This window comes from Monodelphis domestica, chromosome 2 (genome assembly GCF_027887165.1).
Source record: "Monodelphis domestica isolate mMonDom1 chromosome 2, mMonDom1.pri, whole genome shotgun sequence".
Lineage (NCBI taxonomy): Eukaryota > Metazoa > Chordata > Mammalia > Didelphimorphia > Didelphidae > Monodelphis > Monodelphis domestica.
In genome coordinates, this window is record NC_077228.1 from 211,855,410 (window position 1) to 212,116,596 (window position 261,187).

Genomic DNA, 261,187 nt, shown 5'->3' on the forward strand with positions numbered 1-261,187 from the left:
CCTTGTCTCTCTTCTTTCTGGAATATGCAACAAATGCAGATTATCTCCCAAGTTATTGGACAAATACCCCTTTGCCGTCAGGGACAGTCTCCTCATGGTTAGTGGGAAGGCAACAAAACAAAACAAAACAAAACAAAACCAAAAAAATCTGTCCTTGACAATGAACAGAACCTTGGTTTTCCTTGTCTGAAAAATGTAGAGGTTGGCTAAGGCCATCTCTAAGGTCACCGGACAGCTCCGGCTTTCCTTGGCTCTGGGCGGTCTGGATACTTCTCTTCCACAGTAGACACAGAATTGGAAACAGAATCTAGGAGTCCCAGATCCCCAACTTATTTCAGTAAGAAGCATAATAGGGAAAGTTGTAAGGAGAGGGGTTGGGGGTATGTCCAGGATACTGAGTGGGAAATGGTAAAGGAGAGGGGCTTCGACCCTTCCATATTCTGCTCTCTGGATCCGTGGAGGGACGTGTGTTCGCGCGCGCATGTGTACGTGTGTGTGTGTGTGTGTGTGTGTGTGTGTGTGTGTGTGTGTGTGTGAGAGAGAGAGAGAGAGAGCTATCTCTCTGTGCACTTCTGCTAGGAAGGCGGGACTGTCTTCCCGTCTACAAGTCCATTTTGCTGGGTCCGCTTCCCAGCCCGACTCTCTTTTCTTTCCGTCTTCTACCGCGTGCGTCCCGGTTCTCATCCCTGGCTCCCCAGTTTCAGTAGAATCTCCCGTCCCCCTCCTTCCTGGATCCCTGGGTGGCTTTCTCTTTCTCTAGGTGTGCGTAGGTGGAACAAGTCCAAACATTCTCTGGGAGTCAGGCGGGCTCTGCTGCCGCACCCTCTGGGCTGTACTTGCCTCCAAAACTGGTTGTGCTAGTCGTGTGTGTGTATGTGTGTGTGTGTCTGTCTATGTGGGGGTGTGGTGTATAGGGGGGAGTGGAGTATAGAGACTGCTGGAGCTCCCGGGTCCGCTCAGCACGCTCACCTGCAGGGAGGAGCCTCCCAGAAACTCTCCTTCCCGGGCCAGATCCTCCGCCCAACACAAAACTCGGACGGAGACACCGGGGGACCCACTCGGCTGGAGCCTGAGCCTAGAGTCTGAGCCTGGAGCCGCACCCCGAGCCAGAACGCAGCACCTCTCTCTGCAACTATGTTTAAGGGGTTAGGTAAAGGATCCCCTGGGAAGGGGGTCTCCAAGGGTTCTCCCAAGGGCTCCCCCGGCAAACACACCAGGTGAGGAGGGGGCCAGGTGGGCGGGTATGTATATAAGGGATGGGGGTGGAGGTGGCGGTTGAGAAGGTGGTACTCTGTTGTGGATGGGGGCGCCCCCTCCAACCTGGAGGCGGCCAGTTACTTGGGCGGACCTGGCCCAACTCAGGCATCTCAAGTCCCCGAGGCCAAAAGGTCTGAGGGTCAGGGAATCTGTCTGATCTCTAGGAACTCTGGGGCAAAGGTAGAGTGCTCTTTAAGCACACTTAACAGAATTTGCAATACAGATTTGCCATTTTAATTTAAAATTTTACAATTTAAAATACAGAAAGAGAAACTAAGATTTTTGGAGGTGGAGGTGATTTTTTTCTTAAAGTTCTTTTCCAAATGGAAGCTGGTGCCAGGCAGGTACCAGGGTGGGAGCTAGAGGGATTCTAGAGCCATGGGGTGATTCTCAGGAGGTGGTGGGCAGCCAATGGGTCCCTTTCAAGCTGCACAGTCAAGAAAAGCAATTAGAGAGACATCAAGAACTTTTCCCCTGGCCCTCAAATGCAACAGGGAGGTGTGAGTGAGGGTCCTCATCCATAAAGAGGGCCAGTCTCTATTAGAATCCTTCTTGGCTCAGCAGCTCCTGGCCCCAGCTCTCTCTGTTGCCCCTGGAGTGGAAAGAGGTTGATTCACCCTCACCCTTCGTCCCCAAAAGAATGGACCTGGGTAGGACTATCGCTGACTAGTAATTAATTTTTTTCCATTGATTCACATTCTTTTCTGAATATTTTCCTTCCCTTCCCTCCAATCCAGAGTGCCTTCTCTAGAACAAATATTACAAAGGAAAAAGTCAGCTCTGTAAAAGCAAGTAACACATAACTGAATCTGACAGTTGATGCAATATTCCATGCCCATAGTCCTCCACCTCTGCAAATGAAGGACGGGAGGGAGGCACAGTTTTTTACAACTCTTCTCCAGAGGCAAGCTTGGTCATTGTAATTAAATTATAGTGAGTTCAGTTTCATTGTACTGGCTCTTTCTATTTACCTGGCTGGCATTGTGAGTATTGTTTTCCTGACTAGATGCTTTCCCTCTGCATCAGTTCATGCTGTCTTCTCAGGAATCTCTGAATCCTTCCTTATTGTCTTTTCTTAATGGGTCAGTCAGATTTCATTAGGATCCTGTACCACAGCTCCTTAAATCATTTCCTAGCTGATACATACCCACTTTGTGTCTTCCAGCTCTTTGTTACCATAAGAAGTGTTGTGGTTACTATTTTTACCTTCTAAGGAGTCTTTCTGTCTTTGAGCTGATTGTAGTTTATGTCTGCCACATTCTTAGCAACCTGAGTACCGATGCCCAAAGAGAATCTCAAAGGAAGGGATTATGTCCAACAAGGTCCAAGATACAGAGCAGAGGAATATTTCACTTTTTCTGTGGCAGGGAAGCTAGGTGGTGCAGAGGACAGAGCACTGGGGTTGGAGTCAGGAACTCATCTTCATGAGCTCAAATCTGGCCTCACACTGCCTTTGTGACCTTGGGCAAGTCAACTTACCCTGTTTGCCTTGGTTTGTTCATCTGTCAAAAGAGCTAGAGAAGGAAATGACAAACCACTCCAATAGCTTTGCCAAGAAAATCCCAAATGGCATCATGAAGAGTCAGACACACCTGAAAATGACTGAATAGCCATAGTGGCATGAGCTCCCTTGGCAGATTAGTGAAGCCTGTGGACCCCTTCTCAGAATAATGCTTTTAAAGATTTAAAAGAGGGAGGGAAGGAAGTGATCATATAACTTAGGAAAACTTATGTGGAAATTTGTTAATACATGTAATTGGTAAAAATATATATAATATAAATATTTAAAATACAATGCACAGGATTACAAAGAAAACTAATTACACTGAAATGTAATTATCACCATATTTTAAAAACTAAGTACCCAGACACCAGGTTAAGAATCCAAGGTATTGTGTTAGAGCCTTAGGGGAAATGTAGAATATCCCCAGAGCAAGGACTCTAGGGAAAATACTCAGAAGCATTGCCTTTAGGCCTTTTGCTGAGAGCCATGAGGCTAGAATTCTTGGGTTCTTTCCCAAGACCAGAGTTTTAGTTTCTCCTGTGTACAATGAAAGAGGGGAAACCCAAGGCTGGGAGATACTGGAAATGATGTGGCATCTTTCCTTCTAAATGTGGCTCAGGCGGAGGCTATGGACCCCTTCTCAGAAAGTTTTAAGTACATACAATAAAAAATATAAGATTATAAAGGAAACCAAGGGTTTGCGAAAAATAAAGATGCCCCCCGAAATCTATCTACAGATGCTTTGCAAGGTGGGGTGCCCATGGATCCTTGTGATGGTAGAGGCTTTTTCAACCTCAGCACTAAGTAGTCCATCTAGATCCTGCTTCCAGACCTCCCTGAGCTCCTCTCTTGTCACTTAGCATCAAAATGACAAGCTATCTGCTCTCCTAGGGCTCTGAACAGGCAGGGGCCCCAAGATGACACCTCCAGATGAAAGGCTCATTATAGGGATAAGGATCAGGGTAACTGCTCCAGGAGTCAGATGTCTGTCTGGATTAAACATAAAAGGTCCCAGATAAGATTTCTATCCAGAGACTCCTGCCTGTCCCCTTGGTAGTACCAATGCCCAGGGAGGGACAACACCCTTCAAGCAGGAAGGGCATATCCCATTAAAGGTCAGAATTGGCCCTGGGGGTGGGGGTGGGGGGCTAGGTGGTTCAGTGGATTAAGAGCCCTGAGTTCAAATGTGACCCCAGACACATTTTAGCTGGGTGACCCTGAGCAAGTTACTTAACCCCTATTGCCTAGCCCTTACTGCTCTTCTGCCTTGGTACCAATATACAGTATTAAATCTAAGAAAGAAGATAAGAGTTAAAAAAAAATAAGGTCAGGATGGTAGGAAGGGCATGCTGGGCCCCAAGCCACCATTTCTTTGTACCTTCATTGCCCTTGAATAAGAGCTCAGGCAAGTGGAAGGGTCTATCTTTTGGATTTTAAACCCAGAGAAGACTGCAAGATGACTAAAGGAGAAGGGAGAACCTATGGAGGAATACTTAGCTTCTGCTGCTGAGGAAGCTCAGCTGCATATCCCAGCAGGACCCACCAGTGGTGTTTCAGTGTGTCTGATTAAGTCAGTGACTCACTCCCTACCTCTCCCTCCCACCCAAGGAACCCAGGAGGAATCTGGGTGGGGTCCTGTTCTGCTGGGCCCAGAATGGAAGGGGAAAGAAAGAAAAGAAGCTGGGGTCCCCGAAAAGAGTCAGACATCTTGCTTGTTGAGCCTGTAGGGGGTAAAATGAGTCATTTGGGTTGTGGTGATGAGGGAAACATAATGGGGCTCCATTCCAGAAAGGGATCTCAAACAAGAAAATTAAACCAGGCCAGGGCTTAGCTCCCTCAGAGGGCAATGAAGTGAGTGCTAAACTCCCAATCCTAGACCAGGGAGCAGCAGTGATTTGACCCACTGTTTCTGTCCAGTGGCCTGATCAATGGGACATGTGTCCATTCCACTTCCGGGGATCTTAACCCAGCCTGGTTGAGGCATAAGAGTTTGGAGTGGAAGGGTGAATACCTCCACAAAACATTTACTTAAAGCTTTTTAAAATTTGATTTTTCTTCAGTTAACAAATATTTATTTTCCCTCTTGCTTAGTCTTGCTGAACAAGGAAGGAAGGAAAGGAAGGAAGGAGGGAGGGAGAGAGGGAGGAAGGAAGGAAGGAAGGAAGGAGGGAGGCAGAGAGGGAGGAAGGAAGGAAGGAAGGAAGGAAGGAAGGAAGGAAGGAAGGAAGGAAGGAAGGAAGGAAGGAAGGGAGGGAGGGAGGGAGGAAGGAAGGAAGGAAGGGAGGGAGGGAGGGAGGAAGGAAGGAAGGAAGGAAGGGAGGGAGGGAGGGAGGGAGGGAGGGAGGGAGGAAGGAAGGAAGGAAGGAAGGAAAGAAGGAAGGAAGGAAGGAAGGAAGGAAGGAGGGAAGGAGGGAAGGAGGGAAGGAAGGAAGGAAGGAGGGAGGGAGGGAGGGAGGGAGGAAGGAAGGAAGGAAGGAAGGAAAGAAGGAAGGAAGGAAGGAAGGAAGGAAGGAGGGAAGGAGGGAAGGAAGGAAGGAAGGAGGGAAGGAGGGAAGGAAGGAAGGAAGGAAGGAAGGAAGGAAGGAAGGAAGGAAGGAAGGAAGGAAGGAAGGAAGGAAGGAAGGAAAAAGAGAGGGAGGGAAGAAGGGAGGGAAGGAAGGAAGGGAAAAGAGAGGGAGGGAAGAAGGGAGGGAAGGAAGGAAGGAAAGAAAGAAGGAAGGAAGGAAAGGAAGGAAGAAAAGAAGGAGGGAAGGAAAGAAAGAAGGAAGGAAGGAAGGAAAGAAGGAAGAAAGGAAGGAAAAAAGAAATCCTCATAATAAATATACATAGTGAAGCAAAGCAAATTGCTTCATTTGCCAACACATTTCTCCAACAGTACCTCTCTCTCTTCCTAATTCCCTCAAGGGCCTCCACCCAAGAACTGGCCCAACTCATCACTCGCATGCAAGCCAATGCTGACCAAGTAGAGAGGGACATCTTGGAGACACAGAAGAGACTGAAGCTGGTAAGACTTGGGTAGCCTAAATGGGGCAAGGGCTTGAGGGAGCTTAGGGAGAGGCAGTGTGTGAGAGAGATTTGGAGCATTCACTTATTTATTCCTTAGCATCCATGTATTAAGCAAATACTATATGCAGCAGCTTAATGGATAGAGAATTCAAATCCCTCCTTTAACACACCCTGCCTGTGAGACCTGGACAAGTTGTTTATGCTCTCTTAGTGCTCTCTGTAACTCCATAAAAATATAAATGGCAGAGGAAGTGTTGATCTGTATTGGGAGAAAGTTTCTTCCCCAGGTCCAGGCTTTATCCTACCAGCGAAGAACAGCTTCCCTAGTTGTTGAGGACACAAAGGCGACATAGTTCCTGCCCTCAAGAAGCTTACCTTCTCGTGGCAAAATAGGACCCATATATAACAAAACTACAAGGTAAAATGTGATATGAACAAAGCGAAGATGTGGTCAAAGAATACTTGGAAGTCTGAGGACTGAGGAAGCCTTTCTCCCCCAGACAACACTTTTCTATCTTAACAATCCAAAGACTTCCCTTTTGGGGGGGATTACGAGGATGCAGGATTATAGATTTAGAGAGGAAATGGATGTTAAAGATCATTTTGTCCAGCACTTTCCATCAAACATTTATTAAGTGTTTTGAGCTCAGGGAGATGAGTGTTCCTGCACTCTATTCCCTGTGCCACCTAGCTACTCCCCCAAAAAAACCATGGCTAGAGAACAGACATTTATTTAGTGCCTTAAAGTTTGCAAAGCACCTCACATGCATCATCTTATTTGAGCATCACAGGACTGCTGCGAGGTAGATAACCAGCAGTTAGTGAAGGAACGGACATTCATTAAGCACTAAAGCTAAGTGCTGAGGAAAGGAAAAGGGAATAGATAGTCCCTGCCCTCAAGGTGCTCACTCTCCAGTGGGAAAGGCACCAGGCAAACAATAACCACAAGATAAACAGGAAATAATTGACCCCAGGAAGGCACTAGATTGAAGAGGGATTGGGAACGGCTTCCTGTAGAAGGTAGGATTTTAGCCTGGACTCAAAGGAAGCCTGTAAGCATTATTATCCCCATTTTCGAGATAAAGATCTTGAGGATCAGAGATGCCAAATGACTTGCTCAGATACAGGATTTGAACCCAGGTCTCCCTAAATCCTGGCATGAATCCACACTCTGTTCATGAATTGCCTCTAAATGCTCCCCATTGCTGGGGCACTAAGATAGTTGGCATGAACTTAAGTTGGCACCAGCAGCCAGAGTGATGATATCCTGGGTACAAAATTGTGCACCCACAGGACAGAACCAACAGTGAACAAAACCAAGCTCTCCAGTACCAGGAGGAGACAGGCCGGGACCTGAAGGAAGCTGAGATGCTGCTGAAAGACCTTTTCCTGGATATGGACAAAGCCAAGAGACTGAAGCATCCCCAGGCGGCTGAGATCGAGAAAGAGTGAGTGAGCCATGAGGACCCCGAGAGGTGGGGAGAGCGCGGGGCGGTGGGTGGCCTCGCTTCCTGCGAGGGAATGAAGGGGAACCCAGGAGAAGAAGTCACGGCGATGCCCCTCTGCCTGTGTACTGACCACCTTCGTGCCCACTTCCTCACTGGCAGCATCAAGCAGCTCCATGAGCGGGTGACCCAGGAATGTGCTGAGTACCGCCAGCTGTATGAAAAGATTGTGCTGCCGTCTGACCTCGCACCAAAAGTTGACTGGGCTCGGGTGCTGGAGCAGAAACAGGTAAGGGTCATCCTTCTCCTCTGCCCTGACCCCCAGGGCTTCTGAGACCCGAGAGCCCGCTCTCTGGGACACAATCCGGGAGCTGGCTCGAGGTGCCCCTGGCAACGGACGCTGAGGTAGTTGGTAAGCCGGCAGCAACCATCGGAGCAGTAGCCTGAGGAAGGGAAGGCAAGGATAGCCTGGGTACAAAAATGTGCACCCACAGGGCAGGACCAAGAGGGAGCAAAGCCAAGCCCCGCAGTGCCAGGAGGGCTTTTAGGATGCTCTGCATCCCTGTTTCCTTGGTATCTCCAGTGTGTCCTGGAGGTGCACCAGTTAAAATGTTGGAAGATCCAGATTCAAACCCTACCTTGTGATCCTAGGCAAACCATTTAAATTCTGTTTGCCTCAGTTTCCTCCTCTGTAAAATGTGAGTAATAATAGCACCCACTTTCCAGGGTTATTGTGTGGATCAACTGAAAAAGTACATGTACAGTGTTTTACCAGCTGTAAATTGCTTTAGAAATGCTAGTTATTATTAGGAAATATGCAGTGGTGGGCAGCAAGGTGGCTCAGGAGAAAGCCAGGCTTAGAGTCAGGAAGTCCTAGGTTCAAATGTGGCCAAAGACACTTCCTAGCTGTGTGACCCTGGGCAAGTCACTTAACCCCCATTGCCTAGCCCTTACTGCTCTTCTGCCTTGGAACCAATACACAGTATCCATTCCAAGACAGAAGGTAAGTGTTTAAAAGAAAGAAAAGGAATCATGCAGTGTATCGATCACCTGGATACAGTCTTTACACTGAGTATTTATTGAACCCCTATTTTTCTTTTAAATATTTTATTTATTTTCCCACAATTACATATAAAACAATTTTTTGCCTTTGTTTTAAAGAAGTTTTTATTTTGAACTAAATTCTCCCCCTCATCCCTCCCTGACACAGCACACAAGCTTACAGAGATTTTTTTTTTTAAACACCTGTCTTAGAATCAATACCAAATATCTGTTCCAGGGCAGAAGAGTGGTAAGGTCTAGGAAGTTGGGGTTAAGTGACTTGCCCAGGGTCACATAGCTAGGAAGTGTCTGAGGTCATATTTGAACTCAGGACCTTCCATCTCCAGGCCTGGCTCTATCCACTGAGCCGCCCCAATATGATATAGATTTCACATGTTGAGCACCTACTTTTCAACAATTTTACAAAGGTTTATTAATCACCTATTTTCTGCTAGCCCTATGCTATCTGCTCTGGGTACTGACAAAAAGTGAAACTGTCCCTGCCCTCAAGGAGCTTACATTCTAAGGGAAGGACAGGGATGGGTGGTACAAAACACTTACACAAATAAGTCTAGTACAAGGTATACAGAGGAAGAAGAAAGTAGGTACTAACAATTAGAAGTGAATCATGGAAGGCTTCACAGAGGAGGTGACGTTTAAGGAAGCTAAAGATTATAAGAAGTAGAAGTGAGGGTGGAGTGCATTCTGGCCACAAAGGACAGACTATGTAGCACAGAGAAGGCATTGAGAATATCATGTTCAGGGATCAGCTACTGGACCAGTTAGGCTGGATCATGCAGGAATGTGGCAGGTTGTTAAATTTTCAGTATGAGTACTTACACCTTGGAAATTGGCAAATGCTACAAAGCAAGGCTTGATCTGTGAATTTCCTTTTTTTGTGGGGCTAAACTTAAGAAAGTGATGGAGAAAATGTTAATAATTCAGATTAAACATAAAAATATGTTGTGGGTACAGACCCCCCCCCCCCCGGGAGCTGGTTGTTAAACACCAGCATATTGCATAGGTACATCTCAGAAATCAGCAAATGTATAAAGCACAATTTGATTTGTGATTATTTTAAGTGACTAGACTTAAGACAGTGATGGAGAAAATGTTAACAGTACAGATTAAACATAAAAATCTATCCCGAGTATTCTTTTCAGTTTATTTCTAGGAGCTGATTGTTAAATATTTGCCTGCATAGCTTTCATGAAGGGAGAAATGTGAAAGTTGAAAGGTTGAAAAGGAAGGTAGTCTTGGCAGAGAAGTGAGCCTTATATGACCAATTTATGGACTTGTCTGGCTTTATTGATAACAAGATTATAAATTTTTTTTTTAAACCCTTACCTTCCATCTTGGAGTCAATACTGTGTATTGGCTCCAAGGCAGAAGAGTGGCAAGGGCTAGGCGATGGGGGTCAAGTGACTTGCCCAGGGTCACACAGCTGGGAAGTGTCTGAGGCCAGATTTGAACCTAGGACCTCCCATCTCTAGGCCTAGCTCTCAATCCACTGAGCCACCCAGCTGCCCCCAATATTATCAATTTTTAATTGATCTTTTTGGATTTTAATTTGGGGGAAATGGAGAGAAAGACAGGAAGAGAAGAGAGGAGTGGGGGACAGGAAGAGAGAGAGAGAGAGAGAGAGAGAAAGGACAACTCCAAGTGTATGAATTAGATGTTGGTGCCCTCAGTAGAAATAGAGACATCTGAAGAAGTAAGTTTGATGGGAAATAACACATATGCTGATTTGAAGATGGACTATCCAGGCAGCTGACTTGGTGGTTAGAATGTAGGGCTTGGATCAAAAAGACTCACCTTCCTGAGTTCAAATCTGGCCTTCAACACTTACTAGCTGTGTGACTGTGGGCAAATCACAGTTACCTCGGTCTTTTCTTCTGTCAAATGAGCTGGAGAAGGAAATAGCAAATCACTCCAGTGTCTTTGCCAAGAAAACTCCAAATGGAGTCTTGAAAAGTCAGAGGCAATTAAAACAACTGAACAACTGGAATATCCCAAGAGATATCCAGCTGGTAAACTCATAATACAAAAATGGAGTTAAGGAGAAAAATTAGGATTGTATATATAGATTTGGGAGTCAGTGTCATAGTGATCCTAATTAAACCTAAAGGAACAGATAAAAACATTGAGATGTAGAGAGGGAAAAGAGAAGGTGGGTAGGCAAAAGCCATAGTAAGGAGCTGGGAAATGGGTGGTGATCTAGCATGGAAGATTGAAAAGAGAGTAGAGAGATGGAGAAGAGAATTAGAAAGAGAGGGTATCTGGAGAAAGGGCATATTTGAGAGGAAGGGATGGTCAAAAGTATAAAAAGCTGCCAAGGGCTAAGGAGGATGAGGGTGAGAAAAGGGCCATCAGATATAGCAAGTAAAAGATTGTTGCTGATCTTGGAGATAGCAGTTTCAGGACACTTTGGAGTTGGAATAGGAGTTGATGAGAAATCAGACTGAAATGGGTTGGAAAATGAGTGGGTTGTGAGAATGGAAGTAATGTAAGAATTGATCTTGCTTTACTGTGTATATTTGTTATGGGAACTTTTTTTTTCTTTCTTTTGTTTGTCCAGTGGTGGTGGTGGGGTTGGGTAGATAAGAAATTTAGGGCAAATAGGGGTAGGGTATGGAGAAGAAGATGAAAAGGGAGAAGAGAAGGTGGGGAGGAGAGGGGAGTGGAGAGAAGAGAAGGAATCTTTTTTTTTTTTTTTAATACAAAGAAAAGAGCAGGAGGAAGGCCAGAAAGAAGTACAGACAAACTGGGGAACACTGAAGGTTGAATTGATTATATACTTATAAAGAAAAGTGAGCTCTGCAACCTATAGAAATTTGAGTTCTACAGCTTCGTGTTGCTTTTGTTGAGTCATTCACTTGTGTCTGACACTGTGGACCATATTATATCAATTCTATTCATGGAGGCTTTCTTGGTAAAGATCCTGGAGTGGTTTACCAGTTCCTTCTCTGGTGGATTAAGGCAAACAGAGGTTAAATGGCTTGCCTAGGGTCACATAGCTAGTTGAGTGTCAGAGACTGGATTTGAACTCAAGTCTTCCAGACTCCAAGCTCAGTGCTCTATCCACTGAACTAACTGCCTAGCAGTTTCATGTACCTTCTTCTTTTCTATTCTATATGTACAAATGCTCATTTTATTTGGTGTTTTTTAAGTTCAGAATAAAAATGAAAAATAAAAAGTCTGGTGGCAGCAGGAGTACAAGACTTTTTCTATGGGTGTTGCAGAGAATGGGAGGTGAGATGTAGGTTGAGGGGATGCCAAGATTGAGCAAAGGGTTTTTAATAATGGGGTCGATCGGAACATGATTATGGGTCGTGGAGATGAAACCAGTAGATTGAAGATGACAGAGAAAGGCAATGATAGGTGGGAAACATTTCTGGAGCAGACTCTAGGATAATAGCACAATGATTAGTGCTGGGCTTGGAGTCAGGAAGACTTGTGTTCAAGTCTGGCCTCAGATACTTCCTAGCTGTGTGACCCTGGGCAAGTCATTTAACCTCTGATTGCTTGACAAATGAATCCACTGGTTCCACTGAGAAGGAAATAGCAAACCCCTCCAGTATCTTTGCCAAGAAAAACCTATGGATACTTATAGTCCATGGGGTCACAAAATGTCAGATCCTATTGAACAATAGCAAATTTTTACATGTAAAGGAGTTGGCTTTATTTTTTTTTTGAAAAATTTATTTAATTAGTCAATTTAGAACATTATTCCTTGGTAACAAGAATCATATTCTTTCCCTCCCCCGCCCCCAACACCCCTTCCCGTAGCCGATGTGCAATTCCACTGGGTTTTACATGTGTCCTTGATAAGAACTTATTTCCATGTTGTTGATGTTTGTACTAAGGTGATCATTTAGAGCTTACATCAAGGGGTTGACTTTAGCAAGGAGAGGGCTGCCTGTTCCTCAGAGGCCAGAGTAAAAAAGGGAGGATAGCTGAAGATGTCAGTGATGTTTTAAGGCATAAAGCAGGGAAGAAGAAATTCAGAGCAAATGGCCTCATTTTTCATAGTAAAGAGAGGGTGTTTAGTGAGGGGACTGGGGGGGGGGTGTTAGAGGCTAAAGGAAAGAGCAGAAATTCAGAATCACTGGGAGATGGACCATCTAGAAAGAAGGAATGTGGTATGACAGTGAAAACAACTGCAGTGATTTGACATTAAATAATATGCATTTGCAATGGATCCCATCAGCTCTCTTTTGTGAATTATTGCAAAACCATCTAGTAGGTTGGAGTTGGAATGAGGAAGGCTCCTTATGGTAGGAGAGTTTCTTGTTTTGGGTCAGGTATGGGAGGTGTATGCTATTTAAATGCTTAACAATTGGATCGCTGAAAAAAATGTATACATAACATATTTTAAGTTCAATCTATATTATTTCCACTTTCTCCTTCACCTCCATCAACAAAACAATAAATCAAGCTCTATTGTTGTTCAGTCTTATCTGATTCTTCATGATGCATTTCGAGTTTTTTGGCAAAGACACTAGAGGTGGTTTGCCATTCCTTCTCCAGCCCATTTTATACATGAGGAGACTGAGGCCAACAGGATTAAGTGAATTTCCCTGGGTTTACATAGCTAATAAGTGTCTGAGGCCAGATTCGAACTCAGGAAGATGGATCCTCCTGATTTCAAACCCAGCACTCTCTCCATGGCACCACCTAGCTTTCCTAAGATTTGGCTTACCAATTGTGTGACCCTAAGCTCCTCTGTGTTTCAGTTTCTCGTCTATAAAATTGGGGGGGGGGGGGCTTTCAAGAGAGACTCTAACACCCCCACCCCAGCTTTAAATCTCTGATTATATGACTTCAAAATGTTAATGTACAAACCTAGCATTTCTGCTAGCGATGATTTGGAGGTCGAGGAGTAGTGATTGGAGACTGATTAAAATGAAACTCTGGAGTGAACAATTACAAATATGATTTCTGAACCTTTAGAAAATTAAGGTAATCAGAAGGAACAAGTATAGGTTTACTAAGAATGTGTAATGCCAAGTTAACCATTCACTTTGAGTTTAGCAAGGCATTTGATATCCATGTGGACAAAATGGAGGAATGTGGAGGGAACCGGTAAGTAAAGGATATTGTTAAATGAGGAGGCAGTGTGATGTAATGGGAAGAACCTTGGATTGGGGAAGGGTGGATATGCTAATCCAGAGCTAAAGCTAGAATTGCTAGACATCTGGACAATAGAATCAAAGGCGGAAGATAGTGTAACAGAAGATAGTGTAATATTGAATTCTTTAATAATAGGGTCAATGTTATTAAGAGAAGAAATGAGGCTGGACCCTAGATTGGAAGAACTGGTTGAAGAGTGAGGTTCAAATTATCTGTTTAGGAGGCATGAGGAAGAGGGGGAAAATGGAAGGTCCATAGAAAAAGGGTCCATGAGAAAAAGGAAATATTAGAACTCAAAATCAAGTTTTGAGTAATGGGGAGATCCATGGTACAATTAGTCCTGTGAATGAATGAGGTAGAGTAAAGACTGTAAAAATTACAATTAGATCTCAAATAATAAAAATATTATAATTTAGGAGATTTATTAAATGATCATTAGAAATCAAGGAATAAAGAGGATACAAAATAAAGACCATGTCCCATGTCTGTTTAGCCATTTCAAAATCTCCACTGTTAAGATTAAAATCGCCAAACTGTGGCAGGTAAAAATTAGTTTCTCTGCTAGAAGTATTATATTTTATGAGGTTTATTAAAGATTAAGAATTTAAGAGAATACAGAATAAGAAAGCACGTCTCTAGTAAGCCCATTCACAACCACTCACATCTTGCCTGCTAGGTAGAGAACCGTGTCTGCTTCAAAGCAGAAGTAGGAAGAGAGATCAGTAGGCTTTTACAGCCAGTTAAATAGAAATTTTGATCTCGCCCAGGTGAAAACCTCAGTGAGATTAGAGGGCATCTCGGGAACTAGAGCAATGACTTCTGGGGATTGAAATCCAGGGTTCAAATCTCCATTTTTATACCACTCACCACCATCACCACCCTTGCTTCACACCAAAGAGAGGACAGGATCCACTATGTCCCCGCCTAATATCTCCTGTCTACAGGAAGTATATAACCACAAGAAGTCAGTGGGCTCCCGGGAAATGTAGTTCTTTTTTAGGGTAACAGATTTTCAATTATACAAGACATAGTGATAGGAGTCAAGGAGACTGATGAACTGGGAAAACAAGGTATATGAATGGGTTCCAAGATATATATTGAGGGGCATCTTGGTGGCTCAGTAGATAGAGAGTAAGGCCTGGAGAAAGAAGGCCATGGGTTCAAATGTGATATATATTTCCTAGCTGTATGACCCTGGGCAAGTCACTTACCCCCCCCCCATTGCCTAACCCTTACCACTCTTCTGCCTAGAAATGAAAACCTGCTAAGACAGAAGGTAAGGTTTTTTAAAAAAAGATATATATGTAGGGCATCCCAAAAGTTTTAGAACAGTTGTAAGCTTTAATAACTTCAGAAGTATAAAGGCCATGCATTCACAAAAGTATATCATTTGAAAGTTTAATTATTTAAATTTCATGTAAATTTACACTATTTTGTGAATTTTGAATTTAAAATGTTAATTTTCACAAGAAAAAAAGATACATATGGAGGAGAAGCTAGATAGCATAGTGGATAGAGTGCCAGGCATTGGGATGTGAGGGCCTGTGTTTAAATCTGCCCTCAGTTGCTTCCTAGGTGTGTGACCTTAGGCAAGTCATTTGACTCCAATTGCCTTCCCATTGCCACTTGCTCTTCTGACTTAAAATTGTTACCAAGATAGAAGGCAAGGGTTTTTAGAAAAACAAAGATGTATATTGAAGTTCTCAAGCATGAAGGGAGGAAATGGAATTGTGAGAAAAACCAAACTCCTTGAAAAAGGAGAAAGGAATGATCTAGAGGCTAATGGATCATAGCAACTAACACTTGGATTGGGTGATGGTGTTGAAGTAAACTATGATCTACAGAGGAATGGGGCAAAGGAAGAATCTAGAACTGCCAGGAGTCTATGCCAGTGCCTTCTCCTGGCCCATTTGGTGTCTCAGCACATGGCAAAAAGTTAGCCCTACAATTTGGAACTATGTCCAAAGGGCGATAAAAGACTGTCTGCCCTTTGATCCAGCCATAGCACTGCTGGGCTTGTACCCCAAAGAGATAATGGACAAAAAGACTTGTACAAAAATATTCATAGCTGCGCTCTTTGTGGTGGCCAAAAATTGGAAAACGAGGGGATGCCCTTCAATTGGGGAATGGCTGAACAAATTGTGGTATATGTTGGTGATGGAATACTATTGTGCTAAAAGGAATAATAAAGTGGAGGAATTCCATGGAGACTGGAACAACCTCCAGGAAGTGATGCAGAGCGAAAGGAGCAGAACCAGGAAAACATTATACACAGAGACTGATACACTGTGGTACAATCGAAGGTGATGGACTTCTCCATTAGTATCAATGCAATTTCCCTGAACAATCTGCAGGGATCTAAAAAAAAAAATACTATCAACAAGCAGAGGATAAACTGTGGGAGTAAAAACACCGCTGAAAAGCAACTGCTTGACTACAGGGTTGGAGGAGATAAGACTGAGGAGAGACTCTAAATGAACACTATAATGCAAACTCCAACAACAGGGAAATGGGTTCGAGTCAAGAACACATGTGATAACCAGTGGAATCATGCGTCGGCTATGGGAGAGGGAAAGGCGGGGGGGGGGGGGGGAAGGGGAGGGGAGGAAAAGAAAACGATCTTTGTTTCCAGTGAATAATGTATGAAAACGACCAAATAAAATAATATTTAAAAAAAAAAAGTTAGCCCTAGAGAAAGTGACCAAAGGTGCAGTGGATTCAAGAGAGCACAAGGAGAGGGGGAAAGTGTCCAGAATCGACAGGAGAAGGAATTAGACTGGAGGTGAGTCATTGAGCTGAATTGAGATAAGAATACAGGAAATACAGGAAATTAAAGCAATATGTTAGTGCATTAGACTTGAAGTCAGGAAGACTTACATGCTAATCCTGCCTCAGATTCAGACTAGTGGAGACAAATAACTTCACCTCTCTTGGCCTCAGTTTCTTTATCTGTAAAATGAAAGAGTTGGACTCAATGGCCTCTAATGTCCCTTCTAGCTCTAAATCTCTGCTCCTATGTTCCTGTGAGACACAGCAGTGGAAAAAGATCCTTGCCTTTGGAGGAAGGACCTAGTGGGACAGGAGGTATAAATTTGCTAACCATGGAAGTAGATAAACACCAGTTGGTCAGAGGCTCCAGGGTTCTGTGATAACACTACTACTATAGTAATAACTCACAATTTAAACAGTGCTTTCAGATTTACAAAACACTTCCTTATAATGGCCCTATGAGGTAGGAAGTACAAATATCATTATTTCCATTTTTATGGAGGCTAAGCTAAGCACTTTACAAATATTATCTCATTTTATGAGAGTCGGTGAATAATTTGAATGAGATGGGGGGGGTTGAGAAAAAAGATAATTAAAGATGAGTCAAAGGGTTTGGGTTTGAATCCTGGCTTTACTCCCTCCTACTTATGTGACCAGGTCATTAACTTCTTTGAGCCTCAGTTTCCATATCTGTAAAATGAATGGACTAGACTAGATCATCTCTGAGGGCCCTTCCAGCTCTTTGCCAATGATTGTGACAAGGAAATCACTTTAAAAGACTGATATATATTAATTTAAGGTCGCCAAGGAATTCAGCTATGTAATTCCTTAATGAAAACTCAAGTCAGCAGTCAACCTTTTATGGAGTTTAATTACAAACAGGAGGAAGAAAGGTATTAGAGAGAGAGAGAGACAGACAGAGACAGAAAGGAATAGGGCTTAAATACCCCCTCTGTTTAGGCTGGGCCAAAAGGCCCAAGCCCTTAGATAGCTGAGGCAAAGAAAAGAGATCAGTCCCCATCACTCACGTGACCAAAATGGAGAAACAGTCTCAGGGGCCTCCACCTCCAGCTTCCTTCAGAGCAAGCTTCTCAGAGCACAACCTCTCAGAGCAAAACCTCTCCAACCCCCCTCCAGTCCTCAGACCCTGCTATCTTTAAGGAAACCATATAAGTTCCCTCCCCTCAGTTCTCACATCTACCAATCACTGTCCATGTCTTCCCTGTGCCAATGGTGGCTCTAGCTTAACCCAGAACCCCCTTTGCACATGTCTATTGAAGGTCATATTCTCAAATAATTAAATTTTGATCTATGCTGCAGCCCTTCCTAAATCCTGTTAGGACTGAGTAGGGTGGAGATTATAAGTTCCAAGACCTGGTTCTGTCATTCCAAGTATCTCTATTGTATCAATTCTAAAATCAATCATGACTCAAAGAACTTCCTGTTCTATGCTTAAGCATAGGTCAAAGCCCTTTCCATTGTTTAGCAAAAGGTTTCTGTCCTAAAGTAGTCTTAAGTAGGGAGGAGAAGGACCTCCCATGCCAAGGGGGTTCACATTCCAATAGACTATCAGTAGGAAATTTTTCAAGTATGAAATTTCCCAATGGTGAAATTTCCAACATTTATAAGTCTAAGAAATTTTAAGGTTTACATGATCCAAGCCATTCATGCCTAATTGACCAGGAAAATGGTAGAGCCTTTGTCAGAGTTGGGAAACAATCCTGGTTTTAGAAACAATTCTGCTTACCTTCCCTGGCCACCATTTTCCAAGTAACTAAAAGTAGCTAGCTTTTCTTCCAAGCTTCCCTGTTGCCAGATTGTTGGTTTTTTCTCCTTCTTTTAAATCTTTACCTTCTGTCTTAGTACCTTAGTATTGATTCTAAGACAGAAAAGCAGCAAGGCTAGGCAATTGGAGTTAAGTGACTTGCCTAGGGTCACATAGCCAGAAAGCATCTGAGACCAGATTTGAAGCCTGGTCCCCTAGAATCTGGGTCTGGACCTCTATCCACTGAGCTACCTAGCTGCCCCTGCCAGGTTGTTGTTTCTTTTGATGGTGGTGTTTTTCTGCATCATCGTAGGTGATGTACCTGCTACAATGTTCAAGTCTAGCCATCATCTTTGAATGGGTGATGGTAGTGAAATCAAAGAGAAGAGACAAGAATTTCCGATGCTCTGAGTGTCTAAAATCTAAGAACCCTTCCACCCCCAGGAGGGAGAGAGGAGCTCCAGAGCCCCAGCTGGAAGGGACCTCACAGCCTGCTCTTCGGTGAGAACTTTCTGAATGTCGGTCCTTGCTTCTCTCTCTCTAGAAACAGATCTGTGAAGGGCAGTATGGCTCAGGCATGTCAGAACTGGAGCAGCAGATCGCCGAGCACAACATCTTGCAGAGGGAGATTGAAGCCTATGGACAGCAGCTTCGATGCTTCAATGGCCCGGTGGGTGAGCCCCTCTTCCCGGAACCCTCCCTCCAACTTTCTAGTTCAGCCCTCAGGGTCTGGCGCCATCTCTTCATGCAACCAGTTATCCATCTGACCTACCAATGATGGAAACCCTGCCTAGATTGAGGAGGGGTCCAGGCTTTCATCTGTCATAGGATGTGACATGTGTCATAGGATATGACAGATGAAAGCCTGGACCCCTCCTCAAAGCCAATCCCTTTGTGCCTATCTCCCTTTACTCAGAGACAACCCAAGGCAGCTTGGTGTAGCAAATGGGGAACAAAGACCATGGGGCCACTGCCCATCTCAGACAAGGATAAGCTGTGTGACCCGGGGCAAGTCACTTAACCTCTTTGGTCTTCGTTTCCTTCATCTGTAAAATGAGGGAGCTAAATTTGACACCTTTAAAGCCCCTTTGGATTCTTACTTTATGGTCCTATGTCCTCTGAGAATCAGGCATCTTTGAGATCTTACATGGCAAAGTTCTAGAAAAATGAGAGGGACAAAACCGTTGTTCAATCATTTCAGTTGTGTCCAACAGACACTTTATGACCCCATTTGGGGTTTTCTCATCAAAGGTACCAGAGTGGTTTGCCATTTCCTTCTCCAATTCTTTTTACAGGAGAAAACTGAGGCAAACAGGGTGAAATGACTTTCCCAAGGCCACACAGCTAGTAGTGTCTGAGGCTGGATTTGAACTCTGGAACATGTCTTCTTGACATATTACCATATAAATAACAGGGGATCCTAGGTTGGGGAATACATACTTCTTAGACAGATCAAGTCACAGAGAATGGGGTTTCTCTGCTGGAACCTCAGCTCCCCCTCCCCACTGCCCCAGGGCTAGCTGCTGAGTCATTTCCTTTGTCTCTTTTCTTCACTCTGCTCATTCAGGATGCTGCAACCATCAAGAACCAATACCGAGACCTCCTGGTGAGCTGGGAACACTATGGAGGGCAGAGCAAGGGCTACTGGGGAAGGAACCACTCTGTGCCTGGTGCTGAAGAGGAGGGGCTGAGCTGGATTGGACAACAGCCAGCTGGCAGTGGGGAGGAGAGGGAAAAGGGCTACCTGGGCTCATGATGGGATTATAGATCAATGGGATAAAAGACCAATGTGGGATAATAGATCGATGTGGGTCCCAAGGCTGATGATGTTTTAAGTGCTTCTGTTTCTCTGCATATGTGTCTTTGGATCTCTATCTTTTGTCTTCCATGGGGATTTCTCTACTCCTGAGTGCAGAAGGCAGCCACATGGCGCGGGCAGAGCCTGGGCAGCCTCTATACCCACCTGCAGAACTGTACCCGGCAGCTCAGTACCTTGGCGGAACAGCAGCACCGCATCCTTCAACAAGACTGGAGTGACAACATGGCTGACCCTGTTGGGGTACGCCAGGAATATGAGGTCAGGCACAAGCATAACTTGCAATCTTTACATTTGAGGATTTTGTTTATTTATTTAAAAAAAAAACTCTTCTTTTCTGTCTTAGAATTAATACTGTATATTGGTTCTAAGGCAGAAGAGAGGTAAGGGCTAGGCAATGAGGGTTAAGGGACTTGCTCAGGATCACACATCCAGGAAGTGTCAAAGACCAGATTTGAACCCAGGACTTTCTGTTTCTCCTCTTGGCAGTTTTTAGATTTTAGGGCCCCAGGAAAGAGCTTCAGTCACTCCACCCTAGTAGTGCCTATGGGTCAGGGACTCCCTTGCTTATCACTGGATCTGGGAAAGCTGGATGATGGGGAACAGAGATAGGTAGAAGAGGCAGAATTCGAGGGCAGTGTTCCAGTCTCCTATCTCAGAGGATTCAGCCCTGACCTCCATGGATGATGCTCCCTTCCCCTTATCTTCCTTCTACCCCTTTCTACCCTCCAGCACTTCAAAAACCAGGAGCTGCTGATCCAGGAGCAGTGCATAAACCAGCTAGAGGATGATGGAGACCGTATGGTGGAGCTCAAGCATCCAGCCGTGGGGCCCATCCAGGTCAGAAGTGCATCCCATTAGACCCCAAGGACAGGCTACGCACCTTCTGTCCTATCTTCATCTCCAAGTTTCAGGATTTGGGTGTAATGTAGAGGAGACTTAAGGTGGCTCCCCAAGGAGGTCTGAGGAGAGCCCCATCTTAGGAGAAGGGGGAGAGCAGCTGAGGGTGGGGATGGATAGATGGATGGATGGATGGATGGATGGATGGATGGATGGATGGATGGATGAATGAGATACAGAAACCAACAGGGAAATCAGGAAATTTAGCAGACATTTAATTAATGCCATTTCCAAGCAAAGTGTTATGTTCAGCCATAGAGGAGACACAAAGAGAAAACTAGGACTCTGATCTTAAGTTTAAAAATCAACCAAATGGCAAACCTTTATTAAGCCCTTACTTTTGTGCATGGCACCATGCTAAGTGTTGGCATACAAAGAGAGGCAAAACAGTCCTTGCCCTCAAGGAACTTAGAGTCTAATGGGAGAAACAACAATCTAGTCTGGGAGAGAAAATGTGAACTCAAATCAGTAGAAAACAAACTGGAAAGAACTGCATTAGTATGGGCTCTTTGCCCAGGGAGCTGGAGTAGAGATGAGAGGGTGATCATCAGGGTATTCTGAAAGGGGGGAGGAATCATAGTTTTCCAGAGCAGTCTCAATGCTCCCTAGAGGTCCTTGGATCAGAATACCTGGTGATTTCCTGAACGAAAGCTTAGGAGAAGGGAGCTACATAGGTGGAGAGTATTACGTGAGCCCCTTAGAAGGGAGAAATTCCTTCAGTTGGGATGAGCATTTGGAGAAGTCTTCATGGTGGTTTCATTTGATCCCACATAGGATCACAGAATTTGAGAGGGAAGGGACCTCCATGGTCCTCTGGTCCAATCCATACTCAAAGGAATGCCAAAAGGTCATCCAACTTCTACTTAAAGGTCTCCAGAGAAGGGAAAGCCCTTGAGGCAGCCCAGCCCATTCCATTTTGGGACAGCTCTGATACTTAGGAAGTTTTTCCTGATGCCAAGCCCAAAGTCTCCCCTTTGGAACTTCTACCCATCTGGACGTTGAAAGATGGAGTAAGATAGCAACAGATGAGGTTGAAGAGCATTCTCAAAACGGGGAACGTCATGAACAAAAATATGTGGGAATGAAAGTGTGAGACGCATCTCAAGAAACCATGAAGAACTCTTACTCTTGGCTAAATGAAGGGGAATGTTATAATACTGGAAGGGTCGGGTTGGAGCTAGATCTTAGAGGACCTTGATGACAGCTGAAGGAATTTGAACAATATTTGCTTAAGTACGTAGAAAGGGCAGATAGTCAGACAAAGGTGGCACAGAAAAAGGGCACAATAAGATCTCAGAGGATTTGTGAACTGGAATGGGGAAAAAAAACTGTATCTTTATTTTCACTAATCTCTAACTAAAATGTGGCATTATTTGGCATCAATTATCTAGACTCACAAGTTTGGTGCTAGCCTGCCAAAGGGGTCCATGGTATCAAAACAAGAAACGGTTAAGAACTTCTACTCTAGAGGGTGGCAGAGGCAGAGAGGGGGTGCAGCCACGGGGATCTGAGGGCTTGGCATGTGTCCCCAGGCTCACCAGGAGGCCCTGAAGACTGAATGGCAGAACTTCCTGAACCTATGTATCTGTCAGGAGAGCCAGCTGCAGTGCGTGGAAGACTACCGCAGGGTAAGAGCCTTGGCTTGGATTTAGGATGGTATTGTTGATAGAACTGGGGGGGCAGATTTAATCATTGGAAAAAAATTAGGAATTTAAAAAAATATCCCACTTTAAATTTAAATTTTATCATTTTTAATAATAAATGTAATTTTATATTTTAAATAAGAATTTATTTAATATATTATATCAGCTATAATATATAAAATAATAAATTATGCATACTATATTTATCTATTGTATAAATGATATATTTATATTTTATAATAAATTTAATTTAACAAAAATAAATTTAAATTTAAATTAAAAAACATTTTAAGAATATTCCATTTTGGAAACAAAATGGAATTATTTAATGTGAACACAAGGACTGTGGAATTTTAAATCATTTGGGTTGTAACTTTTAGAATTTACAAAATTTGCTTTGCGTTTCAGCCCTATTAAGGACCTTTATAAAGTACACGAGGAATAAAGACAAAAATGGAAATTCTCCAAAAAAATAATAATTTTGTAACTTGTAAATTTTATAAATTGTAAAATAATAAAATTGTAACTTTTAGATTTACAAATCAAAAATTAGATCATATGAAGTAAAAATAAAATCACAGTTAAGGAGACATCATCTGACTAGGGCCTCAGTTACTTCAGTTTTGTTTGCTACTCTCTTGTTTGAAAGTGGCAGAAATCACAAGAAAACAAGATGGGAGTCATTAATTTTTTTTAACACCCTAACCTTCCATCTTAGAATCAATTCTATGTATTAGTAAGGTCCTGGCAATGAGAGTTAAGTGACTTGCCCAGGGTGACCCAGTTAGAAAGGGTTCAAGACCAGATTGGAACCCAGGACCTCCCGCCTCCAGGTCTAACTCTATCTACTGAGCCACCTAGCTGCCCCCTTCATTAATTTTTTTTTTAAACCCTTACCTTCTGTCTTGTGAATCAAAACTATGTTTTGGATCCAAGGCAGAAGAGCAGTAAGAGCTAGGCAACAGGGGTTAAGTGACTTGCCCAGGATCACACAGCTAGGAAGTGCCTGAGGTCATATTTGAACTCATCCCCAGAGGAATAACCCTGGGAGAAGGCCACAAGATCCTCAGTCATTGGGCAGAGTCAGCAGATTTCATTCATTAACTGGAATCATAGAAAGTTGCATCTGTGATCTTAGAGGTCATAAAGATGGGAGGAGAATTTAAAATTTTTTAACTATTAAAAGCCTACTTTGTGGGGGCATTTGGTGGCAGAGTCAGGAGATCCTGGGTTCAAAACTGCCCTCATACACTTCCTAGCTGTGTGACCCTGGACAAATCATTTAACCCCCATTTCCTAGACCTTACCACTCCTCTGCCTTAGAATCTTTACCCAATATTGATTCTAAGATGGAAGTTTTTGTTGTTTTTGTTTTTGTTTTTGTGCTAAGTGCTTGGCAAACCTTGTCACATTTGATCCTCACAACAACCATGGGATGTAGGTACTGTTAAGATCCCCATTTTACAGTTGAGGAAACTGAGGCAAACAAAAGTTAAGTGACTCAGTGTGTCTGAGGTTGTATTTGAATTCAGATCTGATACGTTGCCTGGTGCCTTATCCATCACATCATCTAGCTGCTTCTCATGGCCTGTCGCCCATCCTCTCATGGTGCAAAATTATTATTTTTTTGGAGAATTTCCATTTTTGTCTTTATTCCTCGTGCACTTTATAAAGGTCCTTAATAGGGCTGAAATGCAAAGCAAATTTTGGTTGACCTTCTGTTCTTCAGAAAGTTTAATTAAATGGAACATATTTTCTAAGGGTTCCTGTGAATTGAGGTTTGGGGCATATTTTTCTAGGAAATGAAGAGAAAAAACCTTCTGGGTGGGGGTACTAAATGTCCGTCGTTCCAGCTCCAGAGAGGTTAGAGTCCTTTGTGGGTGGTGTTTGGCGGGACCCGAAGACCCTGGGCGCTGACAGCGTTCTGGACACCCTTCAGTTTCAGGATGACTTGGATGCTGTCAGCCAGACTCTGAAGAAACTGAGCTCCAGCTTGGACACTAAGTACCGCCACCCTGCCCAGGGAGATCCCCCTGGGGCACTGTCAGACCTGCTCCGGCAGCTGGAGGTAAGCTGGCTCCCGCCACACTCCCCAGGACCCCACAGACAGAAATCCTCCCCGTCCTCACCCCAGATACCGACTCCCCAGGGCTCACCCAGCCAGAGGGTGCCCGAGAGGACGGGGTCCCTGGAGAAACTCTCCAAAAGAAAGCTGACACCCAGAGAGGGGAAGGGACTCACCAAGGGCAGAACTGGCTAGCCCTCATATAGAGCAAATGAAACCACCCATGTTTGTCGTTGTTCAGTCATTTCAGTTGTATCCGACTCTTTGTGTGGGATTTTCTTGGCAAAGATACCAGAGTGAAAAAAAATTAAATTAAATTCAAATGAACAAATTAAAAAAAAAGATACTAGAGTGGTTTGCCATTTCCTTCTCCAACTCATTTTACAGATGAGGAAACTGAGGTAAACAGTGAACTCCGGAGTCTAAACCCAGCACTCTATCCATTGTGCTTACTTAGGTGCCCATATATATGCAATATGAAAGAGATATTATTATATGTGTGTATACATATTTATATTTTATAGGTATATATATATTTGTTTATATGTACATTTATATATTTTATATGTGTGTATATGTATATATTTATGTGTGTTTATACATGCATGTATTTATGCTATACATTTATACATATACAAATATAAAATGGGTGTATTATCCAGGTACTTGTACACTATTTTTTTTGTACTGCTGGTCCTGTGCCAGAAAACATTTTCTTCTATTGTTACTTGGTTTTTAAACTTTGTTTAGCCACTTATTTTTTTTAAATCTCCTTATGGCACAATTTTCCTCAAATCCATTCCAAGTTGTATATCTGTTTTCCAATAAAAAAATAATTACAATTAAAAAAATATATTTATATATTTATACATGTATAAATTTGTATTTTAAATATGTATATATGTTTGCATGTATATATTTATATTCATATAAGTATGTGTATAAATTTAATGTGCATGTATATATTTTCTATATTTACATTTATGTATTTCTATTTATATGTTCATATTTATATAAGTATATATAGATATTTATATATTTAAATATATTCATATTTATGCATTTCTATCTGGGTTTTTGGTCACAAAAAGATCTGAATTGAAAAGGAAAAAGTAGGGAGCTACTAAAGTTTGTTATTTATTTATTTGGGTGGAAGCTAAATATAACGGTGGCTAAAGTGCTGGACTTGGAATCAGGAAGACCCAAGTTCAAATCCAGCTTCAGACACTTCCTAGCTGTGTGACCCTGGACACTGAACCTCTGTTTACCTTAGCCCCTTGGAGAAGGAAATGGCAAACCACTCCAGCATCTGTGCCAAAAAAAAAAAAATCCTGGATCTACCATGAGATAATGGAAAATAGACCCAACTGAACAACCAAGTTTCTTAGGGGGAAGAAGGAGAGGGACCCAGTCACATCTGAGTTTGGGCAGGTGTCTAGAGGACGAATGAGAGCGGGAGGCTGATGCCTCTGGAGGATCCAGCCAGGAGGTAGTTTGTGATATGGGACCAGAGCTCAGCAGAGAAGCTTAGCAGTGGTACCCGAACCCCAACAGGAGCCAAGGAGGGCATTAAACGAGAGATGGTAGAGATGTCTTGGGGAGGACCCAGGGGGATGGAGGGGATGATTCAGCAAAGAAAATGGGGAAAGAAGGCTCTGTCCTGGGAATAGCTCTTGACCTGTGGACCTTCTTGGGGGGAGTTGGGGGAGAGTTCCTAGAATTTTCAAATGGCAAGGTTTCTGCTCCAAGGCTTCCTTGGGCTGGTCCTGACAGCTTCAGCTTTCCCTTTCTTTCCTGTCTCTTCTCTCTGCTCCCACAGTTGGATGAAAAGCAGCTGAATATGTCAGAAAAGACCATCCAGAACCTCAAGAAACAAGGCCAGAATATCGCCCCCCTCCCTCTCCGAAGGACCCACCCTGGGAAGCCCCTCCAGGTGGACAGCATCTGCGACTGGGACTCCGGCGACGTAAGGGCAACGCTGCTGGCATGCCCAGCTCTAGCCTCTTTCCGTAGCCAGTCAGTAAAATTGATTAAGCTCTTGCGTTGTGCCAGGCACTGTGGGAAATGCTAGGAAAGCAAAGGATAGTCCCTGCTCTCAAGACACTATTGGGGAGAGAGCAGGCAAAGAAATGGGCACAAATCATTTATATACAGAATAAATAGAAGAACAGAGGAAAGGTACTAGAATTAAGAGGGATTGAGAAGGGGCATCTAGGTGGCCAGAGAGCCAGCCAGGCCTGGAGTTTGGAGGTCCTGGGTTCTGGAGGTTCTGGGTCTGGACTGAGATATTTCCTAGCTGTGGGACTCTGGGTAAGTCACTTAACCCCAATGGCCTAGCCCTTACTTACTTCTACCTTGGAATAGATACTCAGTATCTATTTTAAGACAGAAAATAAGTTTTTTTGTTTTGGTTTTTAAGAGGAATTGAGACAGGCTTCCTATATATGGCCCAAGAGTGCTTGGGACCCTGATCACCTCCAGAGAGCAGGGTCCCCAGGAGCCCTGTGCCCCCACGAGGAGCTGGCCCCATGCCAAGCCCCTTGGGCCCTTCTCATCTTGTGGCTTAGCCCCCCAGCACAGATGCTCTCGAAGCCCTGGGGGTTTTGGGGGGGCCTTAGCCTAGTACATGAATGCTTGTCAGAACAGATCCATGGCAGCCTCTGTCGGGGATGGCTTCACTCCTCCCAGGAAATCTCTGGGTCCCTTAGCATGGTACAACACACAGCCTCAGGCAGTCAGTCAAAAATATTTATTAAACCCTCACTCTGTGCTAAGTGCTGATAATACAAAGACAGGCAAAAACACGGTCCCAGCATTCAAGCTTCTCACAGCCTAATGGGAGAGACAACACACGAATGGCAAGGTATATACAAATTATACTCAAAGGGGAGGAAAAATGATTGCAGGGATAGCGTTATGATTCCTGCAGAAAGTCGATTGGAGCCGAGACTCAAAGGGAGCCAGTTGTGAGAATTTATTTTTTTATATACTATTTTAATTCCTATATATTAGGGAGAATTTGCTGTGTATTCCAGTGTCTGGGATCTGGGCCAGAGATATCATCCAGTCTGATGCTTTTTTCATTTTCTTTGTCCTTGGGAGTCCCAAAGAATTCTTCCTTTCAAATTGAATTTTTAAACTTAATTAATTTTTAAAAACCAATTACATATAATAACAAATTTCTACGTAAGTGTTCCTATTATATGATCAAACATCTCCCTCTCTCCATTCCTTCCCCCTCCCCGTGTTGGCAGGTGATTTGATCTGGGTTGAACTGAATTTTTTATTTCTTTTTATTTGAAAATTTTTATTTAATTAATTTAGAATATTTTTCCATGGTTACATGATTCATGTTCTTTCCTTCCCCTCCTCCCAACCCCCTCCTGTAGCCAATGAGCAATTCCACTGGGTTTTACATGTGTCATTGTTCAAGACCTATTTCCATATCATTGATATTTGCACCAGGGTGATCGTTTAGAGTCTACATCCCCAATCATATCCCCATCTGCCCTTGTGATTAGGCAGTTGTTTTTCTTCTGTGTTTCTACTCCCACAAACTGAATTTTTTAACAGAATGATTGAAGGGGAACAAGGGTTCTTTTCCTGTGTATATGTTCCCAAAGCTATAGGCATGGGGAGGGAGGGATAGGTTGATGGACCAATGCTTAATGAGTCATCACCAGTTAAAGATGTCTTGGGATGGTCAAGAGAAAGGCTGAATAAGGAGCTCTTAAAAATCTATTTATTAAGTGGCCTGACTCAGCTTGGGTTGTCCCCAATCCTAAGAGAGCCATGGAGACCTTTATCACTTTATTGGGTATGAGGGTGGCCTAACCAATAAAATTGATATAATCAATAAACATATTCTTACCCCAAAATCAGTCTTCCAAGATAATTTTTTAAATTTTATTTTTATCATCATGCAAAATGGATTTCCATACTGGTCACTGTCTTGAGGTCATTTTAATCATAGCCTAGGCGAACTAAGAGGAAGAAGGGCACTCCAGCTGTGGGGCATAGCCAGTTCAAAGGCATGGAGAATGATGGCGATGGAATACTATTGTGCTATAAGGAATGATGAACAGGATGATTTCAGAAAGAGCTGGAAAGACCTTCATGGACGGATGCAGAGTGAAATAAGCAGAACCAGAACACTGTACACAGTAACAGCAATACTGTGGAATGATCCACTGTGATAGACTTGGCTATTATTGGCAATACAATGATCCAAGACAATTCTGAGGGACTTAGGACAAAAAATGCTATCCACCTCCAGAGAAAGAACTGTGGGAGTTGGATGCAGATGGAAGCACATGATTTTTCAGCTGTTGATTTGGGTTTATATTTTGAAGTTTGGGTTTTATAAGATTATTCACTTACAAAAAATGAACAATATGAAAATATATTTTGCATGGTAATACATGTATAGCCCAGATCGAAGACCTACCAGCACTGGGATGGGTAAGGGAAGAGAGGAAGGGAAATAACTTTGATCATATAACTTGGGAAAATTTGTGTGGAAATTTATTACATGTAATTGGTTAAAATACATATTATATATATATATATGATATAGGAGTTTCAATTTTCATCTTGGAAGAATGAGCTACTGGAATATCTTGAGCTGTTGTGTATAAAGTACTTAGAAAACCTTAAAATTTTTTAAATTAATAAACAAAACCTCTCCCCACCCCATTTAGGTGCAGCTATTTAGGGGAGAGAAGTACACACTGAAGGATAACAGCGACCCCCACACCTGGGTGGTAGAGGACCATTGTGGGGAGTCCAAGAGAGCTCCAGCTGCCTGCTTCTACATCCCCCCGCCTGACCTGGATGGCGTGGCTAAGGCTGGAAGGTATGGGGGTGGTCCCAAACAGTAGCTTTAGGGGACCTATAGATCCTAATCTCCCTGAGCCCTCCTTTGCCCCTGGGTCTTGCAGCCTCACCTCAAGCTGTTCCCCAGCCTCTTCCCTGTGGCCAGTTAGGTGGATGCACCACGTTCCAGACCCACAAAACTAGGCTCAAGCCCAGAATTCCTTGGATCTCTGAAGGCTCATGAATCCCAGCGTATTCCCCTTGTTCTGTTCATCTTCCTCTGGGTTGGCCTGGTCAGGATATCATTTTATGATCACTGGGGAGTGGGAGGGGGAACCCTAAGAAGGAAGAAGAGGAGAAAGGGTAGGAAAAAGGGTAATTATCTTCTTATCTACTTTCCCATTCCAGGTTAGAGTTCGAGGTGCAGGCACTGAAACAGAAATGTAAGGACCTCCAGCATCGTCTGACGGCCAATGCCCAGGAGCTAGTGCGGCCCAGCCAGCAGGGTATAGGGGTACAGGGGAGGGGGTGCTATCTAAAGAATATGGGAGAAGGGGTGGCTGGATTGCTAAGTGGGTAGAGCAACAAGCCTGATACTCCATATATACATATATTTCCATATGTCCGATAGAAAAGAAAAAGAGGGTTGCACATGAAACTGAAGATCTCTAAATAAGTACAACTTGATTTTTTTAAGTCTCTAGAGGGAATATGGAAATAGTTCTTGATCAATGATACATGTAAAACCCAGTGGAATTGTGTATCAGCTTTGGGGGGAGGGGAGGGAAAGAACATGAATCGTAACAATGGAAAAATATTTAAATTAATTAATTAAAATTTTTCAATTAAAAAAATAAAAATAAATAACTTTAGCAGAAAAAAGTCTTTATGGGGGCAGCTAAATGGCACAGTGACTAGAAAGCCAGGCCTGGAATCAGGAAGACCTGAGTTCAAATCTGGCATCATACACTTCCTAGCTGCATGACCCTAGGCAAGTCACTTAATTGCCTAGCCTTCCCACTCTTCAGTCTTAGAGTTTTTACAAAGACAGAAAGTAAAGGGTTTTTTAAAAGTCTATTTTAAGTTCAATTATAGCTTTCAAAGCTGTCCTACTTGGCCTTTCTTTTTTTCCCTGAATTAAAACCAAAAGTCTTCAATGACCTTCCTTTCTTTTCCTTTTCTTTCTTTTGCTATCCCATTCCTATTTCCCCTCACCATCCCATCCCCATCCCATTAGGAAAAAAAAAATCAAAAACAAAACTTTAGAAACAAGTATGTGTAGCCAGGCAAAACAATTTCCACAGTGGCCATGTCTGGAAATCACACCAAGGCTACAGTTAACTAGGTGGCCCAGGGAAAAGATTGCCCAGACCTAGCATCAGGAGAACCTGGGTTCAAATCTGCCCTCAGATACTTCCTAGCTGGGAAGTTGCATAACCTCAATTACCTAGCCTCTGCTCCTCTGTCCTAGAGTTGTTTCTAGGACAGAAAGTAGGGGCTTTAAAGAAAGAGGGAGGGAGGGAGAGAGAGAGAGAGAGAGAGAGAGAGAGAGAGAGAGAGAGAGAGAGAGAGAGAGGGAGAAAGAGAGAGAGAGAGAGGGAGAGAGGAAGGAAGGAAGGAAGGAAGGAAGGAAGGAAGGAAGGAAGGAAGGAAGGAAGGAAGGAAGGAAGGAAGGAAGGAAGGAAGCAAGCAAGCAAGCAAGGAAGGAAGGAAGCAAGGAAGGAAGGAAGGAAGGAAGCAAGGAAGGAAGGAAGGAAGGAAGGAAGGAAGGAAGGAAGGAAGGAACTTCCAGCAGGAATTCTTCCTGCATTCACTTGATTCCCCCTTTTCTCCTCTCTATGGTCTGATGCACAGTAGGGTGGTTCATGTATGTAGGAATGTGTCACTTGAGACTGTTGAGACTGTTCTCATTGATCATTTCCAGGCTTTACTCCATCACGTATAAGGTTCTTTCTGCTCACACCTCTGCCCATAGAGATGACTGTCCCTTGAGAAAGGGTCAGGAGGGGAAAGGGGGCAATAGGGAGAAGCTGGCCTTGGGAATTGGGCTTTTGTTCACCCAGCCTCCTCTGTTCTGCCCCCCTCCATCAGGCTCCTCAAATGCTGCAGCAGCCAACCCCCAGGCCAAGAAGCTGCTGACCAGGCTGACTCAGCTGAATAGTGACCTGAACCAGATAGAACGGGAGATTCTGGACTGGGTCCGGGCACCCCTGAACCGCAATGCCCCCCTGGATGATCTCAAAACCCGTATCTGGAGCCAGGAGGTGGGTGAAGCTATGGGAGTCCTATCCTGGAGGGACTGGATGATGGAAATCCCATTCCACCAATATTTCCTGAATGCTTCTAGATGAAAGGCTTAATTCCTTGAGGAGGGGGCATAAATAAGGCATCATCCTTCCTCCTTATGGAGCTTATGTCTAGTAGAAGAGACAACATACATACCAACAATATTAAGAGGCAGAAGGTACCATAAATGAAATACAAAGAAAGTTTGTGAGGCAAATCAAGGGAGATATCATACCTGATTGGGGGGAGTCAGGGAAGGTTTCATGGAGTTGGTGGCATTTGATCCAGGCCTTGAAAAATGAGATTTCCCATGGGAAGACATTGGGGAGAGAGATTTTAGGCCAACGAATGGCATGGGCAAAGTCTCATACAGAAATGAGAAAATATAAAGCAAGTTCATGATGAGCAGAAAAAACAATCGATCCATTTGGTGGGAATGTGGAACATCTAAAGGAAGATGTCAGCAAAGGTTTTTCGAGGCTTTGAATGTCAGGCTAAAGAATTTGGAAATAGTGGCTGAGGAATATTATTCAGTCAGTGCTTTATAGGATGGAATGGAGTGGAGGAGACATAAGAGGTGTCTGAGCTACAGTGGTGACAGAGGAAAAGAAACGGGGGAGCCACTGCCAGAAACATCTTAGTGGTGGAATCACTGGCATGATTTAGTGCCTTTTTGGAGCTAAGGAGAGAGGGAGGAATTGAATCAGTCAACCAGATTTCAGGTCAGTGTGACTAGATGCTGTTAACAGAAATAGGAAAGTATAGAAGAATTGGCTTGATGAGAAGTTTTGTCTTAGGAAAGTGCCAAAGCAGGGATTTTTTAAAAAATCTTTACTTTTAGTCTTAGAATCAATACTGTGTATTGGTTTCAAGGCAGAAGAGTAGCAAGGGCCAGACAGTGGGGGTTAAATGACTTACTCAGGGTCATATAACTTAGAAGTGTCTAAGGTCAGATTTGAACCCAAGACCTTCCATTTCTAGGCCTGGTTCTCAAAACACTGAGCCAACCAGGTGCCACACACATAGGGATTCTGAACCTTTTTTGTATCATGGACTCAAGTTTGTGCTGAAGTCAGCTTAAGCTGGCTGGAAAAAAAGCCATTTGTTAAATTTTCAGGATGGGCATTTGCTTCTACTTTAGAAGTCAGTAAATGCTAGGTGGTAGCATGGTGGATGGAGGACCAGGCTTGGAGTCAGGAGGACCTAGGTTCAAATCTGGCCTCAGCCACTTCCTATCTGTGTGACTCTGGGAAAGTCACTTAACCCTGTTTGCCCAGCCCTTACCACTCTTCTGTTTTAAAGCTATTACTAAGAACTGAACCACTGTGGGATGATCAAATGTAAAAGACTTTGCTGCTAATAGCAATGCAATGATCCAGGACAATTCTGAGACTTATGAGAAAGAAAACTATTCACATCGAGGGAAAGAACTGTGGGAGCAGAGATGCAGAAGGAAACATTTGATTTATCACTTATATGTATGGGTATATGATTTGGGGTTTTGGTTTTAAAAGATTACTCTATTACAAAAATGAACAATATGGAAATAGGTATCGAGTAATAAATACATGTATAACCCAGTGCAATTGCTTCTCAGCTCCCAGAGGAGGGAGAGAAGAGGGGATAGAGAGAACATGAATCATGGAACCATGTAAAAATATTTAAAAATTAATTTTTTTAAAGAGTTGTTACTGGGGGCAGCTGGGTAGCTCAGTGGATTGAGAGCTAGCCCTAGAGACGGGAGGTCCTAGGTTCAAATCTGGCCTCAGACACTTCCCAACTGTGTGACCCTGGGCAAGTCACTTGACCCCCATTGCCTAGCCCTTACCACTCTTCTGCCTTGGAGCCAATACACAGTATTGACTCCAAGACTGAAGGTAAGGGTTTAAAAAAAGAAAAAAGAGTTGTTACTAATATAGAAAGTAAGGGTGAACAAAAGAAGAAAGGAAGACATCACTAAATGCTACAAATCAGGACTTGATTCTCGTTCTGTTGATTGTCTAGACAAAGTATTGGAGAAAATAATTGAAATGCAGAGTATTTGTGAATTATAATTATGTCATCACATACTTAAAAGTATGTCATGTTTTTGGAGAACTCATTTTTAAACATTTACCAGCACCCCTGCATTTCTGAGGATAACATTTAAAATGTATAAAATCCATGGGTTGGCAAAGGAAGCCAAAGGTTAGTGAAAATAATGGGGGAATTTTTTTCTTTTGCAAGTCCACAGACACCCTAAAATATTAGCTCCAGGTGAAGAGCTCTTATGCTGGAGGGATGTGGAGATGGCGGTAAAAAGTGGGATTGGAGCTTGGAAGGAAGGCTGAAGTTCTAAAATCCTTTGGCAAGAGGTGGGACTGTTTGTATCAAGTGTTAGTTGAAGGCAGACAAAAAGATGAGAGCACTGTGAGGGCAGAGCCTCCATTTAGGGGGTATGAATACATGTAGGGGCAGGAGGAGGGAGCGTCAATGTGCCTGTCAGAGAGGTAGGAGAACCAGAAGAGTGATGTATCATGCGGTGCCATAACTATGAATTTTGACACCAAAGGTAAATTTTGTAGAGCAGGGATAGGGATGGATTGTCTAAGGTATGATTATAACTGTGTGTGATTAAAGCAGAGGGTATAGCTAGAGATCATGGGAGTTATGATCTTGAAGAACTAGGAGGCTATGGGGTTTGTCAGGAGCACAGGTTGGGGTGGAGAAGACTGTGAGTCAGACACAACCTCCTGGAGAAAAGGAAAATGATCTGGGATGATTAGAAGAGAGCAACAAGGATCTTGATGGGATAGCGTGACTGAAAAGTAGAGGAGACATGCCTACTAAATGATAGTGGTAGAGTTCTGAAGAGAGTTAGAATAGATCAATTCTGCCTCTTGGCCTATATATCGAGGGAATAGTGGGAGGGAGGGAGGCCGGGAGGGAGGGAGGGAGGGATGGAGGGAGGGAGGGAAGGAAGGAAGGAAGGAAGGAAGGAAGGAAGGAAGGAAGGAAGGAAGGAAGGAAAGAAGGGACGAAGGTAGGAAGGAAGGAAGGAAGGAAGGAAGGAAGGAAGGAAGGAAGGAAGGAAGGAAGGAAGGAAATGTAACAAAAGAAAAGGAAAAGTCAAGAAAATTTAGGAAGATTGTGACTGATCAAATTTTAACCCCTTTGCCATTCTGGCCCTTACAGAAGGAAGGAAGGAAGGAAGGAAGGAAGGAAGGAAGGAAGGAAGGAAGGAAGGAAGGGAGGGAAGGAGGGAGGGAGGGAAGGGAGTCAGGGAGGAAGGATTTATTCTTCCTTTATATATTTATTTTTGTAGAGTTAATTAAGTACAGAGGAAAAATGCAAATCAGAATTGGGAAGGGAATCTATGAAGCATTTCCAATTAGGGAAGGGACGTTTGAGGAAAGAAAGTGGCAAAAGATTCAAACAGGCAAGTTGGATCTTCTCACTAAAGCAGAAGATGAGGTCATTTGTTGAAAATGAAGGAGATAGGGTGGGGTTGATAACCTGTTTGCCCTCCTTTGGATACTCTTCAGCTTATTAATATCCTTGAACAGTAGAGCCCAGGACTGAGCCCAGAAATTCAAATCAGGTCTGACAAGTTGGGTTCTAAGCACAACTTGGGCAGAATTAATGAGTGCTCAAGCTTGCAACTTCTTTCCTAGCACTCTTAAAGGTATAGGCTACTCTTCTCCCATTAGTTCCCTGGGCAAATATGTTTCTAGATATTCTAGGGGAGGGCAAAGGGGAGAGCCTTAGTACCATTTGGTCCCTGAGTGGTGAAGCAGTAAATAATAGTTGCATTACAGATTTAAGAATTCTTGAGTGAGCTCAGATACTTTAGTTGTATGACCCTGGGCAAGTCACTTATTCCCACCACCCCCATTGCCTAGCCCTTACCATTCTTTTGCCTTAGAACCAATATACAGTCTGGATTCTAAGATGGAAGGTGAGGGTTTAAAAAAATAATTTTGGGGTCAGAATGAATAGCCTGGAAAGACTTACAAGAACTGATACAAGTGAGAGATGAAGTGAATAGAACCAGAAGAACAATGTATATAGTAACAGCAATATTGTACAATGATCAACTGTGAATGACTTAGTTACTCTCAGAAATACAATGATCACAGACAATTCCAAAGAACTCATGATATAAAATGCTATCCACCTCCAGAAGAAGAATTGATGGATTATGAATGTAGATCGAAGCATACTATTTTTTTTTATTTTTTGCATATTTTTGGTCTGTTTTCCTTCACAGCATGACAAATATGAAAATGTATTGCATCACCACACATGTATAACCTATATCAAATTGCTTACTGTCTCAGGAAGGAGGGAGGGAAAGGAAAGGAGGGAAAGAATTTAGAACTCAAAAAAATGTTTAATGAATGTTAAAAATTGTTTTTACATGCAATTGGAAAAATAAAATGAAAGAGAGAAAAAGAAAAAGGTGGGGGAGAGACAGGAAGGAGGGAAGGAAGGAAGGAAGGAAGGAAGGAAGGAAGGAAGGAAGGAAGGAAGGAAGGAAGGAAGGAAGGAAGGAAGGAAGGAAGGAAGGAAGGAAGGAAGGAAGGAAGGAAGGAAGGAAGGAGGGAAGGAAGAAAGGAAGGAAGGGATGAAGGAAGGAAGGAAGGAAGGAAGGAAGGAAGGAAGGAAGGAAGGAAGGAAGGAAGGAAGGAAGGAAGGAAAGGAAGAAGAGAAAGAAAGAAAGAAAGAAAGAAAGAAAGAAAGAAAGAAAGAAAGAAAGAAAGAAAGAAAGAAAGAAAGAAAGAAAGAAAGAAAGAAAGAAAGAAAGAAAGAAAAAGAAAGAAAGAAAGAAAAAATGAAAGAAGGAAGGAAGGAAAATAGATAGATAGATAGATAGATAGATAGATAGATAGATAGATAGATAGATAGATTCCTGGGTTCACAGTAAAATGTCTATCCCTCTCTCTTTAGAATATCTCCCAGAGGCTACAGGGCTTAGAAGCTGAAAAAGAGGCCACCCAGAAGGAATGTGAATCTTTCCTGTCCTCTAAGCCATCTGGGTCCACTGTGCTTCATCTGCCAGTGACTCTTAACAATGTCAAGAACAAATATAATGATGTTCAAGTCCTCTGCAGTCTCTATGGGGAAAAGTGAGTATTCTTATAGATCCTTATAGGGACTGGCCTGGGGAGTTAGGGGAGAAGGTGGAGGAGGGGGCCAGAGGCAGGGGGCAAGGCCAATAGGGAACTCTGATCCTCTTCCCATTTCTCTCCCAGGGCAAAGGCAGCTCGTGCCCTAGAACAACAGATCCAGGCATCAAATAAGGTGATTCAAGACTTTGAGTCTGACCTGGTCCAGGAGGCCCCCATTGGTGCCAGCCCTGGAGCACTGCAGGAACGAATCAGTCAGTTGCAGGTGAGAGACAATGTTATGTTTAGAAATGGGATTGGTGGGAGTAGCCTTACCTGCAATGTGGTCTTGTTTGTATGAGAGTGCATGGGAAAGGTATGTAGGAGTGGATGCAAAGAAGAGGGCAGTGGGAGGGGATACCAGAACCTGGGCCCATGCATTGTGAAAGCATTTGTACGGCGGCTAGTTGGCTCAGTGGATAGAGAGTCAGACTTCAAGGCAGGAGTCCTGTATTCAAATTTGGCCTCAGACACTTTTAGCTGTGTGATCCTGGGCAAGTCACTCAATCCCAACTATATCCCTTATTGTTCTTCTGCCTTGGGACCAATACACAGTATTGATTCTAAAATAGAGAGGAAATAAGGAGGGAAGGGAGGGAGGGAAGGAGGAAGGGAGGGAGGAAGGAAGGAAGGAAGAGAGAGAGAGAGAGAGAGAGAGAGAGAGAGAGAGAGAGAGAGAGAGAGAGAGAGATGGGAGAGAAGGGAGAGAAAAGGGAGAGAAAGCATGAAAGCATGTTAGGGTTGAACCTGTTCCTTCTATTTTAGAGGCAAAGGCGGGAGTTGTTGGAGCAACAGTCCTGCGTGCTGGGCCTGCACCGAGAGCTGAAGACAACAGAACATGGCTGCAGGGCACTCCAGAACAATTTCCAAGAATTCTGCCAAGACCTGCCCCAACAAAGGCGTCAGGTGCAGGGACTCACTGACCGCTACCATGCTGTAGCTGACCAGTTGGATCTTCGGTGAGGAGTGGGGACTTGATGAATGTACATTGGAAAAGGCCATTTGTATGTGTTCCTGAGTCAAAACCCTCTCCTTCTGCCTTAGTCTTCTGATCTATGAAACTGGAAATTTCTATTGCCTTTGGCACCCGTGGCTAAACCGAGGGCCAGAAAGGGATGGGAGGGTGGTGGATCCCCAAAACATCTCCTTTGGGAAGATGGTCCTTGCTGATCCCTTGGGGCAGGAAGTAACATACTACCTGCTCCATTTTCCCTAGATCTTCAGTCATGGTCCTTACCCTCTGTTGTATGTACAACCTGAGCCTTTGGCCTTTCCCCTTCCCCAGGCTGAGGCTGTCTGTTCTCCCATCCCATTCCCCAGGGAGAAGGCAGTACAAGATGTCAGTCTCATTTACCAGCAGTTCAAGAATTCCAGTGAGAATCTACGCTCCTGGATGGAACATCTCCCACGCAATGAGCTGGGGCCTACGGATGGACCTAGTCAGATCAACTATAAGCTACAGGCCCAGAAGGTGAGAGGGGTATGCAGAACTGGCCATGCCACTGGGCCAGTGCTCCATGGGCTCTTGTCTCTGCTGATTCGTAAGTTCCCTTCCCTTTGTAAGGAGGAAGATGCATGGAGGGCAGGCTACCAAGCAGTTAGCATGGTCCTTGTCCCTATGACATCTTAGGGAAGGAAGCCAACCCTGGGAAGAGGCAGGGCTTCTTCCAAGCCCCCAAACTTTGAGTGGCCAACAAGGCAGAATGGGTCAATGAAAAGGAAGCTGGAGGGGGCAGCTGGGTGGTTCAGTGGATTGAGAGCCAGGCCTACAGATTCTAAGGTGGAAGGGAAGGAAGGAAAGAAGGAAGGAAGGAAGGAAGGAAGGAAGGAAGGAAGGAAGGAAGGAAGGAAGGAAGGAAGGAAGGAAGGAAGGAAGGAAGGGATGAAGGAAGGGACGAAGGAAGGAAGGAAGGAAGGAAGGAAGGAAGGAAGGGACGAAGGAAGGAAGGAAGGAAGGGACGAAGGAAGGAAGGAAGGAAGGGACGAAGGAAGGAAGGAAGGAAGGGACGAAGGAAGGGACGAAGGAAGGAAGGGACGAAGGAAGGAAGGAAGAAAGGAAGGAAGGAAGGAAGGAAGGAAGGAAGGAAGGAAGGAAGGAAGGAAGGAAGGAAGGAAGGAAGGAAGGAAGGAAAAGAAAGTTGAGGCTAGACTCAGGCCATCTAGATTTGTATCTTGGCTCTGGGTGACCTTGAGCAAATCAGTTAACAGTTCTCAGTTTCTTCATCTATAAAATGAAGAGGAGAGGATAAATGGAGAAAGACAACTTCTACCCTAAATCTGATTCTGTGATTTTTTCTGTATGTGTGTACATGCTTCCCCCTGGTGACCAAAACTGGAAGATGTCTTGGTCCAGCTCATTCAAGCTGATGGTCAATGGAGAAAGAGTAGACTAGGCCCACTTGGACATTCTTCTAGGGGTACTTCCTGTTCTCCTAAGGCCTAGCTCAACACTGGCTGGCTGCAGGCAGAGAAGGGCCTTGTACATCCAAAGGCTGGACAACTTCCATATGATAAAGGCTGAGCAAATCCCTAGTATATATCAGTTTCCAATGGTGAAGACAATTCCTGCTTTCTCTTTTTCCTTCCTTCATTTTCTCATTCCCAACCTTGAGGGGTATTGATTAATCCACAGGCTACCAGGAAAATGCTCTATTGTCCTCCAGGAGATCCAAGCCCATCTGAGACATCTAGGTGGCACTTTGGATAGAGTATTGGGCTTTAATGCATGAAGATCTCAGTTCAAATCCTGTATCCAACATATAGTAGCTGGGTGACCCTAGACAAACTGCTTAATTTCTCTAAATCTCTATCTTTTTAACATGTAAAATGAAGGAGTTGGACTCTATAGTCTTTAAGGTCCCTTCTAGTTCTAAATCTAGGAGGTCTGGGAGAAGGGTTTGGAATAGTGATGGCGAACCTTTTAGAGACCAAGTGCCCAAACAACAATCCTTGTGCAGCATGTGAGCTTCCCCCTTACCCCAGACAGGGGAGAGAGGAAATGCTCCCATGGGCAGCTGGGTAGAGGGGCTGGTGATGAGAGAAATATCCTCAGGTGTGGTAGGGAGGGGGATGGAGGGGGAGCAACCTCCATCACATCAGCATCAGACACGTCTAGCTGCATGACCTTGGGCAAATAATTTAACCATGATTTCCTAGCCTTTGCCGTTCTTCTGTCTTATAATTGATAGGAAAGAAGGAAGGAGAAGGAAGAAAGAACCTAGATTCTGACTCTGAGTTAGAAGATCTGGGCTCAAATTCTTCCTCTTCCTAACTCTGTAACCGCTCTGTAAAATATGGGGTTACATTCAATGACCTCAAAATCTATGATCCTCTGATTCCATGGTGCTAGCCTTAGAAAAAGTGCCATAGCAGGTACATGACATGTTCCTAGCCATTATCTATATAACTATATTCTTGGATTATGGAAGACACAAAATGGAAAGAGCCTTTCTTTGCTCTCTTTAGGATGTTGTTCTGTTTATTCATTGCCCTATGAAGGTCCCTAAAAGATAAGAGGAAGAGAATGTAAGATTCTCTTATAGCCCAGGAGTTGATTCTCTTCCAGCTCTGGGCTTTGGCTGACTTTGCTTCTTTCTCTCCCAGCGTCTGGTTCAGGAAATTCAGAACAAGGAGAAAGATAAAAACACAGTATTCCACCTATCCCAGGACCTCCAAGCTGCTCTCCAAGTAAGTATATTTTCTCAACTTTGTTCTTCCTCTCCCTCCTTCCTCTGTCCATCTGCCCCTCTCTCTCTTCTCCAAAAGATGCCCTCATCCCTCTGACTGCTAGATTTTTGCTTTTTCCTCTGTTAAGGGCAAAATTTTATGGTTGAGATTGAATATATATTTTTAGTGGTCACCAGGGATTTAAATTCTAAATCCCAATGAAATACTCAAGTCAGGATGGAATTTTATGTTGGTTTATTTACAATAGAAGGAAGAAATTAGGAATGAGAGGGAGAGAAAGGGAAAGGGAAGGATAGTTGCCCCAGCCTGGTCTGAACCCAGCGGGAGTTCAGAGGCCTCAGCCAAGGGACTTTCCAGAGACTGTTGCCTTTAGAAAGCCAAGGAAAGGGGGTCCCAAGAGATGGGCCCTGGAAAAAGCCAAAGAAAGTGAAGTCAGCCCTAACACTCACCACATGATCATCTCAGCGAAGCAATCTGAGGTCTCACACTTGAACTCCTCCAAGTCAAGTTCCACCACCCAAGTCCCTCTCACGGGAAATGACTCAAAATATAAAGGCAGTTCTTTACATCACATCCTGTGTCTCACATGCACTAATGGTGGCTTAAACTTAGCTTTGGACAGCCCAGGGGGTCAGTCAGTTGTTTCTGATTTGTCACTTGCCAGCACACTCGGGTCATAGACCTTCCTCCCCCACACTTAATACTTAAGTGTGGGTGTATACATTCCTGGTTGCTAAAATTCTAAAGACTAGGCAGGGTGGAGTAAATCTAAAATTCACACCTCCCACTCCTCTACAGGACTATGAGCTGCAGATAGATAAGTACCGTTGTTCCTTGGACCCTACAATGACAGCATCTGCCCCCAAGAGACCTCGGATCACTCCTTTGCAGGACAGCATCCAGGCCCAGGTAAGAATGGGCCACAGTCTCCAGGGCTTTGCTTCTCTCTTCTGGGGCCCACTGTTCTCCCACAGACTTGTAGGCATGAGCCTTTTACTAGTGGCCACTCAAAGAATTGACTCTGTCCTCTCCATCCCTCCCTCCCTAATTCTAGGAGAAGGACTTAACCAAACGCTACATTGAGGTTGCTACCCAAAAACATCAACAGCTGAGTCGGATGGAGTTTGCCAAGAAGGTGTTGGAAAAGGTACTAAGATGATTCTTATGGTCCCTTTATTGTTATGGCTCCCAATTAAAAATAATGTGCCCATTTCATTGTTGGTATCTGGGAACCTTCCCTGTCAATTCAAGGTGCTTGCCAACCAATCAGTGGTACCATCTCCCTATCCCAGGGGCACCTGGGATAGAGGCAACCTGAGAAGAGAGAACTGGAACTCTTTGCCCCTGGATCTACACAAAGGCACATTCCCCTACTTGGCCTGCAGCTCTTATGAGAGTTAGATCCTAAAAGTGTCACTCTTCGGGCACTGGACTCCCTTCCCATGGGGACTAGACCTCTTTTCCCCCAGAAAACCCAGCCCTTTCCAGAAAAGATTCACACTGTCTGCAATGGGGGAGCAGAAAAGGGAGAGGGGAAAGTTCATGAGAGGCCACTAAATGCTTCATCCCACTGTCATTTGAAAGTACAACATAGAACTCTCTTTTCCTATTATGACCAATTGGCTTAGACTTCCCCAGAGAGCACATCAAGAATAAATAATATGTGGGATAAATGAGAGTTTATACTTTCTGGAAGGTTGGATGGGAAGCAGGACTTGGGTGCTCTGCCTGGCTGGCATCATGAGCATTTATCCAGTCTGTTTCAAGGGTATCCCATCTTACCTCTTGCCTCCGTCCCCTCTAGTTTACTGGTTTCTGGGTGTTTTAGGGCTTTAGCTTCCCTTAAGGCTCTTCCAAAAGGAAGAGTCACTGACCTGATGAGATGAGGAAGGCCCCTCTTCCTGATCTCTCATGCCACATACTCTTTCTCTTCTTTTGCTCTGCAGAAGGAAATCAATGAGGCTATCCAGCCAGCTCACCACCCAGAGCAAGGGTCTGAGAAGCGGACCCAGGTGAGCAGAGAGTCAGAGTCACAGGCACTGAAATCCCAGCTAGAGGAAGAGAGGAAGCGAGTGGCTCAAGTGCAGCAAGAACTCCAGGAACAGAGGAATCAGCTGCTGCTACTGAAGACCCAGAAACCTGTGGAGAGGCTGGAGGAAAAGGAAGTGGTTGAATTTTACCGGGACCCCAAGCTTGAGAGTAGCCTGTCCAAAATGAAATACCAGGTAGAGGAGGAGGGCAAGAAGTGGGCCCGCATGAAGGCAGACCTGGAGGTGGTAAATCAGAAGATAGCCCACCTGGAGAAGGAGAAGAAAAACATTCAGCCCCATCTGCTGACCAAGGAAGTCACCCAGATCAAGAGGGATCCCAACCTGGACAGCCAAGCGGTCCAGATCAATGCTGAGATTGAACACCTTCGGGGAGAGAATGCCACGATCTCTGCCCTGCTGGAACAGCTAAAGAGAGACCTACTGACTCTGGAACAGAAGGAGGCAAATGTGAAGGAAAAAGTTGTAGTGAAGGAGCTAGTCAAGCTGGAGAAAGATCCTGAAATGGTCAAGGCATCCTGGGCTCTGAAGAGGCAGATTGAGGAGGATGCCAGCAGAAGGAAAATGGCAGAGGAGGCTGTGGCCAAGTTGCTGGCTCGTGCCCAGGAGCTGGAGCAGCAAATCAGCAGTTTGGAACCCAAAGTTATTGTGAAAGAGGTGAAGAAAGTGGAACAGGACCCTGGACTCCTTAAAGAGTCAGTCAAGCTAAGGAACCTCATGGAGGAGGAGAAGAAAAAGAACATGATACTCACCAGGGAGCTAAAGGAACTACACAGCAAGTACAGTTTGGTGGAAAAGCAGAAGCCCAAGGTGGAGTTCAAAGAGAGAGTCAATGAGATCTTCCAAGTAGATCCAGAGACAGAAATGGAGATTACTCGGCTCCGGGAGGAGCTCCGAGACACCACAAACAAGAGGAGTGCCATTGAGAAGGAGGTGGAGGGAATCCTACCGGAGCTGACTATCCTACGGGCCCAGAAGCCAACTGTAGAATACAAGGAAGTGATTCAAGAGGTGGTGAAACATGAGAAGAGCCCAGAGATCCTCAGGGAAATCGATCAGCTGAAGGCTCAGCTCAATGAGCTGGTCAATACCAATGGCCGATCTCAAGAGCAACTCATCCGACTGAAAGGGGAACGGGATGAATGGAAGAGAGAGAGATCCAAGGTTGAGACCAAGATGGTGAACAAGGAGGTGATACGTTATGAGAGTGACCCAGTGCTGGAGAAGGAGGCAGAACGTCTGAGGCGGGAGATGAGAGATGTGGTCCAGAAGAGGAGAGCAATGGAAGATGTGGTATATGAGCTTCAGAACAAGTACCTGCTGTTGGAGAGGAGGAAGCCAGAGGAGAAGGTGGTAGTCAGGGAAGTGGTAGTTATCCAGATGGACCCAAAACTCCATGAGGACCACAGCCGCCTTAGCCAGAGCCTGGATGAGGAAGTGGCCAACAGGAGACGGCTGGAGCGTGAGGTGCAGCAGCTCCAGGCCACAGTGGAGGAGAAAGAGAACCTCCTCAGCTTCCAAGAGGACCGTGACAAAAAGCTGGCCATTGAGAAGGAGATACGGCACCTGAGCCTAAAAATCCAGGAGATGGAGCAGCGGCCTCTCGCAGTGCAAGAGAAAATCATCATGGAGGAAGTGGTCAAGCTGGAGAAGGACCCAGATCTAGAGAGGTCAGCAGAGGCCCTGCGGCGGGATCTGGAGAGCGAGAAGAACCGGGTGACAGATTTAAACAGGGAGTGCAAGAACCTACAAGTTAAAATTGACATCCTTCAGAAGACCAAGTCCCAGGAAAAGACTATCTACAAGGAAATCATCAGAGTGGAAAAGGACCAAGTCTTAGAAAACGAGAGGTCCCATATCTGGGAGCTGCTCAGTAAGGACCGTACTGCAAGACAGAACAGGGAGGAAGATGTGAGGAGACTCAAGGAGAGGATCGAGAGAGCTGAGGCACTAAAGAGGACCTGGTCCCAGGAAGAAGCTGACCTTCAGAAAACTCAGAGCCAGGCCAACCAAGAGCGAGCAAAACTGGAGAAAGAAATGAGGGACCTGGAGAGGCAGAAGCAAGAGCGCATGTTGTGCTTACACGAGGAGTCCAAATTGCTCAGTCAGAAGACAGAAAGTGACCGGCAGAAGAGGGCCCAACAAGGCCAAGAGCTCTCTCATCTGGAGGCAGCTATTCTCCGGGAGAAGGATCAGATCTATGAGAAGGAGAGGACTCTAAGGGACCTCCATCTAAAAGTGAAACAAGAAGAGATTAACCAGGACACCCAGTTGAGAGAGACCAACCTTTCCACTAAGATCTCTATCTTGGACCCAGAGACAGGAAAAGACATGTCACCGTATGAAGCCTATAAGAGAGGCATCATAGATCGGGGACAGTATATCCAGCTACAGGAACTGGAATGTGACTGGGAAGAGATCACCACCATGACCCCATGTGGAGAGGATTCCGTTCTCCTTGACAAGAAGAGTGGGAAGCAATATTCCATTGAGGATGCCCTCCACTGCAGAAGGATCACCAAGGAGGAGTACCATCTCTACAAGGATGGCCACCTTCCCATTTCTGAGTTTGCTCTCCTGGTGGCTGGAGAGAACAAACCTTCCTCACTCTCAATTGGCTCTATCATCTCCAAATCACCCCTCTCCTCACCATCGCTGACCAGCCACCAAACCACCAGCATCTTCTCCCCTGGTTGCTCACTTGGCCTCAGTGATGACACCTTTCCCATCGCAGGTATCTATGACACAGTGACCGACAATAAGTGCAACATCAAGACTGCTGTCAGCAAGAAGATGCTGGACCCCATCACTGGGCAGAAGCTGCTGGAGGCCCAGGCAGCCACAGGAGGCATCGTGGACCTCCTAACACGGGAACGCTATTCTGTCCACAAGGCCATCGACCGAGGCCTGATCGAGAACACCTCTACTCAGAGGCTGCTCAATGCCCAGAAGGCCTTCACTGGCATCGAAGATCCCGTCACACGGAAGAGGCTGTCGGTGGGGGAGGCTATCCAGAAGGGCTGGATGCCCCGGGAGAGTGCCCTGGCTCACTTGCAGGTTCAGCACCTCACTGGAGGACTCATTGACCCCAAGAGGACAGGTCGCATTCCCGTTCCCCAAGCCTTGCTGGCTGGCATGATCAGTGAAGAACTGGCTCAGCTCCTCCAGGATGAATCCTGCTATGAAAAAGAATTGATGGACCCCATCTCCAAAGAGCGGCTAAGTTACAAGGAAGCCATGGCCCGTTGCCGGAAAGACCCAATGACAGGCCTGCTGCTCCTTCCTGCAACCCAAGAGAATTATTGTTCTTACCGTACAGCCTCCCCTTCTCTGCCCCGCTCTCTGTGCTAAAGGAAATGCCCCTCATACGTGATGAGCAGGCATGAAGGCACGTGTTAAAGGTCATATAGCTTTTTTTTTTTTGCTAAATAAAATTTTCTTTACTCTCCAGAGGCATCCAGATCCCTGACCTTTCTATACCCCAATGTTTCATTATGGAGAGTGGTCTTTGTATCTGAACTCCCCTACCACATTTCCCTAGCTCCGGAGGTCAGTCTGACTTTGTCTGCACTAATGCATGTAATAAACTCCCCCGTTGTCTCAGAAGCTGGGCTGTCATTAATTGAAACATGGGATATGTTTATCTAATTGGGACAGGGAGGTCGGGACGCCTGCTGAGAAGTGGGGAGACTTCTCCCAGCTGGGTGGAAGGGGGAGGCCCTGCTGCCTCTGGTTCTGAGTGTAGGGCGAGTTGTCCTGAGATGACTCCAGAACAGGATGTCAGTGGTGCAAGCGAGAATATGAATCTTCCCTATTGGAATAAGGACGGCCTCTTGCCTACCCTGAATCTCTCCTTCAGTCTCAGTCTGTTTCCAACCTACCTTTCTGGGCTGGTTTAATATTCCTGTCTTTAATGGGCTCATCATTCTAGCCTAACTAAATTACCAGATTCCCTCAATTTGGTATGCTCTTTCCTAATTTTTGTCCATTCATGATGGCCATCCTCTGTATTTTATTCCTTTATCATTTCTACTTTCCTTCAAGTTTCAGCTTAACTATCTCCTCTATGTAGGCTTCCCTGACCATTTCTTCCAGCCTCCCATTCAGCAGCAGTTGTTATCCTAAAGCACATTATCTGCCCTCTCTTGAGACTATTATACTTGTCTATGTATAATACTACCAGATACAAGAGTATATATTACACACAAATTCAATCCATCGATCAAGCATTTATTAACTACTTTCTATGAGTTCTTAATCATTTTTGTGTTTCCTTTTTGGAAAAGCATTTTTAAATGCATAAAATAAAATGCATAGTCACAAAGGAAATGAATTACATTGAAATAGTTACCAAAATATATATATTTTTAGTTCCCAGACCCCAAGTTAAGAACCTCTGGCCTAGGGGCGATTATAGGCCCATTGTTTGTCATGCTGAGGCTTTTTTTCCCTGTGGTCCCCTTTCTACTGAAGGGACAGATACCACCAAGCTCATAAATGTCCATTTTATTTCATATTCTTAAAGCTAGGATCAAATGAATGCAATTACATAGTAGATAAACAGTTAACTGCTGAAAATACACTCAACTCACGTATTTGCCACTGACCATGTATGGAAAAATTCCCCTCTCCTCCAACTCTTCTAATTGGAATTAAACTCTTTACTAAACAGTTTAAACCCCAACAGAGCAGCAAGAAGGCTGGATGAGGGGCACAGAAGCAGAGTCCCTCCACCTTGGAATTCTTGACCTGAAGGTAAAGTTTGGGCTAGGTCTATGATGACAAGAGATCAATTCCTAAGGAGTGGATTAAAAAAAAAAATTGTTCCTCTTTTTCCAAATGCCACCCAACAGGTACAAGGTTGCTGCTCTCTTACCTCTCCCTCTCCCTGGGAGAGGAGGCACCTGTGCCCTCCACTCTGAAGGGACACGGTCAAACCCAACAAAGAACATGGGAACTTGAACCTGATAGAAAGATGAGTCCGAACTTAGTCCCTTGTGGTCCCCAGGCCACAGCTGAATCAAGACACAAAGCCCATCCTGCCTAGAATTCCTCCCCAGCATCAGGGAAAGCTGGCTCCAGCTGGGGCTGAAGAAGAGACCTTGGGTATTGGGCCTGAGAGTGAGGGGGAAGAGGGTAGAGGCCGGACACCCATTCCGTTCACCGGCAAAAATGCTCCAGCATGCACTGGCGTGGGGCTGAGCATGACTTGCAGGTGGAGAAATAATGATGTGTTAGAGCTGCCTTGGCCGAGATGCGTCTGTTTGGGTCATACTGTAGTAGCTGCTGTAAAGGAAGGAGAGAAGCACGTCAATGGAGTGTTTCTGCCTTCTTCCCCAGCCCCCCAGGGCAGTGAAGATCATGAGGGCTGGGATAGGAATGACCACAAAGCCAGGAGAAGTCGGCAAGAGGCCCTCCCGTCTAACCCACTAACCACAGGATTTATTTTGAGAGGAAGCTGGCTGAGGAGAATGTCGAGCAGAAAACAACCTGCTCAGGATAGGAGGGTTGAGACCCAGTTCGGGAATCAGAGATGCTGGAACCTGTAGGGAAACATCTCAAATCTCTTGAGCAATCTTGTCTCTTCCCTGTGGGTGAGCCAAGCAACCTCTCCCCTTCCTCCCTGAGTTTCCCTGGTCCCCACCCAGCTCTGGCTGGGACAGGTCCTTCTTATAAAAAGGTCAGGGTCTCTGGGAGCATGAAGGCCTGAAGAGGAAGGCAGGGCCTTGAGGGTGGCTCTTGGGGTTTAGCCTAGGGTTGGCCAGGCCCCTGAAGCTTTCTGCCTCAGTTTCCCTAAAGCAGTGAGGATGCACCTTTAGAGGGCTGGGTGATGTCCTCAGGGGCATGGGGTGAGGGAGAGGGGAGCAGCCTGGCCCCATGTCCCTCTGGCTTTCTAGTAATGAATCCTGTGCTGGAGTGACAGCATGTGTGCCCGCAGAGAGGGCTCTGCATGACCCTCTGGCACGTGTGCCATAGTTTGCCATCACAACTCTAGAGTCTTGCCTTACTGATGTCGAAAGAACTCCCCAAAGACAAAGTTCTATGGGGCTTCTGGGTAGCTTGCATGGGCCTTAGAAACCATAGTAATAACATTTATCAGACATACATCCTTTAAAAATTTTCCAAGTACTTTAAATTGTCATTTGAACCTCAAAAACTCCTGTGAAGGGGGGTAGCTGGGTGGCTTAATAGTTTGAGAGTCAGGCCTAGAGACGGGAGGTCCTAGGTTCAAATCTGATCTCAGACACTTCCCAGCTGTGTGACCCTGGGCAAGTCACTTAACCTCCACTGCCTACCCTTTACCACTCTTCTGCCTTGGAGCCAATACAAAGTATTGATTCCAAGATGGAAGGTAAGGGTTTAAAAAAAAAACAAACTCCTATGAAGTAGGTGCTATAACATTATTCCTATTTCACAGATGAGGAAACTGGGACTCTGAGTGGTTAAATCACTCAGTTTCTTCATCATAAATAAGTCTGTGGAAGTTGAACTAAAAGATTACTAAAGTCATTTCCAACTGTAAGCCTACAATCTAACTATAATCTCTATGAATTAATATAATCTCTATCTGTGAGATAGCTGCTATTATTATCTCCATTTTGCAGATGAATAAAGTGAGCACTAAGCCTGGAGTCAGGAAGACCTGAGTTCCAATCTAGCCTTAGACAGACACTCACTAACTATATGGCCCTGGGTAAGTCACTTTGCTTCTTTTTGCTTTAATCCACTGGAGAAGGAAATGAAAAATCACTCAGTAAATGCCCCCCAAAACCCTGTATCAGACACAACTAAATGACTGAACAACATACTGAGATTCCAAGAACTTAAGCAACCTGTTGGAGGGTCACACAGATAATAAGTAGAGGAGCAAAGATTCAAATTTACATCATTTCAGTCTAATGCCCTTCAACAATGCCCTACTATCTCCCATTGTGAAGATGAAATAAAAAAATATATTTAAAGTGCTTTGCAAACCACAAAATTCTGTGTAAATGTAAGCTATTACTCATTTTCATAAAAAAAAAAGGGGAAAAAAGAGAAATGTGATCTTTGCCTCAGAGGGGGTATTGTTAGTCAAGTTGGAGAGATGGAAACCCACGCGACAGCCTAATTAGAGCTGGCATTCATAAATCATGCTACGGTTCACAAAGCACTTTTCCTTATATTACAAAGTCTGATCTAGGTGCAAAATGATCTGGTAACCAATAAACACATGCAGACTGGCAACAGTGTAAGGACATATGTACTCTGGGTGAAGAATAAAGGGATAATGAGAATTCAATGTTGTTAATTAAGGAAGTCTTCCTTCATTCTTCTTCTTAATTCTTAATTCTTCTCCTGGAAGTGGGGTGTTATAAACAGTTTTAAATGTGAGAATTTGAACAGGAAAGGTAGGCCAAATAGTGAGGCACCGGGACAGAGTGGATTTGGTTCCAGGAAATCCTGGGTTCAGATCTCTATTCATAGTCTTACTAGCTTTGTGACCCCAGGCAAGTTACTTAACTGTTGAATATCAGTTTTCTCATCTGTAAAATGGGGATGATAATAGCACCTCCTACTTTATAGGATTGTTGTAAACATCAAATGTAACATCTGTGGCAAACTATGAAGTACCAATCAAATGTCAGCTCTGTAATTCGTGGGAGTAGTCTAATTAATGGGGCAGGGATGAGCAAGTTAAACAAAAAATAGATTGGGTTCAGAAGGAATCGGTGTCTCACCCTGGACTGGGCCAGATTCTGGAAGAACAGGCAGAGGCAGACACCCTCTTTTCCATCCTTCATTCACCTACCATGAGCAAATCCTTGCCTTCTGGATCAAGGCTTGGCACGATCTCCTCTATCGACTTCCTGGTCCACTTGGGGAAACTGCCCTTATAGTCAGGCAGCTGGGTGACCCCTGGCCATGTGGCCTCACTGGGTGTGCCCAGGGTTCGAAAAATTCGAAATAGCTGGTCAATCTCAGAATCACCAGGAAACAGGGCCCTGCGTGTCACCTGAAAGGAGGGAAGAGGTTATTACCCTTTTTTTACATTACTCCCAAGGCTTCCCCCTTTTTCTCCCTCCAGCCCCCTATCCCAAGCAGAATGCTCCACAGAGTAAGCTAGGGCCTGGGGAAGAAGGGCAAAGGGTACAACCTTTTGTGCGAACCCTTTCCCAGGGCTAATCCTGGAGATTCTGTAGCTATGATTGTGCAGCCCTTCAGCCAGCCCTCCTCATACACCAATCCAGAGGCTAGATTCCATACACCATCCCAGTGACTCTCCTTTGTCCCCCTTTACCATCTCTGCAAAGATGCAACCAATGCTCCAGACATCCACGGCTGTTGAGTAGAACTTGCAACCCAGGAGAATCTCAGGGGCGCGATACCAGAGGGTTACCACCTGTAGGGGCAGAAGCCAGTGCCACTCTGGGCAGCTCCGATGGTTGAGTGGCAGTCCAGCCCACACAAAAGAAGAGCTCTGCTCCCTAACCCATCAGTACCTCATGGGTGTAAGTACGCAGAGGCACTCCAAAGGCCCGGGCCAGCCCGAAATCAGCCAGCTTGATGGCACCTAACTCATTGATGAGCAGGTTCTGGGGCTTTAGATCGCGGTGGATGACCCGATGAGAATGGCAGAAATTGACCCCTTGGAGCAGCTGGAAGAGGTAGCTCTGGAACAGAAGGGCAAGGTGGCAAGAGGATGAGCAGGAGCGAGGCGGGTCCCCGCCTGGTGGGTGGGAGGTGGCCCCATCCCCACCCTCTCCTATTTCATGATACCTTGACCAGGTGCAGAGGGAGCTCTGTGGCAGCAGCTGAGTCCATATACTTCTTCAGGTCCTGACTGAGGAACTCAAACACCAGATACAATTTTTTCTCGCTATGTACCACATCGAGTAGCCTGATGAGAAGACTCAGGTCACAAAAACCAGATTCACTCCAGGGGCAGGGGGAGGTGGGTAGGGCCCTGCACCCCTCAGTCCCTTCAGCCTCTCCCCTCCAACTTACCTGACAATATTGGGGTGCTTAAGTTCTTTGAGAAGGGAGATCTCCCGGATGGCAGTGCTGGGGACACCCTCAGTCTCCCTGCAGTAAGCAATGATGGGTATGGGGAATGAGATTGGAGGAAGGGGAAAGGAGAGTCCTGGGGGGGGGGGGGGGCAGCTTCTGATCGGAAGGCCTTTGCTTTATTGTCTTCTTCATTTGAAATGCAATCCCTCACCACTGCCCCTGGCTTTCTGGGCATAAGAACAATTCCTCTGCCTAAAGTAGGCCTCTCAAATTTGGAATCCCTTAACATGTACCCACAACAAAGTGAAGTTCCTGAGGGAAGTACAAATCTGGGGTGAAGGCAGAAGATTTTTTCTTAAACCCTTACCTTCCTTTTTAGAATCAATACTGTGTATTGGCTCTAAGGCAGAAGAGCTATATGAGGGTCAAATGACTTGCCCAGGGTCATGCAACTAGGACATGTCTGAGGTCAAATTTGAACCTAGGCCCTTCTTTCTGTCCCTAGGCTTGGTGCTCTGTCTACTAAGCCACCTAACCACCTCATAACATTTTTTTTAAAGACAAACAGGGTTAAGTGACGTGCCCAGGGACACACAGTTAGTAGGTATGTGAGGTCACATTTGAACCCAGGCCCTGATGCTCTATCCACCTCACCACCTTGCTGCCCCGTAACTTTTTTTTTTAACCTTTACCTTCCATCTTAGAATCAATACCGATTCTCAGAATCAATACTGTGTTGGTTCCAAGGTAGGAGAGCGGTGAGGCCTAGGCCATGGGGGTGAAGTGACTTGCCCAGAGACACCCAGCTGGGAAGTGTCTGAGGCCAGACTTTCTGGCTCTCAATCTATGGAAGATTCCTCCCTTGGGCGGGGGTGGGGCCTGAAAGAGGAGCTGAATTTAGAACTCTGAGCCTGGGGAAGAAGGGGGCATGCGGGCCAGGGTGCAGTGCCTGGGGAGGAGGCCTCAGCACTCACGAGTCCAGGCGGATCTTCTTGAGGGCCACGAGCTGCCCGGTCTGCTTGTTCCTGGCCTTGTACACCACCCCGTAGGTGCCCTCCCCAATCTTCTCCACCTTCTGGAACACCTCCATGCCAGTGAGCTGCTGCCTGAGGGACAGAGGCCCCGCCCTGAGCATCCGCCCAGGGATGGAGGGCTGCCCCGCCCGCCCTGTCTCTCTCTCACACACACACACACACACACACACACACACACACACACACACACACATACACACACACACACCCTTCCTGTCAAGGGGCTGAGTGGGCTCTGGCCAGCCTGCCCCGCCCCCCCATCCCTGCTCCCCCCTCCCGGTTGTGCCCTGGCCAGGAGGGGCTTCCTGTCCCACTGCCCACTCCCACTCCCAGGCCCTCCCCCACCCTGGGGCCTGGTCCTCCTGGGCACTTGGTGTCTCCCGCCCTGCCTGCCCAAGCCCTGGAGTGACACCCCACCCCTGCTGCCCTGCTCCTGCCCCCTACGGAGAGCAGGGAGGCTCAAACCTCCTGGCCCTTCTGTCCTCTCTGGTCCCTCCCCCGCCTCCCCCTGTCTGGTTCTGGCTTCCTCTGGGGCACCCTGGGAACAGCCTCCGAGGTCAGAGGTCAAAGGACACACACCTGTGCCTCCCAGGGAGCTGTCAAGTCTGGCAGGCTGAAGGGCCTGGGGCCTGGGGCCTGCCCTGAGGCAGGGGACCCAAGTTCCAATCCAAGCCCCAATGCTATGACCTGGTGGCCTTCCTCAGAAACGTCCCCCCCTCCATCTTGTTTCCTCTTCTGCCAAATGAGAGGATTGGCGGGGAAAGGCAGCTAGGGGGCTCCATGGATAGATAGGCAGGCCTAGAGACCAGAGATTCTGGATTCAAATTTTGCCTCAAGACACTTCCTAGCTGCATGACCCTGGGCAAGTCACTTAACCCCTAATGCCTAGCCCTTGCCCTTCTGTCTGGGAGCTAATACATTAATTCTAAGACAGATAGTATTTTTAAAAGGGGGGGCGGGGAGGATAAGAAATGCAAGGACTGGCCCAGAGGGCCAGCTCTCCCAGCTCTCATCCAGCTCTTTGCTCCCCTGGGGCCCTTCCCTTCCTCCCCTGGCCCCAGCCCAGCAGAAAAGTCCCCAAACACTGCAGGGCCGGCCCTATTCCAGCTGGCTGCATCTGGAGCAGGTTCCTCATGGTGGCTTTAAGAAGATAGAAAGCCTGACTGGGTTGGGGAGAAGGACCAGAGAAAGGGGGCGGTAAGCTGGCCTGGCACCCCTGCATCGAGTAACCTCTAGGCACGGGGTGGTGGTGGGGCGGTGGGAGGAGGGACACCAAGTACTGAGCTGTTGTTCATCAAGGAAAATCTGCCCAGGTGAGTGGATCCATCTGCCCAGTCCTGCCATTCCTCCCACCCCCAGTGAGCCCTTGTCTGGAAAGCAGCCCCAGAGACCTGTGCTGGGGCCTCCTAGGACCTGAGAAAGCCCTGATTGGTTTCCCCTGAGTGGGGTCACCTCCAATTTGATTAGAATCAGGGGGAATGGAGTTACCCCCTGGCAGGGGAAGCTGTAAAAGGGCCTGGAGAGAAGGGGCTCATTTACTTTGCTTCAGCCAAGGGTGGGGGGCTACCTCCCCTCCCTGAAACCCCAAGAGTAGAAAATTGTGCCCCTTTCAGGGGAGCTCCTGGCCTTCTTCTGCCTGTCTGGACGCCGGTCGGAGCTGAGAGTTCCTGGGAATCCTTCCCCAGCCGTGGTGGTGATCTCAGGGCGTAAGTCAAAATTTGAGTCTCCCCAAATTTGAAAATTGCTCTGTTTGGACCTCCCAGAGGGACAGTTCTTCCAAAGATGCTATGCAGAGAAGGCTCAGGCCCGCAAACATGGTTTCTACAGCTGGATGACTGGTGTCCATCATGGAGGGGGAGGGCCCTGGCCTCCCTCCCACACCTTGCCAATTCCTTCCCTGTGATATGCTGAGTTGCTCTGACAGGGAGGCGTGGAGTGAATAGGGAACATTTGTTCTTCAGCCCCAAAGTGTAAGAAAGCCAAGGAGGTTCGAATTGGTGGCAGGTCTTATGTTTCTGTATTTTGTTTGTAGTCTCCTCAGGCCCCCTTAAGTCTTTTTTTTAAACCCTTACCTTCCATCTTAGAATTAATACTGGTTTTGAGATTATTTTTTTCTTTAAACCTTTACCTTCTATCTTAGAATCAATAGTGTGAATCAGTTCCAAGGCAGAATGGTAAAGAGCTAGGAAATAGGGTAAGTGACTTGTCCAGGGTCACATAGCTAGGAAGCAACTGAAGTCACATTTGAACCCAGAATCTCCCATCTCTGGGCCTGAATCTCCCAGCTGCCCTGCAGTCCTTTAAGTGTTGTGCCTTTTCTATAGTGAGCCAAATAAAGGTTGTCCTATACCTTTAGCTTTGTATACAGAAATGCTCGTTGTATCAGATGTCTGTTAAGTTCAGAATTAATTAATTAGTTAAAAAGAAAGGCTTTACCTAAGCTTTATTTAAGACGTTTCCTTGGAGTAATCTTTGAGGGTGAGAGCAGTGACCAGAGAGAGAAACTTGCCCTCTTGGGGGTCAACCCGGTCCCAAATAGAAGAGGATAGAGAGGGCTGGGGCCAGGCCACAAGAACTACCCCATATTATTAATACCTTGCCCTGTAGAAAAAATATTGCTTACCCCAGACCCCACCTACAAGAAGAAATGTGCCTGGGAGAACAAGTAGGCTCCTGGGGAAAAGAGGTGCTTGGACCCCTACCCCTGGGTTTTGGCACCAGCAGATGGGCTGTGATGGAGACAAATGGATGAGTTTCTGGTGTTCTTCCAGGATTACAAAACGATGACTTCTTGCAGTGTTACAAAATGGGATTCACCTTTTTAGCCCCGTCTCTTTTGGCACAGTATGATAGCAAACAAGGGACAGGGGACAGGCGAACAACTGCTCCCAGGAAAAGAGCAATGAATGGGTCAAGGTGGTACGGGCCTGGGCGCGAGCCCGTTGTTCTTGCTCTCCTGTAGTTCTCTCTCCTGCTGATACTCCCTCTGCTGATGGATGGCTTGTTCCAACAAGGGCAGGTTCATCCCCTCCACACAAGTCAGCACACGAGCCTTTATCATGGAAACCTTATCTGAAAGGCACAAACAAGGGCAATGTAAATGGCCTTGGAATGCAGGTGCCAACACCACACAGTGCCACCGTTATTCTGGCAGCTCTACGTCTTCTTCCTAGTTTTTGCCAATGTGAGGGGCGGGGAAGGAGAGAGAATCGATGGCATCTAGGATGCTAAAAGAACTTATTGATCTGTTATCTTCAAATTAAGCTTTAGGATCAGCAGGCGGGATAAAAGGCTGGAGCGGAAGGGGATAGGTGTGTGTTTTGGAACCCAAAGGCTAACTTGAGGATTTGGGGGCAGGAACTTATCCCTGTCCCCACCTTTCTTGGGCTATTGCTTACTTCCTGCATCTCTCCTCTCCCATGGCAGGTCCTGGGGGTGTCCTGCCATCCTGCATGCCTTTAATGTGGGGAAAACTTCCTCAGCTTCTTGTAGGTCAACAAGATCAGGGAGGAGAGACCAGTGGTCTCACGGACGCTCCAAGGTCCACATAGGAATGGCTTGTTCCATAGGATACCTCACAGACCTCATCCCATTGTTAGTTATTCCCTAGTTTCTGGGAGGAGATTCTAGGATCCATTCCTGCACAAACATGTCTGATGTTGTTTGATCTTATCTATGCGCCTTTCCATTCTTGTTAAGTGTGCTTTGGAGCTTGCTACCGTTTGATCTTTGATCCTTGCTGGCTTACTAATGTACTGCACGTGTTTTCTTTGCATGCTTGCTAAGAGGTTCAGGGGTAGCAAGTGGGAGTAGATAAAAATAATAATCACTCATATTAAGATCTGACAGTTTACAAAGCACTCGCATGGCAAGCCTTGGAACAGCCTTTAGCTGTAGGCTGTGGATTATTATCATCCTTATTTGACAGATGTGGAAAATGAGTCTCAGGGAACAGAAGTGACCTATCCAGGATGACAAATCTAGCAACAGAAGACTTAAACTCAGGCCTTTGGATCCTGAGTCCCAAACTCTTTCGTTATACTCTATTACTCTGGCTTTCCAAGAATGCTAGCACTTTCTTCTCTAAGTAAGAAACTCAAGTTGTCTGCTGACGAACACCTCCCATCTAAGAGGAAGTCTAAGAGAAACCCTTCCAGCTGCTCTAAGTTCCTGAGTCTGAATTTAGAACAGCCACTGCTGCTGTTCAGGATGTAACTGGGGGAACAGCAACCATTTCAAAATATTGTCTTTACATATCAAATTTATATATCCAAGCTTTCCAAACAGATATGGTAGGGGTTATTATTTCCTTTAACATCAATTCTCCTTCTGCCTGGTGTACTTGTAGAACTCCATGGTTTACAAAGTCTAACCTGGGCAGCTGGGTGGTTACAGTGGATAGTGCCTGGAGTGAGGAAAACTCATTTTCCTGAGTTTACAACCAGTCTCAAGACTCTTGCTAGCTATGTGACCCTGGGCAACTCACTTCATCTTGTTTGCCTCAGTTTCCTTGTCTGTAAAATAAACTGGATAAATAAATGGCAAACCACTCCAGTACCTTTACCAAGAAAATCTCAACTGGAATTGGACATGGCAAACAACAACCTGGTATCATGAACACGGGGGCAAAAATGTCCAGTTGAAGTGTCATAAATACAGGCCTGAAAATTAGGACCTAAGGTTTGATCCCAGCTCTTCTACTAAAATGTGTGGCTTTGAACAAGGAACTTCCCCATCCTATGCCTCAATTTGTTCCTCTGCAAAAGGAGAAGTTTGCACAGAGGCAAAAATGTCCCTGTCATTTTGCAGGCTGTGTGAAAGACGATGATCCATGAAGGTGTATGGGGAAAACCTAAAGCTTACCTCACCGGCTCAGCTGAGAGAAGAAAGGAAATATTTATTTGAACATTCTTCATGTTTAAAACAATGCCAATGAAACTCTTCCTTCATGCCCAAATCCCTATCCTGTAAGTAGCATAAATAGCACAGCTTCTAAAGCCCTTTCAAAAGTCTCTGGTTGAAGTTGGTGAAAAGTAACCATTAACTTTTTGATCTCCATTTAAATAATTCTGTCGAGAATGAGTCATTGACTGGAAATGTTTAATTTGGCTGGCTGTTTCATTGCTTCTATAAATTTCAGAGGCCAACTGAAGAGTATTATATTCTCTTTAATCTCAAGAACCTTGAAAATTGGCCTATAAATGTATATTTGTTTTGATTGAATATTCAGACTTGATTATAAGAGGGAGCTTTTTACTGGCAGTGGAGGGAAAGAGGCCTAAATGAAACATTGTTTAAGTATAGAATAAAAAATAAGTACACAGTAGGACACATTTTTTTACTACCTTATTCAATTTTTACATGCACGCATGTGCATGCAAACATGATTTTGTTTAGTCACGATCAATTCTTCATGACCCCACGGACTACAGCTATCCATGGAGTTTTCTTGGCAAGGATACTGGAGTGGTATGCTATTTTCTTCTCCAGTGGCTAAAGACATTCAGAGATTAAGTGACTTGCCTAAGACCACATAGCTAGGAAGTAGCTGAGGTCATATTTGAACTCAGATCTTCCTGACTCCAGGCCCAGCACTCTTTTCCCTGAAGTATAGCTGCCTCTGATTATATTTATACAAACATACATACACACACACATACATATTATGCTACTTTTCCCCTAAAAATCCAATTTGTACATAACACAATTTAGATTCTTATATAATCTTCAGTTTTTTTCTTTGTAAGCTAAAATGTTTGCCCTTGTTGCTAATTAAGTTTAATTTTAAAAAGAATAAATAAAATAAAATAAAAAATTGAAAATAAAAAATCCACTATTTTAAAAAATGTTTTTAAAAAGTTGTTGAATACTCGCCCTGCTGTGATTCTAAGCATTCAATCACATTCAGTTCTTCAGAAGCATTAAATACATAAGCTAAAAAAATAAGATCCAATCAAATTAGGTTAATACAGATGATTGCTAGGATTCCTTCCAGTTCTCACATTCTATGTTTCCAGTTCGGAGCCTGCTTCTCCTTGAGGCCTTTAGACCTGACCCAGTGGGTGAAAGTCCATATGAATTTATGAGCCTTCGATGGGCTGTGGAGATTGCCTCAGAGTCCAAGTGATACCATAAAGGAGCAAGTATTCCTTTCGATCTTTCTGGTTTCCCACACTAGTCCTTCCTTAGTACCTTGATTAAGACACTTATTTAGAACCATTAGACTATGAACTCCTTGTGGGCAAGGACTGGCTTTTGCCTTTCTTGGTAAACTCCCAGGACTTAGCCAGTGCCTGGCACAGAGCTGGGGCTTAATAAATGTTTACTGCCTGACTGACCTATTGATGTGGCACCCCAGAGCCTCATCCTGTTTCTCAGGGGCGTTTTCTAAACTAAGAGTTATTAGCAATTTTGTGTTAAAAAGGTGTGGGGCAGGATCAGCAAGGTGGCATAGAAAAGTGGATAGAAGGCCAGATCTGGAATTCAGAGGACTTAGGTTCAAATCTAGCTGTGTGGCCCTGGCCAAGTCACAACCCCATTGGCCTAGCCCTTGCCCTTCTGGTGTTACTAAAACAGAAGGTGAGGTTTAGAAAAAAGGATGTGGAGTAAGGAGCCCTAGCTGTGAATCTCAGCTCTGCTTTCTGACCTCATGAGAGTTATTTCCATTCTCTGAGGCTCAATTCATGTAATAGAATTTAACAGTTAATAGTTAACAGTTAATATTAATAGTAATGACCTTAGCAGCCATCTAGTCCAAGTCATGTATGAAAGGAATATCCATTATAATTGTGTGCCAGACTAGTGGCTGTTCTTCTCCAACTCAAAGACCTCCATGGAAGGTCTTTATTTTGAACCCATCCTTGAGCCACCTTCATTGTTAAAAATCTGTTCCTGAACATTGTTTTTATATGTAATTGGGGAAGAAAACAAAATATTATTTTTAAAAATATACGATTAAAAAAATTTTTTTTTCCTGACATCAAAATGTTCTCATGAATAAAATGAGGAGGGTTTAAAGATGTTCTCTAAAAGGAATTTCACGTGAACTGGTACGACCTCCAGGAAGTGATGTAGAGTGAAAGGAGCAGAACCAGGAGAACATTATACACAGAGACTGATACACTGTTGTATAATCCAATGTAATGGACTTCTCTACTAGCAGCAACGCAATGATCCAGGACAATTCTGAGGGACTTAGAACACTATCCACATCCAGAGGAAGAACCGTGGGAGCAGAAACACAGAAGAAAAACAACTGCTTGATCACATGTGTCAATGGGGGTATGACTGGGGATGTAGACTCTAAATGATCACCCTAGTGCAAATATCAATAATATGGAAATAGGTCTTGACCAAAGAAAGACACATTTGTAAAACCCAGGGGAATTGTGCATCGGGGTTGGGAGGGGAGGGGAGGGAAAGAACATGATTTTTGTAATCCTGGAAAAATGTTCTAAATTAATCAATTAAATTTTTTAAAAAAAAAGGTGTCCTCCAAAGGGGCAGCGGGGTGGTTCAATGGATAAAGAGCCAGGCCTGGAGACGAGAGGTCCTGGGTTCAGATATGGCCTCAGACATTTCCTAGCAGTGTGACCCTGGGCAAGTCACTTAAGCCCCATTGCCTAGCCCTAACCATTCTTCTGCTTTGGAACCAATACACAGTATTGATTCTAAGACAGAAGGTAAGTGTTTAAAAAAAATGTCTTCCAGCTCTCATATCCTTTGAGTCTATGTCCAGCCTTCTTCCTTTACCTGGAAATTATAGCCAGCTAGCACAAGTCCTAGGAATAAGTTGACCCAGATTTCAGTACTGCAATGCAGCTTGTTTTGAAACTCAAGAATGTGTTGTCATCTTATAAATGGGGCATTCTGCACATACAGGCACCATTCTGTGGTGACCCTATGAGGTATCTGTATAATACAGAGTGAAGTAGTCCATTTGAGCCCTACAAAAAACTAAATTATTGAAGCTGCTTAAGAAAATGTGTCCATGTTTGTTATCTACCTGAGGAAACAACTTAATGTGTAGAAAATAACTGGATTTGGAATCTTAAGAGCCTGGACTCAAGGTGTAACTTCTTTTTAGCAACTGATGCTGTTATCTCCACCTTTTAGATAAGAGAAACTGAGGAACACAAAAGTGAAGTGACTTGCCCAGGATAACTGGACTTTGAGTCAAAGAACGTGGCAACTTGCTCACTTAGTAGCAATGTAACTGGGCAATACCAAGATGGAAACATACTAAAAACCTTTTTGATTTATCTAGAATTATTAAGAAATACCTTTTCTCTGCTCTAAAAAGCCCTTTCCAAAATCCTTGAAAAAGCCCCTTGGATAGAACACCAGGCTTGGAATCAGGAGGATCTGGGTTCAAATCTAACCTCAGACCTTTTCTAGCTGTGTGACCCTGGGCAAGTCACTTAATCATCACATTGCCTAGCCCTTCCTGCTCTTCTGCCTTAGAAGTAATACAGAAGTTAAAAGTTAAAAAAAAAAAAAACCACAACTCTTTGGAAAAGTGGGGGCTAAATCCAAGGACAAAAAATGTTTTTCTTAGGGAAACAGCTTAAGAGTCATAACTAAACTTCATTCTGATCTGGTTCACACATAGACTTCCCATTTGAAAAGATTTTCCATCAAGAAAGGAGAAAGTAGAAAGGCTGGAGATACTAATGAAAGGAATGAGGTCTCTGTTACTCCAAGAGGGAGGAGAGTGATGCCTCAAATGACCTAATTACTCATTCTTGAATATTAACCCTGATTCTGTGTGTTAAAATAACAACAAAAACAACAACAACTTAGTTTTAAAGAAACAACTCTAAGATATCTTAAGGGCAAGGGGTAGGCAGATGGGGTAAAGTGACTCACTCAAGGTCACACAGCTAAGAAGTACTTAAAGCCAAATTTGAACCCAGCTCCTCCCAATTCCAGGCCTGGTGCTCTATCCCTTGTATCACTGACCTGCCTCCCAGACTGTGTTTTAACAGAGCTTTTCATTGGTCAAGATTCCTATAAATGTTATCTAAAATTACCTTATGTGGAGCAGTGAATTATATCTGAGGACATAAAGAGCTCTACTTGTTTGGGTATATTTTCCTCCAAGATTGAAATGTTTGGATATTAATTTAGTGTTAAACTGAATAAAACTGCCCAACTGCTTAAGCCTAAAATTTCAGAGTTCAGTATTAGTATTGATGTTTTTTCTTTAAGCCCCAAATGATTGACATTATTTGCAGACATAATATATAAAGGTTTTTTGCATTATTATACCCATTACCTCTTCTAAGCCTCATAATAATCTTGTGAGGGAGATGCCACAAGTCCTGCTAATCCCATTTTATGGATGATGAAAATATCCAGTTGACATTCTGCCTCTTAAGCTATTCTCGGCACTGATCAAATGAACAAGACATTTGCTAAATTCTTCCTTTACTTAGTGCCCAAAAGTTGTTGTTGTTATTGATTACCCTTTGTTTTGAATGGACCAATGGCATCAAGAGGGTGATGTCTTGACTGGAACATGAATTAGATTTAAGTGAGACAGAACTGCACAAAGTCTTCATTCCCACTCTCTCTTCCAGAGACATGGAAGTCCAGTGGCAAGACAAAGTCAGGATGATCAGTGATGGTCCAGGATGAAATGGTACCTGACCAAGCTCTAAGTGCTTCACAGCACCTGCTTCAGCTGCCTTCCAAGTCATCCCCCCACCATTCCACCAGGGGGAAGTCTTCACATGTTTGGGGTAGACATCCCCCTAACTCACTGATAGGTTTGAGGCCAATCTTCTAAGATGGTTTTACTGGGGTATGGCTGCTGGGCATGCTACAGCTTCTGGGATGCACAAGTGAGAGTTGGCAGAAAGGTGGTCACCAAAGGGGATGAGCAGCTCTGAAAAGGATGTGGCAAAGCCTTCATATCAGAGGTGCTTGTCCTCCCTGAACATTCTAGACAACTAAGAGTGCTTTTCATATCTACCTCAGTCCAGTGAGAGGAGAACAAGGAAAAACAAGTGCTTTCACTCTTACACTAATAACATTGAAGGTTTTTGCCAGAAATTCTGAAACGTTTCCATTTTAGTATTTTCTTAGGCATTTTGCTAAGTTTTAATGAATTTACCATTTTGTCTCTCTTCTCTCTCCTGTGTGAAAACTGTCCTCCTCCAATTTAGATTATACTGAAACGCCCTTTTTTTCTTCACAAAAGAAAAAAAGAAAAAGTTACCCAGTGGAAAATTATGTTTTGGAAATGAGAATCGTCATGGCTGACAGAGTGGGTAGTACAGTCTTCCAAGCTTATATGAAACTTTTATGAAGGTCTGTGAAAATAACATGAAAGTAGGGATGGAGTGGGCAGCAGAATGGGTTTGAGGAAACTGGAGAATATGAACCATTATGGTGTGTTGTGGGGTGGTAGAGGTAGCAAGAAAGGGAAGGGGGCATTCATATTCAATGATCAGAAGTGAGCCAGCTAGAAAAGGTGTGAGAGCCGTAGGGAAAGTATAAAAAGGGCTGAGATTTCCTGTGGTTGCTAAAAGCTGGAAACAAAGTCAGTATCAACCACTTGAGAAACTGAATGAAGCCATCACATATCAGTGTCATAGAATACTCCCAAGTGGTAAGAAATGAAAAAGATGAGGAATTCAGAGAAACAGGAATATTTGCAAAACTAGAACAAAATACATATAAAAATAAATTTTCTATAAAATACATACACATATGTAAAAATATTTACATTAAAATATATGTTAAAAATTATGGTGATGTAAATGAAAAGTAGCTTTCAGAAGGAGCTCAACTCAGATTAAATGCAATGACTAACACTGATTCCAGAAGACAATGAAATACACCTTTTTTGGGAGCAGCTAGGTTTCTCAGTGGATAGAGAGCCAGGACTAGAGATGGGAGGACCTTGGTTCAAATTCAGTCTCGGCCACCTCCTAGCTGTGTGACCTTGGACAAGTCCAGGGGTCCCCAAACTTTTTACACAGGAGGCCAGTTCACTGTCCCTCAGACCGAGGGTTGGGCTATTAAAAAAATTATGAACAAATCCCTATGCACATGGAACATATCTTATTTTAAAGTAAAAAAGCAAAATGGGAACAAATACAATATTTAAAATAAAGAACAAGTAAATTTAAATCAACAACCTGCATCTAGGGGAGTATGGGGGCCATTGTCCTACCATGTTTCCCTGAAAATAAGACACTGTCTTATATTAATTTGACCCCCAAAAACCAGAGGGTGTCTTAAAAAACACTCAGTGGCAGTGGTGGGTTTCTCACAGTAGAGGCCCACCACTGATGTCACAGGCCAGATCACCGCTATCCAATGCCTGTATACAGTAATGGAGGAGGTGCTGGGCCTGTGACACTATATACCACTGTCTGGGATAGCAGAGGCTGCAGCACTGGCTGTGATGGGCCTGCCACACCTTGCACAGGCCCATCACTGCCACCACTATACTGGGCAGCAGTATACACGGTGCAGAATCCCCTCCCCCAGATCTCTGCTCACCATGCTGATGTCTTCCATTGTGCAGCCACATAATCCTTTGTGCAGCACCTTGTTCTCATTCAGTTACTCTCAGAACAAGGAGCCAAGCAAAGGATTATGTCACCAGAAGCAGTACTGTATGTGAGCGATGCCACACTTTGCAGCAACTATGTGCTCCTCTCACTGACCACCAATGAAAGAGATGCCCCTTCTGGAAGTGTGGTGGGGGGTCGGATAAATGGTCTCAGGGGGCTGCATATGGCCTGTGAGCAGTAGTTTGGGGACCCCTGGATAAGCCACTTAACCCCCACTGTTTAGCCCTTCTGCTCTTCTGTTTTGAAACCAATACACATTATTGATTCTTAGACAAGAGGTAAGGGTTTTATTTTTAAAAAAGAAAGAAAAAAAAAGAAAATTTCACCTTTTCTTTCCCCATCTTTCTTTTGGGCTCTGAAGACCCCACAGAAACCACAAGAGATCACCTAGAGTCCCTAACCTCATTGGGGACATAGGTGTGCCTATAGCTAGAATACAGGCAAGAACAAGGTAATGCTTGGGGGCAATGCTCAGAAGTTTGAGAGTACTTCATAACTGCAAAAGGTCCTTTTAAAGAATCTTTAATACCATTCCTTGTTTAAAATCCTTTCCCATAATCCATCATATAAGTTGGAAATCTGTCAGCTTGAAGATTTAAACTGGATTATGATTTAAATTTAAAGTAGCTTCAATTTAATTAAATTTAGTTAGGTAACCATCTAACTCTGGGTGTGTATATTCCTCCCCCAGCTGAAAAGCAGTGTCCCAAAGGGTGAAAAGAATTAGGTAAGCCCTGGTCAGAAGCAGAGTCCTTTCTAGCAGGTATAAAATTGCTGGTGCAATCAGCTTCTCAGTGCAACCCTTCAGAGTGTCAAAGTCCTCCAAAATCAATATTACCCTAGTTTTTCCCTCCAAAAAGAGAAGGGAGAAGGAACAAAGTCCTAGAAACTAGCAAATAAACACTCTGTAAACTATGAAGATAACTCCCTTTTCTTGACTACTTTTGTTCTCAATTCCTGAATTATGATCCCAACTTTTCTATTCCCTTCACACACCCCTTCTCAGTCCTTCTTCACCCAAGGGTCTCTTCTTTATCCTTTGCATCATCTACTTTCCTTGTTTTTAACTTGAGACCTCTGGGACATATTCCAATCACATCTGATAGATAACCAGTGCTTTGCCACATCATCATATATGGGGATCTCTGTACTCTAAGGCTAACCTTTGGTTATTTTTTTAAAATCTTTTCCTTCTATCTTAAAATCAATATGTATATTGGTTCCATCGCAGAAGAGCCATAAGGGATAGGCAATGGGAGTTAAATAACTTGCCCAGGGTCACATAGCTAGAAATTGTCTGAGACCATGACCTTTGGTTCTTAGAAAAATGCTAAGGTCAGTGAAGACAGCACTGTTATAGCTTAAGCTATGACAAAGTTAGTAATGGCTCCCCAGGGGATCCCAGAGTGCCCTCACCCAATGCCTCATAGAGACAAAGAGAACCTAGGATTGATGCTTACCATCACTCTGTTCATGCTCCCCGAGCACGATATACAGGGACCCTGTATGGGCTTGGAATGGCTCCACAAACTTAGTGCAGACATGGACCTGATGCTGGACTGATTGATGCTGGGCCACCAAAGTAACCCTGGACCGAACCATATCATAACAGTGGAATCTGAAATTTAGTGAAAGGACAATTGTTACCACCTCCTTAGCTAGGTTAAAATGGATATTCTAAAAAATGATAAAGAGAGAGAAAGATGAGAACCAAGCTCACCTGCCATATGTTCTTACAGTTTCTCCTTCTGGGACTACACCGGAACCAATCTCCCAAGGAAAGTAATAGATCCCAGCTCTGGGGAGCATCCTTTAGCTCCTATAACCAAATAGGGTTGGTAGAACCCAGTTAATTGGTAGGAAACCAAAGATGCAATTCTATAAATGCCCAAGACCTACAGATACAACCAAGCTGGAAGTGCTCCTATAAGAGCATGAATTTTAGACACTTGGAGACTTACTCAGCCTTCCCTCCTTTGGTGTTTGATTCAGTCCATTCAATTCAAAGCCCTATTAAAATGCCAAGCTCAATGGGCTTGGAATCAGAAAGATTTATCTTCATGAGTATAAATCCAGCCTCAAGACCCTTATCAGCTGTGGGACCCCAGGTAAACCACTTTATCCTCTTTGTCTTGGTTTCCTCATCTGTAAGATGAGCTGGAGAAGGAAATGGCAAACTACTGCAGTATATTTGCCAAGAAAACACCAAATGACATCACAAAGAATCAGATATGATTGAAAAATGACTAAACAAATATGCCAAGAAGTTTGACATGGCAGAGAGTGTCTCCAAACCAGGAGGACCCAGATTCAAGTTCTGCCCTGCCTCTAACCTGTTAGGCTGTGTGATCCTGGGTAAATCACTTAACCTTTCAGTGCTGTGGCTCTGAAACAGAAGATAATTAATAATAACAACAATAGTGATAAGCTAACATTTATAGGGCACTTACCTTGAACAAACTATTATTTAATTTGATCCTCACAAAAGCCCTGAGGGGTAGGTGTTATGATTATCTCCATTTTATAGATGAGAAACAGGCAAACAGACATTAAATGACTTGCCCAGGATTACATATGTAGTAAGGTAGTAAGTGTATATGAAGGGGAATAATAAGTTAAAAAGATAGGCTGGGGTAATAAGTTAAAAAGATAGGTTTGGGTAGGGATCTTAAAATCAAAACAGAAGAGTTTATATTTGATCCTACAAGCAATAAGAACCCCACTGAAATTTCTTGTGGGGTGGGGATAACAAAGTCAGAACTACACTTTAGAAGTATTAATATGACAGTTTGGGGAATCTGGATTGAAAAGAGAAGTCTGGGCAAGAGGTAGTAAGAGTTTGAACTGGAGTGTCAGCTGCACATGGAGAGAGGAGGGCTAGATTGGAGAGATGTGGTAGAGGTTCCACCCACAAGATTTGGGAACTGATATGAGTCATGAGATCATAGATCTGGAGGTCAAAGACACCAGAGAGATCAACGAATCTAATCCCTTCATTTTATAGATGAGGAAATAAGTCCAAGAGGTTAAGTAACTAACCCAAAGTCAAACAGGTAATAACAAGTAGCAGCAGTGGGATATGAACCCAGGATACAGGGTGGTGAGGTGAGGGAGAATGAGAAGTCCGGGATAACTTCTAGAGAGGCAAAACCAAGTGATGGGAACTATGGTTGTGCCTTTGGCAAAAACAGAGAATTAGGGGGACAGGGTGGGGGGTGGCCCTTGCTGATGACCTTACATGCTATGCTTTTCATACTATCACATCAAGATCTTGCTGGCTGTGAGTTATTTCCAGGGCTCTTTCCCTCATTTTTCAAGTCAAGATGACCAAAAGACCAAAGACCAAAGAGTGTTCAGATCCAGTACATAATATTTAACTACCAAAACAGAGGTTGTGACTTTCAGACCATCTGCTGCCTATTAGTGACCTGCCTGAGTATGTCTGAGGTCAGATCTGAACTCATCTTCCTGATTCCAAGCCCAGCACTCTATCTGCTCCACCACCTAGCTGACCTCCAGAATGCTTCTGTGCAAGAGTTCAAATCCTGCTTCTCGGATGCTCACTTTCTGGGTGACTCTTAACCTCCTTGGGCCTCAGTTTCCCCATCTGTAAAATGGGGGTGGGGGTGGACTAGGTGGTATGGCCTCTAAAGTTCTTTCTCACAATAATGATCCTGCAATAAGCTTCCTATACTTCTCCCAAACCCTTTCTCAGAAGGTCAGAGTTTTAGGGCTATTGGGAGTTATCTGGTCTAGAAGTTTTTCTTGACAGATGAAGGAATGGAGCCCAGAGAAGTTGTATAATTAACTCAAGATCATGTAGTTTAAAATAGACAAGCCAGGCCCTCTGATTGTTAAGTCTACATTCTTTCTATTCTGCTGCTTCCTTTTTATGTAGTCTCTTACTTTATCAAGAAAAAAAATTGAAGTCATCAACCATGAGCTCTCTCATCACTCCCATCTATACCTCTGAATGCTTAAACACATTTATTTAACCTCTCTCCTTTGCTCCAGTCTCCAAGGAAAAAGTCTCTTTGTCAAGACTATCCCTCCCCAACCTTGTCCTCTATCCCATTCCTTCCTGTCTCTTCTTAGATTTTTGCCTCAATATCATTCCTTTCTCTCCCTCATCTAAAATCTCTCTCTCTCTACTGCTTCCTTCTTTGCTTCTTACATAAATATATCCAAGTCTTCCTCAAACTCAAAAACCTTCCCTTGGACCTGTCATCCCTTCAAGCGAGTATCCTTTTACTTTTTCTTCTAACTCTTTCACTACTAAACTCATAGGAAGATTTGACTACTCTCTCTGCCTCTACTTCCCTACCACCCCATTCATATAATTGGGCTTCCTACCCAAGAGACTTCCTAGTCTCTTGAAAGGGCATCGATTAAAAGTTTGTGTTTTTTTATTTTATTTTTTTAAAGGCAGTTCATAGTATTATATGATTCCTCCTCTGCCAGGCTTAATTGATGGGTGGAGAAAGAAGGGATCCACCCTAGTTGAGAGGACTTCTCCCTTCGAGGTGGCTGCTACTGAAAGCTCACCTCTAATATGAAGTATTATGAGAAGTACAGAAGAGAAAGTTGTTTGGGAAGGCCATAAGCCACTGACTTGGCTAGTTAAGGATAGAACAGGGCTCAATATTTGGTCAAGGCAAATCTGAAATTAGAAATCTAGGTAGAAACTTTAAAAAAATAATAGTTTTATTGATAATCCCATACTGAGTACACTGGAAAGTGCAACCACAACATGACTTTCAGAAGGGCATTCTTACCAACATAGGATGTCTACCCAGTGTGTGTTATTTCAAACAAAAGACATGTTGTAAACTGCATTTTTATAAACTGAATCATCAGAGGGCAAAATGAAAAGCCCTGTAATGAAAATAACCATGCTCTGATTGACACAAACTTTGATCCAGTAATTAAAACTACCAGGACAGTACACAACTCATTTCTTTATCTTCTCAGCAGTGCTCTGACACAGCTAATTTGCAAATAAACAAAGGGCATTTGCAAGATTGCACAACAGCAAAGAGTCATCACCCAACTGTCCAGATGCCAACCAGAATAAAAGGGATACCAGGGGGAAGGGCAAGAACTACTGTCTCAGGAAGAAATGTCCCATGCTTTCTGTCCTTTTTCCTTTTCACATCTTCCACCTTAAGTAGCACTATAATAGTAAAATAATCATAACAATAACTGGCATTTACCTAGGGATAGAGATTGAACCTGTGATTTATTTCAGAAGTTTTATAAGTCATGGAACTTCCTCCCCCAGTGCAAGTCTTAGTTACCCAAACCATTGAGAAGGTAAGATTAAGATGTGGGCCCTGAACCAGTTTTCCTGACTTTGAAAATAGCTCTATCTTTTAGATAGTTTGTCAAGATGACTTTTGAGGATATTAACATAGCACTTTAAAGTCTGCCAAACATTTGTTGCCTTTGAAAATAAAACCTCTCTCATTTTGAAAAGTCCAAATTGAATTAAAAATGAAAAAGCAGGTGGGCAGCTAGATGGCTCAGTGGATAGACAGTCAGGAGATCTGGAGTTCCAATGTGACCTCAGACACTTCCTAGCTGTGTGACCCTGGGCAAATTACTCAACCCCCTTTGCCTAGCCCTTACTGCTCTTCTGCCTTAGAAGAACTAATAGACAATACTGATTCTAAGACAGAAATTGGTTTGGTTGTTTAAGTTTGTGGGATTTTTTTTTACTTTTAAGCACTACTCGTCTGGACATTCCTTTGTTCAACAGGTATTCATTAAATGCCTACTATGTGCAAAGCACTGGGCCTGGTGCTGAAAAAGACAGAAAATGTAGGAAAGCCATAGCACTTGCCCAATCAGAGCTTAAGAATCTAGGAGAGGAGTCATGATCATGATTATTATCATAACTTATATTTACATAGTGCTTTAAAGGTTTGTAAAACATTTTATATTATATTACTTCATCTTTGTAACAACTCCATAATATAACTTCTAAAGGCAAAGGGTCTTTTTGGTACATTTCTGATTTCATCAGTGTAGGGAATTCCAGTTGGTAGAAATCCCTCCACAACACAGATTAGCAATTTGATCACATTATCTTAGAGAGTGGTGATACCTAGGGTGGTGATACTGTTCTTCCTTCCTTTGGAAAAGGACTAATGGGGGGCAGCTGGGTAGCTAAGTGGTTTGAGAGCCAGACCTAAAGACAGGAGGTCCTAGGTTCAAATCTGGCCTCAGACACTTCCCAGCTGTGTGACCCTGGGCAAGTCACTTAACCCCCATTGCCTAGCCCTTACCAGGTATTGATTCCAAGACAGAAAGTAAGGGTTTAAAAAAAAAAAAAGGACTAATGGCATCAGGAGTTGCCTGTAGTACCGAGAGATCAGATGAATAACCTAGGGATCTCACTGAATTTGTTACTCTTATTGCTGGGATTCTGATTACTAGCTTCAACTGACTTAATTCAAATGTAGAATATTAGAACTGTTAAGAGCCCTTAGATATCATGTATAGATTAAAAAAACAAAGAAACCTATGATGGAAATTGGAGGGCATTCGGCCAGATTTTAAGTAGCAGTCAGGACAAGAATTCAAGTCTCCTGATTCTTAGGCCAATCATTTTTTCTGACACACCACTTATAATAACCATAATAAGAATCACCACTTATATGACACTTCCAACATTTGCTGAGAACTTTCCATAGACAATATGGTTTGATCCTTAAAATAATCTTATACAGTTGGTATTAAAAGGATGATTATTCTGTCCCCATTTTTACGGAGAAGGAAACTAAGAGTTAAGGTAGCTAAATAACTTACTTGTGATCATAAAGCCAGTCATTGTCAGAGAAAGGATTAAAATTTAGGTCTCTCCTAACTTCAACTCTAGCATGTTTTCTACTATCCAACTTAAGAACCCATTTATTTGTCTTTTGTCATCTTTGATTTCATCTTCCTTGTTCTGAAATAGCTTTCAACATCTCCTTATTATTATAACATCCATATTATAATATCCAATGGCCTTTTATTCTGTCCTCTTAACCTTTATCCATAGCAACTGATGTTGTTGATTCATTTTCTCTCTCTTTAAACATATATGTGTATATATGCACATGTGCACACACACATATATATATATGTACACAAACACACACATCAGCATCTAGATGATTCAGTGGATAGAGTGCTGGGCCTAGAGTAAGGAAGATGAATTCAAATCTGGCTTTAGACACTTAGTAGCTATGTGACCCCTGAGCAAGTCACTTAACCTTATTTGGTTGTTTACTCATTCATAAAATGAGCTGGAAAAGGACATGGCAAGTTACTCTGATGCCTTTGCCAGGAAAACCCCAAATGGGGACAGGAAAACTTAAGACACGACTAAAACAACTTAACAACAACAAATGTGTGTGTATAAAAAATTCTACTTGATATTCTCCTCCCTTAGCTTCCATAAACTTGCACACTCCTCCTATCCTCCTAAGAATGTTTTGCTGGCTCCTCAACCTTCTCCTGTCTCCCAAGCACAGACATCTCTCAGAGTTTTAATCTCTTCCCTCTGTACACTCTCTCCTCTCTCCTTTATCAATCTCATCCATTCCCATAACTATGTTCATCTCTATGCAGATTATTCTCAAATCTGTGTATTTATTCTGAACCTCCTCTTTGAGGTCCAGGTCTGAATTTACCACTTCTGCCAGACATCTGTACCTTGATGTCCTGCCAACACCTCTAACTTAATATGTCCAAAACTGAACTCATCTTTCCTCAAAAACCTAGTTTTTCTATTTCCATTATCCAGTCATTCAGACCTCTTCAACCTTACTCTCTCCCTCCCACCCTTTACATATGATCATTTGCCAGGTCCTGTCATTTCTACCCTGGCAACAGAGCAATTTTTGCACCCAGGACAAGCATCACATAAATACCACCTAAATTCCCTTGAGGGAGTATAGGGTAGGGAAAGACCAGAAGCTACCTTGGCATGGTGTTGGGTTTGGCTGTTTACAAAATGTACAGTGTTCAGGGAGGACTAGCACTTCTGCTATGAGGGCTTGTCAAGCCCTTTTCAGGACTGCTCATCCACCTTTGCTGTCCCACCTTTCAGCCAACTCTCATCTGCAGCTCCAAGAACCTGTAGCACACCTTGGTAAAACTGTCTCAGCAGATAGGCTGAACCAGTTTGAGGATAACTGACAAGTCTTGAACTATTGGTGAGTTAGGTAGATGCCAACCCCAAGCATGAGAATACTTCCCCTGAAGGAAGGAGTGGATGAGGACAATTTGTTCCAGCAGCCACGAAGGAGGTGGAAGCAGGCACTATGGAGCATTTAAAGCTTGGTCAGATATCAAAGATGCCAAAGTCAACCAAAGCTCTGGAAGAGAAAATGAGGATGATGACTTTAAGTAACTCAGATTCACTTAAATCAAATTCATGAGCAAGTCCTCTCTGAAAACAAAGGACAAAGAACAACATAGAGCTGAAGTACTGCCAGTGATCCAGTATAACCAGCCCTGCTTAGTACTCCACCTGGAAATAGTTCTCTGAGGGGTCAGAATGTGGTTCAGTGGATTGAGAACCAGGCCTAGAGATGAGAGGTCCTGGATTCATATCTGGAATTGGGCACTTCCTAGCTCTGTGACCCTGGGCAAGTCAATTAACCCCCACTGTCTTAACCTTACTGCTCTTAGAACCAATACACTGTATTGATTCCAAGATGTAGATCATCGTTTAAAAAGAAAAAAAAAGGAAAAATATTTCTCTGATCTGCTCCCACTTTTTCATATCCCTGTAATCAATCTAGGCTCTCATCACTTCTCATCTGGGTCCTAATGTACAGCTTAGATGACACCATGACTTGATTCAAATATTTTAGTGTTTCCAATTGCCTCTTATAAAAGTATAAATTATTTATCCTGCTGTTTAAGTCCCACCCTTAGAATCTGTCTCCAAAACCTACTTTTCTATGTTCTCTCATCTCCTTTCCCTTCATGTGCTGCATATTCTTGTTAAACTACTTGCTTTCAAAAAGAAATTGATTGATTTCCTTTTATATTAATTATCTCTACATTTCCCCTACACATTGAAAATTTCCTTATAATATAAACCAAAACATAAAATATGGAGGCAACATCTGTCATCTATAAAACATTTTGTCCTTCTAGTTTTCTGCTTCTCTGTAGTGAGGTTTCATTATCTATTCTGAAAACTTCATTATTTTTGGTAGAGTTGTATCTCCTTTTGGTGATATTTTCACTTATATTGTGGTAGTCACTGTATATACTGGGTTTTTTGGTTTATGTCATTTACTCTGAATCAGTATATATATAACTTCGCTTTTTTTTTTTGGTTTTGTTTGCAAATTAAATAGTGCTTTATTCTGCTTAACCCATCCAAGGCAAATACCAATATTTCTAGTAATGTTACTCTTATATTTATTTCTCTTGAGATCCTTAACATTTTTCCTTCTGCATGAAATTCATTATTATCATCTTTGGTTCTACAAAGTACCTTGGTAGTTTGATGGGAATGTTACTGAATAACTAATTTAGGCAATATCATTTTTATTCTCCTAACTCATCCTTTTAATGAGAAATTATTATTTTTCATATTATGTAAGTCTGTTTTCATTTCTGTAAACAGTTGTTTGTAATGAATTTTTATATAATTCTTATATCAGTCTTGGAAGATAGGCTCCCAATTATTTTATACATTCTGTTTTAAATGTAATTTTAAAAATGTAATTTAAATGGAATTTCTTTCTGCTTGGTTTTATTGGTATTATTAAGAAGTGCTTGATTATATGAATTTATTTTATATTCTGCAAGTTTGCTAAAGTTATCATTTCAATTACTTTTTTAGTTGATAACTCAGGGTCCTTTAAGCTGATAAATTTATTTCTTCTTTTCCTGTGATTATTTCCCTCAGTTTCTTTTTCTTATCTTATTGCTGTAGTATTATGTCAAATATATGTGGTGACAATGGAAATTCTGAATTTCTTGGAAAGAATTCTAATATCTGTTACAAATAATGGTAGCTTTTGATTTAAGATATCTTAAATTGTTATTATCATCTTATCATTTAAGTTTATCATCTTAAGGAAAATCCAATTATTCCTATATTTTCTAGTATTTTTAATAGAAATAAGTATTAAATTTTTATCAAAAACTTTCTCTGTTTCTATTGATATTGTCATATATTTTTTTATTTTGTTATTAATATGATTAAGTTTATATTTTCCCCAAAACTAAGTTAGCTGCATTTCTTGGTATGAATTCAAAGTGGTCATGTTTGTGATGTGTTGTTTTAGTCTCTCTGCTAATATTTTATTTAAAATGTTTGCATATATGTTTATTCATAAGAGATATTGATCTACAGTTTTATTTTTCTGCCTTTTTTCTCCCTGGTTTATGTGTGTGAAGACCATACCTGTATAAGGGAAGGAATTTGGTAGGACTCCTTTTTTTTATTGTTGCAAACAATTTATGAAATATTGGAATTAATTGTTCTTTGCAAGTTTGGCAGAATTAGTTTATAAATCTATCTGGTCCTAGAGGTTTTTCATTTGGAAGTTCATTTATGATTTATTCAATTTCTTCCTTGAAATTGGGTTGTTTAAATTTCCTATTTCATATTTTGTTCATTTGGATATTTTGTATTTTTATAAATATTCATCAATTTCATTTAATATGTCATATAACTATTTGTCATAGTTTTATTGGCATATAGTTCCCATGTTTTTCTAAATTCTTCAGAGATATCATTTCTTACTATAAAGTCTTCTATGAAATTTATATAATTTTGTTCAACCTTTCCCCAATCCAAAATCACTTACTGTTTTCAGGTCTCTACCATCAATCACAAAGAGCTCTGCCATGAATATTTTGGCATGTGTTGGCCCTTTGTTTCTGTCTTTTAGTTCCTTGAGTATATACCCATAAATCAGTCTACACCCTCCATCATTCTTCTTCTTCTTCTTTTGAATAACCCCTACCTTCTGTCTAAGTAGCAATTCTAAAACAGAAAATTGTCAATTGGAATTAAGTGACTTGCCTGGGGTCACACAAGCTAGGAAGTGTCTGAGGCCACATTTGAACCCAGATCCTCCTGACTCCAGGCCTAATGACCTATCCACTATGTTACCTAACTGTTTACATCCTCCATTCTTAGTCTGCCCTCTTCCACCTCGGCAATCTTCAGTACCCTTAACCCTATCTCAAATTTGTTTGGAGTCACTCCCATCATCAAGATCCAATCCTCTGCCACTTCTTGAATAAAATTTCCTCTAGTACTCGCCCTGGGCACTGAAAGTGATCTGTACCTCATAAAATAATAAAGAGATTGTACTTATCACACTCTCCTTTGTATCATGGTCATTTCAGCACATTAGTTACAATGGCATCAAACTCAAATAGGAATGGATCATGAAACAATACATTAGGATCCTTAAGGGGTATATTTAGAAAATTCACATATTAACAATATCTTCTACTGAATTTTAATTTATTTTGGTAAATATTTCCTAATTACATTTTAACCTGATTCCTTCAACATTAAGTATTATTGTAGGCTAGGTCTGTATTTGACAAGTGCCTACACTGATTAAATGCATTGGGAGCTATTAACTCCTCTTATTTGACAAGTGAGGAAGTTAGGTCCAAGGAAGTAAAATGAAGGGCCCAAGGTCACACAGGTAATTGATAGTAGCACTGGGATTTGATGACAACTCTTATTTTAAATGAATTTTTTTCCACTGAACCAGTCTCTTCAGTCCTAAATCCCTATTACCTTTTTCTCCATGATGTCTAACAGAGGGTATTCCTAATATGAAGGAATACATTAAGCCATCAAGTCAAGAATTATTTAATTCTTCAAGAATTAATGCTTCCTTCCTTCCTCAAGTAAAATCCTAAGCCATGGGGATACAAAGAAAGGCAGAAGACAGTTCCTGCCCTCAAGGAACTCACATTCTAACAGAGGAGGCAAGATGCAAAACCCACAGTACCGACACGATATATACAATGCAATGAAAGGTAATCTCGGAGGGAAGGGCCTAATATTGAGGGGGAGGAAGAGGGGGACAACGGTAAATACTAATGGCAAAAGGTGGTTCAGGGGCTGAGTTGGGAAGGAAGCCAGGAGCTGGAGCTGCAAGAGGGGAATTCAGATTTATTAGTGCCCATAAAATTCACAGCCCCACTCATTTAAAAAGAAACTGGCTCTGAGGTCAAAATTCCCTCGCCATGGCAAAAGTAAATGGATGCAGTTTCTACTTCAATGTACCAGCCTATCTTTCCTCTAGGAAAGGTCTGTTTTTCCCCCAACTTCCGGGCACGCCTGTCCTCGGACTTCCGGGTGCGGGGGTTTGAGAGGAGGATAAGACAAACTCGGAGGCGCAGGCGCAGGACCTCTGTCTCTCTCTTCCCGCTCCCCGCTAGTCCCTCTCCCTTCCCATCCCGATTTCCTCACCCACCTGTCCCAGAGTTCCTACAAGCGTAACTTTCCGCAGTGGGGATGGCAGTGGCGTAGATGTTTGGTAGGGAAAGGGGGTATAGAAAGAGGCAACATTCCCCACGTGACAAGAGGATGCCACGTGATAGGAGCTAAGCCAGCCGAGGTGGGAGGCCGGGGGGCAAGACGACGGTGTACCGTACGTCAGGGCAGGCGTGGCGGAGGCGAGATGCGGCGGCGACCTTTGCCCCACACTCCGCCTTTAGCCCGGCTCCCACCCCTGGATCGGATTAGAAGCGGCCCAACCTCCTCCCCGCCCTCCTCCTCCCGGCGGGTTGAGTTTTGCTCCAGCTGGACTGCGGGTCCCGGTCACGTGCCAAGGGCGGCCTCGGGGCGGGGCCACATGTCCTGGGGCCGGACTTGGTCCCGAGCCCGGGACTCTGAATCCATTAGGAAGGATTAAACGGGCTAGCCGGAGCCGGGGACGTCTGATCGCCATCTCCTTCTGCCTCTTCACCGCTTTCACCATGAATCCGGACTTGCGCAGGGAGCGGGACAACGCCAGCTTCATGGCGGAGAAACTCACTAATATTCTGGATGGGGGCCTCGAAAGGACTCGGCGCCGCCGAGAGATTGGTGAGAGCAGCCGAGCGGGGCCCCGGAGCTGCAGGGGCTCTGGGGGAGCTCCTCTGCAGGGTAGCCGGGAATGGGGGTGGGGAGAGGAAACGTGGAAGGGGAGTGTGTGGGAGAGCAGAGCTAGCCCGGGTTTCCTTAGGCCCCTGGCTCTCGAGGGGTTAGGTAAGGATTGGGCAGGTCGCCCCCTCCTCTGCCTCAATAACCGGGCAATGCCCCTGTGGCTGCTAGGGAATTGTAGGGAATCCCTGCCACTAAGGGACTTTAACGTCCTTCACCTCCTGCCTTTTTCAGCAAGAAGAGAGGTCTCTCCAGATCCCCCCTTAAAGCTAGTGCTTTTCTTCTGTTAAGCGTCTCCAATTTTTCCTGTATACATTCGTATGTCTCCCCCATTAAGCCCTAATTTCTTAGAGTTCAGGGCTGTTGTTTTCTTTCTCTTAGTCTATGAGTTTAACACTTAAAACGTCTAACTGCCACATTCTCCCATCTCCGGAACAGATGGTAATGGATCTCTGAATTTTGTGTCTCGCTCCTTCCTTTTCCCCTCTCCTCCAAACTTCAGAGAACCTGATTCTGAATGACCCGGACTTTCAGCATGAAGACTTGAATTTTCTTTCCCGAAGCCAGCGCTATGAGATAGCTGTCAGAAAGAGTGCCACAATGGTGAAGAAGATGCGAGATTTTGGTATTGCTGATCCAGAGGAGATCATGTGGTTTAAAAAGTAAGCGATTGAGTAATAGAGCTCTAAGAATTTAAATTGCCTTTAAAATCCATGCTTGTTTAATTTTTACTTTTCAAGATCTGGGTTTGTGCTGTCTCTATGTGTGATCTGTGCTTTTCTAATGATCAGGGGTTCGTAACCTTTGTTGGGTGGCATATCTTCTTGAGTACTAGATGGATAGTTTTGATAGCATAAAATCAAGTGCATAGGAGTAAAGAGGAAGCCACTTTTGATGAAATAGTTATCAGAATATTTTTGAAAAATTTGTAGACAGATTTTTAAAACCTTGTTCCATATAGATTAAAGTCAAATAATTTTAAAAGGGAACCTCTGGTCTGCTCTGTCAAACTTGATAGTTCTAAGACCAAAAACGAAGTTTTCCCCTAATTTAGCATTGTATTATTCTTCAAGGGCATAATTGCCAGAGGCAGTGTGGAACAACTGAAGTTAGAGATTAGGTTCAAATCCTGATTCTGACACTCAACTATCTGTGAACCTTGGACAAATCATTTACTATCCAGGGGTTTTATCTTCCTTATCTTTTAAAAAGAGATGGTTGGATTGTGAATTACAAGGCCCCTTCTACCTTTGACCCTACTTAATATCTAAGCATTTTGGAGAATTGTCAATTTTGATAAGAGATTTTTCAATTCTTACTCTCAGATACCTTTTCTTTAAAAGACATCCTTTGATATTTAAACCCAAACAAACAAAAAAAAAGGACTCTACTCCCCCTAGAAAATTTGATAGATTTGTTGTAGTGAGCCTAGAAACATCTTATGGTAGCAAGAACATTGTTGAGAAACTGAAATTTGAATTTTTTTTTTATTTTGTCATGATGCAAGATGGGGTACAAGCCTTTGTAATGCTAATAAATAGATCTTTTCAAAAGTCATGAAAAAAGTCTATTGATGGGAAGACCATGAACTGATATGCCCAAATAGAATTGATAGAAATCGTTCCAAGAATTGAACACTATTAGAGTTGCTAGTTATTTAAATGGAATTAATTTTATGTGTAGATTCTCTACAAAATCTGTTTGATTTGTTATTGATATATGCTAAACATATTTCATTATTAGAACTACAATTTTTTGTTTCATGACTTTTCTTAGGTAGCTCTGTGGATTGAGAGCCAGGCCCAGAGACAGGAGGTACTGGATTCAAATTTGGACTCAGATACTTCCTAGTTATGTGACCCTGGGCAAGTCACTTTAGTCCCCTTACCATTCTTCTGCCTTAGAACCAATACACAGTATTGATTTTAAAAGGGAAGGGAAGAAAGAGAAAAGAATGAGAAAACGGGTTTAATGATTTCTTCATACTGGATAATTAGTGCCCTGTCCTAATAACATGTGGTCATTTATAGTTAGTTGGGTTTATATATATCTCATATTTAATAAATTTTCCCCTTCGTAGCAATAAGTACTTTTAAGCAGTGAAAATATTTATGCCCTAGACCAGCATTAGTGAAAATTTTAGAGATCATGTGCCCAAACTGCACCTTCAAGTCACCTACCTGTGAAGCCCCCCGTATTACTCCAGAGAGCAGAGGGAGAAAATATTTGTATTGGGCTATTGGACAGAGGGGCAGTGCATTAAAAAAATGTCCTCAGACATGCTGGAGAGTGGGATAGAGCAGCTCCCTCCTGCTGCTGGGGCATATGTGCCACATCTTTGCCAACACAGTCCTAGACAATCCATTTTTTAAAAAATTGATAGAAAATATAGAGCACATTAAAGTTTTCTTTTTAGTAGTAATTATGTTGATTAATTTCTTTAAAATATCATTGTGAGGAGGGCAACTGGGTAGCTCAGTGGATTGAGAGACAGGCCTAGAGACAGGAGGTCCTAGGTTCAAATCTGGCCTCAGACACTTCCCAGCTGTGTGACCCTGGGCAAGTCACTTAACTCCCATTGCCTAGCCCTTACCACTCTTCTATATTGATTCTACGACAGAAGGTAGGGTTTGTTTGTGTTTTTTTAATTAAAAAAAAAATATATATATATATATATAATTGTGAGGAAGCTAGTTAGCACACTGAATAGAGAGCCAGACTTATAATTGGGAGGACCTAGGTTCAAATCTGGCCTCAGGGACTACTTAGCTATGTGACTCTGGGCAAGTCACTGAGCTCCAATTAATTCCAGGATAAGGAATGGGTTTTTAAATATATAATATATAATAATAATATATAATAACATATAAACAGATACAGGGATACATATATCATTGTATCCTTATTTTTTTACATGTTGTGTTATTTACAATGTGATGTGTTTTTAACATTGTGCAAAATAATAGTACTTTGATATTCTAGAAGAGATCTCAAAATCCACCCTGGAATCTTTTCACTATTACTGAAATTTGAATTTGATAATCCAACTTATCATACTACTCACATATGCTCCTTTTATTTTAATAACTTGTATGTATATGGCTATTGAGATGTTGAAGAAGAACATCTAGATGTGAATGAGTAGATGACATTTTAGCTTTGAGTTAGTTGGGATGATAAGTTTTATAAAATATTATAAGCCCTCTCTTTTATCCAACAACATTTTAAATGGACAAATCAGGAACTTCTAGGGAGCCTGACTTGCATGCTTTTTTAAGTGAAAAAATTATTGTTCCCCAATGAAGAATTGTGATTAATATTGCAAACAAAGGCCACTATTCTTTGCATTTTGATTACTACTCTTGTTTGTGAGGGTTTCTTTCAATGTATATTCTTGCCTAGATTTTATATGAAGAGTGATTAAGGAATTACCAACTCTTCTAAGATTTAACATGATTAGTTATTAGGATTAATTAAGTACTGTTGGTGAAATTGACTACCAGATTGAGAAAAGACACTGAATTTGGCATCAGAAAACAAGTTTGTCACAACTCTGGGACTTATTAGTTGTATAATATTGAGGAAGTAATTTTATCTCTAAACCTGAGTTTCCACATTTATGATGTCAAAAGGGTTGACTAGATAAACTCTAAGATCTCTTTCAACATAAGATTACATAATCCTAAATTATACTGATGTTTACCCAAGTAACTTTGGCAATAAATGAATTCCTTTTCTTCATTCTCCACAAATCAGTTTATAATTCACCATCCTTGCTGATATTCAGGCATTTTTAAATAGTGTATTAAGCAGCTCATTTTATTATCTTGTTGATATAAAAGCAGGATTTGACATCCAGAATTTAGTTATTTAAGTAGACATCTGTATCTTGGGTTAAATCCATTTAGATTATTGGGATTCAGGTATATATAGAATTAGTGTAGAAGTTTGTTCAAGTGCTTGCAATTTTTATATTATTAGACTAGAACAAATAAGTGAGATGCCCTAGAAAGTGGAATGAGCAGTGGATTTGGAGTCAGATGACTTTGAATTTTAACTCTGTTTCTGTCTGTGACCTCAAGCAGGTCTCTAAACTTTTCACCTAGCTTTAATTTCTTCACCTTTAAATTGAGAGGGTTGGAATAGCTCTAAAGTCCCTTCATTTCTAAATCTTGTGATCCTGTAAGTTTGTGTATTGAATGATGGCATACCATTGATACCTTCCTATAAACAGTAAGCCCATCTATTCTCTTTTTCCTTCAACAAATACGCAAAATAGGAATAAAAATTGCTCCTATTCCTTTATTCAAGAAACATTGTATAGAACATTTCTTGAGAGGTTGACACTACATTTACTGTATTGTTTTTAGTATTATAATTCTATAGCAGTTGTTAACTGGTTTGTGTAATTTGTTTCTGTGTTCAGAACTGACTTTGCCTATGAGGAGATAGTTGAGATGAACTTTATCATGATATAAGTAGGCATAAGTAATCTTGTTATTTCTGGTGAAGGATAGACTTGTGAGATATTGGCTGTAGAATTTACTAAGAATTTTTGTGCCCTAATACACTTTACCTATTTGCCTACCTATTCTAATCGATGCCTTTGGTTACCTAGACAGAGAAAGTTTAAAAATAGTTTTACCCCAAAACTTCTCAGTTTGTTGTTTCTCTTCTAATCTTGGTTATGTTGGTTTTGTATGAATGGCCTTTTAATATAATCAAAATTATTCATTTTATATCCATCTCGTTTGGTCATAAATTTTTCCCTTCTCCAAAAATCTGCCAGGTAAACTATTCTGTTCCAATCACTTTTTATATCTAGATCATATACCCATTTTGACCATATCTTGGTATATAGTGTGAGATATTGATCTATACCTAGTTTCTGCCATACTGTTTTCTAATTTTCCCAGCAGTTTTTGTTAAATAGTGAGTTCTTATCCCAAAAGCTGGTATCTTTGGATTTATCAGACACTAGATTGCTGAGGTCCTTTGCCCCTAATATATTCCATTGATCCACCATTCTATTTCTTGGCCAGTCCCAGACTGTTTTGATGATTATTGCATTATGATACAGTTTGAGATCTGGTACTACTATTAGCCAACAACTTTTTAGCATATTATAACTCTGGAAGGATTTCTTTTGATTTTCTATGAAAATATTTTTTTCAGTTGCTGTCATAGAATTTACTTTTAGGAACAAACCAAAATCAGTTAAGATAAACATATACTGAGTTGTTAACTAGGTTTAAGAGCATAACTACCAGAGATGCCTGGAGTTCTGATTGCTGGTTCATCAGGTTGTAAAATAGTGAATGTGGTTTGTATGGAAAATATTATTACTAAAATTGAAAGATGAAGGGCGAAACTTTAATGACTTGACTTTCATGGGTGAGAATTATTTGGAGAGAACATTCTTGTGTAGGAAAAAATATTTTCAGGCAGTTATTAGAGTAAGGCTGAGGTCCTTTTCTTTTCTCTCCTGTAGACTACATATGATCAATTTTGTGGATCCAGTTGGCATCAATTACTCCATGTTTATCCCTACCTTGCTGAATCAGGGCACCACTGCTCAGCAACAGAAATGGCTGACTCCATCCTTCCGACTCCAGATAATTGGCACCTACGCCCAGACCGAGATGGGGCACGGTTAGTCCTTATCTAGAGATCAATGAGTGAAACTATTAAAAGGCTCTCGCTGATAGTGACTCTTACTTGGCATGGTCCCCTTTGAAGTCTTATTTAAAACTAGACTTGTGTCTTTTCTTTAATATCTTGTCTCCCTCTAGTAATTTGTAAAATCTCCTTCAGTCTTATTTCTTGAACCAGTTTGCAGAATAGTTAGTAAGCATAAGTGCTGATAATATTTAAAGAGTGGTGAAACCATCTCCTTTATATGAGATAGATCTACCCACCATCCACGCAGCTAGTTTTACATCAGCATTACAAGACAATTATTTACCTAGAAGAACTGTTGCTTTTTATTATGCCATGGATGCAAGGATTGAAAAGGATATTGAATACTAGCAATGCAAATCTTCCTTACTGTTCATTAGGCTCCAAAGAGACATAGGAGACAATTGACAATCATTTACTTTACATCAGATGCTGTGCTAAGGGCTGGAATATAAGACAAAAAGAAGATAGTCTTTGCCCTTAAGGAATTTACAGGCTAACGAGAGAGACAGGATGAACATATATGAGTAGACATATATGGAATATAAGGTAATCTTGGAGTAGCAGTTAGGGGACCAAGAAAGGCCTCATGAAGAAGGTGGTGGTTTTAGATGTGACTTAAAGGAAATGAAGGATTCCAGGAGGTGGAGGTCTCTCCATGGTCCACCATGGAGGAGAGCATGTCCCTACTGTATGGGAGACAGACACAGTTCAAATACACAGAGATGGGAAATGGAATTTTATGTATGCGAAATTGCAAATAATGCAGACTGGTGGGATTGTCGAGAGTGTGAAGGGGCTGGAGAGTTAAGGAGGAGCTAGGGTGTGAAGAGTTTTAAATGCCAAATGGAAGTTTATATTTGTAGGTAACCACTGGGATTTTTATTGATTGGGAGGTGTGGAGGAATTACGTAGCAGACCTACACTTTAGACAGATCACTTTGTCATCTTTCCAGAGGATGAATTGGAAAGGTGAGACAATAAAAGGCTATTTCAGTTGTCCTGGTGAATGAGTGGTGATGAGGTCCTTGAATTGGCTGGTGTCTATGTATGGGCGATAGAAAAAGGGACTGTGTAATGGAAAGGACAGGAACGATTTGGTGGCTGATTGGACAAATGCAGTAAGAGTAGTTGAGGATAACACCAGTGTTGTGAATTTAAGTGACTAGAAGGACAGTAAGAGAGGAATTTAGAAAAGAGGCAACTAGGTGATTCAGTGGGTAGAGAGCCAGGCCTGGAGATAGGAAGTCCTGAGTTCAAATGTGGCCTTAAACACTTTCTAGCTGTGTGACCCTGAGCAAGTCACTTAATCCCAGTTGCCTGGTACTTTCCACTCTTCTGCTTTGGAACTGATACTTAGTATCAATTCAAGGAGGAAGGGAGGAAGGGAAGGAGTTTTGGGGAGAAGATAATAAGGGTTTTTTTTGACATCCAAAACTGGACTCATTCTCTTTCCTCCCAGAATTTACCCCTCCTTCTGAATCTCCTTATTCTAAAATGTGAAGTTTGCAACCTCAGTATTGCCCTTGTCTCTTCACCTCCTTCTCTCCCTCAGTTACTCAGTCAATTGCCAACAACAACAACAGCAAAAAATCCTTACCTTCTGTTTTAGAATCAATTCTGAGTATTAGTTGTAAGGCAGAAGAGTGGTGAAGGCTAGGCAGTTGAGGTTAAGTGACTTGCCCAGGATCACACAGAAAGTATCTGAGGCCAAATTTGAACCCAGGACCTCCCATCTCCACGCCTGGCTTTCTAGCTACAGAGCCACCTACTAACCAACAAAATTAAAAGATAGATTGTTCTTAAGTTCTTAAGATCAGCATCATATCTGAACAATTATAGATAAATCCATGATGATAATATAGTTCTAGTAGCTTTGTTGAAAACTCCATTATTTTTTGAGATCTATATTTGTAAGTGCAATGATTGGTTGTCTGTCGTTGCATTAAATAAAACAAGCTTCTGGTGTATAATTCTAACCACCAGATCCCCTTTTGCCAGACATCCATTTAATACTAAAATTTTAAAACCAATAGTGATGTGATGCTGAGTTTCTACTATTTCCTTGTGTAATCTACATTGATTATTAAGTCCAGTCTTCCTAAGAAAAGCCTTTTTGTCATTTCTGGCAGCAGTGGCTTGTTTCTGAATTGCCATCGGAAAGCCCCTCTTGTTTCTAGAAACAAATCTACATGACTCAGCCATTTGTTTAGTATTTCCTGTTCCACATATATGATTGCTGGTTGTGTTCATGTGGTTTTTTTAATTTCCATTCTTGGATCTTAACAATTTCATAGGTTCTATCCAGAGAGAAATCACATTCAGTTATATTAGTCAAATCTAATGATGACATGTACCTATAATCAACCTTTACTACCATTGCTTGAGGAAGTGCGATCCATTTGTTCCAAAAGTATTTCTGAAAGTTTTGGACCTCTTTATCATATGCTATAAGAATTTTTTTTTAAACCCTTACCTTCCATCTTGGAGTCAATACTATGTATTGGCTCCAAGGCAGCAGAGTGGTAAGGGCTAGGCAATGGGGGTCAAGTGACTTGCCCAGGGTCACACAGCTGGGAAATGTCTGAGGCCAGATTTGAACCTAGGACCTCCTGTCTCTAGACCTGACTCTCAATCCACTGAGCCACCCAGCTGCCCCCTGCTCTAAGGATTTCTATCAGTCCTTGTCTTTCTTTTTGGCAAAGAAGTGTTCCTCTTTCTCATATAATTCCTGTTTGTGTTGGAGATAAATTCCTAAATATTTTATATTGTCCAGAGTGATTTTAAATGGAATTTTTCTTTCTACCTCCTACTGCTGAATTTTGTTGGAGATATATAGAAATGCTGATGATTTATGTGGGTTTATTTCATATCCTGAAACTTTGCTAAAGTTAATTATTTCTACTAGTCTTTTAGTTGATTTTCTAAGATTCTTTAAGTATACCATCATATCATCTGCAAAGAGTGGTAGTTTAGTTTCCTCGATGCATACTTTAATTATTTCCATTTCTTTTTCTTCTCTAATTGTTACTGGTAGCTTTTCTGGTAAAATATTAAATAGAGGTGATGAGAATCCTTGCTTCACTCCTGATCTTATTGGGAAGGCTTCTAACTTGTCCCCATTGCAAATGATACTTGCTGATGGTTTTAAATATGTATTGATTATTATTTTGAGGAATGACCTTTCTATTCCCATACTTTCTAGTGTTTTCAATAGGAAAGGGTATTGTATTTTGTTAAAGGCTTTTTCTGTATCTATTGAGCTAATCATGTGATCTCTATTGGTTTGATTATTGATATGGTCAATTATGTGAATGGTTTTCCTAATATTAAACTATTCCTGGTATAAATCCCTCCTGGTCATAGTGGATAATCCTTGTGATAACTTGCTGTAGTCTCTTTGCTAGTATTTTATTTAAGATTTTTGCATCTATGTTCATTAAAGAGGTTGGTCTATAGTTTTCTTTCTTTGTTTTTGGATCTGTCTGGCTTTGGAATCAATACCATATTTGTATCATAAAAAGAATTTGGCAAGGCTCCTTTGCTTTTTTGTCAAATAATTTGTATAGTTTGGGGATTAGTTGTTCTTCAAATGTTTGATAGAATTCACTTGTGAATTCATCTGACCCTGGGGATTTTTTCTTAGGAAGTTCCTTGATGGTTCGTCCAATTTCTTTTTCTGAGATGGGATTATTTAAGAATTCTATTTCCTTTTTTGTTAATATAGGCAATTTATATTTTTGTAAATATTCACCCATTTCACCTAGATTGTCATATTTATTGCCATCTAATTGGGCAAAATAGTTCTTAATTTCCTCTTCATTAGAGATAAGATCACCCTTTTCATCACTGAGACTGTTAATTTGATTCTCTTTTCTTTTAATTAGGTTAACCAGTACTTTATTTTATTTGTTTTTTCAAAGTACCAGCTCCTAGACTTATTTATTAGTTCAATAGTTCTTTTACTTTCAATTTTATTAATTTTTATTTTATTAATAGTGTTTCATTAATATTATACAGGTTTATGTTAGTATGCTTTCCAAATAAATATGGTCTGTTTTATAATTCCAAAATCATAGGCAGACATTGACTAAGTGGTGAATAATTGTGTTAAACATTTTATTCTCATTCAGCTTTGATTTCAGGATGTCATATTTAGCCACCTTTTCCTTGATATCTTAGTTCAATGAGCCTTGCCTAGAGGAAACCAAAATATTCATTGTGATCTCGGAATTCAATCTTGAATGCTCAGTTTTAATTTTTTCTTGGAATCCACTCATATTTCTCAAGTCCAAGGACATTTTTATATCATTGGAACAACTTTATATGAGATGAAGCTGTTTAAATATGGGATTTGGAGCCATATAGTATCATCTGTATACTTTAAGTGACTTTGGCTTGACATCTTTAATTTAGAAATCTTTTCAAGTACTATTTAGGGGATGAAAATGGATTTAAGACTTGGCAAAACCATGATTTTAAACTATTTCCCTGAAAAATACTATTGTTTGTTCTTGACATTTTTGCATTGGTGGTGGGTTTTAAATAAAGATTCTTTCCATGTGGATACCAAATGCTCTAGTATTTTCACTGAACTTGAGGCTGTTTTATATGTTTGAAGTACATGAGTAAACCACGATTATAAGACTTGAGTCTCAGAGTTTCTGATAATCAACAAAAGCAGCATAAAGGTTACAGTGCTTTCAGGCAACTCTTTCAAAAACTGTCAAATTAATAAGTTGTTTTGTACACCACTGGAGCTTTGGGCATATTCTTTTACTCTTCCGATCACATGTTTGTTTTCTTGGGTTTATTTTACATTTAGTAATACAAGCTATCAGTTGTTCAGTTGTGTCTGACTCTCTGTGACCCCGTGGACGATATAGTATGCCAGATCTTTCTGTCCTCCACTATCTCCTGAAGCTCTTATTTGTTGCTTCCTTGACACTATCTATTCATCTCATCCTCTTCTGTCCCCTTCTCCTTTTGCTTTAATCTTCCCCAATATCAGAGGCGTTTCCAATGAGTTGTCTTTTCATTATGTAGCCCGTGTATTTAAGCTTCAGTATTAAACTTCTAGTGAATAGTCTGGATTGATTTCTTTAAGTATTGACTGATTTAATCTCCTTGTCATCCAAGGTACTCTTCAAAATCTTTTTCAGCACTACAACTTGAATCTGTCAGTTCTGTAGCACCAAGTTTTCCTTGTAGTTCAGCTCATGTTGCCACTGAAAAAGCCATAGCTTTGACTACATTGACCTTTGTTGGCAAGGCAATGCCTCTGCTTTTTAGTATGCTGTACTCTGACTGATGACGACCAGACATGCAGAACCAGACACACAGGCTGAGTGGGCGGAGTAGAGCAAAGGTTCCTTCTCTTAGCTGTTGGGTTTAAACCAAGCCTTACTCCCTCCCTTACATTGGTGTCAGTCTTTCTTGTGCTCACTCTTCTGTTTTCATTTGGAGGGGTACAATACATTGTTGTATGACTTAGAGCTAAGCATAACATTGACAAGAAAGCATTACAAAGTCCTTGCCTATGTTTTGTTTCCAACTGTGTTTTTCTTATACTACTGGTACATAATGAAAGTTTTTCATGTACTCTGGTGGTCTGGCCATTAAGAATTTCCTTCAGGTAAGTCTCTGGTATTTGATATGTTCTGATGCATCTCCCCTTCTTGTGGTACCACATGGCACAGCATGGTTCTAAGGGGGCTTTCTTGTAATCCTATTTCATTAAGCTTCTTAGATTTGTAGCAGTAGCTTCATCACATTGTCTGTGGTACTAACAGTGATACTACCAGAACCCCATTGGCTAATGTTTCACAGCATCTGATAGGACTTTATAGCTATTGTAGCAGTCTCAAGAAATTGGACAAACCATCAAGGAACTTCCTAAGAAAAAATCCCCAGGGCCAGACGAATTCACAAGTGTAGCACTTTCCCAAAACAAGTTATAAACTATTATTTTAAACTGTTGTTTCCCCTCTGGCTTCCATGTTCATTTCCATAAAATGATTGCCCAAAGCCTCCACCAACTCCTGCCTGTGGGATTTTGTTTTGTTTTTTGAAGTGTTTCTATTTTTTTAATGGGCTTAAATAAATTGAAAGAGAAAAACTTAATAAAATGGAGTTTAGGCTCCATTAGTTCTCCCCAAATTTGTTTTTAGTCTGTTATACCTGCTATATTCTGCTTTTAACTTGTGTTCAAATAATTTTTTCCTTTTTTTGAGAAAGAAAGAGACTTGTCTCTTTCAATAGCTGTTTACGATTCCACAATATTAAGTACTGTGGTTTATTGAGCCATAATCCTAAATCCTAGTGTTGACAGTTGATTTGTCTTCTAAGCAGCATTGCTGGAAACATCAGTGGACAGACATTTTAATCTAGTAAAGTAGATCTCTTGAATGGAAGGTTCCAAAAGGATTGGATGAAAAATCCCTGGGTAAGAAGACCAGGGTCGGGCAGCTGGGTGGCTCAGTGGATTGAGAGCCAGGCCTAGAGACGGGAGGTCCTAAGTTCAAATCTGGCCTCAGACACTTCCCATCTGTGTGACCCTGGGCAAGTCACTTGACCCCCATTGCCTAGCCCTTACCACTCTCTGCCTTGGAGCCAATACACAGTATTGACTCCAAGATGGAAGGTAAGGGTTTAAAAAAAAAGAAGAAGAAGACCAGGGTCACTACCTAGCCATACAGCTACTTTCTCATCCCTGCAAAATCTCTGTGAATATTATAAACATACAGGTGAAAGGCCATCTTGAAAAACAGTGTGAGAAGGGAACAGACAGGCTTTTCAAATGGTATTTGTACAGCAGAGACCATACTTGCTTCTCTGTTTATTGTTTGTCATGTTGTGGTACCAGAAGAAAAAAAGTTCATGACAGTTGCTTGCCAAGAGACTTGCAAAGCAAGGGAGGCACACAGACAAAAGTATCTGAATTCAACTAAGTTCCTAGAATATAGAGATTTCTTTTATTCAAGAACTGTTCTTCCCCTCCCCCCCAACAAATAAGGAAAGTACTTACTCTGTTCTGATTGGCTACAGACACCAAGGGAACACAGAAAAACAAACTCATAATTATAAAACATTTAAGAAGTTTAAAAGATATCAGTAGGGGCAGCTATATGGCTCAGTAGCTAAGAGGGCAAGGCCTGGAGATGAGAGGTCTTGGCTTCAAATTTGACCTCAAATACTTGCTAGCTTTATGACCCTGCCTGACCCTTACTCTTCTGCCTTGGAACCAATACTTAGTATTGATTCTAAGTCAGAAGGTAAGAGTTTTTAAAAAATAAAAGATATCAATGATAAATGTTTTTTACTATTAAATGCAATTAATAGATGCCTACCCACACAAGATATAAGTAATTATGGTGCAGATAATTACATTAAATCTCTATTGGAACAGGAAAATAAAAGGTGTTTCTTCAGATATATATATACATACACATTGTTATACATTGTACTTAATTTGGCAAACTACAGGAACCATGTAATGGAAGATGGCATTACTTAGGTTCAAAGATTCTTAAACTTTTTCAGTTGTATCTAAAAAGGCATTTGGTTTATTGGGGCAAGATATAGCCTTGAAGGCTCTGTTTTAACAAGAGAGCATTCGTACATGTGCTAAGATTATATGACATGCCTAAGTTTAGGAAGTTGGTCATTGAAATGAATCTCCAATTTGAGCCAATCCACCCTATTCTGATGTACTTCTTTTATTTAGTGCCATTTCTACCTCCTTTCTAAGAATATCCGGGCCTGCAATGTTAAGAGTCCAAGTGTCATGACTGCACAATTCATGATGGAGAAAATAGCTTGGTGGTGCAATGGATAGAGAGCTGATTGGGCCTGGAGGTAGAAAGACCCGAATTCAAATTTGGCCTCATAGAATTAGATCTTTATGGTCTTAGGCAAGTCAATTAACTGTTTGTCTCAGTTTCCTTACCTGTAAAATAGCAATAATAATAATGCCTTCCAGGATTGTTGTGAGATTCAAATGAGATATTTGTAAAGTTTTTTTTTAATATAAATGAAAACAGCCAATTTTAATAAAATTCACAATATTTTAGATTTTCTTTAGAACTGGATATTTTGTATAATATGTTTATTTAAGTGGGAAGTTTTCAATGTATTCCTCTTGCATAGAATGCAAAGTCTTTAGTGACTGGGTTAGGAGACTCTGACCTAGTATTTATGTTGTTTTTTCACAATATTCATGGCCAACATCTGGCTTTAAAAAGAAAGGCTTACTTCCCAGCTGTGTGACCCTGGGCAAGTCACTTGACCCCCATTGCCTAGTGTAAACCTTAAAATTTCTTGGACTTATAAATGTTGGAAATTTCACCATTGGGAAATTTCATACTTGAAAAATTTCCTATTGAGAGTGGGAACTCTATTGGAATGTGAACCCCACTGGCATGGGAGGTTCCTCCTCCTCCCTTCTTAAGATTACTTTAGGACAGAAACCTTTTGCTGAACAATGGAAAGGGCTTTGACCTATGCTTAAGCATAGAACAGGAAGTTCTTTGAGTCATGGTTGATTTTAGAATTGATACAATGGAGATACTTGGAATGACAGAACCAGGTCTTGGAAATTGCAATCTCCACCCTACTCAGTCCTAACAGGATTTAGGAAGGGCTGCAGCATAGATCAAAATTTAATTATTCCAATCTCTACCCTACTCAGGGTAACAGGATTTAGGAAGGGCTGTAGCAAAAGATCAAGATTTAATTATTTGAGAATATGACCTTCAACAGACATGTGCAAAGCCACAGACCTCTGGGTGGTCCTGGGTTAAGCTAGAGCCACCATTGGCACAGGGAAAATGATGGACAGTGATTGGTAGATGTGAGAACTGAGGGGAGGGAACTTGGATGGTTTCCTTAAAGATAGAGGGGTCTGAGGACGGAGGAGGGTTGGTTGGAGAGTTTTTTGGCTCTGAGAGGTTGTGCTGCTCTGAAGGAAGCTGGAGGTGGAGGCCGCTGAGACTGTTTCTCCATTTTGGTTACGTGAGTAATAGGGACTGATCTCCTTTCTTTGCCTCAGCTATCTAAGGGCTTGGGCCTTTTGGCCCAGCCTAAACAGAAGGGGTATTTAAGTCCTATTCCCTTCTCTCCCCTTTCTCTCTCCCTCTCTCTCTATATCTCTAATTCCTTTCTTCCTCCTGTTTGTAATTAAACTCTATAAAAGGTTGATGGCTGACTTGAGTTTTCATTTAGGAATTACATAGCTGAATTCCTTGGCAACCTTAAATTAATATATATCAGTCTTTTAAAGTGATTTCCTTGTCACACTAGCCCTTACCACTCTTCTGCCTTGGAGCCAATACACAGTACTGACTCCAAGATGGAAGGTAAGGATTTAAAAAAAAAAGAAAGAAAGGCGTGTGGTCTTTTCAAACACTTGCTGATGGGGTGAGACTGCAGTGTTACACATAATGGCCCAGTTTGGAGCCAATCTTGACATTTCTAACCAAATTAACATTTCATTTTTCAGCTTCTTCAGGGGTTATGTTCAACTTTTCTCCCAACATGCTAATGCTAATACATGGGTGGATGCAACAGAAAGTCTCAGTCAGTGTATAATTTTTGTAAAATCTAAGATTTAAAATGTTTTGAAGAAATTTCAGGAAAAGAAGCTCATTAATTCCCTGAATCAAGAAAGTGAACTCTTTTAAAGAAGGTGCCATAAAGAAGTCCTTAGAAATCATACACTGCATCAGAAGATCCAGAATGAACTTTGGGATTTAGTGAATCAAACTGAAGGAGGTTGCTACCAATCATTGGTTTCTGCTCTCTTCCTCTTTTATTTCCCTCTTATCCCCAAATTATTGTAATTTCTTCTTAGTGAAATGTTGTATGCACCTATAGCCAAAAAGATCTTTAGAGCTAGTTATGTGAAATTGGGGAGACTAGGCATGTAAATCTGGGAGATTTTCAACACGTCTTGTCTCCCAATAGAATCACAGAGGGGATTGTGAAAGAGAATTTAAGCTCTCTTTGTTTATTTTTAATGTAATCAAATCAGCAACCTTTAATTTAATCAATCAAGAATTTGAAGTTCCCCTACTTAGCACTTGGTAGCGCACTAGGTAAGAGAGTTCATAAGCCACTTACTAGAAAGGCCACAAGCACTGCCCCACTTTGGGCAGTGCTAGGCAAATTGGGAGGGTGTTATTGGTTCCCAGGAAGTGGGAGAGAGACAGGAAATGACGTGGGAAAAGGACTATAAAAGGCGAGACCATGAGCTCTGGTGAGATTTCTTCGCAGTCTTAGCCTCTTATGTGCTAAAGGTTCTCAGCATCTCCTGGGTCTTTGGATTTTAGCTTCCTAACTAGGACTTTGGATTCTGGTGAGATTCGTTTTTGGATCTGCATTCGTGGTCTGGAGGCATTAGCATTAGGGATTTAGGGTATTTGTAGCTAGATGATTTTTTCTGCCTCTTTCCTATATTTCCCACTTTAATATCCCTACCTTGTTGTAGATAAAAGCTGCTTACAGTCATTTTGACTGAAGAAGTTAATTATTTTTATATACAGCAACCACAATCTCATTTTTTTAACTCTTATATTTGTCAAACCCATTTTTACCCTTACATCTATTGGCAAAAACCAATTTCAATTGTTACTTCATGAAGATTCAATTATTTTCAATGCAATTCTCAAGGCAAGCTACCAAGGAAGTCATTCACAATAACCCATTCACATTCTCTTAACTTTTTCTGGGCACCATCAAAGTCAAAGTTAACATATAAACATTTATTAAACAGAGGTATAGGGTCTTTGAATATATAATATTCCTGCTTGAGTAACCCTTAAGGTCTTAATACCTGCCTTCATTTTCAAAGATCTGTTATGACTGTAGTAGTCAGATAGCAGAAATTATGTGGACGCCATTTTAATTGCATTAAGATACTGTAGTTGGTAAAGAAAGACCAGTAATGTCTTGACCTTTTGGGTGGTTGAAGGCGCATAGTAGGTGCTATATAAATTCTGGCTATTAGTATTAGACTAAATGTCAAAGAGCATTATTTGATCCTGTGGTTATTAATATCAATTGAGGCATAAGAACATGTTTTTGTCGTGTAGATAAGCTTCCCATAAATACTTCGGAGGCTACTTATTTCAGATACCAGCAAATATTTAAGTATCTGCCATGTACTAGACACTGCCTGACAACAAAGATACAAAAAGAAAAATAAAATAGTTTTACACTCAAGGAGCTTACATTCTATTGGGGGATACAACATGGACATAAATAATTATATATAGGCTAATTCAAGGGAATTTAGAGAGGGAGAGCACCAGAAGTTGAAGAGAAATCAGGAAGGACTTTATGTATTAGTGCTTGAACTGAATCTTGAAATAAAAAGATTCCTTGAGACTGAAGTGAGGAGGGAGAGCATTCTGGGCACAAGGAATGGCAAGGGCAAAGGTACTTTACCCCAATAGTTGGTGTATGTCATTCACAGTTTATCTAGTAGCATTTATATGATACATGGGGCAAAGAAGAAAGATGGCAGTTGGGAGGAACTGGGGAGTGCTCTAGTTAAGAAAAATTAGTTACAGGAGATTGAGAAGGGATATGTCCAGTATATATAGCCAGTAGCACTAAATCAGAAGGAACCTATCAGGCTAAATAAAAGAGTAGAGCATTCCTTAGACTGTTGAAGTTCTCCATTTTTAACAGTGAAGTCATTTTTGTACCAATTAGGGGAAGACACCAAAGGGAATCAGATGTTGGAGTTGGTCCTGAAATTTATGCAGGAGTCATATATGGCAAAATGGCAAATACAGAATAAAGTGGAATCAGTTGTTTCCTCCTAAAAATCTACCTTCAACAACAGTAAGGAAGGCATATCAGTCATTTAGAACCAATTGGCCATTGTATTTTCATTTATTTTTATAAATACATCATATGTTATATTGTCAGAATATTATTTATTTATATTATTAGAGTTATAAATATTCTTTTAGTTAGCCTTTATTCTGTCAGTTCATGTGAATCTTTCCATATTTCTCAGACATTTTTGTGTTGTTCCTTTTGTTATAACAATATTTCATTTTATTAATATTCATGATACATGATATTCATCTATTTCCCAAGTAGTGAAACATAATCTGTTTCTGTTTTTTTGCTACTATAAATAGTGCTGCCATGGATATTTTGGTACCTATGGAATCTTTCTGTCATTGACTTCCTTGGATATCAGCCCCATGGTGGGATTGCTGGATCAAAGAGAAAATGGTCATTCATGTTAAAAATCCTATAAAGCAGTGGTTCTCAACCTTTCTAAAGCCGTGACCCTGCAATACAGTTCCTCATGTTGTGGTGACCCCAAACAAAAAAATTATTTTGGTGGCTACTTCAAAACTGTAATTTTGCTACAGTTATGATTCAGAATGTAAATACCTGATATGCATTATGTATTCTCATTGCTACAAATTGAGAGATTGAGAACCACTGCTATAAAGGATAAGGCCTTTCCTTAGTATAATCAGAAACATTCATCAGAAACAAAGAATTAGCATAATTTGTAATGGAAATTACTTTAAGCTTGCCCTTTAAATTTAGACATGAAGCAAAACTTCCTCTCTGATCTACTTTTATTTGACATTATTAGAAACAAAAGCCATAGCAATAAGACAAAAGAGGAAATTAAGAGAATAATTATTAGCAAAGAGGAGGCAAAATCATCTCTATTCGTAGAGGAGATAATGAATGGCTTAGAATACCTTAGGGAATCAGTGAAGAAATTAATTGTGATAGTTTCAGCAAAGCAACAAGATGCCAAATGGAGACACCTAAAACATTAGCATTTTTATATATAATTTACAAGCCAGGAGGTAAAGATAAAAGAGAAATTCCATTTCTAATAACAATATATTCATAAAATAGCTTTGATTTAACTTCAGACATTTAAAGGACTTAGACATATATAAGTTTGGAATATTATTTTTTCTCATTCTTGTTTGCTTTCCAATTATCATCCGACGCCTAGGATCCACCATATGTCAAGTCCAAATCAAGATGAAGTTGTTTACTTTAAAAAACAAAAAGGGAGGAGATGCCGGAGGCCATTATACCCTAACCACTTGACAAGGTCACAGTCCAAGGAAGGAAGGTCAGCAAAACAGACCCCAGAATGAGGACCCCCCCACTGATGCCCCCCTGTGACTTCTCTCCCCAAATTTTCCCCAGTAATAGACCTGTTATGATTATTATTCTCTCCCCAATACAGGAGAAATAATACAAGAGCAAATACTTATAGGATCAATAAATCTATATGCAATTCCAGAATTCAACAATTCTGCTCATGACCCCTCCTTTCTCAAGCACAAGACACACCCCAAGGCCCTATAATAAACACTGGCCAAAAACTTGAGTACTATAATGAATCTTTTCCTATAGTTACCACACTCCAGTGAATTTGTTGAAACAAGCCAAGCAGCATTGCTAGGCACTTCAAAGTAACATAAGAAAAACAGAACTTGTAAATTGTATCCGCGAAAATGTGGGTTTCAAGACTGTGAATTGCCAAAACTGTAAAGATAATTTTTAGTGTCTTGATTTAAATCAAAAATAAGTGGTCGCCATGGGAAGAATTCCCAAATATGAAAATACCCAAGTCAGCTGGGTTTTATGAAGATTTTAATTAATACAAATGAAGGAATTTAAGGGAAGGGAGAGAGAGAGAGAAAATAGTAGGAAGGGCCTAGGCCATGGCCTAGGCCTGAGCCTTAAGAGAGAGACTAGTCAGTCTTTTATCACTTACCACAAGATCGTCCTAAAGCAAAACTCCAGTCCTTCACTGAAATCCTCAACTCCTGAACTCAGTTCAGAGATCCAGCTCCTCCAAACTAACTCCAAACTCCAACTAAGTTCAGAGAGCCTCCTCTGAACTCCTGACCTCCTTTTAAAGAGAATTTTCTCTTATGTCACCTCCCCTACATTTTCATATCTACCAATCACAGTAGATGCTTTTCCCCAAGACTGTCCATTCTTAGTTCACATCTTCTTTTGCTATCACCTTCTCTGATTAGATTATATCTTCTGAGTATTTCACATCTCTTTGCTAAGCTTGCCCTTTGTAAGTTGCTTGACCTTTTAGTGATTAATTAACCTTTATAGGTACTTATCACCTTTTTGTATTAAATCTAAAATAGACCACCTAACTTAGGGTTTTTGCTTCACTATAAGTATGAGTTGGGGACTTTTCATTGTTCAGTCAGGAATTTTACAACTTTTATCTTCCCCTAAGGCACTGTCTGAGCAGGGTGGAGTAATTTTAAAGTTCTCAATACATTCCTAAGTACCTCCATTGTAGAAAATGGGGAATAGTTTAATCAAATCTTCTGAAGTAGAGTATGAGCAGTTATAAGATTCACAAAATTGAGGAATACCCCCAAACTTGTCTGCATGAAGTCCTCTCACCTGGATACAAAGATGTTTTATTGTTCATCTCCCAAGCAATTATGAGTGATAGTGAAAGCTGACCAAAAGCACAATGATCCTCTCAGCAGGTCAAGAGGTACTAACCTACAAATGGCTTTATTCACATTAATCATATCAATCACAGAGTGCTGTAGAAACCTAGTAAATGATCACAGAATTCTTTGTTGTAGTAATATCACAAGAGTGTCATTTAGGTGATTTGATAATATCCAATCAAATTGTAGAAAGTCACATACATAGAATATTGACTGCATAACAGTCATCATCCATAACTACATCAAGCCCAAGATGAATTGAAGTCACTTCCATTAAAAAACAAAAAAGGGGGAGATGCCGGGAGCCATCAAAGACCACGCTGTTTGACACAGTACATGTGGAAACCAGGGACTGCAAAGCAGCCCCCAGGAAGGCTGGAAACACCCACTGAAACCCCCCTAAATGACTTTCATTATTAACATCCCCTTATTATTGGAATTGCTTTGATTATTATTCTTACTTTGTCCCAGGAAAAATAGATAAGAGCAACATGCTTGCAAGGTTAATACAGATGTCCCACTCTGCCCCCCAGGATATTACCAGGAGATCCCACTTACAAAATTAAACTTAAGGATTCTTATATACCCACTTAGATAGGACCCTCTTTTCTAGGCATAAAAACTTCTGGCAAGTCTGTGTTCTGAATTCCCTAATCTATATCTGGGTCATGTTGATTCTACCTACTGATCCTGCCCTTTGCAACAATGTTTCACTGACTCTGTCCCTAGGCCTCCTGTCTGTTGTTAGGTTCTATGGAAACATGTATGTTGAAAATGAAACTGTGCCAAGTAGATGTGTGATCGTGAGAATATAAAATAAAGCCAGGCCTCGGCCAAGGAGGAGCAGTTTATCCTGTGAAACCTGTACTGCAGGTTGAATGCGAAAGCTGTGTCCCATCCATCATTTTGCAGATCCTGTTACAGTTAAAAGAGTGATTGCCATAAACTGTGACCGTGAAAATGTGTAAATGGCCAAACTATAAGGTTTTGGCCACACTGGTAAAGATAATTTTTAGTGTCTTGATTTTATATTAAAAATAAAGTGGTCACCATGAGAAAAATTCCCAAATATGAAATACCCAAGTCAGCTGGGTTTTATGGTGATTTTAATTAATACAAATGAAGGAGTTAAAGAAAAAGGAGAGAGAATAAGAGAAATATAGTATGAAGGGCCTAGGCCAGAATGGCCTAGGCCTGAGCCTTAAGAGAGACTAAGTCAGTCTTTAATCACTCACCACAAGATCTTTCCAAGCAAAACTCTAGTGTTCAGAGACCCTCCAGTTACTCCAACTAGTCCGAGCTCCAGCTCAGCTACCAAAGCTGCACTCCCTCTTCAGAGGCCTTTTGACCTCCTTTTAAAGAAAATTTTCTCCTATGTCATTTCCCCTAAGTTTTCACATCTACCAATCAGTAGATGTTTTCCAAAGGACTGACCATTCTTAATTCACACCTGAGTAGACTAAAACTTCTGAGTAATTCACACCTGAGTAGACTAAAACTTCTGAGTAATTCACACCTGAGTAGACTAATCTTGTCCTTTGCAAGTTGCCTGATTTGATTTCAATTTGTACTTAGCACCCCTTTGTATATAGACCTAGCTTCACTTTAAGTATGGGTTGAGTACTTTTCATTGTTCAGTAAGGAGTTTACAACTTTATCTTCCCCTAAAGTATGCCTAAGTATGGGTGGAGTAATGTTAGAGTTCCCACCTTCCTGACCAAAGTCTCTTCATTGTTTTAAAATGGGGAATGGTCCTAACCAAATGTTCTAAGGTAGAGTCTGCGAATTTTTAAGATTCACAAGTCTGAGAAATTTTAAGATTCACAATACTGTCCCACCTCCAAGACCCCATCCCCATAGCAGCCAAGATGGAGGAGTAACTAGAGAGCAGCACCCTTTCACCATGAAAATCCTCTCTGACCAAGAGTAAAATATCGCCAAAAAAACAAATGAAAGAGTGAAAGAACAAACTAGGAGACAGAGTGGAACAACCCTCAAAAAAAACTCCAAAAGGTAAGCAGAGACCATCTGGGGAATTGAAATGAGGGGGAGCAGAGCTAGCAGGAGACATAGCAGCAAGTGAAGAGCAAGCCAGGAGCAAACCACACTCCCCACCCTCCCACACATCTGCTCTCACAAGTTCTGAGCTTAAGCCCTACCTAGTGGACAGACCCTGAGATCTTGCCAGGAAAAGTAGTCATCCAATCCAACTCACACCCCTTGAAATTTCAAACCTGTGGAGAAGTCTGGAGTCCCAGCCCAGGGCAACCAGGGCTGAAGAGGGCCAATCCTTGTGGTCCCAGAGTGAGCCAGGAATCCCAGTTTGGGTTTGGGATGATGACACACTTTTCAGGGGGAGCCTCCTGGGCATCTTTTTGCCCAAAACTAAGGGTGGAACTCTAGGACAGAGCAATCAGGGGTGTGCCTGATTGAATCAAGAACACCTTCAGACAGACAAAAAAAAAAAACTTGATCCTAAAGGATCAAGTGGGGCTAGAATTTGATCAGTACTTGCAGCTTACACCCAAGCCTGAGGAAAGTCTTTAAGCTAGCAACATCTCAAAGGTCAATTGAATCAGCATGAGGAGGACTATCAGACCTCTCAGCCCTAAGACCATCTGGTAAACTAGTAACAACCCAGAAAATAAGTCAAAAATAGCACCAAGGAAGGACTGAAGTTTGAGGGTACCCCAACTTCCCAGAAAATGGAGCCTACCTATAATTAGTTAGGGAAAATGAGCAACCAACTAAAAAAGCACCTAAGTCTAAAGAGTTTTTATGGGGACAAAAAGCAAGGTGCAGACACAGTGAAAGCAAACATGCGAAGTCCAAAAGAAAAATATGGATTGGACATAGCATCTGGAAGGGCACAAAAAAAGATTTCAAAAACCATTTAAGAGAGATAGAGGAAAAGTGGGGAAGAGAAATAAAAGTGATGAATGGGCAAATGGGAAAGAAGAAGAAATGGGCCAATTGAAAAAAAAATAAGAACCAAAAACTGACAAAGGAAAACCAGGCCTTAAAAATCAGAATTGACCATCTAGAAACTAATGATTTCATGAGAAATCAAGAAACAATAAAGCAGAATCAAAGGAATGAAAGGGGAAAAAAAAGAGGGGAAAACATGAAATATCTTATTGAAGGAACAACTAACCTAGAAAATAGATCTAGGAGAGACAACCTGAAAATTAAAATTATTGGACTACCTGAAAGCCATGATCAAGAAAAAACCTTGGATATCATAAGAAATTATCAAAGATACCTACCCAGAGATTCTTGAACAAGAAAATGAAATGGAAATGGAAAGAATTCACAGATCACCCCCAGAAAGAAATCCTCAACTGAAACTGATTTTAGTCATTTAGAATTTGTACATAAGGATTCCCATGGAGAGTATAGGAATTCAGTTTTAAAATGTAGTGTTGCCTATATTGTATCTATTGTATTTTTATTTATCTTGTTAAATATCCCCATTGTCATAAGAAACAATGAGCAGATTAACTGCTTTTTAAAACTTGGAAAGAACTACCATAAGATGATGAAAACTGAAGCAAGTAGAGCCAAGAAAACATTTATATACAACTACAGATTTAATATTTGAAGAATAACTAGTGAACCTCTAAAGAATGAACTAAGAAGTGAAAACACGGGGGGCAGCTGGGTAGCTTAGTGGATTGAGAGCCAGGCCTAGAGATGGGAGGTCCTAGGTTCAAATCTGGCCTCAGACACTTCCCAGTTGTGTGACCCTGGGCAAGTCACTTGATTCCCATTGCCTAGCCCTTACCACTCTTTCTGCCTTGGAGTCAGACTCCAAGATGGAAGGTAAAGGTTTAAAAAAAAAGTAGTGAAAACACGAAAGATTTAATCTACATACACATAACTTTTTGTTGGATGATGCCTTCTATGGTGTGGGGGGTTAGGGAAGACCCAAGAAACTTAGAAATAAAAAAATAAATATTTCCCATTGTATTTTAATCTGGTTTGAGCTACACTTGGGAGTGTCGTGGACTGCATCTCACCTTTGTTTTAGAATGCTCTCAAGCATTACAGTTTTCTATAATTAAGAAAATCTTAGGTGGGGTATAGGGGAGGGAAGAGGAAATTCCTGAAAAGATTCATGGCAAGGGTCCCATAAGCCAGTATGTATTAAAGTTCAAACTTAAATCACTAGGTCATTCCTACTCCAAGGTTAAACCTCCATCTGCAATACCATATTGCCTCATTTTGTAAATAGATAAGTTAATTCATATGAAGAACCAAAAGGACAGTAATGAAGAGGGGAGTGAAATGCATACCAGTTATTACCAGATTTCAAATTCTATTATGAAGTAATAATTACCAGGCCTGGAGGCAGGAGGTCCTGGGTTCAAAATTTCCTACTTGTGTGACCCTGGGCAAATGCATGCTCTTCAAAATCTGTAGGGAATTGACATATAGCTATAAATTTGTAGTCATTTCTTAAAAGATAAGTTGTTTAGAAGAAAACATGAGGAGTTGTTTGTTTATATGAGTATATGACTTGGGCTTTTGATTTTTAAAAATTATAAATTACTCTATTACAAAAATGAATAATATGGAAATAGGATTTGAGTGATTGTATATATGTGTATATATATGTATATATATACACATATATATATATATATATAGTGAAATTGCTTGTTACTTCTGGGAGTGGGGAGGGAAGAAGGAAGGGAGATAAGAATCATGTAACCATGGGAAAAAATTTTTTTAAATAAAATTGAATTCTTTGGGGGGAAAATGGTCAAAGGAAATAATTTTTTTTTGTACCACATTTATTTTTTAAATTATTATGTTTTGTTCTTACATAGTCTAAATTTTTTCTTGTATTCTTTCTTTCTTAGAAAGCCATTCCTTATAATAACTTTTTTTTTTGTTAAAGAAAGAAAAGGGGGGAAATAAGGGGGAAAATCAGCTAAACCAATACATTCCCCACCCCAAATTTTTCCCAGCTTTGGGTCCCCCACCTCTAGAAAAAAATGGGGACAGGTATCTTTTTATTTTGGGGGGACAAATTTATTCTTTGTAATATTGCAACATTTATTTTCATTTATTTTGTGGTGATTATATTGTTATAGAGATTGTACAAATTGTTTTTCTTGATTCTGCTTACTTCACTTTGTATTGATTCATATGAATCTTTTCTGTGTTTCTTAGTATTTATTATATTTGTCAGTCTCAATTACATTCATGTTACCACAGTTAGGTTAGCCATTCCCATTGAGCTCTCCCTTAATTTTCTGTTCTTTGCCTCTACAAAAAGCTCCATTATAATTTTTTTATTCATGAATTCTTTTCTTTCTTTTATCTCTTTGGGTTATAAATTTAGTAGTGGTATCTCTATGTCAGAAGCTATGCATAATTTAGTGGCTTTTTGAACATAATGCCAAATTGTTTTCCAGAAATGATGTATGAATTTATAGTTCTGCATTAATGTGCCTATTTCCTATATTCCTTCCAACAATACTCTTTATCATGTTTTGACATTTGGCAATTTAATGGGTGTAAAGTAGAATTTCAGAGTTGTTTCAATTTGAATGTCTCATAATTATTCGTCCATTGGAGCATTTTTATGTGGTTATTGATAGCTTGGATAGCTTCCTTAGAAAACTTCCTTGTTGGGGGCAGCTGGGTAGCTCAGTGGATTGAGAGCCAGGCCTAGAGATGGAAGGTCCTAGATTCAAATCTGGCTTGTGACACTTCCCAGCTGCGTGATCCTGGGCAAGTCACTTAATCCCCATTGCCTAGCCCTTACCACTCTTCTGCCTTGGAACCAATACACAGTATTGATTCCAAGACAGAAGGTAAGGGTTTAAAAAAAAAAGAAAGCTTCCTTGTTTGTATACTTTGATCATTTATTTATTGGGGCATGGCTCTTGTTCTTAAACATTTAGATCAGTTCTTTGGAATAAATCCTTAATCAGAGAAACGTCTTTAAAAAATTCATGTACCATTTTTCCTTAGTTCATTTCCTCCCTGCTAGGAGGGAGTCATGATTATTTCATCATTGGTTTTGTGGAGATACAGTACTTATTTCATTCATCAGAGTTCTGAAATCTGTCAAAGTATAATTCTTTACAAAGCTGAATTCCAAATGAATAAGTGTCTAAATATAAAATATAGCACCATGTAAGCAGCATCTTTTATGATTATGGATAAGGGAACCATATGGATAAGGGAACTGTAACCAGACACAAAATAGAAGAATATAGAAGATAATGTAGATATTTGCAATTCTGAAATACTTTAAAATCTAAAAACACTAATAATTAGGAATATAAATTAAAACGGGGTCTTCAAACTTAGCAGATATGCTAAAGGATAGGAAAACTCTGTTGTGGGAATCTGGGAAGATAACTATACTAAATCCCTACTGGTGGGCCTGTGAATTGGCTCCAGCTATTTTAGAAAATAATCTGGAATTGTATAATGAAAATTATTAAATCTTTTCTAGATTCCACTATTGGGACTATATTCCAAGAAAGTGATTGATAGCAAGAAAAGACCTATATTTACAAAAATATAACAGCATTATTTGTGTTCACAAGAAGCTGGAAATAAGTTCCCAAAGATTAGGGAAATGTTGAATACATTGTATCTGTATAATATAGCACTGTTAAGGAATGAAAAATATTAAAAATAAGTAATAAGAATATTTTTTTTATGAAGTGATGAATGGTGTGAATGGGGAAAATAGAGGGGAAAAGATAGGGAAAGGAAGGGAAGGTAGCTAGTGAAGAAAGGCCAAAAGAAAAATATATTCAATGACCTCAGTGTTGTAAATTAAGTCAGGGTAAAGATACACCTTAGAAGGCAGGTCAAAAGCAAACATTGGGAAATGTGTCCTAACAAAATATATTATCAAATTAAAAATAATTAAGGACATGGTCATAGCCCAACTGAACAACAACAACAAAATAATAATCATTAGGTTAATGTTGAATTTTTATTTCAAATGTTTTTTAACCACACATAACCAATTTGAAATGCAGATTCTCTAGAATGTAGATCCAAAGACCATCTGAGCCACTCCATTTCCAGTTACCTGCCTACTACACTTTTGAGAATGGGGTAGGGGTGGATGAGGGAGCATTGATTTTTGAGCAGTTTTCACATGGCAACAAGAGACTATTGTCTTCATTACTTTAGTCTCCAAAGGATTTCTGGCTCTTGATCAGTTGTTTTCCCAGAATTTTGATGGTAATCTTTTGCTTTTTGTTGTTGTTTCTTCAACTGTCTGAAGTCTTTGAACACCATGACAACATAAACTCCAAAAATGCAATCTTGAAAAAAATTTTAATAATGATTATAAAAACTGTAGGCAACTAAGTAGTGCAGTAGATAGAGCATCAGACCTAGAGTCAAGTAAACTTCCTGAATTCAAAGCTGACCTTAGAAACTTAGAAGCCACATAACCCTGGGCAAGTCATTTAACCATGTTTGTCTTAGTTTCCTCATCTGTAAAATTATCTGGGTAAGGAAATGGCAAGCAACTCCAGTATCTGTGCCAAGAAAACTCAAATGGAGTCATAAAGAACCAAACAACTGAACACAACAAAATAAAAAACTGTAGGATGAATTCCTTATGAAGTCTCATTACATTGATTTCTACAAATGCAGAATTTATTTTTCTCAATAAAAACCTTTCCAGCCTACAATGAATGAGCCTCTTCTAATGTTGAAAATCTTTCATTAAGGTTTTTATACCTATAAGACATCCTCATAGTTTCATCTCAGTCTTCTAAGGAAACTCTCTATACTTTTCCTGGATCTAGATTGATCATTCAAACTTATACTGCTTTTTATTGTTGTTTTTGTAATTGTGAATATTGTTCTTTCTATTAGTTCTGTTTATTTTATTTTGCATTAGTTCATACAAGTCTTCCAATGATTTTCTGAATTCTTTGGGCTTATAGTTACATGCCTAGGGTTTTTTTGTTTGCTTTTTAAAATAAAACCCTTCCCTTCTGTCTTAGAATCTTTGGCAAAAGAGCAGTAATGACTAGGCAGTAGGGGTTAAGTGACTTGCTTAGGGTCACACAACAAACAAGTATCAGAGGCCAAATTTGAACCCAGGACTGGGATCCCATCTCTGGGCCTCTGACTCTCAATCCACTGAGCCACCATGCTGCCCCCATGCCTAGGTATTAAATAAAAATTTTTCTACCTTTGACATATGTGACTTTTTTTTGTTTTTTTTTGTTAGAAACCAGTATTTTTTTAAAAGATTTTGATATGTAGTTAATTATTTGCAATTATAAACCAGAAGTCAGAAAGAATGAAAATGAAATACACAATTTGCCTCCTTCGAAAAATTTGGTGAGCTTAAATATAGAGACATTTTCCAATATTGTTTTTGTAAGACATTTGGATTTTTGTCATATAAATAGCTTACCATGTAATTTTAAATGGTTATCTTGGCAAGAGTATTTCTCTTTTTAACTACTTTGTATTATTCTCTATATACTTTAATTTGTATGCATCAGAATGCAAGCTCCTTGAGCAGAAATTGTTCAGTTGTTATTGTTTTTTTAGTTTGTGTCTCTATTCCTTAACACAGAGTAGCTAATTCAGTAACTGTTATTTATTGTTTGAATGGTAATCCTAGGTCTTTCTACTGGTATGACCTTCATAAGCAAGCCTTTTAACTTCATTTTCCTCATCTGTCAAATGTGTCATTGGACTAGATGGATCTCTTAGAGCATCTGAGGCCTCTTTAAATAAGAGTTTGGTGAAGAGGTGTTTTTTTTTAATTGTTGTTGTCTTTCCCAGCCCTTCAATCAGAGTGTCAGAAACAACTGAGGGTCTTGATAAGATGTGAATTCCCAAACAGATAAAATCTCAGTGCTGATGAGTTTTGTTGAGGTGGAAGAAGAATGATGATATTGGAGTCAAAACCATGTGATAATGGGAACCACCAAACCAAAATGGTGGGAAATGAAGAATTGGTAGCTGGGTTTTTGAGCCCCCTTTAAATGAGGGTTTTAGGTGCTTACTTTGGCAGCTCGTATACTAAAATAGTAATGATACAGAGAAGATTAGCATAGCCCCTGCACAAGAATGACACAAATTTATGTAATGTTCCATATTAAAAAAAAAAACCACAATAGAAATAAATAAAAGAGAACTTTAGGGATTTTTTCTTTTCTTGTTGGACTATTGTTTATGACATTTACATTTAAAGTGTTTGAGATAGAAATGGAAAACTTGAAAAGTTTTTCAAGATGTTTTAATAAAGGTTTCACAAAGATATCTAGAAATGGCAAAATACTCAGAATAATTTTCTGGTACATTCAGACTTCATGACCATTTTAGTTGAAATTCCTTTGTGTAAAGGATTGTACTGGTAGAATTTCTTCCAACTGTAAGAATCTGTGACTTTTGCTATGACTGAACATGGTAAACAAACTTCATGGCCTAAATTCCTTGGAATTTTTAATGGAAAATCAGTTTGAAATTAACCAATCAGATAACATTATAGTCACAAATGAAGACTACTATGCATGATTTCTTTAAATGTAATTATCATTTCCTTTACTAGATCTCTCTAACGTTGATTTTTTGAATAAATGATTGGGATGAAGAGCACTGTCTATTTCTATGTTAGCTCAGAAGAAGATTATATCTTTATAAGAAAATGTGGCCGTTTTTATTTTAAGATTATGACATAAACAGAATTATATCAGAATTCTGTACTGGAACTTTTATGTTGAAACTTTTAAAAAGAGAAGAGGCTAGAAAAACTGCTCTAGTTGTGGCTCTCTGTAAGAGTGACTCCCTTTTGTTCATTAGCTATCCCCAAACTCCAAACAGAGCAAGCCTCACATCCTGGCAGTGCCATTAAAGGTATCATATATACAAGCAAACCCTCTCATTTAACATTCTGCATCATATAAACCAACACAGAATTGAATTCTAATTTATAACAACTTGTTCTAAAATTGGTCTTTCCTTTGATTTAAACATCCTCTTTCTTACTGTATGGGCTTATGAACCTTGAGAGAATTATCTTTTTGTGAGTCAATATCCAGGCCTCCCAAGGAAAATAGTTTTATAATTACTAATTAAAGAAGCATTCAAACATATTACATAGCAAGTTCATAAAAATACAAATAACCTAAATTTCTAAATTAATACAGAAATGGACAGTGCTCCAAATCTATACTGAAATCTGCCCACTTAATTCTTAACACAAGGTATTTTTTGTCTCCTTGCTTTAATCTGCCTTCTCTCTTATATCTGATGATTCTCAAATACCCGTCCTTGGCATGGTTTCACAGTTTTGTGCATCGTGGGCGTCCTGAGCCTCTGGACCTTCACTTGGGCATGTTCCTTCCCACATTACTTCACCAGGCAACCCAGGAGCAGCAAGAACGCTTCTTCATGCCCGCCTGGAACCTGGAGATTATTGGCACTTATGCCCAGACAGAAATGGGCCATGGTATGGTACATTCAATCTATGCTCTGGGGTGGTTGGGCTTATCGTTATCATGTAGAAATGAAGAAGAAAAGAACTTCAGGGTCCAAAGCTTTCTTATATATCTTGACTTAGAATTGATCCTTGTCCATTGGAAATAACTCAGGTTGCTCAACCGCACAAATCACCTGTCAGTATGATGGTACTGTTATGGTTGTCTTCTTTAAGGTCAAGAACATAAAATTCCTTAGGATTTATAAACCCATCAAAGCTTAGTGTTTGGACTTCTCACTGTGACTTCTCTTTCTGTCAGCAGTTTTGTCGTTTTTGTGACTTAGACTTTTATAATTGGCTCCAGCATGAGCACTTAACATGTAAATATCCTATTAGGGAGATTACAGCAGAGCAGGTGTTTATGACAAATCAAAATTAAGAATGTCTGCCAGAGAGGAAATGTTTGGGTTCAATTTCTGCAAGTATAGGGTTGAGGCAGCACCAACCCTGGAATCAGGAGGGCCTGGGTTCAAATGTGGCCTCAGATACTTCCTAACTGTGTGACCCTGAGCAAGTAATTTAATCCCAGTTGCATAGCCCTTGCCACTTTTCTGTCTTAGAACTGATACTAAGACAGAAGGTAAGGGTTAAAAAAAAATGCATGAGACTATTCCTTTAAGTTAATTTTCACATTCTTCATTATCTCCTTATCCTTATCTCTTTTCTGTGCCTTTCTTTTTCTTCATTAACTGTAAAAGCCATTCTTAACATTCCTCTTCTAACCTGATATTAGTGACTATCATTTACTACAACTTCCATTCTTCTCCAACTTTTCGGAAAATTAATTTTAGTTTGTGCTGTGTACTCATTTTTTTCCTTCCACTCAAACAGTATGTTTTAATTTTTCATTCAAAAGCACCTTAACTCTAGAGTCTCAGAAACAAAGTGGATTCGCACAGAAGAACACTGTCCATTTATTTGATCACATCCTGTCATTGCTTCTCAGCTTACTTATTAGATGTTTTCTTACTTTTCCTTTGAAGAGGTCTTCCTGTTTGGTTGATTTATCTTATCTTTTAAAGAAAGAAGAGGAGAAATAATGGTGACAAAAATACTTACTTTTCAGGGTAAAAATTAGGATCTGTTATTTAAATACTCTCAACACCCTGTCCATACACAGAGTTTAGGCATTAGTATTCAGCTAAAAAGCTCCCAGATATTTTACTTGAAACTCTGGTTGTTTTTTTTAAACCCTTACCTTTCATCTTAAAATCTATCAATACCAAGGCAGAAGAGCAGTAAGGGCTAGGCAATGGGGGTAAGTGAATTGCCCCCAGCCACACAAGTAGGAAGTGTCTGATGTTACATTTGAACCCAGGGCCTCTTGTCTCTAGGTCTGGCTCTCAATTCACTGAGCCATCTAGCTATGTCCCCTTGAAATTCTTTAACTATTTACTGTGGCTTAGCAATGTAAGCAGCTTTGTATTAGTAAAAATAATTTGCATGAGTAGAAAAATAACAATTTTCTAAAGATTACTCATGTGATATAAGGAATTTCTAAGTTGTTTGTTCATTGAACTTTTAGGCACCATCTCTCACTTAGATTTGCTATTTCCCAAAAATTATGGATTGTAAATTAGTCTGAAAATGCATTTGTATTGATTCATATTTACAGTGCTGTCTTTTACTTTTCTTTTAAGCTGTGGCCAGTTAAAAAACAAACTCATTTATAGTCTGGCAGGTTGCCTGGCACTGAAGGCATGTAAAATAGATGCATACTTCACTATTTTGCCTTCGGAATTCAATAGGCACTTGTATAGGATCCCTTCTTTCCCAGCTTGACCCTTGTGATCTCTTTTTTTCTGTGTAATCTCATTATATCCCAAAATAAATCCTCCATTTATAATCTTAAAATACCTGTATCATGCTATCAGTGAACATTTATTGTTTTACATGTTCCAGGCACTGGCCAACCTATAGTACAAAGAAAGGCAAAAACTCAGAACATTCTTTTGTATGTTCTTTTATGTTGTCTTTTTGTTTACCCAAGATCTTTTCCTTCATCAGATAGTCTTTTATATTCTTTGTAAATGCCAAGTATACTGAATGGGTTTAACAGCTACTTTGTTAGTTGAAATTGGTGTGCTTAAAGAGTAGTCAGAAAGAACTCGACACTTTTTTTTAAAACCACTACTTTCTTAGTAACAACTTTAAGACAGAAGAATGGCAAGGTTTAGGCCATTGGGGTTAAGTGACTTGCCCAGGACCACATAGCTCGGAAGTGTCTTGAGTTCACATTTGAACCCAGGGCTCCCACTCCAGGACTGGCATTCTATGCACTATGCCACATGACTGCACCTTTTTAAAACTCTTGAGATGATGTCTGTCATTCAGTGGATATGATGTAATCTTGTAGGAAAGAAACATTGTCTTTAGTATGGGTGTAGTTTAAGGTAATCCAAATTCTGTTTTGTTACCACAAATTATCTGATATAGAGGTGTCTTAATACTGAAGCAAATGAAGCCTGTACATTGAAACATTCAATAGAAAGTTCATTGCTTATACTCATTACATTTTCTCTTGTTTGGCCTTATGAGTTCAATGAGAAGTGGAAAATTCCCTCCACTGTTTGTATTTTTAGTCTAGGTTTTCTGGGGCATTATAAGGTTAAATGATTTGCTTTAATGATAAAAGCTGATAAAATGGGGCCAGCTACCTCTTCACAATATTACATTGCTTCTGCACTCATCTATATCAGGGGCTTTTTTGATAAGCAGTCACAAAAATTGAAATCAAGCTAAATCGAATTCAGGAAGTTCCACATTAGTCTTATTTCCCCTATACTTTGTATTAACTATATGTAATTCTTTTCCATAGGAACTCATCTTCGAGGTCTAGAAACCACAGCAACTTATGACCCTAAAACACAGGAATTTGTCCTCAACAGCCCGACTGTTACTTCCATCAAGTGGTGGCCTGGTGGCCGTAAGTAACTTTTATCTACATTTTCACAATCAGAAATTAAGATCTATTATAAGATGTCAGATGGCATGCTGATATTAAAATACACAAATGGAAAAGAAACTTAAGTCCAAGTTTTTTAGTAATCATCATATAATATAGGTGTGTATCTTTTTTCATAACTAATTTGTGTACATAGTCTTATGTTCCTCCTTTTTCACTTTATTTCACATAAACATTACATGACTTGACATAGTATGCAGAATGATTTTTCATAATTAGTATTCCTTATTTGCTTGTCCATTCCTTTATAATTGTTGAATATTTGAGCAGTTTTTAGGCCAAATATCATTGATGTGAACACCTTTGAACAAATAACATTTTTCTCCCATTTGAATTATGTTACGGTATATTTTCTATGGTGAAATCAATATTTCAGTTTGGTAGGTAGAATTGCATGTTATCAGCTATTAAATAAATTTAATTTTTCTAGGAAAAAGGAAAAAAGGCATTTCTAGGAATATTTAAAAACTTGGAAAAAAAGAAAATTTTTGAAAAAATTTTAAATGAATTTCCTTATATATGTCGCAACGTTTTCTCTATAGAAACTAGGACAGGAGGAAAAGTCATAAAGCTATCTTTTAGAAAATGTAATAAGTTTGCTAAAATTCCAAATATCCTGGGAAATGGAATTGATGCTAGCAAAAACTTGAGTTTTAGGGAGATCCTCTTTCTGAATGTTGAATGTTGGTACACTCTTTGAAAAATGTTTCTGAAGGGCATTGAGGTGGCACAGTAGATAAAGCTCCAAGCTTGGAGTTGGGAAGATCTGGAGTCAAGTCTGCTCTCAGACACATCCTAGCGATGTGACCCTAGGCAAGTCAATTAACCTCAGTTGCCTACCCCTTGTTGCTCTTTTGTCTTAGAATTGATGATAAGACAAAAGTTATGGGTTTGTTTGTTTTTTAAAGAATGAAAAATATTTCTAGGACCTTGTAGTATAGCCTAAAAGCATAGTTCAGACCTTTGAACAAAGCTATAATTAGGTTGAGTGGTTGTGAATTTTTTTAAGAATCTTGATCATTTTTCTTATTTGATCACATTGTTGCAGTTGGGAAAACCTCAAATCATGCCATAGTTCTGGCCCAGCTCTACACTAAGGGAGAATGCTATGGATTGCATGCCTTCATTGTGCCCATTCGGGAAATAGGAACGCACAAACCTTTGCCAGGTAAAATTCTATTTATTTGGTAGCATGGAGGGAAATGAAATTAACCTCTGTAGTTATTCTGCTAAAGCATTCCTGCTATTGAAAACACTTATTTCATTTTACATTCAAACACTCAAATGGAGATAGTAACCAATTATAGATAGATTACTTAGATAGTCTTTGTGAGCTTTTAAAGACTTTCTACATAATTAGCACTAGTGGGAACTATTAAATTATCATTGTTTTCCAGCAAGGAATAATACTTAGAGTCATTGCTAATAAAAGGAAACCTCCTGTAATTAGAATAGTACTATGGGGTTGCCTTATATCTCACTTAAAAATACACTATTGTGATTGAGCTTATAATTCTCATGTATTCTTGGTTTGATGTGTTTTCCCTTGCTCCCCAATTCCCAAAAAAATTTGCCATGAAGAAATGATTTCTAAAAGGAGAATTGTCACAAAATATTTTGCTTATACTTTAACTTCTCAATTTTTCTTGTCCCTTTACTTTTTTTCCCCATTCTTTAGGCATTATTGTCGGAGACATTGGACCCAAGTTTGGTTATGATGAAATGGATAATGGTTACCTAAAGATGGACAACTGTCGAATTCCCCGGGAAAATATGCTGATGAAATATGCCCAGGTATTTATAGACACAAAAGATGGAAACAGCAGTAGACTTGAAAATTCTGGTTGGGAGTAGCCATTAGAATAGGAAAAGTTTTGTTTTGATAGTGAATAACATAATTTTACTACTCTGTTGCCTTAAAATGAAAGTCAAATGAGCTTTTAAGGAATATATTTGTTTTGCCCAAATTACAGTTCAGATTTAACAACAAGATGAAACCATTTTATCTTTTTTTTCTGGTAGGTCAAACCTGATGGCACATATGTGAAACCTTTGAGTAACAAACTGACTTATGGGACCATGGTGTTTGTCAGATCCTTCCTTGTGGGAGAGGCAGCTCGATCTTTGTCTAAAGCCTGCACAATTGCCATCCGCTACAGTATAGTAAGGCACCAGTCTGAAATTCAGTCAGGGTAAGAGTGATTGATGTCTGAGAAGTAGAGTTTGCTAAAATTGTGGGTGACCATTCAAAATAGCAAACTTTCCAGATATTGCATATACATAAAGCACACAGAGATGCAAGATTTATATTATGATACCTCTGTTCTTACTAATTAATTTAGACCTGTATTTTCTTCTGTTGTTAAAAATGGGAATTTTACAACAACTCAGGGCAGCTGGTTGGAGCAGTAGATGGAGCACTTGGCCTGAAGTCAAGAAGACCCAAGTTCAAATCTGTCCTCAGACACTAGCTGTTTATGATCCTGGGCAGGTCACTTAATTAACCCTGTTTGCCTCATCTATTAAATGAGTTGGAGAAGGAAATGGCATACTACCTTGGTATCTTTACCAAGAAAACCCCAAATGGGCTCTCAAAAGGTCAGATGCAACTGAAATGCCTGAACAAAAAAGTGAGAATTGCCCCATCTTTTTTACCATGGAAACAGGATAAAACTGACAAGAAAACCTGCTCCCTACTTGAAGAAGTACTGGGCAAAATTTGAAAATTCCTCTTACTGCCAGAAGCTAGAGATTTTGGATAAAGACAGTAACTTTAACCTGAATGTCCTTTACTTTTATGAGTGATACATAGTGGTTCATGCTTCCTCCTTCTGTCATCAGTAGGCATTCATGACCCTTTCCTACCTGAAAAAAAAAAGTAATTGAAAGAAGAATGGACTGTCAGTCAGTGACATTTAATGACAATGATCAGCCTTTGAAATTAAGTATCTAGTTCTTCTTTTTAAAATCAGGATCCAAATATCCTTCATTTAGTCACTTAGCCACAGACTTCATTGCCAAAGCTATCTTCTGTAGATTCTGATTGTCATTTCCCTGCTTGCTGCTCTAGAATATGAACTCCTAACTTAGATGGAAAAGAAACTTAATGAAAAAATTAGAACTAAACATTTGAAGAATTGCCAGCTTCTGTGAAACACATTTTCCTTTTTCTCATTTTGCTGTAGTGATCCTGAACCCCAGATCTTGGATTTTCAGACCCAGCAATATAAACTTTTTCCTCTCTTGGCCACTGCCTATGCCTTTCAATTTGTGGGAGCCTACATGAAGGAAACCTACCATCGTATTAATGTGGACATCAACCAAGGAAACCTGAGTGAACTGCCTGAGGTATATTTGATCTGGGTAACTAACCCAGCAGCTCAGGAAAGTGCTTTACACATGTTATCCATAAATTTCAAGAAGGCCTTTGACAAAATCTCTCATACTGTCTTTGTGGATAAGAGGGAGAGTTACAGGATGGATGATAGGATAGTTTAGCATGTGGAAGCATGCAGAACTAAAATCTCAGTTGTTTTTTGAAATGTTAAAAAAAATGACGGCATCCTGGTTTGAAGTCAATACCATATCAAATACCGTATCAGTCTTCCTTGCAGAGTTCAGAGAGGGATCTTGATTCCCTAAAACCAAGGTTTAGTTTTGTGAACAAAACAAAAGTGGTAGTATCTTCTTGTTTAACCCACCCAAGAGAGGTGTCTCATTCACATTTGATCATACTGAATGGGAAATCCTTAAAGGAAATGGTTAAAGAGACAGTATTATTGGTTTTAGGAAGCTATTTCTCCAGTTAGTGAAAGGTCTCTGCACTTTATAATGGAACACATTTTTTTCCCTCTTAAAGATGTAAGTAATAGTCAAGATATTTCTGGGTTTGACCTTTTAATAACTGATGATTTAGTGAACCTTTCCAGTGTGAAAACATCAGAAATTGGATAATAATACAATTTAATATGTGGAATCATGCAGAACTAAAACCTCAGTTGTTTTATACAATTTTTTTTGTTTGTTTGTTTTTTGTTTGTTAAAAGATAGCATCCTGTTCTGGATATCTATATATAGAGAAGTATATCATCTATATCTCAGGGGGAAAAAAGCTGATGGTGACATTACTATTATTCTGTTTAAGTACCTCATGAACTCTAAACCTGAGTTATGCACTTTTATTTTGCTTTGTTGTGGAATTTTGTCTTTTGTTTCATGATAACTATATATATAACTTTGAGCCTCTGTCCAAGTCAAATGCTTTATGTTAATAAGTTTTCTCTGACTTTGGCAATATCACAGAGGTCTCTCATAGGTGGATTCAGAACAGGTTCACTAGCCCCAAAAAGAGTCTTAACTTAATGGGTAGGCCTCTAGCCCAGTACCCCAGAGTTCTGTCCTTATCCTACACTACTCAACATTTTCATCAATGACTTGGATCTGGCATCCTTATCAAATTTATATAAAACATGAAACTAGGAGAGACAACTAATACATTAGTGACAGAATTAGTATCCACACAAGATCTTAGTGCATCAAAATGATGGACAACACCTAAATAAATGAAATTTTTAAAAAGATTCTATATACTTCGGCTATACTTATACTTGGATTAAAATACAGGATGGTGGAGGTGTAATTGGACAACAGTTAAATGAAAAACTCTAGGAATTTTATTGAATTGTAAGTTCAGTATGTCAGCTATGAAATGACAACCAAAAAAATGTACAGTAATTTTAGATTGCTTTAAAAGAAAAATAGTGTCCAGAACAAGAGAAATAATAGTTGTACTATATTCTGCCTTGGCCAAATCATATAGAATTATGTTCAGTTCTGGAAGCTGCTTTTTAGGAAAGACATTGATTAGATACAATATGCCCAGAAGGAGGGTGATGAGAATGGTGAGTGGACTGAAAACAATACCCTCGTGTTTTCTTAAGGAACAGGAGATGGTTTAGACTTGAGAAGGGGGACCATGGTATTTTTTTCAATTATTTGAAGGAATCTCATATGGAAGAGAGATTCAGAATACTTGGCTCAGAAGGGCAGAATTTATAGCAATAGAGGGAGATCTCAGACATTTCAATATAAGGAAGATCTTTGTTGTCATTTCCGATTCTCTCTCTCCCCCTCTCATTCTTTCCTTAATCACTGAGAAATAGAAAACCCATTGCAAATAAGAAGTCACACGAAACAAATTTCCAAACAAGAAAAGGAAAGGGGAAAAAATATGCTTTAATATGTACTCTTGGGTCCAACATTTCTGGAGCTAGAGATGGCATTTGTTATCATGAGTCCTTTAGAACCGTGGTAGGTCATTGTGTTGACCAGGGTTACTAAGTCTTTCACAGTTGATTACCTTTACAATGAAGGAAGACATTTCTAATCCTTCAAACTATTCAGGAGGCCATTAAGAGGCCTATAGCTGAAGGTTGTAGAAATTGGATGAGCATTTTATCAAAGATGTTGGTAGAGGGGATTCATGTTCAGCTAGGTTGAGCTAGATAACTTCTGAAATATCTTCCAACAGTGAAATTCTTTAAATACTCAAAGTAAACTGAATATTCAAGGTAGACCATAAATAAATTCCAGACCCTTTCTCAAAAGAAGGCATTTTTCTGATTAAAATTGACCATCAGGATTTTGCTGGCTGGCTGTCTCATGCCACAAAGGCATCATCACTTCCACTTTATGGAATCTCTGGCTTTCTTCAAGTCTAAACTTAAATACTATCTTCCACTGATATTCTTTTCTGTCCCTTCCAGGTGCTAGAACCTTCCCTTTTAGATTCCCCTCCATCTATCTATTCTGTATGTATCCTGCACATGTACTCATTTATGTACATGTTTGTCCTTGAGAGCAGAGGAAACCTTACTTATTTAGCTTTCCCTACAAGCCACATACTTATAAATATTAATAAATTATCTCTGACAGGCATTGGCTAAATAAATACAATATGCTCTCTAAGAAAGTCTCTTCTACACGACCTAAACTCATATTATAGTTATCTTCATTTCTGATATTCAGATTTTGGGTATTGTTGGGGTTTTTTTTAAGCTTTTATTTTCATTCTGGTAATAATTTTTAAGAGAGAAGGGCAAGGGCTAAGCAAATAGGGTTAAATGATTTGCCCAAGGTCACATAGCCAGGAAGTGTCTGGAGTCAAATTTGGACCCAGTTTCTCCTAACTCTAAGCTTGGCACTATATCCACTAAGCCACCTAGCTTTCCCAGGAGGGAGTATTTTCAAGGCATGAAGTGAACAGTTTATGCAAAGTCAAGAGACGTCCAAGTTGAAGAACAGAAGGAAAGATAATTTTCTGGATGACAGAAGAGGAGGGATCATACTGATCCAATATCCACTAAGGCAGGGAAGCTAAGTTGGGGGCAAATTTTAGGGCTTTAAAAATTAAAGGAAGTTAAGAGCAGCTAGGTGGCTCAGGGTTTAGAGAATCAGGTGCAGAGATATGAGGTCCTGACCTCAGACACTTCCTAGCCATGTAACCCTGGACAAGTCACTTACTTCCAGTAGCTGGCTCTTAACACTCTTCTGCCTTGGAACTGATAATTAATGATAATTCCAAGAAGGTAAGTTTTGTTTTCCATTTTTAATGGAGGAGTTTATGTTTTATCCTAGAAGCAACAGGATACTCCTGGAGTTTGTTGAGCTAGGGGATCAGATAGTTCTACATTTAAGGAAAATTCCTTCCACAGCAATGCAGAGGATGAACTGAAGTGGGGAGACCCAATTCATGGAGGCCAGTCAGGAAGCTGTTGCTGTAATCTAGGTAAAAGGTGATTGAGAGCCTGAACTGAGGTGATAGCCTTGTAAGTAGAGAGATGGGTAAGATACAAGAGATGTTGTAAATGTAGAAGGCAAGATCTGGTAATTGATTGAACATGTGGACTGAAGAAGAACAGAAAGTCCAAGATAAAGCCCCAAATTAGAAACCTAGTAGATTGATAGAATGATGATGCTTTTGATAAAAAATTGGGGCATCTAGAAAAGAGGCAACTAGTTGGCACAGTGTATAGAGTTCTGGGCCTGGGGATAGGAAGACTCATCTTCCTGATTTAAAATCTGGCCTTACTAGCCTTATGTCCCTGGACAAGTCACTTAACCCTGTTTGCTTCAGTTTCCTCTTCTGTAAAATGAACTAGAGAAGGAAATGGCATACCATTCTAGTATCTTTGTCAGTAAAACTCCAAATGGGGTCACAAAGAGTCAGACACAACTGAAACAACCTGTTTAGGCTTGCTTCTATCACAGAGTGAAAAAGAAAAGTCTTTGTCAGCAGAGATGCCTAAGCTTTCTAACTTTAAATTACCTCACCCTTTCCAAGACGATGGCTTTAAACTGGACTTCTAAGAAACTCTCCTAGACAGGCTTCATGAATTCAACAAAAACCATAGTCTTTTAATTGATCCCTACTCTAGTACATTCCTTACATAACTGCCAAAGTGATCTTTCTAAAAAGCATGATCTAACCTCCTCTGACTCAATGAATTCCAGTAGCTCCTTATTACTTTCTCCTTTGAAGTCTTCTCAAGAAAAAATTTCCACTCAATCAGAATTATAGTGGCTGGAGTAGCCTTTCTGAAGGGATTCCAGACTTGGATCATCATCTTCTCCCCAACTCCTGTCACTATACTACAGGACTTGAATATTTATGTCAATGCTCTGTCAAACTCCCTAACTTCTCATATCTTCAACCACCTAAAGTCCCATGGATTAATTACTTAATTCCCCTAGGAGGATATCTATGTGAGAGGAAAGAAAAGGACAACTGAGGCAGTGGGATTGGAGGTCACCACGAGGACAAAGAACAGGACTTGGTCTGTCAAGACAAAGAAAAATAGAAAAGAATGGTAAAAGATTGTGATCAAATAAAGGAATTTAGGGGTTTGTGAATGTGAAAGTAGAAATGTAGGGATGGCAAGTTCATGATTCTGACTATCTGAGTATAGCTAAATGTTGGATGGAGAGGAGTCTCCTGGGAATTGAGTAGATTGAGGTAACCCTAGTTGGATCACCACAGTCTCAAAGTCAGGGACTCCAAGTCTCATCTTGACTTTGATTGTCGTCTTCTGTTACAAGATTGATTCAATCTTGCAGTCAAATGAGACTAAGGACCATAGAAGCAGGACACTGATGTAATAGTATTCCTTAATATTTCAGAAGACAAAAAGAGACCCAAGTGCTAGATGCTTCCACAATGGCAAGTTTATTTTAAAGCTAGTGTCATAGCTGGTTTGTACCCAATTACTCATCCTTCAACAAAGGGGGAGCACAGGTGAGTGGCTTTGGCTACTGTCAAATATTAAGGAGTCTATTATAAAGAGCTTTTGTCAGTAAGAGATGAGACAACAAAGACTTTGAATTCAAATCCGCTGGATGATTATACTTGGAAATTAGAAGATTACCCAGGAGTTTGGTACATTTTTATTGCTGTTTGTGTGGATATTTGATTTTTCTCACTGGACACATTTCTCATCTGCTATATATAGTCTTATGGATTTCTGTTTTTCCTATTTAGCTTCACGCGCTGACTGCTGGGCTTAAGGCTTTCACCTCTTGGACAGCTAATTCTGGCATCGAAGCCTGCCGGATGGCTTGTGGTGGGCATGGCTACTCCCACTGCAGTGGCCTCCCAAACATCTATGTCAATTTCACCCCCACCTGCACCTTTGAAGGAGAAAACACAGTGATGATGCTGCAGACAGCTCGGTAAGGGCTTGTGTCTTCATTGCTGACATTTCTTGATAAATATATTTGTCCCCAAAAGACATTTCTACAATTTCCCATCCCGAGTGCTAGCCTGGGTTAACATTTTTTCCCTGTTCTGCTTTTGTACCTCAAATAATCTGCCATCACTTTAGCTTGTGGTCTTCCTCCATGGAAGAGTGGAACCCTTTGGTAGAAGGTACAAAGAGATTCATTATCTCACCAGCTTGTTAAGCTTCTTTGAACTTGAGCTAGTCTTGGAATAGTAATGAATGAAAATAATTGCTTATTTCCGCCATCTGGTATTAAAGCCATTTTCAGAAAGTCATTCCAAACTAGAGGGCAAACACATTTAAGCTACCATAAAGAGTTCGTGTCTATTTTATGCTTTGTTTGGACATGGGGGATTTTCTACAGGTTTTCAAGCTTGAATCCTAAATTTTAGTAGAAGGATATTCATGGCCAAATTTATAGCCATTGGTTTCTATTTCTTGTAGTATGGATGCAGAACTATATCCCTGAGCCTTCCCTCTCTGGGATGAATTAGGCCCAGCATCACTTCCATGACACAAGAAAACTTTGTAGTATGACTTTAGGAAGGAGTAGTGGTAGTCTCTCGGTGATTGAGAATGACTATTGTCTTTGTGCAGTTTCATCTACGGTGTACCCTCATGTGGCTTTGGAGTCCAAAGACTGAGGCGCAAAGTTTGTGGCACATGGGGCATGGGATGCCAGTTGTTACGGGAGGTGCGGTTGTGGCCTGGTGTTGGCGTTCGCGCGCAGCGGCAAGACGTCGACGTCGCTCATCTTCAAAGGTGGCGGCGGCATGGTTAATGTGGGTTCGCCAGCTGCTTCTGACAGAGGCAGCGAGTTCTATTTGCTTTGGTGTAATGCCAGCCCACTTCAAGTTTGACTTTAGCTGATCCTTGAATCTTTTCTTTGGTCGGCCTTGTTTCCTGAGTCCAGCTGACAGTTCACCGTAGAATACCTGTCTTGGTATTCGCTGTGGGTCCATGCGGATGACGTGTCCAGACCATCGTAGCTGGGTTTTGAGGACCATGACTTCGATGCTAGTGGAGTTGGCTCCGTTGAGGACTTCCTGGTTGGTGATTCGGTCCTGCCATTGGATCCTCGTGATTGACCGGAGGGAGCGTTGGTGGAATTGTTCCAGCTGTTTCATGTGCTTCCGGTACAGTGTCCATGTCTCGCAACCATACAGGAGCGAGCTGAGGACCACTGCGTTGTACACTTTGAGCTTCGTCGCAGTGCTTACACCGCTGTGTTGGAGGACTTTGGAGCGCAGCCACCCAAGTGCCTGGCTGGCCTTTTGGATCCTGGCATTAATCTCAAGGTCTAGGGACCCGTCGTTGGCGATGGTGCTGCCCAGGTACTTGAAAGTGTTGACGTTAGAAAGCTGCATGCCGTCGATTATAATGCATGGCTGGTTAGTTGGCCTCCCTGGTGCAGGTTGGAACAGCACCTCTGTTTTGCTGAGGCTGATAGTGAGGCCAAACAGTTTTGTTGCGGTAGAGAACCTATCCACAATGGTTTGAAGATGATTTTCTTGGTGGGCCATGAGAGCACATCTGTGAAGAGAGCTTCCAGGATGAGTCTCTCTGTTGTCTTTGTTTTTGCAGTCAGGCGGCGAAGGTCAAATAGTGAGCCATCCAGTCGGTATTTGATGTAGACGCCCAGGTCTAGATCCATCACAGCATGTCATAATACTTGGGTGAAAAATAGGTTGAATAGTACCGGAGCGAGGACACAGCCTTGTTTCACGCCATTGGAGATGTTGAAGTGATCTGAAGTCTCTCCACCAGATAGGACTTCCCCTGTCATGTCGACATGAAAGAGCTGGATCAGTTTGACGAATTTTGCTGGGCAACCGAGCTTGCTGAGGATCACCCACAATGCTTCCCTGTTCACTGTGTCAAACACCTTTGTCAGGTCTATGAAGATAATGTAGAGACTCAGGTTCTGCTCAAGGCATTTTTCCTGCATTTGCCTCACCGTGAAGACTATGTCGATGGTGCTGCGATCTGGTCGGAAGCCACATTGTGATTCAGGCAGGTTCTGCTCTGAAACAGATGACAGGAGTCTGTTGAGTATAACACGGGCGAGGATCTTTCCAGCAGTGGAGAGTAGTGAGATGCCTCTGTAGTTGTCACAGGCTACTCGTGAGCCTTTGTTCTTGTATAGGGCTACGATGGAGGCATCTCTGAGTTCTGGGGGCATGTTTTCCTCTTCCCATATGCTGGTCAGCACTATGTGGAATGCCTGGAGCGCCTTTACATTTAAGGCCTTGTACACCTTGGTTGGGATCCCGTCTTTACTGGGTGCCTTGCCTGCACTCATTTGTTTAATGGCTTTTTGGACTTCCTCTATTGAAGGAAGGACGTCAAGTTGTTCAATGGTGCAGTTTTGGGGGATCTGGTCAAGGGCGCTTTGGTCGACTGAAGAGGGTCGGTTGAGAAGCTGACTGAAGTGTTCTTTCCACCTGTTGCTGATGCCTTTTTTATCTTTTATGTGAGTGTCACCGTCAGAGGATAGCAAGGGAGTCGTGGTGGGTTTTAATGGCCCATAGACAGTCTTGAGGGCACTGAAAAATTGTTTGTAGTTTTTCGTATCAGCAAACCGCTGGATTTCTTCTGCCTTTTTTTCCCACCATAGTTCTTGCATCTTCCTGATCTCACGCTGCGCCATGGCTTGGAGAGACTTGAATCTGTCCTTTTTAGGAGCAGAGTTTGGGTTATTTTGCCACTCCACAAAGGCTTTCTTCTTTTTGCTCAATAAGTCTTCAATAGCAGTGTTGTTCTTGTCAAACCAGTCCTGGTGGTTGTGTTGTTTTGGGCCTAGGACTGCCTTTGATGTTTCCTTCACTGCTTCTCTGAACTGGTTCCATTTCTTGGTTGAGCTTCCAGTGAGTGGTCCCTTGGCAGACAGCTTGTCGTCCAGGCAGGACTGGAATGTTTGCAAATAAGATGGATCTCTAAGACGACTCACGTTGTAAAATGCGCGAACTGTCTGGGTGCCTTTTGGATGGCGAGGCACAATGCGCATTTGAAGAGTCGCTCTAACCAATCGGTGGTCTGTCCAGCATTCAGCTCCTCTCATGGCTCTGGTGATCTTTACATCCTGGATGTCTCGCTGGCATTCAATGATGTAGTCAATGAGATGCCACTGTTTTGATCGTGGGTGCATCCACATTGTTTTATATTTGTTCGCCATTCTGAACACAGTGTTCGTGATGGTGAGTTTGAACTCTGAGCATTTGCTGAGTAGCAGTAGGCCATTGTTGTTCATTTTGCCCACGCTGTTGGTCCTGGCCAACGCAGGCGTTGAAGTCTCCCAGTAGTATCAGCTTGTCATTGGTGGGCACTGAGTGCAGGACGGCACTCAGGTCAGAGTAGAACTGCTCGATGGTCTCCTCTGTGCTGGTCAGTGTTGGGGCATATGCGCTGATGATTGTGGCATACCGGTCTTTGCTGAGAGGCAAACGGATCTTCATGAGCCTCTCGCTGATGCCCACAGGCAAGTCTGGCAGCTGTTTGAGCAAACTGGTCTTGATAGCCAGGCCAACACCATGGATTCTGTCTTCATTTGAGGCTCTACCTTTCCAGAAGAAGGTGTATCCAGTGGTGGGTTCGCTGAGGGATCCCTCTTCTGGTAAGCGTGTTTCGCTTAAGGCTGCAATGTCGATGTTATATCGCGCCAGTTCTTTACTGATTAGAGCTGTTCTTCTCTCAGGTCTTGGGGCATTCTCTCTATCAAGTAATGTTCTGATGTTCCATGCTCCTAATAGGAGTTTCTTTGTATTTTTTCTTTGATTTCGACGGCTTAAAGGGATGACCCGCCAGCCGCAGTGTGCCGCGGTGTGCTGACCAGGTGTTTGTAGGGCAGGCAATGTTTGGGACACCTTTTCTAGTCCCCTCCCTTGATTAGGGTGAGCAGTGCTGTCCTAGAGAGGGCTGCTCAGTCGCCCAGGATGCTGCCGAACATCCCTGCTGCCCACAGGGCCGAGCGACCACTGGTCCGTGGGCCGCCTATGTGCAAGATCGTAACTACAACTGCCAGTGGTCACCTCCACCTGTTGCGTTGCCACTCCCCCATCGCCGCAGGTCTTGAAGAAGGTGGACGGGGTTAGGATAGATGAATGTGCACAAAGATACTTGTGCGTGAAAGAGATTTAAGTGGAAAAGTCGATGCACAGAGACAGTCCCATTCTCTCGGCGTTGGAAGCCTGGGTCTAGTGGCACGAAAAATTGTTACGTCTGGAGACTTCCTCAGCTGCATTGGATGGCCGTGTCGTCCTTTGTGCTCCAACACGTCCTAAGCACTCCACAGTGCTTTGCTGCGTCGCCCTCTCAGCCGTTGAACCTTTTTATTGGTTTCTTCCGTCTGTTCCTCCAAAGCAGTCTTCACATGCTGGGTGAGCAAAGCCCTGATTCACCAGGGATCGACGACCCGATGGCTACCCTCACAAGGTTTAGCTGGCCTGTCGAAGCCATTGCCCGGGGTGTGGCCGCTGCCACATGCTAGCAGCTACTGGAAGCCACAAGTGAGAGCTGGGTGTCAGGTGGGGGTCAGAGGCTGGAGAGCTGCCCTAGGAGGGCACGACAAGCCCTCCATACCAGAGATACTACCCCTCCCTGAACACCCCATACACCCCTTAGGAAGGAGTATGCCCTTATTATACTGTGATTAAATGGTGCACACTTAAGACCCTTCATCAGCCTTCGTGGCTTCAGATTCCCAGACCACAGGTCTCTTTCACCTGCCAGGTCTCTTTCCATTCTCTGTAGAATGAGGAGTTTGAGCTAGATGATCTCCAAGCTCCCTTCCTGTTCTGAGTTCTTTGAGTTAAAGTGTTTTTTTTCCCTTTTGTCTCTTTGAAAGCAGTTTGATTCAATACATGCATATTTTTTACTTTTAGCTTTTTGATAAAAAGCTATGATCAAGTGCATTCAGGAAAGTTGGTGGGCGGCATGGTGTCCTACTTGAATGACCTGCCTAGTCAGCGCATCCAGCCACATCAAGTGGCAGCTTGGCCAGCAGTGGTGGATATCAATAGCCCAGACAGCCTAGTAGAAGCCTACAAACTTCGAGCAGCCCGGTGAGTTTAAATGCCAAACAGTGCTGTTGTATCTTATTGATGAGATTAAACTCCATAAGGATACATGATTTAGACATAAATATTTATTAAGAACCTCTAGTGGCCCAGGTAATTTACTATAAGCACGGTAAAAAAAAAGGAAGAGCAAAAAACCAGCTTCTGCCCTCAAGGAACTCACAGTCTAATGAGTGCACCATGCAAAAAACAGACAGGACCAACTGGGGTGATCTCAGAGAGAAGCACCAAGATTAGTAAAGACTTCTTGCAAAAATGGGAATTAAACTAAGACTTGAAGGAATCCAGGAGGTAAAGATGGCTAAGAGTATTCCAAGCATAGATGACAGCCAGAGAAAATGCCAGGAGTCAGAAGATTTGGAATATCATATGCAAGGAGGCCAGTGTCATTGGACCATAGTGTATATAGAAGAAAATAAGGTGTAAGAAGCCTGGAAAAGTAGGAAGGGATCATAAAGAACTTTGAAAGGCAAATAGAATTTTATATTTGATCATGGAGATAACAGGAAGCCATTAGAATTTATTGAAAGAGGGAGAGAGTCTGTGACATATTTTTGTGGAAAAATACACAGCCGTTGGCCTAGACCTGTCTGATGGCTATTCTGGTTCTTGCCTTAGTCATTGTGGCCCTGATTCTTCTCCTCTGTAAGAAACATAACAGTGCCTCTTGACTTGTCTGCTGACCAATAAATAAAGGAAAAAAGGCTCCTGGGGAAAAAAAAAGCAGGGGAAATCTGTGCTTCAAAAGATCAGTTTTTGAGGGGCAGTTAGGTAGCATAGTGATTAAAGTGCCCAGGCCTGAAGTCAGGAAGTCCTGGGTTCAAATATGGCCTTTGATACTTCTTACCTGTTTGATCATGAGCAAATCACTTAACCCTCATTGCTTAGATCTTACCATTCTTTCTCTTAATACTAATTCAGAAGGTAAAGGGTTTGGGGATTTTAAAGGAAGATCAGTTTGACAGCTGGGTGGAAGATGAACTAGAGTAGAGAGACTTAAAAAAGCAGGGAGGCAAGCAACAGGCTATTGCAATAATCTAGGGAATAATGTAATGGGGGGCTGTCCTAGGATGTTAGCAGTGTCAGTGGAGAGAAAGTGTTGTATAGGTGACTTAGTTAGAAAGATGACATCTAGGTTATGGATCCAGGGGACCTGGGAGAATAGTGATGCCCTCAACAGTTATAGGAAAGGTAGGGAGACAAGAGTTTGGGTAGAAGAGTTTGGAGAGAAAGAGGATGAGTTATTTTGGATTTGTTGAATTTATGATGTCTATAGGACATCCATTTTGAGATGTCTAATAGGAACTAAATCAAGTAAAAAAATATAGAGGGAAGAAGAAATAGAGGGCTTAAGACAGAGCCATGGTTAGAAGGTATGCTCCAAATGAAGATCTACCCAAAGGGACAAAGGAAGAGGGACCAGAGAGCAAGGGAACTCAGAGAAAGTAGGGTTATGAAAACCTAGGGAGAGAATATAAAGGAGAAAAGAATGTATACTGTCAGATTCTACAGAGAAGTCAAGAAGGTGACATCATAAGCAAATAAGAAAAAAGAGGAAATTACTAGTCTAGATCTCTAGAGGAAGAGTTCATGTCTTCAGAAATCATAAAAGAATCGATCACAAAAAAAAGGACAGTATCAATTATTAAGTTGAAAAGTTTTTATACAAATATAGTGCCATTAAAATTAGAAGGAAAAGAGTCAACTGTGGGAAAATCTTTGCAGTAGGTGTCACCAAAAAACATTTAATATCCAAAATAAATAAGGAATTGATTCAAATTTATAAGACTGAGAGTCATACCCCAAAAGATAAATGGTGAGAGGAGATACATATATATATATATATATATATATATAGTTTTCAAAAGATATCCTAGCTATGGGTAACCATATGGAAAAACTCTCAAAATTACTAATAATTAGAGAAATGCAAATTAAAGCAACTCATTTGTATCAGATTGGCAAAAGTAGTAAAAGAAGAAAATAAACATTGGAGGAACTATGGAAAAATAGGCACATTAATGCATTGTTGGTGAAGCTGTAGATTGGTCCAGCTGTTCTGAAAAGCAATTTGGACTATGCCCTCAAAATTAAGAAACTTCCCATACCCTTTGACTCCACAAAGAGCTCCTAAAGAGATTAAATAAAAAGAAAAAGACTCATTTGTACACAAATATTTATAACAGCTCTTTTTGTAGTAACCCCAAACTGAAAACTATAGAAGATGTCCTCCTATTTGGGAATGGCTAAATTCATTTGGGAATTGATATAGTGGCATATAATTGTCATGCTATGAGAAATTATGAAATGGACAGTTTCAGGTGAAACTGGGAAGACTTTTGAACTGATGCAGAACAAAGTGAGCAGAACCAAGGGAACATAGTGACATCATAAAAAAACAAAACAACAACAACAAAAAAACCTTTAAGGACATAATCCATGAGCCTAGAGAACTAAGGATGAATCATGGTACCTACCTCTCCCCAGAGAAGTGATAGACTTAAAATCTTGAAGGAGATATGCCATTTTGGACACAGCCAATGTGGAAATTTGCTAGACTGTGTGTTTTGAGGGTATTTGTTGTTTTGTTTTGTTTTTTTCACTTGTTCCATTGGATAGAGAGATACTAAATGCTTGTTTAAAATATATATATATAAAAAAGGCAATTCTACAAGTTTATGTGGGCACAGGAGCCAACAAATTGAGGAAGCTAATAATCAATATTATCTATTTCTAGAAAATCACATTTTTTTCTCATAATAGATTAGTAGAAGCTGCTGCAAAGAACCTTCAGATTGAAATGAAGCACAAGAAAAGCAAAGAGATAGCATGGAACTTAACCTCTGTGGACCTTGTCCGAGCAAGTGAGGTCAGTTATTTATCTATAAAAGTTCAAACGCATCTTAATTCTCTTATTTAAGTTATTAAATACCCTCTCCTTATTTAAGTAACTCACCCTTTTGTGACTTTTTGTTTGTTTTTTTTTTTAATCTAGGCTCATTGCCATTATGTGGTAGTAAAACTCTTTTCTGGAAATCTTTCCAAAATTGAAGACAAACCTATTCAAGCAGTCCTGAAGAATCTATGTCTCTTATATGCCCTGTATGGAATCAGTCAGAAATCTGGGGACTTTCTACAGGTTAGTAATTTTTAAGCCTAAATCTCAAACTTTGGCAGGAGAATGTCCATGGCCAAACTTAAAGCCATTCTTTTCTGTCTCTTGTAAGTCATATGCAAAATTATATCAGTAGTAATGGGATTCTTTTTACCCCTTTCAGGGGGGCATCTTGACAGATTCCCAACTCACTCAAGTGAACCAGCGTGTGAAGGAGCTCCTGACAGTAATCCGCCCTGATGCTGCTGCTTTGGTGGATGCATTTGACTTTAAAGATGTTTCACTCGGCTCTGTGCTTGGCCGCTATGATGGCAATGTTTATGAAAATATGTTTGAATGGGCCAAGAAATCCCCACTGAATAAAACACAGGTAAGAATTCCCCTTTGTTCACTAACTTTGTTTTCACCATTGAATTATGATCGATATGCTTTTTCATTACGAATCTACAATTCTGTGTATAGATGAGGATTCAGTGATACAGGCTCTCTGAGGTAGTATTTGAACTCAAATTTTTCTGACTCTAAATCTAGCCCCCAAATTGTCTGTTTTAGCCTGTCTGGTTCTTTCCATCTTTTTTTGGTTAAGAATTCTTCTACTAGAATCAGGAGAACATTGTACACAGTAGCAGCAATATGTACAACGATCAATTGTGAATGACTTGGCTACTCTCAGCAGTACAAGGATCCAGAATAAGTCTGAAGGACTTATGACAGGGAGTGCTGTCCACCTCCAGAGAAAGAACTGTTGGGAGTTGGATTAGTTTATTTTGTTTTTATGTGGGGAGTGTTCTCTTGCAGCAGTGACCAATATGAAAGTATGTTTTGCATGACAATACATGTATAATCCAGTTCAAGTTGTTTGCCATCTTCAGGATGAGGGAGGAAAGAGAGGGAGATAGACAATTTGGATGTTATAATTTTGGAAAGTATATGTTGAAAATTGTTAGTAAATGTAATTGGGAAAATAAAATATCTTTGAATTTAAAAAAATTTTATTCTGCTATGGAAAGTCTCTTTTTTAACACCTTACCTTCTGTCTTAGAATTGATACTAAGTATCAGTTCCAAGTCAAAAGAACAGTAAGGATTAGGCAATGGGGGTTAAGTGACTTGTCCAGAGTCTCATGGCTAGGAAGTGTCTGAGGCTATATTTGAACCCAGGACCTCCTATTATCAAGTCTGGCTCTATAGCTATTGAGCCACTTAGCTGCCCCATAATTTGTTTCTGATGTGACTTTTTCTGTTTGGGCTGTGTGTTCTTTTAGAGCTTTTTGTGATATATAGCATATAGTATATTGCTCTAAACCTAATTTCTGCCAGACTACTTTAAAGTTTCTCCAGAAATTTTTGTCATAGTGAGTCTTTCCCCCAGTAGTGGGAAGCTTTGAGCTTATCTACCATTATTCTGCTATGTCTGTTTGCCTCTCAGACACTTCCAAGCTTTGTGACCCTGGTACTAACCCATCTGTCCCAGTTGTAAAATAGGGATGATTATAATAGCACTTATATTCCAAGGTTGTTGTGGGGATCAAATGAGATAATATTTGTAAAATAGCATGGTGGCTGGCCCATAAGATGCTTAATAAATCAATCCATCCATCTATCTATTCTCCTCTCCCTGTCTCCCTCCCTCTGAGTCCTGTGTACCTAATCTGTATCATTGTTCAACTTTATTTTTAGTCAGTATTAGATTTGATTATTAATGCTCTGTTTGAGAAAGAAAGTGTTCTGTTTGAGTTAAGAAAGCCCCTTTTGTTCCCATAATTTTTTTTATTATTACCCTTGATATTCTTTTTTTAAAAATGAACTTGTTCGCTGATTACATTAAAATTTCCAGGTATCACCCTCTCTCCCTGTCCTCCCTACACTAGTGTACTATAGGAGTACTGCTTGACCAAAAAAAAAGGATTTATAAAGTGTGTCTTTCATGTTTCTATTTATCAGTTCTTTCTCTAGAAGCTGACATTCACAAATTATTCTTCAAATATTAATTCTCTAGATGCATATAATATTCTCTTTCTACTTAATCCACTTTCCATAATTTCATATAGGTCTTTCCATGTTGTTATTGCTGCTCTTTTTAGTTAATCTCATCATTACTTACAGCTCAATAGTATTCCATTACACTTGTTTAACCATTCCCCAAATGATGGATATCCCTTCCGTTTCCAGTTCTTTGCCACCACAAAGAGAGCTGCTCTGAATATTTTGGAACATGTAGGTTCTTTTCCTTTTACCCTAATCACATTGGGATATGGATCCAATTGTGGTATTGTTGCATCTAAGGGCATATGTAGTTTTATCAACTTTCTGGGCATAATTTCAGATTGTTCTCCAAAATAGTTGGATCATTTCACAGTCCCACCAACAGAATATTGATCTCTTTTTTTTTTCCCAAATCCCCTCTGACATCCTTGAGATTCTTGACGTTTTATTCTAGACCAATTTTGTTTTTAGAAATTAATATTGCAAAGTAAAATAAGTAGAGCCAGGGGGAAAAAATGAGAGTGAGAACAGTGTAGTCAGTTACATGGAAAGAAGGACTAGAACAAAATACTTGAAACTGAAAGTTTCATAATTATTAAGAATAAGTTTGGTCTAAAAGGAGAGAGAGGATAAGACCTTTTTTCCTTTTCTTCTGCTCAGAGGTTGGGGTCCACAGCTGTGGAACATTGCATATAGTGACAGGTTACCTTCCTAATGAGTTAAATGGTTTTGCTAAATTTTCCCTCTTCTAACTCTTAAAATTATTTGTTACAAAGAATGGTTCTTTGGTAACAACTGGGAGGAGGAATACACACAGAAATCTAGGTGATATAAAAATGAAAGCTATTAAAATCTCTTTGAACAAATTCTGTTCTTGCCAGTCCTTGCCAACTCACTATTAATCTTTTTTTTTTTAACATTATTTTATTTGGTCATTTCCAAACATTATTCATTGGAAACAAAAATCATTTTCTTTTCCTCCCCCCACCACCAACCACCTCTCCCATAGCTGGCACATGATTCCACTGGGTATCACATGTGTTCTTGACTCGAACCCATTTCCGTGTTGTTGGTATTTGCATTAGAGTGTTCATTCAGAGTCTCTCCTCAGTCATATCCCCTCCACCCCTGTAGTCAAGCAGTTGCTTTTCTTCAGTGTTTTTACTCTCACAGTTTATCCTCTGCTTGTGGATAGTGTTTTTTAGATCCCTGCAGATTGTTCAGGAACATTGCATTGTCCCTAATGGAGAAGTCCATTACCTTCGATTGTACCACAGTGTATCAGTCTCTGTGTATAATGATTTCCTGGTTCTGCTCCTTTTGCTCTGCATCACTTCCTGGAGGTTGTTCCAGACTCCATGGAATTCCTCCACTTTATTATTCCTTTGAGCACAATAATATTCCATCACCAACATATACCACAATTTGTTCAGCCATTCCCCAATTGAAGGGCATCCCTTCATTTTCCAATTTTTGGCCACCACAAAGAGTGCAGCTATGAATATTCTTGTACAAGTCTTTTTCCTTATTATCTCTTTGGGGTACAAACCCAGCAGTGGTATGGCTGGATCAAAGGGCAGACAGTCTTTTATCGCCCTTTGGGCATAGTTCCAAATTGCCCTCCAGAATGGCTGGATCAGTTCACAACTCCACCAGCAATGAATTAGTGTCCCTACTTTGCCACATCTCCTCCAGCATTCATTACTTTCCATAGCTGTCATGTTAGCCAATCTGCTAGGTGTGAGGTGATACCTCAGAGTTGTTTTGATTTGCATCTCTCTGATTATAAGAGATGTAGAGCACTTTTTCATGTGCTTATTAATAGTTTTGATTTCTTTGGCTGAGAACTTCCTGTTCATGTCCCTTGCCCATTTATCAGTTGGAGAATGGCTTGATTTTTTGTACAATTGATTTAGCTCTTTGTAAATTTGAGTAATTAAACCTTTGTCAGAGGTTTTTATGAAGATTGCTTCCCAATTTGTTGCTTTCCTTCTGATTTTAGTTACAGTGGTTTTTCTTGTACAAAAACTTTTTAATTTGATGTATTCCAAGTTATTTATTTTGCATTTTGTGACTCTTTCTAAGTCTTGCTTGGTTTTAAAATCTTTCCCTTCCCAAAGGTCTGACATGTATAATATTCTGTGTTCGCCTAATTTTCTTATAGTTTCCTTCTTTATGTTTAAGTCATTCACCCATTTTGAATTTATCTTGGTGTAGGGTGTGAGGTGTTGATCTAAACCTAATCTTTCCCACACTGTCCTCCAATTTTCCCAGCAGTTTTTATGAAATTCACTATTAATCTTTATTTCAAGTGTGTTTCTTGTAAACAGCATATAACTAGATTCTTTTTTATAATCTATTATCCTTTTCTGTTTTATGGGGGAAGGTCATCCATTCACGTTCACAGTTAAAATTAGTGTATATTATTTCCATTATGTCTTCTTTGCCTCTTTCCCTTCCTCTTTACTGAGAAGGAATTTGATCAATACCACTAATTAATTTTAAATTTTGAATTTTGTAATTAAGAATTTTTATTATTAAATTTGTAATTTAAAAATGTTCCAATTCTACTGGATTCCCTTTCCCTAGACCAGATCCTGATAACTGATACTTATACTTCTGATACCCTTAATGATTAACCCTCTGAAATGGAAGTTTGTTTTGCTTTTAACTTTTTCCTTCTTAATTCTACTCTTCTTGTTGCTTCATGAAGTCACTGATTCCTACTTGGTCTATTCTAATTTTCAAAGAGTTTGCTACCTAAACTTATTGTCTGTCTTAACCAAGAAACACTAACAGTTATTTCTTTCTATCTCCAAAAAAAATATTGAAAGAACCAGACAAGCTAAAACGGACACTTTGGGGGCTAGATTTAGAGTCAGAAAAATTTGAGTTCAAAAACTACCTCAGAGAGCCTGTATCACTGTATCAGTTTCCTCATCTATAAAATGAAAATAGTGATGTTTCACAAAATTGTTGAGGATCTGAACACTCTAATGCAAATACTATCAACAAAGCAATGGGTTCAAATCAAGAAAACATCTAATGCCCAGTGGACTTACTCGTCGGCTATGGGGGGTAGGGGGGAGGAAAAGAAAATGATCTATGTCTTTAACGAATAATGCTTGGAAATGATCAAATAAAATATATTTTAAAAAAAATTGTTGAGGATCAATTGGAATAATATATGTAAAGCCCTTTGCAAATGTTAAAAGTAGTCTATAAATGTTAGCTTATTATTTTGGGTGTTGTATCATTTGTAAGAAAAGAGATATAGTGTAGGACCAAGTGGTCTAGCTATTCTGGAAAGCACTAAATTGTGCACATACCCTTTGACCCAGGAATTTCACTACTAGACTAATATCCCAAAAAAGTTAAAAAGAAGAGAGGAAGGACCAATCTGTAGAAACATGTTCATAACAGCACTTTTCTCTTGAAAGTGAGTAAAGAATTTAAAACTAGCAGGTTATGTACCAGTAATTTTTTTTCTCTTCATTTTCTCTACAGGTCCATGAATCTTACCACAAACACCTCAAGTCGCTGCAGTCTAAACTCTGAAATCTATTCTGATGAGCAGCCTCAGCATTTCCAGAAAGCATAGATACTTTGCCTTCCCTTACACTGGATGCATATACCCTGAATGGAATCTTTATCAATTCTGATAGTCTTAGAGCAAATATAAATTGACCACTCATCATTGGGGAGATTGAATGGATATGTCTTAAGTGCAATTACTAGTGAGAGAGACTTTTTAAGCATTCAGAAAAGCTTTGTAAAAATATAGTATGGCTTCTTTACACAGGACTGCTAATTTCTGTGGTCTCTGACCTCTGTGATGATAGCAGTTTTTAACTACTAAGTAGTTGACTTTTCAAGTTATAACTGCTAATCACTGGATATATTTTAAGGGCAAAATAAATGTTTTTAAGGAAAAGGCATATTTGGAGGTGTAGAAGAACCTCAATTTGCAGAGTTTCTCCCAGATATCCCACAACTCTTGTAATCCGTACAGAGACTGTCTCAAAAACTATGATCTAAGGAACTAGATTACAGAAGGGGGAGGCACATCTAAAATTTTTGTAATGCTAACCCCTTCTTTTCCCTTCTATCCATTTTCTCCTTTGATGAATAAATACTATGGACATAAATATCTTACACCTCAATAACATTTCCCAGCCCAAGCATTCTATGGCAACCAACACTTTCCTGATAAGATTAGAAATTGGCTCATTGACCCCTATCCCCTTAGATTTCACTAAAAGAGCACTATTGCTGCTTTTCTACTTAAATCCTTCCCAATGAGAAGCAGTGTTAACCTCTGTGAGGATTAAGTTAGCACTTCAACATTAAAATGACTAAATAATACCCCTAAACACAGTGGTTGATATTTGGTCTCTGCCAGAGGTGCATGGGGAGAGAATCTTCTAAAATGAAAATAGAAGCTCTCCTGAGACACTGTGGAAGGGGGGGGCGGGAATGGAAATGGAAGCCTCCACAGGTTAGCTACTCATTGGTCCAAGTGTGGTTTTTGGTTTCTTTGTGCTCTTTAAGGAACTTTATCTGAAATGCTAGAAAGTCCCTTTCTATTAAAGTCTTATTTGCACAATTGTTAGTTAGCAAAGATTTAAGAATATCACTTTTAATTGAACTTTGTGATTTCAGTGAAATCAATGTAATAGAAACAGCAGAAGTCATTTAATTTATACCTCTTTCTATAATACTACCTGCTGAAATCTACTTGTCCTAGAATTTTACTTGACAGGAATATAGGATTGTATGAAAAAAAAAGAAATCTTTGGAATGTGTTAAATCATCTTTGTAAACTAAAGGAACAACACTAATGAAATTTACCCAGATAAAACTGCTAATATAAGTATCTCAAGTTTAAAAATATCATTACTATACCTGTACTCAAACTGTATGTAGTCTTTCCTGGAAGAAAATTAACCATATTTTTAAAGTGTAACCTCTTATTAAGTTCTACTTAGGTAGCAGTACTATTCTATTGTCAATCAAGAATGTGATCTAATTGCTAATTTTGTGGGAGACCGGAAGAAGGAAAGAATGAAGGTGTTTAATGTTATTCTTATTGCTATTTAGAACCATTATTTCAGTGATAATTCTTTTATGTATTCTGCTAAGATGTGACTATAGTGATGATATTATGTGAATTGAAATAAGGCTCACTTTGTAAACATTGCACTACAGTCTTGTTATCATGATAAACAAGTTTGAGGAGATGGCAAATATCAGAAGGACCCTAAAAATCTTGGGTTTCAAGTTTCACTTCCCTAACTCAGGCAGGACTTTTTGTTCTGTTCAATTCATTAAGATTCAGATGCTTTGCACCAATTTAACCAATGCAAGTAGAGCCTCTTAAAATTAAGAATGAATTTTGGAGTCTGTCTCAATTATTAAAAATGAAATTTTATAAAGACTGTATCCAAAGCCCCTTTGTCCTTTTAGATAGTCTTGTTAAATATCACCTTATCTTCATAGAAAATGTACTTGTTTGTATGACAGTGACTAAATTCAGATACTTCATAACATCTTTTAATCAGGTGCCCTCATAAATTTTAGTTTGTTACATACCTAAAAGCTCCTGTCCCTTTGAATGTTAATAATTAAGAAATATAACTTTAATTTTTTCAGAAATCTTTAAGTGCAGGCATGATAACTTTCTGCATTTAGGAGTGAAAGTTCCTGAAAATAATTTGATTCATTGCCCAGTTAACTCCAAAGCCCTCTCCTTTTCAGTATTTCGGTTTTTCTGTCTGTATTGGAGAGTTTCAGTCAGTTTGGTGTTACCAGGCTTTTACACTTCTGTTTAATAGAGGCAATAAGAAGTCCCAAATCCAGTCAAAAACCATCTTTTTAATGAAGGGGTTCTGAAATGTGGGACTGGACTGGAATGGGAGGGAACCTGAGAGAGCTTGAGTTTAAAGACTTGAACTCTCAAATCTGGTTTTGTTTTAAGATCAAACTTGTCTTCTTATATTATCAAATAAGACTTCTATTTTAAGAACATTGAACCATATCACCTTACAAAAAGGACTTTAAATGACTTAACATTTCTACTAAGGTTTGTTTGTTTTTAGTCTTAACCTAGCCAAATTTGTATTCCAGTTGTAGGTACCATTTTCTAGGATGAAGTCTGTAAACACCAGTAACTAGGGCTTTGTGGCAAGGACAGGGTGGACTCTTAACAAGTGAAATGGGAATCCTAGACTCCAGTGAGGCAATTAACTGCTGTAAAGATTAAAATTTAGGGGAGAGGGGGAGACTGAGGCAGGTAGAAATTAGTTTCTCTCTGCAAGGAGTATTATATTTTTTAGAGGTTTATTAAAGGTTAAAGATTAAGAATATACAAGTAAGAAACATGTGCCTAGGCCAGAGGCCTAGACAAAATAACCTCACATCATGGAATAGACGCCTCTGCTCCAAAACAGAAGTCCAAAAAGCCAAAACCCCTCAAAAACCTTTGAATCCACTTAAATACCTTCTCAATCTCGGCCCAGGTGAGATTACAAGGCATTCTGGGGAAGTGGAGCAAAGGCTCATGGGGATTGTAGTCCTGTATTCGAGTCTATTTTTTACACTGCCATTTAATATTATGTGAAGATAATGGGGGGAAATTTAGGGAATGGAGCTGGATTGTTTTTAATATTCTGAACTATATTACAAAAGCTATTTTTGCTGTGTGCTTGCTTTTCATTATTGTCACAAATCAAGAGTGTAAGGTATGGGATGTCATCTGGGAAATAATCCTTGAATACTTCATGCCTCATCAAATGCATACAATCATATATCAAACCTAAGGCTAAAGAATCAGTGAAATGGTTTGGAACTCGGTAAGGGAGCCTTCTATTCTAGTTCCAGCTCTGCTACTAACTCTAGAGCCTGGCTGTGTTTCATTCCCCTGGGCCCCATGCCTTCTTAACAGGTTCTGAGATTTTAGGAGTTGTGCGCAGGCGCCTTTCCGAGTATCTGTAATCCTTTCAAACCGCCCGGCCTTCGGATGCCGTTGGAGGCCAGTTTCTTTGTTCCTGGGTGAGGCTCCCCCGAAGTGTTAAAGTATCGACCCCGGCCGTGGCTGCGCCTGCGGGGGAAAAGCGTGGGCCACGAAGATCAGACTGCCTCGACCTACTTAACCTCTGGGCCACGAATCCAGCCCACCTACTGGCTTTTGGTTTTTGTGAGAAAATAAAAGTCTAATTAGTACAAATAAGGAACTGCGTCGTTTATTTGGCGCGTGAGGGCCCTCCGGTTTCGAGGCTTTACCTGGGCGGTCGTGGGGAGAGTGAAGTTCACCACTGTCCTCTCCATTAGCGAATTGAAGTGCCTTTTAAATATTTAAATACCAGACTGGCGCCCTCCTAAAAATATCCCCCCTTTCCCCCAGGAAGAATGGGGTGAGGGGCGGCCTAAGAACCAAGGATAGTCTGCTAAACCTAGTTCCTCCTTCCATGCCCCCTCCCACGCCCACTAACGGTCGTGTCGCGCGGCATCCTGGGATTTGTAGTTCATTCCCGCTCCCTGTATCCTGACTAAGGTGGCGTTTGGATTCTATTTCCCAGGGTGCCTTGAGGGAGCGGTGCCAGGCCAAGAGTGGAGGTTAGCTACCCAGGAGCTGGGCATTCGCGAAAGAGGCCCAGTCCCTCCGAGGGGCCTCCTGCTAGGGTGGGGGTGGAGACGGAAGAAACGGAGAGCTTGCTCTATTGGACGGGGGATGGGGGGATGGTCACTACAGGGTGGCGCAAATTGGGGAGGTCAGGGTCGCTGGGGACCGGTGAGTGATGACCGCGGGATGGCGGGTGGGCTGACGGGGTGATGGGGGCGGGGAGGAAACTCAGGCTCTGGACGTGGTTGTAGGTGAGGTGGTAACTTTGGAACTGAGTGCCGCCTGGGGGTGGGAGACAAGATGTCCCGATGACCGTGGTGACCCTATCCCGCCTTCTGGTGCCCAGCAGAATTCTCAGCCCGGAAGCCAATGGAGCTGTGATGTCATCGATGTGGGTAGTCCCTCCAGCCGGGCAGATAGCCACCCCTCTACACCTCATGCAATTCTAGTCCAAAAAATTATTCTCCCAGCGACCCAGAGGCTTTCCTCTTAAGCCTTTTTGCAAGTCAAGCTGCCTATCTCTTATTCTGAGTTGTTGAAATAAGGAATAAATGAATGAATAAATAATTAAGGCAGACAGACCAATTCCTAAAGATACACAGATGACCCCAAGCAGCCAAGTCTGATGGGAGAAGAGATGTGGATGGTCTCAGACAAAAGATAATGAAATATACTTCCCTCTACTCAACATAGAGGTAGGGACTTCTAGGAAATGACCTACACATTGTTAGAAGTGGTCTGTATTTGATATGGGGAGGGTTTTTAATCTTTTTTTTTTCTTTGCATTAAAGGAAGGTTCAATCAGGAGGGAAGGAGGGTATCCCCTCCCCTTCCAGGAATCACTAATGTAAATCCAAAAAGTCATCAGCAAAATGTATTTTTAAGGGAGATATAAAGAATTGCTAAAGTTATCATCTCATCCTCATGCTCAAGGCTTTCACACAGGGAGGCCACAGAAATAACGTTCAAAAAAGGATATGGTCTCTGATACCAGACATCCTCCCCCTTGTAGGTACCTGCTCTTTTATGATTTCCTTTCTCACCAATGTTAGTTAGATAAAACATTTGTGTTCTGTATTTTAGAAATCAACTAGGTCTCTGTCCTGGGAAATTACTCCCCAGCTAGTGATTAACATACTGGTTTTAAACTGCACCCCACTCCCACCCCACTCTATTCCCACCCCCACCCTACCCTAGGAGGGCAGATATTCATATAAACAAATTATTTGGAAATTAAAGAGGAGTCTTTAGTTGAACTCTGAACATTTTTTGATTGACATCGATTTCCTTCACTAGGGGGATTAAACATAATATGGGCACAGACCTAACCAGATGAACTGTGTAAAGACCCTGTTGACAGGAGTCCGAGGATCCCTAAAATGGTAGGTAGGATAATCTGTAGTTTGATAGAAGTATGGCTTTTGGAAGAAAAGGAGCCATAACTGTGCCAAAAGTAGAATCATTGTGTTTGGGATCATGGGAGGGGGGCATTGTTATTTCTGATGAAGCTACATGCAAAGATTTCTGAGCCTTTTAATTGTTTGGTTAAAAGCATTTTCCCCTAGTTCCATGGGGTAGAAATACAATTTCATGCTACAGGCTCCAAGATACAAAGGGAAAATAATTGCTTGGGATGTTAGTAGATTTGGTTGTTGGAAAGTAGTAAATAGTAAAGATTCTTGAGTTCCCATAATGTTCTTTATTGCCTGGTAAATACTAAATTATTTTTAGCAGAATGTGGCTATCCTAGGACACTAAATAGGAAAGCTTTATAATAAAAGATCCTCTGTTTTTTTAATTTTTTATTCAATTTTGTTTTCAATTCCAAATTCTTTTCCTCTCCACCCTTCCCCTGCATTGAAAAGGCAAGAAAATAAAATCAGTTACCAAAATATATACATATATGTCCAACATTAGCCATGTCACAAAAAAAAGAAAAAGTTTCAACCTGCACTCCACTTTCATCAGATTACTATCTGGAGGTAGGTACTGTGTTCCATCATGAGTTCTTTGAATCCTTGGTTGTATTGATCAGAATTCCTAAGACTTTCAAAGTTGTTTGTCTTTACAACATGGTTGATATTGTATAAACAAACTGTACTGTTCTGCTCACTTCACTTTGTATCAGTTCATACAAGTTTTCCCAGGTTTTTCTGAAGCCACTCCCTTCATAGTTTCTTTAAGCCCAATAGTATTCTATCACAGTCATGTACTATGACTTGTTCAGCCATTCCCCAATTGATGGATATCCCCCCATTTTCCACAAAAGGTTTTATAAATTTGGGGGGGGGCATATGGGTCCCTTTCTCTTTCTTTGGTCCTTTTGGGGACCTAATAGTGGTATCACTCGGGTATAGGATATGTACAAGTTTAATAGTCTTTTGGGCATAATCCAAAATTGCTTTCTAGAATGACTGGATCAGTTCACATCTGTTTTCCCACAGCATTTGTCATTTTCCTCATTTGTCAACCTAGCCAATCTGATTGGGTCCCCTGTTCTTAATGTCACTGTTGCTTCCTTGCTCTCTAGTTATACAATAAAAAGATAAGTATGTTGAAGAGAGATCTAGAGTTATCCCTCTCCTTCAGTTTCAGCTAAAAAAAAAATTAGTCCCAATTATTTGTCTACTAAATTATAATATCTGTTCATTACTTGTTTTAATATAACTTTTCTTTTTCATTTAGGCCACAAAAATGAAGAAAGGCCTGAAAAGTGAGTGCCTACAAACCACAAAAAGGATATCTGTGTAATAACTTTGGCATCTTGATGCCTTTAGTCAGGATATTGCTAGAGATCTAGCCCCTCATTCTGCCTCATTAGCCTTCATGTTTAACAAATGAGGTAGTGACCATTTTTGAGGAAATCCAAAGTTGAGAGTGACCCACAAGGATATGGGTGGGGGTGGAGATAAGAGATAGAAAATGAGTAGGGGGCAGACCCCCATAGGAAAACCTTTTTATTTTTTATTTATTTTGCTTTCTGTCTCTTTGGGGGGGGATTTTATTTAATTAGTTAATTTAGAATATTTTTCCATGGTTACAGGATTCATGCTCTTTCCCTCCCCTTCCCCAACCCCCTCCCATATTTGATATGAAATTCCACTGGATTAGGAAAACCTTTTTAGAGCAAATACTTTTCCATATGTTTAAAGGGCTAAGGAAATTTGGTATTAAAAGGTAAAAGGTGATTGATGTAAAGGCATTTTGTCTATCCCTAAAATAATGTGTTCCCTCATAAGGAATTGGGATTCCCTGTGAATGGAAAGAAAATAGATATGTAGAGATTGAATCAAGAGTTGACATTTCTTTGAATATGAGCTAGGTGATAAAGTGGAGAAGGCACTGGGCCTGGAGTTAGGAAGACTTGAGTTCAGATTCCATCTAAATAGCTGTGTGATCTTGGGCAAGTCCCTTAACTTCTGTTTGCCTCAGTTTCCTCATCTGTAAAATGGGGGTGCTGACAATAGCACCTACCTCCCAGGGTTATCATGAGGATAAAATAATATTTATAAGGTATCATATAAACCTTAAAGAGCTATGGAAATGTTAGCTATTATTGTTATTATCATGAGGAAAAATGAGAAGTTGAGGGTGATTTTAGAGTTGTTCACTAGAGTTGTTGACTCCGTTATTGACTAAACCCTTAACAGAAATAAAGAAGTTCAGGATAGAGGTGAGTTTAGGAGAAAACGTATGAAGTTTAATTTTAGACTAATGAGGTTAAGATGGGTCATGTCTAATAACAGTTAATGATGTAGTCCTGGAGCTCAGAAGATGAGGGCTAGATAGCATCTGTATAAAGATGAAAATTGAATCTATGGGAGTTGACAAAGTTACCAAGAGAGAATATACAAGAGAAGAGAACAGCCTTGGGAAAAACTCACAAGGTGAGGGCAGAATATCATGGATTAACCTTGAAGGAGACTTGAGAGGATTAATCAGGAAGAGTACCAAAATAACAAGGCCATGTAAACCTAGAAAAAAAGAGTATACAGGTGGAAGTCAACAGCTTCAAATGCTAAAGACAAATCAAGAGGGATGAGGATTGTTAAAAAAAAAAAAGACTAGATTTGGCAATTAAGAGATCATTGATTATTGGTAACTTTGGAAAGAACAGTTTTAGTTGAATGATAAGATCAGAAGCCAGCCTGGAAGGGTTTGAGGAGTGAAAAGAAAGGAAATGCTGGCATCAAGTATAGATAACTTTTTCCAAGAGTTTGGATGTGAAAGAAACGTGATATTATGGCAAAAGTTTTATAAGGATGAGGGAGATCTAGGTCTGTTCAGAGACAGCAAAATCCAAGATTAGATTAAAGAGAGAATGTTTGGGGCAGAGAGGACATACAATGAAGAAGGGGAATATACCAAAGGATTTGGAACTGAATGGGGTCAAGTATTTGAATAACATGATTGGCCCTAACAGATTGAAAGATGACTTCCTTAGAGACTAGAATTAAGGAGGAGAGAATAGAAGATGATGCTAAGGGCTTTTGAGGTCTAGAGTAGGGATGCTCATAATAAAAAATGGTCTCTTTTTTCTCAACAAAATATGAGTCAAAATCCTCTATTGAGAAAGTACTCTAGGAGGCCTAGGAAAGAAAAAATTTGAAACTGCAACTGTAGGCCATGCAGTAAAGAAGCAAATTAGGCCAGTCCATACTGACTGACATTAATTTCCCAAATCCTCTGAGAATTCAATTTTGAGTTCTCTATTTAGTGTTCTAACTGGTAGACAGCAAGATTATGGGAAATGAAGGGGAAGAGGGCTAAGCTTCAGTCCTGAACTACCTAGATCTCAGGATGTATTGGATTTGATTCCTGTAAGAAAGATTTTCCACAATATTTTTCTGAGTTCATAATGTTCTCTTTTCTGTTCCAGGTTCAATTGATGATGTGCTTGGTGACCTCTTGGATGACAGTAAATTTTCCTTTCTTGGATTTTCTTTTGGATTAGGTTGGGCTTGGTATATCCCCTAAAAGTTAGTCTTCCTTACATTTCTCTTTAACCCCAGAGCCCAGTTAATCACATTCAATTCAGAATTATTTCATGAATTTATAATCAATTTGACCAGAAGGACTGAAAGATATAATCCTCAGAAGCCCAAATCCAAGTTCATTAAGGGAAGAAATACATTCTAGGCCTTCCAAATCAAAATAAGATTTCCTGGGCACATAGAAGTAGAACAGTGACTCTCATGCCATTCAGCTCATCAGAGGAAAGTAGTTCTCATTTGATCCATACAACTTAGAGGAAATTACTACTTAGACCTTTTATAGGCACTCCATTTCCTCAGGGTGAGGTTAGGTGAGAGATGAGATTCTACCAACTCCATACACCTTGGCTCTTAGAGGATTAGTGTTGGAATTCTTTGCTATAATGCCTCCTTCCTTCCCCACACACAAATGCACCACTTGAAGGATGTAGTCATTCCATTCTCAGAATATGCTTGTATTCTGATCAAGGACACATGTAAAACCCAGCGGAATTGAACTTCAGCTATGGGAAGGGGTAGGAGGAGGGGAGAGAGGGAAAGAATATGATTCTTGTAACCAAGGAATAATGTTCTAAATTGACTAAATAAAATTTAAAAATTAAATTTAAAAAAATTTTTTTAATATGCCTGTAGTGGCCATAGTCATGTACAATAATCTTCCCACAGCAGGTTTGTATAAGGGTGATAGAAATTTCCACTCTCTTGATCCTGGACCCTTTTCATGGGGCAGCTGCATGATTTGTTTTCTGATCTTTTATTTTCAGCCATGCCACCTGAAAAGCCTCTCCAACCAGCTGCAAATCCCAGCCTAGGATCATCTCAAGGCTTTCCTTCAAGGGCCAGAAAAAAGTGAGAATGAGTCAATATGGATTTCTGAGCATCCATTTTTCCCAATCATTTCTTGCTGGCAGCTTGACCTTCCTGCCCTTTCCCTTACTCTTTGCTTTACTTCTGGCCCACCATCCCATCCCCTGCCAATTGTATTTATTAGTTCATTGAAGTCTCATGATATTAATAAAGATGCCTGGGCTCTTATTTGGCTTCTGCCACTAATGAACTAGCCCAGGAAAATCATTTACCCTCTCTGAGCCTGGAGTGCTTTATCAGAAAAAGGTATTGGATTAGATCAGGAATTTACCTCAGGCCCATGAACTTGTGTTTTTAATTTCAGGAACTGTATTTCAATAGTAGTTTTCTTTGTAGTCCTATGTATTTTATGCATTTAAAAATATCATTCTGAGGTGTTCATTGGCTTCACTATTCTACAAGAGTGGTCCATAATGAAAGAAAATGTTAAGAATTGGATTAGATAATCTCTAAAACCCCCTAAAGCTCTAAAATTTTAGCTCTTACTGAGAAAAATTTGTTCAAAGCCATTTGTACCTCCACCTTCTCTGTCTTTCTTGCAGTTGTGAGCTCCAATTAGGGAATCAGGCTATTTGTAATTCTCCAACTTTCTTGCCAGGTCCATTATAGAAGATGACTTCTTCAGCACCATGGCAGCCCAGGCAGGTGCAGATGCTGAGGTGAGAAAGGCCCAAGTCATTGCTATTTGTTCTATACTTGTTGGGCAGGGAGGGGGTGGGGCAGTGTGTGATGGAGAGTATGACCTAAGTTATGACTATAGAAAGCTTTTAAACCCCTCAAAGGGCCTACTTTATGTTTAAAATAAATACTCTAAACTTGCTTAGTGAACCTAAAGCCAAGACCTTTCCTTTTTCCCTGAAAGTTCAACTAATCACTAGAACTCCATGAATCTATTGTTCACTTGGATTTTGTTCCTCCTGCATGCTTGCCATGGGTATTTAGAATCACGGCCAGTCTTGGAAGTGGAAATTGGCAGAACCTCTGAGTGCTTGTGGTTGGAACTAACTTCCCACCTGGAAAGAGTTAGGAAGGCATAGAGACTACTGGGTTCTTGTATCCCAAGGTCTTGTGCTAGGCAGGAAGGATTGTCTCCAGATTCCTTGACTCATAGGGGCTAAGCCCCAAGTGATACAGACAAGAGAGGACCTATTTGTATCTCAGTTGGTTATTTGGCCCTCCATGGACCATCTTCCCTTGCAGGAGAAAAGTGATATTACTCTAGAGTTTATGCATTACTTTTTATATTTATTGACGTGTATGCTTCTATATATTTCCTTCCCTGGAAACTCAGTTTTCTGATATCTCAGATGCAGACCCACAGGCTTTGCTACAGTCTCTGAAGGTAATGAATTATTTCCATCATTTCTTAGTCTTGGGAGGAAAGTAAAATTGGATCTGAACTGATTTTTTTGGGCTCTCCATTTTTCTCAATATTTCTTCATTTTTACTTGGTTTTTTTGTATAAATCAAAATATGACTCTTGAGCCTGCCCCTTTATGTATTTATACCTTTAGGTATAAATTTCACATGTCTATAATTTATACCTTTTGGTATAAATTGGCCTTCTTGATATTGAGAGGCTTTCCAATGCCAGGATCTTTTTGTACAAAAAGGGTTACCAGAAATCTAGTAGCTACAGTGATGAGGCCTTTGATAAAGACAAGAGCACCAAGAAGCAACTATTAGCCTATGATTAGATGGTATAATCCCAAAGTAAAAGACTGCTAGGGGTAGCTAGCTAGGTGGCACAGTCATAGAAAGTCAGGCCTAAAGTCTGGGAAGAGCTGGTTTCAAATTCAAATCTGACTTCATATACATCCTAGCTATGTTGCTCCAGGCAAGTCACTTAACCCCAATTGCCTAGCTCTTACTGCTCTTCTGTTTTAGAACCAATACCTAGTATCAATTCTAAGACAGAAAGTAAAGGTTTAAAAAAAAAAAGACTACCAGCTATACCATTTGCCCTGGTTAACTTTTCACTACTACCATCTGGGAAACAAAGTAGGAGAGGATATTTCCTCCAAAGACTGTGCCCCTGGGTTCATGGTGTTTCCCCATGTTCATTAGTATCCCACCCTTTGCCCATTATAGCGTGGTTCATTGTCTATTCAAGTACACAAGTCTGTTCTACCAATTTAAGGGAATCTTGAAGCTCAAACTATAGGATTAAGGTAAATTACAAGTTTATAATCTGGTATCACTCAACTAATCTTGGCCCATGTATAAAGCATTCAAGAACTTCATTCTATGTTCCTTGTTTTCACTTTATTTTCCCAAGCCCTCTTCTATAGGCCCAATCCTTGGGTTGGTTGTCCACACTCAGAGCCAAGCTAAGTCTTCAGTGCCCTAGACCTTTGGAGTTTGGATATTTTCAAATCTTACCCTTAGGTTTATTCTCTTTGGCTTCAGGTAAAAACTATTCATTCTGTGGCAGCCATTTAACCTGCCATTTCAATTGATGTCCCCTGAGTTCCATTCTTTGGAATTTTGATATTATCCTTTCTCTTAAATTTGGAATTGAGCCTCTAATCACATTTTGGGTTCTCTCTTCTTTTCTTGTCCTACTCTTAAAAAAAATAATTCTCTAGCTCCCATTGTTTAGACACAACTTTGGCCCTAAGGACAATAGCCTACATGGATCATCAGACTGGAATTCTAATTTTCTTAGTGATGGATCCTTCCCTCTCAAAGAACTAGTATATATACTACCCCCTATCATCTAGGCACTGGATCCTCCAGTAAGACATTATTAAAGCAAGAGCATACCTTTCTTTTAACTACCTTCCAATTTACTCTGCCTCTGCCAAGCAAATACCCCAAAATCCACTGTGCCTTTGGTTTTACCTTTCCCTGGTACTCTAAGTGGCACTTCTTCATTGAAGGGTCCATTGTAATTTAACTTGTTTATTTTTCAATATTATTCATTTTTGTTAGTAATCTCATAAAACCAAAACTCCAAAACATAAACCCAAATAAACAATTGAAAAATCATATGCTTTCATCTGCATTCTGACTTGTGGAGTCCATTTTAGAGTCTTCATTTGTTCAGAATTTTCTTATCATTAGCTCATGAAACACTTATTTCAATTCCTATTTGCACTGCAAATAGAGAATTTTAGAATAAACTCTGAGTCAGTTCCCTTTAATCAGTGAAAACAGGTGTACAGTTCTTCCTATTCAGTAGCCAACCAAAAAGTTGACCCATAGAATCTATAGAAATACCAAATGGGAACTCTCAATCCTAAGAAAGAGAAAAAAAAATTTAAAAATATGAAGTTTTAGAAACATCTTTTAATATATAAATAAGGTCATCTCCTAATTGAAGTCTTTCTTTCCCCATTTGAAAAATGAAAGTAAGGGGCAGCTATATGGTTCAATGGATAGATAGCCAGGCCTAATGATGAGAGGACTGGGGTTCAAATCTGGATTCAGACACTTACTAGCTATGTGACCCTGGGAAAGTCACTTTACCCCCCATTGCCTAGCCCTTGCTACTCTACTTACTGCCTTAGAATATATATTTACTATTGATTACAAGACAGATGGTAAGGATTAAAAAAAGAAAGAAAGAAAGAAAGAAAGAAAGAAAGAAAGAAAGAAAGAAAGAAAGAAAGAAAGAAAGAAAGAAAGAAAGAAAGAAAGAAGGAAAATAAAAATAAAGCCAACAACAACTTCCAAAGCATTTGTAAAGAATATCAAATGAATTGATTGCTTTTCCTAATGAAAGCCAACAGCAGTCCAGTGGGGATCCCTACCTATCCTCCTGATTTTCTAGGATATGGATGACATGGATGCTGACCTCTTAGGCTTGAAGAAATCTAGTCAAGCCAGTAATAAAACAGCTGCAAAAGAGGAGTTTCCTGGTGACTTCTCTAGACCTACAGGAAAACCAATAGCCAATGAGAAAGGTGAGCAGGAGGTAACTTTGTTGTAAAGAGAGATTTGGAAGAAGTTTGGACAAAAGCTTCTTTGCCCTCATATACTCAATTCAGTTCAATCCAATAAACATTAGGCACCATATAATATCCAAGGGCAAGAAGAGAACAGCTAGGAAGGAATCTAGTACAATGAAGCAGATGTTGAATTTGGATTCAGTGGACCTCGTTCAAATCCTAACTGCCTCAACTATTTGTATGACTTTGAACAAATCACCACCCTTTCTGTACCTCAGAGGTTCCTCATCTGTAAAATAAATTACTTCTTGAGGTCCATTCCAGGACTAAATCTTTGTTCCAGGAATCTATTTTGTCTGGAATACATATTTTGCGAAGAAGCTTTTAGGGGATTCTACTGTTCTCTTAATTTCTTTCTCTACTCTAGGGTCATGAGACTAAATAAAAAGCCAAGAATATTTGTGAGCTCAGGACTACTCTGACACCTCCTGATCCCTAGCTGGACAAAGTCTGGAAAATCCAATTATATAAATTGGAATATTATATTATGGAATTTCTTATGACTCCTTAGTTCATCTGGAGATACTTGTCTCTGGAGTCATGGAATTTGCTCCCAGACTGTACATTATTCTGGAGGAGTCTGTATTATAGTTGGATAAAGGAGAGTCTGCTTCCCACAGTCCATAAGTCACCTTAAGGATGATCATTTTCATATCCTACCTTCCAGAAGATGGTTTATTTGGGTGACATGAGATATATGGGGGACCATGAGAATCAACACAAACTGCATGACTATACTTCCCATTTACTTTCTTGCAGAAGATACTACTAAGAAGCCTGTGCCTTCCACTGGGAGCACTGGACGCCCATACAAGAAGTTTTCCTTTGATGGTACCACAACTCTCTCTATTATACTGCTTCTAAGGCCCCCTTAGTTTTGAGAATATGGCAGACTTAGCAATAGATATTTGACTATCTTCTTGAAGCAAGTCACAATATATACCAGATGATGAAGAATAAAGGGCAATACTTATTTCCACCAAACAAAAGGGAGACAGGTTATCAGATTTTTGTATGGATGGTAAATTTTAGGTTCTTATTTATAAAACTAGATCATGGATTTTGGAACTTCAAGTCAAGCTGTCAATGTCTATAAAGCATTGGAAAAATCATCTTTCCCTTCATTTGTATTCTGTCACCTGAACTGTGAATGTATTCTTTTAAGTTATAGATATTGTATACTAGAGACTGTAGTGTATTTATATTGAAGTAGGGACTAGGGGACCACCTGACTCCCCATCTTTATTCAGAGTTCCTCTTAATAATATTGCCCTGGGATTTGAAGGGAGTTTGATTGTTTTTGATAAGCATCTGGAAATCTTACATTAAGGAAAGGAAGTCTGAGGGCATGACTCCACAATTAAGGCACGTTTATCATAAATTTCCCAATAACTGGATCTCATCTTTCTTTTCTGGTTAAAAGATTTAGAGGACCCTTTGGCAGGACTTCTGTCTGATGAAGAGGAAGGAATTGCTAAGAAGCCACCTATGAAAGAGACTAAAACAGTTCCTGAAAAGAATCCTACCATAGTTAAAAATCAAGGTAAGAGGAGATAATAGATGACTTGTTCTCATTGGGTGAATCATTTAGCTGGGAGCAGAATGTGCCAGGCCAAACTGCCACTTCACCATACTAAAGAAATAACTCAACTCAGGGGAACGGAACCATCCAAGCAGAACTCTAAGGCAAGGCAAAGATAAAGGACTCATGGCTTACAGAGGCATAGGGCACCTGGCGAGAAGGGATAGGTGATGTCCTTTTCAGAGCCTGTACCATAGGAACATGGGGCATGTGAGCATAGGACTGTGAGAGGTCCTACAGAATAGAATGGGAGATAAATTTAGCATCTTGCCATCTTGCCTTTACTTCTATATCCAATCAGAAAGTTAGGACTGGAGTAATATAGGTTTTTTGCCTTAGAAGGAAGCCACCAAGAGCTGAGGGGCAGAAACTAATCCAAGGAGCCTATTCCTCTCTAAAGATACTTTTCTTTGATTATAGCAAGAAACTTTTAGACATCCTTAGTTCTTTTAGGACTTTTGGTCTTTTGCTTTTTCAACAAAGTTGTATTTTATTCTTCACAACAGTACCTACATACATGTATTCATATCTTTGACCACTAACCCATTAGAATAGCTTTTATTTTTCTATACCAGTGTTCTCTACATATTTTGAACATCAGGCCCTTAATGAAACATTTTTTCCCAGTCCACAGTTTTCTTAGTTGTGTCAGCTTTGTAAAAGTTTTTCAATTTTGCATAATTGAAATAATCTATTTTATCTTTTATGATTGCATTTCTCACTCATTCACTTAAGAATTCTCTGCCTCACCACAGGCATAGAAAGTTGTCTGATCTGGTTCTCTTGTACATTTTTTATGACAGGATCTTTAACATTCAGGTCATGTATGTCCAGTTTAGCCTTACTGTGACTTATAGAGTGATATATTGCTCTAAACTTTATTTCCACCAGTTTTTGTCAAATATAGAGTTCTTTCCCAAGTATTTTAGATTCTCATATTTAATGAATACTCGGTTATTGAATTCACTTGTTTTAGTTCTTTCTCATATAGTCCATTCCACTGACCTTTTTTATTTTTCAGTCAGTACAAATAATTTTGATGATTATTGTTTTGTAATATAACTGGAAGCCTTCAAGTGCTATACCTCCTTTCGTTCCTACTTTACTTTCATTATTTCCCTTGAGGTTCTAACCTTTGGTCCTCCAAATGAATCAAAATTCATCAAAATATTATTTTTTCTAGTTCTCTAAAGTATCTTCTTAGTCATTTAGTTGGTGTGGTGGCAAATATGTAAATTAATTTAGTTAGTTTTGCCTTTTTAATTATAGTGTAATAGTCTAGTCATGATCACTGAATGTACCTGCAATTATTTAAGTTGTTCTTTATTTCTTTAAAGAGTTTCTTTTAAAGAGTATTTTTTTATTTCTTTAAAGAGTGTTTTGTAGTTATATCTATAAAGTTCTTGAATGATATACATTTGAAAATATAATATATGTATATGTGAGATTCATTAAGTACAGAAGATAGCTTGATTTGTTTCTTTTACTGAATCATGCCGCCTGTTTTGTTGGGGCCAAATTTAGTTCAGAATAACACTTGGTAGATGTAATGGTTTTAAGGACTTCTTGTGGTAACTCCATTGCTTCTTGAGAATTCTTTGACTATAATTTGGGAACCACCTCCTTGGAAATCTGTCCATTCCAGATGACTTGTTCTATTTGTTTTCTGAACACAAAATGCAGATTGTCTCATATCGTCACCTCTCAGTCTTTGGACATATATTCTTGGTTCTGCCTTTAATGCTCTCCCCTCCTTTCCCTTTATCTAAGTCACATCCTTTCTTTAAGACCCAGCTCAGGTTTTATCTCCCACCTTTAATGAAGCCCAGCTTCTGGTCTGTGGTGGTCTCACTCCTCTGACCTATAGCATTCATTCATTGTCAGTCACACTTCTGTGATAGAACAGGGGCTACCTTTGCTATTATTGACCCAGAGTTCTGATTTCTAGGCCCCTCTCTTCCTTTAGCTCCTGTTGACACCCCTGTCCTAAAGAAGGAGGAATTGAAGTTTGATGATGGGGATGACTTCATGGCCACCCTTGGGTTTGGAGACAGTCCTATGGCAGAGCGGAAGCATGAAAAGGGAGACCAGTAAGACTGTCTTCCAAGCTGAGAGGCGTCTTCTAGCGTCTGAGCAGCATGGCTTCCTTTGTTGGGAAGGAGAGCACAGAGGTGGGGGTGGAGGGTGGGCACAGTTATCTGAGGTTACCCATGTTGTTGTTGCCCCCATCCCTCTGTCCTCTGCCTTGTCAGGGATGGCCCCCGCCCTGCTCGCTCTAAACTGGATGAGCTGCTGGGACGAGGGACTGCCTCCAAGCTCCTGGAGCGACCAGGCACTGGGGAGCTCCGGGAGTTCAGGTTGGATAAGAAGTACCAGAAGCAGCCTGGTGAGTGGACTCCACAGCCATGTACACTTAGAAAGGGAGGGTTATCCCAGACATGGCCATAGGCTCCTTGTTTCACAGATAAAGAAGACCCCTGGGGAGATGATGACTTTGCCTTTGGGGCCTACCAGCCCACAGTGGTCTCCTCTGAGAGCCGACAGTCCCGTAGGCAGTCTGTCAGGTAAGGAGGGGCCTGTCTGGGCCCCTGGAGCATTGCCTGACATATAATCTTCCCCAGGTCCTTTCCTCCTCCTATCAGCATCAGCCAGCTTTGATGTGTGTACACTATACCAGGAGCTCATGATCTAGAGCCTAGGAACCTATTTTCTGAATATTTTGACAACTATATTTCACGTATATTCCTGTGTGTTTGATTTTATGTCTTTAAAGACCTCCTTCTGGGAATGGGTCCATAGGCTTCACTGGCCTACCAAAGAGGTCTTTGCCACAAAAAAAGATTAGGAAGCCCAGCAGTATATTATATTACATTCTTTAAGAGTTTATGGAAGATTGAGATGTAGCATAGCATAATGGAATGATCACTGGCCTGGTAGTCAAGAGACATACACTCATGCATCACTATATATCTTGGATACTTGAACCTGAGCCCCATTTGGCAAAGGTTAATGGAGTCGGCAGTGGGATAGACCTCTTTCCTTTGCCTTACTTATGCTTCTATCTTGAAGCAGATTCTCAGCGGAGAGTCTCACCAATCCTAAGGGAGAGCAGTGCTCCAAACAAAGTACACCTATCACAGCCAGCCCCGCTCATACTGCAAAGGGAGGAGCTGACTGGTTGGGCCTCAAGGATGAAGACTTTGACCTGCTCCCTCCATCTCCTACCAAAGATTCCAGCAAGGTTGGCTCAGCAATGGCTATACCTTCAGGATATAATCCTCCAGCCCGGCACTCTGCTCCAGCCAGACTGCCCGTGTCAGGGATGAAGGCACCTCCCAATGCTACAGCTGACCTTCACAAACCCAGCCTGGCTCCTAATCTGGAAACATCAGAGGAAAACAAAGAGGATGATTGGCTAAGCCATGCCTTGTCTCGGAAAAAATCTCAGAATTTAGCTAAAGAAGAACAGCCTGGGACTTCTAAAGGTCTGAGTCCCTCTGAAACATCAGATCTTCCCTTGGTCAGGTACACACATGGATTCTTTGTATTGCCTTTTAGGGAACTGGGCTGACACACTGCAAGCTAATTATTGCTGGGGATCTGTCACCAAGGCAGGGACTATAGGAAATCCTAGGAATATGAGCATTGAACTGTGCCTTTTTTGGAAATCTATAGGTAGAACCTTGAGGGGGGAAAAAAGACCTTCTTCCTTAGTTTTATCTAGGCAGAGAAATCAGGGGAAATGGAGCCACTATAAAACCTCTATTCCTAGATGTGAAGAGAGAAACTCAGAGTCCTCTGTCTTGGCAACAGGCAGGGTTCCTGAGAGAAACTCCTATCTAAACTCCTTTGGGGTGTAATGAAAATAACCTTCCCTAGAATCTAAATAGATTAGGGAATAAACTGAGACTAGCCAAAACTGTAAATAAAATACTGTTGAGTTGTAGATGTGTTCACTTTAAGTATAAATGTTTGTCTTATAACAAAGGCCAAGGGATAAGCATATGGATAAGCCTAGCTGCCTGAAGGAGTTGGACTTAAGGAGGAAGCCCTGGTAGAGATGCTAGAAGGGAGGGTTTGTGAAGACAGGAAGGAATAACCAACTGAGGCTACTTTGGAGGGTGCTAACCCTGAAAAAAAAAAGATGAAAATTCAGGGAAATTTTGTGAGTGGCCCAGGGACATTATTGCATAATGGGATTCAGAATCTTCAAAGAAAGTAATTTTGACCTGAAGCTGAGGGCCAAATAAAAAGGAACCTGTATCTTTCAGGCTTGAGATAAGAGCAATATCTTTAGCCTTGGATTAAGTGGAGAAAAGTTGGGAGGTGAACCATCAGGGAAAGAAAAGTGACTCAAAGAATCACACTGTTAGAAACCTCAGCCTACATGAGGATAAAAAAAAAAAAGAATATGAGCAATGTTTTAAATAATACTGGGGCAGCTAGGTTGCTCAATGGCTAGAGAGCCAGGCCTAGAATCCAGAGGATCTGGGTTCACATCTGGCCTCAGACACTTCCTAGCTGTGTGACGCTGAGCAAGTCACTTAACCCCAATTGCTTAGCCCTCTTATTTAGTATTCTAAGAGAGAAGGGGTAAGAGTTTTGAAATAATAATTATAATAGCTAGCATTTATATAGTACCTACTGTGTGCCAGGAACTGTGCTAAGTGCTTTACAATTATTATCTCATTTGGTCCTCACAATAACCCTACATAGTAGTTGATATTATTATCCCCATTTTACAACTGAAGAAGCTGAGGCAAACAGGTTAAATAAGTTCCCCAGGATCACACAGCCAGTAAGTACCTGGGGCTGGATTTGAATGTAGGGCTTCCTAACTCTTCTCACCAACTCCAACTGACTTGAATCATGAGACTGAATACTTATGACCTGTCTATTCTATATATAGTATGTACCACTATATTCCTTCCTATTAATAGTTTATTTGCTTTCCACTGACCCTTATGAATGCTACACCACAGAAATAAGGTGAATCCCAAAGATACAATCTTGAAGGAACTAATGGTGATGTGGGGAGGGGAAATGGGAAGCCATCCATTGGACAGGGAAAACCACCAGGGAGCCTTCTATGGTCAGACCTGAAGCTTCAGTGGACCTTACCTTTTGATTTGGCCTTTTTCAGCCAACCTCTTGCCAGTACCCAAAGGCCTGAGCAAACAGCTGCCAGAAGAACCCCAGGGACAGCACAAGAAGCTGAACCTGCACGCCTCAAAGGCAATGGGTATGCCTACAGCTGAGATTTTGTGGGGTTGGGGGACCACATCCTCAGCAAAAGGTTGGCATATAGCTATGGTAAGCCTTTCAGCCATGGGGGATGGAAGATGAGGACTGGACCAGGGTCTCAATTACTGCTTTGAAACTTTTGTTCTGGATCAGAATACATTAAATTGACTCCAAGAACCATCTAGACTTCCAAGTGAGCTGGAGATCATAAGGGATAAGCTCCAGAGCCACATTCTTCTCTTCCCCCAATCCTGCGACACATCCTGTCTCATGTGCTTGTCACTCTAGGCTCTCAGGGCTTTCCAAGAAGCTCCTTTCTCTTCCCTTTCACCTTTTTCCTTAAAGGAGTGATTCCTTTTCTTTCCCTTAGCCCAGAGGAGGTACTGTTCCAACTTGCCTTCCCATCAACCCCCAATCTCTATATTTAGAGTTCCTCAGACTGATGCCCACTCCTGGACACCAGCTGCCCCTGTACTTCCTGCAGTTGAAACAAAAAGAGACACTTTTCCTGGAGAAGTTCCCAGTACTGGTAGGTTTTCTCTCCTGAAGGACCACTGAGCCATGGGCTACTACTAAGTGTTTGGGTGTCAGTCATAATACCTTTGTTGTAATGGTTCCTGGCCCCTGATGAATCTTCCCTAAAACTAGATTCTCCCTTAAGCATCCACCTGTCTCTATACCTCTGAGCTCTCTTTTTCATCTACTATTTATTTTTCATTTCTTGCATTTTTCATACCTTGCAGCTTGTTTCCGGAGATCCCAAGAATTAACAGGGACTTCCATGCCTCTGCAGGTAGGGAGAAGTGAGCAAACAGGGATCTAGAACTCTCAAGTCTTTTTCTTCTAAGGTAATGTGTCCTACCTCAGAAACTAACATTTTCCTTCAAAATCTTCTAAGAAAGAGACATCACCTGATACCCATACTTGTTTTTTCTAGAAATCTCATTCTAGACATTAGCTTGGAACCAAAAGTTGGTAGGGGAGACACAATTATCATCTAGATAGGAGCAGTTAGAAATGCCAACTATAAAGTGAGGGTACGGTTATTCTACCAGATCACTTTGAAATTATCCTTCCATCCTCAGATCTTCTGCAATCCTAGTCTCAGATTCTGAATAGTGTAAAACCTCTGGTTCTAGATGGAGCCTTTGGACAGGAGGTGGCCATATAATGCAGAGGACTCAAACAACACGTGCTTAGAGTCAGCTCTCATGATAGGAGGAGAGCTTCCAGGATCTCAAAAAATTAGCAACCTTTGACAGAAAGCGAGAGGTTCTTAGATTTTCTTGTGTCATAGACCCTTTGGCAATCTAGTGAAGCTCCTGGATCCCTTCTCAGAATCATATTTGTAAATACAAGAAAGTAAAATACTTGGGATTACAAAGGAAACCAAAGACTAGTAAAATAAATACTTAATTTTTTCCCATTCAAGTTTACAAATTCCAGGTTAAGGGGCTTATGGGTCTAAGAGCCTCAATAGAAGGGTTCAATCTTATGAAGTTTCATTCTGACCCTAAAATTTGACAATTTATCCAGAGATCTCAATCATTTTACTAAGGATGGAAGAGGAAGGAAACTAAAGTCTCCTGTTTTGTACAGTGAAAGGCAATGATTCCTTTTTCAAACCAGGCTAGTTGAGCTGCTAAGAAGCAGTGTCTGCAAGTCTCAGGACCTCTCTAATTTGACAAATAGTACCCTATCTATCAGAAACTGTTATATCCACAGATCAAGTCAGGGGTGGCTATCCAGCTGCCCAAGAGCCAGAGTGCAATTTTGTCTGGCCAAGCTATTCTCTATTATTTCATATCTAACCCACTGGTGGATTCTTCTAACTCATGCAGGGCCTTTTCCCAGAAAGCCTAGCCCTGAGTTTGCTCCCAGGAGGAGAGTATCAGAAGAGGATCCTGGCTGCACAGGCCCAGCTACAATGTGGCACAGCAGAACTCCACGAGGAGCTATTAAAAAGTCAGGCCCGACAGGCAGAGCTGGAGACCCAGGTGAAGAGAGCTCTGGGGAGCCAGGAAAAGAGGGGACATTTTGGACAAGGATCTTAGTGGGCAGGTCAGAAAGAAACAAACACCAAGGGAAAGAAAACCAAAGGAACACAAGGCCTAAAGGAGAAGTAAAGGTCTGAGAGACATCTCTCCTCTCCTTCCTCCTGCCCACTCCAACATCCTCCAGGTTCGGAAGCTAGAACTAGAGAGAACTCAGCAACATATCCTGCTGGAGAGTTTGCAGCAGCGGCACCAGGCAGACTTGGAGCTTATTGAGAATGCACACAGGTAAGTGCCCCTGCCTACCTTCATCTTACTGTAAACCTAAGTACCAAGGCCTAAGAGGCCTAGCTAGATTTCTTTAGGTTCCCCCAAATGAAATCCCAGCCTCAGTTTTTGAATGAATCTTAGCATCAGTCCTGTAGACCCATGGTGATGAGCCTATGGCACACATGCCAGAAGGGGCACTCAGAGCCTTCTCTGTGGGTATGTGTGCTGTTACCCCTGCATAGAGTTCCCCATAGTTTGTTACTAGAAAGCCAGAGGGACATAATCTGGGCTGCTCCCTTCCCCCTCTCCACATGCACCTGGGGACATTTCTCACATTTCATGGAGAAATGGAGAAAAGCTCACATTTCTAACCTCCCCCCCCCCCAAGAGGTTCACCATCACTACCATAGACCAAACCAATGGTGTTGAGGGAAATTCTAGATACCCCCCCCCCCCAAGCCTGGAATGCTCTCCCTTTTGGTCTCTGCCTCTGGGTTTTCTTCAAATCTCAGCTAAAATCCCATCTTCTACAAGAAACTTTTCCCAGTCCCACTTAATGCTGGTGCCTCCCCTCTAAGATTATCTTTAATTTATCCTGTATTTGTCTTATTTTTACCTAGTTGTTTGCAGGTTGTCTCTCCCATTAGACTATAAGTTTTTTAAGGACAGAAACTTTAAGCTTAAAGGCCTTTCTTTGAACTCCAGCACTTAGCATAGTGCCTGACAAATAGTAATATTGTTCAGGAAAAAACCCCCAAACCTGAAAAAGTTTTAGAAATATATTTGGTCATTTGGCAAGGGAGAACGAACTAGAAAGGATTTGACTCTCTCTCATCCAAGCTCCTGGAGGTTTACATTATATAGGATTCAGAAAAGGGTACCAGCACATGAACTGCACCTATGAAGTTAATCACTTTTGCAAAGAAGGCAGCTTGAAAGCAAGGTCTATTGTAATGGATATCTGTAAGTATAAACATTCAATAAAAATTGGGCAAAGCCAAAACACAACAAAAACCCAAATTCAAACTTTCAGTTGGAACCCAAAACAAAACCTAGGTGAACAGATTGTTTTGGGTGGATCTAGGACCTGGGGAATCCAAAATATTCTTTGTAACATCTCTAACATTCTTGAACAGTTATTGAGGTCAGGGTGACATTCTGGATTCAAATAATCTCTCGTCCTATAAAGATAGATTTAAATAGCACAATAATATTTCATTAAATTTAATTTATTAATTGGTGTCAAATTAGTTAAATTTAATATTTTCCCAAAAAATACAATAAAATATTTTCCACTGTAGACATTTAATAAATTTCCATCCCAAGTCCAGCAATCTATGTGCTTTTTGCAGGAGCAGGATCAAGGTGCTAGAGACATCATACCAGCAGCGGGAAGAGCGACTGCAGAGGGAAAATGAGGATCTTACAGCTCAGTATCTGTCTCACTGCCAGGAGGCAGAGCATGCCAGAGCTGAGCTCCTGGCACAACACCAGCGTCGTCTTGCTGCTGCCGAGCAAGAGAAGGATCAGGAGATTGAGAGGCTCCAGAATTTACAGCGGTAAGGGATGGGTCCAGGATATGGAATTTAGGGAAGTTTGGCCCCAGTGGACTCACCTTAAAGGAAAATTCAAGTGTAAGCTATAGGATTCTTCTGCCTTTAGAAGTCCAAGGTAGACAGCTTCTGAAGAGTAGCGTAACTACATTCCTACTTAGTCAATAAGCCCTTTTTGAAGCCCGTGGTAACATGTGGCTTTCCATCTTTGAAGGGTACTGAGATGTGGATAGCAAAGAAGAAACCCTGCTTTTAGTAACTAGGAAGAAATAACTTTTAACTGAGTCCTAAAAAAGAAAGCTAAGTTTTCTTATTACAATATCCCCTTAGTCTTTGATTTTGATTTACTGATTTTTTCAATTAAGAAAAGTTAGCCTGCTTATTTATTTCTTGGGGTTTTGGAGACTCACTACAACTTCTTTTATGCCAATTTGCCAAAAAAAGACACAAAATTGTTTGCTACAGTTCTGACAAATGTGGTAGATGTTTTATATAAAACTCATTAACAGGTGATTTTAAAAAAAAACCCTTACCTTTGTAAAAATTAAATTAGTCTCTAGTAATAGAAATATTATATTTTATGAGGTTTATTAAGGATTATTAGAATTAAGAATAAAGAAAATAGAAAATAGAAAAATCATGTGCCTAAGGCTGATTAGCCCATTCAAAACCCCTGCACTTAGTTTACCCACTACATCATTGCAACGGAAGAGAGATCCTGTGTGAGGCAGAGAGCCAGTTAAACACTCATTGTGATCTCGCCCAGGTGGAGACTCAGGTGAGATTATAGGGAATTCTGGGAAATACCAAAGACTTCTGGGGATTGAAGTCTAGGGTTCAAATCTCCATTTTACACCTTCTATCTCAGAGTCAAAATTGTACATTGATTCCAAGACAGACTAGGCATAACATAGCATTAAGGGGGTTAAGTGACTTGCCCAGGGCAACACAGCTAGAAATGTCTGAGGTCAAATTTGAACCCATGACCTCCTGTCTCTGGGCCTGGCTTTCAATCCACTCTGCCACCTAACTGCCCCATTAAGTGTTCTTCAAAAGATGAATGGAAATGTAAAACTTTTGTTTTCTTTCTTCTCCAACAATAAATGTTCAAAGAAGATTTTTTTTTAAAGTACCAGGCACTAGACTAAGTGCTGAGGATAAAAAAATAAAGGGCAAAGGAACTCACAGTCTAACCTTTAACCTTCTGGTGTGCTACTGTTGAGATAGTGCTAGCCCTATGCTGTTTCAGGAATCTCAGGAGTAGCACAAGGCCAGAAACCAAATCTTGGAATGTACACAGTTCTCGTAGCTATTCCAGTAGCCTGAACACTGAGAAGGATTTATCCTATTTATACATTATATGGTGGGGGTTTATTTATTTATTTATTTAGGATTTTTTTTCTATGGTTACATGATTCATGATTTTTCCTACCCCTCTTCCCTCCCTGCTCCTAGAGCTGTCAAGTGAATCTACTAGGTTATACATGTATCATTGTTCCAAATCTAGTTTCATGTTATTCATATTTTCAGTAGAGTGATCTTTTAACACCAAAACCCCAATCATATCCCCATTGAACCACGTGATTGATCTAATGTTTTTCTTCTGCATTTCTACTCCCACAGTTCTTTCTCTGGATGTGGATAGAATTCTTTCTCATAAGTTCCTCAGTGTTGTCCTGGGTCATTGCACAATGCTATTTTTCTTAATGAGAAAGAAATAGAGGGCTTGACATAGCCTTTTAAGAACCTTCAGTTTTGCAAATGTAATCAATCAGTAAGCATTTATTAAGTGACTACTGTGCACCAGGCACTATGCTAAGTGCTAGAGATACAAAAAAGAGGCAGGAGACTGTACTTGCCCTGGAGGAACTTATAATCTAATTGGGGAAACGCCATGCAAACATACACAAAGCAAGCTATCTCTAGAATTAATAGGAAATAATTAAAAGAAGGAAGGTACTGGAGATGAAATTTTAGTTGGAACTTGAAGGAAGCCAGGTAGATCAGTAGTCAGAGGAGAGAGTGTTCCAGGGACAGGAGACAGCCAAAGAGAATGCCCAGAGCCAAGAGATGGAGTGTCAGTGTCACTAGATGGAAGAGTATGTGTTGGAAGTGTAAGAAGGAGAAAGAAGACTGGAAAAGTAGGGGGGCTAGGTTGTAAAGGGCTTTGAATGCCAAATAGCTTTTTGTATTTGCTTCTAGAGGTAATAGGAAGCTAGTGGAGTTTATTGAGTAAGAGGATGACATGATCAGACCTTCACTTTAAGAAAATCATTGGGGGCCAAATGAAGAATGAACTGGAGTGGGGAGAGACTTGAAGCAGGCAGATCCACCAGCAGGCTACTGCAGTAATCCAGGTGTGAGGTGATAAGGACCTGTACTAGTATGGTGACAGTGTCAAAGGAAAGAGGGGGGGCATTTTGGAGAGATGTTGCAAAGGCAAAATCAACAGACCTTGATAACAAATTGGGTATGGAGGTGCAACATTATCTTCCTGTCATCCTTGACAACATCCTCTCCTTTCATCCCTCTTCACCTAGCTTTCCACTTCTGTGCAATGCAACCTTTGCTAAAAAGCTATATAAATGCAGGTATCTAACCATGAGGCATATGGCAAGCTACCATTTGTTACTTTTTTACGTGGTTCCTAGAGCAGTAAAGCCAAGAGCTTTCTCTTCCCTTGCCCTCATAGTTTTTTCCTTGGCATTTAGGGCATCCATTCTAGAGATACGTAAAGACCATGAGGAGCAGCTACAGAGATTGAAGCGGCTGAAGGACCGAGAAATTGATGCTGTTACCAGTGCTACCTCTCATACCCGGTAAGCCCTATGTCCCTCTCCTGCCAGTAGAGCATCAAGGAGAGCAGTGCCATAAGCACTGGCTACCTGTGATTGTGTGGCCTAAAGCTATGCCTCATTCTCCCAGGTCCCTCAATGGGGTCATTGAGCAAATGGAGAAGTTTTCCTGTAGCCTTAATGAGCTTTCATCCCGGGTGGAAGCCACTCACCTTACCAACTCCCAGGAACTAGAGATGGGAGCCCGTCAGCGTGATAAGCAGCTCCAAGGTACTCTACTATCTTCTCTCTTTTCTCCTCCTATTTCCATACACCATCACAACTGACTCTGGGAATAAAGTAGAAATCTTGGAATCAGTAGCTGGCAGTAACTGTCTCAGGCATTGTCTACAGCCCTTCAGGAAAGGTTGACTCTGCAGCAGCGGGACATGGAGGATGAGAGGAACAGGCTACATGAGATCATTGGAAAGATGGAGGCCCGACTAAGTGAACAGAGCCGTCTCCTAGAGCAGGTGAGTCTCTAGATCTCTCATGTCCACCTCTGACTCTCCCCTCTCACTGTTACCCCCCCCCCCCATTGAAGACTCCATTACCTCATGCCTGGTTATTACCAGCCTCCTAGTCCAGTCCATTTGTACATAGTTGGCAGATCAACCAAAAACATGATTTTCATCACATCATTTCTCTGCTTGAGAACCTTCAGTGACTTCATATACTCCAGTATATAAAAAACTATATAAAAATCTAATCTCTGCCTACTTTCCAAGGCCCTCTATAGTCTGCCACTCCCTTTTACATCTAGCCTTATTTCCTATTTATCTCTCCAACCCATTCTCTATACAAGTCAAACTGACCTCTGTTCCTTTCACAAATATGTTTGTTCTGATATCTGTTCTTTATTCATGTCATTTTCTTAAGTTAGTATGGCCTCCCTCCTCTCTTTCTATCCAAAGTCTGTCCATTCTATAAGATTTTCCCAAGTCTTCTCAGCTCTCATTGATTTCTCCGTTCTCTGAATCAAAACTTAAATTTATCACCACAAATTTCACATTTAATCACAGCTCCATAGCATTCTCTTCTTGTTTCTCCTATATGTATTAGAATTGTTTCCACAAAGCCTATTCCTCTGTGTACCATAAAGCACCCAACAACCAATAGAGCTTTTGATTGATTAATGGAGGGTCAACTAAGCCCAGAAAGATAGGGATAAAATGGGAAGGGGCAGGAACAGAGATAGTGCAGGTTTTCAGGTATCCTTTGCCTAATGCAGTGGTTCTCAACCTCTCAATTTGTAGCAATGAGAATACATAATGCATATCAGGTATTTACATTCCGAATCATAACTGTAGCAAAATTACAGTTTTGAAGTAGCCACCAAAATAATTTTTTGGTTTGGGGTCACGGCAACATGAGGAACTGTATTGTGGGGTCACGGCATTAGAAAGGTTGAGAACCACTTGGCTTAATGCATTTCCAAAAGAATTCATACCTCACAACTTATATGGAAGTTAGTCTCAAGTCAAGGCTGCAGTGGGAGACATGAAAGTCGGACCAGGAATAAAAGTTTCCCCTTCCTTACTCCAACATCTCCATGGAAATTGGTCCACAGGAATCCCCATCCAGTTGTCTTCCCATTCATTACCAAGCTTTCTGAGAGAGTACTTGTGACGAGTCACAGAAGCAAGGGGTGACCTGACTTATTAGTTCCTGTAGAGAGGTCAGGTCCTATTCCAGGGAGAGACCCATTCACCTTAAACCTCAACACTGGGGTCATACAGGAACGCTGGAGAGTGAGTGCTGAGCAGTCCAAAGCAGAGTCCACACAACGTTCACTGGAGGAGCAGAGGAGGGTCATGAACCAGCAGCTCAGCATGGAGAGGGAGGAGTTGGAGAGGGCCAAGGTGAGTGAGAGCTTGAGACCCAGTAACTCAGGGCCATCTGGGTCAAGGAGCTCCTGATGGCCTTCTCCTTCTCTTACTTTTTGTTTCCCAGAGTGCTTTACTGGAGGAGCAGAAATCAATCATGCATAAGTGTGCAGAGGAGGGGCGGCGGCTGGCCACAGAGTGGGCCGATTTCCATGCCCAACAAAAGCTAAGTAAAGAGCGGGCAGAGCGTGAGGCTGAGCGCATGCTGCAGGTGGACTCAAAGAGGGAAGGGACCATCGTCAGTCTGGCCAAGGTATGGGATCTCAACTTTGTCTTCCAAGGCCACACCCCCTTCTGTCTAACCCAGGCCTTGTCCTCAATTGATTGCCCGCCCTTCTGCCGGTGCATTCCCCATCAATAGCTGTAGGCAGAGGAATTTAGCTTTCTGCTAAATATCCTCAACATGATGCACAAGTCATTGTTTTCTAAGGATGGACCAGCTTGGACAAAGAGCATGAGGAGTTTGCTTGAACCTGGAAGAGGATCCCTCTCTCTCCAAAAACAGAGGCCTGAAGCTTTGAGAGAAGACAAAAGATGTTCTCTTTGCAGGAACAAGCGGAGCTGAAAATCAGAGCAAATGAGCTACGACTCCGGGAGGAACAGTTGGCAGGAGAGCAGGAGACTCTGGAGCGTGAGAGGCAAGAACTGAGGCTGGAGAAAGAGAAGATCAACGCGGCTGCCCTGCGCATCAAACTCCGGGCTGAGGAACTGGAGAACATGAGCAAGGTGAGGGGGTCAGAGATGCCCCCTGGGCCCCCAGGGGACACTGGGAAGGCAGGTCAGCACCAGGGACTGCTGGAGGATGAAGGGTTCCCAGACCCTCCTGTCAATCCTGTCTTCAGGTGGCCTCTCAGAAGTATGAGGAGGGAGAGCGGACACTTCTAGAGGCTCACAAGCTGCAATCAGAGCACCAGGCTCGGCTCCAGCTTGTGCAGCAACAGCAGGAACGACTCCGACAGCAAGAACAGCAACTGCATCAGGCAGGCACCTTCCCTTCCCCCTTATCTCTGCACACTCTCCTCCCTCCCCTTTGTGGAAATCTCATTGGTGCTTTTTGTTTGTGCATCATGTTCATTAGTGTCTCTACCCTTCCTGAGATCCCCCAAACCCCTCTGAGTTAAGCAAAACCTCTGACATGAGGGCGACATCCATCAGCACAAGTAGCATTTCCCACCAGAGTTAGTTCCACACTCTCCTTGTTCTCCCCTGCCTTCATTGTATGAGATGTTCTGCACCCTCACAACTCCTTCCTTTCTCTTTCTGGGGGGGATGGAAACAGGAGCATCTGAATTTGGCTCAAAAGAGACGGCAGCTGGATCATCTTCACCTGAATCTTCCCTCTCCTGTTATGGGGCTAGACCGTGGGATCCAAGTCCTTAATTCTTCCAGCCTGAATCGTGAGTTGGCCCCAAGAGTGAGGGGACACCTGCTCAATTGGTCTGTGGGAGAGTAAATATGGGGGAAATAGCTGCTAGGCAATCCCTAGCTAGCTTAATAAAGAAGAAGACTTGGGTCTATTTAGTTTTCTTGACTTCTAGCAAGAATATACAGAGCCCTCCTATTCCTTCCGAACAGTCCCACTGCTCTGACTTACAGAGAACCTTGTCCCCACTAATACTTTTCCATGGGCCTCTTTCAGCTGTCCCCTCTTCTGCTGTTGCCATTTCCCGACACAGCCAGCCTCCAGCAAGCCTGGGCCCTTCCCATTTACATGCCAAACTGGTGCTGCTGAAACACATGGCTGAGAAGGTAAATGAGTGTTCCCAGGCAGCTATCTTTTGGGCAATCAGCTCTGGCCTCATTCCCATCAGGCTGCACAGAGTCCATTTGCTGTGATTTTCTAAAGGATAAAGGTGCAGAGGTGAGGCTGGAAGAGTGGAAGCTCTGACCCAGGAATTAATGAATTCTGCCTCCTTTACCCTCTCTGAGATAGAGCCAGGCAGGCAGGAGGGGAAATGTAGCAGGTGGGAATTGGCCAGTTGTCCATTCCAGGGATGGTCCCTTCCTTCTCAAGAGGGAGAAGGCTCATAGCATTGTGGCTGCTCTCTACACTGATTTCATTTACACATGCCCCTTCCTGCAGGACCGGGACTTTTTAGAGGATGAGAAATTCTTCTTGGAGACACTGAAAAAGACTTCCTACAGCATGACACCTCATACAGCCTGAGTGCCACTCTGGCCTTTCAGCTGGGAGAGCTCAGATGCTAGAATCCTCACCTACTACGCTCTGCCAGCTTGTCTACTAATTTTCATCTCATAACATCAGCAGAGACGGCACCACCACAAACCATGCTGGGCTCCTCCCGTTGCCTCTGAGGCACCCTTCGGACTACTTACACCCATTTGTCCCAAGTGAAAACGTGTTCCTGATCACCTCATTCATTGTTCGTTATCCAGGCATAGCATCTGCTTCAATGAGGGAAGAAGAGCAGAGAATAGTTTTCTTCGTTGCTGGCCAGATCTTGGCCAGCCTCCACTCTTGCCAGAGCCATGTCCTGCCTCTGGGCTAGAACAGGGTAAATATTTCTTTATCACACAACAACACAAAACACATTAGGGGGTTCAGGAAGTAGAACCCTCAGTAAATTTCCATTTAAGGTCCCTCAGATACCATCTGACTGACTGAGAATATCAGCCCATACCCAGCTTGGGGAAATTGGTGCTAATATAAAGGCTCAGAATCCTAATGCTCCCATGTAGTAAGAGTCTCCCAAAATGACTTGGGTTGGGCTCTAAACAAAATCTTCAGACAGGGCTGGTTTTTCCCAGGGAAGTAGCCAATAGAGCCTTGTACCTCAGAGAACTGAGGAACAGCTAACAGTTGATACAAGGTATCCTGCCTGATAGGAAACAAGATCCTCCCCCAAATCTTTTAGACACCTGGCACTGGGGTGGGTTGGAGCAGGCAGGATGGAACCAGGCTGACCTTTTCTGTATGATTTCTCCTGGAATTTAAGTGAACTCCTGATTTGCCCAACCACTCGTGCACACAAGCCCATTCATTCTCTTTGTTCCCTAACTCTGACCATCTAATTGGCTCACTCAGCTTGAGCACTTAGTCCTGCAGCTTGTTCATCAGATTCTTACATATGTGCTGGGGGGACCAGGGAGCTAGGAAAGGAATGCTGCCCATTGTGTCACCTCTTATGGAGCCAAGGCCATGGGGAAAATGAAGACAGCCAGCACCAGATGTCAGCTTCATTCTGCTTCAGCTTCAGAGAGCAGCTAATGGGATCTATTATGTCCAGCCTTCTTTTGCCTTTTCAATTTTATAGCATGTGGATGATGTGCCAAGACTGGCCAGGAAGATGGTAGGGGAAAGGGAGGACTGGGGTATCAGTAATTGTTCCCTGAGGAACCAAGTTCAATATAGCTCTTCAAATAAAATCTCAATTCTATTCTATTCTTTTTTTTTTAAGTTTTCTTTTTTCTCAGATTGCACATTGATACAATTCTTAATAATCATTTTCTGACATTTTGAAACAGTCTGTGTTTTCTCCCTCTTTCCAACCCTTCCCCCCACCCCAAAAAGGCAGGCAACATGACATAGGTAGAATATCAGTACTACCATAAGCAAGCAGTTTCTCACCTTCCATCTGAAAACATTAGCAAATTGAACAGGTAGAAATGAAAGATTCTCCTGGGCTACCCCCAGCTAGAATGTAGCTGCTGCTTTCCTAACACTGCACGAAGATCTCTTATTTCCCTGTTCCTATGGTTTGCCTTTTAGATCAGTTAAATTTTCAATGTTACTAATTACTGAATTCCTGCAATTTACAATGAATCTCACCCAGTTGCTCCTTGTTTTTCAAATATGCTTAATAATCAGTTGCATGCTTTGAAATAAGTTCTAAAGAACAGGAAGAAGGACTCAGACCCTTCTGAATGCTAAGCACCTTCCTTAGAGATGTCCTCCTGCTCTATAGCAACCCCACAAACAGCCTCTACAAAATGCTAAATGTCTAGATCCTTAGAAATGCCCTCTGGGTCGATGCCCAAACCAACATCAAAGAGAGCAACAAAATAACCTGGGCATTGAGAAGGCTCTGTTGGTTGCCTGGTATGAGGAAGATCTACAGTAACCCTTTACTCAGGCAGCAGGATGTAGGGAATGGAATCAAATTCAAAATGAAATGAGGGCCACTAAACTAACCACATATTAACCTTAAAAATACAGATCAATACTATGCTTTATTGTACATTTATTTTGCTAAATATTTCCCAATTATATTTAATCTGAATCAGGCTGCACTTTTGGAAAGGTTGTGGGCCATCATGTATTTGACACCTCTGCTGTAAAAGACAATCTGAAATTGGATTCAGGAGCTCTGTGGGCACAAATCCTGCCTCTAACTACTTAGTGGTATGACCACAGGCAAGTCACTTAACCCTCTCCTAGCTGCAATTTCCTCATCTGTAAAATGGGGGTGTAATAACTGCAAGGGCCTACCTCATAGGGTTCTGTGAGACTAAAATACTAATTGTTATGTATACTTGGCAGTCTTTGAAGCATTACAAAAATGTCAGTTTGGGCAGACTGGTTCTCCAGTCTCTGATTCCTGAGACCTTCTCTGTGTTCCATCATGAATGATAGCAGAGTTGAACAGGAAAACTACTGAATCCAGGAGGTGGATCCGTGTTCTCTTCTTGGTTGTCACCTATGAGCTTTGGTCTCAGGCAAGTCATCTCTCTCTGCACCAGTTTCTCGCACTGAGAAAATAAAGGGTTTATACTAGACAGTCCCCAACATCCCATCAAGTCTAAGAAGTCTCTAAGAGGCTACTGCTCCACAATGCCATGGCTGTTAGGTGTTCCTTGAAGCTAAATTCAGTCAGTCCCTGCTCCCAAGAGGCTTCCAGAAGGATGGAAAGGAAAACTGCAAAGCTAGTCATGCAATTAGGGATGTGTATACATTTCGGACATCAGGAGAAGTTTTTGTTTTCATATAGGAGGGCAAGAAGTTGTTTAAAATAGAGGGGAAGGGAGAAATTGGAAACAGGACTGGGAACAAACGAGAACAGAAGAAATAGGAAGGGATGACATAAAGATAGAAAAACAAGCAGAAGCTACATAGAAAGGAAGTCTTCCAGCTCCTAGACAGTCTGGCCCCAAAGGCGCTGAATAGAGTGCTGGACTTAGAAAAATGTGAGTTCAAGTCTCACCTCTAATTAAGATGTGTTTCCATGGACAAATCACCAGTAAAATGGGAGGAGTAGCTATAGCGACTACCTCACAGGTGCTTATGAAGCCCAATGTAGTAACATGTGACGCATTTCACAGACTTTCAAATCTATATAAATATCAGTTATTACTGGTTTGTTTGCAGTTCTGGTTTGGGAGGTTAGGGATTCTATGGATTAAATAAAGTAAGAGAGGAAAGCCCAGCTGTCTGATAGTCAAGCCAGCCAACTGTGGGGCCACTGTTTACCCTAGAGAAAAAGCCAGCTGACTCTTCTCTGCTGAAAGGGAAAAGGGGCTTGCTTATTGCTTTGATTTGAGTGCAGGGTGGAGATCAATATGAGTATAATGAGATTTTATAGATTCCTTGGAAGGAAAAAAGGGTAATTGGGAAATCAGGAATAGTTCATGAGCTGAGGCAGAGATGGATGTATTATTTGTGTTATCTTGAATGAGTCATTTAAATTTTCAGGGTTTCAATTTCCTTTTTTGTATAAAATAAGGTGGTGAACTTGATCTTTCAGGGTCAGCTATGTAGATTCAGTAGACTGAAATCCAGACCCCAAGGACAGGAGGTTGTGGGTTCAGTTCTAGCCTCAGACACTTCCTAGTTTAACCCAGGCCTTACCATTCTTCTGCCTCAGAACCAATAAACGATATTGATTCTAAGATGGAAGGTAAACATTTGTGTTTTTTTTCAATAAATAAAATAAAGGGGTTGGATTAGGTGACTTAAAGGGCTTTTTCTGGAGCTATGATAATACTTGACATAATTTATATACCACTCCAAGGTTTTGAAAGCACTTTACATAGTTAGGGTATATGTTTGGGCAATGTAATGTAAAAATATAGCTGGCTCTCATGTGACATGGATAGAAATATATGATCTGAAATCTAGCCTACTCAGAAGACATAGACTACAATTCTCATCTTTATGGAAAGTAGAAGGGCCATACCATCTCTATCTACTGCCTACTGCAGAGTTAGTGAGACACAATCCATGGCTGCTGGTTCTGGGTCTCCAAGAGGGATATCAGGCTAGAATTATTTCTATTCCATATCAAACATCTGTAGCCTGGGTCTATCACCAGAGGTTCAGAATCAAAGGTACTGTCCCTGATCATTCAAAAAGGAATGGTAACTATTCCCTTCTACCAAATTCTCATTGCACAAAAGACTACAATGAATAATTAGTAAGCTTCTTCATTAAAGTATTGCAATCAGTAAACAGAAATTGGAGAAGTTGATAGAATAGAAGATAAAATATTTAAGAGTAAATGAGCTCTCTGACTGGGAGGGAGGTTAAGATTTCAGATCAAACAAGGAAAAATAGATCGATCTCACTGAGGAGAGTCTGTTCTTAGCAGTGTCTAGGGTTACAGGTTCTGTGAATCAAGGAACATGGTGGAGGTTAACTCCCCACTTTTGAGGCTCTAAGATCTCCAGTCCTTCCTTCACGCTTATTTCTTTCAACCACCCCTCTCAAGCTCTTCCCTGAAGTTCCTTTGCAGGGTCAAGAATCTCATCATTAGGAGTCACCTTCCTTCCCACAGAGGAAGCAGAGCATTCTCTGTGCTACAGGGCATATGGGATGTTCCAGGACTTGCACCTCTGGTGCAAGGACCTGCGAAGCCCCTTTCAGGACTCTTCGTCTACTTTTGACATCTACCTATCTCCCAACTCTTTGTTTGTGCCTCCAAGAAGCTATAGCAGCCACAACCTAATAAAACCATTCTGGTAGAAGAGCTAAACCAGATTGCAAGTAACCAACTGGTCTCAAACCAATCAGTGAGACGAAGGATACGAAGCCTTCCTCTGGAAGAATGGGCAGCTGACAACAATTTGTTCCACCAGCCATGAAGGTACTGTGGAAGGCTTGGAGCTTGGTTAGACATCAAAGACACCACAGTCATCCACTGCATCCTGAACTATCACCAGGTGTGCTAACATTTGTCTTATTACTGGACTCTCAGAACTCTGGAAGAGAGAGTGTGGCTGATGACTTTATACAACTCTGCCTCACTTAAATCCAATTCACATGCAAGTCAAGACATCACTCCATAAAGTCCTTTTGAGGAAAAGACAAACAACAGGACTGCTGCCAAGGAATTGCCCAGCCCACACTGATATGTGTGAAGGGGTTACATAAACATTATTTCCTCTGATCCTTGCAACAATTCTATAAGGATGATAATTAAGCATAGCGTATCTGGGGCTTCAGTTTAAAACTGCACCAAGACTTTTGGGACATCCCGCTTTACTCCCATTTTACTGTTGAGGAAATAAGCACCGAAAGATTAATTAAGTAGAAGTAGTTATAGAGTGGAAAGAATGAAAATTCTGGAATTCGAGTCCAGAGGTTTAAATCCTGCCTCATGTCCCTCCCCTACATCTTTGCTTCTAAACATATCGAGTTCCTTCAACCATTTTTATACAGACATTAGGACTTTTCACCATCCCCTGCCTTCTTCTGGTCATTCTAGCTCAGAGCTAATGACAATTGTTTTGCATGGAGCAAAAACCATTTTATTTGTTTGGTGGTGGTAGTGGTGGGGATTAGAAGGGAGTCCAATGTGTATTAGGGCATAAAAGTAGCATTGAAAGGGACAATCTGATAGGCCACAGTAACACGAGAAAATGTTCTCCAGAAGGTCCATATTCATTGCATAAATTGTCTGACATGGTCAATATAGGTAAATTTTGCTGAATTTCTTTTTTTCCTTCTTTTCTTTTTTCTACAAGGGAGAGTTCCCTCAGCTTTGGAGTCACACACAGGAAATGGGTTCAGTCCTGGGGGAGACTAGCCACAGAAGAAAGGGGCCAGCCTTTTTCATACTTTCTAGATCTTCATACTCCTATCCCAGAACCCTAGGGAGAAGCATTTAAAGCTTAGGTTTGGCTATTATCTAGGGTTTCCTCAAAACAGGGATTAGCAAAGTACAGGTAGACCTGCCACAAGACAATTACAAACAAAAATGTTTAAATCTCAAAAACTTTGACCAAAACCTAGAAGTGTAGTAATTGTTTTTATATTCTTCCAAGGAAGGTGATGCTTAAAACATCAAAACATGAAGCATTTTGTAGAACTCCATAATACTGCATTCTGCAATACACTGTCATCTTCCTAAAGGTTCATATCTTCTAGCACATCAAGCCCAGGGGTCTAGGCTCCTCCTGTCGGTGGGCATCTCCTGAAGAAGTGCTATTGCAATTCTAGGGGGCAAACAGCTAAGCCTGCCTGTAATTAGGTGCTCCTGACCTCAAACTCAGAAGGTTACTTACAATGCAGGAAACATCTGTCTCCTTGATTGATAATTTTTTTTTGATCAATGATTTTTTTTGAAAATCAATTTTGAATTGATTCAAAATGAAAATTTTAAAAATTGATAAATTATCCTTGCTTCGGAAAGAAACAGGAAATCAAAGAGGCAATCACAAACATCTAGCTAAACCCCTGCCCTAGTGAACCATGTGAATGGTGTTCATTTCTGGTAGAGTAAAAGGGTTATATGAACCACATCCTGGAGACTGGAAGGAAAAGAACATCAGAGGTCATAGTCACTCTTTTGAAAGTGTATTGAGGCAAAGAATTGGAAATTGAGGGGATGTCCATCAATTGGGAAATGTCTGAACATCGTGGTACATGATAGTAATAGAATACTATTGTGCTCTAAGAAGTGAAGAGCAAGATGATTTCAGTAAAAGCTGGAAAGGTCTGAGGGAACTGATGCAGAGCAAAATAAGCAGACCTGAAAGAACATTGTACACGATAATAGCAATATTGGACGATGATTATCTGTGAAAACTTGGCTTCTCTCAGCAATGCAATGAACTGAGACACTCCTTACTTATGATGGAGAATGCTCTCTACCTCCAGGGAAAGGGCTGTTGGAGTCATCTTTCACCTCAGTGTATTTATGGTTTTATTTCAGGGTTTTAGTTATGTATGCGTGTGCTCTTACAACAATGACCAATATGGAAGTATCTTTTGCATGACAATAAAAATTGATTTTTAAAAAGACTACTGAATAGCTAGCTCTTCCTGGCTCAGTTGCCATTGCTCTTGAATGCAGCTTCCCTAATCCCTACTCCAAGTCATGAAGCAGAGATAGGGAATCTTGCACTACCTAAATACTACTGATTTGGGATTGAGCACATTTCCTTGGAAGTGGCCAAAAAGCTCAGACTCAGCATTCAAAGGGTGGTGCTCTAGACACATCAGTCTAGGGAGCTGTGCTGTTTAAATTATTAACATTAGTAAATACTTTAGCTGTTGACAGTTGGACAAAAATGGGGGAGGGTGTTGTCATGCCACCATGAATGAAGAAAGTGGTAGGTCCAGACTTTTTTGGACTTTCCTGTGATGTTGCTACCCTCTGGTGGTGAATTGGCATTCAGCTGCCTGGATGCAACCTTTCTCTAGTTCTCTGTGCCCATTTGGGGTTTTCTTGGCAGATAATGGAGTGATTTGCCATTTCCTTTTCCAGCTCATTTTACAGATGATGAAACTAAGGCAGAGTTAAGTGATTTGCTAGCATCTGAAGTCACATTTGAACTCCAGGCCCAGCACTCACTGCTGAACCACCTAGCTGAACCACCTAGCTGCTGTCTCCCTTCTTAGCCTGTGGAGGGTGCTAAAGAGTAATAGGCCCAGAGATTCAAGTCTCCAATGCTACAATCTGCTCCAAGTAAGGGAATTCCCATTTTGCAAACAATAGTAGGATTGCTGCAAAGCCTTGTTTGGCTCAGTTCCTGAAAAGGTTGACATTCTTTAGTCTTTCATTTTTCTCACATTCACCTGGGCTTTTTCACTCCAATTCCTAGACCCAGCTTCCTCTTCTCTTTTTCTGCTCTCCTTTTACCTGCTTCTTCCTATTGTTTCTTCTCTGAACTAATACCTTCAATCCATGATACCGCATAAGCAAATAATCCCAGTTGTCTTTAAATAATTTTACCATAATTTTCATAACCTTTAGAATTATATAAAAAAAAAAGTCACATGTAAATGAGCTGATGGGTCACAATGCCTATGGCTTGAAAAGGAGAAACTTCTCAGAATACTGGAAAAAACCCAAGGAGCATGACAGTTCTGCACAAGGGAAATACTTTTCACTGAAAGAGCATAACACTTTCCAAGCACCTTCTAAGAACTGCTGTGTACTAAGAGTTTGTACAAGATTAGCAGAAAATTCTAATTCTGTCCAGGAGATGATTTATATTACACATTCTTCTCTAAAAAGATCCAAAGTATCAAGTTCAGCTGTCTAGTCTGTGACAAGGAAATCACTTTTAAAAGACTGATATATATTAAGATCGCCAAGGAATTCAGCTATGTAATTCCTAAATGAAAACTCAAATCAGCAGTCAACCTTTTATAGAGTTTAATTACAGACAGGAGGAAGAAAGGAATTAGAGATAGAGAGAGAGAGGGAGAGAGAAAGGGGAGAGAAGGGAATAGGGCTTAAATACCCCTTCTGTTTAGGCTGGGCCAAAGGGCCCAAGCCCTTAGATAGCTGGGGCAAAGAAAAGAGATCAGTCCCTATTACTCACGTGACCAAAATGGAGAAACAGTCTCAGAGGCCCCCACCTTCAGCTTCCTTCAGAGCAAGCTTCTCAGAGCACCTCTCCAACCACTCAGAGCCAAAACTCTCCAACCACCCCCTCAGTCCTCAGACCCCTCTATCTTTAAGGAAACATCCAAGTTCCCTCCCCTCAGTTCTCACATCTACCAATCACTGTCCATCAATTTCCCTGTGCCAATGGTGGCTCTAGCTTAACCCAGGACCACCCAGAGGTCTGTGGCTTTGCACATTTCTGTTGGAGGTCATATTCTCAAATAATTAAATTTTGATCTATGCTGCAGCCCTTCCTAAATCCTGTTAGGACTGAGTGGGGTGGAAATTGTATTTTCCAAGACCTGATTCTGTCATTCCAAGTATCTCTATTGTATCAATTCTAAAATCAATCATGACTCAAAGAAATTCCTGTTCTGTGCTTAAGCATAGGTCAAAGCCCTTTCCATTGTTCAGCAAAAGGTTTCTGTCCTAAAGTAATCTTAAGAAGGGAGGAGAAGGAACCTCCCATGCCAATGGGGTTCCCATTCCAATACACTATTAGTAAGAAATTTTCCAAGTATGAAATTTCCCAATGGTGAAATTTCCAACATTTATAAGTCTAAGAAATTTTAAGGTTTACAAGTCCCAGATTGCCAAGTCTAAGGTTCAAAATCTCCATTTATACACCAGGCATAGGGAGAGTATGTACTTTTGAGTATTTTCCTTTGTGGTTTCTGAACTGTATGCCCATTCTTGCCTACAGACAGTGTTCTTTTTGTTGTTTTATTTTTATTTTATAATTTTATTTAGAATATTTTCCATGGTTACAAGTTTCATGTTCTTTCCCTCCCCTTTCCCCAATCCCCTCCCAAAGCTGATGCACAATTCCACTGGGTATTAACATATGACCTTGATCAGAACCTATTTCCATGTTGTTGATGTTTGCACTAGAATGATCATTTAGAGTCTACATCCCCAATCATACTCCCATCGACCCATGTGATAAAGCAGTTGTTTTTCTTCTGTGTTTCTACTCCCAGTTCTTCCTCTGAATGTGGATAGCGTTCTTTCTCATAAGTCCCTTAGAATTGTTCTGGATCATTGTATTGCTGATAGTAGAGAAGTTCATTACATTCTATTGTACCAGTGTATCAATCTCTGTGTCTGTGTACACTGTTCTCCGGGTTCTGCTCCTTTCACTCTGTATCAATTCCTGGAGGTCATTTCAGTTCACATCAAATTCCTCCAGTTCATTATTTCTTTGAGCACAATAGTATTCCATCACCAACATATACCACAATTTGTACAGCCATTCCCCAATCAGAGGGCATCCCTCATTTTCCAATTTTTTGCCACCACAAACAGCATAGCTGTAAATATTTTTGTACAGGTCTTTTTCTTTATGGTCTCTTTGGGGGTATAAACCAGTAGTGCTATGGCTGAATCAAAGGGCAGACAGTCTTTTAGCACCCTTTGGGCATAGTTCCAGATTGCCTTCCAGAATGGTTGGATCAATTCACAACTCCACCAGGCACGTATTTGGACATTGTGTTCTTATTGGAGATTTGGGGTGGGCTTTTACATTTTGATTATTCCTGTTCTTATTTTATAGATAGGAAAAGTTATGCTTATTATTGCTTTTGCCTTATCATTTAGTAAATGTTTTATGTTCAAGAGTTAATGATCACTTAACTCCCATTGCCTAGTCCTCCCCAATTTTCTGTGAATCTTAAAACTGCTCAGACTCTACTTCAGAAGATTTGATTAAGTTATTCCCCATTTTTAACAATGGAGGTACTTGGTCAGGAATGTACTGAGAACTTTTAAAATTACTCCACCCTACTCAGACAGTGCCTTAGGGGAAGATAAAGTTGAAAAATCCTGATTGAAGAATGAAAAGTCCCTAACTCATACTTATAGTGAAGCTAAAACCTTAAGCTAGGTCTATTTTTAGATGTAATACAAAAAAAGTGCTCATTACCTATAAAGGTTAAATTAGTACCTAAAAGGTCAAGCAACTGGCAAGCTTAACAAAAGAGGTGTGAAGTACTCAGTAGATTTAATCTAACCAGAGAAGGTGAGAACAAAAGATGAGAACTAAGAATGGGCAGTCCTAGGAAAAAGCGTCTACTGTGATTGGTACACATGAAAATTTAGAGGAGGTAACATAAGAGAAAATTTCTTTAAAAGGGACTTACTGAGTTGGAGTTAGTTTTTTGGATTGGAAGTTAGTTGGAGTTGGAGGTCAGAGGTTTGGAGCTTGCTTGAAGATGATCTTGTGGTGAGTGATAAAGACTGACTTGCTCTCCCTTAGGCTCAGGCCTAGGCCATTTGGCCTAGACCCTTTCTACTATTTTCTCCTTCTCTCTCTCCTTCCCTTAATCCCTTCATTTATATTAGTTAAAATTGCCATAAAACCCAGTTCACTTGGGTATTTTCATATTTGGGAATTTTCCCATGGTGACCACTTAATTTTAGATTTTAAATCAAGACGCTAAAAATTATCTTTACAGTTTGGCCGAAACCTTTACAGTTTTGGCAATTCACAGTCTTGGCAAACCACATTTTCACAGTTACATTTCTAAACTGTAACCAATACAAAGTATAAAGAGTTAAAAAAAAAGTTAATGACATCATGTCTGCATATGTATAGCCTAAATTAAATTGCTTACAAGATTTATTGCATTATTGACTAAATTTAATGTATATGTTCCTTCCAAGTAATTAATTAGCATAGCTAACATTATGAATATAAATTCATAACACCTCTCCTATACAGTCACCTTGATTTTCTCTTCTGACACTGCCACCATCCTGAAGCAAATCTTCACCATGCTTTGACTACTAAAATTGTCTCTGCATTGGTCTCCCTTCTCTCATTTCTCCCACTTCAGTCCACCCTCCACTTGGGGATCATATAATCTTCCTAAGGTGAAAGGATGACAGTAACATCAACTTCTCTCCTTCCATTTAATAAACTCCATCTTGACTCCCTAATACTTCCAATATAAAATATAAAACCTTGTTTGGATCTTAAAGCCCTTCATAAATGTGGTCCTTTCCTACCTTTCTAGTCCTCTTAAGCAAATTCCCCCACACTTAAACTTTGATCCTGTGACATTCAACCCTTTGCTGTTCCTCCCATAGGACACTCTCTTGGGCATTTTTCTGATAGTTCCCTATGAGTGGCATTCTCTTGTACCTTCTCTCTGCCTTCTGGCCTTCCTCAAGGCTCAATTATGAGCCTTTCCATATACACCCTAAGGCTAGGGCTTTCTCTCTGATGTAACCTGTCTATCCTTTATTTATATATATTGCTAACATATGGTTGTTTGCATTGTCTGTACAATTAAACAGTGAGCTCCCTGGGAGAAGGAATTTTTTGGTCCTTCTGTGTATCTCCAGTGCATGGCACAGAGCCTGGCACAAAGTAGGCATGAGAGATAACTAACTGCTTAGTACCTGCCTGGCATATAGTAGGTGCTTAATGAATGTTTGTAATCTAATCTAATTGGATCTAACTGGATTTCAACATTTTGGGGCTGAGAAGTCAATGAAGAAACCTAGAAGGAATGAAGTCGGTGAGAAGGTTGACATTACCAAAAAGGCAGCAACCAAACCTCAAGGTTTTGCCTCTCCTAGACGACTCGACCCCGCCTCCGCCTCGTTCACAGGTCCTGGGGCACGCCCCAGTGACGTAGGCTGTCTGGGGGCGGGGCTAGGCAGCCTTCTCGGATCTGGCCACGCAAGGGCCGCCCCTTTGGGGTCCTGACGGCGGCGCTAACGCTGCAGCCCTAGGGAAGATGGCGGCGCCCTGGTGGAGAGTCGCGCTGTACGGAACGCGGAACAGTCGCGGCTTCAGCACCACGGGTGAGGGGCTAGGACAGGGAGGGGAGGGAACGGGACAAGGCCAGAGTTGAGGGTCGGAGTCGCGTCCACTGGACTGGAGCTAGCTCTTCTGCCGGTGACTTCCTGGTTTTCTCCGCCCCGCAGCCGTTCTGAGCCGCCGGTCCGCCCCGCTAGGACCCATGCCCAATGAGGACATCGACGTGAGCTCGCTGGAGAGCCTGGAGAAGTATCGCAGCTTCGACCGCTACCAGCGCCGCGCAGAAAGCGAAGCGAAGGATCCGCACTGGTGGAAGAGCTACCGTGACTACTTCCGGCAGCCCTCAGGTGCACGAGAATGCCTCGGGATCTTTTCTCTATCCTCGCGAGACTGGCCCGGGCTCCGCCCTCACCCTGCCCTTCCTCCCCTCCCTCGCCCCCAGGCACTCAACCCTAAATGGAGAGCTAGGTGTCATGGTTTCCAGCCCCGCCTCATTTTACTTAGGTGGGGACTTGAGCCCTTCCTGGAGAGGTGAAAGGATTCATGTTAGGGTACCCAAATAGTGTAACTTTTCCTTAAAAAAAAAAATGGAGATGATAATCTTATCTCATCCCTCTGAGCTATCAGCTCATTATATATATATATATATCATTATCAGCAAAATGGAAATGATAATAATTATTATAGCTAATATTTATATAGTGCTCACTATGCCCTAGGTACTGTGCTAAACATCTTCAATTCCTCACAACACCCCTGGGGAGATAGGTGCAATTATGATTCTCATTTTACCGACTTATCAGTGGTTAAATGACGTGCTAATAATCTGTAGGGATGTGAGAATCAAATGAGTGAATGTAAAGCATGCTACACACCTCAAAGCACTGTATCAATTTCAATTCCTACTGTTCTCCTTATAATTATTATAACTACTCTTAGATGTAATGATAAATGTAGGAACCAAAGTGTCTTGCTCTTTCCTAGCTATGATCCTAAACAATCATTTTGTTTCTCGGAGCCTCAGTTTCTCCTTTTGTAAAATGAGGAGGATTCTTGTACTATTTTACTCAGGATGGTTGCAAGGAATAGGTGGTTGCAAGGAGATAAATTGCCTTGCTGCAGAGAGGGCCCGGTTGAGATTTAGATAAACATGGAGTGATAGTGAACCCACCATAGCTTTTCCAGCAAGTAAGAACAGAGGAAACGAGTGAGAGTGATCCTCCAGGGGTGGGGCTTGGCAAGATGTAGGTTGGTCATAAAATCTGGGAGCAAAGAATTTGAGACAAAATAAAGTAAAATTGAATTAGTTAATAGGATTGAGAAGGAAAGAAGAGAGTGATGGCCTGGAACAGGTCTAAAAAGTGGAGGGTTTAGAGGTTGATATGACAGTACAGAGTGTAGGACCAAGTAAAGTGGGGCAAATCCCTCATGTTCTAAAGGCCTGGGAATGTACTGATGTGTTGACAGATTTGAAAGTGTGTTGAGAAGGAAGTAGAGATTTAGGGGATCTAAGATGTAGAGAGAGATGGAGTGGTAATGGTTCTGATCAGATAAAGCTGTTTCAGCAAGATGGAATTGGTCTGAATGGAACTGGATTACAGAAACACTAAAGGTTTGACCCTCCCTATGTGAGGCAGAGATAGGTTATGGGCATTGAGTAGATTGAAGAACCAGAAAGTTAGGATGCTTAAGAGAACACCATACATGTTGATGTCTCCTGGTACAAGGTCAGGAGTTGGTGAAGAAAGTGAACAGGTTGTGGAATTTATGAGGAAAGGAGAGAAAATAATGGAAGATCACAAGCCCCAAGATTTGGCTTGGATAAAGCAAACCTTAAAGAGGAAAAGGTTGTTGAGTGCTGGGGGAAGAGGCAATAGAAATACAGGTATCCCTTCCACATCAAAGGAGTTAGGAGCATGGTGCCCTCACAGACTAGAAAAGACAATCAAAAATTTTGGGGCTCTTCATACCACAGAAAAAGTCTGAATTTTTTCTTTTTCTTTTATGGGGTGTTAATAGTACCTTGTAAATTTTGAGTTAAATATGCATTTCTGAGTTTCTAAACTTTTTCTGTGTTATCTTGCTGGCCTTTGTATGTCATATTGAGCTTCCTCAAAACTCCCCAAAATTCCCATTTAATTTCTTATGCTGATTTAAGATATATATCAATATATCAAAACCACAGTGGAGAAAATTGTGATGTGGAAAGGAATGCTAGAAAATATGGCCAGGGATGCAGTGTCAACAAGATCCAAGTCTTTGTAACTGTCAAAAATTAGAAGGATTTAAAATGCTAATTGAAATATACATTATTAAACATAGCCAGTGTGCATATTTATTTTCCAGGACTATGCATATTTGTTATGGGAGGAGGTTTCTTTTTTTTTTCTTTCAATTTTTCAGTTGTGGGGCAGTACAAGGGAGAGATAATACTTGTTTATAAAAAGAAAAAAGATTTTTAAAAGAAAATGGAGGGAATATGAAAGGAAGAGAAGTGGAGGAGATGTCCCTAAATTTGGAGTCAGGAAGACAGGTTCAAATCTGTTCTGTGCATGTGAAGGGAATGGGAATTCCAAAAGGTCCAGTGAAAGTGGCTAGAGTGGGTGTTGGGTTGGCTTGAGATAGATGAGTTTGAGAGAGGTGATGATAAAGGCTGTATTTTGGGGTAGTTTATTCTCGGGGAGTCAACAATGCAGGAACACTGGCTTTGGAAGGGTAAAAAGCCCTAGGAGTTTGCTGCCAGTAATAGAGGAAGAGTTCAGGCAGAGTAGCAGTAGATGAAAGCAGCTCCAGTGATGATGGCATGGGAGTAGTCATTCTTTGTCTTGGGTCTACTTCAGTCTTCTTCCCCTAAGCTTCACAACTTCTTCAGCCATTCCCTTGTCTGGGGGAATGCCCGTTTCTTTCAGTTCTTTATTGCTCCAATAATTGCTATTGTAATTATTTATCTAAAAGTTGAAAAATATCTTGTGTTTTTCATCAACCTTTTGTGGGCATTGCCTTTTCTACTCTACCCACACTGCTTCCTCATTTCCACCGTTTAAGGAAAGATAGCCCCTGTAGCATTCCAAGCATATTCACATCTAAGAAATATAAATGATTGTATGGTTACTGTGTCCTCAGACACAAGGTTATACCACTGATATCTGTGGGCAGACACTCTTGACCTAGCCATGCTGCCCTTGTTCAAGGCAGACTCATTAACATTTGGTGCGGAGTGTGGCACCCCAGATATGGGACCTGAACCCACAATCCCTGGCTTAGGATGCCAGTGCCTTATCCTATGTAGCATCTCCTGGCCAGCAGGGGCTACAAGAAGGGATTTTCCCTTTGTGGGTTGGATCTGAGGAGGAACAGGGAGTCTGAGAACCCGGGTGAAGAATGAGAGACACAGACAAGTCAGTATTTAGATAGGGCAGGCAAAACCCCTATGATATACACCTTGGAAGGAAAATATGAGAGCCAGTGAAACACTGGGGAGAGAAAGAAAATAAGGTAGAGAATGCAAAGCCAAGAGAGGCTAGAGGTTCAAGAGGGGAGAAGGTTCCAAAAGAAAAATCACGGGGTTGCCTTCTGTTTTTATTACAGCATGGCTTGGGAGGTACTCCCAAACACATAACAAATACGTAGCAAAGCATAGACAATTCAGATTGGATGGCAAAGTAATGGTGACACCCTTTGGGCGTTGGGTGTGTCGACTTCAACCCAGGCTTTTACAAAGGAATTCGACACTCCACACCAAATGTTAATGAGTCTGCCTTGAACAAGGGCAGCATGGCTAGGTCAAGAGTGTCTGCCCACAGATATCAGTGGTATAACCTTGTACAAGTCTGAGGACACAGTAACCATATAATCATTTATATTTCTTAGATGTGAATATGCTTGGAATGCTACAACCCCTTTGCTAGAAATGTTGTCTATCACTTTCATTCATACACAGCTCCCATATAATTTCTTTTTATGTCCCTACATGGGTTGCACAACTTCTGCTGGCATCTTTATTGTATCAAACAAAGGAGATCAGAACTGGGTCAACTCTGAGCACTCATCTAAGTCCAACACCCTCATTTTGTAGAGGAGCAAATTGTTTAATCTAGGCCATACCCATTAACAGTTACTAACTAAAAATTTTGAGCAAGCCCCCTCCCTGGGCTTCAGCAAAATGATAGAGTTGGGCTAGATGATCTTGAAGATCACTCTCATTTATAAGCATTAGAATACTTTTTAATCATGTGTAAAAACATTTTTAATCCAAAAAGAGTTGGGAGTATGCCAGACTTGATCTTATCTAGACTCTCATGGACCTACCTTCTACCCAGATCCCAAAGACAAAATAGACATTGGGTTTCCTCCCAACAAGACAACCCAAAGGCAACAACAGGTCCTTGAAAGAAAGAAAATCCTTCAGGAGAACCGGGCTAGGATGGAGAAGAGTGCCCACTTCCATAATGGTGAGCATCATTGAAGGTTTTGGGGGTAGTATAGGGCAAGATGAGCCCAGCTGACTGGGATGGCCTCTTCATGTATTTCTCTGATTTACACAGTTTCTATCCCACTGGAGGAGGTTAAAGCTGATTGGGAGAAGACCGTTGGCCCTTATCACAAGAAGCGCCTGGCTGAGTACTATGGCCTCTACCAAGACTTGTTCTTGGGTGCCACATTTGTACCCTGGGTCCCCTTGAATGTTGCCTATAATCTGGGAGAAGAACTGATGATGCCCGTGTTCCATGGGAATGAGGTTACACCAACTGAGGTAACCTGTCACCCTCCCACATACACATATGCCTTTCCTATGTCCTGTTTAAGTCCCAGCACAAAGGGGCAATAAGGTGGCTCAGTAGATACAGAGCCAGGCCTGGAGACAGAAGGACCTGGGTTCACATCTGGCCTCAGACCCTTCCTAGCTGTGTGACCCTGGGCAAGTCACTTAATCCCAGTTGCCTAGTCCTTACCACTCTTCTGCCTTGGAACTGATACCTAGTATTGATTTTAAGGTAGAAGGAAAGGGTATAAAAAAATCTTATAATTCTGCCTCCTGTTCACCTCTTTGGTTTCTTCTTGCCTCTCTGTGACAGATTGGTTCCTATTGAGCTATATAGTCTTTGCTCTGAACTGTCTTTATTCCCTGGGTCCAGCTGTGGCCTCTTTCTGCCTTTTCTTGTTGTCAGGCCACTAATCCCCCAGAGGTGACATATGAAGCCGAAAAGGGCTCCCTGTGGACTTTGCTGCTCACCAACTTGGGTATGTGCCTTTGGCAGGATGGGCTCTTATCCCTCCTTTCTTTCCTGGGCCTCTCATATCATTGAACTGCCCTACAGACCAAAGCCTAAGAAGGGGAGGGGAGGGGAGGGGAGGGGAGACAGGATAACACCTAGAGTTGTGCAGACTGGAAGGTCCACTCTTGCACCACACCCCATATCCATTCTATGCCCCATGGTAAACAGCTTCTTTTTGTATGCAGATGGACACTTACAGGAACAGGATGCTGAATATATCCACTGGTTGGTGTAAGTGTAAGGGGGAAGACTTTGGGAAACATTGAAGAGAGATGGGGAAAGAAGGGTACAGTAGAGGGAGGGAAATTTCTGCTGGATTCTGAATCTAAATTTGAGGGTTGGGGGCTAGATGGCTCAGTGGATAGAGATCCAAGCCTAGAGATGGGAGGTCTTGGGTTCAAATATGGCCTCAGACACTTTCTAGCTATGTGACCGTGGGCAAGTCATTTAACCCCCATTACTTTAACTCTTAACATTCTTCTGCCTTGGAATTAGTACCTAGTATTGACTCCAAGAAAGATTTCAGGGGAAAAACCAGCTTGGAACGTAAACTTCTACAGAAGGGTAAGTCAGTGTCTAGGCCATGCATGTAGGACTTTGGGGGAAATAAGGGGCATATGCCAGTGCCTCACACCTCTGTTCCTGCAGGTAGTCTGGAAAGAGCTGGCTTAAAGATGGGGTGATATGCCACCTTCTGCAATCTTGGCATTGGGGAGGAGTTGCATTTAAACAGGAAACACAATTTCCTCCCTGACCAGGACCAACATCCCAGGCAACGATGTGTCTGCAGGACAGGAGATGTGCCACTACCTCCCACCTTTCCCCTCTAAAGGGACTGGTTTTCACCGTTTCACTTTCCTCCTTTTCAAGCAGCACCAACCTATTGACTTTTCTGGAGATGCCCGTCCCACACCTTGGTAATTTCTCCTCAAAGGCCTCACCCTGGGTGTCTGCAGAATGGTTGAACCTTGTTCTTAAGGAGCTCTGAGTTTTCTGAAATTTAACTTGTGATTGGAGGAATGGGGAATGTGCTGGACAAAACTGCAAAATTTTTTTAAAGTAGATTCTGGGAAAGGAAGAGGCATCTGTGAGGCCACTCACACTGTTTCATCTTCTCTCTATAGTTACCATCTTGCTATGAGAACGTTCCGCACATTTGATTTCTATAAGAAGCACCAGGATTCCATGACCCCAACTGGCCTGGCCTTCTTCCAGTGCCGCTGGGACGACTCTGTCACCCACGTCTATCATCACCTGCTCAGTAAGTGGGACACAGTGGAGTCAGGGCTTTCTTTGTTCATTGGAAGGGGCACTGATGACCATATGGCTACCTAAATTATACAAGCAAGCCCTGTCACCACATAGAAGAAACAAGGAAGAAATCTGGGTGTGTGGTAGGATGCCTTCTCTGGGGAAGCTTAGGACTGGGGGGTGAGGGGGGACATTCACCTGAACCTCTTAATTCATTTTGCAGATATGCGAGAGCCAGTGTTTGAGTTTGTACGCCCACCCCCTTACCATCCCTTACAAAAGAAGTTCCCTCATCGGCAACCACTGCGATATTTAGATCGATACCGAGACAGCCATGAACCCAGCTATGGCATCTACTGAAGGACTGAGTCACCCAAGGTTTACAGGATACCCAGAGGGAACTAGCAGCAGACCTGAGATATACCCTTAGAGCTATCCTGGTCCAATTCATCTTTCAAGAAAAATAATAGGTTAGAGGCTCCCAACCATCAGCTCCCTGGAAGCTCTTCCCTGAGGCTGTTATTCTGCCAATGCTTTCCTTGTATATCCACATGGTTTGGGAGCAAGAAAGAGCTGTAGGGTATCAAGGTCAGAGAATGTGAATCAAGTTGATTTCAGATATGCAACATGGTATAATACATAGCTGACCTTAAAGTCAGGATATGATTCAAGTCCCATGCTCTGATATTAGCTTCTCAGTGTTCCAGAACATACTCTTTTTGTCCTTGTATATTTTTATTTCATTAAATATTTCTCAATTACATGTAAAATTTTTTAACCTTTTTTTTTTAAACCATTACCTTCCATCTTAGAATCAATACTATGTATTGGTTCCAAGGCAGAATAGTGGTCAGGGCTAGGCAATGGGGGTTAAGTGACTTGCCCAAGGTCACCCAGCTGGGAAGTCTCTGAGGCCAGATCAGATTTGAACCCAGGACCTCCCATCTCTAGGCCTGGTTCTCAATCCACTGAGCTACCTAGGTATCCCTTAACCTTTTTTTTTTTGAGTCCCAAATTCTCTTCCTCCTCCCTCCTAGAGAAGACAAGCATTTTTATATAGATTATACATGTGAAGTAATGCAAAGCATATTTCCATATTGTCCATGTTGCTAAGGAAAACACAAACCAAAAACAAACAAGAAAAAAATTTGTTTAAAGTTATAGCAGTCTGACCAGCAGTTGCTACATAAAGTTTTTCCTTAGTGGGTTTTAATTTGAGAAGGAGAAAGGAGTCTGAGAAAAATGAGTGATAAATCAAGACACACAGACAAATTAATTGATATGGGGAGTGGCGTGTGCTCCTGTGATGTTTTCCTGGAAAATTAATAACAGGAAAACATGAGAAATAAGAGAACATGTGGAAGTAAGAATTATGAGGAAAAGAGAATCAAGGTGATCAAGTGGGAGAATAGGAATCAAGAGAAGGAACAGGCCGGCTTCCTTGCCTTTATTCAGGTGTGGATTGGGAGGTGTTCAATGAATACCTAACAAAGCATAGGGGATTGACATTGGTTGAAATGGTAATGACGACAACAACAAGGCATGTGTGTGTGTGTGTGTGTGTGTGTGTGTGTGTGTGTGTGTATCTAACCCTTGCTTTGCAAATGAGTTTGGCTCCTTGCGCTATGTTAATGAGTTTGCCCTGAACAAAGGCAGCATGGCCAAGTCAAGAGCCAGCTCAGGAATCATACCATGCGCCTGGAAATACAATATCCATACATCAATCATATTTCTTAGATGCTTATATGTCTGGAATGCTACAAAAGTCAGCCTCAATTTGTATTTAGAATTCCATCAGTTCTTTCTCTGGAGGTGAATAGCATTTTTTGTCATGAGTCCTTTGGAATTGCCTTGATCATCATTCAATATTGCTCTTAACTGTGTATAATGTTCTGGTTCTGCTCACTTCACTTTGCATCGGTTCACATAAATCTTCCCAGGTTTTTCTGAAACCCTCCTGCTTGTCATTTCTTGTCACACAATAGTAACCCATCACAATCATATATTATAACTTGTTCAGCCATTCCCCTGTGGATGGACATCCCCTCAATTTCCAGTACTTTGCCACTACAAATAAAAGTAGCAATAAGTATTTTTGTATATATAGATACTTTTCCTTTTTTTTTCTTTTTCCTTTTAAAAAAAACAACCCTAATAACAATTCTAAGACAGAGGGGCAAGGGCTAGGCAAATGGGGTTAACCGACTTGCCCAGAATCACACAGCTAGGAAGTTTCTGAGTCCAGATTTAAACTCCTCTCCCTAGGTCTGGCTCTCAATCCACCTGCCCAAGAGTGGTTTAGATTTTCAGTGAGCCTACTGTATCCTTCCTTCAAATTATAGTCTTATAACAGTAACCTTTAGCCTTATAAGTAGATTGTGCCAGAGGTAAGCCAAAAAAGAATAATATGAATGTGATTGTTCAGTTTACAATGGAGGCGAATTCTAAAGAGAAGAAAAAGAGAGCCTATTTCTCTTTGCCTTGAAATTGACAAGAAAAGGAATTTTTTTCCAAAGTTAAATGTTTCAAATAAGTTTTAAAAAACCATTTTTGCATCACTATTCATCAGTGATATTAGTTTATATATAGCATTTACAATCTCTCTCTACCTCTAACTACTTAGGAGCTATGGCAGCTACATGCTTAGGGCAGCAAGAATGTGGGCTTACTTAGTCAAGCCTAACCTGCACCTCAAATCCCTGTTTCTATAAACACGGGTTACTGAAGAGTGATCCTAGGGCACATAGGTAGCACAGATAGCCAAACCTCAAATCAGGAAGACCTGGGTTCAAATCTGGCCTCAGATAATTCCTGTGTGACCTGGACAAGTCACTTAACTCCTCTTGCCCTTCTGTCTTAGAGTTGTTACTAGGACAGAAAATAAGGATTTAAAAAATGAGTAATCCTAAGAAGGGCATGTCAAAATCTAGCAGCTTCCTAGTGAGCTCAGGTTTGAAAATTTCAGTCAGCTACTGACAACCAGAAGGAGGTGATTTCTACAACTTCAGTGCTTCTTAGAGAAGAGCACTTCCTAGGAAGTTTCTGTAGCCAAAAAGCTAAAGCCCTTGATTGCCAGAAGATCTGGATTTGTGAATTGCATAGGAAGAAGAGAAAATGAGATATTTGCTCAGTAGTACTACAAAATACTTTATGTTTAAAATATTTGTTAGTGCATATATTGGGGAACTAACTGACCCATCATGATCTAAGTACAGAAAACAAAGGTCCAATAATAGTAAATTAACTAAAATGTCTGATCATCCCTTTTTAAAGTAGGAACAAAAGGGCAGCTGGGTGGCTCAGTGGATTGAGAGTCAGGCCTAGAGATGGGAGGTCCTAGATTCAAATCTGGCCTCAGACACTTCCCAGCTATTGCAAAGATTAAAATTTAGGGGAGACTTAGGCAGGTAGAAATTAGTTTCTCTCTGCAAGGAATATTATATTTTATGAGGTTTATTAAAGGTTGAGAATTTAAGAATATACAAGTAAGAAAAAACAAAGTGCCTAGGCCAGAGGCCTAGACAAGACCTCACCTACATTATGGAAAGAGCCACGTCTGCCCCAAAATGGAAGTCCAAAAGAGAGCTCAAAAAGCCTTTGCAATCAAGTTAAATCCCTTCTCAATCTCGGCCCAGGTGAGATTACAAGGCATTCTGGGGAAGTGGAGCAAAGGCTTGTGGGGATTGAAGTCCTGGATTCCAATCCATTTTTACATCCCCCCGTTTGATCGTTGTTGGGGGGCGAAGTTTCCCCAAAAAGGATCATGAGAACATAATCAACTTAAACAGTACAGTAATTTGAGGATAAGAGGGAAAAAAAGAACAAAACCAATAATTGCTGGATGCATTGACAGAAAGCCAGTTAGGGGGCAGTCCCCTTTGGCATGAAAGTATACATACAAATAAATGTTCAATCAACCACACCCAAAGTTCAATTTTGTGCAACTTGTGGTCTGGAGGCTTCTTCATGGTGGCTTCTCCAACAGTTCAGTTCTGGATTCAGAGAGGTAGCATCTTCTTTACCTAAAATTCTTCTCAAAAGGAATTTAAACTTTGCAATTTAAATAATGATATTTTTTACATTCCCCCTGTTAAGAAGGTGATTGACAAATACAGAATCACTTAGGGATACATGGCTGAGGTATGAGGTATATGAATCAATTGGTAAGAGATATTAAAAAGATATCAGAAAAATCCAAATTTAAAAAAAGAAAAAACTGGATGAAAATATAGACCATCAAAGTCTTATGTGTAAAAATTCCAAGTGAAAAGAAAAATAAATCTATAACAGGTCCTTCAATCAGGGCCCAATCAAAATGATCTAAACAATGATGCATTTACCCAGTCAGTAGCCAGGACTACAGAAAGTTGCCACACTATGAGAGGCAGAAAAGAAAGGGACCAGATTATAGAAGCCAAGTAGGAGCCAAGTTTGGCAATACTCGTCTGTGCGTATCTTCAGTGTGAGTGTGGACACAAGGAAGGCCTACATCTTAACATAAGTCAAGTGTCGCAACCCCAAGTCTCACACTAGGTTCAAAACCTTTGTATTGGCCTAGAAGTGCATCAATCCATCCTGTATTGGCTTTTCTTTGGCTCTGTGCAATGGCTCTTTTGTGTATATCTTGTCCTGGAATCAGACAGAATCATTAAGCAAATTCTCATAATTTATTTAAATAATTAGTGGCATCATTTTTATAGTCACAAGCTTTTTAGGGAATGCATTAGCAAATGTATCTTAAACTTGTAGTACCGAAAAATCAAAAGGCTAAAGAAAATCTTAATGCTGGTATCATGTGTTTCAAATATAAAAAGGAGAGAAAAAATAATTTAAAAAATAGTATATAAAATAGTATATAAAAGACAACTGAAAGGGGCATCAAGGTGGCTCAGTGAATAGAGAGCCAGACCTGGAGAATCCAGCCGGTCCTGGGTTCAGTTCTGGCCTCAAACACTTCCTAGCTATGTGACCACAGACAAATCACCTAATCTCAATTGCCTAGTCCTTACCACTCTTGATACTTAGTATTGATTCTTAAGAAGATAACGATTTTTTAAAAAGTTGAATACAAGAAAATGCTCTCTACTTAGAGAGCAAAAAACTAATGGAGTTTGAATACAGAGCAAAACATACCTTAAAATTTTTCTTTATTACTCTTGGTTTTGACTTTGATTCTGGGAAGGTAGGGGAGTGGTGTAGTCTATGTTCTCTTTTGCAAGGTGGCTAATATGGACATGTGTTTTCCATGGCTGAACATTTTAATTTATAGTAAAGTGTTTATCTTTTCAAGAAAGAGAGAATTTGGAACTAAGAAATTGTAAAAAAAAACAACCAAATGTAAAAAAGTGTAATTAAATGTAATTGAGAAAAACAAGTTTAAAACATTTTAAAGAAAAAGACAGTTGAGCAGTTGAGAATAAAAGACAGTTGAGAAATGGGAGCAGCTGTGTGTAGTCTGACTCTGTGGAAGCAAAAGGTAGGCATTTTCTATATTATTAGCTAGCAGTGAGGTCATTAATGCTTTTAGAAGTGTCTGTATGTGGGTAGGTAGGTGGCTCAGTGGATTGAAAACCTGAACTAGAGAAATGAGGACCTCAAGACACTTCCTAGTTGTGTGACCCTGGGCAAGTCACTTAACCCCAATTGCCTAGCTTTTACCACTCTTCTGCCTTAGAACTTATTCTAAGACTGGAGATGAGTTGCTTGTTTGTTTGTTTTGTGATAATTAAAATATTTTGGGAGCAAGGGAAATATATAACAATTATGACCATTGAAATATGTTTTCGACTTCCGGGTAATCATGGCTGCAATCTAGACGCCCGCACGCTTCCTCTCCCCAGCACCGAACGAAATAGACTACATCAAAGGAGCATAAAATCACCTTTGGAGGAACAGAAGGACTCCCCAGTACCCCACAGAGGCAAAGGTACATGGGGCTTGAACATTTCCACACTAAAATAAGAAGGAAAAGCTTGCACAGAAAAGTGAACTGAGCCGCCCTTCCCCCACCCCACCTCCCCCACTAAACCAGAGTGAGCTACCTGAGCACTCACTGGGACAGCGAGTGAGTGGGGAGCGTCTCTGTCTGGGGGGGCACTCCAGGGTCCTTGGGATCTGGGGACTGCCAGGAAAAAACGTCTCAGGGCGCTTTCACTGGAGAATCCAGCGGACCTGGACTTGGGGCGGGCTGCGCTGAACAATGCGAGCTGATTATCTGGGCGGAGCTGAATACCTGGGCTCGGAGGCTGGGAAGAACTAGTCTGAAGCAACCTAAATTCACAGAAAAACCGCTCTTATAACCCAGACCCCAGACCAAAAAGGAAAGGGAAATAAAACCACCAAAGGGATGGCTCACATGGCCCAAAATCAAGCCTCCAGGAAGAAAGGGAAAAAAGTGACTATTGAAAACTTTTATGGTGGAAGTACCCAAGGAAAAGAGGAGAATGAGGAGGAAATCCAAAAAAATTCAGAACACGCCTCCCAAAATGGAAACTATCAACAAGCTCTGGAAGATCTCAAACTGGAACTTACCCAAAAGATGGAAACCTTCTGGAAAGAAAAATGGGAGAAAGAGATCAGCTGTCTGACAGATAAGACTGCTCAATTGGAAAAAGAACTCGAAGCATCCAATAGAAGGGCAGACAAGGCTGAAAAGCAAATCCAGTCCCTAATGACCAGAATTAAGCACCTCGAAATATGTTTTCTACTGTGTCTTGGTTTTATATAAATATAAGATGGTTGCCAGGGAATATATTCCCAATTTATGAATATGCCCAAGCCAACTGGGTTTTATAGAGAAATTTAATTTATAATACACTGATTAATCAATAGAAAAAGAGAGAAAGTAAGAAAGGAATAAGAATGAATAAATCAATCAGTTGGTTTTATCACTCACCCAAGATCTCTCTGGGTAAGGCTTCTCATGCCAACCTCTGGCTCCACCTTCAAGAGAGGCTCCTTTCAAGAAATGTTCCAGAGAATTCTCCTCCTGACTCCTCCTGAGTTCTCCTTCCACTGCCTCCTTCAAGACCTCTCCAGGAGCTCTCCCTCCAGGACCTCTCTCCTCTCAGACTCCTTCAGAGCAAAACCTCTCAGAGCAAAACCTCCTCAGAGCAAAAAACTCTCCTCCTCCCTGTCCTCAGACCCCGCTATCTTTAAGGAAACCATCTAAGTTCCCTCCCCTCAATTCTCACATCTACCAATCACTGTCGATGTCTCCCCTGTGCCAATGGTGGCTCTAGCTTAACCCAGGACCACCCAGAGGTCTGACTCCTTTGCACATATCTGTTGAAGGTCATATTCTCAAATAATTAAATCTTGACCTTTGCTGCAGCCCTTCCTAAATCATGTTTGAGTAGGGTGGAGATTGTAAGTTCCAAGACCTGGTTCTCTCATTCCAAGTATCTCTATTGTATCAATTCTAAAATCAATCATGACTCAAAGAACTTCCTGTTCTATGCTTAAGCATAGGTCAAAACCTTTTCCATTGTTTAGCAAAGGGTTTCTTTCCTAAAGTAGTCTTAAGTAGGGAGGAGAAGGATCCTCCCATGCCAAGGGGTTTCACATTCCAATAGAGTTCTTACTATCAGTAGGAAATTTTTTCCAGTATGAAATTTCCCAATGGTGAAATTTCCAACATTCATAAGTCTAAGAAATTTTAAGGTTTACAGTTTTTTATTAACTATCACCAATTAAAGATGTTTTGGAATGGTTAAGCAAGGAGCTGAATAATGAGCTCTTAAAAACCTGTTTATTAGACTACCCAACTCAGCTCAGATTGTTCCCTTGTTTCAAGAGAGCCATGGAGACCTATCTCATTTTATCAGTTATGATGGTGGCTTAACCAATATATGTGATATAAACAAATTATACTCTTACCCCCAAATCAGTCTCAAGGTAGTTTTAATCATGACACTTGTTACAGACAAAAGAGTGGTTGCTTTAAACTGTGACCATGAAAATATGATTTCAAGGCTTTGAATTGCCAAAACTGTAAAGATAATTTTTTGTGTCTTGATTTTATATTAAAATAAAGTGGTTGCCATAGGAAAAATTCCCAAATATGAAATACCCAAGTCAGCTGGGTTTTTATGGAGATTGTAATTAATACAAATAAGGAATTAAGGAAAGGGAGAGAGAGAGTAAGAGGAAATAATGGGAAAGGGGCCTAGGCCATTGGCCTAGGCCTGACCTTTAGAGAGAGACCAGTCAGTCTTTAATCCATTCACCACAAGATTTGTCCCGAGCAAGATTCTAATGTTCAGGGAGACCAAGCTACTCCAACTAGTCTGAGCTCCAACTCAGTTACCAAGGCTGCACTCCCTTTTCAGAGGCCTTCTGACCTCCTTTTAAAGAGAATTTTCTCCTATGTCACCTTCCCTAAGTTTTCACATCTACCAATCATAGTAGACATTTTCCAAAGGACTGACCATTCTTAATTCACACCTGAGTAGACTAAAACTTTTGAGTAATTCACACCTGAGTAAACTAATCTTGTTCTTTGCAAGTTGCCTGATTAATTTGATCTTCATAGGTACTTAGCATCCCTTTGTATTAGATCTAAAAATAGACCTAACTTAAGGGTTCTTGCTTCACTTTAAATATGGGTAGGGGACTTTTCATTGTTCAATCAGGAGTTTACATCTTTAACTTTCCCTAAAGTATGCCTAAGTATGGGTAGAGTAGTGTTAGTGTTCCCACATTCCTGACCAAAGTCCCTTCATTGTTTTAAAATGGGGAATGGTCCTAACCAAATGTTCTAAGGTAGAGTGAGAATTTTTAAGATTCACAATTCTGAGAAATTTTAAGATTCACAATCCCCCCTGATGATCATTGGGAGACTAGTCTCCCCATTGATCATTTAACATAATCATCTTATAGTCCTAAACGCACTTCTAACTACAGATATATACAATATTCCATTTTCTAAGAGGAAATTAGAGTAGTGAGGGAGGAATAGAAAAGAAAGAAAGCAAAACCAATGTTTTGCTAGGTGCATTGACAGAAAGCCAAATTAGGGGCAGTCCCTTTTGGCATAAATGTGTACATTTACAATAAATTTTCAATCAAACTTCAGTTCAATCAACTACACTCAAAGTTCATTCTTAATCTTCTTGATGTAGTGTGGGTTTTCTGGAATCTTTCTGCAACAGTTCATTCTTTGGATTTAGGAGTTAGCAAGCTTCTTCCTTGAAGATCTTTCCTCGAACAAAAAATTAAAATCTTGGATTTTTATAGAAATATAATCTCAAAAAAAATTAAATAAAAAAATCTTGGATTTTAAATTAAAATACAATCCCCCCTGAAGTAGGTATTAAAAAAACATCCAGTTCTTCTCAGGATGCAATGTTGAGTTATGGGGGTGTATGAGTCAATTATCAAAAGAAGAGAAAAACATAATCAAAAACAAGGAAAAATAAATTCAAAATAGGCCCTTGTATAGGTCCAATTTAAAGTAATTTCTATCCCATAAGTCTGTAGGACAGAATGTAGTAATATTTCACTTACCCATTTGAAGCCAAGACTACAGGAAATTGCCATAATATAAGAAGAAAAAGAACTAGAATTCTATTTTGATAGGGAAGTGTCATTCCCTTGTCTGAGTTTTGACATTCTCAGGGATATAGGGAGCCAGCATAATAGTCAAATTTTGTACTTGTCTGAGTACTTCGCAAAGAGTGTAGATACAAGGAAGTCCTATGACTTAACATATGTCAAGTATCGCAACCTTGAGTCTCACATTAGTATTTCCTGTGTGCTCTTTTTGGCACTTTTCAGGTTAAGTCTGTGCTCCTTGTTTTTATCCCATTTCCTGGAATCATACATAAACATTAATCACAGTCCCATAACATTTTATCAATAAATGGCAGGTTCCCATAGTTTAAAGCTTTGAGGTATGCATTGATATTATAGCAAGAATATATATATATATTAAACTTGTATTACTGCAAAAAATATTATATTAATTATGTGTACCTTTAGTACAAGAAATGAGAAAAAAGGAAAAAATCAGTTATTCTAATCAAAATAAAAGAAAAGGCAATAATGAAAAATAAGGAAAAAATCAGTAATTCAATGTGTTCTCGAAAAACAGCATCCATTTGTCTATGGATTATTATCTCCAATGCATATGATAGGGTACAGTCAATCAGACCCAACAGAAGATGCTTTCTTCACATGTGAGCAATGAATCCAAGAGTCCTTCTATCCAACCTTTATAGATGTTGGAGTAGTTAACAATATTTGGAATGGTCCTTCCCAGGAAGGATGAGTTGCTCCAGTACACTTGAAATTCTTAATATACACTTTGTCTCCTGGGTTCAGGTCATGAAGAGAAAAGTCTAGTGGTCCGGCTTATATTGCAGCTCCAGATTCATGAAGTTCACATAGTTTGTGCTGTAATTCCTGTTTATAGGAAGCAATAGTAGTATCTCCCCCTAATAGTGATGTATATGCAGGGGAAAAAGGCTTAGCCTGTATAGGTGATTGTCCAAAAAGCATCTCAAATGGTGAGATGTGTAGGTCTCCTCTAGGCCTGCTTCTAAGATAAAAATAAGGCCAGAGGAAGAATTTCAGGCCATTTTAAATGTGTCTCAGTGCATAATTTGCCAATCATAATTTTAAGTTCTTTATTCATCCTCTCAACTTGGCCTGAGCTCTGGGGATGATATGAAACATGAAATTTGGGAGTTATCCCCAAGCAAGAATATATCTGGTTTAGGACAGAATCAGTAAAATGACTTCCTCTATCTGAATCAATATGTGCTGGCAGTCCAAAGCAAGGAATAATTTCTTTTAAAAGTATCTTAGCAACAAAATCTGCTATGGCTTGGGTCACAGGAATTGCTTCCGGCCATCTGGTCAGTTGATCTACTATGACTAGACAAAATTTATAACGTCCAGCCTTTGGCATTGTTATGAAATCTATCTGTAGATTTTCAAAAGGTGTGTAAGCCAGAGGATGTCCACCAAAGGCTTTTCCACGAAATGCATGTTGTTTATATGCTTGACATGTAGAGCAGGCTGAACACACTTTAGAGGCTATAGTAGTTATACCAGGAGCTATCCATACTCTCTTAACAGAGTCCACAATGCCCTGAGTACCAAAATGGCCATTTTTATGAATAGATTGGCAAATATGATGATAGAAACTTCTAGGGAGCAGGGGTTTTCCTTCAGATGACACCCATACTTCATTAATCTGTTTTGCTTTGAATTTTTGTTTCCATTTTTCTACTTCCTTTTCATTATAGGAAAGTGATAAATTTAAATCATCAGTGGTTGTTAATGTTAAAATTAATTCAGGTCCTTCTATGGCTGCTAGCTTTGCAGCAGCATCTGCTCAATCATTTCCTCTAGAGACAGGGTCAGTGCCACCTGTAGGGCAGAGCAATGAACTACAGCTAGGGCTTCAGGCAGCTGGAGGCAGAAAGAACTTCATTAGTAATTTATGCATTAGCTATAGATTTTCCAGCTGAGGTTAAAAATCCTCTTTGGAGTCATAGCATTCCAACTGAATGACAAATGCCAAAAGCATATCTAGAATTTGTATAAATTGTTGCCTTTTTATCCTTGGCAATTATACAAGCATGCTTCAGAGCTATGAGTTCTGCTCCTTGAGCGCTAATGTTAGAGGGTAATGAAGCTGACCATTCAGTGGCAAAATCTGAGACTACGGCAGCTCCAGTGTAGCGTATGCCATCCCTCATAAAAGAGGAACCATTGGTAAATAAAATCAGATCTGCATTGTCTAAAGGAGTGTCCAAGAGATTATCTTGAGGCTTTTCTGCCATGGACACTAATGTTTCACAATTGTGTAATGGTTCTTCTGAAGTTGGTAAATCTGGAAGCAAGGTGGCAGGGTTAAGAGTAGTACAACGTTTCAAGGTAATGTTTTCGCTATTTAATAAGGTTATTTCATATCTTGTAATTTTCTGATCCAAGAATGCCTGTGTTCTATGCTTTAGCAATAATGCTTCTACCTCATGTGGGAACATAATTGTTAATGGGCATCCCAATACTAGATCAACAGCTTTTGTCACTAGTAAGGCTGTAGCAGCTCTAAGACATGGTGGTGCTCCTGATGCTGCTGGGTCCAGTTGGGCAGAATAATAAGCAATTGGGCACTGAGAAGGTCCCAAAGTCTGAGTTAAAACACCTGAAGCTACTCCTCTTCACTCGTGTACATACAAAGTAAATGGCTTGTTGTAATCTGGGATGCCTAGAGCAGGGGAAGACATGATAGCCTTTTTTAGCTCTGATAGAGCTGTCAAGTGTTCTGGCTCTAATTTGAGGGGTTCAGGGACCGAATCCTTTGTTAGTGCTATAAGGGGTTTAGTAATTTCCCCATAGTAAGGAATCCAGTGTGTGCAAACCCCTGTTGCCCCTAAAATTGCTCTCAACTGTTTCTTAGTGGTAGGAACACTTAAATTTTGAATATTCTCAATTCGTTTTGGAGAAATATAACAAGCACCAGCAGTCAGGATGAATCCCAAATATTCTACTTTAGGGAGACACCACTGAACTTTATCCTTCAAGATTTTATGTCCTCTTTTGTGCAATTCCAAAAGAAGGTGTTTACTATCTTCTTGACATGTTTCTGCATCTGTTGAAGCCAAGAGTAGATCATCTACGTATTTGATTAATTTACTATTTTTAAATGTTATATTATCTGTGTCTTGGCTCAAAATTTGCGCAAATAAACTCAGGCTTTTCCACATAACCCTGCAGCAGACTACTCCATGTATATTGCGAGCCCTTCCAGTTGAAAGCAAAAATTTGCCTGGAGTTCTCATGTATAGGTATGGAAAAGAAAGCTGAGCACAAGTCTACTACTGTAAAGTATGTAGCTGTGCTAGGAATAGAGGAAATAATAGTATTTATGATGGAAACTACGGAGTGTCTCTTTATAACGTTATTATTCACCGCGCTCAGATCCTGTATGAATCTATAAAGGTGCTTGCCATCCGGCCCCCTTTTTGGTTTTTTAACCAGCAGGATGGGCGTGTTGTATTCAGATTTACAAGGGATTATTATTCCTTGTTTAATTAAAGAGTTAATAACTGGTGTAATACCCTTAATTGCCTCTTTTGAGAGGGGATACTGAGGAATGGAAAGAGGCTTGCTAGATTTAGTTTTTATCTGCACAGGAACAGCAGATTTAAGTAAGCCTACATCAGAAGAAGATGTGGCCCAAAGACTCCGGTATATCTTCAGGTATTTAAAAAGTGGGGGGCTCTTTTGCCTCCTGGCTCTCTGAGAGAAGTACAGAGAGTAAATTTAAAGATTCCTCTGGTACTTCCAATGTTAAGGAACCATCTGGGAGCAAGTTATTGTGGCTCTGAGTTTGCATAGAAGGTCTCTCCCCAGCAAATTTAAAGAGGAGTCAGGTATCAAAAGGAAGGAATGTTGTACCTCTAGGGATCCTACAGACACCATTCTAGGAGGAAGTTTTTTAACTCTTTGGGGTATTCCTGATACTCCCACTACACTTTTTGAATCAATGAAATAACAATTTAAATCAGGTACATTCTTTAATACAGACCTGGTAGCTCCAGTGTCTAAGAGACAATCATAAAAAGTGTTACCCACCTTTAAGGTAACATGGGGTTCATTATTATGGGGAGGGCAGTGGATAGGGACAACAGGTAGTAGGACATCAGGATCTGGAAAATCAAAGGTTGTATCCTCTGATTCCTGTGCCCCAACACCCCCCCCCAGACATCTTCATTATGTTTGGGACATTCCTTGGGCACCCCCCTGAAGGGCACCCCTCTGAGGGCCATTAGCACCTCAAATATTTTTTGGACAAGCACCATTTCTTATATATTGTTGTTGAGTATTATCATTTTCTTCATTTGGAGCATTGTCATTATTTTCCCAATTCCTATTTCTAAAATTCTGGTTTCTAAAGTTCTTATTTCTATAGTCATTATAGTTATTTCCATAATTGTTATTATAATTTCTAAAATTTCTAAAATTCTGGTTTCTATGATTATCATCATTTCTATAGTTATTATTTCTAAAGTTGTTATTAAACTGCATATTCCTTCCAATAATCTTGAGAAAGGTTCTACATTCTATCATTTTGTGAACCTTCTTCTCACAGAAGTGGCAGGTTACTGATTTATCCGTGAATTCCCACAAAGGGGCTATGGTCTCTCCCTTATTTTTCAATTGTCTCTTTAACATTTCAATTTCTTTCTTTAAGTCTTCCACTAACATATTGTGTTCCTCAGGTCTTTTTACACAACCTTTATAAACATAGGTTGCTACTCTCCTCAATTCTTCGAGGTCCATACAGTCCCAATTAGGACAGTTGATTAGCCATTTCAAAATCCCCACTCACCATCGCCATGCTCCCCAACAGGGCCAACAAGAGAGTGGGACCTCCACGCCCCTGCCTAATAGCCCCTGTCTACAGGAAATATGTAAGGACAGAAAGTCAGTGGGCTCCCAGGAAATGTAGTTCTTTTTTAGGGTAACAAATTTTCAATTATACAAACCAATACATGGTATTGATTCTAAGATGGTTTAAATAAAAAAAAAAGATTTGAATTTGAAGATCTTCTCATATGTTAACTACTCATTAATACTGGTTTATCAGAGCAATAAAAATGTTACAACCCCTAATATCATGATGATCTAAAATAGAGTTTTCTGCTCTTGTAAATACAAAATATCATTCTTGATAAGTGTTTGAAAAAGAATTTCAAGTAGCAATATCAATGGCATCACAACTGAGAGAAAAACAAACATCTATTATTTGGTTTAGTGGATAAATTAACAAGGGCCTTGGAACAATGAAAACATGTGTCCTGCCTCTGACACATACTAGCTATGTGACAGTGGCTATGTAATTTTTTTTTTTAACTCTTACCCTCTGTCTTAGAATCAATATTAAGTATCCATTCCAAGCAGAAGCAAAAGCACTAGCAATTGGGATTAAGTGGCTTGCCCAGGGTAATACACAAGGATCCCCATTGTCCACATATTGACTAAGAAAATCACATATTAGTACTACCTTCGTTTTACATCCTAATTTATTTTACTCAACATCTTCCAATTACACTTTAATTTTTTAACTGCTGGACCTAGGAGGCTCCACAAATGTTCTACACATACGCTCCAGACAACTCTCTGAGAATATAAATTGCAGAAAAGATACTGACCTTCCCTTATTACCGGAGGGAGTTTTTTCATCCTCAGAGTCTCTCTTGGTTTCTTTCTCTGTCTCTGTCACTGTCTCTTCCCCTCTGTTTCTGCCTCTCTTTCTATTTGTCTGTCTGTTTCTCTGTCTCAGACAGAAACAAAGAAATAATCTGTCCCTGTCTCTTTGTTTCTTTCTCTATCTCTGTTCCTGTCTGTCTCTGCTTCTGTCAATCTGTTTCTGACTGTCACTCTGTTTCTGTCCCTCACTGTTTCTCTCACTCTGCCTGTTTCTGTCTCTCTGTCTCTGTCTCTCTCAAACTTTTATATGGTATCTTGTATCTGGGCCCTGGCTCTCCTGTCTGAATGCACACTCTTGCTCTTTGAAGGATCTTCAGTGCTAGGCACGTGCTAAGTGCTTAATGACTGTAGGAAGAGCAAGGCCGGAAATAGCCACCATTTGTCACCAGGCCTGGGAAAGCACCTAATCAAGGCCGGGCAGGAGAGAATGACACAGAACAAGAAAACCAGGGAGGGAAGGAGGGACGTGAAGTAGAAGCATGACCCGGCCCAGGCAGAGCCTGAGCAAAGCAAGGAGCAGAGACAGACAGGAAGTGGGTGGGGAACCGGGAAAGGTTCGAAGCTCCAAACCTTAGGGAAAAGCTTTGGTCAGACTCGGTGTCTGGTCTGGAGCGCTGGGTGTGGTGGTTGGTGGCTTCGGAAGCCCGCCCCCTAGCTCAGCCCTAAGTGGGAGGAGAGAGCCGGTAAGAAAGTTCAGTGTCATCTCCGAGGCCTAGGACTTAAAGGAAGGGAAGATCCTAGGAGAGGGAGCCGGCTGCACTCCCTCCTCCCCACGTCTAGAAACCTGTTGGCTCTCAGCTACACCCCCTGGACTTCCCTTCCTGGGCCCTGGAGCTTCTCCTCTGGCCAGGCGAAAGAATGGCTACTCTGGGGCTGGAGGAGAAGCTGGTCTGTGTCATCTGCCTGGAGCTGTACCAGGAAGCGGTCACTCTGCTCTGCGGCCACAACTTCTGCCGTAAGTGCATCGAAGACTACTGGGACCGCGGGGAGATCGACTGCCCTCACTGCCGGACCCTGTTCAAGCTGCGCCCCGCACTGCACAAGAACGGGGCTCTGTGTGAAGTGGTGGAGTCCCTGCGGGCGGCTGAAGGGCAGCCGGCGGCGACGGAGCCCGCGCTCGGCCCGTGCCCCGCAGCCCGGTGCCCTCGTCACGGGCGAGCCCTGGAGCTCTATTGCAGGACGGAGAAACGGTGCATCTGCTGCGTCTGCACCGTGGGTCAGTGCGAGGGCCACTTGCGGGTCCTGGCTGATGTGGAGCGCAAGGAACAGGAGGTGAGGGAGGGGCGGGATGGGGACAGGGGGCGCAGAACCGGCACCATCCCGGACCGAGCCTCTACGCCGCCCGCCCATTCCAAACCAAACCCGTGCTACTCTGCATGCAGAGGCGGCTGGGGCGTTGAGTAGATAGAGGAGCACTAGACTAGGAGCTAGGAGACCCGCGTTCCAATTAGGTTCGGCTAGCCGTGTGATTGGAGCACGTCATTCAGCCACTCTAAGCCTCAGTTTTCCCATCTGTGAAATGTCGATAATTATGTCCTCCCACACCCACACCCACATCCAGGGAGTTTTATTCTATAGATCCAATGAAATGCAACGATTATTTTTTAAGTACAATATTTTGCGTACAAATTACAATGAACAGGCTAGGTGCTGGGGATAAAAAGACAAGACATAAAACAAATTCTGGCCCTTCTAAAGGTTTACCAGGTTACGTTAAAAAGTTAAAACAAAAATTAAAACTTTACCTTTCATCTTAGAATCAATCCTGTGTATTGGTTCCAAGGCAGAAGAGTGGTTAGGGTTAGGCAGTGAGGGTTAAGTGACTTGCTCAGGGTCACCCAACTAGGAAGTATCTGAGGTGGGATTAGAATCCAGGATCATCCCTCTCAGATCCACTGAGCCACCTTGATGCTCCCTACATTACATTTTAAGTATTTTTTTAATCCATAAAACCAAATGAGAAACACTCTTAGATATGTGCCATTGAGGGCCATTGAGTCACTGATCTTGAATTAATGTCACTTCAGTTCATCCAATGGCTTTCAAAGACATCCATAATGATCAAGGACATTTTCTGCACTTCATCTAAAACTTCTGACTGATTTTCAATAAAATGCTGTACTTACCTGGGTAAGGTATTGGGGATTAGTATCTTGACTCTTACATTAAGTGGGGTGGGATAATAGACCTACTAACTCAGTAGCATTTACCCCCACAGACAAAATGTATAACAGAAGAAAAAAAGTTGTGCAGAAAGATAATCATTTTGCTTTTAAAAACATATTTTCTTGTGCCCCAAACCCCAGATATAAATATATGTATGTATACTGTGACAAGGAAATCACTTTAAAAGACTGATATATATTAATTTAAGGTTGCCAAGGAATTCAGCTATGTAATTCCTAAATGAAAACTCAAGTCAGCAGTCAACCTTTTATGGAGTTTAATTACAAACAGGAGGAAGAAAGGTATTAGAGATAGAGAGAGAGAGGGAGAGAGAAAGGGGAGAGAAGGGAATAGGGCTTAAATACCCCTTCTGTTTAGGCTGAGCCAAAAGGCCCAAGCCCTTAGAGAGCTGAGGCAAAGAAAAGAGATCAGTCCCTATCACTCACGTGACCAAAATGGAGAAACAGTCTCAGGGGCCTCCACCTCCAGCTTCCTTCAGAGCAAGCTTCTCAGAGCACAACCTCTCAGAGCAAAACCTCTCCAACCAACCTCTCCTAGTCCTCAGACCCCACTATCTTTAAGGAAACCATCCAAGTTCCCTCCCCTCAGTTCTCACATCTACCAATCACTGTCCATGTCTTCCCTGTGCCAATGGTGGCTCTAGCTTAACCCAGGACCGCCCAGAGGTCTGTGGCTTTGCACATGTCTGTTGAAGGTCATATTTTCAAATAATTAAATCTTGATCCTTTGCTGCAGCCTTCCTAAATCCTGTTACCCTGAGTAGGGTAGAGATTGGAATAATTAAATTTTGATCTATGCTGCAGCCCTTCCTAAATCCTGTTACCCTGAGTAGGGTGGAGATTGGAATAATTAAATTTTGATCTATGCTGCAGCCCTTTCCATTGTTCAGCAAAAGGTTTCTGTCCTAAAGTAATCTTAATAAGGGAGGAGGAGGAACCTCCCTTGCCAATGGGGTTCACATTCCAATAAAGTTCCCACTATCAGTAGGAAATTCCCTACAAGCATGAAATTTCCCAATGGTGAAATTTCCAACATTTATAAGTCTAAGAAATTTTAAGGTTTACAATACACACACACACACACACACACACACACATATATATATGTATATATATACACACACACATATAATAACAATATCTCCCATATTATATATATGGGCAGCTAGGTAGAACACTTGACCTGGAGTTAGGAAGACCTGACATGCACATGCACGCTCCTATATAATTATATATACATAGCTATATCTCTATATACATGTATATATGCATATCTGTATCTATAGATCTAGGTAGATGTGTACAGATAAATCTATCTATGTCTATCTATCCATCTATCTATCTATCCATCCATCCTTTTCTATCTATCTTTGTCCATCTATCTATCCATCTAATCTATCTTATCTATCTATCCATCCATCTATCTATCTCTCTGTCCATCTCTGTATCTATCTATCTGTCCATCCATCCATCCATCTATCTGTCTGTCTATCTGTCTGTCTGTCTGTCTATCTGTCTATCTACCTACCTATCCAAAGAGGAAGAAGAGACCACTAACACCTCAGGAAAGCTGTGAGGCACATGAGCTGAGCCTGGAAGGAAGCTAGGGTTCTGAGTGGGAAGCTTGAGGAAGCACATGTGGGAAAGCATGTGGGCAGGAGGTGGAATGGTGAGTTTAGAGAGGAGCAGGTGGGTCACTTTGCTTATCTCTTTGTGCTGAGGCCTCTGGGGAATTGACCCCAGGGAATACTGGGGATTAGAGTACTGGAGGGATATGTGACAACATTTTAAGAAGCAATGTTTCTGGGTATTAATTTATTAATTGACCTATCAAAAGGAATTTGATGAAATGATTCTCTGGATAGTCAAAGACCCCATTTCCTCTGGTGTGGGTCCTTAAGTAAAATGTAAGTCCCTCCTTTGAAGATCCCCAAAACATCTCTGACTAGTAAATAGTTAACAGGGAGGTGGTTCATCAAAACTTTCAACCTCTCCCCAACCCAATAGGTGAGGTGAGTGGTCATGTAATTAATTAGCTGGAAGAGAATCTTTGTCTCCATCTATTAATTAGGTTTTATTGGAAGGAAACATTCCTGAGAGTTCCTAAGAACAAAGGAGATGTAAAAGTCCACAGACCTATTGGATATTCTCAATCTAGGACCCAGGTATAAAAATAATACAGTATGTATAAAAAATAAATTTTCACAGGGAGAAAGAATGAGAGGAGCCAGAACCCTTGCCTTTTGCCTAGATCTAGTGCCTAGGTTAGAAGTCATAGAGATATTTACATATGTTTAGGACAAGGGTTTGTTTATTTAAAAAAAAGAAAACATTACCCTTCTATCTTGGACTCTCTCGTGTTTTGGTTGTAAGGCAGAAGAGTAGTAAGGGCTAAGCAATAGGGGTAAATGACTTGCCCAGGATCACACAGCTAATCAGTATCTGAGGCCACATTTGAACCCAGGACTTCTTTTCTATAGGCCTGGTTCTCGATACCCTGAGCCACCTGGCTGCCCCCAGCATAAAGATTTTTAATGACTTGTGTTATGAACCAATTGGACAATCTGTTGAAATCTATGAACCCCTTCTCAGAATAATGTTTTAGTGAAAACAAAGATGTATTTTTTTTCTCATCCAAGTTAATGGACCATCTGAAATCTGAGGACCCCAAATTAAAAACCTCTTGCTTAATACTTTCCAGATGCCATGAGCTTGATCTCCACAGAATGGTAGGTCTTATTATGCCCATTTTACAGATGAAGCATCAGAGGCCCAGAAGGGGAAGTGAATTACCCAAGGTCACACATAATAAATGATCTCAAATCTCAGGTCTTCTGATTTTCAAGCTAGTGCTTTTCCAACTCCTGCTCTAATATTGTCATTGGTCAGTGGTCAAGGGTAGAAAGAGAACTCAGGACTTACGCCCCAGCCCTGGACCCTCTCTTGCCTTTTTGTCTCACTGGTATTGCAGAAATGGCTGAAGGAGCAGCTGGAGGAAAATCAGAATCAGAAAATCAAGATTGATGAGCAACTTAAGGAATTGCAGGATGAGACTGACAGGATCCAGGTAATTACATAGCCTTTCCTGACATCTCCAGAATCACTACTCTTCATCTCTGGAAAAGAAAAAGTTTATTTTTAATTATGAATATGACAAATGTGGACATGAGCATAACAGAAAAAAAGGAATTGCTTGTGAAACCTTATGTAATTTACTGGGGGGGTTTAAATCTTTATTTTCTGTCTTAATAACAACTCTAAGACAGAAAGGCAAGGGCTAGGCAAAGAGGGTTAAATGACTTGCCCAAACCAAGGTCCCACAGCTAGGAAATATCTGTGCCAGGTTTGAATCCAGGTCATCCTGATCCCAGGCCTCTATCCACTGAGCCACCTAGATGCCACAACTTGCTGTTATTGTTGTTGTTGTTGTTGTTTTAAACCCTTACTTTCTGATCTTAGAATCAGTAGTTAGTAATTAAGCCTTGGTTCCAAGGCAGAAGAGCAGTAAGGGCTAGGCAATAGGGGTTAAGTGACTTGCCCAAGGTCACACAGTTAGGAAGTATCTAAGGTCCTTCCTTCTCTAGGTCTGGTTTTCAATCTATTGAGCCACCTAGCTTTTTGTCAACAAATTATTCTTCATACTTTGCTACATTATCTCCCTTAACATGACTTACAAGCAAGTCACTCCAAGCCTCAGTTTCCTTAGCAGTAAAATGAGAACAATAACACACCGAGAGGGCTATTTTGAGGAAAGCACTCTGCAAATTTTGAAGGTGTGAGGGACCAATATTTAATTCACCAGATAGGATAGGACCAGACAGGTTCTTATGTCCTTCTGATGCTGAGCCCTGGACAAATCTTTCAGGGACCCCAGCCTTTCCCTGCTCTGTTCTACCTCCCCTAAAATGGACCCCACTCTGCTTAGTGCCCTAGGGCTGTGTCTCAGGCCAGGCCCACCTCCACAGCCCCCATCCTGAGATTCCTTCTCTGCCAACTCAGAATTCGGCCAACACTCAGGCCGTGGCCATCTCTGAAAAAGTCACTTGTCTGCTGCGGACCCTTGAAGCACGGCGGGATAAGGCACTCCAGAACATCGAACGGGAAAAGATGGCTGTCCTGGCCCAAGCCAAGGAGACCAAACAGTGTCTTCAGGACCACCTGGAGCTCCTGGCACAGAACACCCAGCAGATCCAAGAGCTGCTGACCTGCCCCAATGATGTGGGCTTCCTCCAGGTACGCAGAAGTAGAGCGAGGGGTGAGGATGGGGGGTGAGGAGGCAAAATCACAAAGGGGTGCAAAGAAGGCTTGGGTGAGGGAAGGATTCCTTGACCCAGGGACACCTCAGATCTGATGCCTGACGGTCCCATGTCCCTGGTGGTTCAGAGGTCTCCACTTCTGACACTTCCTGGGTCTTTGGCATCAGCGCCCTCACTGAAGTGGGATGAAGATGTCCATCAGCTGAACGAGCTGAAGAAGATGCTAGACCAAATCTATCAACTCCTGCTGAGGAACGAGACTGGCCCTGGGATGCCTAGAGACGTTGATCCTGGTTTCAAGGGTAAGGCTGACCTTCTCCCCTTGATGCCTTTGACCAGTGTCCCTCTTCCCTCACAGCCTGGGACCCCAGTGACCAGGCCAAAGTTCTTTTCCTACAAGTCCTACAAAACAGTGACTCCCTATTGCCCAAGCCCTCTGCTTTTTGCAGGGCTTCTCCCTTGGAATAGAAGGCCCCGTCCTCTAATTCTAGTGGTCGGTTTGACCCTTAGAGCACAGAGGACCCTTGGAACTGTTATAAGGAAATATAATTTGGATAGGGGGAAGGGAAGTAATACAGAGGGAAAAACATATCAATATTGAATTTATTTTAACATAGCAGGGATGAAGGAAAGGGAAAAGCTAAATTCTTTACCCACTATATAAATCCTATCCGACTTATTCTAAACTAAACCCTAAGTCATCTAAAAGCAAGTCCAACAGGGGATGGGGTCAGTTTCTCACAAAGAGTCCTTGAGGAGCCAGAAGCAGGAATCCAGCTGATGTCTTCAGTTGTCCCAGCAGGGTAGTGATCTATTCTCCAGTCTGGCTGTCCACCAGGAAGACTGGAGTAGCTAGGAGATCCTCAAGGCCTCCTGTTTGATGGATGGGCTCAAGATGACTCAGAATTGCACCTTTTCTCAGGTCCAGAGTGACAGCTGGGGAACTGTCTCTTCAACTGTTTGCAATCCTGACAGCCCCGGGAGAATTCTGAGTCTCACGCCCTGTCAATCATTCCTTGCCCAAGTTTTCTTTTCCTTTGCTACAGAACCGACCCCAGGACCAGTGTGCCGTCTGAGGAAGGAACTGAGACAGAGTAAGCCTATTCTATGTCTATATATATATAGGGAGAGATATACAGATAAATATATGTATGAATATATAAATAGAAATAAATAGATAAACATCTACAAAGGTCTATAAATGTGTACAAATGTATAAAGATGTATAAATATGTAAATACAAATATGCATGAATATATACATATGTGTGAATATGTAAATATCTATATCTATAAGTAAATCTAAATATATAATATAAATATAGACATAAATAAACTTATAAATAGACCTATAAATATATATGAATATATAAATATAAATGTGTATACATAAATAGATAATATAAATGTATAGATATAAATACATACATATATACATATAAATAAGTATATAAATAAACATATAAACAAACTTACAAATATGTGTGAATATATAAATATGTATAAGTAAATATAAATATATAATATAAATGTATAGATATAAATACATACATATATAAGTAAGCATATAAATAAACTTATAAACAAACATATAAATATATGTGAATATATAAACAAATATATAAATATGTATCAATAAATAAAAATAGACAAATATAAATAAATATATGTCTGTGTGTGTACATGTGTAAATGTGGCTATCATTCATGCACGTCCTGTCCGTGCTGGTTATTGTCCCTTTGAGGCTGTTCTTTGGGTCTCACTCAGCTCCGGGAAAGAGCATCCTGGGAATCCCCAGGACTGGCGGGACAGGGAAGCCACCCTTGGGAGGACCATTGAGGAACAAGGAGGCCCCTCACCCCTGTGCCTGTCTATCCCTCTTCTCACAGATTATCGCAATCTCACCTTTGACCCTGACACGGCCAACCATCACTTCCACCTATCCCGCCAAAACCAGCGGGTAAAGCATGACTCTGGCTCCCAGCTCGACACCCAGCCCGGGAGGTTCCAGCTATGGCAGGTGCTGTGTGCCCAGAGCTTCGAAGCAGGAAAGCACTACTGGGAGGTGGAAGTGTCGGACCATTCGGTGACGCTGGGTGTCACCTACCCTGAACTTGCACGGAAAAACGTGCCCGGGCAGACAGACAACATCGGGAGGAATCGTCACTCCTGGGGGCTCCGCGTGCAGGAGGAGGGCTGTCAAGCCTGGCACGATGGGAAGGTCCAGCGACTTCTGGGCACCCCTGGGCACCTTCTGGGAGTGGAGCTGGATCTGTCCGTGGGACGCCTCTCCTTTTACAGCTTGGAGCCGCGGGTCCAGCTCCTCCACGTCTTTGACGCCTTCTTTACCCAGCCTCTCTCCCCTGTCTTCTGGCTCTGCGAAGGCAGAACCATCACCCTGTGCCAGGTGGCCGGGGCCAAGCCGTGTTCTGGGCCCCAGGGAGAGACGCTTGGTCCCAGAAGAACAGTAGCTAACGAAGCTGGGGCTGGGGGTGGGGGGAGCCCAGATAAATAAATAGTGGTTATGTTGAAGAAACAGCAGGGACCAAGCTTAGGTCCAGATGTGAAGCCCCTGTGCCTGCTTTTCAGCAAATCCTGTTCTTTTTGAAGCCTCAGTTTCCCCATTTGTGATGCCTGGATGTGTGTTTGTTTCCACCCCCACCCTCCCCTTCCTCTCAGCATATTGACTGCTTGAATACTAGAAGGAACCACAGAGCAGAGAAAAAACCTCTTCCAAGTTTGGACAGTCTTAGCGTAGAGGTGGAGAAATGTTCCAAACATTTCTTCTCTGGTTGCTTTCACGTTGTTATGTTTTGTTTTTTTAACCCATAATTTTGGGGTTACTTTCTTACATCCTGTGAATTTTATTTTGTGCATTTTGAACACATTTTTCCTAAAAGGAGATCATTAGCTTCTAGACTCAGTACTGTGTATTGCTTCCAAGGCAGAAGAGAGGTAAAGGTTAAGCAATGGGGGTTAAGTGACTTGCCCAGGGTCACACAGCTAGGAAGTATCTGATGCCAGATTTGAACCCAGGACCTCCTGCCTCTAGGCCTGACTCTCAATCCACTGAGCCACCCAGCTGTCCCCTCTGTTACTTTGTGTTAGAAAAGAAATTGTTGGGTTTTCTGTCTGACCTTCATAGAATGGCAGGAACAGGGATGAGAGAAGAATAAAATGTGGGCCTGGGGAGGTCGGCAAGGACACAGGCAGTCTCATAAATTAATCACAGGATTTAAAGCTGGGAGCTCTAGAGACAGCCCTCAAGTTCAAGCCTTTCATTTTATAAAGAAGGAACCTGAGGCATAGACGAGCTGACTACCCCAGTCAAGCCACCCATCTCTTCCAACTCTTTCTGCTCTCTCTCAATTCAGAGCTGTGAAATGGGGATAGGATGGAAGAAGTAATCTTAAGGACCTTCCAAGGGGGTTAAGTAAAACACATGTACACATAAATTAAGAATGTTTACAAATGGAAAGTGAGGTGGCTCAATGTATAGAGAGCCAGGCCTAGAGATTGGAAGTCCTGGGTTCAAATGTGGCCTCAGACACACTCAGATCACACTGAGCTGTGTGATCCTGGGCAAGTCACTTAACCCCCATTGCCCAGCCCTCCAAGACTCTTCTGTCTTGGAGGCAATACTCAGTAGAGTTTCTAAGATGGAAGGAGAGGGTTTAAAAAAAGAAGAATTTACACATGGGTTTAGGGGTTGCCTCAGGAATAGCCTCTAATTTGAGAGTTCAGGGAGTAGGCCTTCCACAGCTGCGATTCTTAACCTGAGTGTCTATAAACTTTAAAAAATATATTTTGATAACTTTTTTAAAAATTGGTTTTCATTATGATCTTGTAAATTGTATTTTGTGCATTTAAAAAATATATTTTTCCTAAAAGGGTGTCAGACTCCTCAAAGGTTTGGGTCACTAAAAAGGATACAATTCTCTCTACCCTAAAAAGACAGAGGGTGGTGGTCCAAGCACCAGCTCTTGGAAAAAAAGAGCAACCACAAGACCTACTTTAGAGTGCAGAGCCTTGATCTTGTGGGAGATGGGGATTTGGGGGGAGAAGAAGGAAGCCCAGACTTTAACACCCTGTCTTCTCCTCACTGTTATAGGGAGCTGTTACAACAGGTCAAGTGGGATGGAAAGGGAAGAATGAAAGAGCAGGTAAGTGTCACAGTGGATTGAGAGTCAGGCCTAGAGATGGGAGGTCCTAGGCTCAAATCTGGCCTCAGACACTTCCCAGCTGTGTGACCCTGGGCAAGTCACTTAACCCCCATTGCCTAGCCCTTAGCACTCTTCTGCCTTGGAACCAATAACCAGTATTGATTCAAAGATGGAAGGTAAGGGTTTAAAAAAAAGAAAAGAAAGAAAGGGGAAGAAAGAAAGAGAGAGAGAAAGGGATAAAGAAACTGAGAAAAGAAAGAGAAAGGGAGAAAGAAAAGAAAAAAGGTAGGAAGCAAAGAAAGAAAAAGGGAAGGAGAGAAAGAAGGGAAGGAAGAAAGAAAAAGAAAGAAAGAAAAAGTAAGAGAGAAAGAAAGAAAGAAAAAGAAAGAAAGAAAGAAAGAAAGAAAGAAAGAAAGAAAGAAAGAAAGAAAGAAAGAAAGAAAGAAAGAAAGAAAGAAAGAAAGAAAGAAAGAAAGAAAGAAAGAAAGAAAGAAAGAAAGAAAGAAAGAAAGAAAGAAAGAAGGAAAGAAGGAAAGAAAGAAAGAAAGAAAGAAAGAAAGAAAGAGGAAGAAAAGAAAAATGAAGGGGAGAAAAGGAAAGAAAAAAGGAAAGGAAAGAAAGAAAAAGGGAAAAGGAGAGAAAGAAGGAAAAGAAGAAAGAAAAGGAAAGAAAGGAAGGGGAAGGAAAGAGAGAAAGAAAAGAGGAAGGAAATAGAAAAGAAAGAGGAAAGAGGGAAAGAAAAAAGGGAAGAAGGAGAGGAAGAAAGAAAGAAAAATTGATTCTGAAGGGACCTACTGTGAGAGATTTATGTGTTTTCTATATCTATTTAGGAGCTGCTGTGAGTCTTTTCTGCCCAAGGGAAACAAAGGCTGGCCTGTTTCTCCCCATCTTCCCTAAATTAAATGTTTACACAGCAGCATATGCCCCAAAATAGTCAGCAGAATGCAAACTTTCTGGTGTGAGTCAAACATTGAGGTCAAGAGGAGTAAATGGATTATGGGGCTAGGTGGGGTCAGCCAGGGAAGATGTGCCAAGGAACTGATTCTGGGGTGTTTATATGGAAGTCTATATGGAAGGGGCATGAAGGAGCCCCTTCCCTGCCCCATGTTGGGGTGGCTCCGTGTTTGTCCTGACTCCTTTAGCCTGGTGGATCTCGCCCAGGCTCCTTAGGCATCTGGCGTGATGCTGACAAGCCTCAGCCTCAGTCTCAGTCTCTGCTTCCCAACACCTACCCAATGTGAGTGAGGGAAAGATGGGACAACTTTCTCATTTCCTGCAGTCAGGTCAAGGGGCCTCCAGTTCTACGGATGAGGAGCTTCTTGGGAGACCAAGAGATCTCTGAGAGCCAGAGACTCAGCTTCTGCCAATCTGGGATCTGAGTTATCAAAATAGCAGCAATAACCATAATAACAGTGTGTCCAGGAAATTCATTCCCTCCCCCTCCTGAGTAGCCTGACCTGTCCTTTAGCATTCCTCACAACACAGTTATGCCAGGTTTCATCCATTTGGGGCTGTATGTCAATAAAAGGGAGGGGGCAGGTCTTTTCTGGGCTGAGGTCTTCAGAGGTTAAGGGATCCAATGAGGGTCACACAATTATTGAGTGTTGAATCAAAATTAGAATTCAGGTTTTCCTAACTTCTGGTCCAGCCATAATGCCATCCAGCTATAGAAATTAGGGCTCTTCATAGCTATAATTGGTATGAAAGTTTATTGAGTTTGAGGAATTTAAAAATGGGGAGATCTGATCACTCCCCCCCCCAATTCCATTCCTTTATTTGGCAGCAAATGCCTCTACAAATGAGGGATTTTGCAATAAACCATCCACACTGAAATGGAGGAAACCCTCACATAAGATTTCAATGTCTAATGGAGATTTATTTTAATAAATTGATATTTTTTGCATTTATTTCATTTTTACATTGCTGAGATTTTCTCTTATCACCCCAAGTTATCTCCATTAAAAATAAATCCTTGCTTTTTATTTTAGTAGCAAATCTAAGACAGAAAAGGAAAGGCTAGACAATGGATTAAAGTGACTCACCCAGGGTCACACAGCTAAGACGTATCTGAGGCCAAATTTGAACCCAGGTCCTCCCAATTCCTGGACTGGAGCTCTTTCCACTGTGCTACCTAGCTGCCTCACCCAAGTTACCTTTTAAAACAAGTAATTTCTTTAAGGGGAGAAAGAAAAAAAATTCAGTCACCCAAATATCAAAAAAATTTGATGTTATATACAGTGTTCCACACCTCTGGACCCCAAGCTCTACAAAGGAGTTAAGAAATAGGAGAGACATCTCTTATGTCTCTTCTTTGGGGCCAAGATTATTCTTTATAATTTCATGAGAGGGCAACGAGGTGGCTCAATGAACTGAGAGCCAGACCAAGAAATCAGAGGTCTTGGATTCAAATTGACTTCAGACACTTTCTGGCTGTGTGACCCTGGGCAAGTCTCTTAACTACCATTGCCTAGCCCTTACCACTCTTCTGCCTTGGAACCAATATATAGTATTGATTTTAAGATGGAAGGTAAGGATTTTAAATAATAATAATAATAATAATTCACAACATTTAGTCTCAATTGTGATCCTTGCTGTTTAAAAAAATCCTTATATAGATGGGAGGTCCTAGGTTCAAATCTGGCCTCAGACACTTTCCAGCTGTGTGACCCTGGGCAAGTCTCAACTCCCCATTGCCTAACCCTTACCATCCTTCTGCCTTACAATCAATATGCAGTATTGATTCTAAGAAGGAAGGTAATGATTTTAATAATAATAATTTACAACATTTAATCTTGATTTGTGACCCTTGCTGTTTAAAAAATCATTATATAGATGGAAGATTCTGGGTTCAAATCTGGCCTCAGACAGTGTCTAGCTGTATGACCCCAAGTGAGTCACTTAACCCCCATTTCCTATCTCTTACCACTGTTCTGCCTTGATTTTCAAGTTTCAAAAAAGATTTTTCATGTACAGAGATGACAGACTCAAGATACAGAATGAGACTTACTCTTTGGACATGGCAAAAAAAGAAGTTTGCTTTACTACCATCTAAATTTATTAAAATAAAATTTTTTTTCAGTGCTGGAGAGGGGAAATAGGAGAGGAAATAAATGCTTGTTCGTTTGAAAAACCAATTTTGAAAAACATCATTTAAATCTTATTCTTCTCACTGGCGGACAACAGAAGATCCAAGCCTGCCACTAGCCTTCAGGTGGGCACAATGGCAGCTTCAAAGATGGTTTCCCTGCCTTCCTTTTCTGGACAGGAAAACTCTCCTCTCTGATATATGTCAGGGATGCTCCCTCCCTTTGGAGGCTGCCCAGATGGTAACTAGGAGGGAGCTACTTGTTATTGTCTAGCTCTCCTTCCAACCCGGGAAGTTCTGAGCACAGGAATCGATGGAGGGTGATAAGTATGGAATGTTTTCTGATTTATTCAAGGTTGGCTAATAAGAGGGATAGAGAGAGTGACTGTCTGAGATGCCAGGAACCATGGGGCCAGCTGAGCTCAGATGGACCCTTATCTGGGGGGTTGTGGTAGAGTAAAGAGGAAGGGAGCTTCTGGGATGGTTTTAGAGGTGAAAACAAAAAGCGAAGGATGGCTGACATGAACTCCATGCCAACTATCAGACAAATGCCAGGCAGATGACTTCTGGGCTGTCTTCTCGGGGAGAAATCCAAAGCTTTGGTGCTCCTCCTCTCCTTGGGCTTCTCCATGCAGAATGTTAACTCAGATTCCATAAAAGAAAGGAAGAAAATTCCCCCATGATTGCCCTGAATCCTAGCAAGAGAATTAAGGTCGTCCTTACAAATATAGCTTTGTATAAACATGTATATGAAGATATATTCCATGGCAAGCAATATTCATTGGCTTCCATTCCTCAGAGAGAGGAGCTCTTGGAGTTGCAAAATTCGAAGATTCAGAGCCATATTGTTATATAGAACCACAGACCAGACATTAGAGAAAGCATTAAAGAAATCTAAAGAATTTCACTGACCTTGGCGTTGTATCCCAGGTCCCTTGTTTCTCACTCAATTGGTCAAAAGAATTTATTGAGGGGTAGCTGGTGGCTCAGTGGATTAAGAGTCAGGCTTAGAAAGGGGAGGTCCTGGATTCAAATCTGGCCTCAGACCCTTCCTAGCTGTGTGACCCTGGGCAAGTCACTTAACCCCCATTGCCTAACCCTTACTGCTCTTCTGCCTTGGAACTAATAGAGCGCATTTATTCTAAGACTAGAAAGTAAGAGTTTATTGAAGGGGCAGCTAGGTGGCTCAGTGGATTGAGAGTCAGGTCTAGAGAGGGGAGGTCCTGGGTTTAAATCCAGACTCTGACACTTCCTAGCTGTGTGACTCTAGGCAAGTGACTTCACCCCATTGCATAGCCTTGACCACTCCTCTGCCTTGGAACCAATAGAGAGTATTGATGGAAAGTACAACCTTCCCTTATTGGAACTAGACAAAGTGAACCAAAAAATAAATAAGAAAAAGGTAAGGAAGTGAATGAAATAAGAACTAATAGACTTCTAAGGAAAATTGAATAGGGACAAAAAGGAATATACCTTCTTTTTAGCAGCACGTGGTACATATACAAAGATTGACCCTGTACTAGGGCCATGATGGCGAACCCATGACAGGCATGTCAGCACTGACACATGTAGCCATTTTTGATGACACGTGGCTGCATGAGGCCACATACAGAGAAGTATGGGACCATCTGCCAAGAACATTTTTTTCTCTAAGTGACACACCACCTTAGTTATGCTCAGTTTTTTGGTATATTTTGACATACCAAGCTCAAAAAGGTTACCCATCACTATACTAGGGCATAAAAAAAATCACAAAAAAATGCAGAAAAGCAGAAATAATAAATACAACTTTTTCAGATTATAATGCAATAAAAATTATAACTAGTAAGAGTCCATGGAGAGGCAAATTTAAAATCAGTTGGAAACTAAATAATCTAAGATATGTAAAAAATAGACTCGAATACAGGACTACAATCCCCATGAGCCTTTGCTCCACTTCCCCAGAATGCCTTGTAATCTCACCTGGGCCGAGATCGAGAAGATATTTAAGCTGATTCAAAGGCTTTTGAGGGCTCTTGGCTCTTTTTGGACTTCCGTTTGGAGCAGGCTCATCTCTTGCGTGATGTGAGGTTATTTTGTCTAGGCCTCTGGCCTAGGCACATGTTTCTTACTTGTATGTTCTTTAATCTTTAGCCTTTAATAAACCTCTAAAAAATATAATACTCCTTGCAGAGAGAAACTAATTTCTACCTGCCTCAGTCTCCCCATATTCCTAAATTTTAACTGTTACAGATAAAAGGTAAGAATTTTAAATAATAATAATTTCACAACATTCAGTCTTGATTGTGATCCTTGCTGTTTAAAAAATCATTATATAGGGGGCAGCTGGGTAGCTCAGTGGATTGAGAGCCAGACCTAGAGATGGGAAGTCCTAGGTTCAAATCTGGCCTCAGACACTTCCCAGCTGTGTGACCCTGGGCAAGTCACTTGACCCCCATTGCCTAGCCCTTACCACTCTTCTGCCTTGGAGCCAATACACAGTATTGACTCCAAGACGGAAGGTAAGGGTTTAAAAAAAAAAATCATTATATAGACAGGAGGTCCGGGATTCAAATCTGGCCTCAGACTCTTCCCATCTATGTGACCCTGGGCAAGTCACTTGACTCCCATTTCCTAGCACTTACCACTCTTTTGCCTTGGAACTAATACACAGTATTGATTGTAAGATGGAAGGTAAGGGTTTTTAAAAAAGTGCAATATGGAGAAGTGGAGGCAGTAAGTGAAGATCGCTTCTTCTAGGAGTTTGGCAAAGAAAGGAATGACTGATACAGGATGATAACCTAAAAGATGTAATGTAAGGCTGGTTTGTTTGTTTTGAAAGGTATGGAATACCTGGCATTTTATTAGTCAAAGTTGAAAGAGTAAGGGGACAAAGAGAGATTAAATATTAGAAAGCGAGGTTGGGGGAGGGCAGCTAGGTAGTTTAGTGAATTGAGAGCCAAGTCTAGAGATCAGAGGTCCTGGGTTCAAATCTGGTCTCAGACTCTTCTCAATTGTGTGACCCTGGGCAAGTCCCATTGCCCATCCCTTACTGCTTTTCTGCCTTGGAGCCAATTCCAAGACAGAAGGTAAGAGTTTGTTGTTTTTTATTTTATAGATAGTCTCTGCCCTCACTGAGTGGGCAGTCTAATGGAGGAGACAACACACAAATGAATATGCATAAACTTGCTATATGGAGGACAAATAATAAATATATGTTTGTTGATTGAAATAATCATCCAAGGAAAAGTACTAGAATTAAGAGGGATTGGGAAGACTGGCTGAGGAAGAGAATTGATGGAAGCAGGGGAAGCCAGATGGGGAAGGAGAGGATTCCAAGCAGGAGTATAAGTAGAGAAAAGAATCCTGAGCTGAGAGATGGAGTCTCTTGTTCAGGGAACAGCAAGGAGGCCAGTGTCACTGGATTGAAGTTAGGAGGTGTAAGGTACAAGAAGACAGGAATGGCGGGAATGGGGGATCCAAAGTCACTGGAGGTTCCTGCCCCAACCTTTCTGTTTACTGCACAGGGGACAGAAGCAGCCCTTGTCTTACTCTGTATTTCAAAGTGGTGAGACATTTTCAGCCTGTGTGATAGGGCTTCGACGTACCACTTCTGGAGATGGAGAAGGGAGGGCATGTGAGGGAATTGGCACCCCGGGCAGGAGGAGCCTGTTCATGAACATCTGGACCCAATGGCTCCCTTTCCAACTTGGCTAATGGATTTGAAAGCTAATGCTGAACTTGAAGGAAGCACTCTCGAGCCAGAAGCTGAACTCAGAAGGAGATGCTGGCTTTTAAGTCTGAAAAAGAAGACAGCTGGTTCTAAGCTCTGGGGACAGCTTTAACGGTACAATAGCAATAGGAGCCTCAAAGACTGGGCCGATGTACAACTTAAGGAGCTATTTTAGGAAGGAACTAGACTTATCAGTATTATCAGACTTGACATATTTAAGGATATGCCAGATTTCTGATTGGAGGCCAAACCTAGGACATATTTGTGTGCATATGCGCTAATTGAGGTGACATGGTGAATAGAGAACCAGACCTGGATTCAAGAAGACTCAGCTTTGGGGGGCAGCTGGGTAGCTCAGTGGATTGAGAGCCAGGTCTAGAGATGGGAGGTCCTAGGCTCAAATCTGACCTCAGACACTTCCCAGCTGTGTGACCCTGAGCAAGTCACTTGACCCCCATTGCCTAGCCCTTACCACTCTTCTGCCTTGGAGCAGAAGGTAAGGGTTTAAAAAAAAAAAAAGATAGCTTTCTGAGTTCCAATCTGGCCTCAGACGCTTAGGAGCTATGTGACTCAGAGCAAGTCACTTAACTCTGTTTGCCTCAGTTTCCTCATCTGTCAAATGGTCTGGAGAAAGAAATGGCAATCCACTCCAATATCTTTGCCAAGAAAACCCCCAATGGAGTCACAGAGGGACAGACATGACTGAAAATGAATGACCAACAAAAAACTGAGGTCTGAAAATGACTGACTTCTTCCATTATCAGGGTAAAAGGTGTAGATGAGTGTAGAAAGGGGGAAGAGGAAATTGAACTTGCTCTTTCTCATCACTGGGGTGTGTGAAAAGAAGTATTATATAAATATGGAGAAAGGGATGGGGAGTAAGCATTGTAAGGGGCAGAATGTGAGGGGTTAAAATTAAAGGGTTGGACTAAATTATTTAAGAGAATGGTTGCCAGGAATTTAATAAATTCCAAATGATTTTTTTTATCAATTTATTTATAAAATATAGAAAGAATGAAAGAAAATCAGAGAGAGGATACGGTAAGATATCTAACCTAATAAAACTAAGTATTACCCTCTGGCCCCTGGCTCAACCCAGGCAAGGCTAATTAGTCCTCAGTTGGATGGGCCTCAGCCTTGAGCCTAGGGCCGGGGGATGAATAAAGCAAAGTCTTCACAAAGTCACAAAGCCTCTCCTGAGGCTAGTCCCTTCAGAAAATCCAGGAAAGGAGTCAGCTTTTTTCACTCACCCAAGTGGTAGTTCAAAGGTAGAGATTTAAGAAGAGTCACATCAAGTTCAAGGTCTCAGGTCTAGTAAGCAGATTCTTCACCAGCCTCCAATTTGAACTCAGAACTCCAAATAACTCCGAACTGACTCACAGGAAGTTGCACATCCTTTAAAAGACACTTCTTTGTGTCACTTCCTGTCCCTTCCTCTAGTTTTGCTTAGGACTGTCCAGGGGGCAGTCAGTGGTTTCTGGTTCATCACCCACTTTCACACACGTGGAATCACAGACATCCCCTACTCAAGTGTAAGTGGAGTGTATACACTTCTGGTGATTAAATCTAAAAATGGGCAGGAGAGAGTTAATCCTATTTTCACAACATCATGAGATGAACTTTATTCTTAGCTGAAACAGATTACAGAGTGCTGGACACAGCATAGAGTTTAGCATGGAAACACATCAAATGCAATAGAGGAATGGCTGGGGGGTTGGAGGGTGAGGGATGTTACAAGAAAAGATCCTATCTGAGAGGAGGTGTGTGCTACTAAGAAAGAATTTTTTTTTGGGAGAAAAAAATAACTCCTGGTTTAAGTTTAATCTAGATTAACATTTTCTCTGTCACTTTCTATAGCCTAAATCTGTGTTGGCAAACCTATGGCACATATGCTGGAGGGACTGCTCTCCGACTGCTCTCCTTCCCCTCTCCATGCACATTTGAGGACATTTCTCATATGACCCACCCCTCTGCCTAGCAGCCAATTGGAGCACTTCCTCCCTCTCATCTGGGATAAGGGGGCAGTTCACATGCAGTATGAAGGTTGCAGTTTGGGCACTTGGTCTCTAAAAGGTTCACCATCACTGGTCTAGATAATCAACTGTGAGGATAATTTTAGCATTGTGACTTAAAATCTAAATTAATTGGTCACCAGGGAAAATCCCAAATAATAAAATACCCAAGTCAGCTGGAAATTATGGTGATTTTAATTAATATAGAGAGAAGGAATTAAGGAGAAAGAGAGAGAGAGAGAGAGAGAGAGAGAGAGAGAGAGAGAGAGAGAGAGAGAGAGAGAGAAAGAGAGAGAGAGAGAAAGAGAGAGAGAGAGAGAGAGAAAAGAGTTAATTTAAACTGCTCCAGCTCAGGCTGAGCCAGGTAGGAGTTAAAGGCCTTGGCCAAAGGGACCTCCAATTAAAGTTAAGGGAAAGGGAAGTCAGTCTTATCACTCACCACGAGACCGTCTCAAGGAAGCTGTCTGAGTGAACTCCTCCGGGCTGAGTTCCAGGATCCAACTGGTGCCCAGGCTGCTCACAGGAAGTGATCAGCCCGATCCACCTCTCTGGGGAAAGAGTGTGTTTTTTTTAGAGATGAAAAATCCCAAATATATAGACCTTTCACCCTTGTGTCGCCTCTAAACTTTCACATCTACCAATCACATCAAAGGCTTTCTTCAGAACTGTCCATACTTAAGTTCTCACCTTCTTTGACTAGATTTGACTAGATAGTTACTTAACACTTCTTTGTTAAATTCACTTTTTGTTAGTTACTTGACCTTTTTGTGATTAATTTAACCTCTATAGTTACTTAATACCTTTTTGTATTAAGATCTAAAAATAGACAGCTTAACATTCTAGCTTCACTTTAAGGTGAGAACTAAGTACCTTCATTGTTCAATCAGGAGATTACAACTTTATCTTCCCCATAAAGTAAGGTTTAAGTAGGGTGGAGTAATTTAAAGTTTACACAGCAAGGACTGATTTGTAGTGCTTACCAATTTCCAAGGTGTAAATGTTCATATTGGATATTTAACTGGTAAGGGCTGGCTCCAAGACACTCCTGTCAAGAGAGGGAATAACCATAAGCATAACAAACTTCCTGATACAAAATGGGGAATTAAAGGGAAATAGAAGGAAAAAACAAACAAACCTAGAACCTAAAATAGCTTATTAAGCCTTTGGAGAATGGCTGGAAAAAATAATGGTAAATAAATTAATTATTAGTGCAGCATAAGAAATTATTGGGGGATGGCACATCTAGGTCGCATAATGGATAGAGTACTGGGCCTGGAGTCAGAAATACTAATCTTCCTGAGTTTAAATCTAGCCTCAGACATTTACTTGCTGTGAAACCCCTATTTATAAAATGAACTGGAAAAGGAAATGACAAACCACTCCAGTATCTCTGACAAGAAAACCCCAATTGGAGTCACAATGAATTGGACATGACTAAAAACAACAAAAAATGATGAGAGAGAGGATTTCAGAGAATCCAGAAGGTAGAAGTTTTTTTAAAAATTGTTATTACATATATTTGGTAAAATAAAATATCTTTGGGGGAAAAAAACCCAATTCTGATCAATATGTAAAGATGGGATGGAAACCAGCCCCATCTTAACTAGAGAAGAATAAGTGTCAATCAACCAAAGACTGCTTCCCTTAGAAGATCACATGGCAAGTGATAAAGCTGACTCCCCTTTCCTTGGCTTTTCTGGAGACAACAGCCTCTGGAAAGGTCCATCTCTTAGGACTCCCCTTTTCCTTGGCTTTTCTGAAGAGACCCCTTGGCTGAGTCCTCTGAACTCCTGCCTGGTCTTCTTCCTTTTTTCCTCTCTCTGTCTTTTTCCTAATTTCTTCTTTCTATTGTAAATAAGCCACCATGAAATTCCATTCTGACTTGAGTATTTCATTGAGATTTAGAATTTAAATCCTGGTGACCAACTAAAAATATATATATTCAGTCCAACCCTTACAGAAGGAAATGCCTGGGAGGTAGGGAGAGAAGGAGAGAAAGATGGAAGAGAAGGAATTCCCCTTTACTGGAAAAGGACCCTTCTTCCAAAGAGTCCAGCGGATGTTGGACCTGCCCCTGTCCAACATAGATATACTTCTTCATTCTGGTGCAAGGCCTTACATGTACCAATGGTGGCTTAAATTTGGCTTTGGATGGCCCAGGGGGTCAGTCAGTTGTTTCTGATTTGTCACTTGCTAGCACACACTGGTCATAGACCATCCTCCTATACAGTTAATCCTTAAGTGGGGGTGTATACATTCCTGGTTGCTAGAATCCTAAAGACTAAGCAGGGTGGAGTAAAACTAAAATTCACACTTCTCAGAAGTTTCTGGTAGGACCCCATACTCAACTCCATTTTCTAGAATCCCTTTTTAACTTGATTGGTGATTTGTAGATGATCCTCAAGGCACAGTTAAATTTCCTCTCCCCATTCAAATTAGATTCTTATGTGACTTCAAAGGCCATCTTGCACTTAGACTAAGGTCTTTTCATATATTGATTGAAACATGTTCTCTTCTAGTCAAGGTAGCAGAACTAAAATGGGAAAGGATAATTTATATCCTACCCTTACAAGGTCAACTCATTCTTTGACAGAGAACAACCTTGCCAGCTTCAAAGGGTCTGGAGGATGTGGATCTTCTTTATCTTCTCATCAGTGTTCCAAATGGCATCTTCAGATCAGCTGGTGGCAAGGTTTGCACCCATGAAAGTCAATGACAGATTGGATTTAGGATTCTAGAGAGCCAAACCTGGTGTCAGATGGACCTGGGTTCAAATCTGGCCTCAGATACATCCTAGCTCTGTTACCCTAGACAAATCACTTAAAAGGTTGGTTTGTTTTTGTTTTTTGTTGTTTTGTTTTGTTTTGCTTTGCTTTAAAAGACGGGACAAACAAACAAACAAAAAAGATGGGACAAAAGGACTTCATGCAAACATTAACTTTGAGCTCTCTGTAGGCTATGTGTGGTCTCTAAGTTTGAGCCCACTCTCCTGAACTCTGTATTATAGGGAGAGTGTGCCACAGCCCTTTATTGCATTTCCTTATTAAATACCTCTTTCTTTTTCTCAGTTATTTTTTGGTTTATTTCTGTTGTTTATTTTTAATTTTTAAAATTTTCAATTACATGTAAACAAAAATCTTTAACATTCGGGTTTTAAAAAATATTTTCTTTATTTCACTTTTGAATCAATATCACGTTTTGGTTCCAAGGCAGAAGAGCAGTAAGGGATAGGCAATGGGAGTTAAGTGACTTGCCCAGGGTCACACAGATAGGAAGTGTCTGAGGCCAGATTTGAACCTACAAGCTCCCATCTCTAGGCCTGGCTCTCAATCCACTGAGCCACCCAACTACCCCCTATTTTATTTTTTTTTAATATTTTTCCATAGTTACGTGATTCATGTTCTTTCCATCCCCTTTCTTCCCCCCTCCCAGAGCCAACAAGCAATTCCACTGGGTTAGACATTAACATTGGGGTTTTTTTTAGTTTTTTAGCTCCAAATTTTCCCCTTCCTTCTCTCCCCTCCACTCCTTGAGAAGACAAGTTGATATAGATTATACATGTGCAGTCATGCAAAACATTTCCACATTAGCCATTTTGCAAAATAAAACGCAGACCAAACCCACCCCCTCAACCCAAGAATAATAAAGTTTAAAAAGGAATGCTTCCATCTGTTTGCAGATCCATCAGTTTCTTTCTCTGGAGGTGGAGAGCATCTTTCTAAAAAACACTTAAGGTTGGTTATTTAAAAGATGATCAGCTGATAATCTTTGGGAGAAGCTTATCTTTGGAGGCTTGAGCCAATAACATTAGGGAATCACACCCAACCTCCCCCTGGGTATCTCTAGATCCCCAAGTGGGATTAGAGCCAGCCAAGCTCTGAGAATTTAACTGCTTAGTGGAAGAGCAGGGATACCCCAACTGGCTATGAATACAATGATCAACCTTCAGAGGAATGATGAGGAAATATGTCACCTACCTCGTCATAGATTTCTTTTTTTTTTTAAACCCTTACCTTCTACCTTAGAATCAATACTAAGTAAATTTAAGGCAGAAGAATGGCAACGGGGATCAAACCCAGGGTCACACAACTAGGAAGTATCTGAAACCAAATTTGAACCCAGGACCTTCCATCTGTAGGCCTGACTACCTGGCTGCCTCTCTCACAGATTTCTATGGACACACAATGCAGAAAGATACAGATGTTTTTTAACAGGTCTGCTGTGTAGATTTATTTTGTTGGGGTTAGCAATAATGATGCCTCACAAAAGAGACATTGAAAAAAAAATTTTTTAATGCACAGGAGAGAAGAAAAAAGATCAAAAGGAAACAGACAAGAAGGATAGATTTGAAAGTACTGTGTATATTTGTTATATACTTGACTTGGTTTTAATTTACTTTTTTTCAAATAACAAGCATTTATTTTCTCTCCTTCCTACCTTCTCCCACCAACTGAAGAAAAATAAAACTCATTTAGCAAATATACATTGTTATATTCATCAAGCAAAACAAATTTACATACTGGCTCTATCCAAAAATATGTCACATTAATTATATATATTTTTTTAAGGCAAGTCGTATGAAATGGAGATTTATGGCTTTGTACAGAATTCCCTTTTTGTATTCCTTTGTGTATATGAAAATGTTCTTTTTTGTGTGTTCAGGTTGAGGATTTTTTAAAAAGAAAAAAGTTAAAAAGACAAAGTCTCTGTTCATTGGAACATTTATTCAAATGAACAGAGAATGGAAGGTTAAGAAGGAAATGCAAACAAGCAGGACAGCTTGAAAAGAACATGTTGGTAGCTGTGCTCTTTGTGGTAGCCAAAAATTGGAAAATGAGGGGATGCCCTTTAATTGGGGAATGGCTGAACAAATTGTGGTATATGTTGGTGATAATACTATTGCGCTCAAAGGAATAATAAAGTGGAGGAATTCCATGGAGACTGGAACAATCTCTAGGATTAATGCAGAGTGAGAAGAACAGAACCAGGAGAACATTGTACACAGAGACTGATACACTGTGGTACAATCGAATGTAATGGACTCCTCCATTAGTGGCAATGCAGTGATCCTGAATAATCCTGATGGATCTACCAGAAAGAACACTATGCACATTCAGAGGAAAAACTGTGGGAGTAGAAACACCGAAGAAAAACAACTGCTTGAATACATGGGTCGAGGGGAAATGGCTGGGGGTGTAGATTCTAAATGAACATCCTAATGCAAACACCAACAACATGGAAATAGATTTTGATCAAGGACACATGTAATACCCAGTGGAATTGTGTGTCAGCTATGGGAAGGTAGGAGGGGAAGGGAAGGGAGGGAAATAATGTGATTCTTATAACCAAGGAATAATGTTCTAAATTGACTAAATAAATTAATTTAAATTTTCAAAAAAGAAAAGAACATGTTGGATTTATTACATACTTTTTTAAAAAGTAAGCTTACATAATAGGGATTCATAGTTTCACATATAATCTTTTTTGTTCTCTTTTGCCTAGGGACATTTTCTTTGGGGATGGGTAGTGTTGGTTAATTTTTTTTTATTTTAAAGAGAAAAAATCATTCCCATTGTATGTGATTGTTCACTTTAGGCTTTCAATTTACTCTGGAACACATGTCACTTGACCTCACAAAAGAAATGCCCATGTGTTGGTGTGGAGAGTGAGATTTTCCAGAATTAATATATAAAGATATGAATTTCTTCTCACTTGTTTTGTCGTTTCATCTGGAAGCTAACCGTCTCCTGAATGGTTTAGGTCCTACTAAAGCAGACACAAGGCTAGCTGACACTTATCATTTTTCCAGCATATTAGGATCTACTGGAGCTTGTGCTTTCCTGGCATAGCTTTGGAGAATCCTGGAGGACTTTAATGGAAAAATACTGATATTTACAAAGAATTCTCAATAAAATTTATTCCAATTCCCCACCCTCCTCCTTTGTTCCCCCTACACACCCAGAATGTTGCACCACAGGGAGCTCCCTGATTTGCTAAATCCCCATCACCTTTCTCCTTGGTGGTACTTCAGTAATCCAGGTTATCTCCAATAGAGCATCCCTCTTCCATCTATATGAATTGAAACTCTTCTACAGTGTAGTATATGTTCTTTAAGGCTACTTTGGAGTAAAAAAAGAAAAAATCATCACCCAGCAACCAAAGGGATAGTGAAGTCTTTCTGTGTTTATCAACACCAGTCATTAAACAACAAAAATTGCCACCAAAGTAGATACAAATTCAAAATTTCAGGGTGGGTGAGATGGGCTAAAGGTTACCTTACATCAGCACAGTTTTTCCTTTTATTTGCTTTTTTCTTTTCCTTCCTTTGTTCCTTCCCTCCTTCCTTCTTTTCTTTTTCTTTTTCTTTCCTTCTACCTTCTTTCCTTCCTTTCTTTCTTCCTTTTCTTCTTTCTTTGCTTCTTTCTTGTAGCTTTATTTATATTTTATTTCATTTTTATTATCATGCAAAACACACTTCCATATTGTCATTGTTGTAAGAGCAAATTCATACATAACCAAAACCCCCAAATAAAACCATAAATACACTGATATGAAAGATGATTCCAACAGTTCTTCCTCTGGAGATGAGGAACATTCTTTGTCATAAGTTTTTCAGGATTGTCCCAGATCAGTGGATTGCTCAGAGGAGCTGTAGGAAAGGATGGCTAGCAGGGCATAGCGATGCAGGCTGGCAGCCTGGGATGGTGCAAGATCAAAATTCCACAGACCTTGGCTGGGTCAAGATTCTAAGGCAGTTGAAGAGGCTTTTCTCTCAAGCTAGTCAGACCTGAAGGTGTACCTAGTGGTCTCCCTGAAGAACCAGTTGAGGAGCTGCCAAGGACTTTGGATTGTTAATAAGGTTGAGTGAGTGTTCCCCTTCACATTGATGGACATTGTGAATGGTGAGAACCTTCTCCCTTTTTGGACCTTGTGAGGACACTACAACGTGACTCTGCTGTCTAACCCAACCATCTGGAGTTGAGGAGAATCTGGCCCTGTGGACATTGTTAACCCCTTGTAGTTTAGTTTTAGTTAAGTTAAGGTTTAATTAAGTTTAATACCTGGGTGGGTTAATAGAAGTAGTACTTCCCTAAATCCCCTTCAATTCCCTTTATCCTTTTAATTAAATATACCTCGGTTATTTATTTTATTAGTGTCCTCTTCTGTTACCCTTCCCTGAAACCTTTCCCTGAAACCTTCCCTATAACAGTTTTTACTATAACAGTCGTTTTCACAGATAAACATCATCCAAAATTGCTGTTAACATGTACAATGTTCTCTCAGTTCTGCTTATTTTGCTCAGCATCAGTTCCTGAAGACCTTTCCAGATCTTTCTGAAATCATCCTGCTTATTGTTTCTTTTTTAATTAACAAATTTCCACGTTTTCCAAAGTTATATGATCAATATTGTCTCCCTTTTCCCCTCCTCATTCTGAGAGCTGACATTGCTGATAATTTCTTATAGCATAATTTGTTCAGCCATTCCCCAATTAAGGGACATCCTTTTAGTTTCCAATTCTTTGTCACCACAAAAAGAGCAGCTATTAATATTTTTGTACAAGAGGATCCTTTCTCCTCTGTAATCCAGCACAGTTTTCTAGAACCCAGGTTGACCTCTATTTCTCAATGAAGGACTTCAGTGAGAAGAACAGCTCTCTAAAAGGACCAAATAAGGTTAAACTTAAAGGGAAAACATCTCGCAGTAATGCTATAATTTCTGTACATTTAAAAAATTTTCCTTCTTGGAAGCCTTTTTAATCCTGGTCAATTTTTCTCTAACTTATTGAAGAGTCTCTGACACCTTGACCAGAAACTTAGGAAAGAAGGTGAAAAATCTCTTCAGGCATCTTCTGGAGGCCAGGCTGAGGCAGTGGGAAAAATGTTCCTTGGAGAAAAGGCTTTAAAAGTATTTCCTAGAGAGCAGCTGGGTAGCTCAGTGGATTGAGAGCCAGGCCTCGATACAGGAAGTCCTAGGCTCAAATCTGGACACAGATACTTCCTAACTGTATGACCCTGGGCAAGTCATTTAACCCCCATTGCCTAGCCCTTACCACTCTTCTGCCTTGGAACCAATACACAGTATTGATTCTAAGGTAGAAGGTAAAGGTTTTTTTTTTTTTTAAGTCTTTTCCTACATCCAAAGGGTATTTCTCCCCACAATATATATATTTTCCAAGACCCAAAGACTACCCTACCTTCCCACCTAGGAGCTGTGGGTTTATAAGATCCTGGATTCATATTGGTGAGGGAAAAACCTAAGCCCAAAGAAGGACAGAGCTGCTCTCTCACTGTAACCCCATCCTAAGGTAAAATCCCAGGAATATTAAAAAACAAGAAAAAAACCACTTTCCCTTCCTCTTCCTCCTCAGATCCCCTCCCTTTCCTCACAGCAGAACACCTCCTCTCATACCTTTTCAAGACAGTTGAGGCCATACATTGTCACCTCCCTCTTCTTGATTCTATATTTTGAATTCCCTCAGCATTAGCCTCTATTCTCATGTTGGTGAACCTATGGCACAAGTGCCAGAGGGGACTGCTTCCTTCCCCCTCTCAACAGCATCTGAGGATATTTTTCACATCACCCACCACTCTGCCCAGCAGCCCAATGGGAGCACTTCCTCCCTCCCCTGTCTGGAGTAAGGGGGGAGGCTCACATGTGTCATAAGGGTGCAGTTTGGGCACTCCATCTCTAAAAGGTTCACCATCATTGCTCTATTCTCTCCACCTTCACTTCAGACTCAGAGGAAAAGTCATCCTTCTTCTAGCCAAGGTTAATCTCTCTTCTTATTGTCCTGATCCTCCTAATGCTACTGCCATTACTCTAAGATCATTTTTAATATATCTTGTCTATATTTTGGCTGGTTGTTATCTTTCCAATTAGACTTCAGTATCCTTGCAGAAATTGTTTTTGGCTTTCCTTTGCATCCCCAGTGCTTAGCTATACCTGGCACTGAGTAGGGGCTTAATAAATGCTTGTTGACTTGACTTAGCATTCCACTGATGTCATCTCTTCCCATCTTCTCCCCTTATCTTCTTCAGTCATCTCTCATTTTCTAATATTTAACTTCTCCTTGTCCCCTTACTTTTTCAACTTTGACTACAAACATTCCAGGTATCCCACATCCTTCAAAACAAACTTTACTTCATATCCCCTTGGGCTATCATTCAGTGCCAGTCATTCCTTTCATTGCCAAACTCCTGAAAGAAGCTATCTTCACTCATTGCCCCATTTCTCCATATTTCACTCACTTTTTTTTAGTCCTTATCTTCCAACTTATAATCATTACTGTGTATTGGTTCCAAGGCAAAAGAGCAGTAAGGACTAGACAGTGGAATTTAATTGACTTGCCCAAGGTCACACAACTAATAAGTGGCTGAGGTTGGATTTGAACTCATATCTTCCTGACTCCAAGTCCAGCACCCTATTCACTACACCACCTACCTGCCCCCAAAAGTAGAATAATGTTGTTCAATCATTTCAGTCATGTCTGACTCTTTGTCATCCCATTTTTCTGGATATTTTCATGATCTACCTATCTTCCTTCTCAACTTTCTTTTCTCTATCCAGTATCACCAGTATCCCACCTTCTTTGCACTAGTAGATCCCATGGCTCCTTCCTATTTCCTCTTCTCTTCTCTCACTCTGTTTTCTCTCTAATTAGACTCAGCTCTCATATTATCTTTGGGGAAATAACTCCCAAAAAGACATATTCAACCTTTATTTCCCTCTTGAGCTCCAGACCCATCTGAACAGTCCAAATGTCTGCTAGAGTTCTCTGCCTGAGTGTCTCATAGATATCTCAAATTCAACATGGAGCTCTATCTCTTTCCCTAAAAACCCACTTCCTTAGGTTCCCAGCCTTCCTATCACCCAGATTTGCAAGCTTAGAATCAGCCTTGCTATTTCACTCTCTCTCACTCTCACTATCCAATTACCAATCCTGACCATTCTCCCTCCACATCTTACATCTTGCCCTTTCCCTGACTCACACAACTATCAACCTTGTTCAGTCTATCCTTTTTCACCTGAGCTATTGTAAGCTTCCTGCTTAGTCTGATTACCTCCATTTGCTCCCCTTTCCACTCCATCCAAGCTACAAAACTGATATTCTCAAAGCACAGACACCACTTCTCTGCTCAAAGAACTTCATGATAGCCTCTAGGATAAAATACAAATGTTTCTGTTTATCATTTAAAGTCCTCTACAGTCTGACTCCATCTTATCTTTCTAAATAGATTTTATATTAATTCTCATTATGTACTCTATAGTCTGGCCAAACTGAGCTGCTTGCTGCTCCTTACACATGACATTTCGTGTCTACTCCAGGATCTTTGTACAAGTTATTCCCCCATGCTTGGACTCCTTCTCCCCTTTACACTTTTACCTTTTAAAATCCCTAGCACCAAGGAATGTAGGTAGCTGGATGGTTTGAAAGGTAGGCCTAGAGAGGGGTAGTCCTGGGTTCAAATTTGACTTCAGATGCTTCCTAGCTAGCTGACCCTGGGCAAGTCACTTAACCCCCATTGCCTAGCCCTTACTACTCTTTTGCCTTGGAACCAATCCATAGTATTGATTCCAAGATGGAAGGTAAAGGTTTTAAAAAAATCCCTAGCTCTCTTTAAGGCTCAGTTCAAATGCTACTTCTTCTCATTTCCCCTAGTTAGTTCACATTCCCATAAATGACTATATTTATTTCTTATGTGTAACACCATGTATTGAACATTGGAACCTTTTATTGTGTACTGACACAGACTTTAGGACAAAGTTATCGTCCAATTGGATATTATAGTTGTCAGCTTGATCCAATAGCTGCTGGTACAGTTCCTTGTCTAAGGGGTGTAGCAGCTGCTGCTGTGTTAGTCCAGAAGTCAGCCAACTTAATTTTGGGATATCCATTGACCATATATTGTTCACATCAAATAGAAGCACTAAGGAGGAAATTTCATATGCAAGTATATTCAGAGCAACAAATTTCTAAATATGAAATTATTCTCCTAGGTACTGAGAACATCCAGTTGAGGAGGTATAGTGTATTAAATCCAGCTACACTTCTTCCTGATTTGCCAAAGAATGGTAAAACATTACATAAGTGTGTAGAAGTAGTAGATTTAGTGGATATGCATAGGATGAATTTAAAAGACACTCCAATTGAAAATCCAGTCTTGGTGTTATTCACTGATGGATCTTCATATTTGCATAATGGAATTTGATGTACAAGTGCTGCAGTTGTCACAGAATTTGAGACACTGTGGTATGGCTCATTACCTAGTAACCTTAATACTTAAGGGGCAGAGTTGGTTGCTTTGAAGCAAGGATGTCTTCTAGCTGAGGGTAAAAGTGCAAATATTTATACAGACTCTTGTTATGCATTTTCTATATGTCATGCTACAGGAAAGATCTAGAAACAACAAGGTTTTATTACTGCATTGGGAAAACCAATTGCTCATGCAGAAATAACAACTGAGTTGTTGGATACTATCCAAAAACCTAAACAGCTAGCAGTGATCCTTTGTAGAAGTCATACTAGTGGCAGAGATTCAGTCTCTAAAGGAAATCATAGAGCTGATATAACTGCTGCCAGGAATTAATTTATCAACTATTGAATCTGATGATCTAGAAAAAGCTTATGTAGACTCAGAAATTCAGAAGTGGAAGGAGAGAACATGGAATCTGGGTTGCAGACACTGAAAAACAGCTGTTACCAAAAGATTTATATACCTATTTGTGTCAAGTCATTCACACAAAATGTCATTTTGGTATTTAGGCTTTAGTAGTCTCTGTAAAGAGGCAATGGGTAGCACCAGGAATAAATATTGTAGCAAATAAGATCTGTACAAGTTATTCTGTTTGCCAAAAATTCAACCAAGGGGCATTCAAACAGAAAGGTTTAGGTGGTAGACCTTTTAGCATATTGTCCATTTGAGAGTCTGCAAATTGATTATATCAGCATGCCAAAAGCTGGAAGATACAAATTTTGTCTGGTAATTGTGGACAGGTTGACAAAATGGCCTGAAGCATTTCCATCAAATACAATACAGCTAGTTTTGTGGTGAAAGTGTTGATTAAAGAAATTATTCCTAGATTTGGTGTACCACTTACCATAGACTCTGATAAAGGATCCCATTTCACCCAAGATATCCTAAAAAGAGTCTATGAGAATCTAGGAATAACACCTAAATATCATGTTCCTTATCACCCACAAAGTTCAGGTCAAGTGGAGTGTGTAAATAGAGAACTCAAGACTATGGTGGGGGAGATCTGTGCTTAAACTCATCTCAAATGGCCAGAAATTCTTCCCATAGCTTTGTTTTACCTACGTACAAGACCAAGAGCAGATTCACATATATCATCCTATGAAGTGCTCTTTGGACCTGCTCCACCACAGGCAAAAACTTGTAAGACAGTCTATACTTCTCTCTTAGGAGGAGATTGTCAACTTGCTTCTTACTTAAGTGCTTTACAACAAAGACTCAAAGAATTACATGATATGGGAGTATTAATTCAAACTGATCCTTTGGATTATTCTCTCCATAATTTCCAACCAGGAGACATTGTCTATGTAAAAAATTTTGCTAAAACATCAGCAACACAAGAGAGTTGGGTAGGACCTTATATAATTGTGTTAGTTTCACTATCTTCTGTAAAAGTATTAGGTAGAGATTCATGGTATCATTGTTCACATATAAAATTAGCACATGGAATTAATAATGAAAGTGTAAAAATTATTGAAGAAGAAAATGAAGAAGATGAGATTGTGGAAAATTGAGAATCATCAGTCAAATTGAGTCTGCAGTCAGAAAGATCAATAAAGAGATTCCAGTGGAAGAGGACATTTGAATGGAAGAGGATAATGCAGATGAAGAGGAGAATTCAGGAAATTAAGGACATTGTTAAAAAACCATATGGACATAAATATTTAAACAAAAACTTTGAGGAAATTTGCAATGAAAAGGATCAAGTAATTAATGGACTAATGGATTAAAATTTTGGGTAATGTATTATAACTCAAAAACAACATAACATATATTCACACAAGCATTCATAAATACATTTACTGCCATGGATTTGGAGAAGAAGAATTCTTCAATCTAGATAAGATGAGAAGAGAAGAAAAATCTGAGGATTGGGTAAGTATATTACATGCAACAGTTACACAACACTAACATAACAGTAACACTGACATAACACTAGCAAAACAACATAACATAGCAAAAATAACAATATAAAAACACATAATAGTAGTAGTAGTCTCTCGGTAACCAAGGATGACTATTGTCTTTGTGTGTTTTTGTGCACAAAGACATTTGTGCATGAAGATTTAAGTGGAAAAGTCGATGCACAGAGACAGTCCCACTCTCTCGGCGTTGGAAGCCTGGGTCCAGTGGCACGAAAAGTCATTACATCTGGAGACTTCCTCAGCTGCATTGGATGGCCGTGTTGTCTTTTGTGCTCCAACACACCCTAAGCACTCCACAGTGCTTTGCTGCATTGCCATCTCAGCCGTTGAACCTTTTTATTGGTTTCTTCCATCTGTTCAGCCGAAGCAGTCTTCACATGCTGGGTGAGCAAAGCCCTGGTTCACTAGGGGTCCACGACGACTCGATGGCTACCCTCACAAGGTACCCTCACAAGCCATTGCCCGGGGTGTGGCCGCTGCCGCATGCTAGCAGCTACTGGGAGCCACAAGTGAGAGCTGGGTGTCAGGTGAGGGTCAGAGGCTGGAGAGCTGCCCTAGGAGGGCACGACAAGCCCTCCATACCAGAGATATTACCCCTCCCTGAGCACCCCATACACATACACATACACATAAACATGAATACATAAACATGGTTAGGTTAAATTGATTCACTAGTTGAATGAGTGAGTGTATAGCTAGGGTACTAACAATGTTATAATTAGTTATAAATTAGTTACTAACAAAAAATAGTTAGATACTTAGTTTAGTAGAGGAGTAGACAGGAGATTTTGCAAATAGGATTTTAGTTAGATAACATTAAAATTTAAGATAGATAATATAAGGTAAGATAGTGAATTATATTACAAAATGCATTACAACATACATAACAACATACATTACTTAGCACAAAAGATACATAACATCACATATCACACAAAATTGTAAATACATATGTAAATACATGTAAATAGTGTATATAATAGTTAGGAGTTTAAAGTAATTGTATTGTAGCATATACGTTTTATATGTAACATATGTGTAGCATGTATAAATATGATGTGTGTATGTATGACATATGTATATTATATGTGTATTGTATGTGTAAACTTTATGTAGATAGATCATTTATGTTTAATTTTATCTATTGTTACATGTATTTTACATGAGAGAGTTTGATGTTTTGGTTTAATTTTCTTTGTAAAACTTATGCAATGTTGCATTTATTGTATTTTTCTGAATTTTTTTTCCTCTAAGTTTGATGTTAATGAATTGCAATAGTAGTAGAATGTTCTGTATTAGTTGATAAGAGTAGTATTTATGAGTTTAATGTTTTACATGAATGTTGTGCTTACCTTTTGCTTTTCATGTTATTTGCTTGTGCTTTTGCATATGTTTGATCTATATATGAAAATTTTTAATTGTTCATTATTTAATTCCCTTTTTCCTTTCCTTGATTAAATTCCTATAATAGGGTAATATTAGATAGGTTAAGAGAGTTGAGTATAGGTTGTTTGTTATTTTGAGTAGATATTTTAGTTTAAGTAATATGTAAGTAAGTTAGTGCACAAATGCCAAAATGGTGTTTTCAACACAATTTCGGCTTTGTTCAAAGGGAGGACTGTAGCAAGGGAAGTTGCAAAGTGGATTGCAAGGAATGATTGACAAGCCTGGATTCTATATGAGAGCTGGCTGGATCAGAATTCTAAGCTGTTGAAAGAGCAGTTTTTCAACTATGAGTCTGAAGCTGGAGGTCAAGACTGAAGGTGTGACTCTGGGACTCTCCCTGGATAAAGCCATCTTTCAAGCTGCCTGCCTTAGAATAACATCAAGACAAGGTTAAGAAGAAGTTCCCCATTCATTCTGTTGAACAGTGATTTTGGAAAAGAATTTCCCCCTTCCCTGGAGCTTCTAAGGACACTACATCTGGATTTCTGCTGCCTAACCCACCAAGGACTCTGTGTGAGAATCTGGGCTCCCTGTTTGGACTTATCCTTAGTTAACTTTAGTTTAGTTTAGTTTAGACAAGTTTAAGCTTAGAGAATAACTATAGTGGGTTTAGTATCTGGGGCTAATAGTAAGCTAGTCCATTATCCCCTTTCCTTCCCATCATTCCCTCCTTGTTAATAAACTTATTTATTTAACTGTGTGTTCTCCCTTCCTACAAACCTTTCCTTTTTCCCCTAAATTTCCATTGTAACAAGTTCCGACAGAAACTGTAATGTGTCACTGTATTAATTATCCTTCATAAAAGTACAGTTTATGACTTGCCTACCAGATGTTGCTTTATTTCAAGTTCTAATCCAACCTTGGCAGTTTTTCTCTGGTACAGGAGCAAGGGAGTCTTCTATGAAGCTATGATCATTCCTATTAGCCACCACAAGGATACTTGGCCTGCAAATACAGAAGCTACTCTCACCACCACCAAGTACAGGTTTTTTGACTGTTGATGTAGTGCTAAGAAGCTTTCATCCATCCTCACTGGCTGAGCTCAAAATGAATCTAGAAGATTAAATATAGCTCAAAATATTACAATGTGAAATCCTATACATAGAATTTATAACTCTCCTCTTTCCTTTCATTGCCCACTGCAATCCTAGATGCAGAGGCTTATTGCATTGTAATCATGTAGTTTACATAGAGAAAAAGGGAAACTAGACCAAATGTTTTTTGTGTTTGGGGTGTTTGGGGTGTGTTTTGGGCAATCTCCTAAACCTCCTCCTGGCTGCCCTCTGTTAGGGGAAGGCCTGATGCTGGTAACTTGTTCATTCAGGTTTGATATTGGGACAAAAGACACTTATAAAGTCAATGAACAGTTAAAAAAAAAAGATATCCTTATTCCTTGAGCAGCTAGATGGTATGGGATAGAATACTGAATTGAGTCAAGTAGACTCATACTAGCTGTGTGACCCTGGGCAAGTCACTTAACTTTGTTTGCCTCAGTTTCCTCATCTGTCAAGTGAGCTAGAGGAGGAAATGGCAACCCACTCTAGTAGAGTTGTCAAGAAAACTCTAAAATGGGATCCCAAAGAGTTGGACACAACTGAAATAAGCCAATAACAAAATTTATCCTTCCCATAGTAAGAATATGAAACAATGATATAGTGGTTCTTAGCTTCTATAGACAAAGCTCCCCCCAACCTTATCTCCAATTAGAAAGGTAGTAGGGCAGGTTGCAGTGAATCATGGTGTGCTCTACTAAGTCAACAGGGCCCCAAATCTACATGAGGTAACCAGGAAATCATGAGGGACCCCAAAAATGGAAACATGAAGAGTTGGACATGACTGAAGTGATTGAACAATAATAGAGGCTGCATCAAGGTAGACAAATCTAGGAGACAACTTTGCCACCTTTTAGGGAAAATCAATCCATATTGAAGAAAGAAGGGAAGAGGCACCAGAAATCCCAGTAGATATTAGTCCTATCACATCCTCCCTTAAGGTCTAGTGGATGGAGGAATGGGGATCCTGGTTATATTCACTCAAAACTCATGAGAAAGGATTAAGAGAAGTGATGTCCTTTCCCTGCCTCAGCATGATAGACTAGAAACATGAGAAAATGAGGAAGATGGGGAGGAAAATAAATTTCTTAGCTCAACAGTCCAACAGAATTTACAGTAACTAGTAGTGTCAGCAAGTTTTTGGTTTTGTATTACTTATTTCCATTTTAGCCACATTGTGGAAAAAAAAGCAAAATAAAGTAAGCGAAAAATTATGTTTCAATCTGCATCTCTCTCTGAATGTACTTAGTATTTTTCTTTTTTAAAAACACCCTTACTTTCTTAGTAATAACTCTATGACAGAAGGCCAAGGGCAGGCAAATGGAGATAAGTGACTGGGCCAGGGTCACACAGTTTGAGTTCAGATTTGAACTCAGGTACTCCTAACTCCAGACTTGGCTCTCTGGCATTGTTTCAGATCATTGAATTGGTTAGAGTATCACCAAGTTTTTGTTGCTACAATTCTATAAGTCAGAGGGTTTTCTACCCCATGCTCACTCAAGACAGAACTATTTCTAATGTACAATCTCTGTTCTAGGATCAGGACAATCCTACTATATCACAAATTGTAGTCCATCTGTGTCCTTTGGAAAACATCCTGGACCCTCTGGTCTCCACGAAAGTGGAGAATAAAGCAGTGCAGAAGTACTGGTGACATATATACTTTGTGTTTACTTATCCACATACTTGTTTCTCTGAAGAGAAGGGAAATCCCCTGAAGGTGGGAACTGCATTTCTCTGGGTACCTAGGACAGTCTCTGGCACAATGTAAACCCTTAATAAATGATTGTTGGATTGAAGTGAAGGTTATTGCTAAAAAATGTAGGAATATAAATTAGGGATAGAGTAATTTCAGGGATTAACTATAAGAAGAGAAGAAAAGAATTTGGATACAAGCCCTGGGAGAGGATTCTGAGAAGGAGAGAAGGACTGTGGGAGATTTACTGGCCATTAACTGTCATTTGCACTCTCTGCCCTGATCTCCACCAACCTGGAAGGAGAATTTCCCTTGGAAGTCCTAAATCTCATGAAGAGATTAGCAACTCCTTGGTTGGGAATCTGCTTTGGAGTGAACTGTTTCTCTGAGTACAAAGATCATTTGCCAGTTATTCATTTGTCAGAAATCCTCTAAGGTACTCCAAAAATTGTCATCTGGGACTTTGGGTTATATAGTATAGCCAACCCCAGGCTTTCCTTTTTCCCTCTTTTTGTTAATCCAGAGTAAATAGATTAAAGTTTAGAGTCAGATAGTTGGGGGGGGGGGGTAGGTAAGATCAGGGAGCTGTAGGAAGGGCCCAAAGAAGAGAAAGAAGAGCTCTCCTTTTGCAGGAGGCGGAGAAGTTGGGTGGAGCTTAGGTTTAAGAGTGTTAGGGTCTTACCTACCAGTTTTCCTTACTCATTATAAAATAAAATGTTTTTTATAAGCCAAGGAGTTTGTGCTTCACTGGCCTGGGGAGGTTCCTTGATGGGTTGTATCATCTCACATTGCTCTAGGACAGTTCCCTATTTCAAAACATCCCTCTAAGTGTTTCTTTCTCTTTCATTTTCAGACTTGATACTAAAGTTCCATCCCATTAGACCTAACCAGCAAGGGTCGATTTTTTTCTTTTTGGGGTGGCATGTGGCATTTTGCACAATACCTGGCACATAGTAGGAGCTTAATAAATGCTTGTTGACTTGACTCTTTTTCATTCCCTCTAATAGGTTAAATATCCTACTGGTGTCTTTGGGTTCTCAAGTAGAAATGATTCTAACAATGATTTGTCTAATGATTCTAGACAAATAAAACTTGGTTGTTTCTGCTTCCTTCACTTTTTGTTCCACTGATGAACCTAGCTGGTTCTGTAGGCAAGACAACTTGAGTTCAAATCTAGACTGAGAAACTTACAAGTTATGTAACCTTAGGCAAGTCACTTAACCATTGCTTGCCTCAGTCTCCCCACCTGTAAAATGGGGATGATAATAGCACCTTCTTCATAACGTTGTTGTAGAGATCAAATGAGATATTTATAAAGCATTTAGCACATTGTGCCACTAAATAAATGCTTATTTTCCTTCCTTATATTTAAATCAAGCTATATCCACTTTTTCTGTTATCTCAAACTAGTTAACAGTAATTGCTACCATCATGCCTGACTTTTTGGGTCTGCCATCTAGTTGTCCCTTCAGTATAATTTTAAATGACTGCATCATACATATATTGGGTACTCAATTCCTTATTCCTTTTCTTGGCATCTGGGGTGAATTAAATGAAGGGAAAACAGGAATTTAGCCAGTTCACAAAAAGTCCCAAAGGGCAGTTCTGAGGTTGGTAGTGGATACTCAGCTTGGGATACAAGAAAAAACTGATGGAGAAGGAGCAGCTAAATGGTTCAATGGATAGAGAGCCCAGCCTGGATTTGAGACATCTTGGGTTCAAATGTGGCCTCAGACACTTCCTAGCTGTGTGACCCTGGGTAAGTCACTTAATTCCAACTGCCTAGCCCCTATAGCTTGTCTGCCTTGGAACTGAGACACAGTATTGATTTTAAGACAGAAAGTAAGGGGTGATGAATAGACTAGGTGAAATACAGTAAAGGGATTGGGGAGAGCCAGATAAAAGGCTGTCCAAAGCCAAAGTTACCAGAAAGCAGGTGTGACTGGGGCCCCAGGAATCCAGAGAGCTATGTACAGTTAGTTACATGCATTGGTCCTTGCCCTCCTAGGATTTTCCTTCACTGGGGGCTGAGGTCATCTCCCTAAATAAGACCTAGAGAGGCCACCAGTTCCCCACTGAGTGAGAGACTAAGGATAACCTAAGCAGTTATGCCCCCCTTCTTTTTGCAGCCTACAAGAAGGGAGGGAAATATTTTAATGGAGGGAGGGAGAACGAGAAGAGATGTGGGGAAGTCATCAGAATAAGAAACATGAAGACAAGGGCAACAGTAGGAAAACCTAGGGAGAATAGGTAAAAGAAGCAGTATTGTTTCGCAGGATGGGAGCCACTCCAAAAGGATTCATTACCTGCTTCGAGGTTGGGAAAAAGAGGCAGATCCAAACAAAAGTTCCCCTCTCCTGAGCTAAGTAAGGCAAAGAATGGAAAAGGGAAGGATGTAAGAAATTTTTGTCTTCAGTCAGCAATTCAGAAATTTTAATAATAGGATAGAGGAAGAAGTGCCACGATGAGGAAAATGCTTAGCCAAGAAGGTTCTGGACTAAGTAACTCTAGAATAGGAAGATACCCTTAAACAGTATTCCGTTAGGGCCGATCCTCTCAGTCCTACAGAGGGAAGGCAAAGGCAAGTACTTCTTAGCTCTACCTGAAACAGAGCTGGGAAGGCTCAGCTAGTGAAGCTAGGATACCTTCCAGGGACTAAACTCAGAACTCCCAGCTGCAGAGTCCGAAGGCGGGACTAGGGGGAAAGGGGGGGGCGGCCCAAGCGGGCTGTGGGGGCGGGAGGGGGCTGAACCCTTGAGCCCAAGCCCGGCTGGGCGGTGCTGCCTCTCTGCCGCGCTCTGCTTGCTCCTGAGCTGGAACAGTGCAGGCGGAGCCCTTGGGAAGCGATGGACGTAAGCGGTCCTTTCAACTGTCCCATCTGCCTAGAGCGACTTCGGGAGCCCGTGACGCTGCCCTGCGGCCACAACTTCTGCCTCTCCTGTCTGGAAGCCCTCTGGCCACATCGTGGGCCCGGGGGAGCCGGGGGCCCCGGGAACACTGCCCGCTGCCCCCTGTGCCAAGAGCCCTTCCCCGACGGGCTGCAGCTGCGTAAGAATCACACTCTGTGCGAACTGCTGCAGCTTCGCCAGTCTGGTCCCGGCCAGACTCCAGCTACTGCCCCGGCCCCAAATCAAGCCCCAGCCCTGGAGCCCTCGGCTCCCTGCGCCCCAGAGCCTTGGCCCGAGGGCGAGGAGCCAGTGCGCTGTGACGCGTGCCCCGAGGGTGCGGCCCTTCCCGCGGCGAAATCTTGCCTCTCGTGTCTGGCCTCTTTCTGTACCGCCCACCTGAGGCCCCACGAGCGTAGCCCAGCCCTGCGTGGCCATCGCCTGGTGCCCCCCTTGCGCCGGCTCGAGGAGAGTCTTTGTGCTCGACACCTGCGGCCTCTGGAGCGCTACTGCCGAACGGAGCGAGTTTGTGTGTGCGATGTCTGCGCGGACCAGGAACACCATGGCCACGAGCTACTTTCTCTGGAGCAAGAACGGGCTCTCCAAGAGGTAGAGGTCCAGGTGGCTTAACTCCCTGGGATGGAGCAGACAGGCTACGAGTGGGGAAAGGGGAGTACCCGGAGGGGAGTGAGCGCTTTTTGGTCAGGTGGCACGGGAAAAGCTCCTAACGGCATCTCCAAGAGATCTGTTGGGGGTGCAGGAGATCCAGGACTAGGAGGCGCTGGCCTCTTCACCTGGACCCCAATACAGCCTGGTGGGAAAGGCTGGGAGGGATCCTTGGTCTTCTGGCTCGCAGCTTTCTTCTCCTGCCGGAGCTTTGAGCCACCTCGGCTCCCAAAGACAGGGCTGGAGGGCCATTACATAGTCCAGGCTCCCTTGGCCCTTCCTGGCCCAGAACCTAGCCCGAGGAGATCAGATTTGTCCCTGCTTGGGGACTGGGGGGTTGGTGGTATGGGGTGGGGCTAGCTGGCCCGAGCTAGCTCACAGATCCTCTCTGTCCAGCTGTCCCAGGGGGCTCTTGGCGGGAGCATGTGCACGGCCCCGCCCATTCTTCCCTCTCGGAGCGCCTCTCTCCACTCTCCTCTTTCCCCCTCCAACCCCGACCGTTTCCTTTGGCTTCAGTCCCGGTCTTGGCGCCTCTGGCCTCGGGATTTTCCGTCTCCTCCCTGGAGCGGAGCGCCCACCACCTCCAGCCTGGAGGGAGTGACTCATGTTACCCGGGGGCTTTGCCTAGAATCCCCTTTTTGGATAAATGTTTGGGGGCACCAACCCTGTCGGATACTAAACCTCGGGCTCAGGACAGCTTGGGTCCAGCCCTGCCCCACCGCCCCCGCCCCCTTCTCCTGCCCTAGTCAAAGTCCCTGGGCCTTTTGCCTCGGGCTGACCCCATCACCCTCCACTCACTGGGCGGCAGCCAGCTGCTTAGGGCTGAGCCTGATATCCCCGAGTTGGTTAGTTGAGAGACCAAGGGGGTCATTTACCCAGCGAGTAACGAAAGGATGATCGCCTTGACTGCTTCCCCACCTATAGCAGGGCCTTGATAGGGAACAAATTCATGCCCCGCCGACCCGGGGCAGCCCTTTCCTCTTCTGGATAACTCAAGTTGTTAGAAGTTGGTTTTGTTTTAAATAATGGACCTTAATCGGCCTCCCGTCTATTAGTTTTTATTTTGTCCTTGCAAAATAAGTCGACTCTGTCTCTGTCTACATGCTATTCTTTCAAATACAGAAAATATTTGAAGACTCTGCAGTTTTCTCTTCTTAAATATTCCCGATTTCTTCATTAGGAACTCATACAGCAGGGTTTCAACCCTCCCATTTGGCCTCCTCTAGCTGTAATAAATAAATGATTCCCTTGAATGTCATATATTCTTTTTTTAAACCCTTACCTTCTGTCTTGTAATCAATACTCTATATTGGTTCCAAGGCGGAAGAGTTTTAAGGGCTAGGCAATGGGGGTCAAGTGACTTGCCCAGGGTCACACAGCTGGGAAGTGTCTGAGGCCAGATTTGAACCCAGGACCTCCCGTCTCTAGGCCACTGAGCTACCCAGCTGCCCCCCATATATTCTTTGAGGCTAAGGCAGAACTGGATCCCACCATAATTACCCTCCCCCCAACATTCCATAGACACCTTCACCCCTGGACCCCTGGAAGACCAAGTCTATGTTAGCTCGGTGGTCTCAGAGATGGATGCTCTCTTCCTCAGGCTGAGAGCCCCCAGGTCCTGAGCGCAGCGGAGGACCGCCTGGATGAGCTGGGTGCTAGTATTGCACAATCTAGGAGGACTGTGGCCCTCATAAAGGTAAGATCCCTAAGTCCCTTGGGACATCTGGATTGTGGAGAGAGAAGGAGGTGGGGCTTGGGTTACCACTATCCCTTTTCTCTCATTTATCATGGACAATGTCCAGAATGGGATAACCTTGACCAAGCAGAGTAGGCAGATCACTCTGGGGCCAAGGGAACTCAATGTACATAGAGCATAGGTTTTCCCCAGGCACATGCTCTGCCACAAGTCTGATCCAAAACCGAGTTCCACAATTGGTGCCTTTCTCTGTGTATTGTTTTAACTGTTTTGTTCTATGTGGGATCATAGGTATGTATAATAGTATGCATAATAGGAAGACAAAAAATAATCTTAAAGTCACAGGTTTATAGAGTTTGAAGAGGCGATAGGTGTCTCAGTGTTTGAGAGCCAGGTCTAGAGATGGGAGGTCCTGGATTCAGATGTGCCCTCAGCCACTTCCTAGCTGTGTGACCCTGGGCAAGTCACTTAACCCCCATTGCCTAACCTTCTAACTTGGAACCAATATACAGTATTGATTCTAGAACAGAAGGCAAGGGTTTTAAGAGGGAAGGTGGGAGAGAAGGAAAAAAGGGAGGAAGATAAGAAAAAAGGAAGGAGAGAGAGAGGAAGGGAAGGACTTCACTCCCCTACCAGAAATAGGAATTCCTTCCGCTTATGACCATTGAGTTGAAATCTAGACTTTATTTCCCCATCTTCAGCGGTGACAGGTAGCTCACTATTTCCTGGTAAAACCACTGAATTTTGGGGACGGCTCCAATTCAGAGAAGAGGAAGGCCACAATAAACATTTCTTTTCTCTCTTCCTCTCTCCTCCCCACCTGTGCAGAGCGCAGCACTGACAGAACGGGAGAAGGTGAGCCAGTTGTTCACTGAGGCAATAGGTACCCTCCAGGGCTTCCAGTCCGAAGTGATGGGCTTCATCGCTGAAGGTGAGGCTGCCATGCTGGGTCGGGCGCAGGGAGAGCTGCGACAACAGGAGGAGCAGAGAGCCCGCCTGAGCTCGGCCCGACAGAACCTGAATCAGGGCCCTGAAATCGACTCCATTAGCTTCCTGCAGGTGAGGAGGGGCAAGTCCGGAATAAGGGATGGAACTTCTGGGAAGGAGCCGGGAGTGCTTTTCTAGGTTACCATTCTGGGTGGAAAGGGGAAGAGACCAAGGAAGGCATCGGGACTACCCAAATAGCCACATCAGTAAAGGCTGAGCCACCTTGGTTCTGGGGAGTTGGGCAAGGGGGAAGTTATGTAAGCAGTGCCTGTAACTGGCATTCTACCCTGGTATAGGAACTTCTGGCGCTGAAGTTGGCCCTGGAGGAAGGGGGTGGCCTTGGGTCAGGCCCCCCAAAAGAACTGAGTTTCACCAAATCATCCCAAGCCGTGAAAGCTGTTCGAGACCTCCTGACTTTGGCCTGTGCTAACCAGTGGGAGTTTCTACAGGGAATGGGCAGGGATACGGACAACTCCCCGAAGCTGGGTTCGGAAGGTGGGTGTCTTTCCCCCAAAGTGACTCACCGCTCATCCTTGCCCCAGGTGACTCACCTCCTCTCTTCCCCCAACTCCCTCCCCTCCAGTGCTTGGTGCCCACCCAGGAGCTGGGGCTGGGAACTTTTCCTGGTACAGGGTGGGGCTGGAGTGGTGGCTGTGCTTGGAACTTTAGCCCTGGCTAATGATAGAATGGGGACCAGCCCCCAAGGGAGGAGCTGGAGGGGAACTACTTAAAGGAAATTTAATCACTTAGAACTCTTCTTCAGTAGCAAGAATGGATTGTCCTCTTGTCTTACCTAGAAAAAAAGTCAGAGACTTGGGGCTAAGAAAGAGGTGGGGAGAAAAGGAGCTAGAAGCAACAGAGCTAAAACTTAAAAGTGGAACTTTCATTTGCAAATGGTCCAGGACATCCCACCCCTCCACCCACTCCCCACCTTTTGGCATGGCCACTCAAAGCACTGGGCTGGGGCCCCTGGAGTATGATTGCCGACATAGCCTGACATGGCCCCTTCATCTGCTAGGTTTATAAGATTATTACAAAATTATTGGCTATAATATGGGCAGCTAAGTGGCACTTTGGATAGAGTGCCAGGCCTAGATTCAGGATGACTTGAGTTCAAATCTGACCTCAGACACTTCCCAGCTGTGTGACCCTGAGCAAGTCACTTAACACCCCCCCCCCTTGCCATAAAAACATACACGAACACACAAATTTTACTCTCTGTTTTGATAACAATTCTAATACAAAAGGGCCAGGGCTAGGCAAATGGGGTTAAGTCATTTGCCCAAAGTCACACCGCTAGGAAGTGTCTGGGGCCAGATTTGAACCCAGGTCCTCCTGACTTGGCACTCTATCCACCACTGTGCCACCTTGCTGCCCCTCAATATTCTTTACCTTCTTTTCTTCTTGAAATAGCGCAACCTGCTCTCTCCCTCTCTCTCTTTCTCTTCCTTCTTTCCTCCTTCCATGTAGATATCAAATAGATACCTCTAGCAGTGGCTTAGTAAGGGAGCAGACTACCAAATCCAGTCTAGGAAGAGCACGTCAATAATCTTATTCTTGATGCTCTCTTGTATGTCATTCAGACAGACGCTCAGCCAGCAGATCCATCCGCTTAGTCATCCATTCATGAATAGTTAGTGAACATGAAACATAACCACCCCAGATTCAAGTTCCTTTTTTTGTTGGCTAGTCAGTGTTGACCAAAATAGTATTTTTAGAGACTGTCTACACAAGCCACTTCCCTACCATCCTGGGCATTGCCTTGGACCAAACCCTTTACATTCCTCTTCTTACAGCTGATGCAGAATCTCAAGATCCTGACAGCACCAATGGGCTAGAATGTGAGGAGTCAAGGGACTACTTCCTTAAATGTAAGTGTGCGCCTGGCCCCAGGCGCCTTTTGCATTCAGTACTCTTGGGTCTTCCATATTGGTCCCAGAAGCATGCCCCCTGACTAAAAACCTGTGGCATCATTTAGACATTAAAAGGACTAAATCTGGGACCCTGGAGTCAGGCCGACAGACTTCCCAAGCTCCGTTTCTTGTCTTTTTTTCCTTTTAATTTTAAAATTTATTTTCCACGGTTCCATGATCCATGTTGTCTCCCTGCCCTCTTCCACGCCCCCTCCAGGAGCTGACAAGCAATTCCGTGTATATTATCTCTCAAATCCCAAGCCTCTGGTCTTGAGTAGAGCCTTGCCCGCCATAGGGTGTGCAGAGTTGGGAGGAGATGACCTGTGTCCCTGTGTGTTGGGAGGGGCGAGAGTGGGAACAGGGGCTTGAATCCCTGCCATATTGGAGGAGAGGGACTTGATTCTGGCTCTCGCTGTCTCCCTCCCTTCCTCTCCGTCCCCCTCTCTCCTGAAGTTGCCTTCATCGTAGACCTGGACAGTGACACGGCAGATAAGTTCCTGCAGCTCTTTGGGACAAAGGGCGTGAAGAGGGTCCTGTGCCCCATCAGCTACCCGGAGTCTCCCATGCGCTTCACCCACTGTGAACAAGTGCTGGGAGAGGGCATCCTGGACCGAGGCACGTACTACTGGGAAGTGGAGATCATCGAGGGCTGGGTCAGCGTGGGGGTCATGGCGGAGGACTTCTCCCCCCGGGAACCCTACGACCGAGGCCGGCTGGGCCGAAATGCCCACTCCTGCTGCCTGCAGTGGAATGGCCGGAACTTTTCTGTCTGGTTTTATGGGCTGGAGGCATCCCTTCCTCACTCCTTCTGCCCCACAGTGGGGGTCTGCCTGGAATACGCTGACCGGGCGCTGGCTTTCTATGCTGTGAAGGAAGGGAAAGTGAGCCTCTTGCACAAGCTTCGAGCCTCTAAGCCTCGCCGGGGCGGGTCCCCCAGTTCCCCCCTGACCCCCTTCCAAAGCAGGCTGGACAGTCACTTCCCCAACCTATTCACCCACAGGCTCAAGCCTGCCTTCTTTCTGGAGAGTGTGGATGCCCATCTGCAGATTGGGCCCCTCAAGAAGTCATGCATCTCTGTACTAAAGAGGAGGTGATGCTGGGAAGGAGGGACTCCCCTCCTCCTTTCATTCCCACAGCACTCCCTGGTGAGAGATACTCCAGGAAAGTTGCCAACTTCATATTTAAAATACAGCCTACCCCATTCCCCATCTCTGGTTCCAAGCTTCCAAGGGAACCTCTGTCTTTACTCTCCCTCTTTCCCTCACCGCCTCCACTGACCATCTCCCTTTTGGCTGGCTAGCATCAGACACCCATGTGGCTTCTAGACATGGCTCCTGCCAGGCAGAGCCGAGGCCAGAAGGAATTAGCTAGCCTGCCAAGCCTTATCTAGCTCTCCAAAGTGACCTTGTCTACCCTCATCCCTTATCACCATGGGAGTCTCCAGCCCAGGCCAGAGCTGACCCTGAGAGAACCTTCCTTGTCAAATTCCTTTCCACTCTTCCTCTTCCCTCCCCACGATAACATGCCCGACTCCCACGAACTCTTGTCTTTGTTGCTATTGCCATCTGCCTTCCCCATTGGAATCTTGATCAAGCCAACCAACCCCACGCTGTGCCTGGGAGGAAGGAAGAGGGAGGGGACAGAGCTGAGCCCTAATCTGATTAGCCTGCCCAGAGAGCAAGAAAGAGATAGAGGGCTACGGCCCCAAAATGTCCCATCAGGAACATAAGGGACCTGGCAAAGGGAGGGGAAAATTTCTCTGCCGTCCCACCTGCCTCTGTTCTCTCCAGCTGCAGTTCTGGGCAGGAGCAGCCAGAGGTAACCCCCCTGCTGCCCCCCACCCTGGACCTGACCACAGCCATCCAGGCTGGGCACCCAGAGTATTTGCTTTGGAAGGATTCGGTTCCCACCAGTTATTTTCATCCCTTGTTGCTGTCACATAATTCCGAACCTTTCTCTTGGCTTTGCCCAAAATCAAACACAGACGCCCTTCTCAACGGGCCTCTGGAGACTGCGTCATCCTGGAACTGGGGAAGGAGTCAGCTCCACTGTGGCGAATGTGCCCCAAGGGCTGGGACACAGACTGCTGCTCTGACTGGCACAACTTCCCAAGGAAAATCAAATGCTAAGACAAACTGTGTATCAGTAGCAAAGTGTATCTACAATAAAGGGAAGTACCTAGCCTTGGTGGTTGGTTGTCTTTACGTCTTGTACCCCTGGATTCACTGACAAAGGTGGCTGGGACTTCTGCAGGCTTGGAGCACTATTCACTCTTTTTCATTCTTTATTTTGGAAGGAAAAAATCTATTGCTTGGAGTCAATTTGGTGAGTGAGGTCAGAATTCCTAATTCCTTTCCCTACTATGCTGGTATGGCTGAATGCAGGTTTGGGCAACACCAAAACAGGAACAGGAGAAAAGAGGAGCCACTGGGACCCTTCGGCTCTGCCAGCCACTGAGGTCAGACAGGACAATAGCAGAGTTATGCAGGGCATAGAGCATACAGCAAGGCCATACAAGTCCTTGGTGCTTCCCTTCAGGCTAAAAATAGCTCCTCTTGCAGCATTCCCAGCCATTCACTTCTTGCCTAAGCCACAGGATGTTGTTTTTTCTGGGTGGGGGCCCTGTTGCTCCTTGCTGCAGAGCTTCTGAACATGGTTCCCTTGGCAACTCTTCGTTCTTGCTCCAACAATGAGAACTGTGTTGGGCCAAAGGCCTGGGGCGCTGTTCCTACTCCCCCATATTCCCTGGACCCAAACGTGCTGTCCTAGAGACTGAGAAGAGGTCGGCCTGTAACGAGAACTCAGGCTCCCCCTTTTCACACTCCTCAGCTCATTATATCCCCACCCTAGGGCCCTGGGCAGACAGTAAAAGATCCTCAATTATAAGGCAAATCAGAAATGGGACAGGTATTTTTTCATATGAAAAATTGCTTCACCTAAAAGCTTCTCTCTCACAAGTGCAGATTTTCAAGGTCTTAAGCTGACTAAACAAGAGTCAATAAAATATTAGCTGCTGTTACACTCTTCTGAGGTGAGCTAAACCTCAGGAACCTAAAGCAGTTTGTGACACTTGCATAAGCATTTGTTTTATTTTTATTTTTAAATATTTTTCCATGGTTACATGATTCATGTTCTCTCCCTCCCCCCTTCCAGAGCTAAGAAGCAGTTCCACTGGGTTATACATGTATTATCACTTGATATCTATTTCCATATTCATTTTTATAACAGTAATCCTTTAAATCCAAAACCCCAAGATCCATTCCCATATAAACAGGTGATAAATCATAGGTTTTTTCTTCTGCGTTTCTACTCCCACAGTTCTTTCTCTCAATATAGAGTTCCTTCTCATAAGTTCCTCAGAACTGTCCTGGATCATTGAATAGGCATTTGGATAACTAAGGGCCAGGCCTAGAGTCAGGAAGACTCATCTTTCAATCTGGTCTCAGCTACTAGCTGTATGACCCTGGGCAAGTCACTTCACCCTATTTGCCTCAGTTTCCTCATCCATAAAATGAGCTGGAGAAGGAAATGGCAAACCAAATACATTCGTTTTACCAAGAAAAATCATCCTGAGGTTCTACACTGGCCTCTTAAAGGCTATATCTGCCAGCCAGCTTCTCCTCTTGTTAATGGCTTCTCTAATGCGAAAACTTCCTCTGCCACCAGTTTGCCCCATCCATCAGACCCCAGAACCATTAGGTCTCTTGAACTCCCTAGGTGTCCTCCAAGCCTGGACACATCCATCCCAAGATTTGTGTTCAGCCAACTAAGCTCAGGCAAAGACACAGAAGCAGTCACCGCCATCGAGGCTCAGGCCTGCCTAAGCAGGACCACAAGCTTTAGTAGCTGCCAGGCTCTGAAGTTCCTCATTTTTGCTGGGATGAAGGGAAAGGGCCTCCCTCTCTGGGAGAGCTCCTTGCCACATGGAGAGAGTCCAGGGAAGAGAGCTGGGGTGGAGTCCCTCTTTTCTTAAAGGTCCTTTGAGTCATCATCTCTTCGAGCTAATTAAAAGACCGTCCTCAAAGTGCCCTTCAGGACTGAGTCACCAGAAACAGAGCAGGCCCTTTTCGTCCCCCAAAGTCCCCAAGAGGCCATGGGCCAAAGGAAAGAGAACCTGCAGTTTTGATCACGATTCCTGGGTCTATTATTTGGCCCCTTGAAATAAGTGAGAATTAATAGGGCATGAGGCCCTTTCTCGAGACCCTGCTCACTTTATAATTGAGTGTAAGATTTAAAGCAGGAAGGCATCATGCTGTACAGATTTAACAGAACAAGACTGGTTAATGTCAGACTTTTATTCAGTTCTGATTTTTCGTGACCCCATTTGGGTTTTTCCTGGCAAAGATACTGGAGTGGTTTACCATTTCCTTCTCCGGCTCACTTTACAGATGAGGAAACTGAGGCAAGCTGGATAAAGTGACTTTCCCAGGGTCACATGGCTAATACATGTCTGAGAGCAGAATGAAACTTAGCAAGATGAGTCTTCTAGACTTCAGGTCCAGCTCTCTATCTGCTGCACCACCTAGTGGCCTGTTAGTGTTAGAATCCAAGCTAAACCCAGATCTTCTAATAATAGAACTCTTTACATGATGCCACCACTTACAGGTTTTGTTTTTTTTTTAATTTTCTATTTTTAAAAAAAGGTGACATCATTAATTATGAATGTCTCACACATACAATAGCTTTCCTAAGCCCTCACTAATCCCCTGGGCCACTGGCTACTCCAGTAAGCACTTCCCCCACTAGCACCAGTCAGTGAGTCACTGTTTCCTAGAAAGTTAATACAAGCTTTTGTCTGACTGATCATGCCCACCTTCCTTCCCCAACCTGACAGCCCTGCCTCCGCCCTGTGGCCAATGAAGAACCAACTAGGGGGTGAAATGGATCTAAACTGGGTCTGAAGTCAGGCAGACTCATCTTTCTGAGTTCAAATCTGGCCTCAGACTCTTACTATCTGTGGCACGCTGGGCAAGTCACTTACCCCCTTTTTGTCTCAATTTCCTCATCTATCAAATGAACTGGGGAAGGAAATGACAAATGCTCCAGTATCTTTACCAAGAAAATGCAAATGGAGTTATGAAAAACCAGACATGACTGAAAATGACAACAATATAGAATTCAAGGGGCATTCTTCCCACTTCTATCATTACACTGGCCGATAAACATGTGGAAAAGAAATAAAGGGTGGGGGGAAGCTGAGTGATTCAGTGGATGGAGAACCAGGCCTATAGAAAAGAAGCCCTGGGTTCAAATCTGGCCTCAGATACTTTGTAGATCTGTAACCCTGGGTGAAGAAAGAAAAAATAGAGAAAGAAAAAGAGAGGGAGGAAGGAAGGAAGGAAGGAAGGAAGGAAGGAAGGAAGGAAGGAAGGAAGGAAGGAAGGAAGGAAGGAAGGAAGGAAGGAAGGAAGGAAGGAAGGAAGGAGAAGGGAGGAAGGAAGGAAGGAAGGAAGGAAGGAAGGAAGGAAGGAAGGAAGGAAGGAAGGAAGGAAGGAAGGAAGGAAGGAAGGAAGGAAGGAGAAGGGAGGAAGGAAGGAAGGAAGGAAGGAAGGAAGGAAGGAAGGAAGGAAGGAAGGAAGGAAGGAAGGAAGGAAGGAAGGAAGGAAGGAAGGAGAAGGGAGGAAGGAAGGAAGGAAGGAAGGAAGGAAGGAAGGAAGGAAGGAAGGAAGGAAGGAAGGAAGGAAGGAAGGAAGGAAGGAGAAGGAAGGAAGGAAGGAAGGAAGGAGAAGGAAGGAAGGAAGGAAGGAAGGAAGGAAGGAAGGAAGGAAGGAAGGAAGGAAGGAAGGAAGGAAGGAAGGAAGGAAGGAAGGAAGGAAGGAAGGAAGGAGAAGGGAGGAAGGAAGGAAGGAAGGAAGGAAGGAAGGAAGGAAGGAAGGAAGGAAGGAGAAGGAAGGAAGGAAGGAAGGAAGGAGAAGGAAGGAAGGAAGGAAGGAAGGAAGGAAGGAAGGAAGGAAGGAAGGAAGGAAGGAAGGAAGGAAGGAAGGAAGGAAGCAAATCTACACTGTAACACCTAAGCTCCAAATCAAACTGGGCTTTTCAGTAAATATCAAACTCATCTATAATTTGGTAAAGAATTTTGGAAGATTTAACTAAAGTGGGGTAATTAGGTCTTTATCCTAGTGCAAAGGCATTAATATGGGAGGATAATTCCTCCCCGGAGGGGGCCACTGCTGTATTACCTGCCCATGTTTCTCACCCAGCCCCAAGGTGTCACTCCCAGGGTCCCATCTGTCCTCTGTAGGATTTTGGGAGGGAGATTCAGAGACTGTCTCCTTACCATGGGAACATTGGTCAGATACTCTAGGGCCATGATGGTGAACCTATGGCATGTGTGCCAAAGAGGGCACACAGAGCCCTCTCTATGGGTACATGAGCTGTCACTCACCAGAGTTATTTTCTAGAAAGTCCGAGAGAGCTGCTCCCCTCCCCATCTCCATGCACCTGAGGATTCCTCACTTCCCCACCCCTCTGCCTGGCAGCCAATGGGAGCCCTTCCTCACTCCAGAGTGTGTGTGTGTGTGTGTGTGTGTGTGTGTGTGTGTGTGTGTGTGTGTGTACTTGATCTCTAAGGAATGGGACACCATATGGTCTCTAAAAAGTTCCCCATCACTGCTCTAGGGGATTGGCCATCTGGTTTGACTTCATTAGGGCAATCCATCCTGTACATCATTACTACCACCATCACCACCCACGTCCAACTGAATTTACTGGGTAGGCAAGAATCCTTGGTTCTTTTGCATGTTTGCACATGCATAACCTGTATTGAATTGTTTGCCATCTCAGGGAGCAGAGAGGGGAGAGATGGAGAGAATCTGGATCTTAGAATTTAAAAAACAAAGCAAAATATTAGAAATTGTTTTTACATGTAATTGGGAAAAAATAAAATATTATTTTAAAATTCTTCCCTAGTTATGGCTAAATCTTAAAAAGTTGTCAAGGTTTAGAGAGGTTAAATAACCTACTCATGATCTCCCAGTGAATAAATATCAGAGACAGAATGGGAATCCAGGTTTTTTTGATTCAAGTTGAACACTCTAGTGTTCTAGGCTCTACACCCCTGGTGTTCTTCAGTCATTCTTCAGTCTAGTTCAATTCTTTATAACACTGTTTGGAGTTTCCCTTTATAAAGATACTGGAGCAGTTTGCCATTTCCTTCTCCTGCTCATTTGACAGATGAGGAAACCAAGGCAAACAGTGTTAAGTGACTTGCTCAGGGTCATACAGTTTTCTTAGCAAAGATATCAGAGTGGTTTGCCATTTTCTTCTCCAGCTCATAATACCTTGCTTAGACTCTCTGCATCAGGTACAAAGCAATCCAGTCCCTTCCAGTTTTATATATATCCACCAGGGAGTGCTCATGAGCTCAGGCTGCTCAAAGCCAGGGCGGATTGAGCATGCTCGTACATCTCCCCCTACCTCCCCCCACCCCCGCCCCCGCCCCCTTCGGCCTCGTTTTCAATCCAGCTGGGGCTTTCTGGGCAAAGGCAAGAGATGTCAGTTTCTTTCCCAGTCCTCCTGCTCCCAGCCTCCCCTTTATTGGGCCCATGTGTACTAGAAATATCTGGTTCTTCCTCAAATAAACTATTGTTCCTCTTAATGCTTGAATACTCAGCCAGAGCTCTCTCTTGGCAGTGTTAACTTAGGCACAAACCCCCAAACTCTAAATCTGCTGATCTCGCAGGTTTTTGTCCTCCCGCGGTTCCCACGCTCATTGCTAGCATTCAAGAGAGCAGAATTGGCACCGCTTCGATGGCCATTACAAAGACCCGCGTACGAGGAGAAAGTATTTAAAGCCAGATGGTGTGCTAAGATAGAGCACTTTTATCAGCTGCCCTGGGCTGCAGTTTCAAGTGGATGGGGAATGAGGGTGAGGAATGGGGAGCCGTGTTACCGACCCCCCCCCCATCAGTTGTCCATTGGGAGGCTTGTAAAGCAAGAGAATAACCCCGCCAACTAAAAGGCAGCCTCTCCACAGCTTTCTGCATTCCTGAAAGTCCCAGGCTGATCCCAGGATTCAGTGCTTAACCTTGGAGGGTACATTTGAGTGTATGCAGGCTCATACTGGGCTGGCACCAAATGACTGTCATTCTCCATCTGTCCCTAAGTCGATCCATACATAGTCTCCCCCCCTCCTCTTCCCCTTCTTCTTTCACTTCCCCTCCTCCGGCTTTCCCTTTCTCTCGCTTATTGACTGTGTTTTCCCTCTATCTACCAGCCTCCTTCAAGGTGGAGGACAAAACCAGCTCTCTGGGTAGTTTTCTATCAAGTTAAATATAAACCCCTCTTTGCTGAGAGAACTCCAAAAAGGAAGCTTCCTAGCTCACAGGCAGCTCTATCTGCTGGGTCCTAAACTGTTTTCTGAGGAGTTCTCCCCAAAAAGCTGGTTACATGTTTTTAACAAGGATTTTGGAAAACTGTGCCCTATTTTACAATATTTATACAGGAAAAAATCCTTTCCAAATTTCAAAGAAATCTACTAACAAATCAGATATAAGCAAGCCTATTCCATTCTTCCTGCCTGTGGCCTGCCCTTCCTCCATTACACTGGGCTTTGAGAAATAGGATTAGGAGAAAGTATCTGCGCCTCTTACTGTTTCTTTGTCCCTCTTCTTCTAGTACAATAAACTTTCTTTTTTTAAAGTCCAATTTAATTGTATTTTCAGGTCTGCATTCTTTTGTTCCCATCCCAACTCTCCTTTGAGAAAGCAAGAAAAACAAAAGGTATTACAAATATGCATAGCCAAGCAAGACAAAAATTTGGTTATGTCCAGAAAAAAAAAATTTAGAGTGAGGCAGCTAGATGGGGCAATAGATAGCAAGCTGGGCCTGGGGTGAAGACATGAGTTCAAATCTTTCCATTGACATTTATTAGCTGTGTGACCCTAGATAAATTGGTCAACCTCAGTTTCCTCAATGGTAAAATAAGGATAATAATAATACCTACTTTCCAGAGTTGTTGTGAGGATCAAATAAAATAATCACTGAAAAGCACTTAGTATAGTGCCTGGCACATAGTAAGCAATATAGAAATGTTGGCTATTATTGTTATGAATTATTATTCTCATCATCAGGAAATGAGTAGCATGTGGATCAGAGATCCTCAGTCTTCCAAATTTGCTAACAAATTTTCTTTCCTTTTTTTAAATAAATTTTCATTAAAATAGGCACAGTTTGGTGGGACGGTAGATAGAATGCCAGTGCCTGGAGTTCAAATTTGACCTTAGACACTTCCTAGCTGTGTGACCCTGGACAAGTCACTTAACCCTGGTTGCCTCAATCTATATCTATAGATCTCTACATCTCTCTACAATCTCTAAATCTACAAAATTAGCTGGAGAAGGAAATGTAAAACAACTGCAATACCTTTGCCAAGAAAACCCCAAATGGGACAAAGAGTAAGACAGGATTGAAAAATGACTGAGCAACATTTCATAAAAATGTATGTGCCTTCTTTCATTCTTTTCCCTTAGCCCATCACAGTGAGAAAATATATGTGTACTAAGAAAGGCTGAGCTACATTGATTGAAGTAAAATGTGTTTTATTCACACTTAGCAAGAATTGTAAGTTTTAAGCAGTGGACGGCGAATTTTGACCCATTTTCTTTGAGGGAGTTCAAAGACAAAGTTTGGAACAATAATGAACTATTGATAGAACCATAAATTGGTCTTGTCATTCAGGAGAACAATTTTGGACTGTTGGGTCAAAAATATCCAACCTGTAACAAAAATCACTGAGTCAAAAATCACTGAGAGTTCTGAGCATGTTCAATCAATTTATTAGGGAGTCCAGTGGTCCCTAATCAACTGGGTCCAAAACCTTCCTCAAGGCCCAGGACCCCTATTGTCAGGGTTCCCAGGGTTTTATAGCATTTGAAAGGCTACCATAGATAGAATGGGGTTGGTACAATCCTGTGCTTGTTCCTCTTTAGAAGGATGGGAAAGCCTATGATTGGCATAGGGACATGGACATTTATCACAACTCTTTTGTCAGTCAGGCTTTTCACAGGTCATCAACTCCTAATATCCTGTCATAAGACTTTCCACAGGCCATGAGACCCTAATCAGCAAGGCCTTGGACAACATTCCCAGAATTCGGGATTTAAAATCAGGATTCCAGAGCTCTAGGACAGAACCCTCAGGAAGTTGTGGTTTTAAGGCAAAGGTCATTTAGGAGTGTGTGAACATTATCTTACTTACTTAACATACTTAGAAGAGGGAGGGAGTTCATATATAAGATAAATCCTGATAACGGGTCTATTTTATACAACATAAATCTATCTAATAAATCAAATACAATTGATTATGGGTACATGAAAAGTATCACCAATATTACACAATAGGTTAATTAATTCCAACCTATATAATGCTTATTCTGGCAGTATTAATTAACATAACTAAATTTACATAATCAAACTTAATCCTATTCTGCTTAATCTACTACTACACTCATTGATACTGATTAAATCACAGTGAACTGAGTAAATATTGATTAAATTGACTAAGACTATCAAAATTATCATCACAGAACTATGCCCCAAAAGTCACTAAACTGTGCATATCCTTTGACCCAGTAATATCACAAATAGGCCTATACCTTAAAGAGATTGAGGAAGGAGGAAAAAGATTTATAGAAATTCTTTTTGAAGTGACAAAGAACTAGAAATTAAGATGATGTCCATCCAAGTAGTGGAGCAAATAACTGATTCTAATAAAATACTGTTGTGCCACAAGAAATGGAAAAGGGATAGTCTCAGAAAAATCTGGAAAAACCTCTATGAACTGATGCAGAATGAAGTGAGCAGAACGAGAACAATTTCTACAACAGCTAAATTGTACAGATAACAATTTCAAAAGACTGATCAATGCAATAATTAACCATGACTCCAAAGAACTAATAATGAACTATGCTGGCCACCTCCTGGCTAAGAAGTCATAAGATTCAAGATGCAGTGCTGTTCTTCAATTTATTTCCTTTATGGGTCTTTTTTTCCCAATACAATGATCATGGAAATATGTATTGCATGGCAATATATGTACAACCTATATTATATTACCTGGTATCCCAGGAAGAGGGATGGGTGAGTGGGAGGGAGAGAACATGGATCACAAAATGTTAGAAAACAATTATTAAAATTGTATCAATGTAATATGGAAAAAATTTAAAAATAAATAATATTCAAGATGCCAAAAGAGGTATCCATTTTGGGATATGGACAGTATGGCAATTTGTTTTTCTTGACTACAAATACTTATTTTAAAGGTTTTATTTCCATTTTAAACAGGAGGTAGGATGAAAGAAATGCTTGTAATTGAAAAAGAAATTGAAAAATGTAAATATTCCTTGTACTTTTAAAAAATATTGCTGTCACTTACCAAAACTCTTCACATAGCCCTGGAACCCTCCCATATAATAGAGCAATGTAGTTAAACAAAACAATCCAACATATAAATTCTACTGGACAACTATAGACCATGGTTAGCCCTATCACCCCAGCCATCTTAGAGAAGGGAGATTATTGTTGTTTGTCCTTGGTTTGCTTTGAGGATGAATTGGATTTAAGTGAGACAGAGCTGCACAAAGTCTTCAGCTTCACTCCTTCTTCCAGAGTCACTGAAGTCTGGTGACAGGACAGAAGTCAGGACCTTGGCATCCTTGGTATCTGGCCAACCTCTAAGCTCTCCCCAATGCCTGCTTCATCCACCCTCAAGGCTGTTGGAACAAATTGTTCTCATCAGCTCATTCTGCTGCAGGATATTTTCACATGCTTGGGATAGACACCCCCCTAACTCTCAACAGGTTTGAGGCTCTCCCCCTGGTTTGACCCATCTGGGAAGGCAGTTTTTGGGGGGGTGCTACATGCTTCTTGCAGCCACTGATGGAGAGCTGGATGAAAGGTGGACACTAAAGGTGAATGAAGGCTCTGCAAGTCCTCACACTGGAGGTGCTAGTCCTCCCTGAAATACCCAATATACCCCAGAGGTTGGAGATATGTTTCTTTTTTTTTTTAATTTGTATATATATTTTGGTTTTTCAAATCTTAAAATACTAAATATATGTTAGTTATTATTGTTGTTGTAATTATAATACTTTTCCTTGTCTCTTCTATTAAGTCACTACCCCTGAGTCATGTTGGAGTAGAAATATTTGCAATCCAGAATTTTCCAAGTTCTCATGGTTTCTGGCCTTGAAGTAATTTCTACAAATAAAAAACCACATGGAGAAACAAGGTAGAAGGAGAGGCTGCCATGTGTGACTAATGGAGGATCAGGATGAGGCCTTTCATCCAGGCCACCCAAGTGTGGACTAGACACAGGAAGAAAACAAGGAGAGGAGAGGAGAGACTGAGGCCAAGTCAGGGCCTGAAGCCAAGTAACTGAAAGCAGATTGAGACAAAAAATAGACATATGGTCAGTGAGATACTTAACCTAAGGGAAGAACACACTGCTATCCTGGAGGTTAGGAAGTTGTCTTCTGTTTACCTTTCCAAGGACTTCCTGTTTTCTGTCCAATCTGTTGGGAGGAGGTATGGCTGAGAGGAAAGATATCTTTCCCCATCTTATTGCATAATACAGTAGACATTTGGACATTTTATTTCTTTAATTGCTTATTTGCATAAGGGAAAAATTGATTGAGCAAACCAATCAAGACACCCTATACCATTAAAGTAAGGAATAAGAAGTCCTGATACCTTAATGAGGTGAAAAGAAGTCTCAATTGATCAAATCAAAGACTTTAGATTAAGAGTGAAAAGTTCTTTCATGAACTAGATGGGTAGAGGAAATCTGGGCTTGTCCGCTGGGTCTTCTATAAAACAGAAGCCAAATTAATTGTATATCTGGAGGAAAAGGACCTGGGATGCTTCAGAGGTCTAAATAATTTTGAAATCTACATTTTCCCACAGACAACCAAACCTTTTTCCAGGAGAGCAGCAGCCGGCAAACAGCATCTGCATTGAGAGGCAATTATCAGAAAAGACAGACTCATCTCTCTGCAGAAAGCCCAGTGAAGAAGCTACATTGTGCCTCTGGTGAACTTTTTAATCACTACATAAATGGGAGGAAAGGACTTCTAGTGACCAAGATTTTCAAATTACCTCTTTGTCACATATAATCTCTAAGCCTGAGTTCATTTCCCCCTGGACTCTGTAGATCCTTGTAAAGGTGTGTGCCATAGACTTTGGGGAATTGTTTTGTATCAATTATATTATCTTAGTACATATCCCTTTCTAAAAATCAATCATCGATTTTCAACTGATAATCTTGATAAGAAGAACACTATTGAGCTCTCATGAGGAACAGCATCAGAAAGACATCCCAAATTGTTAAAAGGAAAATTTTGTTCTTGCTTTTCCCCTGATTAAAAAGACAGAATTCAAGAAAAGAGAATTAAAAGTTTATTAAAATACATCAAGGTAGCAACAAGGGGGCAGCTGGGTAGTTGAGTGGATGGAGAGCCAGGCTTAGAGACGGGAGGTCCTAGGTTCAAATCTGGCCTCAGACACTTCCCAGCTGTGTGACCCTGGGCAAGTCACTTCACCCCCATTGCCTAGCCCTTACCACTCTATCTTGGAGCCAATACACAGTATTGATTCCAAGATGGAAGGTAAGGGTTTAAAAAAAAAATACATCAAGGTAGCAACATGTTCATGGGCTTATCATTGGAGATCACCAAGGAATTCACAATGGAACCAGCTTTTACTGATAACTTTTGAAATGAGATCAAGACAATTCTGATATGTTCTTGTTGGCCTAAGGGGATGAGGTATGAGCTCTTCCCCTTTGTCACTACTTGCAAGCTAACAGGTAGGAGGTGATCTGGTACATGAAGTATAGAGCAGGTAATACAAACTGCACACTAGATAACATCTCTCTTAACAGAGCCAATCCTAACAATGACTGACAAGCAGAACTGACAAAGACGGATCTCTAAATCAATATAACTTTCCATACAACCTCTCACGGGGTAATTCTGGAGCACTTAGGAGACATAGGAACCAATTCCTGAAGTGTCTCAATGGATTTAGAGATGGGAGGTCCTGGGTTCAAATCTGACCTCAGACACTTCCTAGCTGTGTGACCCTGGGCAAGTCACTTAACTCCCATTGCCTAGTCCTTACTACTCTTCTGCCTTAGAGCCAATACACATTTGATTTCAAGACAAGAGGTAAGGAATAAAAAAAAAAAGATATGGCCAATCTTCTGGGTCAGGTGACCAACAATATTAGTTGCTTTTTCCAAACTTATTAAACTTAATAACCCTAGAAAAAGGAGGAATTAGGTACCAGATATAGAACAATTGCAGTTTAATCCACTAGAAAAGAGAGAACTCCAACAAAATAAGGTCCTTGTCCATTTCACCCAACACCCCTTCCCCAGGAAGTTCTATGTTCCTAGAAGGACAGCTTAGAAATCCCCACCCCATTTATGTGCCAGCATATTAAGCCCCCATCTGTTTCCTACTACCCAAGTAGCAGACATTGGCTCTTCTCAACCATGTGAGGAGATGGTAGAAGGGCTGAAAAGGTGCTTCCATCTTATGTGGCAAATCAGAAATCCTCAAGTTTACAAAGACTGACTAAAAAGGCTTCCTACCCTCCCCACCTCAAAATGAGAAACAAAAAATGGCAAATGTTGGTTCAGCTAAAGTGTGAGAAGAAAAAGGGGAGGTGCTAAAGGAGGGCCTGGGGCAGGGGTCATCATGTATGGCGGCACTGAAGGGGGGCGGGAACGGGGAGGAAAGGTAGTGAAACAATGAGGGCCATTTCTATCCCACCAGAACCAACTCATATAGTCTGAAACAACTTTATAGGATAGCCTTAAAAATAGATCGATCAGAAAAGGGGGAGAAGCCACTAAGTAAATGATGAGGGAATATGAAAAAAGGCTAAAGAACCAAACCTTTAAAGAGAAAAACTCCTAATAAAAGCTCAGAATATAAATATCTCTGATTAAATTTGAGGGAATGAAACAGGGTTCTCAACCCAGTGGGGAAGGTCTATTGAGGATCCACTCCCATGGTGGAAGAGGTGGGAGTGGAAGACAGGGACCTCATGATGGACTTAATTTGGGGGGAATTTTTATATTGGGTAGAAAGTCATTTTCTCTAAGAGTTTTGAGCCTCTGTGAACAACATCCTAGGCCAGGAAAAGGGATTTATGAAAGAAAATTTTGTATCATACTCTATATGATTGGCACAAGCCTTCCAGTTTTTTATTCATTTGAAATTATTCTAATCTAAGCATTTTTCTGTTAAGAGAACAAAATGTCCAAACTGATAGGGTTCCCTCATGTCCTTGTATAGCTCTCTAAAACAAGTAATTTTGAAGTTACATTTTGTTGCAATCTTGAACCAGAAAATTTTATCAGTATGAAAAAACAGTTACAATGTTCAAGGAAATATAAATGTTCTTTTTGCCATTTGCTTCATCACACAGAACAATAGTCATTTAATCTAGTATGTTCATAGATAATTACTTTCATAAAACATTCAATCCTGCTCTAACAATATTTCAAGGATCTTTTGTCCAGTTGGCCAAAAATGAATTTAAGTGATCAAGAGACCTCTTCCTTCTGATTATGACTCCAATCCTTTTAGACCTATAAGAAAGCCAATGATTTTAAATATACAGGAAGTATTTCCCATTTTAAATCTGGTTGTCAACATTAATCTATTTCTTAAATGACTTTAGGGCTTACTGGTTGGTTTTAAGCTTTGGTATTAAAGTTTATCTGCCTGATATAGGCAGAACTAAAGGAAGAAGAGAAAAACTAAAACAGGCACATAATAAGAAAAAATTATGATGTATATATTTTTTAAAAATAAATTCTTACTCAATTCAGGAAGTCCCTGGACAAAAACAAGATATAGTAAATAAATGCCAAAAGAACATTTAAACAAGAAAAGAAAAGAAGAGAAGAGAAAAGAAGAGAAGAGAAAAGAAAAGAAAAGAAAAGAAGAGAAGAGAAAAGAAGAGAAGAGAAAAGAAAAGAAAAGAAAAGAAAAGAAAAGAAAAGAAAAGAAAAGAAAAGAAAAGAAAAGAAAAGAAAAGAAAAGAAAAGAAAAGAAAAGAAAAGAAAAGAAAAGAAAAGAAAAGAAAAGATGAATGCATTTATAGAAAGTCTTAAAGAAATAGTTTTTGGATTTTGGCAGGAACTGAAGGTTGCTCAGCCTGAAATCACAAGGCAAACATGTCTGAAAAACTAAAGAACAGTTTGGTGGTGGTCAGCTGGTAAGCATTTATTAAGTGCCAGGCATTGTGGTAAGCCCCAATGATACAAAGAAAGGCAAAAATACAGTCACTGCTCACAAGGGGCTCACAATCTATAGAGAATATATGAAAACAAGCATACAAACAGGATATGTACAAGATCAATTAGAGATAATGAATAGAGGGAAGGCACTAGAATTAAAAGGGATCAGAAAAGACTTTTCTTAGAAGGTGAGATTTTGGTTAGAATTTAAGGAAGTCAGGAAAGCCAGAAGCAGAAATGAGGAATGAGAGAATTCTGGGCCTGGAGAACAGCCAGAAAAAAAAAAATGCCCTGAATCAGGAGATGTTTATCTTGTTGGAGGAACAGTAAGAAAGCCAGTGTCACTTGATCAAGAAGCAGGCGGGACAGGGACCAGAGAAAAGTGTAAGAAGTATAGAAAGAAAAAAAAATGTGTGTGGAGTGGCAGGGAGTGGTTTAGTGGGGTGGCTCAGTAGATTCAGAGCCAGGCCTGGAGGTGGGAGGTCCTAGATTCAAACACTTCCTACCAGTGTGACCCTAGGCAAAGTCACTTGATCCCAATTGCTTAGTTCTTAATTGTTTTTTCTGCAGTGGAACCTATACTTAGTATGTTAACTTGGAAATAACACAGAACTATCAAATAGTCAGAAAAACCAAGTCTTTAATCAGGATAGGGATAAGTCTAGTATTTAATTTACTCAGAGTCTGGCGCCACAACTTTTACAGGGTATATAAACCCTGGACTCTGGGGATGTTATCCCTGGGAGGGCCACAGTGCTAGATGAGGACTCCAAGGAACAAAAGAATTTGGGGAGCCTATATACCATTTGGGGAATCCAGGGGCAGGGAAAGATGATTGACATTACTATAGCTACAAAGAAAATGGGAGTGTTCAAACTACACTAACAGGATACAAATCAAGCTTGGGAAAGGTATCATAACTAGAATCATAACTAGGGTGAGAAGAGAAGGGGTTGCTTACAATGGATATTAAAGTATGGTTGCTACCCAGGAGTGGATCTTCTTGGGAAAGGGTCTCTGATACAATAGGGGAGATTACCTAAGACAAAGAGGGTCCTTAGTATATGCTTAGTCCCACCCAATGAGGACGGTCATTCACCTGAGAGTCCCCCACTCAGTCTGAAACTGCTAGCTTGGGATTCCCTTCAGGATAGATTCCCGTGGGAACACAGAACAAGTACAAACTTTGGGGTCTCCAACCTAAAAGCTAGTCCTGAAATCTGGGGTTCACCAGATC

General features: G+C 41.4%; 8 protein-coding genes and 1 non-coding gene across 33 annotated transcripts; 7 read left to right on the plus strand and 2 right to left on the minus strand.

Moving 5' to 3' along the window:
• The first annotated feature begins 564 nt into the window (after positions 1 to 564).
• EVPL (envoplakin) lies at positions 565 to 45,933 on the plus strand. Its single transcript, XM_056817107.1, has 22 exons — positions 565 to 1,217; positions 5,666 to 5,765; positions 7,061 to 7,215; positions 7,375 to 7,501; positions 18,465 to 18,590; positions 19,488 to 19,526; positions 19,836 to 19,997; positions 20,469 to 20,576; positions 22,169 to 22,264; positions 24,219 to 24,347; positions 26,164 to 26,310; positions 29,045 to 29,199; positions 29,568 to 29,665; positions 31,251 to 31,423; positions 36,375 to 36,553; positions 36,680 to 36,818; positions 37,358 to 37,551; positions 37,913 to 38,063; positions 40,196 to 40,279; positions 41,078 to 41,188; positions 41,334 to 41,426; positions 42,226 to 45,933. Exons 1-22 carry the CDS (start codon positions 1,135 to 1,137, stop codon positions 45,676 to 45,678), a joined length of 6,102 nt encoding a protein of 2,033 aa, XP_056673085.1. The 5' UTR covers positions 565 to 1,134; the 3' UTR covers positions 45,679 to 45,933.
• An 86-nt stretch (positions 45,934 to 46,019) lies between these two features.
• CDK3 (cyclin dependent kinase 3) lies at positions 46,020 to 52,596 on the minus strand. Its single transcript, XM_001377397.5, has 7 exons — positions 52,293 to 52,596; positions 51,316 to 51,393; positions 51,088 to 51,208; positions 50,811 to 50,981; positions 50,609 to 50,710; positions 50,120 to 50,323; positions 46,020 to 47,613 (listed from the first exon to the last, which is right to left on the minus strand). Exons 1-7 carry the CDS (start codon positions 52,544 to 52,546, stop codon positions 47,488 to 47,490), a joined length of 1,056 nt encoding a protein of 351 aa, XP_001377434.4. The 5' UTR covers positions 52,547 to 52,596; the 3' UTR covers positions 46,020 to 47,487.
• Positions 52,597 to 54,778: 2,182 nt separating this feature from the next.
• TEN1 (TEN1 subunit of CST complex) lies at positions 54,779 to 76,539 on the minus strand. 4 transcript variants are annotated; one of them, XM_056817123.1, is made up of 5 exons: positions 76,405 to 76,521; positions 72,186 to 72,306; positions 65,661 to 65,758; positions 65,401 to 65,558; positions 54,779 to 55,424 (listed from the first exon to the last, which is right to left on the minus strand). In XM_056817123.1, the coding sequence occupies exons 3-5, from the start codon at positions 65,747 to 65,749 to the stop codon at positions 55,264 to 55,266; spliced, it is 408 nt and encodes a 135-aa protein (XP_056673101.1). In that variant the 5' UTR covers positions 65,750 to 65,758; positions 72,186 to 72,306; positions 76,405 to 76,521; the 3' UTR covers positions 54,779 to 55,263. The 4 variants fall into 4 exon arrangements, with proteins under 4 accessions (XP_056673101.1, XP_056673100.1, XP_003340316.1 ...); XM_056817122.1 differs by having other exon boundaries at positions 65,661 to 65,759; positions 71,910 to 72,306; XM_003340268.4 differs by lacking the exon at positions 72,186 to 72,306 and having other exon boundaries at positions 65,661 to 65,759; positions 76,405 to 76,539.
• Positions 76,540 to 76,884: 345 nt separating this feature from the next.
• On the plus strand, positions 76,885 to 136,883 carry ACOX1 (acyl-CoA oxidase 1). Of its 3 annotated transcripts, none has more exons than XM_056817119.1 (14): positions 76,885 to 77,018; positions 77,578 to 77,737; positions 82,567 to 82,727; positions 110,557 to 110,664; positions 111,752 to 111,871; positions 112,382 to 112,497; positions 112,726 to 112,895; positions 113,889 to 114,051; positions 119,240 to 119,430; positions 124,361 to 124,540; positions 127,319 to 127,424; positions 127,551 to 127,694; positions 127,834 to 128,040; positions 133,163 to 136,883. In XM_056817119.1, exons 1-14 carry the CDS (start codon positions 76,910 to 76,912, stop codon positions 133,211 to 133,213), a joined length of 1,986 nt encoding a protein of 661 aa, XP_056673097.1. In that variant the 5' UTR covers positions 76,885 to 76,909; the 3' UTR covers positions 133,214 to 136,883. The 3 variants fall into 3 exon arrangements, with proteins under 3 accessions (XP_056673097.1, XP_056673096.1, XP_056673098.1); XM_056817118.1 differs by lacking the exon at positions 82,567 to 82,727 and adding an exon at positions 107,548 to 107,708; XM_056817120.1 differs by lacking the exon at positions 76,885 to 77,018 and adding an exon at positions 107,548 to 107,708 and having other exon boundaries at positions 77,598 to 77,737.
• Positions 106,256 to 106,360, plus strand: LOC130457680 (U6 spliceosomal RNA). The gene has a single exon (XR_008916972.1). It is a non-coding gene; the product is annotated as a U6 spliceosomal RNA (small nuclear RNA).
• Positions 136,884 to 137,132: 249 nt separating the features above from the next.
• FBF1 (Fas binding factor 1) lies at positions 137,133 to 165,856 on the plus strand. Of its 20 annotated transcripts, none has more exons than XM_016430639.2 (33): positions 137,171 to 137,269; positions 137,626 to 137,971; positions 138,068 to 138,288; positions 138,573 to 138,658; positions 139,142 to 139,258; positions 139,962 to 139,989; positions 142,156 to 142,194; positions 143,035 to 143,119; positions 143,736 to 143,796; positions 144,429 to 144,479; positions 146,913 to 147,045; positions 147,850 to 147,921; positions 148,514 to 148,633; positions 150,639 to 150,762; positions 150,925 to 151,058; positions 151,137 to 151,236; positions 151,742 to 152,197; positions 153,816 to 153,914; positions 154,345 to 154,445; positions 154,660 to 154,709; positions 155,758 to 155,913; positions 156,098 to 156,198; positions 157,533 to 157,739; positions 160,445 to 160,552; positions 160,659 to 160,798; positions 160,922 to 161,040; positions 162,307 to 162,429; positions 162,521 to 162,706; positions 163,003 to 163,179; positions 163,296 to 163,433; positions 163,733 to 163,850; positions 164,093 to 164,202; positions 164,537 to 165,856. In XM_016430639.2, exons 5-33 carry the CDS (start codon positions 139,196 to 139,198, stop codon positions 164,618 to 164,620), a joined length of 3,483 nt encoding a protein of 1,160 aa, XP_016286125.2. In that variant the 5' UTR covers positions 137,171 to 137,269; positions 137,626 to 137,971; positions 138,068 to 138,288; positions 138,573 to 138,658; positions 139,142 to 139,195; the 3' UTR covers positions 164,621 to 165,856. The 20 variants fall into 20 exon arrangements, with proteins under 20 accessions (XP_016286130.2, XP_056673086.1, XP_056673091.1 ...); XM_016430638.2 differs by having other exon boundaries at positions 137,210 to 137,269; positions 137,528 to 137,971; XM_016430641.2 differs by having other exon boundaries at positions 137,210 to 137,269; positions 137,528 to 137,971; positions 138,068 to 138,284.
• An 11,004-nt stretch (positions 165,857 to 176,860) lies between these two features.
• MRPL38 (mitochondrial ribosomal protein L38) lies at positions 176,861 to 184,309 on the plus strand. The gene is made up of 9 exons (XM_001369236.5): positions 176,861 to 177,056; positions 177,180 to 177,359; positions 181,332 to 181,463; positions 181,557 to 181,765; positions 182,181 to 182,253; positions 182,474 to 182,519; positions 183,047 to 183,205; positions 183,413 to 183,549; positions 183,763 to 184,309. The coding sequence occupies exons 1-9, from the start codon at positions 176,990 to 176,992 to the stop codon at positions 183,897 to 183,899; spliced, it is 1,140 nt and encodes a 379-aa protein (XP_001369273.3). The 5' UTR covers positions 176,861 to 176,989; the 3' UTR covers positions 183,900 to 184,309.
• Positions 184,310 to 199,292: 14,983 nt separating this feature from the next.
• Positions 199,293 to 211,274, plus strand: TRIM65 (tripartite motif containing 65). Its single transcript, XM_007482627.2, has 6 exons — positions 199,293 to 200,039; positions 203,925 to 204,020; positions 204,953 to 205,186; positions 205,337 to 205,511; positions 206,256 to 206,303; positions 207,098 to 211,274. Exons 1-6 carry the CDS (start codon positions 199,626 to 199,628, stop codon positions 207,721 to 207,723), a joined length of 1,593 nt encoding a protein of 530 aa, XP_007482689.2. The 5' UTR covers positions 199,293 to 199,625; the 3' UTR covers positions 207,724 to 211,274.
• Positions 211,275 to 238,313: 27,039 nt separating this feature from the next.
• Positions 238,314 to 245,880, plus strand: TRIM47 (tripartite motif containing 47). Its single transcript, XM_003340308.3, has 6 exons — positions 238,314 to 239,046; positions 240,704 to 240,799; positions 241,628 to 241,858; positions 242,083 to 242,281; positions 243,583 to 243,657; positions 244,153 to 245,880. The coding sequence occupies exons 1-6, from the start codon at positions 238,399 to 238,401 to the stop codon at positions 244,791 to 244,793; spliced, it is 1,890 nt and encodes a 629-aa protein (XP_003340356.2). The 5' UTR covers positions 238,314 to 238,398; the 3' UTR covers positions 244,794 to 245,880.
• The last annotated feature ends 15,307 nt before the right edge of the window (positions 245,881 to 261,187 follow it).

Excerpts from the sequence above, each read along its gene's own strand:
- EVPL (XM_056817107.1), top strand. The coding sequence starts at position 1,135 with ATGTTTAAGGGGTTAGGTAAAGGATCCCCTGGGAAGGGGGTCTCCAAG. Across the intron at positions 18,591-19,487 it reads TTCGATGCTTCAATGGCCCG|GATGCTGCAACCATCAAGAA; the intron begins GTGGGTGAGCCC and ends CTGCTCATTCAG. Across the intron at positions 36,819-37,357 it reads AACGAATCAGTCAGTTGCAG|AGGCAAAGGCGGGAGTTGTT; the intron begins GTGAGAGACAAT and ends CTTCTATTTTAG.
- CDK3 (XM_001377397.5), bottom strand. The coding sequence starts at position 52,546 with ATGTGTGTGTGTGTGTGTGTGTGTGTGTGTGTGTGTGTGTGTGTGTGT. Across the intron at positions 51,394-52,292 it reads AAGAAGATCCGCCTGGACTC|GGAGACTGAGGGTGTCCCCA; the intron begins GTGAGTGCTGAG and ends TGCTTACTGCAG. Across the intron at positions 50,324-50,608 it reads GTTGCATCTTTGCAGAGATG|GTGACACGCAGGGCCCTGTT; the intron begins GTAAAGGGGGAC and ends CCCTCCTTTCAG.
- TEN1 (XM_003340268.4), bottom strand. The coding sequence starts at position 65,749 with ATGCTCCCCAGAGCTGGGATCTATTACTTTCCTTGGGAGATTGGTTCC. Across the intron at positions 65,559-65,660 it reads ACTGTAAGAACATATGGCAG|ATTCCACTGTTATGATATGG; the intron begins GTGAGCTTGGTT and ends ACTAAATTTCAG. Across the intron at positions 55,425-65,400 it reads GGAGCATGAACAGAGTGATG|ATAAGGTTTCCATGATAAAG; the intron begins GTAAGCATCAAT and ends TGTGCCTTTCAG.
- ACOX1 (XM_056817119.1), top strand. The coding sequence starts at position 76,910 with ATGAATCCGGACTTGCGCAGGGAGCGGGACAACGCCAGCTTCATGGCG. Across the intron at positions 110,665-111,751 it reads CAAGTGGTGGCCTGGTGGCC|TTGGGAAAACCTCAAATCAT; the intron begins GTAAGTAACTTT and ends ACATTGTTGCAG. Across the intron at positions 112,896-113,888 it reads CAGTCTGAAATTCAGTCAGG|TGATCCTGAACCCCAGATCT; the intron begins GTAAGAGTGATT and ends ATTTTGCTGTAG.
- FBF1 (XM_016430644.2), top strand. The coding sequence starts at position 139,196 with ATGTCACAAAAAAAAGAAAAAGTTTCAACCTGCACTCCACTTTCATCA. Across the intron at positions 154,710-155,757 it reads GGACTTCCATGCCTCTGCAG|GGCCTTTTCCCAGAAAGCCT; the intron begins GTAGGGAGAAGT and ends TAACTCATGCAG. Across the intron at positions 156,199-157,532 it reads CTTATTGAGAATGCACACAG|GAGCAGGATCAAGGTGCTAG; the intron begins GTAAGTGCCCCT and ends TGCTTTTTGCAG.
- MRPL38 (XM_001369236.5), top strand. The coding sequence starts at position 176,990 with ATGGCGGCGCCCTGGTGGAGAGTCGCGCTGTACGGAACGCGGAACAGT. Across the intron at positions 177,360-181,331 it reads CTACTTCCGGCAGCCCTCAG|ATCCCAAAGACAAAATAGAC; the intron begins GTGCACGAGAAT and ends CCTTCTACCCAG. Across the intron at positions 182,520-183,046 it reads GAATATATCCACTGGTTGGT|GACCAACATCCCAGGCAACG; the intron begins GTAAGTGTAAGG and ends CTCCCTGACCAG.
- TRIM65 (XM_007482627.2), top strand. The coding sequence starts at position 199,626 with ATGGCTACTCTGGGGCTGGAGGAGAAGCTGGTCTGTGTCATCTGCCTG. Across the intron at positions 205,187-205,336 it reads ATGATGTGGGCTTCCTCCAG|AGGTCTCCACTTCTGACACT; the intron begins GTACGCAGAAGT and ends CTGGTGGTTCAG. Across the intron at positions 205,512-206,255 it reads CGTTGATCCTGGTTTCAAGG|AACCGACCCCAGGACCAGTG; the intron begins GTAAGGCTGACC and ends CCTTTGCTACAG.
- TRIM47 (XM_003340308.3), top strand. The coding sequence starts at position 238,399 with ATGGACGTAAGCGGTCCTTTCAACTGTCCCATCTGCCTAGAGCGACTT. Across the intron at positions 240,800-241,627 it reads GGACTGTGGCCCTCATAAAG|AGCGCAGCACTGACAGAACG; the intron begins GTAAGATCCCTA and ends CCACCTGTGCAG. Across the intron at positions 243,658-244,152 it reads AAGGGACTACTTCCTTAAAT|TTGCCTTCATCGTAGACCTG; the intron begins GTAAGTGTGCGC and ends TCTCTCCTGAAG.